The sequence below is a fragment of the Oncorhynchus mykiss genome, chromosome 15 (genome assembly GCF_013265735.2).
Source record: "Oncorhynchus mykiss isolate Arlee chromosome 15, USDA_OmykA_1.1, whole genome shotgun sequence".
NCBI lineage: Eukaryota > Metazoa > Chordata > Actinopteri > Salmoniformes > Salmonidae > Oncorhynchus > Oncorhynchus mykiss.
Genome location: NC_048579.1, coordinates 69,060,119 through 69,332,826, shown reverse-complemented (window position 1 = coordinate 69,332,826; position 272,708 = coordinate 69,060,119). Strand labels below are relative to the sequence as shown.

General features: G+C 43.5%; 10 protein-coding genes and 1 long non-coding RNA gene across 19 annotated transcripts; 7 read left to right on the top strand and 4 right to left on the bottom strand.

Moving 5' to 3' along the window:
- The first annotated feature begins 95,016 nt into the window (after positions 1-95,016).
- LOC110490620 (mitochondrial-processing peptidase subunit beta) lies at positions 95,017-99,114 on the top strand. The gene is made up of 13 exons (XM_036945110.1): positions 95,017-95,172; positions 95,511-95,648; positions 95,737-95,823; positions 95,927-96,056; positions 96,208-96,406; positions 96,810-96,889; positions 97,095-97,207; positions 97,550-97,693; positions 97,779-97,939; positions 98,130-98,215; positions 98,362-98,450; positions 98,570-98,645; positions 98,927-99,114. The coding sequence occupies exons 1-13, from the start codon at positions 95,071-95,073 to the stop codon at positions 98,989-98,991; spliced, it is 1,470 nt and encodes a 489-aa protein (XP_036801005.1). The 5' UTR covers positions 95,017-95,070; the 3' UTR covers positions 98,992-99,114.
- LOC110490618 (DnaJ (Hsp40) homolog, subfamily C, member 2) lies at positions 98,521-104,903 on the bottom strand. The gene is made up of 16 exons (XM_036945109.1): positions 104,704-104,903; positions 103,951-104,141; positions 103,367-103,442; positions 103,127-103,225; positions 102,428-102,650; positions 102,138-102,203; positions 101,703-101,794; positions 101,459-101,580; positions 101,201-101,350; positions 100,974-101,062; positions 100,810-100,879; positions 100,546-100,727; positions 100,084-100,184; positions 99,886-99,996; positions 99,514-99,668; positions 98,521-99,234 (listed from the first exon to the last, which is right to left on the bottom strand). The coding sequence occupies exons 1-16, from the start codon at positions 104,759-104,761 to the stop codon at positions 99,166-99,168; spliced, it is 1,854 nt and encodes a 617-aa protein (XP_036801004.1). The 5' UTR covers positions 104,762-104,903; the 3' UTR covers positions 98,521-99,165.
- A 219-nt stretch (positions 104,904-105,122) lies between these two features.
- LOC110490619 (26S proteasome regulatory subunit 7) lies at positions 105,123-109,756 on the top strand. The gene is made up of 12 exons (XM_036945111.1): positions 105,123-105,312; positions 105,730-105,767; positions 106,015-106,096; positions 106,397-106,496; positions 106,642-106,773; positions 106,889-106,961; positions 107,484-107,579; positions 107,817-107,981; positions 108,246-108,333; positions 108,566-108,768; positions 109,167-109,263; positions 109,488-109,756. The coding sequence occupies exons 1-12, from the start codon at positions 105,240-105,242 to the stop codon at positions 109,643-109,645; spliced, it is 1,305 nt and encodes a 434-aa protein (XP_036801006.1). The 5' UTR covers positions 105,123-105,239; the 3' UTR covers positions 109,646-109,756.
- A 2,839-nt stretch (positions 109,757-112,595) lies between these two features.
- Positions 112,596-133,821, bottom strand: LOC110490616 (prestin). Of its 5 annotated transcripts, none has more exons than XM_036945107.1 (18): positions 133,329-133,821; positions 125,805-126,103; positions 125,119-125,258; positions 122,888-122,998; positions 120,214-120,401; positions 119,695-119,859; positions 119,159-119,394; positions 118,688-118,835; positions 118,165-118,278; positions 117,627-117,704; positions 117,263-117,358; positions 116,281-116,387; positions 115,997-116,066; positions 115,657-115,749; positions 113,867-113,995; positions 113,328-113,543; positions 113,040-113,094; positions 112,596-112,891 (listed from the first exon to the last, which is right to left on the bottom strand). In XM_036945107.1, the coding sequence occupies exons 3-18, from the start codon at positions 125,132-125,134 to the stop codon at positions 112,752-112,754; spliced, it is 1,962 nt and encodes a 653-aa protein (XP_036801002.1). In that variant the 5' UTR covers positions 125,135-125,258; positions 125,805-126,103; positions 133,329-133,821; the 3' UTR covers positions 112,596-112,751. The 5 variants fall into 5 exon arrangements, with proteins under 5 accessions (XP_036801002.1, XP_036801000.1, XP_036801001.1 ...); XM_036945105.1 differs by having other exon boundaries at positions 125,822-126,103; positions 133,329-133,820; XM_036945106.1 differs by having other exon boundaries at positions 125,822-126,100; positions 133,329-133,820.
- LOC110490615 (tetraspanin-33) lies at positions 130,887-148,172 on the top strand. Its single transcript, XM_036945108.1, has 8 exons — positions 130,887-131,306; positions 141,280-141,337; positions 141,894-142,021; positions 142,876-142,950; positions 143,953-144,048; positions 144,429-144,557; positions 144,754-144,915; positions 145,302-148,172. Exons 1-8 carry the CDS (start codon positions 131,208-131,210, stop codon positions 145,401-145,403), a joined length of 849 nt encoding a protein of 282 aa, XP_036801003.1. The 5' UTR covers positions 130,887-131,207; the 3' UTR covers positions 145,404-148,172.
- A 154-nt stretch (positions 148,173-148,326) lies between these two features.
- Positions 148,327-168,672, top strand: smo (smoothened, frizzled class receptor). The gene is made up of 12 exons (XM_036945102.1): positions 148,327-151,628; positions 155,505-155,713; positions 156,302-156,511; positions 156,861-157,033; positions 157,476-157,695; positions 158,041-158,164; positions 158,272-158,364; positions 158,906-159,014; positions 160,348-160,533; positions 161,085-161,233; positions 164,023-164,160; positions 164,496-168,672. Exons 1-12 carry the CDS (start codon positions 151,364-151,366, stop codon positions 165,110-165,112), a joined length of 2,493 nt encoding a protein of 830 aa, XP_036800997.1. The 5' UTR covers positions 148,327-151,363; the 3' UTR covers positions 165,113-168,672.
- Positions 168,673-169,132: 460 nt separating this feature from the next.
- On the top strand, positions 169,133-183,350 carry LOC110490790 (low affinity vacuolar monovalent cation/H(+) antiporter-like). 2 transcript variants are annotated; one of them, XM_036945098.1, is made up of 20 exons: positions 169,133-169,399; positions 171,062-171,208; positions 171,518-171,633; positions 171,787-171,892; positions 172,248-172,364; positions 172,492-172,553; positions 173,156-173,308; positions 173,651-173,836; positions 174,042-174,141; positions 174,656-174,797; positions 175,859-176,042; positions 177,106-177,205; positions 180,187-180,305; positions 180,664-180,701; positions 180,804-180,955; positions 181,091-181,227; positions 181,624-181,718; positions 182,413-182,491; positions 182,663-182,771; positions 182,853-183,350. In XM_036945098.1, exons 1-20 carry the CDS (start codon positions 169,330-169,332, stop codon positions 182,924-182,926), a joined length of 2,286 nt encoding a protein of 761 aa, XP_036800993.1. In that variant the 5' UTR covers positions 169,133-169,329; the 3' UTR covers positions 182,927-183,350. The 2 variants fall into 2 exon arrangements, with proteins under 2 accessions (XP_036800993.1, XP_036800994.1); XM_036945099.1 differs by lacking the exon at positions 169,133-169,399 and adding an exon at positions 170,229-170,370.
- A 1,580-nt stretch (positions 183,351-184,930) lies between these two features.
- LOC110490608 (kelch domain-containing protein 10) lies at positions 184,931-197,454 on the bottom strand. 2 transcript variants are annotated; one of them, XM_036945101.1, is made up of 9 exons: positions 197,075-197,454; positions 191,721-191,924; positions 190,641-190,795; positions 188,291-188,439; positions 188,009-188,093; positions 187,574-187,640; positions 187,432-187,479; positions 186,790-186,929; positions 184,931-186,266 (listed from the first exon to the last, which is right to left on the bottom strand). In XM_036945101.1, exons 1-9 carry the CDS (start codon positions 197,157-197,159, stop codon positions 186,057-186,059), a joined length of 1,143 nt encoding a protein of 380 aa, XP_036800996.1. In that variant the 5' UTR covers positions 197,160-197,454; the 3' UTR covers positions 184,931-186,056. The 2 variants fall into 2 exon arrangements, with proteins under 2 accessions (XP_036800996.1, XP_036800995.1); XM_036945100.1 differs by having other exon boundaries at positions 191,721-191,942; positions 197,075-197,445.
- A 7,920-nt stretch (positions 197,455-205,374) lies between these two features.
- Positions 205,375-214,050, top strand: LOC110490606 (nuclear-interacting partner of ALK). 2 transcript variants are annotated; one of them, XM_036945096.1, is made up of 10 exons: positions 205,375-205,618; positions 209,839-209,941; positions 210,176-210,326; positions 210,469-210,552; positions 210,757-210,884; positions 211,103-211,251; positions 211,506-211,809; positions 212,000-212,215; positions 212,522-212,737; positions 213,027-214,050. In XM_036945096.1, the coding sequence occupies exons 1-10, from the start codon at positions 205,482-205,484 to the stop codon at positions 213,096-213,098; spliced, it is 1,560 nt and encodes a 519-aa protein (XP_036800991.1). In that variant the 5' UTR covers positions 205,375-205,481; the 3' UTR covers positions 213,099-214,050. The 2 variants fall into 2 exon arrangements, with proteins under 2 accessions (XP_036800991.1, XP_036800992.1); XM_036945097.1 differs by having other exon boundaries at positions 205,378-205,618; positions 211,542-211,809.
- A 3,885-nt stretch (positions 214,051-217,935) lies between these two features.
- LOC110490613 (ubiquitin-conjugating enzyme E2 H) lies at positions 217,936-248,022 on the top strand. 2 transcript variants are annotated; one of them, XM_036945095.1, is made up of 7 exons: positions 217,936-218,196; positions 238,304-238,380; positions 240,138-240,209; positions 240,417-240,456; positions 242,048-242,100; positions 244,598-244,726; positions 245,129-248,022. In XM_036945095.1, the coding sequence occupies exons 1-7, from the start codon at positions 218,144-218,146 to the stop codon at positions 245,251-245,253; spliced, it is 549 nt and encodes a 182-aa protein (XP_036800990.1). In that variant the 5' UTR covers positions 217,936-218,143; the 3' UTR covers positions 245,254-248,022. The 2 variants fall into 2 exon arrangements, with proteins under 2 accessions (XP_036800990.1, XP_036800989.1); XM_036945094.1 differs by having other exon boundaries at positions 240,135-240,209.
- Positions 245,338-249,626, bottom strand: LOC118938835. The gene is made up of 2 exons (XR_005036198.1): positions 245,833-249,626; positions 245,338-245,749 (listed from the first exon to the last, which is right to left on the bottom strand). It is a non-coding gene; the product is annotated as an uncharacterized LOC118938835 (long non-coding RNA).
- Positions 249,627-272,708: the final 23,082 nt, after the last annotated feature.

Below are 272,708 nucleotides of genomic sequence, written 5' to 3'. Positions count from 1 at the left end.
GGAAACAGCAAACGTGTGTCGTGGAGATGTAAACAGCTGGGGATAGGAGTGTGTTTTACAGGGGAAGAAACTCCACACACCCCGGGCTGTACCCAACTCCCTTAAGAGCGAGCGCGAGACATCCTTAGACAGCCAGGGGGAAAAACCAACAGTAATTTTCTAAATACCAAAATAGTGACTATGAATATAGCATCAGAGCACTGTTCCTTGGCCGTGAGAAACATCACAGACAAGTGTCTGTGAACTAGGCCCTATTGCAACCTACAGTGAAAGACTTGTACTAAAAGTCTCTGTGAACTGGGCACTACTGCAACCTACAGTGAAAGACTTGTACTGAAAGTCTCTGTGAAATGGGTACTACTGCACCCTACAGTGAAAGACTTGTACTGAAAGTCTCTGTGAACTGGGCACTACTGCAACCTACAGTGAAAGACTTGTACTAAAAGTCTCTGTGAACTGGGTACTACTGCAACCTACAGTGAAAGACTTGTACTGAAAGTCTCTGTGAAATGGGTACTACTGCAACCTACAGTGAAAGACTTGTACTAAAAGTCTCTGTGAACTGGGTACTACTGCAACCTACAGTGAAAGACTTGTACTAAAAGTCTCTGTGAACTGGGTACTACTGCAACCTACAGTGAAAGACTTGTACTAAAAGTCTCTGTGAACTGGGTACTACTGCAACCTACAGTGAAAGACTTGTACTAAAAGTCTCTGTGAACTGGGTACTACTGCAACCTACAGTGAAAGACTTGTACTAAAAGTCTCTGTGAACTGGGCACTACTGCAACCTACAGTGAAAGACTTGTACTGAAAGTCTCTGTGAACTGGGTACTACTGCAACCTACAGTGAAAGACTTTGATCGTCTGCAGGTTTGATGGTAAAAACAAACAACGACAAAAAGAGAAAGACAGAGAAGGATGTGTCGGTGGCAGACGGTAAGTGCTGGTTGAGTGGTATACTGTGTGTCTTAGTAACTCTGTGGAGTAGTTGTGCCAGGTTCTCGGGGACTGGGACGAGGGCGGGGACAGGGGTCAATGAGCTCTCAACCCATTATGATTAACCTGTCAGAATCAGTTAGAATCCAACCTTCATTGACTTCATATTTATATCTGATGAATGTAAACAAGTTTAGATCATCGAACCAAAGCTCTCAACGTCAGAGTGGTGCTTTAATCCTAATAATCACAGTGTAATGACTGTGGTATGAGAGAGGTGTAGTTGAGTAGGGAGCAAAGTGAATCAGGGAATAGAGTGGGTCTCATTTTCAGCCATTGTTTCAGGTTCTGTACTCAGAAAGCCACAGAAAATGCTCTCAATTACAGTTACTGACACAGAGGCCTCTGTCGACAACCACAGGGGCTTGCTGTAGTGGTGTGTGCTGAGTGCTGGATGCACTACAGCAGTAATGATAGCGTTATAGCTCTCCCAAACAGCAATGAGATGAGTGTTGCTATAATGGCCCTCCAGTTAAAATATGATTCATCGCCTGATAACAGTTACATCAGCCTGGTCATTTCAGCGAGTCGGAAAAAACACTGCTATAGTTGTATAGTGTGTAAGTGTAGTGTTGATAGGGTTAAACACTGCTATAGTTGTATAATGTGTATGTGTAGTGTTGATAGGGTTAAACACTGCTATAGTTGTATAATGTGTATGTGTAGTGTTGATAGGGTTAAACACTGCTATAGTTGTATAATGTGTAAGTGTAGTGTTGATAGGGTTAAACACTGCTATAGTTGTATAGTGTGTAAGTGTAGTGTTGATAGGGTTAAACACTGCTATAGTTGTATAGTGTGTAAGTGTAGTGTTGATAGGGTTAAACACTGCTATAGTTGTATAGTGTGTAAGTGTAGTGTTGATAGGGTTAAACACTGCTATAGTTGTATAATGTGTAAGTGTAGTGTTGATAGTGTTAAACACTGCTATAGTTGTATAATGTGTATGTGTGGTGTTGATAGTGTTAAACACTGCTATAGTTGTATAGTGTGTAAGTGTAGTGTTGATAGGGTTAAACACTGCTATAGTTGTATAATGTGTAAGTGTAGTGTTGATAGGGTTAAACACTGCTATAGTTGTATAATGTGTATGTGTGGTGTTGATAGGGTTAAACACTGTTATAGTTGTATAATGTGTATGTGTAGTGTTGATAGTGTTAAACACTGCTATAGTTGTATAGTGTGTAAGTGTGGTGTTGATAGGGTTAAACACTGCTATAGTTGTATAATGTGTATGTGTAGTGTTGATAGGGCTAAACACTGCTATAGTTGTATAATGTGTATGTGTGGTGTTGATAGGGTTAAACACTGCTATAGTTGTATAATGTGTATGTGTGGTGTTGATAGGGTTAAACACTGCTATAGTTGTATAGTGTGTAAGTGTAGTGTTGATAGGGTTAAACACTGCTATAGTTGTATAATGTGTATGTGTGGTGTTGATAGGGTTAAACACTGCTATAGTTGTATAATGTGTATGTGTAGTGTTGATAGGGTTAAACACTGCTATAGTTGTATAATGTGTAAGTGTAGTGTTGATAGGGTTAAACACTGCTATAGTTGTATAATGTGTATGTGTGGTGTTGATAGTGTTAAACACTGCTATAGTTGTATAGTGTGTAAGTGTAGTGTTGATAGTGTTAAACACTGCTATAGTTGTATAGTGTGTATGTGTGGTGTTGATAGTGTTAAACACTGCTATAGTTGTATAATGTGTATGTGTGGTGTTGATAGTGTTAAACACTGCTATAGTTGTATAGTGTGTAAGTGTAGTGTTGATAGGGTTAAACACTGCTATAGTTTTATAATGTGTAAGTGTAGTGTTGATAGGGCTAAACACTGCTATAGTTGTATAGTGTGTAAGTGTAGTGTTGATAGGGTTAAACACTGCTATAGTTGTATAATGTGTAAGTGTAGTGTTGATAGGGTTAAACACTGCTATAGTTGTATAGTGTGTAAGTGTAGTGTTGATAGGGTTAAACACTGCTATAGTTGTATAGTGTGTAAGTGTGGTGTTGATAGGGTTAAACACTGCTATAGTTGTATAATGTGTATGTGTGGTGTTGATAGGGTTAAACACTGCTATAGTTGTATAATGTGTATGTGTAGTGTTGATAGGGTTAAACACTGCTATAGTTGTATAGTGTGTAAGTGTAGTGTTGATAGGGTTAAACACTGCTATAGTTGTATAATGTGTATGTGTGGTGTTGATAGGGTTAAACACTGCTATAGTTGTATAGTGTGTAAGTGGAGTGTTGATAGTGTTAAACACTGCTATAGTTGTATAGTGTGTATGTGTGGTGTTGATAGTGTTAAACACTGCTATAGTTGTATAGTGTGTAAGTGTAGTGTTGATAGGGTTAAACACTGCTATAGTTGTATAATGTGTATGTGTAGTGTTGATAGGGTTAAACACTGCTATAGTTGTATAATGTGTAAGTGTAGTGTTGATAGGGTTAAACACTGCTATAGTTGTATAATGTGTATGTGTGGTGTTGATAGTGTTCAATGTGTTTCTCCTTAAAGGTCCAGTATAGTCCAACATGTGATGTTTCTGTGTTTCATATGCACGAGTGTACAAAACATTAACAACTTCTGCTCTTTCCATGACATAGACTGACCAGGTGAATCCAGGTGAAAGATATAATCCCTTGCTGATGTCACTTGTTAAATACACTTCAATCCGTGTAGATGAAGGGGAGGAGGCAGGTTAAAGAAGGATTTTAAGCCTGGAGAAAATTGAGACATGGATTGTGCATGTGTGCCATTTAGAGGGTGAATGGGCAAGACACAAGATTTAAGTGCCTTTGAACAGGGTATGGTAATAGGTGCCAGGCGCACCGATTTGTGTCAAGAACTACAACGCTGCTGGGTTTTTCACGCTCAGCAGTTTCCCGTGTGTATCAAGAATGGTCCACCATTGTAGAGTTCATGTCCCGATGAATTAAGGCTGTTCTGAGGGCAAAATGGGAGAGGTGCAACTCAATATTAAGATGGTTTGTACACTCAGTGTATATTTCCACACTATGAGGTTGAATAATACTGTGAAATTGTGAAAATGATGGCAATCTCCTTTTAGTGTAAGAGCTGTTAGAAAAGACCACCTGAAATTTCAGCCTGTTTTGGTGGGATGGAGTTTTGACCAATAAGAAAGGAAGTTCCAAACTTCTCTGCCAATAACAGCTAGTTTTCAATTTTCCCCTCCCCACTCAGACCACTCCCAGAAAGTCCTTAATACATTATTGCTTGAGGCATTGCTCTTGCTAATATGCTATTTATGTTTCTTTTTGTCAATTTGAATTGAAAACAATCCCAGTAAGGTACTTAATGAATTGTTTCCCAGAAATGATTTGATGTTGAGCTAAAAACGTCTACATTGAACCTTGAGTTTTTTCTTCAAGGTCTCGTTAGAAGAAGTATACTACCTCTTTTACTGGGAAGGCGTCATATTAGTATTTAGTGTTGCTGCAGACTTTTCCTGATATGTGGAAATGGGGCATTTTCTTATATGATGAGATGGTTTCATGTCTCTTTTTTCCAGAGGCCTGTGTAGACGCCTTGGTGTGAGTCTCAAGGTCAGAGGTTAATAATGGTTAATAGTGTCTGACCACTTGTTTAACAAACACATTGAACTGCAGCAGTCCCAGACACAGAAATCATGAACAGAATTCTTGACATCTGTTTTACAACGACAAGGTGTCTGACACCCCTGAACTAGACAGATGGAAGATTTGCCTCTCAATAAATAACACCCAGCTAATTTGGTTCCGTGGATGTGGTTCTCAAATAACCAAAGGAGAACCTTGAAGGGACGACACTGTTCAATGTTTGCTGGGCACTTTGGATCAGACGGCTGGCTACACATTGAAATAAACTCCTCCTATGCCATAATAGCTCTTGGGAAATGTAACTTTCTTAATGTGTCATTTAGATTTGGTTTTCAAATGAACATAATGGAATGTATCTGCTATTTAAATAGGCCTACCCAAAATGAGAAAAGTCATGAGAAATGTTAAACATTTAAAAAATATATGTTTTTATGTGGTTGTCAGTAAACAATGTAGTTTTGTGTCTTCAGTTTATTGCACAACAATCAGCTAGAAGTTGTATTTGAATGATTGATGAGCAACATTACCAAGATGACATTGCCACCATTAAGCCGCAAATCGTAGTCATCAAAAGCAGCTCATTGGGTGTTGATCGAGTCTCCTAAGTCAGGATTCTCAGGTAACAGTTCACCATTAGCTCCTTGTTAGAGTGACAGGCATATGTTGGTGGTTTAGAAGTACAGCTGCATGACAGAGATTAAGCTTTTAAATCCTGCACATCCCCAGCCCCTCCTCACGTCACCATAGAAACGCATCCCAGTGTGACTCCGGTGAGTGTGTCTGATGTTGGTGACAATTCCCCAGCGCAGGAAGCTATAAATGTTTTCTGTGTGTGTGTGTAATTATCAACAGGAGCTTTCATATTGGTTATTCTTAGATCCTTGGAGATATTAAGCTGGGCATAGGGACAGACATTGGCATTTTTCTCTCGTGATTCCATTCGGTGTATCACAAACAGAGTAGTGATACTTCAAAAAGAACAGTAAACAACTATTTTAGCTTTACACCATGGCATATTGTCTGATATACACATGGCTGGAATGCTGTTTCAGCCAATCAGCATCCAGGATCCAAACTATCAATTGTATAATACAATGTAATAACACATAATACATGTTTTATTACACAGCATGAATAACAGGTTAACCCCAGCTAGCTGGACCCCAGATACTCTTCCTGGGGTCCAGCAGAATTAAGGCAGGTTATACCATTTTTAAAACATTACAATACAGAAGATAGCCCTATTTGGTAAAAGACCAAGTCCATATTATGGCAAGAACAGCTCAAATAAGCAAAGAGAAACGAGAGTCCATTTTTAATTTAAGACATGAAGGTCAGTCAATGCGGAAAATTTCAAGAACTTTGAAAGTTTCTTCAAGTGCAGTCGCAACAAAACATCAAGCACTATGATGGAACTGTATCTCATGAGGACCGCCACAGGAAAAGAAGACACAGAGGTACCTCTGCTGCAGATGACCTGGCCTCCACAATCACCCGACCTCAACCCAATTGAGATGGTTTGGGATGAGTTGGATAGCAGAGTGAAGTAAAAGCAGCCAACAAGGTCTCAGCATATGTGGGAACTCCTTCAAGACTGTTGGAAAATCATTCCAGGTGAAGCTGTTTGAGAGAATGCCACGCGTGTGCAAAGCTGTCAACAAGGCAACGGGTGGCTACTTTTAAGAATTTCAAATGTAAAATATATTTTGATTTGTTTAACACTTTTTTGGTTACTACATGATTCCATGTATGTTATTTCATAGTGTTGATGTCTTCACTATTATTCTACAATGTAGAAAACAGTCAAACAATAAATAAAACCCTTGAATGAGTAGGTGTGTCCAAACGTTTGACTGGTACTGAATGTCTATCTACATCTTATCCTATCCACTATATAACACAACTTAGCCGTTTAAAACTGTTCCTTACCGTCCAATTACAAAGCAGTGGTCCCATTACACCGGGGACATACAGTATCTCCGCCCACAAAATGGTCTGTTACTATTGGACAGATGACTTGATTAAATCGGGCATTGTAATGGGGAATTATGTATCTACATTCTCAAGGTCAGAGCCGAGGTTAACATGTTCCCTGTGTCTGCAGGAATTGGCTGCTTGTATTGATGATCTTCTCTCTGTGATTGCACAGAGCTCAAAAAAATGTGTTTACACGCTCGATCAAGCCCACCGCAATGGGCTCAACCGAAATGCACTGTACATACAGTTGATATGATCAACGAGAGAAGATGTCTCCGTTGTCAGGAATTGCATAGCTGTTTGAAATCAAAGAGATTACATTGAGAATGCATTATTGTCTCTAACAGGTACTAAACTAAACTAACAATTGATCTCGTAAAAAATGCAAGAACTCTAACTCACTTAATTAGGATGTTTTACTCTACTCTACTTTTTTAGTTTGTCTTAACTCAGGTCAACACAATCTTAAAATCTTAATGGTTTTCATACATGAAATACCTCAAAGCCATGTTTATTTATGTTTTATTTGTGCTTTGCTGTGCAGCCAGACAGCAAATTAGAGAACACTGTTGCTCTCCCATTTAGAGCACTTAAAGGGATACTTTGGGATTTGAAGGAAATAGGTAGTAGACTGCCAGTGATTGCACTAGCGCTAGTTAGCTACTTTCTTCAAACTGCACACAGAGACATAAACATTCTATCCACGAGTTCCTCTGACTGGGGAAGTAGATAAAGGACTTCATTGCCAAAATCCCAAAGTGTCCATTTAAGATAGCCTCTCTTCCACGTTGGTTTATAAGGGGTTTCCGTATAGCAACCTTAATGTCTGCAGTAACCTTCCACTGTATCAACATGAACAATATAAATAACTGTTTATAACAGCTTCTGCCTCAGAATAACTCACTGAAATGTGTTCATGGTTGCATCCCTAATGGCACCCTATTCTAGTCAAAAATAGTGCACTATAAAGGGAATAAGGTGCAATTTGGAACTCATATTTACTAGGCCTGCAGCCAAAAAACTGAATCTACATGCAGAAGAGTAGGCTCTCCTGGTGGAGGCACAGCACATAAGAATATGCCGATGTATTGTGCCATGCATACTGTGAATGGGGCGGGTTATTGAAAAACACATCTCAGACATGTCATTTACGATGTGGAGCGTTTATAGACGTGATGAAGTAACAGGCAATTAAGCTGTCATTTTCCCCAACCACTCCTATAGTGGAGCGTGTGAGCCACACACGAATCTTAATCTTATTCCATTTGGGCTTGCATTTATACAGCGGCAAAGCCAAGTATTGTGATCCGAGTGATGAAATCATTGTGAATTGTGACTTCCAGGATTCGAAATAACATCGAACAAATGTTTTTTTTGTTTTTGTTATATCAGTCTCTTAAAGATTGTCCTTTTGTTAGAGACAGTGTTTTTCAATCCTGGGGTCACACAAGAGTGCACATTTCTGTCCCAACCCAGTACTAATAACACACCTGATAGAACTCATCAAGGGCTTGATCATTGGTTGATTAGTTGAATAAAATATAGGCCTATTAGCAAAGATATTATTAACTAACCCAAGATAGTTCATCTGAGTCGTTTTCTATGTGGAGCAAATGAAACATAGCGGACAGAACAAGCAAGGAGGTGGGCAGAGTCAAGCATGAGCTAGCGAGATTCTATTGGAGCGTTGTAGTATTTATTTGCATATTTCCGTTAGGGAACGCCTTCTCTGTGAAGTGCACGTGTGCAATAACACAATTCACCCTTGCACTCCTTGAAAACAACACAAAGTTTAGAAACTTTGGCAAAGGGTTACGACTACAAGACTTAGTGCACTCTGTTCGTAACACATTCTACTTTTGGAAACAGAAAACTGTACTGAGATCTTTGATGAGAAAATCAGCAGAACATCGGCCCAGTTCCATTTCGCTCCATTCTCTCCCACTGCCGGCCACTGGGCTTCCTCTCTTCACCATATTTGGTGGGGAGTGGAGATTCCAACCGGATGCTTCACATTTAAACATGCTCTGTGCCTAATATAAAATCTGTCATGACCCATACTACAAACAGAAACTTATTTTCATCAGGCCTAGAATTAACAAGTTAAACATTCTGTAAACTGCAGTAATGTCTGTAACGTTAGAATTGTAGGTCAGAGAAACCACATCAGAGCAGCCTCTGGAATTAGACAGGAAACTGTGGTCTACAGTGTGTATTGAATCACTGTGCAGTTTTGACATATTTGGAGCAGTTGTATTAGGCCAAGCCCACATCCATGTGTCTTCTCATGCCTTGGAGAGCATGTGTGAATGGGTGAGAAAATGGATCTCGATTGGAGAATTAAGAGATGGCAAGTTGTATTTCACAAAATCCATTTTTACCTTATTTTAATTAGCTACTGGATTGCTGCCAACAGCTTTCCTGGAGATAAATTCTAATGCACTCAATTATTATTGTTGGAGCCTCGTACAACGTTAAGGAACAGTGTTAATTAAAGATGTGGACTCCCCAACCTCCTCTTCTCCTATGAACAGTGAGAAATTCTGATGGCTGATATTTCCTCAAAGCTAATATACTCTGAAGTTAGATAGGTTCATAGACTTATACACGAAGCAGACAGAATGGTTTATCTTCTAACAAAGTCTACGTTGAAGTAAGCAGTAACTTAGTTGTTTAATAGTAGTTTGTCTCCAGATATGTAAAGCAGTGGTGACTCACTAATGATTGAACTGTGGAATGAAGTCAACCTTTAGTAAAGTGTTGTATGAAGACTACACTCTTATAAAAAGGGATCCAAAAGGGTCCTTCGGCTAGCCCCATAAGAGAACCATTTTTGGTGCCAGGTAGAACTCTTTTGGGTTCAATGTAGAACCCTCTGTGGAAAAGGTTCTACATGGAACTCAAAAGGGTTCTACCAGGAACCAAACAAGGGTTATTCAAAGGGTTATCCTATGGGAACATCCAACCCCTGTCAGTCAATAAAGTCACCATACTAGAAAACCAGAACAGCTATATGAGTTGTTTTGGAGGGCAGCTCTATGGAGAGTTGTAGTCCCTCTCCCAAGGCTGCAATGTGCCCACTCCAATTCTATCCCAAGCAGGTGCCAATCATTGAAACTGATTTCCCCACACCATAAAGACAGGCACAGAAGCATGTTACAGGAAGAGAACGATGGATTCATACTGCCGGTCCTCCTTGTAAAACTTAAAGTCAAGGATTAAGTTGAAGTCACATTCTGTGATTATTTAAAAAAAAAAATATATAATACATTTTTACATTCCATAAACAAACTGTCCCGCTGTTGCCCCCGACTCTTGGTGGTGCCCCGAACCCCTGGTGGTGCCTCAATATAGTGCAGAGGAGTCTAGGAGAGGAAGCAACTCTTGGTGGTGTCCCCAACTCCTGCTGGTGCCCCCAACTCCTAGTCGTGCCCCCAACTCCTGGTGGTGCCCCCAACTCCTGGTTGTTCCCCCAACTCCTGGTGGTGCCCCCAACCCCTGGTGGTGCCCCCAACTCCTGGTGGTGCCACAATGTAGTGCAGAGGAGCAACTCTTGGTGGTGCCCCCAACTCCTGGTGGTGCAACCAACTCCTGGTGGTGCCCCCAACTCCTGGTGGTGCCCCCTAATCCTAGTGGTGCCCCCAACTCCTGGTGGTGCCCCCAACTCCTGGTGGTGCCCCCAACTCCTGGTGGTGCCACAATGTAGTGCAGGGGAGACTAGGAGAGGAAGCAACATGAGAGTATTGAGTTGCACCCCAGGTCTCAGGGAATGTGACATCACCAGCCCAGGCTCCTCTTGTTCCCCGGAAAATCCCTCTTCTGTGTAAGCGTGGCAGCTAAATGACATGATGCGTTTGGAGCCGATAGGAATAATCCAATTATTTTCTTTGGGGGGGGGGGGGATTAGAGTACAGTTAGACTTGTGTGGACATCCAATAACACAGTAACTTAGATCAGCCGTGAGATGTATGTCTGCCTGCGTTAATAAACCAGTTGTCTAGTAATTGCCCAGAAAACTGACTTCAAAACAGTCATATGGCAACATCCAAAAGGATTAGAAACATCATCAGGGAACACCAAGGGGACAGGCACTAACAGCATACCAATTACTACTCTGCTATTAGTATAACAGGAGCTTTTCAAATAACACTGCTTAGGAATGATTAAGAGGAGACTGTCCCATGTCAAATTAGGAACTTCTCATCTTGCAGTTGACTCTACATTACCTGCAAGATGAGGGATGATTACACTACACTACAGTAGCTTACAGTTAGTACACTACAGTTGCTTACAGTGAGTACACTACAGTAGGTTACAGTTAGTACACTATACTACAGTAGCTTACAGTTAGTACAGTAGCTTACAGTTTGTACACTACAGTAGCTTAAAGTTAATACAGTACAGTAGCTTAGAGTTAATACACTACACTACAGTAGCTTAAAGTTAATACACTACAGTAGTTTACAGTTAGTACACTACAGTAGCTTACAGTTAATACACTACACTACAGTAGCTTAAAGTTAATACACTACACTAGCTTACAGTTAGTACACTACAGTAGCTTACAGTTAATACACTACACTACAGTAGCTTAAAGTTAATACACTACAGTAGCTTACAGTTAGTACACTACAGTAGCTTACAGTTAGTACACTACAGTAGCTTACAGTTAATACACTACAGTAGCATAAAGTTAATACACTACAGTAGCTTACAGTTAATGCACTACACTACAGTAGCTTAAAGTTAATACAGTACAGTAGCTTACAGTTAGTACACTACAGTAGCTTAAAGTTAATACACTACAGTAGCTTACAGTTAATACACTACACTAGCTTACAGTTAGTACACTACAGTCACTTACAGTTAGTACACTACAGTAGCTTACAGTAAGTACACTACAGTAGCTTACAGTTAGTACCCTACAGTAGCTTACAGTAAGTACACTACACTACAGTAGCTTAAAGTTAATACAGTACACTAGCTTACAGTTAGTACACTACAGTAGCTTAAAGTTAATACACTACAGTAGCTTAAAGTTAATACACTACAGTAGCTTAAAGTTAATACAGTACACTACAGCAGCTTAAAGTTAGTACACTACAGTAGCTTAAAGTTAGTACACTACAGTAGCTTAACGTTAGTACACTACAGTAGCTTAAAGTTAATACACTACACTAGCTTAAAGTTAATACACTACAGTAGCTTAAAGTTAATACACTACATTAGCTTAAAGTTAATACAGTACAGTAGCTTAAAGTTAATACAGTACATTAGCTTAAAGTTAATACACTACATTAGCTTAAAGTTAATATACTACATTAGCTTAAAGTTAATACACTACATTAGCTTGAAGTTAATACACTACATTAGCTTAAAGTTAATATACTACATTAGCTTAAAGTTAATACAGTACAGTAGCTTACAGTTAGTACACTACAGTAGCTTAAAGTTAATACACTACAGTAGCTTAAAGTTAGTACACTATACTACAGTAGCTTACAGTTAGTACACTACAGTAGCTTACAGTTAATACACTACAGTAGCATAAAGTTAATACACTACAGTAGCTTACAGTTAATGCACTACACTACAGTAGCTTAAAGTTAATACAGTACAGTAGCTTACAGTTAGTACACTACAGTAGCTTAAAGTTAATACACTACAGTAGCTTACAGTTAATACACTACACTAGCTTACAGTTAGTACACTACAGTCACTTACAGTTAGTACACTACAGTAGCTTACAGTAAGTACACTACAGTAGCTTACAGTTAGTACCCTACAGTAGCTTACAGTAAGTACACTACACTACAGTAGCTTAAAGTTAATACAGTACACTAGCTTACAGTTAGTACACTACAGTAGCTTAAAGTTAATACACTACAGTAGCTTAAAGTTAATACACTACAGTAGCTTAAAGTTAATACAGTACACTACAGCAGCTTAAAGTTAGTACACTACAGTAGCTTAAAGTTAGTACACTACAGTAGCTTAACGTTAGTACACTACAGTAGCTTAAAGTTAATACACTACACTAGCTTAAAGTTAATACACTACAGTAGCTTAAAGTTAATACACTACATTAGCTTAAAGTTAATACAGTACAGTAGCTTAAAGTTAATACAGTACATTAGCTTAAAGTTAATACACTACATTAGCTTAAAGTTAATATACTACATTAGCTTAAAGTTAATACACTACATTAGCTTGAAGTTAATACACTACATTAGCTTAAAGTTAATATACTACATTAGCTTAAAGTTAATACAGTACAGTAGCTTACAGTTAGTACACTACAGTAGCTTAAAGTTAATACACTACAGTAGCTTAAAGTTAGTACACTATACTACAGTAGCTTACAGTTAGTACACTACAGTAGCTTACAGTTAATACACTACACTACATTAGCTTAACGTTAATACACTACAGTAGCTTACAGTTAGTACACTACAGTAGCTTACAGTTAATACACTACACTACATTAGCTTAAAGTTAATACACTACAGTAGCTTACAGTTAGTACACTACAGTAGCTTACAGTAAGTACACTACACTACAGTAGCTTAAAGTTAATACAGTACACTAGCTTACAGTTAGTACACTACAGTAGCTTAAAGTTAACACACTACACTACAGTAGCTTAAAGTTAATACAGTACACTAGCTTACAGTTAGTACACTACAGTAGCTTACAGTTAGTACACTACAGTAGCTTACAGTAAGTACACTACAGTAGCTTACAGTTAGTACACTACAGTAGGTTACATTAAGTACACTACACTACAGTAGTTTGAAGTTAATACAGTACACTAGCTTACATTTAGTACACTACAGTAGCTTAAAGTTAATACACTACAGTAGCTTAAAGTTAATACACTACAGTAGCTTAAAGTTAATACAGTACACTACAGCAGCTTAAAGTTAGTACACTACAGTAGCTTAAAGTTAGTACACTACAGTAGCTTAACGTTAGTACACTACAGTAGCTTAAAGTTAATACACTACAGTAGCTTAAAGTTTGCTTAAAGTAGCTTAAACATTTGTCTATCTAACTTTTGAATTAGGACAGGTAACTACTCTAGACTACATCTATCATTGCCACGTGTAATGTCAAGACTGCGTACAGTATATGTTGAAATAATTGTATAATTGAGTGTTGATGATCAAAAACAAAGCATACCTACTGTATAGTCCCTATGGCTTATTCTGATGTTTCCTAGCTTTAAATAAACCCTTAAAGGCATCCATGCACAAACATGGAAGTACCAATCCCAGACTACAACTTTAAAGAGGAGACTAGGTTCTTATAAACTGCCATTCAAGCAGCCAGGCATGAATGCAAACACACTTCAGAGGGGCTATTGATCGTGAGGCGCCAGACGACACTGCCCTTCATTTCCAGTATAATGAAACATAATCACTCTGACAGTGACATCTTTGTTTATTCATAGACAGGCTTCAGATGTCTGGTTCTCTTCCAACTTGCAAAGAGTCGGAGAACAAGAAATAGAGAGGGGGGGGGGGGGTTAGAGAGAGATAGAGAGACAGAGGGGGAGAATTACAGAGAGAGAGGGGGGATTAAAGAGAGAGAGCGAGATTGAAGGGGGGTCTTGGTAAGGAAGGTACAACTTGTTTACACAGAAAGAGTTGGCGTGAGAAGGGAAGGATGCAGGCAAAATGAAAGTGAGACAAGAGAAAGGGAGGGAAAAGGGAAGAGTGAGGGAGAGACACTTTCTTGGAGAGAAAGAAACAGAGAAAGAAACAGAGAAAGTAGAGGTGTCTTAAATGAAACATACAGCTTGTTTACACAGAAACAATAGGAGGATGCTGGCAAAATGAGGCATTGAATGAATATAATGAATAAAGGGAGAGAGACATAGACATAGAGGGGAAGGGAGAGGGAGAGAGAGAGACAGAGGGGAAGGGAGAGGGAGAGAGACAGAGAAATAGAGGGGAAAGGAGGGGGAGAGAGACAGAAATAGAGGGGAAATGAGAGGGAGAGAGACAGACTTAGAGGGGAAGGGAGAGGGAGAGAGACAGAGAAATAGAGGGGAAGGGAGAGGGAGAGAGACAGAGACAGAGGGGAAGGGAGAGGGAGAGACAGAGACAGAGGGGAAGGGAGAGGGAGAGAGACAGAGAAATAGAGGGGAAGGGAAAGGGAGAAAGAGAAATAGAGGGGAAAGGAGAGGGAGAGAGGGAAATAGAGGGGAAATGAGAGGGAGAGAGGGAAATAGAGGGGAAAGGAGAGGGAAAGAGACAGGGGGAAATGAGAGGGAGCGATACAGGGTAATAGAGGGAAAGGAGAGGAAGAGAGAGGGAAATAGAAGGGAAAGGAGAGAGAGACAGATAAATAGAGGGAAAGGAGAGGGAGAGAGGGAAATAGAGGGGAAAGGAGAGAGAGAGAGAGAGAGAGACAGAGAAATAGAGGGGAAATGAGAGGCAGGGACAGAGACAGAGACAGAGAAATAGAGGGGAAAGAGAATGGAGAGAATGGAATAGAGAGTGGCCATACAGAGATTCTGGGCTTTAGCAACAACACAGATGCTTCTTCAGCCCATCTTCCCTCCCTGGTATTATGGATCAAGCGTTCACCTTTTATGAACATTGTGGCAAGCTGGCGCCCACTCAACACCTACAGTACCTCAACACCTCAGCTTTTCAGTCCTGGCTGAGCATGGTCAATCAGAGCCAACCAGAGTCTACCGGGAAGAAAATCCATAGAGATGTTGCTTGAGCCATGTGTTACTGACTGTTTACACACCCGGTTAGATAACAAACAAAAAATGGCCAATTTAGCAGTCTGTTACTGTAGCTACCCATTGCTTGTCCCTGTGAATGGAGTGTGTCTGTGGACTTTCACCCCTGGTTTTATCTGATGTTATACACTATCAGCAGCTGGTGCAGCTGGTTCTCTCTCTTCAGGTGTACTTAAGAGACCTCTGAAAGAGTACTAGATGGAAACTGGAACTAGACAGGAGATAGGAGAATACCTTCATTCCAGGGGAGGTTGGTGGGAGAAGCTATCGGAGGATGGGCTCATTGTAATGGCTGGAAAGGAATCAATGGAATGGAGTCAAACATGTGGTGTCCATATGTTTGATGTGTTTGAAATCGTTCCATTAATTCCATTCCAGCCATTACAATGATCCCGTTCTCCTTCAGGTCCTCCCACCAGCCTCCTCTGCTTCTTTCCATGGCTCCTCAAAAGAGGTTACTGTTTTTAGTAGGTCCGTGACGATACCAGTATTAAGATACTTGTTAATATCACGGCAAGGAAACAAAACGCCAAGCGGATTCAACAGCCCTAATGTTGGAAACAAACATCAAGTTTTCATCCAGTCACAATATTTTACATACAGCAGGTTTTTAAAGGAACAATGAGTTATTTCTTAATTGTATTTTATTTAACCTTTATTTAACTAGGCAATTCAGTTAAGAACCAATTCTTATTTACAATGACGGCCTACCAAAAGTCAAAAGGCCTCTTGAGGGGGTGGGGGCTGGGATTAAAAATGAAAATGTATTAAATAAAACACACATCCCGACAAGAGAGACAACACAACACTACACAAAGAGAGACCTAAGACGACAACATAGCATGGCAGCAATACATGACAACACACCATGGTAGCAACACAACATGACAACAGCATGGTAGCAACACAACATGGCAGCAGCACAACATGGTAGCAGCACAAAAACAGGATACAAACATTGTTGGGCACAGACAACAGCACAAAGGGCAAGAAGGTGGAGACAACAATACATCATGCAAAGCATCCACAACTGTCAGTAAGACTGATTGAGTCTTTGAATGATGTCCAGTTTGAGTGTCTGTTGCAGCTCGTTCCAGTCGCTAGCTGCAGCGAACTAAAAAGACGAGCAACTCAGGGGTGTGTGTGCTTTGGGGACCTTTAACAGAATGTGACTGGCAGAACAGGTGTTGTATGTGGAGGATGAGGGCAGCAGTAGATATCTCAGATAGGGGGGAGTGAGGCGTAAGAGGGTTTTATAAATAAGCATCAACCAGTGGGTCTTGCGACAGGTATACAGAGCTGACCAGTTTACAGAAGAGTATAGAGTGCAGTGATGTGTTCTATAAGGTGCTATATTGGTGGCAAATTTGATGGCCGAATGGTAAAGAACATCTAGCCTCTCGAGAGCACCCTTACCTGCCAATCCATAAATAACATCTCCATAATTTAGCAGGGGTAGGATGGTCATCTGAATCAGGATTAGTTTGGCAGCTGGGGTTAAAGATGAGCGATCACGATAGAGGAAACCAAGTCTAGATTTAACTTTAGCCTGCAGCTTTGATATGTGCTGAGAGAAGGACAGTGTACCGTCTAGCCATACTCCCAAGTACTTGTATGAGGTGACTACCTCAAGCTCTAATCGCTCAGAGGTAGTAATCACACCTGTGGGGAGAGGGGCAATCTTCTTACAAAACCACATGACCTTTGTATTGGAGGTGTTCAGAACAAGGTTAAGGGCAGAGAAAGCTTGTTGGACACTAAGAAAGCTTTGTTGTAGAGCGTTTAACCAATCTGAGGAGAAGCCAGTTGAGTGTAAGATTGTATCATCTGCATATAAATGGATGAGAGAGCTTCCTACTGCCTGAGCTATGTTGTTGATGTAAATTGAGAAGAGCGTGGGGCCTAGGATCGAGCCTTGGGGTACACCTTTGGTGACAGGTGGTGGCTGAGACAGCAGATGTTCTGACTTTATACACTGCACTCTGTGAGAGAGATAGTTAGCAAACCAGGCCAAAGACCACTCAGAAACACCAATAGTCCTTAGCCGGCCCACAAGAATGGTATGGTCTTTTTTATTTTATTTTTATTTCACCTTTATATAACCAGGTAGGCAGTTGAGAACAAGTTCTCATTTACAACTGCGACCTGGCCAAGATAAAGCAAAGCAGCACGACAAAAAAACAACAGAGTTACACATGGGATAAACAAAAGTACAGTCAATAACACAATAGAAAAATCTATATATAGGTTGTGCAAATGGAGTAAGGAGGTAAGGCAATAAATAGGCCAATAGTAGCAAAGCAATTACAATTTAGCAAATGAACACTGGAGTGACAGATGTGCAGATGATGATGTGCAAGTAGAAATACTGGTGTGCAAAAGAGCAAAAAAAGTCAATAAAAACAATATGAGGATGAGGCAGGTAGTTGGATGGGCTATTTACAGATGGGCTGTGTGCAGCTGCAGTGATCAGTAAGCTGCTCAGATAGATGATGCTTAAAGTTAGTGAGGGAGATATAAGTCTCCAACTTCAGTGATTTTTGCAATTCATTCCAGTCATTGGCAGCAGAGAACTGTAAGGAAAGGCGGCCAAAGCAGGTGTTGGCTTTGGGGATGACCATTGAGATATACTTGCATATGTAGCGAAGGCCAGCCGTCGAGAGCATACAGTTCGCAGTTGTGGGTGGTATATGGGGCTTTGGTGACAAAATTAATGGCACTGTGATAGACTGTATTCAGTTTGCTGAGTAGAGTGTTGGAGGCTATTTTGTAAATGACATCGCCGAAGTCGAGGATCGGTAGGATAGTCAGTTTTACAAGGGTATGTTTGGCAGCATGAGTGAAAGAGGCTTTATTGCAAAATAGGAAGCCGATTCTAGATTTACTTTTGGATTGGAGATGCTTAATATGAGTCTAGAAGGAGAGTTTACAGACTAGCCAGACACCTAAGTATTTGTAGTTGTCCACATATTCTAAATCAGAACCGTCCAGAGTAGTGATGCTAGTCGAGCTGGTGCTGGCAGCAATCGGTTGAAGAGCATGCATTTAGTTTCACTAGCATTTAAGAGCAGTTGGAGGCCACGGAGGGAGTGTTGTATGGCACTGAAGCTCGTTTGGAGGTTTGTTAACACAGTGTCCAAGAAGGGCCAAATGTATACAGAATGGTGTCGTCTGCGTAGAGGTGGATCAAGGAATCACCCGCAGCACATCATTGATATATACAGAGAAAAGAGTCGGCCTGAGAATTGAACCCTGTGGTAAACCCATAGAGACTGCCAGAGGTCCGGACAACAGGCCTCCGATTTGACACACCCAACTCTATCAGAGAAGTAGTTGGTGAATCAGGCAAGGCAGTCATTTGAGAAACCAAGGCTGTTGAGTCTGCCGATAAGAATACAGTGATTGGCAGAGTCGAAAGCCTTGGCCAGGTCGATGAAGATGGCTGCACACAATACGGTATTTTATTGATGGCGGTTATGATATTGTTTAGGACCTTGAGCTGAGGTGCACCCGTGACCAGCTCTGAAACCGGATTGCACAGCGGAAAATGTATGGTGGGATTCAAAATGGTCAGTGATCTGTTTGTTAACTTGGCTTTCGAAGAGGCAGAGCAGGATGGATATAGGTCTGTAACAGTTTGGGTCTAGAGTGTCACCCCCTTTGAAGAGGGGGATGACTGCGGCAGCTTTCCAATCTTTAGGAATCTCGGATGATACGAAACAGAGGTTGAACAGACGAGTTATAGGGCTTGCAACAATGGCAGTGGATAATTTTAGAAAGCGAGGGTCCAGATTGAACTACTGTCTACCGCAGTAGTTCCCAAACTTTTTATAGTCCCATACCCCTTCAAACATTCAACCTCCAGCTGCGACCCCCTCTTGCACCAGGGTCAGTGCACTCTCAAATGTTGTTTTTTGCCACCATTGTAAGCCTGCCACACACACACTATACATTTATTAAACATAAGAATGAGTGTGAGTTTTTGTCACAACCCGGCCAGTTGTGTGAGAAACTTGTCATCATGCAAGCGGTCTGACAAGTGAAAATTATGGTCAGTAAAGAAAACTTTGAGCTCGTCTCTCAATTTTAAAAAAACGTGTCAATACTTTGCCCCTTGATAACCAGCGCAGTTCTGTATGTTGTAAAAGGCGTTATGTGGTCGCTGCCCATATCATTGCATAGTGCAGAAAATACACGAGAGTTCAGGGGCCTTGCTTTAACAACGTTAACCATTTTCACTGTAGTGTCCAAAACGTCTTTCAAGCTGTCAGGCATTCCCTTGGCAGCAAGAGCCTCTCGGTGGATGCTGCAGTGTACCCAAGTGGCGTCGTGAGCAACTGCTTGCACGGACGTTACCACTCCACTATGTCTCCCTATCATGTCTTTTGCGCCATTAGTACAGATACCAACATGAGCTGCAGCTACGTTTGGCTACATACGGACCATTACTGGAATTCCAGCAAGAGAGTAACGGTTAATGTGATTGGATGATAATTATTTGATTAGGCTACCTGTATTTGACATTGTGTTATTTCACTGAACACTAGATGGTTTAATTCTATTTTTGGAAGCTACTCAGGTGTGAAAAAAACTCAAAATATAGCCCCGTTGGAAAATATAAATGGACTGTTTGAAAATGTATTATACATTTTTTCATATTTTTATTTGGCGTACCCCCGACGGCATTGCGCGTACCCCTGGGGGTACATGTACCCCAGTTTGGGAACACCTGATCTACCGTATCAAAAGCTTGGGCCAAGTCAATAAAAACAGCAGCACAACATTGCTTAGAATCTAGGGCAATGGTGACATCATTGAGAAACTTAAGGTTGCAATGACACCTCCCTAACCTGAGCAGAAACCAGATTGCATACCAGAGAGAATACTATAGACATCAAGAAAACCAGTCAGTTGATTATTGACAAGTTTTTCCAACACTTTTGATAAACAGGGCAAATTAGAAATATGCCTATAACAGTAAGGATCAGCTTGATCTCCCCTTTAAATAAAGGATGCACCGTGGCTGTCTTCTAAGCATTGGGAACCTCACAAGAGAGGAGAGACAGGTTAAAAAGGTCAGAGATAGGCTTGGCGATTATAGGGGCAGCAACCTTAAAGAAGAAAGGGTCTAAACCATCTGACCCAGATGTTTTTTGGGGGTCAAGTTTAATTAGCTCCTTTAGTACCTCGAACTCAGTGACCACCTGCAGGGAGAAACTTTGTAGTGGGCCAGGGGGAAAAGGGAGGAGTATCGGGGCTAGTCGCATTAGAAGGGATGGGAGATGAAGAAATGTTGGACAGGCAAGGAGGCATGGCTGAGTCAAATAGGAATCCTGACTTAATGAAGTGGTGATTAAAGAGCTCAGCCATGTGCTTCTTGCCAGTAAATTCCACATCATCAACATTAAGGGACATGGGCAGCTGTGAAGATGAGGATTTATTCTCCAGGTCTTTAAATGTTTTACAGAACTTCTTGGGGTTAGAGCCACAGAGAGAGAATTGCTCCTTAAAGTAACTAACTTTGGCCTTGTGGATATACTGAGTGCACTTATTTCTCATTTGCCTGAACGAGAGCCAGTCAGCCTGAGTATGAGTGTGCCGAGCCTTTCGCCAAATGCAATTCTTGAGGTGGAGTAACTCTGCCAGATCACTGTCGAACCAGGGGCTGAACCTGTTTTTAATTCTCATTTTCTTTATCGGGGTGTGTTTGTTAACAATATCACTGAAGATATAAAAAAAGAAGGTCCAAGCTTCTTCGATAGAGGGGATCAAGCTGATTCTATACCAATTTACAGAGGCCAGGTCATGAAGGAAGGCTTGCTCATTAAAGTTTTTGTCACGTTCGGCATAAGGATCGGACCAAGGCGCAGCGTGGTATACGTACATTCTCTTTTTAATGAATGAACAAAAACCAACCAACCAACCAACCAACCAACCAACCAACCAACCAACCAACCAACCAACCAACCAACCAAGACGCTATTCAAACTAGTGCTGACAGGCAACTAAACATATACAAGATCCCACAACTTACAATGGGGCAAATGGCTACCTAAATATGATCCCCAATCAGAGACAACGATAAACAGCTGTCTCTGATTGGGAACCATATCAGGCCAACATAGACATACAGAAACACTAGATGACAAAAACCCTAGACATACAACAACTAGAGTACCCACTCTAGTCTCACCCTGAACTAACCAAAATATTTAGAAAATCTAAGGTCAGGGCGTGACAGTTTTTTAGCAAGCGTCTATGACAAATCAGGACAGGACGTTTCACTGAGCAGCCAGGTCTTCTTCGTGTTTTCATTTTTGCCATGGAAAAAATATTGCACCACTGGTATCGTCCTGGCTCTAGCTTTTAGGTATTGTCATTAACACACAAGACATATTAGGTGATATGTGTTTTGATAAAGTGTCTACTATACGCCCACATGAAATGGAAATTGTATTGCCCATTTACCTGATGGAACGGTCTCCCACTTTTGGTGAAGCCACGTGTGTAGTATCATAGCCTACTTTAGTTTCTCTAAAATATGATGGCAGAGAAATTAATTAGAACCATTCATTATTGCCTGGCTACTTTACCGCCCCCATTTCTAAAAAAGGTTTTAGCTCCTAATAGCACTGACTTTGCTGATAGCTACTTCATTGAGGACAAATTTACTTACTATTATGGAGATATGTGGTTGTTTCCCAAGCTGTTTTAGGATGAATGCAATGTAAGTCGCTCTGGATAACAGCATCTGCTAAACAACTAAAATTACTTTTAATATGAGTGAACAGCACTGCTGCATTGAATGTTACCCTGTTTACATTTTCACAGCACTGGGGGCTGTTCCAGATAGCTTGATCAAAGAGATTGCCAGCCAATTGTCCAAAAGTGCTTGAAATAACTTAATCTTCTGGAGAAATATTCACTTAAAATTTGTAAGGTATAACTGGGTTGACAACAGCAACCAACATACAAATGTTGCTTTCTTAATCAACCAGACAATCAATAGTTATATGTGGCTGTTTAGCTCCATGGTAATGTAATAATCCTGCTTTCTGGAATGTCCCACTGGCCTGTAATACAGTATTCTGTGTTGCACAGTCAATGATTGAAATGGAGGCACTCACTTTAGCATGTGAGTGCTAGGCTAGCTTGTCCTTGAATTGGGCATAAACGGTGTACCCAAAGTGAACCATCTTCAGGGATTCAGTCTAAATCCCTAAACTGAACCAAAACATCCATGTGAGCATTATAGCTAGCACATTAGGCTCCTTGGAAGTTGTGGGAATGTAAGATGTTGGTTTCCCATTGGTTCTGAGAATGAAGCCACACGTTTCATAACCAGTAAAACAGTTTTGAGAACTGAAGTACACATTTTGCCTGTTCTGGGAATGTACATTTTTTGGTTACATGGAGGTTCGGAGAACGTTTTACAATGATTCCCAGAAGGTTTTACTGGGAGTGTAACAAAGACCGCAGGAAGTCAGGAAAGTATGTGCAGATGGTGAGTTTAATAATAACAAACATAGCGCTTTACAAAAACAAGAGCCGTGTCTGGACATGAAAGCAGAACCAACACAGCCTGATGACTGAGGTTGGTGAGGGCTATATGTAGGGAGAGTAATCAGGGTGGTGATGAAGTCCAGGTGTGCTTAACGATGGGGAGTAGGTGTGCACAATATGGATTGCCAAGGCCAGTGGTTAGTAGACCGGTGACGTTGAGTGCCGGAGGGAGAGAGCAGGAGTAGGTGTGACAGGGAGGTTTTATTAACGTTTTGAGAATGAAATTATAGGTTATTATGTTCTGAATATTTTTGAACAAAATGTAAAGGATATTTGGAGGTTTTTAAATAACTTCCTTAAAACTTTCATTGAATGTTTAAGTAAGACTTTTAATAACACTGCTAGCTTAGGTTAACTGTTTTGAACTCCAAGCACAGATATGACGATGGCGCCGAAGCAGAAGGCAGACGTTTTACCTCTGTGTTTTTTTATTTGTTTATCTGTGTTGTTTGTAGCTTATTTTTTTACTCATTTTGTACATAATGTTGCCGCTACCATCTCTCATGACAGAAAATAACTTCTAGACATCAGGGCTGCGATTACTCGCCACGGACTACAGAATCCTTTTTCTTCTTTCACAACTCTGATGAGCCCGAGACGGAGGATATACGGCTCTCTTGGGAACAGGCCCGACACCCGTGATGTGATCTGTGTGAAGAGGAGGCGGAAAAAGAGAGGCCGGAGAGTGGGCTGCCTTCTGAGATTTCAGAGGTGATCGAAAAAAAACCCACTAACCTCAATTCTGCTAGCAAACATGCAATCTTTGGACAATAAAATCGAAGAGTTATGGGGTAAATTAAACTACCAATGGGACATTAAAAACTGAAACATCTTGTGCTTCACGGAGTCGTGGCTGAATGACGACAATATCAACATACAGCTGGCTGGTTATACGATGTACCGGCAGGATTGAATAGCAGCGTCTAGTAAGACAAGGGGCGGCGGACTATGTATTTTTGTAAATAACAGCTGGTGCACTATATCTAAGGAAGTCTCAAGCTATTGCTCCCTAAGGTTGAGTATATAAGTTGTAGACCACACTACCTACCGAGAGAGTTCTCATCTGTATTATTCGTTGCTGTTTACATACCACTTCAGTCAGAGGTTGGCACTAAGATAGCATTGAATGAGTTGTATTCCGCAATAAGCAAACAAGAAAACGCTCACCCAGAGGCAGCGCTCCTATTAACCGGGGCATTTAATGCAGGGAAACTTAAATCAGTTTTTCCTAATTTTTATCAGCATGTTAAATGTGCAACCAGAAGGAAAATAACTTTGGACCACTTATACTCCACACACAGAGCTGCATACAAAGCTCTCCCTCGCCCTCCATTTGGCAAATCTGACCATAATTCCATCCTCCTGATTCCTGCTTACAAGCAGAAATTAAAGCAGGAAGCACCAGTGACTAGATCATAAAACAAGTGGTCAGATGAAGCAGATGCTAAGCTACAGGACTGTTTTGCTAGCACAGACTGGAATATGTTATGAGATTCCTCCAATGGCATTGAGGAGTACACCACATCTGTAATTGGCATCATCAATGAGTGCATCGACGACGTTGTCCCCACAGTGACCATACATACATACCCCAACCAGAAGCCATGGATTACAGGCAGCATCCTCACTGAGCTAAAGGCTAAAGCTACCACTTTCAAGGAGAGGGACTCCAACCTTGAAGCGTATACGAAATCCCGCTATGCCCTTCAACGAACCATCAAACAGGAAAAGTGTCAATACAGGACTAAGATCGAGTCGTACTACATAATCACTTTAATAACTCTACCTACATGTACATATTACCTCAACTAACCGGTGCCCCCCGCACATTGACTCTGTACCGGCACCCCCCTGTATATGTTGTTATTTTTTACTGCTGCTCTTTAATTGCTTGTTACTTTTATCTCTTATTCTTCTCTGTATTGTTTTGAAACTGCACTGTTGATTAGGGGCTCGTAAATAAGCATTTCACTGTAAGGTCTACACCTTTTGTATTCGGCGCATGTGACTGATAAAATTTGATTTGACATACGGAAATGTATTTGCTTTAGCATTAATCATGCAAACACATTTCTTTTTTATGGTGGCTCAGCATCAGTGAGATTCAAACCTATGATCTTATGTTGTCTGTCCTTTTTCTTTGTTTGGGAACATTGTCATCATCTAACACTAATTAGCATAACGCAAAGGACATAAATATTACTAGAAAATATTCCTATTCATGAAAATCACAAGTGAAATATATTGAAACACAGCTTAGCCTTTACAGCCAAAGCAAGACAAGCATTTGTGTAAGCAGCAGGTAACTTGGTCACAAAAATCAGAAAAGCAATCAAATTAAATTGTTTACCTTTGATGAGCTTCGGATGTTTTCACTCACGAGACTCTTAGATAGCAAATGTTCCTTTTTTCCAAAAATATTATTTTTGTAGGAGAAATAGCTCCGTTTGTTCTTCACGTTCGGCTGAGAAATCGACCTGAAATTGCGGTCACGATAACGCCGAAAAATATTCCAAATTAGCTCCATAATATCGACAGAAACATGGCAAACGATGTTTATAATCAATCCTCAAGGTGTATTTCAAATATCTATTCGATAATATATCCACCGGGACAATTGGTTTTTCCGTAGGAGCGAGAGGAAAAATGGCTACCTCTGTATTTTACGCAAGAATCACTCTGAGAGCCATCAGGTAACCACATGCACAATGTAGCCGCTTACGGGTATTCTTCAACATAAAGGCGTGAAACTACGTCACAATGCTGTAGACACAGTGGGGAATACGTAGAAAAAGGAATCTGGTTGATAGCCCATTCACTGCTCAATAGGGACGCATCGGAACGCAGAGCATTCAAAACATGAGTCACTTCCGGATTGGATTCAGTTCTATTATACTCACAGACAATATTTTTACAGTTTTGGAAACTTTAGAGTGTTTTCTATCCCAAGCTGTCAATTATATGCATATTCTAGCATCTTGTCCTGACAAAATATCCCGTTTACTCTGGGAACGTTATTTTTCCAAAAATGAAAATACTGCCCCCAGTCACAACTGCTGCTGGTGAGTCTCTGATCCACCTCTACGCAGACGACACCATTCTGTATACTTCCGGCCCTTCTTTGGACACTGTGTTAACAACCCTCCAGGCAAGCTTCAATGCCATACAACTCTCCTTCCGTGGCCTCCAATTGCTCTTAAATACAAGTAAAACTAAATGCATGCTCTTCAACCGATCGCAGTCTGTTTTGAAAACTTCATTCCGCTTGCAAACTACGTGTTCAATTAGATAGGGTTTTCGCTTTCCTCATCTGAATGTGCATTTCTTGCACAAAGTGAAAGAAAATATACCTACTTCAACCGATCGCTACCTGCACCTACCCGCCTGTCCAACATCACTACTCTGGACGGCTCTGACTTAGAATACGTGGACAACTACAAATACTTAGGTGTCTGGTTAGACTGTAAACTCTCCTTCCAGACCCATATCAAACATCTCCAATCCAAAGTTAAATCTAGAATTGGCTTCCTATTTCGCAACAAAGCATCCTTCACTCATGCTGCCAAACATACCCTTGTAAAACTGACCATCCTACCAATCCTCGACTTTGGCGATGTAATTTACAAAATAGCCTCCAATACCCTACTCAACAAATTGGATGCAGTCTATCACAGTGCAATCCGTTTTGTCACCAAAGCCCCATATACTACCCACCATTGCGACCTGTACGCTCTCGTTGGCTAGCCCTCGCTTCATACTCGTCGCCAAACCCACTGGCTCCATGTCATCTACAAGACCCTGCTAGGTAAAGTTCCCCCTTATCTCAGCTCGCTGGTCACCATAGCATCTCCCACCTGTAGCACACGCTCCAGCAGGTATATCTCTCTAGTCACCCCCAAAACCAATTATTTCTTTGGCCGCCACTCTTTCCAGTTCTCTGCTGCCAATGACTGGAACGAACTACAAAAATCTCTGAAACTGGAAACACTTATCTCCCTCACTAGCTTGAAGCACCAACTGTCAGAGCAGCTCACAGATTACTGCACCTGTACATAGCCCACCTATAATTTAGCCCTATCAACTACCTCTTTCCCAACTGTATTTAATTTATTTATTTATTTTGCTCCTTTGCACCCCATTATTTTTATTTCTACTTTGCACATTCTTCTATTGCAAAACTACCATTCCAGTGTTTTACTTGCTATATTGTATTTACCTTGCCACCAAGGCCCTTTTTGCCTTTACCTCCCTTCTCACCTCATTTGCTCACATTGTATATAGACTTGTTTATACTTTATTATTGACTGTATGTTTGTTTTACTCCATGTGTAACTCTGTGTTGTTGTATCTGTCGAACTGCTTTGCTTTATCTTGGCCAGGTCGCAATTGTAAATGAGAACTTGTTCTCAACTTGCCTACCTGGTTAAATAAAGGTAAAATAAAAATAAAATAAAAAAACAACAGGTTAATTAACCAATTAGGCACATTTGGGCAGTCTTGATACATTTTGAACAGAAATACAATGGTCCATTGGATCAGTCTAAAACTTTGCACATACACTGCTGCCATCTAGTGGCCAAAATGTAAATTGCACCTGGGCTGGAATAATACATTTTGGACTTTCTCTTGCATTTAAAAGAGGACGGGTCAAAAAAATAGTTGTTTTTTTCTTTGTATTATCTTTTACTATATTTATTGTGTTATATTTTCCTACATTCCTTTTACATTTCCACAAACTTCGAAGTGTTTCCTTTCAAATAGTACCAAGAATATGCATATAATTTCTTCTGGACCTGAGCTACAGGCAGTTGTCATTTTAGACAAAAATTGAAAAAAAGGGGTGGATCCCTAAGAGGATTCTTAATGTTCTCTGAATGTTCTGAGAGCATGACTTCAAATAGAACCATGAGAAAATCTCTAGAAAACTTTATGCTGAAGTACTGAAATTGTCAGAGATGAATGTTGTTTCTTAACGTTCTCGGAACAATTTAAGAACATTACTTGAAATAGAACCATGAAGAAAGCTGTTGGAAACGTTTTGTTGAAGTGTTGAAATTCCCACAGAAATTTCTTAACGTTCTCTGAACTATTTGAGAACATTTCTAATGTCATGACGTTGGCCTGGGGGTTAGGTTTATGACAGTTGTAAATACCTCTTTCCCCCCTTTTCCTCTCTCTACCCTACTGATGTTACATTTGCAAAACCCTTGATTAACATAGAGATTCTGGGAACATCAGAAGGTGGGGGGAAATGAACTATATTCTGGTAATCCGACCGATGGAGCATATGCGGTGGTACTTAATGAATATGATGTCAGTTTGGTTGTCATCCGAGACATTTTCATCAATGATCAGATGACATAAACTCTACAGTGGAAAGTTTACACATAAGAGTTATCAGATTCTCATGGAATTGTTGTTCAATTTAAATGTTTGACTATGAAATTATTTTTGATGGGATGAAATGTGATTTTAGCTTCTAAAATGTGAGATGTGGGTTGATAGGCTCATCAAAGGTAAGATAGGGCTGCTCAATCAGTGGCCCGTCCCTGTGAAGGGACATGGGCTATAAAACTTTTCAAACACGCCCTCCTCTCCCTTCCTATATAAGCCCTTGACGACAATATAACTTCCTGTTCCGAGGATGTAGGACGACGGTCCTATATCAGAATGGTTCAGATAATAACTACAGAATGAAGCCAACATCAGCGTGAGCTTTGGTTGCGAATGGTATGAACTTTGAACTCTTATTCACTACAGAAGTGATACCTCCTAGCCTTTAAGTTAGCAACAGCAGATGCAACGAGGGTTAGGATGGAACAGACAGAGTAGCACGTCTATCACCCAACGACGTTACTACAACGTATCCAATTGACAACCAGAGACATTCTTCAAAGGACTCGGTTTGGCAACACGGCCTTCCATCTACCACCAACCTACCGAAGCGCGGCTCAGAGTAAATATTTATTGCATTTTCCTTTTCCAAATGGGCGGTAATTTAGAATGCATCCGATACTGTATTTACGATAGCACAGCTTCTCCCTGTGTCCCTCAGTCTTCCCGCTCTTTCACTCAAACCCAGCCCTTTTCCTTGTATAACAAGCTGTCATATCTGTTCCGCCCGTTTTCCTATTATGACGTAATTTGTAATCAAGTTATGATTTAATTATGTGTATGTGTAATTCTGTGTGATTAGTTAGGTATTTAGTAAATAAATAATTAAATCCAATTTTGTATTGCTTATTCAAATTGTTAGCCAGGGTTCGTGCACATAACCAAGAATTTACAACTTTCAGATGAGACTGAATTAAGATGACGATTGATATTGACTGCTATTGATGTAAAATATTACTAGGTCTTTAAGAGTTTATTTGGAAGATAACAGCTCTATAAATATTGTTTTGTGGTGCCCGACTCTCTAGTTAATTACATTTACATGATTAGCTCAATCAGGTGATATTAATTACGGATAAATTATTTTATAGAATAGCATGTCATATCACTTAATCCGGCATAACCAAAGACACGACACTAATGTCAAACCAGTTTTAGAACGATCCTAGAAAATGGCAAAAAATGTAATTAAATCTGACCATGTTTGAACTTGTTGGAAACGTTCTGTTAAAGTAATGAAATACCAAGAAAATAAAGTTAGTTTAAGTTCCTTAAATGCGCAGAGAATTTTCCAAAGCCAAGCAACTATCCTTCACCATTTGCAGAATGTTGTGTGAAGGTTGAATGAAAAACAACCATAGGACAACCACACTCTCACCAAGCTCTAATAAACATATGGTTCTCAAAACATTATGTGCTAGCTCGGTATGTTGTAGTTTTCCGTTCATTACAACGACCCCTGTCCTTGTCATGTCCTAATTCTCCTGATGTCCCGCTCTGTGACTCCCTGTGGTGTTCACAACACCATAATCCTCACTCAGTAATTCTCCATTTTGTAGTAAACCATCTTTCCTTATTTAATTCCCAAATCTCCAGGCTGGTGTGTCTGTGTTAGGCTGTTAAGGCAGTCAAGTAAGAAGAGGTTTTGACGTGTTGCTGCCATAAGACAATCAATCCACACGTTTATTCAACACTGCTCCCGTTAATTTCCCCCGATGTTGACATTTGATTCGCCATCCATAACATTTCCCCGCCGTTAGGGGAGCACTCCATCAGGTTTTGTTTTATAGGTGAGCAGGCGTTGGGTTACATAGCTAATGAAGTTCGTTAGAGCCAGGGCCTTAGTGTTCCTTTGATGCCATATTCATGCCGATGCCTTCTGCAACTGTGTAAACTGTAAAATAGTCAGTTAATAATTTCACTGCTTGTAGAAGATAGCGGGCAGGGCAATGAAGTTAGTGTTGGAGGGCGTTGAGAGCAGTGGAGGCTGCTGAGGGGAGGATGGCTCAAAATAATGGCTGGAATTGAGTCAATGGAATGGTATCAACCACATTGACTCAAATCAAATCAAATTTATTTATATAGCCCTTCGTACATCAGCTGATATCTCAAAATGCTGTACAGATACCCAGCCTAAAACCCCAAACAGCAAGCAATGCAGGTGTAGAAGCACGGTGGCTAGGAAAAACTCCCTAGAAAGGCCAAAAACTAGGAAGAAACCTAGAGAGGAACCAGGCTATGAGGGGTGGCCAGTCCTCTTCTGGCTGTGCCGGGTGGAGACTCCATTCTGTCCTTCTCTCAGCAGCCTCCACTGAGTTGAGAGAAGTAGGCCTACTGTAATTCATCAAGCAGCATTTGTTGATCTCCATGCTAAAGGAACAAAATTTTGCAACCCAACTGCCAAATGAAAATGTGTCCAGGGCATGTTTGTCGCAGTATTCATGGGTAAACCATTGGTAATGTCTGGAGTGACCTGCCACAGTGCAGTCTAATGTTGCGTTGCACTATAGGAGTTGCCTCTTACTGTAAAAAAATGTATTAAAAATAATCTAATCTGATTTATATCACTACCTCTGTCATGTATATTCATTGGCTGGCACTGCTAATGTTCACAAAGGTTATCTGTAATCTGAATGTATATTGGGTGGCATATTGGAAAAAGCAGTGCTGTAGCCTATAAGCAGTAACTTAATGCATGTAAGAACCTTGAATAATAGTTTTTTGACTGGATGCTAAGACTGTTTCTAGATATAGGCTTTACTGAACATAGAAGTAGAATTAATTTGATTTGCAATTTTAAACTTCCCCATGAGTTTACCGGTCAAATTTCCATGGTCAGAGGTTCCAAGTCTGTTCTATTCATTCAATTTCTATGGTGCTGAAGCTCTAACTCTCCTTATCTGACCATCGAGAGTTACTCAGCCACCTCATCCAATTACAGAGATTGCCTGTAAAGTCACATTGACATGCAATCGATCTGAGGTGAGCGTCCATGCCACTTGTAAGGGTCAAATAATCAACTGTTGTTTATTAAAGCACGTTTGTCATTGACAGATCTGCCACACAGGGCCTTAGAATAGAGTTACACTTGGAAAAATATGAAGGTCCGCATTACAAACTATGCATACATTCCAATTAAACATGCTAATTTCCTCTCTCTTCCTTTTGATTGTTCTCAATGTCAAACCGCTTAGTCCCTATTCACTTGCCTCGTAAACCACTTCTGGTGTGTTGTCGCTAATGTCTCAGAGCAGTTTCGCCAAATGACAATGTCGACTTTTATAATTCAGCTGGGTTTTCTAGTCGGCACGGACAACAGTTTGCCCTCTATCGGACAGATCCGGCTAGCTAATTACTTCCATAATCCCCCTCACCTGCTTCCATAGTCATGATTCATTAGCCGTATCAGTTTATTAATCCATGTGTAATTAAGCACGGCACACCTCAAGGGCCCAACAAGGGAATGTCACCTCTCCTGTTATCCGTGTGACGTTCCCGGTGAAATTCACCTCAAATGACCTCAGAGGCCCTCTTGGCCTTGTCACTTCAGAGAGCCTGGAGATATGCCAAGTTGCTAAACTAACATTTAACCATGAGCATTGTGTGGAGGATAACTTGTTTGCTGGTAAAAGTGTATGTCTAAACTTTCTGTGGAGGAATGGATGAGATAGACTAAACACTAATCCATTATACACAAACACATATCCCTTTAGTGATATTCAGGATCCGTCAGCTAGGAAACACATATCCCTTTAGGGATATTCAGGATCCGTCAGCTAGGAAACACATATCCCTTTAGTGATATTCAGAATCCGTCAGCTAGGAAACACATATCCCTTTAGTGATATTCAGGATCCGTCAGCTAGGAAACACATATCCCTTTAGTGATATTCAGGATCCGTCAGCTAGGAAACACATATCCCTTTAGTGATATTCAGGATCCGGAAACTAGAAAATGTCATAGATGTAATATGTGTAAAAGGTTGAGACCGGATGAGACCTACTGCCATTTGTAGCTGAAAAAGTATAATTTAGTAAATTCTGAAATTGCCCTCAGAAATGGAAAGTGACTAATGCAAACCCACAGTGCTGTCCTTTATGAAATGACTGAAGGACAGTATCGTCTAACAAAGATGTGTTTTTATTTCCATTAGTATAGAAATAGAGGCTAGTAATATGTATAGTTAGTAATTTTAGTAATATGTATAGTTATTCTACAGACACAGATAGGAATGGGTGATATCTTAGACTGAATGTCACTGACTATTCTGAGCACAAGGGTAGGTTGATATGAGAGACCCTGAAGGTGACTGTGACTTTGGAGAGAGGCTGCCACAGGGAGATGTGATTTGGTTGGTTGGTTGCCCTACTCTACCATACAAATAAGAGAGTAAGTTCTTCAGTATGGAGAGATCTGAGGAGAAAGACCTCCATTAGGATGATGTAGTACTCTTAACCAGGGGTTGGAACTGGTTCAGCGAACAGAACCAAAAACCGGAAAATAAGGACATTTTTCAAGGAACAGAAACGGAATCTTTAACGAAAGTGATCCATACTGTTCCGGAACAGAACAGTTATTCTAAAAGCATGGGAACCGGTTAATAACGTTATTTTACATTCCAGTCATTTTATTCTAGTCCCACAAAGAAACTCAACAAAGCGCCAATGCAAAGCCCTCACTCTGTCACTCAGAAACGTATTCCATTGTCTGCCTGCAAGCTGAAAATCTTTACCTGTGTGTGTTTAGGCTACCTGCCCCTACCTCCTCCGAACCATAGGCTACAGTACTAACGTTACAAGTGTGCTTCAGAAGATAGGGAGAGATATTTGTAATTAGTTAGAGAAGAATGGATTACATTTTTCAATGCTAGTTAAGGATACTATAGGCCTAGTTATCCTATTTCACGTTGAATTTATGAAAAGGTAAGACGTGTTTTTAAATTCTGGTGCCGCTCTGCAAACACAAACTTGTTAGCTAGCTAGCTAGCTAGCTCAAAAGACATTTGAAGTTCCTCCATAGAAGCTCTCACATCCTGCTGCCGTTTGCTGCTACTGCTAGTATGCGTTTGCTTTTACTCCCACCACCTGCCCAGCATCCACCTGTTCGGTTCTGTTTTCCTGCTGGGGGATTGTTGTAGCTTACCGCACTCACTGCTTGTAGGTAATTGTATATGTTGACTCTTTGCTTGGGCAGTGTGCTACCCTGAAGGAACAGAGCCTATATCACCAAGTCTTGAATTATCCATTCTTTAATGAATGGTTAAACATATTTCTAGGTGTGTTTCCTTTCTGAACTGAACTTAGCAAAGCCAAGTCGAGCTGTCCTGTGCTAGCATCCAACACAGTTTATGGTACCTTGCTCTGAAAGAAAAATATCATAGCCAGGGCTGTACGGTTTGAGTCAGCATGATCATGTAAAAAAGGCTAGTTGACTCTTAACGCTTTCTGGTATCACTTCTCCTGTATCCTCCGCCCAGACAAGTAGTCTTCACTAGCCATTGATTCAGCCCTCTTCATCTGAGAATACTTTGGGACAGCTCTGTAGAGGGTTTGATATAAACAGACAGTCTTAGGATGATTAATTAGTTACAATCTGTGTTTCATTGGGTCCTTCTGGGTTGTGTCTCAAATGGCACCCATTTCTGACTGCCTTCTACAGGTAGTAGCCCAGGTTCTAATCATGACGGCCAGTAACTAGCGTATTACTGTAACCCACAAGATATGCTCACGTTACCCACTATTTATTTTCTTCAACCTCTGTTTCAGCTTGTGCTCAGAGCTTTGCAAAGTATATAGTGCACTACTTTGGGCCCTGGTCAAAATTAGTGCACTATGTAGGGAATAGAGTGCCATTTTGGATGCAACCCTAAAGCGGTAGCATGTAGACATGATTGGAGGCGAGACGAGCACCTGCAGTCCCAACACATTACGCAGTTCCCACCCGGTAATGGTGAAATGAATCCTGTTACCTCTGAGACTCATAACATTTTGCTGAGATTTCAACTCCATAGCTCTTACCGGATTTGCCACCTGGGGTCCGAAAGCAAAAAAGCGTGTCATGAAGCTTGGAGAATGTTGTTTTCTGATAGCAGTATCTGGCAAGCAGTTAAGTTTCTCTCACCTCTGGGCTCACACTCTCTCTCACACACACACGCACACACACACCCTACCACCTCCATTGTGTTTGAGCATTTCAGGAGCTCATGTCCTTCATTTGACTTTTTGTCACTCTGGTTTTCACCCCATTGCAAGACTCTGGTTTTCACCCCATTGCAAGACTCTGGTTTTCACCCCATTGCAAGACTCTGGTTTTCACCCCATTGCAAGACTCTGGTTTTCACCCCATTGCAAGACTCTGGTTTTCACCCCATTGCAAGACTCTGGTTTTCACCCCATTGGAAAACTGTGGTTTCATCAATTACAAGAGAGTCATTCGCCTTCAATAGGAGCCTGAGGCAAGAGAGTGCCAATTATCCCATTGATGTGTTCTTGCTTGGCCGCACTGAGATGGCCGCCTGGGTTCTTTTTCTTTGGTTAATAATTTGGGCCATTCCTCCTAACAGAGCTGGTGTAACTGAGTCAAGTTTGTAGGCCTCCTTGCTCGCACATGCTTTTTCAGTTCTGCCCACACATTTTTTATTGGATTGAGGTCAGGGCTTTGGGCCCCTCCAATACCTTGACTTTGTTGTCCTTAAACAATTTTGCCACAACTTTGGAAGTATGCTTGGGCTCATTGTCCATTTGGAAGACCCATTTATGACCAAGCTTTAAATTCCTGATTGATGTCTTGAGATGTTAGTTCAATATATCCACATAATTTTCCATCCTCATGATGCCATCTATTTTGTGAAGTGAACCAGTCCCTCCTGCAGCAAAGCACCCCCACAACAGGATGCTGCCACCCCCGTGCTTCACGATTGGGATGGTGTTCTTCGACTAGCAAGCCTCCCCCTTTTCCTCCAAACATAACGATGGTCATTATGGCCAAACAGTTCTATTTTTGTTTCATCAGACCAGAGGAGATTTCTCCAAAAAGCACAATATTTGTCCCCATGTGCAGTTGCAAACCGTAGTCTGTATTTTTTATGGTGGCTTTGGAGCAGTGGCTTCTTCCTTTCTTAGCGACCTTTCAGGTTATGTCGATATAGGACTCGTTTTACTGTGGATATAGATACTTTTGTACCCGTTTCCTCCTGCATCTTCAGAAGGTCTTTTGCTGTTGTTCTGAGATTGATTTGCACTTTTCACACCAAAGTATGTTCATCTCTAGGAGACAGAACGCGTCTCCTACCTGAGTGGTATGACGGCTGCGTGGTCCCATGGTGTTTATACTTGCGCACTGTTGTTTGCACAGAAGAACGTGGTACCTTCAGGCATTTGGAAATTGCTCCCAAGGATGAACCAGACTTGTGGGAGTCTACAATTTTTTTCTGAGGTCGTGGCTGGTTTCTTTAGATTTTCCCATGATGTCAAGCAAAGAGGCACTGAGTTTGAAGGTAGGCCTTGAAATACATCCATAGGTACACCTCCAATTGACTCAAATGATGTCAATTAGTCAATCAGAAGCTTCTAAAGATATGACATTTTCTGGAATTTTCTAAGCTGTTTAAAGGCACAGTCACAGCCATCGAGGCTTGTGGTATTTATACTATCTACCATGGAGGCTTGTGGTATTTATACTGTCTACCATGGAGGCTTGGGGTATTTATACTGTCTACCATGGAGGCTTGTGGTATTTATACTGTCTACCATGGAGGCTTGTGGTATTTATACTGTCTACCATGGAGGCTTGGGGTATTTATACTCCTGAAGAAAGATTGTTAGCCATCATGTCCTTTCCCAGTGATAATTGGCCTAACAAGAACTGCAGTAAGCATAATGAGGCTTTGCAGATGGACTATTCCCGGCTTGATCAGCATCTCGTGGATGTTGCATTCTCCATATCATGTGTGTGCACTTTACGTAGAGTAGCCTGCAACACACTGGTTTTGTTTTTTCAGATCCCTCCTAAAAAGCTTTTTTCTTCTTGTTTTTCCACCAAGGCTATTGGTCCATTCCATTTCCCCGCCCCCTGGGCCTGCGATCCTGCAGGGCCTGATTGTGAAAACTGTGGCGGATTTGTGCTCTAATCACAGTGCAGCCGATACTCTCCCCAGGCTCCCCGAAAGTCTCCTTGATTCATTAGTGCATTTGATTATTAGCATCTGAGTGCCGAGTATCTCTGGCACCGCTTTGACCTGAAAACGTCCGTCTGGATGTGAGTGGAACGATAAAAAAAAATTGTGACTCAGCCCCCAGCCCTACACACACACACACCCACACATACACACATATATACACACATATATACATACAGAAACACACACATACATGCACACATACACACACACCCACACACATACACACACACACCTAGAGCAGCTCCCTGGTTGCCAGTAGAGCTCTAGGTCTACTTTGTCTCTGAGCATCTTGGGAGCCTCAATGCTTTCTGGGTGCTAAAAGGCCATCAGGGAGCGATACTTCAGACTAAATATTGTCTCGTGGACAGATTATGTGACATAAATGGTGTCATAGCGTCTGTCAACAGACTGTGGGAAGGGAAGACTAACGAGGAACAGTAGTTCAGGTGCTTTGTTTTTCAGAAGGGGAGGGGGCTTTGGATGAGGCTTTCTGTTTGGAGGGGTGGAGACTTCTCGAATCTGATGAGTATCTTATCTCATCTCTCCCCAAGACCTAATTGGGATCTTACACAATTACGCAATATTTTAGTTCTGGATTACAGAGATAACCCGGGTGTATATTCTTGGCAGAACAACAACAGCAGAGGTACACCCTAAAACTAATGCTACAAGGCTGCAGGTGAGACGTTAGCCATTAGCATACTGTATATCCACCTTTTTTTTATTACAAACGGTCCATTCTACTGTATTTTCAAAACAGAACATGAATAACACATTCAATAACACCTCTCCTGAGACCTCCCTGAGGTGAGAAAACACAGGCAACCATCCAAGAGACACGCGAGACTAAATAAACAAGAGTAAAGGCCTCGCCATAGCGCTCTTAGTCAAATCAAATTTTATTAGTCACATGCGCCGAAATCAACAGGTGTAGTAGACCTTACCGTAAAATGCTTACTTACTTACAAGCTAAACTACGCATAAGAATTAGAGATAAAAGTAACAAGTATTTAAAGAGCAGCAGTAAAAAATAACAACATATACAGGGGGGTGCCGGTACAGAGTCAATGTGCGGGGCACTGGTTAGTTGAGGTAGTATGTACATGTAGGTAGAGTTATTAAAGTGACTATGCATAGATGACAACAGAGAGTGGCAGTGGTGTGGAGAGGGGAGGGGACAATACAAATAGTCTGGGTAGCCATTTGACTAGATGTTCAGGAGTCTTATGGCTTGGGGGTAGAAGCTGTTTAGAAGCCTCTTAGACCTAGACTTGGCACTCTGGTACCGCTTGCCGTGCGGTAGCAGAGAGAACAGTCTATGACTAGGGTGGCTGGAGTCTTTGACAATTTTAAGGGCCTTTCTCTGACACCGCCTGGTATAGAGGTCCTGGATGGCAGGAAGCTTGGCCCCAGTGAGGTACTGGGCCGTTCGCACTACCCTTCATCTACAAGTCCATGCTAGGTAAAGCTCCGCCTTATCTCAGTTCACTGGTTACGATGGCAACACCCATCCGTAGCACGCGCTCCAGCAGGTGTATCTCACTGATCATCCCTAAAGCCAACACCTCATTTGGCCGCCTTTCGTTCCAGTTCTCTGCTGCCTGTGACTGGAACGAATTGCAAAAATCGCTGAAGTTGGAGACTTTTATCTCCCTCACCAACTTCAAACATCTGCTATCTGAGCAGCTAACCGATCGCTGCAGCTGTACATAGTCTATTGGTAAATAGCCCACCCATTTTCACCTACCTCATCCCCATACTGTTTTTATTTATTTATTTTTATTTTTCTGCTCTTTTGCACACCAATATCTCTACCTGTACATAACCATCTGATCATTTATCACTCCAGTGTTAATCTGCATAATTGTAATTATTTGCCTACCTTCTCATGCCTTTTGCACACAATGTATATATAGACTCCCCTTTTTTCTACTGTGTTATTGACTTGTTAATTGTTTACTCCATGTGTAACTCTGTGTTGTCTGTTCACACTGCTATGCCTTATCTTGGCCAGGTCGCAGTTGCAAATGAGAACTTGTTCTCAACTAGCCTACCTGGTTAAATAAAGGTGAAATAAAAAAAATTTAAAAAAATAAACCCTCTGTAGTGCCTTGCTATCGGAGGCTAAGCAGTTGCCATACCAGGCAGTGATGCAACCAGTCAGGATGCTCTCGATGGTGCAGCTGTAGAACCTTTTGAGGATCTGAGGACCCATGCCAAATATTTTCAGTCTCCTGAGGGGGAATAGGTTTTGGTTTGCTTGGACCATGTTAGTTTGTTTGTGATGTGGACACCAAGGAACTTTAAGCTCTCGGTCCTCTTTTTCCTGTAGTCCACAATCATCTACTTTGTCTTGATCACATTGAGGGAGAGGTTGTTGTCCTGGCACCACACGACCAGGTCTCTGACCTTCTCCCTATAGGCTGTCTCTTTGTTGTCGGTGTTCATGCCTACCACTGTTCTGTCATCGGCAAATGTAATGATGGTGCTCGAGTCGTGTTAGGTGTTATTTTTGTCCAGGTGGGAAAGGGCAGTAGAGATTGCATCATCTGTGGATCTGTGGATCTGTTTGGGCGGTATGCAAATTGGAGTGGGTCTAGGGTTTCTGGGATGATGGTGTTGATGTGAGCCACGACCAGCCTTTCGAAGCACTTCATGGCTACAGACGTGAGTGCTATGAGTCGGTAGTCATCTAGGCAGGTTACCTTAGTGTTCTGGGGCACAGGCACTACGATTCAGACAGAGAGAGGTTGAAAATGTCAGTGAAGACACTTGCTAGTTGGTCAGTGCATGCTCGCAGTACACATCCTGGTAATCCGTCTGGCCCTGCGGCCTTGTGAATATTGACCTGTCTAAAGGTCTTACTCACAACGGCTGCGGAGAGCGTGATCACACTGTCTTCCGGTACAGCTGGTGCTCTCATGCATGTTTCAGTGTTATTTGCCTCGAAGCGAGCATTGAAGTAGTTTAGCTCATCTGGTAGGCTCGTGTCACTAGGCAGCTCTCGGCTGGGCTTCCCTTTGTAGTCTGTAATGGCTTGCAAGCTCTGCCACATCTGACGAGTGTCAGAGCACGACTCAATCTTAGTCCTGAGCTTTGCCTATTTGATGATTCGTCGGAAGGCATAGCTTCTGGGTTAGAGTCCCACTCCTTGAAAGCGGCAGCTTTTGTCACAATTGTAACGGCTCTCGTTTGTAGAATGAAGAGTGGACCAAGGTGCAGCGTGGTAAACGTACATTGTCTTTTTATTGATGACACCAAAACAAAATAACAAAGACAAAAAGCGAAAGCGCACAGTTCTGTAAGGCTAAGAAACTAAACAGAAAACAAGATCCCACAACCTAATGGTGGGAAAAAGGGCTGTCTAAGTATGATCCCCAATCAGAGACAACGATAGACAGCTGCCTCTGATTGGGAACCACACTCGGCCAAAAACAAAGAAACAGAAGACATAGAAATTCCCACCCGAGTCACACCCTGACCTAACCAAACATAGAGAATAATAAGGATCTCTAAGGTCAGGGAGTAACAACAATGGTAAAGAGGCCCATCATTTTAATGTGTTGAAGAGTGAGTTTATTGTTCCACAGTGGGTTAAAATGGCAGGTTAGCGTGTAGGGTCAAGTGTGTGATTAGGGACTGGGGCAAATGATTGCTTTATCACCCACGAGACTGCTATTACTACTATTACCACCACTACTACTATTATTACACCCCCAATGATGGTAATGATTGCTTTGGAGTTGGCTGAATTGGTACTGATCATATATCAGGATCCATTTAATTCACTTTATTATTTACCTAATTCTTACACCTTGTGATGGCTGTATTTCAGAGAGAATCAAGAGCAGGGACAAACGGGCCCATTGGGCAATTCTGGCAAATGCCAGATGGGCTGGTCTGTCTTTAGCTCAGGTGGCTCAAAATTAGAATTATTTGGCTAATAATGGGGGCCTTTTGGAAAAATGGGCCAGTGTGGGGGCCTAGAATGAAAACTATTTGTATTTGAGTCCCAGTCCACCCCTGATTGACAGCAAGTGAAATATCAGCCATACCACCTTGGTCCAACACGTTCTAATATTGACCATTGGTGCAGTACTGCAGAGCATTCCAATTTGTTTCAGTTGTAATATCGTCGTCAATTGTTCATACAAAACCTCAAAATTAATAGATACACTCCGAAAAAGCAAGAAGAATATTTAATTTCTTCAACTATCAAGTTTGATTCCTCAATTGGCAATGAGAAAGGCTCCATGCTCAAATTGCTGAAAGCCTGGGCAATTTCCAATGCTCTTTTTTCTGGTTGAGACCGTGGGCGAAATAGTTCTGTACTTGTAATTAGATTTAAATGGATTCTTTTGGACAGTTCCCTTCCTTCAGCTCCTCTGCCAGCCTTAAGAATCTGCTCATCTCAACATGACAAAGCCCCATTCAACACAAGCCCTCTAACATCATCCAAAATGTATTATTTTCTGATCACTGAAGACCAATGTAATGTCCATCAAAATAAAGCATTGCCCTCTGCATTTTACGAGGTTTCATTCTTTATCAAATGGAAGTAGTGTAGGCATGTGGGTTATCTGGCAGCCTTCACTCTTGGGGGGGTGGGGTCTAAATGGTTTAGATCTCTGAGGTGCAGAGAGGAGAGATAAAGAGCGAGATAGAGAGGGTGAAAGGGAAAACCAGAGTGAGACACATGCTCAGTGACTGCACTTCTCAAGACCGTGGGTACGTGTTCATCCTTTCCGGCAGAATTCTCGAGCAGACGTCTTCTGAAGTATTTACACGGGACTGGAGCCCGGCGCTACATCCGTCATCCGGACAGAGGGAGTAAAGACAGAAGCACACAGGCCTGGCAGAGAGCTGTACGGAGCAGCCGTCTCAGACGATGACTCAACGGACTCCCTGGGTGTGAAAATAACAGGCGGGGAATAGCAATATCACACTGTAGTAAGTTTCACTAAGGGATGTACACACTGTGAGTCCTAAATGGCACCCTATTCCCTATATAGTGCATTACCCTATGGGCCCTGGTCAAATGTAGTGCACGACAAAGCTAATAGGGCGACATTTGGGATTCACTTACTTCACTGACCCAGGTGAAGTAAAATTACAGAGATGGGGGCAGGAAACGTACATCTTAGCAGAACAAGTGTTTTTCTTAGATCAAACTTTGTCATATACTACATCATACTATGTACATGTATTGGTTAGATGGAAACTGCAAGTCAAATATGTTACAAGTGAACCGGTTCCCTCTCCCCTAAAGAAAGGTGTTGTGTTACAGTACATGACGTCCAATGGGAAACCAACAGGCTGCATTTGTGCTGTTGACTTTTACAGATGTATCTTAATCTTAATCAGGATCTTAATTTGATCACCCTTCTGCAGGAGAACTTTCCTGCCATGCAGGAAATGTAATACTTGTAGTATATTTAAGGTTTTAAAAGGCTTCTGACGTTTGGAATTTCCACTTTGAAATGTCAGATTTGATTTTCCCTTATAAAAAATGTATTAACCCCTACAAAAATGGCCATTGATAATAATCCATAAAGTGTAGTAATTCACATTTCCTGCTGTAGCAAACTGGCTCAAATTAAGATCCTGCATCTGCTCAGGGTCTAGATGTGTTTCAGAGTCTATACTGTGAGCACAGAGGCAGAATGACTTATCACAAATCCTTGAAACTTACTGCGACTCCACACAACCATGGTAAATGACGGCCATTCCTTTGTTGAACTAAACTGCAAAGTGAAAGTCAAGTCCTTCACATTTTCCTTTACAGACTGCCCTTGCAGATATGCGGTACACAAATCGGTCATTTTCAAGACTGTTCTGTGAGAGAACAGAAAGGCCACTGGGCAATGTGGTCTGACACCACAGGGCTATTGGGATATGTCTTAAGACAAGGGGGAAAAGGCTGTCCTCGTCTCTCATGTAGAATAATGAATATGATGTTCATACAGTTGACCCCAACCGGCCAATTAGGTTAAAGAGAAAGGATGACACCCTCTGTTAGTGCTTCTCATTCTAAACTATAATGGTGTGTGGAGGATTGGTCATCATTCCCACTGACACTCTAAACTATAATGGTGTGTGGAGGATTGTTCATCATTCCCACTGACACTCTAAACTATAATGGTGTGTGGAGGATTGTTCATCATTCCCACTGACACTCTAAACTATAATGGTGTGTGGAGGATTGTTCATCATTCCCACTGACACTCTAAACTATAATGGTGTGTGGAGGATTGTTCATCATTCCCACTGACACTCTCATCTTTGACTATTTTACCTTTTCAACCCTACTGAGCCTAGTCAGGCAGAGGTGCACTATGCTGGCCTGGTTACCCTTTCCACCCGACTGAGTCTAGTCAGGCAGAGGAGCACTATGCTGGCCTGGTTACTCTTTCCACCCGACTGAGCCAAGTCAGGCAGAGGTGCACTATGCTGGCCTGGTTTTGTATTTCTTGTTGATTTTATGTTTAATTCACATTAGTTGACAACTCAGCCAAATGTAAATCAAAACTAGACGTTGTGCCCAGTGGGTTATCAGAGCCAACACTACAGTTCAGGTTGATATAGTAGTGTGAAAAGTGTATTTTTTTCCTAATCGGGTTCCCAACCAAAATGTTGTGTGCATTGCAATATCAAAAGTATTTCTTAAGGATAGACGTTCTCAATCAACTAATGAACAGAATGAACAGAAGTATTTTAGCAATGGTATATTTAAGCAATAATGCCCAAGGGGTTGAGGTATTATGGCCAATATACCACGGCAAAGCGCTGTTCTTAAGCACGACGCAACGTGGAGTGCCTAGATACAGCCCTTAGCCCTGGTATATTGGCAATATCCCACAAACCCAGAGATGCCTTATTGCTATTATAAACTGGTTACCAACATAATTAGAGAAGCAAAAATACATGTTTTGTCATACCCCTGGTATACGGTCTGATATACCACGGCTTTCAGCCAATCAGCATTCAGGGCTCAAACCACCCAGTTTAAAATGAATGTTTTCTTTAGAAGTAAGTGTTTTCCATTTCATGAAGTCTCTGAGGTATAGAGCACATTTGTAGTTATTATAAGCTGTCCTACATCCCTGCTGCATTGGCTTTGAGTCCAAGTTGGCAAACACATTGCATGTTAAAAATAGCACAGGTTAATATAGGCCTAGCTCTTTCCAAAACTATGGATCCATGGGAGATGCAAGGCCCCATTCCAAAACGTTTCAGTTTCCTGCTGGTGTTTCTGGCTGGTGCTGCTCCAGTCACAATACAGCAGCAATGAACGGTAGCTACGGGATCTGACAGCCATATTGAACATTGTGGATAACAGTCCCTTTGAGGTGGCACACTATTTGCTTTGTGCCGTGTTTGCCTCTGAACATCCCCTTAATTCACAGAGGAGGACAGTAGAGGGCAATGCACATGATTGAGTGTGCAACCTTTATTGATTGCCATATGGGGAAGCTATGCTGCCGGACGATGCCATCTGCCATAGTGTTTGCTGGGAAAGCCTCTCATTTATGGTGCATATTATTTTTATACCACAAACACTTGCCCTAGGTTCGCATGTTTTCAGCTCAAACACATCCTTAACCTCTTCATGTGATATAAACCTGGATTCCATAGACGACAGATTCATAATCTAAAGACATCACAGCACTCACATAGATCTCCTGTGATATCCAGCTTCACCTGCCTTGCAATTGTTGGGTAGACACATTGTCCCAATGGCCTGGTAAACACTCAGGTTCTATAGCTGTAAAGGGGATTTCCAGGAGAACAAAAAGGAGAGCAGTCGTTGATAATATCCATCAAAAATCAATCCGGTTTACTACAACACCTCCAGGGTAGAAGCGGAGAAAATGTATAACGGGCCTCTTGGAGACAGACCCTTTATATCCTAATCAGACAGCACCAAATGTTCTGTAAACACCAGCCTCTTGGAGACAGACCCTTTATATCCTAATCAGACAGCACCAAATGTTCTGTAAACACCAGCCTCTTGGAGACAGACCCTTTAAATCCTAATCAGACAGCACCAAATGTTCTGTAAACACCAGCCTTTTGGAGACAGACCCTTTATATCCTAATCAGACAGCACCAAATGTTATGTAAACACCAGCCTCTTGGAGACAGACCCTTTATATCCTAATCAGACAGCACCAAATGTTCTGTAAACACCAGCCTCTTGGAGACAGACCCTTTAAATCCTAATCAGACAGCACCAAATGTTCTGTAAACACCAGCCTCTTGGAGACAGACCCTTTAAATCCTAATCAGACAGCACCAAATGTTCTGTAAACACCAGCCTCTTGGAGACGGGCCCTTTATATCCTAATCAGACAGCACCAAATGTTCTGTAAACACCAGCCTCTTGGAGACAGGCCCTTTATATCCTAATCAGACAGCACCAAATGTTCTGTAAACACCAGCCTCTTGGAGACAGACCCTTTATATCCTAATCAGACAGCACCAAATGTTCTGTAAACACCAGCCTTTTGGAGACAGACCCTTTATATCCTAATCAGACAGCACCAAATGTTCTGTAAACACCATCCTCTTGGAGACAGACCCTTTATATCCTAATCAGACAGCACCAAATGTTCTGTAAACACCAGCCTCTTGGAGACAGGCCCTTTATATCCTAATCAGACAGCACCAAATGTTCTGTAAACACCAGCCTCTTGGAGACGGGCCCTTTATATCCTAATCAGACAGCACCAAATGTTATGTAAACACCAGCCTCTTGGAGACAGACCCTTTATATCCTAATCAGACAGCACCAAATGTTATGTAAACACCAGCCTCTTGGAGACGGGCCCTTTATATCCTAATCAGACAGCACCAAATGTTATGTAAACACCAGCCTCTTGGAGACGGGCCCTTTATATCCTAATCAGACAGCACCAAATGTTCTGTAAACACCAGCCTCTTGGAGACAGACCCTTTATATCCTAATCAGACAGCACCAAATGTTCTGTAAACACCAGCCTCTTGGAGACGGGCCCTTTATATCCTAATCAGGCAGTGACTTGGCCAGCTGCTACAGAATCACAACGTGTTCATAATGCCATCAATACATAAACAATCTGTGTGTGCTATGTCCTCTTATAAACATGAACTTTATTCATCTTAAATATTCACATTTCAACAGCTGATATGCAACATATTGGACACAACATAATGGACACAACATTTTGTGATACAACAGAGTTTTCCTGCACAAAAATCAGCCCACAGTAGATATTTCATGCATGCTGCACATTCTATTCTAGTATTGCCTTGATCCAAGAATGACCCATTACATAGATGGATACCCATGCTTGTAATCCATTACAGTAGCATACAGAGGTCATTCATGAAGGTCAGCTCTTAGTGACCTGATTCTAATCAATGATGCACCATAGGTTAAAAAATAGGTCTATAGAGACATCATCTACTCACCAACACGTGGAACGCTCAACAGGTTTACTGGTGAGTAAACACAATGTTAATTCAATCGAGCGTGCACACACACACACACCTGTCCAGCTTAAGCACACACACACACACCTGTCCAGCTTAAGCACACACACACACCTGTCCAGCTTAAGCACACACACACACCTGTCCAGCTTAAGCACACACACACACCTGTCCAGCTTAAGCACACACACACACCTGTCCAGCTTAAGCACACACACACACCTGTCCAGCTTAAGCACACACACACACAAGTGTATGCACACTCTCACACTCTTACTCTCTCTCACACACATACACCATACTTAATAAAACATTAAAGACAGTTTTCGTTGAACATATTTAGTTTGTTTTTCTTAAACATGGTTAAACAGCTATGTTTCACATTCTGTAGCAGCTGGTCAGAATACGGAGACTTCTCTCGCTCAATGCTTTTGGTCCTAGGGACCCAGGGGGGTACACATTATCGTTGCCCTAGCAATCACACCCGATTCAACTAAAGGCTTGATGAGTTGATTAGATGAATAAAGCGTGTTAAGATCCGGGGGAAAAAACTACAATGAGCACCCTTTGGTTCCCCAGGAGTCAGGAGTCAGGACCAGAACGAGGATACACTGCTGGAAGTGCTTTAGGCTGTAGGTAGCCGACCTGTGTCTGTGGATTGCTGTGCTACTGGCTGAAGAGAGGACTCTGTGACCGCTGGCGTCTCTAGCTCCCCAAACCTGTGGCCTCCTTTTCTCCACACTGATGTATCTATCCTGTAGGCCACGGCCATTTGTCTTCTTGAGAAGGGTTATCGTGCTTTTGTATTTTTTCTGTGTGTGTGTGTGTGTGTGTGTGTGTGTGTGTGTGTGTGTGTGTGTGTGTGTGTGTGTGTGTGTGTGTGTGTGTGTGTGTGTGTGTGTGTGTGTGTGCATGTTCAATTTATCCCTGACTTTTTTGTGAATCTGTGTAAAACTGTTTTTTTTAAGATGTAATAATATTCTTCAATGGAACATACAGTATATTTCAAATGGTACTGATCCCGTTTCATTCGGGGGGCTCTTCTCCAACCAATTCACCATTTCCCTTCAAACAAGTAAACCTACAACATACATTCTTTAAAAAAAATTACCATGGCAACAAGGACAAATGAATTCCTCAGAGCTTCAGTGACCATGAAATGTATTGTGTAACTTAGAATGGTTATTTTTTTCAGAATATCTTTTCTGTATATCTGAACAAGTCCCAAAATAATTTTCAAACAATGTTCCATAGATGCAGGCTGCGTCCCAGTGCTGCAGAGATGCAGGCTGGGTCCCAGTGCTGCAGAGATGCAGGCTGCGTCCCAGTGCTGCAGAGATGCAGGCTGTGTCCCAGTGCTGCAGAGATGCAGGCTGTGTCCCAGTGCTGCAGAGATGCAGGCTGCGTCCCAGTGCTGCAGAGATGCAGGCTGCGTCCCAGTGCTGCAGAGATGCAGGCTGCGTCCCAGTGCTGCAGAGATGCAGGCTGCGTCCCAGTGCTGCAGAGAACAGGTAGTAATAAACCAGAGAGGATGGTCTCCCTCCAAGCCGGTGAAAGACAGACTGAAGATGCTTGTAGTGTCTGTAGATAATAAGAAGACAGAGAAACTGACAAACACAGCGGCAGTACAACTCACTGAGCTCCACAGAACGTGTGTGTGTGTCTAAATGAATCCCCAGCTCTGGTGAATAGTAGTACAGCATAGGGTCTGCTGTGAAACATCCAGAGTGTGTAGCTGATTACGGTGTGATTAAGGTCAAGGGTCCCTACTTTGTCTGCAGCGTACTCTGTTGTACGGTATTCTGAAAGCACCGAAAGACGTCACTGCTCATGTACGGTATGTCAAATGTTAAGTACTTCCCTGTTCCCTCCCTCAAGCATGTAGGGGAACTGCCCCTCCCTACTTTCAGGCTATGTTCAAACCCTACACCCCAACCCGAGCACTCCGTTGTCCTCACTCAGTGAGCATGTACCAATCTATTTCAGTGAATGATGATTGGGGAATTACATCATCTACCAGCAGACACATCATGTACATTATTTACGGTAACGTGTTTTAACTATGATGCTATGCACTGCCAATTCATCTCAACAACAGTACTCATCATAGGAGGTTGGTGGCACCTTCATTGGGGAGCACAGGCTCGTGGTAATGGCTGGAGTGGAATAGGTGGAATGGTATCAAATACATAAAACATGGTTTCCATGTGTTTGATGCCATTCCATTGACTCCGTTTCAGACATTATTATGAGCCGTCCTCCCCTCAGCAGCCTCCTGTGGTACTCGTCCACCAGGCACATCTAATACATTGTATACGGTAATGTGTTTGCAACTCTACTCATTGACCGTAACCAGGGTGAGTAAAACACAGGGTAGCTGAATAACAAGGGTAGATTGGGGTCAACTGTTTGTCCTGTTGCCCATAACACCGGATCCATTTCTGCTGTTAGCAGCGGAGAAAGCTTTACCTTTAGGATGAGGGGAGAGTGTTTCCTGACGATAATGGCCCTGCAAGCACATTAGTGCTCTGTGAGTTGACAGCTTACATCCGGAGCACTAACTGAAGTGCGCTCGTGGAGGTGTGTGTGTAATTCTGTTAAACATATTGATTTAGGGTATTTGACACTGATTGAGAAAGGTTGTAAATCAGAGGAGATACAGGGTAGAGGAGTAAATCAGAGGAGATACAGGGTAGAGGAGTAAATCAGAGGAGATACAGGGTAGAGGAGTAAATCAGAGGGGATACAGGGTAGAGGAGTAAATCAGAGGGGATACAGGGAAGAGGAGTAAATCAGAGGAGATACAGGGTAGAGGAGTAAATCAGAGGGGATACAGGGTAGAGGAGTAAATCAGAGGAGATACAGGGAAGAGGAGTAAATCAGAGGGGATACAGGGAAGAGGAGTAAATCAGAGGGGATACAGGGAAGAGGAGTAAATCAGAGGAGATACAGGGTAGAGGAGTAAATCAGAGGGGATACAGGGTAGAGGAGTAAATCAGAGGAGATACAGGGAAGAGGAGTAAATCTGAGGGGATACAGGGAAGAGGAGTAAATCAGAGGGGATACAGGGAAGAGGAGTAAATCAGAGGAGATACAGGGTAGAGGAGTAAATCAGAGGGGATACAGGGAAGAGGACTAAATCAGAGGAGATACAGGGTAGAGGAGTAAATCAGAGAGGATACAGGGTAGATGAGTAAATCAGAGGGGATACAGGGAAGAGGAGTAAATCAGAGGAGATACAGGGTACAGGAGTAAATCAGAGGAGATACAGGGAAGAGGAGGAAATCAGAGGAGATACAGGGTAGAGGAGTAAATCAGAGGGGATACAGGGTAGAGGAGTAAATCAGAGGAGATACAGGGTAGAGGAGTAAATCAGAGGAGATACAGGGTAGAGGAGTAAATCAGAGGGGATACAGGGTAGATGAGTAAATCAGAGGGGATACAGGGTAGAGGAGTAAATCAGAGGAGATACAGGGTAGAGGAGTAAATCAGAGGAGTAAATCAGAGGAGTAAATCAGAGGAGATACAGGGTAGAGGAGTAAATCAGAGGAGATACAGGGAGGAGGAGTAAATCAGAGGAGATACAGGGAGGAGGAGTAAATCAGAGGGGATACAGGGAAGAGGACTAAATCAGAGGGGATACAGGGTAGAGGAGTAAATCAGAGGGGATACAGGGAAGAGGACTAAATCAGAGGGGATACAGGGTAGAGGAGTAAATCAGAGGGGATACAGGGAAGAGGACTAAATCAGAGGGGATACAGGGAGAGGAGTAAATCAGAGGGGATACAGGGAAGAGGAGTAAATCAGAGGGGATACATGGGAGAGGAGTAAATCAGAGGAGATACAGGGTAGAGGAGTAAATCAGAGGGGATACAGGGTAGAGGAGTAAATCAGAGGAGATACAGGGTAGAGGAGTAAATCAGAGGAGATACAGGGTAGAGGAGTAAATCAGAGGAGATACAGGGTAGAGGAGTAAATCAGAGGAGATACAGGGAAGAGGAGTAAATCAGAGGGGATACAGGGAAGAGGAGTAAATCAGAGGAGATACAGGGAAGAGGACTAAATCAGAGGGGATACAGGGTAGAGGAGTAAATCAGAGGAGATACAGGGTAGAGGAGTAAATCAGAGGAGATACAGGGTAGAGGAGTAAATCAGAGGGGATACAGGGAAGAGGACTAAATCAGAGGGGATACAGGGAGAGGAGTAAATCAGAGGGGATACATGGGAGAGGAGTAAATCAGAGGAGATACAGGGTAGAGGAGTAAATCAGAGGGGATACAGGGTAGAGGAGTAAATCAGAGGAGTAAATCAGAGGGAATACAGGGTAGAGGAGTAAATCAGAGGGGATACAGGGAAGAGGAGTAAATCAGAGGGGATACAGGGAAGAGGAGTAAATCAGAGGAGATACAGGGTAGAGGAGTAAATCAGAGGGGATACAGGGGAGAGGAGTAAATCAGAGGGGATACAGGGTAGAGGAGTAAATCAGAGGAGATACAGGGTAGAGGAGTAAATCAGAGGAGATACAGGGTAGAGGAGTAAATCAGAGGAGATACAGGGAGGAGGAGTAAATCAGAGGAGATACAGGGTAGAGGAGTAAATCAGAGGGGATACAGGGAAGAGGAGTAAATCAGAGGGGATACAGGGTAGAGGAGTAAATCAGAGGGGATACAGGGAAGAGGAGTAAATCAGAGGAGATACAGGGAAGAGGAGTAAATCAGAGGAGATACAGGGTAGAGGAGTAAATCAGAGGGGATACAGGGTAGAGGAGTAAATCAGAGGAGATACAGGGTAGAGGAGTAAATCAGAGGGGATACAGGGTAGAGGAGTAAATCAGAGGGGATACAGGGTAGAGGAGTAAATCAGAGGAGATACAGGGTAGAGGAGTAAATCAGAGGAGATACAGGGTAGAGGAGTAAATCAGAGGAGATACAGGGTAGAGGAGTAAATCAGAGGAGATACAGGGTAGAGGAGTAAATCAGAGGAGATACAGGGTAGAGGAGTAAATCAGAGGAGATACAGGGTAGAGGAGTAAATCAGAGGGGATACAGGGAAGAGGAGTAAATCAGAGGGGATACAGGGTAGAGGAGTAAATCAGAGGGGATACAGGGTAGAGGAGTAAATCAGAGGAGATACAGGGTAGAGGAGTAAATCAGAGGAGATACAGGGTAGAGGAGTAAATCAGAGGAGATACAGGGTAGAGGAGTAAATCAGAGGAGATACAGGGTAGAGGAGTAAATCAGAGGGGATACAGGGTAGAGGAGTAAATCAGAGGAGATACAGGGTAGAGGAGTAAATCAGAGGAGATACAGGGTACAGGAGTAAATCAGAGGGGATACAGGGAGAGGAGTAAATTGGGGGGGTGCAGGGTAGAGGAGTAAATCAGAGGGGATACAGGGTAGAGGAGTAAATCAGAGGGGATACAGGAAAGAGGAGTTAATTGGAGGGGATACAGGGAATAGGAGTAAATTGGGGGGGATACAGGAAAGAGGAGTTAATTGGAGGGGATACAGGGAATAGGAGTAAATTGGGGGGGATACAGGAAAGAGGAGTTAATTGGAGGGGATACAGGGAATAGGAGTAAATCAGAGGGGATACAGGGAGAGGAGTAAATTGGGGGGGGTGCAGGGTAGAGGAGTAAATTGGGGGGGATACAGGAAAGGGGAGTTAATTGGAAGGGATACAGGGAGAGGAAGAAATCAGAGGAGTAAAGCAGAGGGGATACAGGGAGGAGGAGTATTTCAGGGGGGATACAAGGTGGAGGGAGCAACAGTAGGAAGGATAGATGCAGGAGTGACTAGACCACAGCTCTGCACAATGTGTGTGTGTGTGTGTGTGTGTGTGTGTGTGTGTGTGTGTGTGTGTGTGTGTGTGTGTGTGTGTGTGTGTGTGGATGTGTTTTGAATATGGATGTTCATCACTTTGTCCAGATGCCATCAGGTTTGAGCTGCCCTGTTCCGTGATGGAGGTTGTCCCCGTTGCAACCAAGCCCATTCTCCTTTTATCACTTCATCATTGGTTCAGGTTAAAAGCCCTTTCCTACAGATGTAATAATTAATATAGCACTTTCTACACACTGAGGTAGTCTAAGCACTTAACATATTAGGGGGAAACTCCCCTAATCCACCACCAAGTGCAAACTAAAAAGCCTTTTTAAACCTCAAATGCGCTACAAGTTTTACATTTCTTGCATTACAGATTACAAAATTCTCCTGCAACAGGGTGATCAAAATAAGATCCTACATTTTTAACCCCAAGATACATTTTTCCGAATAACCTATGAACAGCAAGAGTAATTACTGTACATTGTGCTATCAATTAAATGTTGTAGATGAACCCAATCTGGTAAAGCATTGACTTTCAATAAATTTGAGGTTTAAAAGTATCCATAATTATATTAGACTTCATCAAGTTAGAACAGTGAGCAATATTGTCTTCTCTATGGACATTACTTTGTCAAATATTTCAGCATTTTGAATCAATGGATCAATGGACTCCTAACCCACCTGTCTTGTTGTCTGTCTGTCTGTCTGTCTGTCTGTCTGTCTGTCTGTCTGTCTGTCTGTCTGTCTGTCTGTCTGTCTGTCTGTCTGTCTGTCTGTCTGTCTGTCTGTCTGTCTCTCTGTCTCTCTGTCTGTCTCTCTCTCTCTCTCTCTCTCTCTCTCTCTCTCTCTCTCTCTCTCTCTCTCTCTCTCTCTCTCTCTCTCTCTCTCTCTCTCTCTCTCTCTCTCTCTCTCTCTCTCTCTCTCTCTCTCTCTCTCTCTCTCTCTCTCTCTCTCTCTCTCTCTCTCTCTCTCTCTCTCTCTCTCTCTCTCTCACCAGCGGTGTGACAGATCTAACCTTGAGAGGTATCAGTAACCATCGCTGGACGAAACTCATCAATATGCAAATGACAGTGGCCAAATACAAAAGGCAGCCGTGCAGAGTGGGATGCGACGGAGACAAAGGAGCCCTTTTGTAGGCGGAACAAATAGATATCTCCCCGAAGGTGAGATATAGCTTCCTGGGGCGAGCTGGAAGGCGGATTGTCTGGCGGTCTGGTGAAGTTGCAGCTTGGTTCCCACAGATGGCAAGGCGGGCTCACAGAGAATGCCAGGGTGATTCACCGTGAGGAGAAAATATCACATTAGAGGCGGGCTAAAGTTCCCTGCCACTAAAGGTACCATCCTAATCCACTGTTCCCTGCCACTAAAGGTACCATCCTAATCCACTGTTCCCTGCCACTAAAGGTGCCATCCTAATCCACTGTTCCCTGCCACTAAAGGTGCCATCCTAATCCACTGTTCCCTGCCACTAAAGGTGCCATCCTAATCCACTGTTCCCTGCCACTAAAGGTGCCATCCTATTCCACTATTCCCTACCACTAAAAGGTGCCATCCTAATCCACTGTTTCCTGCCACTAAAGGTGCCATCTTAATCCACTGTTCCCTGCCACTAAAGATGCCATCCTAATCCACTGTTCCCTGCCACTAAAGGTGCCATCCTAATCCACTGTTCCCTGCCACTAAAGGTACCATCCTAATCCACTGTTCCCTGCCACTAAAGGTGCCATCCTAATCCACTGTTCCCTGCCACTAAAGGTGCCATCCTAATCCACTGTTCCCTGCCACTAAAGGTGCCATCCTAATCCACTGTTCCCTGCCACTAAAGGTGCCATCCTATTCCACTATTCCCTACCACTAAAAGGTGCCATCCTAATCCACTGTTTCCTGCCACTAAAGGTGCCATCTTAATCCACTGTTCCCTGCCACTAAAGATGCCATCCTATTCCACTGTTCCCTGCCACTAAAGGTGCCATCCTAATCCACTGTTCCCTGCCACTAAAGGTGCCATCCTAATCCACTGTTCCCTGCCACTAAAGGTGCCATCCTAATCCACTGTTTCCTGCCACTAAAGGTACCATCCTAATCCACTGTTCCCTGCCACTTAAGGTGCCATCCTAATCCACTGTTCCCTGCCACTAAAGGTGCCTTCCTAATCCACTGTTCCCTGCCACTAAAGGTGCCATCCTAATCCACTGTTCCCTGCCACTAAAGGTGCCATCCTAATCCACTGTTCCCTGCCACTAAAGGTGCCATCCTAATCCACTGTTCCCTGCCACTAAAGGTGCCATCCTAATCCACTGTTCCCTGCCACTAAAGGTGCCATCCTAATCCACTGTTCCCTGCAACTAAAGGTGCCATCCTAATCCACTATTCCCTGCAACTAAAGGTGCCATCCTAATCCACTGTTCCCTGCCACTAAAGGTGCCATCCTAATCCACTGTTCCCTGCCACTAAAGGTGCCATCCTAATCCACCGTTCCCTGCCACTAAAGGTGCCATCCTAATCCACTGTTCCCTGCCACTAAAGGTGCCATCCTAATCCACTGTTCCCTGCCACTAAAGGTGCCTTCCTAATCCACTGTTCCCTGCCACTAAAGGTGCCATCCTAATCCACTATTCCCTGCCACTAAAGGTGCCATCCTAATCCACTGTTCCCTGCCACTAAAGGTGCCATCCTAATCCACTATTCCCTGCAACTAAAGGTGCCATCCTAATCCACTGTTCCCTGCCACTACAGGTGCCATCCTAATCCACTGTTCCCTGCCACTAAAGGTGCCATCCTAATCCACTGTTCCCTGCCACTACAGGTGCCATCCTAATCCACTGTTCCCTGCCACTAAAGGTGCCATCCTAATCCACTGTTCCCTGCCACTAAAGGTGCCATCCTAATCCACTGTTCCCTGCCACTAAAGGTGCCATCCTAATCCACTGTTCCCTGCCACTAAAGGTGCCATCCTAATCCACTGTTCCCTGCCACTACAGGTGCCATCCTAATCCACTGTTCCCTGCCACTAAAGGTGCCATCCTAATCCACTGTTCCCTGCCACTAAAGGTGCCATCCTAATCCACTGTTCCCTGCCACTAAAGGTGCCATCCTAATCCACAGTTCCCTGCCACTAAAGGTGCCATCCTAATCCACTGTTCCCTGCCACTAAAGGTGCCATCCTAATCCACAGTTCCCTGCCACTAAAGGTGCCATCCTAATCCACTGTTCCCTGCCACTAAAGGTGCCATCCTAATCCACTGTTCCCTGCCACTAAAGGTGCCATCCTAATCCACAGTTCCCTGCCACTAAAGGTGCCATCCTAATCCACTGTTCCCTGCCACTAAAGGTGCCATCATAATCCACAGTTCCCTGCCACTAAAGGTGCCATCCACAGTTCCCTGCCACTAAAGGTGCCATCCACAGTTCCCTGCCACTAAAGGTGCCATCCACAGTTCCCTGCCACTAAAGGTGCCATCCTAATCCACTGTTCCCTGCCACTAAAGGTGCCATCCTAATCCACAGTTCCCTGCCACTAAAGGTGCCATCCACAGTTCCCTGCCACTAAAGGTGCCATCCACAGTTCCCTGCCACTAAAGGTGCCATCCACAGTTCCCTGCCACTAAAGGTGCCATCCTAATCCACAGTTCCCTGCCACTAAAGGTGCCATCATAATCCACAGTTCCCTGCCACTAAAGGTGCCATCCTAATCCACTGTTCCCTGCCACTAAAGGTGCCATCATAATCCACAGTTCCCTGCCACTAAAGGTGCCATCCTAATCCACTGTTCCCTGCCACTAAAGGTGCCATCATAATCCACAGTTCCCTGCCACTAAAGGTGCCATCCTAATCCACTGTTCCCTGCCACTAAAGGTGCCATCCTAATCCACTGTTCCCTGCCACTAAAGGTGCCATCCTAATCCACTGTTCCCTGCCACTAAAGGTGCCATCATAATCCACAGTTCCCTGCCACTAAAGGTGCCATCCACAGTTCCCTGCCACTAAAGGTGCCATCCTAATCCACTGTTCCCTGCCACTAAAGGTGCCATCATAATCCACTGTTCCCTGCCACTAAAGGTGCCATCCTAATCCACCGTTCCCTGCCACTAAAGGTGCCATCCTAATCCGCCGTTCCCTGCCACTAAAGGTGCCATCCTAATCCACTGTTCCCTGCCACTAAAGGTGCCATCATAATCCACAGTTCCCTGCCACTAAAGGTGCCATCATAATCCACTGTTCCCTGCCACTAAAGGTGCCATCCTAATCCACTGTTCCCTGCCACTAAAGGTGCCATCATAATCCACTGTTCCCTGCCACTAAAGGTGCCATCATAATCCACAGTTCCCTGCCACTAAAGGTGCCATCATAATCCACAGTTCCCTGCCACTAAAGGTGCCATCATAATCCACAGTTCCCTGCCACTAAAGGTGCCATCATAATCCACAGTTCCCTGCCACTAAAGGTGCCATCATAATCCACTGTTCCCTGCCACTAAAGGTGCCATCCTAATCCACTGTTCCCTACCACTAAAGGTGCCATCCTAATCCACAGTTCCCTGCCACTAAAGGTGCCATCCTAATCCACTGTTCCCTGCCACTAAAGGTGCCATCATAATCCACTGTTCCCTGCCACTAAAGGTGCCATCCTAATCCACTGTTCCCTGCCACTAAAGGTGCCATCCTAATCCACTGTTCCCTACCACTAAAGGTGCCATCCTAATCCACAGTTCCCTGCCACTAAAGGTGCCATCCTAATCCACTGTTCCCTGCCACTAAAGGTGCCATCCTAATCCACTGTTCCCTACCACTAAAGGTGCCATCCTAATCCACAGTTCCCTGCCACTAAAGGTGCCATCCTAATCCACTGTTCCCTACCACTAAAGGTGCCATCCTAATCCACAGTTCCCTGCCACTAAAGGTGCCATCCTAATCCACTGTTCCCTGCCACTAAAGGTGCCATCATAATCCACTGTTCCCTGCCACTAAAGGTGCCATCCTAATCCACTGTTCCCTGCCACTAAAGGTGCCATCCTAATCCACAGTTCCCTGCCACTAAAGGTGCCATCCTAATCCACTGTTCCCTGCCACTAAAGGTGCCATCATAATCCACTGTTCCCTGCCACTAAAGGTGCCATCCTAATCCACTGTTCCCTACCACTAAAGGTGCCATCCTAATCCACTGTTCCCTGCCACTAAAGGTGCCATCCTAATCCACTGTTCCCTGCCACTAAAGGTGCCATCATAATCCACTGTTCCCTGCCACTAAAGGTGCCATCCTAATCCACTGTTCCCTGCCACTAAAGGTGCCATCCTAATCCACAGTTCCCTGCCACTAAAGGTGCCATCCTAATCCACTGTTCCCTGCCACTAAAGGTGCCATCATAATCCACTGTTCCCTGCCACTAAAGGTGCCATCCTAATCCACTGTTCCCTACCACTAAAGGTGCCATCCTAATCCACAGTTCCCTGCCACTAAAGGTGCCATCCTAATCCACTGTTCCCTGCCACTAAAGGTGCCATCCACAGTTCCCTGCCACTAAAGGTGCCATCCTAATCCACTGTTCCCTGCCACTAAAGGTGCCATCCTAATCCACTGTTCCCTGCCACTAAAGGTGCCATCCACAGTTCCCTGCCACTAAAGGTGCCATCCTAATCCACAGTTCCCTGCCACTAAAGGTGCCATCCACAGTTCCCTGCCACTAAAGGTGCCATCCACAGTTCCCTGCCACTAAAGGTGCCATCCACAGTTCCCTGCCACTAAAGGTGCCATCCACAGTTCGCTGCCACTAAAGGTGCCATCCACAGTTCCCTGCCACTAAAGGTGCCATCCACAGTTCCCTGCCACTAAAGGTGCCATCCACAGTTCCCTGCCACTAAAGGTGCCATCCACAGTTCCCTGCCACTAAAGGTGCCATCCACAGTTCCCTGCCACTAAAGGTGCCATCCACAGTTCCCTGCCACTAAAGGTGCCATCCACAGTTCCCTGCCACTAAAGGTGCCATCCACAGTTCCCTGCCACTAAAGGTGCCATCCACAGTTCCCTGCCACTAAAGGTGCCATCCACAGTTCCCTGCCACTAAAGGTGCCATCCACAGTTCCCTGCCACTAAAGGTGCCATCCACAGTTCCCTGCCACTAAAGGTGCCATCCACAGTTCCCTGCCACTAAAGGTGCCATCCACAGTTCCCTGCCACTAAAGGTGCCATCCTAATCCACTGTTCCCTGCCACTAAAGGTGCCATTATAATCCACTGTTCCCTGCCACTAAAGGTGCCATCCTAATCCACCGTTCCCTGCCACTAAAAGTGCCATCCTAATCCGCCGTTCCCTGCCACTAAAGGTGCCATCCTAATCCACTGTTCCCTGCCACTAAAGGTGCCATCATAATCCACAGTTCCCTGCCACTAAAGGTGCCATCATAATCCACTGTTCCCTGCCACTAAAGGTGCCATCCTAATCCACTGTTCCCTGCCACTAAAGGTGCCATCATAATCCACTGTTCCCTGCCACTAAAGGTGCCATCATAATCCACAGTTCCCTGCCACTAAAGGTGCCATCATAATCCACAGTTCCCTGCCACTAAAGGTGCCATCATAATCCACAGTTCCCTGCCACTAAAGGTGCCATCATAATCCACTGTTCCCTGCCACTAAAGGTGCCATCCTAATCCACTGTTCCCTACCACTAAAGGTGCCATCCTAATCCACAGTTCCCTGCCACTAAAGGTGCCATCCTAATCCACTGTTCCCTGCCACTAAAGGTGCCATCATAATCCACTGTTCCCTGCCACTAAAGGTGCCATCCTAATCCACTGTTCCCTGCCACTAAAGGTGCCATCCTAATCCACTGTTCCCTACCACTAAAGGTGCCATCCTAATCCACAGTTCCCTGCCACTAAAGGTGCCATCCTAATCCACTGTTCCCTGCCACTAAAGGTGCCATCCTAATCCACTGTTCCCTACCACTAAAGGTGCCATCCTAATCCACAGTTCCCTGCCACTAAAGGTGCCATCCTAATCCACTGTTCCCTACCACTAAAGGTGCCATCCTAATCCACAGTTCCCTGCCACTAAAGGTGCCATCCTAATCCACTGTTCCCTGCCACTAAAGGTGCCATCATAATCCACTGTTCCCTGCCACTAAAGGTGCCATCCTAATCCACTGTTCCCTGCCACTAAAGGTGCCATCCTAATCCACAGTTCCCTGCCACTAAAGGTGCCATCCTAATCCACTGTTCCCTGCCACTAAAGGTGCCATCATAATCCACTGTTCCCTGCCACTAAAGGTGCCATCCTAATCCACTGTTCCCTACCACTAAAGGTGCCATCCTAATCCACAGTTCCCTGCCACTAAAGGTGCCATCCTAATCCACTGTTCCCTGCCACTAAAGGTGCCATCCACAGTTCCCTGCCACTAAAGGTGCCATCCTAATCCACTGTTCCCTGCCACTAAAGGTGCCATCCTAATCCACTGTTCCCTGCCACTAAAGGTGCCATCCACAGTTCCCTGCCACTAAAGGTGCCATCCTAATCCACAGTTCCCTGCCACTAAAGGTGCCATCCACAGTTCCCTGCCACTAAAGGTGCCATCCACAGTTCCCTGCCACTAAAGGTGCCATCCACAGTTCCCTGCCACTAAAGGTGCCATCCACAGTTCCCTGCCACTAAAGGTGCCATCCACAGTTCGCTGCCACTAAAGGTGCCATCCACAGTTCCCTGCCACTAAAGGTGCCATCCACAGTTCCCTGCCACTAAAGGTGCCATCCACAGTTCCCTGCCACTAAAGGTGCCATCCACAGTTCCCTGCCACTAAAGGTGCCATCCACAGTTCCCTGCCACTAAAGGTGCCATCCACAGTTCCCTGCCACTAAAGGTGCCATCCACAGTTCCCTGCCACTAAAGGTGCCATCCACAGTTCCCTGCCACTAAAGGTGCCATCCACAGTTCCCTGCCACTAAAGGTGCCATCCACAGTTCCCTGCCACTAAAGGTGCCATCCACAGTTCCCTGCCACTAAAGGTGCCATCCACAGTTCCCTGCCACTAAAGGTGCCATCCACAGTTCCCTGCCACTAAAGGTGCCATCCACAGTTCCCTGCCACTAAAGGTGCCATCCACAGTTCCCTGCCACTAAAGGTGCCATCCACAGTTCCCTGCCACTAAAGGTACCATCCACAGTTCCCTGCCACTAAAGGTGCCATCCACAGTTCCCTGCCACTAAAGGTGCCATCCACAGTTCCCTGCCACTAAAGGTGCCATCCACAGTTCCCTGCCACTAAAGGTGCCATCCACAGTTCCCTGCCACTAAAGGTGCCATCCACAGTTCCCTGCCACTAAAGGTGCCATCCACAGTTCCCTGCCACTAAAGGTGCCATCCACAGTTCCCTGCCACTAAAGGTGCCATCCACAGTTCCCTGCCACTAAAGGTACCATCCACAGTTCCCTGCCACTAAAGGTGCCATCCACAGTTCCCTGCCACTAAAGGTGCCATCCACAGTTCCCTGCCACTAAAGGTGCCATCCACAGTTCCCTGCCACTAAAGGTGCCATCCACAGTTCCCTGCCACTAAAGGTGCCATCCACAGTTCCCTGCCACTAAAGGTGCCATCCACAGTTCCCTGCCACTAAAGGTGCCATCCACAGTTCCCTGCCACTAAAGGTGCCATCCACAGTTCCCTTCTCCAGACTTCTAATGACTTCAAAACACTTTCGGGTTTACTTTAGTGCCAATATCTCATGCCCATTCAATTTTCCCAAAGACCCAGATGCCAGTCTCACCAAATCACCTCTCAAAGTTAGCAAACCCCGCATTCGACTCCCTTTAAGAGGAGGCCGATTCCAGCGGATGGCTAGGCTCTGGGGGCCGGTAGGGGGTTTGAGGTAGTTTACTCACATAGCACGTATCTCTCTTTGACTCTCAGTGCCCTAACAATAAGGTTGCTGCCTCTGAGGCTCAGCTCCTATCACACTCTGTCAGTGGCAGTTGGTGCCTTTTAAGATGTGGGAGGACCTTTTATTTTTTATGAGCATGGCCTTATTTCTATTACAGCATATTGGATGAGTGCCATTCATATTCCATTCACCCAGCTCAATGTAACATGGATAGGTTTAGGCTACTTACTACATGATACTCAAATTTTCCCTATACACATCGTGAGGTTGCTACAACCTAGCCTATGAATGAAAGTTTACAATGTAGGTGCACACAGGTCGAGAGAAATTTGAGTAATCAAGGTGACAGACATTTACACATTGAATACCACCTTGCACACTTCTCGCCTGCATTTAGCTGATCTAAGGTGTAATCATTTTTCCAACAGTTGCAAACGAGAGTTTCTATTGGACAAATTCAGGTATGTTTATAGGCGCTTCAATCGGTCGGAATGAATACACCCCTGATCACACGCAAAAGCAGTTCACTTTAATAGCATCCAGATCGTTGTATAATTCCTTCTCGCATCTACTCGCTCTCCTCCTCTCACTTTTTCCCTTCGCTTGTGGACCAATGCACAACACATCATTGTCACCATATTAGCTAACCTCAAGTCAACAAAATAGCTACTAGAACTAATGCATTAGTAAACCCTCTACAAGCATGCAGTACAGTATGCAGTTAGTAAGCAGTTTAGCAGGACCCGGTGGCAATAAATGAATAAAACCAAAAGCTTACCTTGACTTGGAAGAGTTCCAGTGTTGGATAGCCATAGTGTTGTGCATAGCCATAGCCAGCTAGGTAACACAGCATCCCTCTCTGTTTGAGACAGGTGTTTGAGTAGGCTAAACTAGCTAGCTAGCTGCATTTTCTAGCTAAGTAAGTGGAAGCGGAAAAAAATGAAATATAGCAAGCTCGCTCTCTCTCTCTCTCTCTCTCTCTCTCTTGCTTCTCCTTAATTTTTGAAGAAATGAATTTGTTCAAAACGGTTAAACTATTGTCTTTCTCTCTCTTTGAGTCAACTTCTCACCATATTTTATTCACTGTAGTGCTAGCTAGCTGTAGCTTAGGTGGACAACATGTCAGTTCATGCTTTGAGCGCTCTGATGGGTTGGAGGACGTCCTTCGGAAGTTGTCATGATTACTGTGTAAGTCTATGGAAGGGAGTGATAACACAAGCCTCCTAGGTTTTGTATTGAAGTCAATGTAGCCACAGGAGGACAGAAACTAGCTGTACTCTGGCCACACCATTGTGCTACCCTAAAGAGTGCTGTTGAGGCTACTGAAGAACTTCATTGCAAAACAGTATGTTTTAATCAATTATTTGGTGACGTGAATATATTTAGTGTAGTTGAACAGTTTTCTGAAAAGGGAAACGCATTTTATTTTGTTTAATTGATTGTCCTCTCCGTCCTCCTCTGAGGAGCCTCCACTGTACTCTGTCTTAACGTGTCTGGTCCACAGCCATCTGGATGTGATTTGTTATTGCTGCAATTGAGCTGGCTGCTTTTTCTCAAAAGGCCTGTACAATCTTCCCCAACACACGCTAGAACACACACACACACACACACACACACACACACACACACACACACACACACACACACACACACACACACACACACACACACACACCTTTGTTTTATTACTCAATGTTCTTTCATTAGGACATGTCTTCCAACACAGGAAGTCTTCTGAGGGGACTGCTTCCCAAATGGCACCCTATTCACTATATAGTACACTGCTTCTAACCAGGGCCCATAGGGACTATATCGGAAATATGGTACTATTTGGGACTGAGGCTAAATCTCTTTTCCTTCATTACCCAGAGGCTCCGTGTGAGGTTAAACGTCAATATATCATTATTACCCCTAATAGCTCGCCTCACAACATTTACTAAGCACTTCGTTCCAGTGGCTACGTTTCATATTTCTAATTTCATAATGACATCACAGCTTTCATGACAAACAAATCAGTGGGGTCTAAACATGTTTGGGCTGACTACTGGGAGCAGCAGAAGACTACGAGGACCAGATTTCAGTTGTTATGTGTCACATATAGTGCTGCAGCTTTTGGGGATTGAATAGTATTTGAGCTCCAAGCCTCCAGTCTACGAGATAGACTTCGCTGAACAATCTCCCAGTTAAATTCAATACATATGCAATACCCACGACGGCACAGTCCCTCCATATGCTGCTACCTCTTTCCATAAAGGCTCTCTAACCTAACATTGTCCTGTTGTATTGTAAACCAGCTTTGGGTATTCCAGCATTCCAAAAATGTAAAATATTTGATACCAGTGTTTGCGTTCTAAATTTCAACCTAATCCCTATCTGGTGCACACCTTTGACCAGGGCCCACAAAGAGTAGTGCACCATATACATTAGGAAATATGGTGCCATTTAGAACACAGACCTGTAGTTATTTATTAGCTTGTCTAGAGCTCACAGGTACAACACCATGCCTCTCTCTGATATCTATGGAGGTAGAGGTCTAGTGTGGCTCTGTCCTTGGTCTAGTGGCTATGTCCTTGGTCTAGTGGCTATGTCCTTGGTCCAGTGGCTCTGTCCTTGGTCTAGTGGCTATGTCCTTGGTCTAGTGGCTCTGTCCTTGGCCCAGTGACTCTGTCCTTGGTCTAGTGTGGCTCTGTCCTTGGTCCAGTGGTCTAGTGTGGCTCTGTCCTTGGTCCAGTGGCTCTGTCCTTGGTCTAGTGTGGCGCTGTCCTTGGTCCAGTGGCTCTGTCCTTGGTCTAGTGGCTCTGTCCTTGGTCTAGTGTGGCTCTGTCCTTGGTCTAGTGGCTCTGTCCTTGGTCTAGTGTGGCTCTGTCCTTGGTCTTGTGTAGCTCTGTCCTTGGTCCAGTGGCTCTGTCCTTGGTCCAGTGGCTCTGTCCTTGGTCCAGTGTGGCTCCAGACACTTTTATTCAACCCTACAAGTATATTGCATGTTGTCTGCCCTACTGAATAGGCATGTTTTTACGTTTTCCATTTCATGAGGGAGATTTGATATTCCGCTCGAACCTACTGTCACGAGAATTTTCAATCCCAATGATAATAACTATCAATCAATAGCTTTGACCAATCCCGAGGTTTGTAAGACCATGGGTGTAATAATAATTAGTCAAAGACTCAGCTTATGCAAAAGATTAGTACCATTTATTCATGAGAACGTTCTGAAGTCCAGCACATACTTCCACACAAACAGTAGGTATCCTACGCACATACTTCCACACAAACAGTAGGTATCCTACACACATACTTCCACACAAACAGTAGGTATCCTACGCACATACTTCCACACAAACAGTAGGTATCCTACGCACATACTTCCACACAAACAGTAGGTATCCTACACACATACTTCCACACAAACAGTAGGTATCCTACGCACATACTTCCACACAAACAGTAGGTATCCTACGCACATACTTCCACACAAACAGTAGGTATCCTACACACATACTTCCACACAAACAGTAGGTATCCTACGCACATACTTCCACACAAACAGTAGGTATCCTACGCACATACTTCCACACAAACAGTAGGTATCCTACGCACATACTTCCACACAAACAGTAGGTATCCTACGCACATACTTCCACACAAACAGTAGGTATCCTACGCACATACTTCCACACAAACAGTAGGTATCCTACGCACATACTTCCACACAAACAGTAGGTATCCTACGCACATACTTCCACACAAACAGTAGGTATCCTACGCACATACTTCCACACAAACAGTAGGTATCCTGCGCACATACTTCCTCACACAAACAGTAGGTATCCTACGCACATACTTCCACACAAACAGTAGGTATCCTACGCACATACTTCCACACAAACAGTAGGTATCCTACGCACATACTTCCACACAAACAGTAGATGAGTTTTATCCTTCTCCATAGTTCTCACCACTGTGTATCACTACCCAGCCGACAGTTCCATTCCCCCGAGATTAGGGAAACCTTGAGAAGTACTCCCTATGCTATCATAAGTTCCTCAGAGGCCTAGCCAGGTCGGTCCAAACACAGTTTAACTGTTCTCAGTTTTTTTCTTCGGCACACACATACAAGTTCAAATCCTGAGCTACACCTTGCTCAGACAGTCTGTGTTTTTCCACCATACAGATACATAGTTTAATCTAATTCTGACTAAAACTACACACATCATCAGATTATAATTTTATGATTCTAATCAATGTCATACAATTATAAGGTTTCAGAGTGGAATTATTTAATCATTATCTTTCAACATATACATTATTTTATCACATACCACACCTTAACACATATTACAACTCTCAAATGAGTATGAAACCAGACAGATATGACACATTACAGATAGTACAGCTGTCATTTAAATTGCTATGGGCTATTGTAATTCTTTAACATGTGACCAAGTAATTTGCATTACACTTTAGTCAGCAAGTGAATTATGTAAGTAATTCAGAGAGGGTTTGACAGTATGTTAATCACAAGATAACTGGTTGGGTAGTTGAAAATATGAAAGCGGTCATAGGAGGTTAAAGGTTTCAAAGTTGGGACATATGGACAGAGACGGAAGAGAAGGCGAGACACCCCACTCCCAATTTTTTTCTGTTTGTATTACAATCAATGAACTAAGCAGATCCAGTTGCTATTGCATTGGTGTCTATGGGAGAACCACCCCGTTAAGCAGACCGTAACTGTATTATTCTTTTTTCAATGGTAAACAGCCTGAGTGAACTATCTTAATTGATCCACCATCTTTGATATGGATTTATTGACCCATAGAAATAGAATGAGTAGAAAGGACTTGTTAATTTGACAGGTAATGTCATTGAGACACTCAAAATATCCACCAGTTCACCCATTATGACATAATTGACTTGAATGGGGAAGTCTGTTCTATACATTCTCCGTTGTGGGGAGTTTGTGTTATTTTAAGACCATGTGTGTTCCACTGTTGCTTGTGTTATTGTGCAGATTTCCCTGCAGCATCTGTGACGGGGGAATATGGCTCACGTTTAGTAACCACAATTCATTGGAAATGAGCCCAATGGAGACGGTCAGAGTCACTTCTCATAAAGAAAAGTACAGTATTACATATGATAATGAGTGAGTGTATTGTATTACATGTCTCTATGACAGTATTACATATGGTAATGAGTGAGTGTATTGTATTACATGTCTCTATGACAGTATTACATATGATAATGTGTGAGTGTATTGTATTACATGTCTCTATGACAGTATTACATATGATAATGTGTGAGTGTATTGTATTACATGTCTCTATGACAGTATTACATATGATAATGAGTGAGTGTATTGTATTACATGTCTCTATGACAGTATTACATATGGTAATGTGTGAGTGTATTGTATTACATGTCTCTATGACAGTATTACATATGATAATGTGTGAGTGTATTGTATTACATGTCTCTATGACAGTATTACATATGATAATGTGTGAGTGTATTGTATTACATGTCTCTATGACAGTATTACATATGATAATGTGTGAGTGTATTGTATTACATGTCTCTATGACAGTATTACATATGATAATGTGTGAGTGTATTGTATTACATGTCTCTATGACAGTATTACATATGATAATGAAGAGTGTATTGTATTACATGTCTCTATGACAGTATTACATATGATAATGTGTGAGTGTATTGTATTACATGTCTCTATGACAGTATTACATATGATAATGTGTGAGTGTATTGTATTACATGTCTCTATGACAGTATTACATATGATAATGTGTGAGTGTATTGTATTACATGTCTCTATGACAGTATTACATATGATAATGTGTGAGTGTATTGTATTACATGTCTCTATGACAGTATTACATATGATAATGTGTGAGTGTATTGTATTACATGTCTCTATGACAGTATTACATATGATAATGTGTGAGTGTATTGTATTACATGTCTCTATGACAGTATTACATATGATAATGTGTGAGTGTATTGTATTACATGTCTCTATGACAGTATTACATATGATAATGTGTGAGTGTATTGTATTACATGTCTCTATGACAGTATTACATATGATAATGTGTGAGTGTATTGTATTACATGTCTCTATGACAGTATTACATATGATAATGTGTGAGTGTATTGTATTACATGTCTCTATGACAGTATTACATATGATAATGTGTGAGTGTATTGTATTACATGTCTCTATGACAGTATTACATATGATAATGTGTGAGTGTATTGTATTACATGTCTCTATGACAGTATTACATATGATAATGTGTGAGTGTATTGTATTACATGTCTCTATGACAGTATTACATATGATAATGTGTGAGTGTATTGTATTACATGTCTCTATGACAGTATTACATATGATAATGTGTGAGTGTATTGTATTACATGTCTCTATGACAGTATTACATATGATAATGTGTGAGTGTATTGTATTACATGTCTCTATGACAGTATTACATATGATAATGTGTGAGTGTATTGTATTACATGTCTCTATAACAGTATTACATATGGTAATGTGTGAGTGTATTGTATTACATGTCTCTATGACAGTATTACATATGATAATGTGTGAGTGTATTGTATTACATGTCCCTATAACTATGTATTCCATGTCCCTATAACTCTGTATTCCATGTCCCTATAACTCTGTATTCCATGTCCCTATAACTCTGTATTCCATGTCCCTATAACTCTGTATTCCATGTCCCTATAACTCTGTATTCCATGTCCCTATAACTCTGTATTCCATGTCCCTATAACTCTGTATTCCATGTCCCTAAAATTCTGCAGCTCTGGAAGAGATCATCACGTTATGAACTGAATTCAAGCACATCATAAGAGCTTCTCATATCATTTTGTATCCCCTTTATGTATGTAATTTCTAGGTTATTGTGATGTGTTGAAGGCATATGCAAATATTTCATATGCTCCAAACGTTTTCCACAGTGTACAGATGTAAGATATAAATCTGATCACCCTGTTGTTGCAGAAAATGTCCTGCACATCAGGAAATTCAAACTTGTTGTGTGTTCAAGGTATAAAAAGGCCTCTAAAATGTGTAATTTCCACTAACATTTCATACTAGATTTGCCCTAACAAAAGTGTATCAACCCCTAAAAAAAATTCCATTAGTTAAAATCCTCACAATAATTCACATTTCCTTTTGCTGCTGGCTTATTTTCCCGCTGTGAGAAAATTGTCAAATCAAGATCCTACATCTGTAAATGGGGAGAAACGCGTAGAAGGATATGCACTGTGTAAATCCTCACTAGAAATTGGCAGAGGATGTAAAGGAGTAATATTGATAGTGTGTAATCTTGTGTGGCTGGTAGCTGTATAAAAATAGAGAGTGACAACTCCAGTAGGTATAAGTAATAAGGTACACACACACACACACACACACACTGCTCTCTAAATCATCAGGGTACACTGAGTGGGCTGGCAACAGGGTCTTTGATGTCTCTCTCAAATGATTCACAGCAAGCATGTCGACTGTGACTCCCCTGTCTCCCCTAACCTCAAAATGACTCTCCTGTCTCCCCTAACCTCAAAATGACTCTCCTGTCTCCCCTAACTTCAAAATGACTCTCCTGTCTCCCCTAACCTCAAAATAACTCCCCTGTCTCCCCTAACCTCCAAATGACTCCCCTGTCTCCCCTAACCTCCAAATGACTACCCTGTCTCCCCTAACCTCCAAATGACTCCCCTGTCTCCCCTAACCTCCAAATGACTCCCCTGTCTCCCCTAACCTCCAAATGACTCCCCTGTGTCCACTAACCTCCAAATTACTACCCTGTCTCCCCTAACCTCAAAATGACTCCCCTGTCTCCCCTAACCTCAAAATGACTCCCCTGTCTCCCCTAACCTCCAAATGACTCCCCTGTCTCCCCTAACCTCCAAATGACTCCCCTGTCTCCCCTAACCTCCAAATGACTCCCCTGTCTCCCCTAACCTCAAAATGACTCTTCTGTCTCCCCTAACCTCAAAATGACTCCCCTGTCTCCCCTAACCTCCAAATGACTCCCCTGTCTCCCCTAACCTCCAAATGACCCTCCTGTCTCCCCTAACCTCAAAATGACTACCCTGTCTCCCCTAACCTCCAAATGACTCCCCTGTCTCCCCTAACCTCCAAATGACTCCCACTATTAGGAGTGCTTGGCTACTGGACAAACTACTGAGATGTGAATTAATGAAATGTTTTCCTTTGCACAGTCGTGTCAGAAGGTAAGACAACATATTCATCCCCAGGATTGTGACTAACATTTGAGTGTTCATTATGATTGCATGAAGCCATGAAGCAAGTTCCACCACCATATACAGAGGTAGGATCTTAATTTGAGCCAGTTTGCTACACCCTTCAAAATAATTCTGCAGCAACAGGAAATGTGGATTATAATTCATGTACATTTTTTGTAGTGGTTGATACATTTTTCGTTAGGGCAAATAAAGTCTGACATTTTAAAATGGAAATTACAAACTTCAGAATCCTTTTTAAACCTAGAATACACAACAAGTTTCCATTTCCTGCTGTGCAGGAACAAAAGAGTGACCAAATTAAGATCCTACATCTGTATGTTAACCCAGAAACAAATTGAATTTTAGTTTAATTTTAGTCCAGCCAGATCCAGTCAGGAAACAAGGTAGAAATCTCCTTAATATGCAAAACATTGACTTTATATACATCCATTAACAGCTAGGGTCTTGGGTTTTTCCTCATCATGTGACCTGATCAGGAAATAGTCCCAGTCAGGTCATTCAGGCAGGTTAGGTTCCCTTAACATGGGACACCAACTCTACTGTAACTGTATGACAACAGAAAATCATGACAGACGGTGTGTGTGTGTGTGTGTGTGTGTGTGTGTGTGTGTGTGTGTGTGTGTGTGTGTGTGTGTGTGTGTGTGTGTGTGTGTGTGTGTGTGTGTGTGTGTGTGTGTGTGTTTGTCTGTCTGTCTGTCTGTGTTCGTTTGTGAGTGTGTGTTCGTCCGTTCGACCATCAGCGTGTGTGTGTTCGTCCGTTCATCCGTCAGTGTGTTTGTGTGGATCAGAATGTCTTGTGTCTCCTCCATGTGTTTCATCCAGGTCAGAGTCCTCCTGTCAGTGGTCCTGTCCTGTGTGCCAGGGACATACGATGGACCTCAGTGTGAGGAGTAGTAGCACACTGTTTGAGGGAGCCCAGAGAACATGAGGCTGGAGGGCAGGGGACTGCTGCCTCCGCCTGTCGGGGGTGGCCTACTACTCAGGCATGAGCGGTTTTCACCCTGTGTAGCTCAGTTGGTATAGCATGGTGCTTGCAATGACAGGGTTTTAGGGTTCGTTTACCACAGGGAACAGTATGAAAATGAATGCACTCACTACTGTAAGTTGCTAAGAATAAGAGCTAAATTACCCAAATATAAAATGTGACCACAAACGTTTTGTGGTAAAAAGGTTGGTAAAGAGAGGGGCAACATAGGATATTAATCTTGTGGAATTCTAGTCTAATATACTGAACAAATGTAAAGAGTTGGTCCCATGTTTCATGAGCTGAAATAAAAGATCCCAGAAATGTTACATACTCACAAAAACAGATTTTTCTCAAATTGTGTGCACAAATTTGTTTACATCCTTGTTAGTGAGTTTCTTCTTTGCCAAGATAATCCAACCAGCTGACAGGTGTGGCATATCAAGAAGCTGATTAAACAGAATGATCATTACACAGGTGCACATTATGCTGGGAACAAGGAAAGCCACTCAAATGTGCAGTTTTGTCTCACAACACAATGTTACAGATGTCTCAACTTTTGAGGGAGCGTGCAATTGGAATGCTGACTACAGGAATATCCACCAGAGCTGTTGCCAGATAATTGAATGTTCACTTCTCTACCATAAGCCACTTCCAACATCATTTTAGAGAATTTGGCAGTACGTCCAACCGGCATCACAAACACAAACCTTGTGTAACCACGCCAGCCAAGGACCTCCACATCCGGCTCCTTCACCTGCAGGATCCTTTAACACCAGCCACCCGGGCAGCTGATGAAACTGAGGACTATTTCTGTCTGTAAAAGCCCTTTGTGGCAAAAAACTCATTCTGATTGGCTGGGTCTGGCTCCCCAGTGGGTGGGCCTGGCTCCCAAGTAGGTGGGCCTAATTAATTTATTTCAATTGACAGATTTCCTTATATGAATTGTTGTAACTCTGTGAAATTGTTGCATGTTGTGTTTATATTTTTGTTCAGCATATATTGAAATGTATCAATCTTTCTTATGCAGTTGTATGACGTGACCTGCCATTTGTCATCAGCTGTTCTGTTTGACACCGATTAATGGATGTTTGCACCACTAACTAAGGGTCTGGCATTGATGCTGACCAATGTCTATGTGTGAGGACCAGAAGAAGAAACATGTCTATGTGTGAGGACCAGAAGAAGAAACATGTCTATGTGTGAGGACCAGAAGAAGAAACATGTCTATGTGTGAGAACCAGAAGAAGAAACATGTCTATGTGTGAGAACCAGAAGAAGAAACATGTCTATGTGTGAGAACCAGAAGAAGAACAATGTCTATGTGAGGACCAGAAGAAGAACAATGTCTGTGTGAGGACCAGAAGAAGAACAATGTCTGTGTGAGGACCAGAAGAAGAACAATGTCTGTGTGAGGACCAGAAGAAGAACAATGTCTATGTGTGAGGACCAGAAGAAGAACAATGTCTATGTGAGGACCAGAAGAAGAACAATGTCTATGTGAGGACCAGAAGAAGAACAATGTCTATGTGAGGACCAGAAGAAGAACAATGTCTATGTGAGGACCAGAAGAACAACAATGTCTATGTGAGGACCAGAAGAAGAACAATGTCTATGTGTGAGGACCAGAAGAAGAACAATGTCTATGTGAGGACCAGAGGAAGAACAATGTCTATGTGAGGACCAGAAGAAGAACAATGTCTATGTGAGGACCAGAAGAAGAACAATGTCTATGTGAGGACCAGAAGAAGAACAATGTCTGTGTGTGAGGACCAGAAGAAGAACAATGTCTATGTGAGGACCAGAAGAAGAACAATGTCTATGTGAGGACCAGAAGAAGAACAATGTCTATGTGAGGACCAGAAGAAGAACAATGTGTCATGTACTGTCATGTTGTGTCTTGTCTCTGTCCTTTCCCTTCACCCTGTCTCCCTCTGCTGGTCGTTGTTAGGTTACCTTTTCTCCCCCGCTTTCCCCCAGCTGTTCCTTGTCTCCTCTGACTACCCATTCACCCCGTTTCCCACCTGTTCCCTTTTTCCCTCTGATTAGGTCCCTATATCTCTCTCTGTTTCTGTTCCTGTCCTTGTCGGATTCTTGTTTGTTGTGTTTCATGCCTGAGCCAGACTATCGTCATGTTTGCTGTAACCTTGTCCTGTCCTGTCGGAATCTGCCGGTCTATCTGAGCCTACCTATGTTTGGTTATTAAAGAAGCTCTGTTTAAGTTAGTTCGCTTTTGGGTCCTCATTCACTCACCATAACAGAAGAATCCGACCAAGAATGGACCCAGCGACTTCGGATCCTCTCCACACAGCCGTCGGGATCCAGGGAGCGATGCTAGGCAGACACGAGCAGGAAGTGTCTGCTGCTCGACATGCCGTTGAGACCCTGGCCACCCAAGTCTCCAACCTCACAGAACAGGTTCACCATCTCCGCCTCGATCCACCGGCCACTTCCAGGGCTTTCGAATCTCCGGAGCCCAGAATCAATAACCCGCCGTGTTACTCTGGGGAGCCCACTGAATGCCGCTCGTTCCTCACCCAGTGTGATATTGTGTTTTCTCTCCAGCCCAACACTTACTCCAGGAGCACTGCTCGTGTCGCCTACGTCATATCTCTCCTTATTGGACGGGCTCGTGAGTGGGGCACGGCAATCTGGGAGGCAAGGGCTGAGTGTACTAACCAGTATCAGGACTTTAAGGAGGAGATGATACGGGTTTTTGATCGATCTGTTTTTGGGGAGGAGGCTTCCAGGGCCCTGTCTTCCCTATGTCAAGGCAATCGATCCATAACAGACTACTCTATTGAGTTTCGCACTCTTGCTGTCTCCAGTGGCTGGAACGAGCCGGCCTTGCTCGCTCGTCTTCTGGAGGGTTTCCGCGCAGAGGTAAAGGATGAGATTCTCTCCCGGGAGGTTCCTTCCAGCGTGGATTCCTTGATTGAACTCGCTATTCGCATTGAGCGACGGGTTGATCTTCGTCACCGAGCTCGTGGAAAGGAGCTCGCGCTCTCCGTCGCCTCCCTCTCCGCATCACTACCATCTTCCTCTGCCGGCTCGGGTGCTGAGCCCATGCAGCAGGGAGGTATCCGCATCTCGACTAAGGAGAGGGAACGGAGAATCACCAACCGCCTCTGTCTCTATTGCGGTTCCGCTGGTCATTTTGTCACTTCATGTCCAGTAAAAGGCCAGAGCTCGTCAGTAAGCGGAGGGCTACTGGTGAGCGCTACTACTCCTGTCTCTCCTTCAAGATCCTGCACTACCTTGTCGGTCCATCTACGCTGGACCGGTTCGTCAGCTTCCTGCAGTGCCTTAATAGACTCTGGGGCGGAGGGCTGTTTTATGGACGAGACCTGGGCTCGGGAACATGACATTCCTCTCAGACAGTTAAAGGAGCCCACGGCCTTGTTCGCCCTGGATGGTAGTCCTCTCCCCAGGATTCAGCGTGAGACGCTACCTTTAACCCTCACTGTTTCTGGTAATCATAGTGAAACCATTTCTTTTTTAATTTTTCGTTCACCTTTTACACCTGTTGTTTTGGGCCATCCCTGGCTAGTTTGTCATAATCCTTCCATTAATTGGTCTAGTAATTCTATCCTCTCCTGGAACGTCTCTTGTCATGTGAAATGTTTAATGTCTGCTATCCCTCCTGTTTCCTCTGTCTCTTCTTCACAGGAGGAGCCTGGTGATTTGACAGGGGTGCCGGAGGAATATCACGATCTGCGCACGGTGTTCAGTCGGTCCAGGGCCACCTCTCTTCCTCCACACCGGTCGTATGATTGTAGTATTGATCTCCTTCCGGGAACCACCCCCCCCCCGGGGTAGACTATACTCTCTGTCGGCTCCCGAACGTAAGGCTCTCGAAGATTATTTGTCTGTAGCTCTTGACGCCGGTACCATAGTCCCCTCCTCCTCTCCCGCCGGAGCGGGGGTTTTTTTTGTCAAGAAGAAGGACGGGTCTCTGCGCCCCTGCATAGATTATCGAGGGCTGAATGACATAACAGTGAAGAATCGTTATCCGCTTCCTCTTATGTCTTCAGCCTTCGAGATCCTGCAGGGAGCCAGGTTTTTCACTAAGTTGGACCTTCGTAACGCTTACCATCTCGTGCGCATCAGGGAGGGGGACGAGTGGAAGACGGCGTTTAACACTCCGTTAGGGCACTTTGAATACCGGGTTCTTCCTTTCGGCCTCGCTAACGCTCCAGCTGTCTTTCAGGCATTAGTCAATGATGTCCTGAGAGACATGCTGAACATCTTTGTTTTCGTTTACCTTGACGATATCCTGATTTTTTCACCGTCACTCCAGATTCATGTTCAGCACGTTCGACGTGTCCTCCAGCGCCTTTTAGAGAATTGTCTTTTTGTGAAGGCTGAGAAGTGCACTTTTCATGCCTCCTCCGTCACATTTCTCGGTTCTGTTATTTCCGCTGAAGGCATTAAGATGGATCCCGCTAAGGTCCAAGCTGTCATTGATTGGCCCGTCCCTAAGTCACGCGTCGAGCTGCAGCGCTTTCTCGGCTTCGCAAACTTCTATCGTCGTTTCATCCGTAATTTCGGTCAGGTGGCAGCTCCTCTCACAGCCCTTACTTCTGTCAAGACGTGCTTTAAGTGGTCCGTTTCCGCCCAGGGAGCTTTTGATCTCCTCAAGAATCGTTTTACATCCGCTCCTATCCTTGTTACACCTGACGTCTCTAGACAGTTCGTTGTCGAGGTTGACGCGTCAGAGGTGGGCGTGGGAGCCATCCTTTCTCAGCGCTCCCTCTCTGACGACAAGGTCCACCCATGCGCGTATTTTTCTCATCGCCTGTCGCCGTCGGAACGTAACTATGATGTGGGTAACCGCGAACTGCTCGCCATCCGGTTAGCCCTAGGCGAATGGCGACAGTGGTTGGAGGGGGCGACCGTTCCTTTTGTCGTTTGGACTGACCATAGGAACCTTGAGTACATCCGTTCTGCCAAACGACTTAATGCGCGTCAGGCGCGTTGGGCGCTGTTTTTCGCTCGTTTCGAGTTCGTGATTTCTTATCGTCCGGGCTCTAAGAACACCAAGCCTGATGCTTTGTCTCGTCTCTTCAGTTCTTCAGTAGCCTCCACTGACCCCGAGGGGATTCTCCCTGAGGGGCGTGTTGTCGGGTTGACTGTCTGGGGAATTGAGAGGCAGGTAAAACAAGCGCTCACTCACACTCCGTCGCCGCGCGCTTGTCCTAGGAACCTTCTTTTCGTTCCCGTTCCTACTCGTCTGGCCGTTCTTCAGTGGGCTCACTCTGCCAAGTTAGCCGGCCACCCTGGCGTTCGGGGTACGCTTGCTTCCATTCGCCAGCGTTTTTGGTGGCCCACCCGGGAGCATGACACGCGTCGTTTCGTGGCTGCTTGTTCGGTCTGCGCGCAGACTAAGTCCGGTAACTCTCCTCCTGCCGGCCGTCTCAGGCCGCTTCCTATTCCCTCTCGACCGTGGTCTCACATCGCCTTAGATTTTGTCACCGGACTGCCTTCGTCAGCGGGGAAGACTGTTATTCTTACGGTTGTCGATAGGTTCTCTAAGGCGGCTCATTTCATTCCCCTTGCTAAGCTTCCTTCTGCTAAAGAGACGGCACAAATCATCATCGAGAATGTTTTCAGAATTCATGGCCTTCCGTCAGACGTCGTTTCGGACAGAGGTCCGCAATTCACGTCTCAATTTTGGAGGGAGTTTTGCCGTTTGATTGGGGCTTCCGTCAGTCTCTCTTCCGGCTTTCACCCCCAGTCTAACGGTCAAGCAGAACGGGCCAATCAGACTATTGGTCGCATCTTACGCAGTCTTTCTTTTCGTAACCCTGCGTCTTGGTCAGAACAGCTTCCCTGGGCAGAATACGCCCACAACTCGCTTCCTTCGTCTGCGACCGGGCTATCTCCTTTTCAGAGTAGCCTCGGGTACCAGCCTCCGCTGTTCTCATCTCAGTTCGCCGAGTCCAGCGTCCCCTCCGCTCAGGCTTTTGTCCAACGTTGCGAGCGCACCTGGAAGAGGGTCAGGTCTGCACTTTGCCGTTATAGGACGCAGACTGTGAGGGCTGCTAATAAGCGTAGAATTAAGAGTCCTAGATATTGTCGCGGTCAGAGAGTTTGGCTCTCCACTCAGAACCTTCCCCTTAAGACGGCTTCTCGCAAGTTGACCCCGCGGTTCATTGGTCCGTTCCGTATTTCTCGGGTCATTAATCCTGTCGCAGTTCGACTTCTTCTTCCGCGATACCTTCGTCGCGTCCACCCGGTCTTCCATGTCTCCTGCATCAAGCCCGTCCTTCGCGCCCCCGCTCGTCTTCCTCCCCCCCCCCCCATCCTTGTCGAGGGCGCACCCATCTACAGGGTCCGTAGAATTTTGGACATGCGTCCTCGGGGCCGTGGTCACCAGTACCTCGTAGATTGGGAGGGGTACGGTCCTGAGGAGAGGAGTTGGGTTCCCTCTCGGGACGTGCTGGACCGTGCGCTGATCGAGGATTTCCTCCGTTGCCGCCAGGTTTCCTCCTCGAGTGCGCCAGGAGGCGCTCGGTGAGTGGGGGGGTACTGTCATGTACTGTCATGTTGTGTCTTGTCTCTGTCCTTTCCCTTCACCCTGTCTCCCTCTGCTGGTCGTTCTTCTGGTCGAAGAACAATGTCTGTGTGTGAGGACCAGAAGAAGAACAATGTCTATGTGAGGACCAGAAGAAGAACAATGTCTATGTGAGGACCAGAAGAAGAACAATGTCTATGTGAGGACCAGAAGAAGAACAATGTGTCATGTACTGTCATGTTGTGTCTTGTCTCTGTCCTTTCCCTTCACCCTGTCTCCCTCTGCTGGTCGTTGTTAGGTTACCTTTTCTCCCCCGCTTTCCCCCAGCTGTTCCTTGTCTCCTCTGACTACCCATTCACCCCGTTTCCCACCTGTTCCCTTTTTCCCTCTGATTAGGTCCCTATATCTCTCTCTGTTTCTGTTCCTGTCCTTGTCGGATTCTTGTTTGTTGTGTTTCATGCCTGAGCCAGACTATCGTCATGTTTGCTGTAACCTTGTCCTGTCCTGTCGGAATCTGCCGGTCTATCTGAGCCTACCTATGTTTGGTTATTAAAGAAGCTCTGTTTAAGTTAGTTCGCTTTTGGGTCCTCATTCACTCACCATAACACAATGTCTATGTGAGGACCAGAAGAACAACAATGTCTATGTGAGGACCAGAAGAAGAACAATGTCTATGTGTGAGGACCAGAAGAAGAACAATGTCTATGTGTGAGGACCAGAAGAAGAACAATGTCTGTGTGAGGACCAGAAGAAGAACAATGTCTATGTGTGAGAACCAGAAGAAGAACAATGTCTATGTGTGAGGACCAGAAGAAGAACAATGTCTATGTGTGAGAACCAGAAGAAGAACAATGTCTATGTGTGAGGACCAGAAGAAGAACAATGTCTATGTGAGAGGACCAGAAGAAGAACAATGTCTATGTGTGAGGACCAGAGGAAGAACAATGTCTATGTGAGAGGACCAGAAGAAGAACAGTGTCTATGTGTGAGGACCAGAAGAAGAACAATGTCTGTGTGAGGACCAGAAGAAGAACAATGTCTGTGTGTGAGGACCAGAAGAAGAACAATGTCTATGTGTGAGGACCAGAAGAAGAACAATGTCTGTGTGAGGACCAGAAGAAGAACAATGTCTATGTGTGAGAACCAGAAGAAGAACAATGTCTATGTGTGAGGACCAGAAGAAGAACAATGTCTGTGTGTGAGGACCAGAAGAAGAACAATGTCTATGTGTGAGGACCAGAAGAAGAACAATGTCTGTGTGAGGACCAGAAGAAGAACAATGTCTATGTGTGAGAACCAGAAGAAGAACAATGTCTATGTGTGAGGACCAGAAGAAGAACAATGTCTATGTGTGAGGACCAGAAGAAGAACAATGTCTATGTGAGAGGACCAGAAGAAGAACAATGTCTATGTGTGAGGACCAGAGGAAGAACAATGTCTATGTGAGAGGACCAGAAGAAGAACAGTGTCTATGTGTGAGGACCAGAAGAAGAACAATGTCTGTGTGAGGACCAGAAGAAGAACAGTGTCTATGTGAGATGACCAGAATAAGAACAAAGCAGAAATGGAAAGCAGGAGGACTGTAGAAAACTGAGGTGAGATAAACCATGTTAAAAACTGACTTCATGAGGGACTTTCCAGTTAATTGAGGGCCCTGCGGTTCTGTTATTCCCTCTAATATGATAATTGAAATCCAACATTGTTGAATTACAGTAGCTAAACATGTAGGCCTAATTACAGTTTGACAATATTCCACCTGTTCTTTTCAGTGACATTGGTTCTATGTCGCATGACTGTTAGCCAACAGTTGTTTTATGTTATTAACATCGATCAGGGAGTCTTAATGTGAGGTGTGTGTGTGTGTGTGTGTGTGTGTGTGTGTGTGTGTGTGTGTGAACCCCCTCCAAACCCTTTCACCACAACAAAGTGCTGAACGGATAAATGCCTTATTTCACACCATCACAAGTCAGGGCCAATTATGGAAGTTGGTTTCCATGCCGACGGGGAGTCAGTCACTGCTATAAGAAGCTGCCAGTGTATTGCTTTTACATAATTCCAGTCACTTTGGATTTTCCAGTCAGATCCTCAGGACCAAGGCCCTGCATTATTGAAGGCTTACAACTGGGCAAAAAACTGCTTGAATCAACAATGTTTCAAAGTTAATTCAACAAAATAAATGAAATGCGATGAAGTTGAAATAACTGATTGGATTTGTAAAAAGTCATCGACCTAAGGTAATTGTATCTTTTTTCACCCAACTTTTAACCGAAATCCAATGACATGGTGACATTGTTTTTTGATTTCACGTTCAAATCACATTAGTTAAGAACTCAACCAAATGTAAATAAAAACTAAAAGTTGAACTGACATCTGTGCCCAGTGGGTTTTTAAGACTTTTTGAATGTTAGATATGAAAATACCAATGGATTTGACGTTACACCATAGGCACCCAACTGGCACCCAACATAGTCCATTACTTTTGACCAGTGCCCTAGGAGTCATTGGGATGTAACCCAAATATAGGGCCATTTTGGTAATAATCTTGACACGTCCCTCAAAATGTATTACACACATGTATACACTGAGTATACAAAACATTAAGAACACCTGCTCTTTCCATTACATAGACCAGGTGAATTCAGGTGAAAGCTATGATCCCTTATTGATGTCACTTATTAAATCCACTTCGATCAGTGTAGATGAAGGGGAGGAGACTATGAAAAGCCAACTGACATTTACTCCTGAGGTGCTGACTTGCTGCACCCTCGACAACTACTGTGACTATTATTATTTGACCATGCTGGTCATTTATGAACATTTGAACATCTTGGCCATGTTCTGTTATAATCTCCACCCGGCACAGCCAGAAGAGGACTGGACACCCCTCATAACCTGGTTCCTGTCTAGGTTTCTTCCTAGGTTTTGGCCTTTCTAGAGAGTTTTTCCTAGCCACCGTGCTTCTACACCTGCATTGCTTGCTGTTTGGGGTTTTAGGCTGGGTTTCTGTACAGCACTTTGAGACATCAGCTGATGTAAGAAGGGCTATATAAATACATTTGATTTGATTTGAGGAGACAGGTTAAAGAAGGATTTTTAAGCCTTGAGACATGGATTGTATGTTTGTGCCATTCAGAGAGTGAATGGGCAAGACAAAGGAGCCAGGCGCACCGGTTTGTGTCAAGAACTGCAGCGCTGCTGGATTTTTCAAAATCAACAGTTTCCCGTGTTTATCAAGAACATTCCATCACCCAAAGGACATCCAGCCAACTGCACACAACTGTAGGAAGCATTGGAGTCAACATGGGCCAGCATCCCTGTGGAACGCTTTCGACACCTTGTAGAGTCCATGCCCCGACGAACTGAAGTAGTTTTGAGGGCAAAGGGGGGAGGGGTGCAACTCAATATTAGGAAGGTGTTCTTAGTGTTTGCTATACTCAGCGTATCATTCAAATATCTAGTTGGGGTGTACAGTACTGCACATCATCCCAATACTTAACATACGATTCTCCTTGTCGTATTTGATTCTCCTTGTCGTAATTGATTCTCCTTGTCGTAATTGATTCTCCTTGTCGTAATTGATTCTCCTTGTCGTAATTGATTCTCCTTGTCGTAATTGATTCTCCTTGTCGTAATTGATTTGATTGATCAGATATGTGCATTTCATCAGCATAGTAAATAAACCGTTGTCATGGTCCGGAAAACAAGAAAACAAGTCCTAACCATGTCTTCTCAATCCATATTGAACATACAGGAGCACAATATTTATCCTAGTCAGATGGTAACCGTCTCTCGTGAGCTTCTCTTGGATTCAAGAAAACTGTAGCCAATTTTTTTCCCTCAAGTTTATTTTTACTCAACCAGGTACAGTTGACTTGGACCGGAAACAAGTACTGTAACTCTGTCAATGCATATGAGCATAATATTGATCAAATTCTGTCGTTCCCTCAAATTCCCTCATGGATCGTCGGGTCAAAACATGGCTGTCCAACAGGCTTGTTGTCTACTGGCTAGATAAGAAGCATTGTTCTACAGCAGCCCCAAGTTGTGTTATATTGCAGTGTCTATTCATTTACCCTGAATACTTTCATATCCACTGGGCGTTAAACACAGAGGTACTCAAGCCATCGGTGAAGTGTACAGTAACAAGAATTGTCAGACGAAACGCTTGATAAAAGCACTCAAGCAGTTAGGCTTCCATTATGAGACGTATTTTATTTGACTTCCAAAACAATCAACGATAGAAGTCTTTGCGTAGCCTCGTTCAGAAAACAGTTACGTTGCTTCTTGCACACGTCGTTTATGTTTCACAACTACATAATTATTCATGTATTTCCCTTTACATTTCTATTTGTTCTCCTAAAAATGGTATGACTTTACGAGCAAAACAAGGATACATGGATGTGTTTCTTTCTAAAGTGAACTTCAGCAGACCTTTAAACAGTGTTTAAATAAATAACACAAACAACCATTTCCTTTCCACGCAGCGACTGTCCATCTGCTTCCTAATAATCCGTTTCCCATTAGTGCTGTTTGAAAACCCATCAAGGAGAGTTGTGGGATGTGTCCCAATTAGCTCTCCTTCCACATACTGTGAGTGTACACTTGTTTACACAAGTAAATGACTAGTAGGCCTAAAAGAAATATGGTGGACACTCCCACTAGACCTTGCCTCCACCAATCCACTGCCCTTATATTTGTGGGAACAGTGTACTTCAGGAGAAAGGATATGTTATTTGGACGCAGTCCTGGCGTTTACAAAGGGAGAGAGGGCTTCAAGACGGTCCTCCTTCTCTAGCAGCAGGTGTTTTTCACCACCATAATTACAGATATATACTAATGTCATCACAGCTTGCTCTGTAAAATGGTTGGACGTTAGAAGCTGTTCTGGATAGTAATAATTTTGTGGTCATTATGTCAATGCTGTTGTAATTTAATTGTACAGTAACATCCCAGGTCTTGGTAACTGCCAGGCTATTTTCAGTGGGCTGTATTGACACACAACAAGGGTTTACAAGGCATCAGTCATCCAAGTGGCATGACACAGTGCATATTAAAAGGAATGATAGACTTGATTTCCTTTTTTATATCTTATCACCCACAAAGGTGGAAGCATAAATACATTATTTAGCAGACATACAAAATAACATTTCTAACAGTTACTGTACAATGAGGTGTTATAGTATTTTTGTTTTCGAGTGGGTGTTTTTTCTCACATTTTGCTGAATACACATGATTTCATTATTGAATGGAGCCAAATATCCCAAAGCTTCACTCCTGCCACAGACGGCTTTTAATTAACACGCCCCTGGATATACTTTTACCTTCCAGTGGTGAGGGAAATCCCCCGCTTCTTAATGTCATGCATTATCTCCACTTCATCTTCACATGTGTGAAAACAGCCTGTTCTACTCAACACAACAGAGACGAAAATGTCCTAAAACAAAAGTACAGGAAATGGAGTATATAATCTGTCCCATTGTTTCAGGTATTTAGACCATCCTATTGGAAGCAAAACATTATCACGGCGCTGTAGTGTCTCAAGCAATAGTCTGAGTACATGGCAGGAGGAACAGTCATGTATGACACCCATCATTACTAGTTTTATAATATCTTATGCCAGAACTATTTAAAACCCTTTATGACAGTTTATAGCAAAGATTACAGTGTGTTATATCCACTACAGTGCAAAAGTTTGGTGTCACTTAGAAATGTCCTTGTTTTTTAAAGAAAAGCAAATGTTTTGTCATTTAAATAACATCAAATTGATAAGAAATATAGTGAGACATTGTTAATGTTGTAAATGACTATTGTAGCTGGAAACGGCTGACATTTTATGGAATATCTACACAGGCTTACAGCGGCCTGTTATCAGCAACCACATCACTCCTGTGTTCCAATGGCACGTTGTGTTAGCTAATCCAAGTTTATAATTTTAAAAGGCTAATTGATCATTGGAAAACCCTTTTGCAATTATGTTAGCATAGCTGAAAACTGTTGTTCTGATTGAAGAAGCTGGCCTTATTTAGACTAGTTGAGGATCTGGAGCATCAGCATTTGTGGGTTCGATTACAGGCTCAAAATGGCTAGAAACAAAACACTTTCTCCTGAAACTCGTCAGTCTTTTCTTGTTCTGAGAAATGAAGGCTATTCATTGCGGGAAATTGCAAAGAAACTTAAGATCTCATACAACGCTGTGTACTACTCCCTTCACAGAACAGCACAAACTGGCCCTAACCAGAATAGACAGAGGAGTGGGAGGCCCCGGTGCACAACTGAGCAAGAAGACAAGTACATTAGAGTGTCTAGTTTGAGAAACAGACGCCTCACAAGTCCTAAACTGGCAGCTTCATTAAATAGTACCCGCAAAACACCAGTCTCAATGTCAACAGTGAAGAGGCGACTCCGGGATGCTGGCCTCAAATTTTAATGGACAAAAAATGTGCTTTTCTTTCAAAAACAAGGACATTTCTAAGTGACCCCAAACTTTTGAACATTAGTCTAGCTGTTATAAAGGTTTTATGAACGCAGTCGGACATACAGTAAAGTGTTACCACCATATTCCTGATGAGATCTGTTTTCTTAGATGGCCCTTGCCCTCATTCAATAGTCAGTAATCTTATAAAATGGCATCATTTTACAGTCCTCCCCATGTTATTCTTCCTTGGCTCCTCTCCAGAATATTACCTCAAAAACGGTGCTAGAGAAGCTGTGTTCATTTTCCCACTATTAGTAATGGGCACAGTGAACTGTCATGGCACCCTCAATTACAGGGATGTAGGCTGACAAAGAGCATAGCATGCGCTCTGGTAGAACAGGGAAGAGACACAATAAACCATTGACTGATATCAGCCCTCCAACCCTGAACGATGCACAGAGGTCTAAAGATTAAAAGGTGCACAAAGTAACACAGTTCAAAAGTAAAAGCGTAACTAAGATCTTGAAACAGTAGGACTGTGTCTAAAATTCTGATGTCATTTTCTCTGGCTGTGCTTGTCTGTTAAGAGTAAAAAACAGACGCATACATGCATGTGTGATGTTCTACTCTTATTCTGGTGTGGAATGTACAGCAATGACATCATAGAAACAATAACAACAGAACAAAAACCCATCTGTAGCTATGTAGACTTGGCAACAACATGGCAACAGCACATAGAATAAAATATATTTGACATATGGAAATACTTCGGTCACACTTTATTTGGATAGTCCCATATAGATGATCTACAGATGGTCATACTATCAACAAACTGTTGATAAGCAACTGTTTGTTCAGGTTACAGTTAGGGTTATGGTTAGAATAAGGCTTAGGATAAGGGTTAGGTTTATGGTTAGTAGATAGTTGAAATGTAATTTACTTGGGACTATCCAAATAGTGTTACCAATACTTTGTTTAATTCAACTTTGAATTTGAAAGGATTCCAAGATGGCGTAGCAGTCAGACGTCTTTGTCCTCGTCTTGTAGAGTCCCATGTATATATATCTGTTAAAAATATTTTTCTAAACCTCAACTTCAAAATACTCTCCTGCAACCCGCCTCACCCAATGTGGTGTGGACCTGCTTTTTCGAAAGTATTTTTCTTTACTTCTGAATCGGAACCCCCAACAGAAGCAGCCAGCTAACTAGCTACTAGCTAGTAGTCAGCTAACCACTGCTAGCGGTCATCAGCTAACCTTTAGCTCGGAAAACTCTCGCCAGTATGCACAACGCGATTCAAACCAGAGCATACCGGACCTATTTTCTCTCCATATCCCCGGATTCCTATCGCAAGCTCTGAACCTTTTCACCTGGATCATCCCAGCTAGCTAGCTGCTATCCTAGTGGCTACTCCTGGCTAATGTCTCTGTCCCGAAAGTAAGCACCAATTAGCCTGGAGCTAGACCATGCTAGGCCTATCTCCTGGCTAGCTGAAGAGGTCTATCAGCTACTCCGGGGCTACAATACCTATTTTGCCAATTAGTTGGGACCCCTTTTGCTGCTGGTACGGAGCTCCTTCACGACCAGACAACCAACGTAATCTGCCCAAGGGGGTTATTCAACTGGCTCCTATGTCGCAACGTCCCCTGAATGCCCATCTGCTAGCCTGCTAGCCTGCTAGCCACGGCCCGCTAGCTGTCTAGAGCATATCGGACTGTTAGCTGAATAGGTCCTTTCGGCCCATTTCTTTTGCCACTATACATATTTTGACAATTGGCCGGGACCCCTTTTACTACACAAAGCCCTGCTTATCCATCACGACTGGACTACCGACCTAATCTGCCACAGATTATGCAGTTGCATCATTGAGAGCATCTTGACTGGCTGCATCACCACCTGGTATGGCAACTTCTTGGTATCTGACCGTAAGTAGCGTAGAAGCTATTCAGGGTCCTGTTGGTTCCAGACTTGGTGCATCGGTCCCACATACCTATATATACGAATCTAATGTTGTATGTCAGTTTTTATTGTATTTCACTGCATTTCAATGAAGCTGTACTCAATAGTTGTCAGGGCTTATGTATGCTTTGGTACATCCTTCACCAAGGATTTGGCTTCCGTTGAATTCCAAAGCAAATCTCTCTATTTTTCCTATCAACAGTCGGTGTGAATTGATCTGTCACTTGTTTCTTCCTCGAACCATGTGTTTGTCATTGAAGCATGACAAACACCCTCACGTCGTTTACATTTTGCCATAGCAACCATGAGTATGTCCTCTTGTTGTCCTATAGGTGATGCTGGAGTGGCATGGAGCTGTGACACGCATGCCACCTCATGACTGAGCAGAGAATACAACTGAGATACTTCACAATTAGTGTCATGAATTATCCATATTTTTTCCATCTCCTTATTCACTAGGTATCAATGTCATCTAATTTCAACACTCATTACAACCACAAACGAATGAATGAGCATGGTAAAGTCAAAACCTCTCCATCAAAGTTGGCAACTCCACAGTGTCCTCCTCCCAGAGGGCAATGAACCTGGGGTGACCCTGGACAACTCCCTGTTGTTTTCTGCAAAATATCAAAGCAGTGACTCGCTCCTGCAGGTTCATGGTCTACAACATCCGTAGAGTACAACCCTACCTCATACAAGGAGCGGCGAAGGTCCTCATCAAGGCACTTACATTTGAAGTCAGAAGTATACATACACTTACGTTGGCGTCATTAAGGTGTACCGGTGGATGTAATTCAATGCCTACCTTCAAACTCAGTGCCACTTTGCTTGATATCATGGAAAATCAAAAGAAATCAGACACGACCTACAACAAATTGTAGACCTCCACAAGTCTGGTTCATCCTTGGGAGCAATTTCCAAAGGCCTGAGGGTACCACAGTCATCTGTACAAACAGTGTAAGCAAGTATAAACACCATGGGACCACGCAGCTGTCATTCCGCTCAGGAAGGAGACACGTTCTGTATCCACAGTAAAAATGAGTCCTATATCGACATAACCTGAAAGGCCACTCAGCAAGGAAGAAGCCACTGCTCCAAAACTGCCATTAAAAAGCCAGACTACAGTTTGCACATGCGGACAAAGATCGTACCTTTTGGAGAAATGTCTGATGAAACAAAAATAGAACTGTTTGGCCAAATGACCATTGTTATCTTTGGAGGAAAAAGGGGGAGGCTTGCAAGCCGAAGAACATCATCCCAACTGTGAACCATGGGGGTGGCAGCATCATGTTGTGGGGGTGCTTTGCTGTGGGAGGGACTGGTGCACTTCACACAATAGATGGCTTCATGAGAAAGGAAAATTATGCGGATATATTGAACTAACATCTCAAGACATCAGTCAGGAAGTTAAAGCTTGGGTCAAATGGGTCTTCCAAATGGACAATGACCCCAAGCATACTTCCAAAGTTGTGGCGAAATGGCTTAAGGACAACAAAGTCAAGGTATTGGAGTGGTCATCACAAAGCCCCGACCTCAACCCTATAAAAAATGTGTGGGCAGAACTGAAAAAGCGTGTGCGAGCAAGGAGGCCTACAAACCTGACTCAGTTACACCAGTTCTGTCAGGAGGAATGGGCCAAAATTCACCCAGCTTATTGTTGGAAGCTTGTGGAAGGCTAGCAGAAACATTTGACCCAAGATAAACCATTTAAAGACAATGCTACCAAATACTAACTGAGTGTTTGTAAACTTCTGACCCACTGGGAATGTGATGAAATAAATAAAAGCTGAAATAAATAATTCTCTCTACTATTATTGACATTTCACATTCTTAAAATAAAGTGGTGATCCTAACTGACCGTAAGACATGGAATTTTTCCTAGGATTAAATGTCAGGAATTGTGAAAAACTGAGTTTAAATCTATTTGGTTTAGGTGTATGTAAACTTCCGACTTCAACTGTATCTTCTGTTTAGACTACTGCAACTCTCTGTAGGCTGGGCTCCCCACTTGTGCTATCAAATTATCCAGAATGCTGCTGCCCGTCCGGTGTTCAACCTTCCTAAGTTCTCCCATGTCACCCCGCTCCTCCGCACAGTCCACTTAGCTTCCTGTCGAAGCTCACATCATCTCCAAGACCCTGGTGCTTGCCTACGGAGCAACAAGGGGAACTGCACCTCCTTACCTTCAGGCTATGCTCAAACCCTACATCCCAACCAGAGCACTTTGTTCCACCACCTCCTGTCTCTTGGCCCTCCCACCCAATGGTGAAACAAGCTACCCCCAGCGGAGTCTCTGCCCATTTTTCTAAAATGTCTGAAACACTGCCTCTATCTTAAATAACTTTCACGGCGCCCCCGACGTAAATACTTTGTTCAGGGAAAATGGACATGCTATAACTGTGATGCACTGTTGTCTCACCTAGCTATTTTAAGATGAATGCACTAATTATAAATAGCTGTAAATGTAATTGTTCCTTCAATTACTGTGTCTCTCTGTTGGCTTAGTATTTTTCCACTTGTTTCCACAATCCTCATTCAAATTTAGTGTAGGCCTAAGGACACACTGCTTTCAGCCTGATTACAATATTGCCAAATGGGAATATATGTCCCCTATAATTTGGGATAGGACCTCATGAAAGATGCCAATATGCTTCAGAGCCTCGGAAACCTGTGATGTCAGTATTGAGAGACCCATGGGCAAAAACTAATGTATATCTGGGTAGGACTGATAAGAAAATCCAGGAAACCCCATGCAAGCGAAGCCAACCTTAAAATAGCAGGCTATTTAAAGAAAATGGGGCCAGACTGGGATTTATCTTTCTAAAAACTAGCAAGGAATCGTTTAAACATGGTTCATGTGATGTGATTAAGTGTTCTCACTCCTGTTGGCCATCTTCCCTGACTTACTCCTGTTGGCCATCTTCCCTGACTTATTCCTGTTGGCCATCTTCCCTGACTTATTCCTGTTGGCCATCTTCCCTGACTTATTCCTGTTGGCCATCTTCCCTGACTTACTCCTGTTGGCCATCTTCCCTGACTTATTCCTGTTGGCCATCTTCCCTGACTTATTCCTGTTGGCCATCTTCCCTGACTTATTCCTGTTGGCCATCTTCCCTGACTTATTCCTGTTGGCCATCTTCCCTGACTTATTCCTGTTGGCCATCTTCCCTGACTTATTCCTGTTGGCCATCTTCCCTGACTTATTCCTGTTGGCCATCTTCCCTGACATATTCCTGTTGGCCATCTTCCCCGTAATTATTTTATCAGGACCCTAGACTGCCCATACTTAAGCATAAGGTTTATCAGGACCCTAGACATTCCCATACTTAAGCATAGGGTTTATCAGGGTTGCAAAATTCCAGTAACTTTCCCAAAATTCCCAGATTTTCCAAAAACTCCCCTTTGACTTTTAGAATTAAAAATATTTAAATATATTACACATATGTTATTTATTAAGCAAAGCAATACCATAACATTTTACATGGTCCATATTGGTCAATGGCAGACATGCATAAAGATGACAGCATCTATGCACTCAACACAAATGCCTTGTTTGCTAAATTCGCTGTATTACAGACTACAGACTCTGTCATGGCCATGGGAAGATGTTTTGGGGTGCTGCAATTTTCTATTGAAATTGCAGCATCCTCAGCACCACTACTTCCCGTGGCTATGCTCTCTGTTACCCTGACCCTAACCCTAGCTTCATCTCCACACACTGGCCCAACCCTTAACCTCAACCACAATCCTAACCCTAGCTTCATGTCCACACTCCGGCTCAACCCTAACCCCACAACCACAATTCTAACCCTACTGTACATTCATGTCCACACTCCGGCTCAACCCTAACCCTAGCCTCAACCACAACCACAACCTTAAAACCTGTTTGGGCGCATTCACCGCTAGCGGGACAACATCCGGCGAAATTGCATAGCACAAAATTCAAAATACAAACATCGTAATATTAAACATTCATGAAAATACAAGTGTCATACACCATTTAAAAGCTTAACTTCTTGTTAATCCAACCGGTTGTCAACCGTGTTGCATACCATGCAATTATCTGAGGACAGGGCCCCACATCAAAATACTTTTTCAACCAGCACAGGCGTCACAAAATCACAAATAGCGATTAAATAAATCACTTACCTTTGAAGAACTTCCTCTGTTTGCAATCCCAAGGGTCCCAGCTACACAATGAATGGTAGTTTTGATCGATAAAGTCCTTATTTATATCCAAAAAAGTCAGTTTAGTTGGCGCCAATGATCTCAGTAATCCACTCGTTCAACATGCATACAAACAAATCCAAAAAATTACCGGTAAAGTTTGTCCAAACAAGTCAAACGATGTTTCTAATTAATCCTCAGGTACTCTAATATCTAAATAAACAATAATATTTAAGATGGAGAATAGTATGTTCAATAGGGAAGATAAATAACGAATAGCGTGCACCAACAAGACTACTTTTCTAATGAGAGACACCTTGGAAAAACTACAACTACTTGCTAATTTTTCAAAAACCAAGCCTGTAACCCTTTCTAAAGACTGTTGGCATCTAGTGTAAGCCATGGGAACTGCAATCTGGGTCCTATCTATTTGTATATCCCATGAGCTAGCATTGAAATGGCCTGTGACCTAAAAAAAAAAAAAATGGATGGATTTCCTTGGATTTTCGCCTGCTATATCAGGTCTGATATACTCACAGACATTATTTTACCAGTTTTAGAAACTTCAGAGTGTTTTCCATCCAATACTACCAATTATATGCATATCATAGCTTCTGGGCCTGAGTAACAGGCAGTTTACTTTGGGAACATCAGTCATCCGAAATTCTGAACAATAACCAGTATGCCAAAGAAGTTAACCCTAACCTAACCTTACCTCAAACCTCACCTACCTCAAACCCCACCACTCCCCTCCCTCTACTTCTAACCCAAGTGATGCTGGAGGTTCTAATCACAGAATGGACCATGCATCACAAAGAACAAAGGACTGTATGATCACCTCAATACATTCACATCGTATGCAATACAACACCGCCTCCTGTTCTAGCCTACAAGTCTTTCAACTCCAGCCTATTTGATCTCATGAAAATAAATCACAGCATGTTGTATCCAAGCAACAAGATTGTTGCCAGGTGACAGACACAGAGGTCCTGAGACCAGAGTCATCCTGAGACTAAGACAAGACAGAATTTCTCTCACCTCAAAACTTCCTCAGTATCGTCCATATACCAATGTTGATTGGAAATAGCCTATAAAAATAACTCAGGATTGCTATTCTACTACACTCACATATGAATTCAAGTCATTAAATTAAGATACAGTATCATTATAGCAAATGTATGGAAGTGTTCATGGGTGCAGAAATACAGATCAAATGTATTTCACCTAAATTTGTCTATTTGCTGCAGTTATGGAAGCAGAGGCGGCTCATTATAAGAGAAACATCCCACAGCAAATATGGACACAGCCATTACTGGTGGGAATATCAAACGCTGCCGTCTGACTGAAAGCAGACACTTTCATGGGTGAGCCATGTACCGAGATAATGATCATTTCCAAGGCGATACAGTGTTGAAAAATGCCTTTTATTCTAGCCTGAAGCAGCTGAACTCAACACAAGACTTAAAATACCTTAATTAGATACAATCTTTTAGCAGGGAATGTTACTTTACAAAGAATCATCCTTTCAGTTTTGCTTTAGTAAAACCCTCATTTGAGAGGCAAACGGTACATGAAATGGTGGTTTCACTGCTTGATTTATCTGTATGTAGTGGATAAATTCTCAAAACTGTAACAAGGATCGGTGTTCTCCTGAATTTAACCCCTTCTGACCAACAGGAGATATGTCGAATAATGCGACAATTGTAATACTATGGAAATAAAGGACAAAGTTGTGTTTCAAATGTGTCCCATTTTCTGATTTACAGCAATGAACAGCAACAGCTGTAAACAGTATTCAATTAGACTAGTCCTACCCAAGAAAAAGCGGGCCACACTTTAGCCTACCTTGAACTACAAGGGGGACATAATAAGAAGACTAGGATTCAATCAGATCCGCAATAACCCAGGTTAGTCTACTTTTTCTCCAATTTTTTTTTATTGGATAACAATAATAGGCTACATTTCAAAACAGGGACATCAGTTGATGAAAATACCACCATCAAAATGTATTAACTATAAATTGGCAGAGTCAAGATATGTAAGGCATTAATATACATGCTCAAGACGACCTCATGCAATATTTGAGGCACAAAAATCTCCATAGTGCTATTACAATTCTGCAAAGGTACTGGAGTTTGATCAGGCTGCCATCTACTGGATATCAGTAGTAAGTTCAGGATGCTCCACAGAAAGGCACTAGGCACGAGCCTGCTCTAAATTCTAGACATAGATATTTAGAATTTTAGAATATGTGCGCTTTTATGCGGGTGTATGGGTTTTCCAGCTGTTGTATTAGCTTAAAAATGTGGGCTAATAAACTTTTTTTTAGGGTTTCTTGACAGCAGGAAGGCTAGCACTTAAGGGTATTGGGCCAGTAACCAAAAGGTTGCTGGTTCAAATCCCTGAGCCAACTAGGTGAAAAGTATGTCAATGTGCCCTTGAGCAAGGTACTTAGCCCTAGCTGGTCTGGATATATATATATATATAAAAAAAATGTAACCTTTATTTAACTAGGCAATGAGTACAAATTCTTATTGACAATGACAGCCTAGAAACAGTGGGTTAACTGCACCTTGTCAGCTCAGGGATTTAATCCACCAACCTTTTGGTTACTGGCCCAATGCGCTAACCCCTAGGCTACCTGCCGCCCTGCACTAGATCCCTGGAGAAGAGCACCTGTTAAATTAGAAATGTTTTACCTGTGAAGCCTATTGTTATTCTCTGAACTGTGTTATTGTTGACATGGCCAAAAAACGTAAGCATAGATTGGTAACTCTTTTTCAAATTTGGCACACAAAAACTAAAGGCCATGACTACGTTGGTCAAAAAGAATGCCACCGTTATAAGCAGTCTCACTTAAAACCTCATATCCATCGCCCCATTTGACTTAGATACTTAGAAACGTGGAATGTTGGTATCTTTCCTCACGCTGAACAAATTCGCCTCAAGGGCCCATAAGGTCCGTCAGGATAGATTTTCCTCCATGTTGGGAAAATCTTTGGGGGAAAAAAACATATTCTCATGACCCATAAGTACAATTAACACCAAATTTGGCATGTAGGCCCATGGTATATCTCAACTTAATTTTAGATAAGGGATTGGTTAAGAGATGGCTGAGTTATTGATAAATCAGGAAATCAGATTTTAAGTGTCCATTTAAATCCACTACACAATGACCTATCAACATGAAATCTTTAAGGGTCATCAAAGACATTAACAAGATGTACAGCTGAAGTCTGAAGTTTACATACACCTTAGCCAAATACATTTAAACTCAGTTTTTCCAGAATTCCAGACATTTAATTATAGTAAAACATAGGTCAGTTAGGATCACCACTTTATTTTAAGAATGTGAAATGTCAGAAAAATAGTAGAGAGTGACATTATTATTTCTTTCATCACATTCCCAGTGGGTCAGAAGTTTACATTCACTCAATTAGTATTTGGTAGCATTACCTTTAAATTGTTTAACTCAAACATTTCAGGTAGCCTTCCACAAGCTTCCCACAATAAGTTCGGCCCATTCCTCCTGACAGAGCTGGTGTAACGGAGTCATGTTTGTAGGCCTCCTTGCTCGCACACGCTTTTTCAGTTCTGCCAACAAATGTTCTATAGGATTGAGGTCAGGGCTTGTGATGGCCACTCCAATACCTTGACTTTGTTGTCCTTAAGCCATTTTGCCACAACTTTGGAAGTATGCTTGGGATCATTGTCCATTTGGAAGACCAATTTGTAACCAAGCTTTAACTTCCTGACTAATGTCTTGAGATGTTGCTTAAATATATCCACATCTTTTTCCTTTCGCATGAAGCCATCTATTTTATGAAGCGAACCAGTCCCTCCCGCAGCAAAGCACCCCCACAACATGATGCTGCCACCCCCATGCTTCACAGTTGGGATGGTGTTCTTCGTCTTGCAAGCCTCCTCCTTTTTCCTCCAAACATAACGATGGTCATTATGGCCAAAGAGTTCTATTTTTGTTTCAACAGACCAGAGGACATTTCGCCAAAAAGTACGATCTTTGTCCCCATGTGCAGTTGCAAACCATAGTCTGGCTTTTTTTATGGCAGTTTTGGAGCAGTGGCTTCTTCCTTGCTGAGCGGCCTTTCAGGTTATGTCGATATAGGACTCATTTTTACTGTGGATATAGATACTTTTGTACCTGTTTCCTCTAGCATCTTCACAAGGTCCTTTGCTATTATTCCGAGATTCTTTTGCACTTTTCGCACCAAAGTACGTTCATCTCATGGAGACAGAACGTGTCTCCTTCCTGAGCGGGATGACGACTGTGTGGTCCCCATGGTGTTTATACTTGCTTACTATTGTTTGTACAGATGAACGTGGTACCTTCAGGCGTTTGGAAATTGCTCCCAAAGATGAAACTGTTTTTTATCTGAGGTCTTGGCTGATTTCTTTTGATTTTCCCATGATGTCAAGCAAAGTGGCACTGAGTCTGAAGGTAGGCCTTGAAATACATCCACAGGTACACTTCCAATTGACTCAAATGATGTCAATTAGCCTATCAGAAGCTTCTAAAGCCATGACATAATTTTCTGGATTTTTCCAAGCTGTTTAAAAGCACATGCAACTTAGTGTATGTAAACTTCTGACACACTGGAATTGTGATACAGTGAATTACAAGTGAAATAATCTGTCTGTAAACAATTGTTGGAAAAATTACTTGTGTCATGCACAAAGTAGATGTCCTAACCAATTTGTGGAGTGGTTGAAAAACGAGTTTTAATGACTCCAACCTAAGTGTATGTAAACTTCCGACTTCAACTGTACATATTGTACCATATATGCTAATGCTTAAAATACTTTATAAAATCTTCTCATGAACCATAAATCAGATTGACTTCAGATTTTGTATATATATTCTAATGAATTGCCTTAACTAATGGTGTAAGGACTTAACTGTAGTTGTATTTCAGTTTGCACATTACAATCAATACAATTCCTAAACCTTCCCAAATTCACACCACAACACAAGTAACTACTTGATGAACTACTTGATGAACTACTTGATGAACACGCTCAAAGGGATGCACAAGGAGTCAATAGCAAAACAGTTAAAACAACAATTCCAATACCACAAATCATATTCAAACCATATTTGGTATGAGTTTAACAAAATAAGATCACTGCAATATCCCAATAGACTAACGCTGAAATATTTGACAAATCTTAACCCCGGAATAGGTACACTATATATAAACTCAATACATTAAGCAATGACTTTAAGAATGATTACCTGCATTCAAAGATAACCAACCTACAGCACTAGACTAAACTTCACTTGCATCATTCTTGTGGCACTGAGAGATAAACATGGTAATTATTTAACTAAAACAGAGAAAGCAACACCTCGCGGAACAATGCCTCTCCCCTAATTGACCTAGATAGTTTGTGTGTATGCATTGATATGTAGGCTACATGTGCATTTTTAAAAACTATATGCAGTTTTGTCCTTGAGCTGTTCTTGTCTATTCATGTTCTGTATTATGTCATTCTGTATTATGTTTCATGTTTTGTGTGGACCCCAGGAAGAGTAGCTGCTGCTTTTGCAACAGCTAATGGGGATCCTAATAAAATACCAAATACCAAACTGACCAATCAAATCAAATTGTATTTGTCAAATGTGCCGAATACAACAGGTGTACAGTGAAATGTTTACTTACAAGCCCTTAACCAACAATGCAGTTTTAAGAAAATACCTAATGAAAGTAATAGATAACAAATCATTAAAGAGCAGCAGTAAATAACAATAGCGGGGCTATATACGGGCGGAACCGGTACAGAGTCAATATGCGGGGGCACCGGTGTTGAGGTAATTGAGGTTATATGTATATGTAGGTAGAGTTATTAAAGTGACTATGTATAGATAATAACAGAGAGTAGCAGCAGTGTAGAAGTGTGTGTGTGTGTGTGGGGGGGGGGGGGGGGGGGGGGGGTGGTAATGCAAATAGTCTGGGTGGCCATTTATAAATGTATATTTATGAATATGACATTTTACAAATCATAATGACATGGCAAATGCTGGTGGGCGTGTTACATGCTCATTACGGCAGCTCACTGAATAATCGCACTTGCGCAATAGCCATGTCACAAATAATCAACATGGCGACGTCCTTACATCGCCTTACCTCCGCTGGGAGATATCTTGCAAAACGGAATTTATTGAAGACTAATGTCTTAACCAGGGTAAGTCTCGATATCCAGAAGGGTGACCATTTTAGCCTGTAAGCCTTGGTAGAATTATCAATAACAGATACTTAGCTAACTATAGTAGCTAATGCAGAGGGATATCCAGGCAGCATTGCCTGTGTTCTGAATGTCCTGAAGCTTTGATGAAGTAGAACAATTCCTTCTAGTGATAATTGACTCTGCGTGTGAAATGATCATACAACTTACTTCAAACCAGTAGCATTATCTAGATATTTTTTTTATAGTCTACACTAGAATAAACTGTAATGCCCTGCCAAGTAAAACTTGCAAATGCAAGTCGCTAATAGTACTCACTTCCACCCTTCTCATTGCAGTCCATTGTTGGTTCACACAGACTATTGGCTACGCAGGCCGCCAACCAAGTGATGTTAAATGTCCCTGAAACCAAGGTTACCACCTTAGAAAATGGACTACGTGTTGCATCTGAGGATTCCGGTCTTTCGACTTGCACAGTGAGTAACAGAGATCCTCCCACTGTTAAGTACAATCTGTCTACTATATGTGTGCTGAAGTCGGATGTCATCAATTGGTGCCTTGCAGGTTGGTCTCTGGATAGATGCAGGGAGTCGTTATGAGAATGAGAGGAACAATGGCACTGCTCATTTCTTGGAACACATGGCTTTCAAGGTTAGATGACAAGTGCTACAACCACTAAAAATCGCAACCAATGTCCATGACCATATTTGTTGCCGTTTGACATGTCTGTTCATCTGTGATGTGCGTCTGGCAGGGTACAAGGAAGCGCTCCCAGCTTGACCTGGAGCTGGAGATTGAAAATATGGGGGCCCATCTGAATGCTTACACCTCGAGGGAGCAGACTGTGTATTACGCCAAAGCATTCACAAAGGACCTTCCCAGAGGTATGACCACTGACTGTAGAGATTTGCTCCACTGTCTTGTCACTGAACTGTGTGTGGCCACAGATGGATAGTGGACATTTTGCTATAAGAAATTAAGAATCTTCGGTGTGGCGGAGACCATTTATAATGCTCCCCCTCCCTTGTTCTCCAGCGGTAGAGATCCTGGCAGACATCATCCAGAACAGCACATTGGGGGGAGCAGAGATCGAGCGAGAGCGAGGGGTCATCCTCCGAGAGATGCAGGAAGTAGAGACCAACCTACAGGAAGTGGTGTTTGATTACCTCCACGCCACAGCTTATCAAGCCACAGCGCTGGGCAGAACCATCCTGGGCCCTACGGAGAACATCAAGTAGGACTCTCGACTGCCTCAGCTGAGGCCTGGGTTCATTACGGCACAGAATGGGAAATGTTTTGCAACTGAAAACAAAAAAAATCTGCATTCCTTATTGGACCAGGAAGCCTAGTCCCACTCGGATACAGTCTGTTTTCTTCCGTTTTGTGCCTAATGAACATAAACCAACTCACAAGAGAACAATGTTACAGAATGTTAACAAAGAAATGTACTGTGCAGAACAGGGCATCCGGTTAACTGTATACCTTTATATCTGCGATGTTGTGAATTGCTCACTACTGACTAATACACCCCTAGACTTGGTTATTCCTGTCAACTACTTAACTGTCATCTCAGACCAGTTTGCTTCATAGAAACCACAGGGGATATGCAGTGACATTTCTGCTGTCTGTGTTTATAGAACAATAAACAGAGGAGACCTTGTTGAATACATCACGACTCACTACAAAGGACCGAGAATAGTGTTGGCTGCTGCTGGGGGTAGGTTTTCTCCTCTTAAAAGAGCACCATCCCAACATTTGTGAAAATGGCATGCTTATGTTTTGTAGTAATAAAGATGTTTCCAATGACATCAACCAATTAGTAGGCAATGCCTACACAATTGGTCAAAATCGCACAATGTACACTGTCATTGACAAATAGCACAAAATATCTTCCAATGATTCTAATGTTGTCTTTTGAACAGGGGTTTCACACAATGAATTGATAGATTTGGCCAAGTACCACTTTGGGAATCTTCCTGCCAGATACAAGGGAGAGGCTCCAACTTTCCCACAATGTGACTTTACTGGAAGTGAGGTGAGATTGAAGGCCCTTAATGTTTATCTCCAACAGGCAAACTTGCTCCCCATGGGCAATTCCATGGTAAGAGTTACACTCAGATTTCACTTTAGAATGTATTTCAAACAACTATGCACAAATAAATGTGCAGATGCAAAGTTTGGTAACAAAATGACAGAAATGGCAAACCGTCATTCTCTAACTTGAACAGTGCTTTTGTTAAATGTTCAAAGTAGTCCTTGTGCATAAAGTTGTATGGTTTGTTTAACTTTTCAGTAGTTGGTTTTTGTTTGTGAAATGAGTCACTTACTGTGGAATTTCCCCTTGTATCTTGGACAATTTGATTTCATTGTTGGATAGATCCGAGTTCGTGATGACAAGATGCCCCTGGCACACATTGCCATTGCTGTGGAAGCAGTGGGCTGGTCGCACCCCGATACCATTCCCCTTATGGTGGCAAACACACTCATCGGCAACTGGGACCGCTCCTTTGGTGGGGGTGTGGTAAGTTCTCATTCATGTTCCCAGGCACCGGGACTCCTTCCAGGTCGATTCCTCCTCTTACAATCTGTGTGTTGACCTTTGCCAGAATCTCTCCAGCAAGCTGGCACAGATGGCATGCCAGGGCAACTTGTGCCACAGCTTCCAGTCTTTCAACACCTGTTACACCGACACAGGCCTGTGGGGACTCTACATGGTGTGTGAGCCTGGCACCATCAACGAGATGATGCACTTCGCCCAGCTGGAATGGTGAGCACAGCTGTCACCTGAGTGGGCAGTCAAACCAAGCTGACCTGGTTATGCTGGAACAGGGCTGAAAATAAAATCTGACCCAGCATAGTTTGGGTCAGCACGGTAGTGTGAAAGGGGGTTGCCGCTCAGTTCATACTATGACTTCTGTCCAATAAATATGACTGACGTTTACTTTTGTTCACCTCAGGATGTCACTCTGCACTAGCGTTACTGAGAACGAAGTTGCAAGAGCCAAGAACCTCCTCAAGACAAACATGCTTTTGCATCTTGACGGTAAGGCCACGTGATTAGGGTTTGAATTACCAATGGACTTTCAGGGGTACCCACTTATCTGCAGACACATTGACATTTCAATTTATATGGGAGGTATTTAGCCAACCCTGCCAATGATCGTAAAATCAAATGGACCTTTTTTCTAGGATCCACCCCCATCTGTGAGGACATCGGCAGACAGATGCTTTGTTACAGCCGTAGGATCCCTCTGCATGAACTGGAGGCCAGAATTGATGTGAGTGAATGAATGTTTCGACCCCAAACGTAAGCTGTGATTAACATAGCAAAGACACTTGTGGACTGTGTTGGGAAATTGCAGTGTCTTTATTTGAAATATTTTAATGTCCCTCGAAGGCCATAGATGCAAAGACCATCAAGGACGTGTGTACAAAATACATCTATGACAAATCGCCTGCCATCGCAGCAGTCGGTACGTTGTGATTTCTATTGTTATTGAGAACAGATTCTGATTCATTCTGTTTACTTGCATTCCCCCCCCCCCCTCCAAATTAAGGCTATTAGGGGTCGTCAAACAAAGTTATGCAATTTCAGCTACAAATATACACACTTCATTCATTGCCAAAACAATACATACAATATTGCACTCAGTCAAGACCTTACCTGTGCTGCTAGGGCAGAACTGATGGTTGACTACCTACAAAACTGGTGTGGTATAAAGAGCATTTAGTACATTTCCCTCCTTTTTTTCAGGACCAATTGAGCAGCTCCCAGACTACAACCGAATTCGCAGTGGGATGTACTGGATGAGAACCTGAGAATTGGTGCTCTCTTTAGATACTTAGGAAAGTTAATAACAGCGAGCAGCCAACTGTACAATATATAAACATATCAACTTTTACAGAGTTTAAGTTGTGGTTTCTTTCAATTTTATTATAAAATAAAGACCAACACAATAACGTTAAAACAAGAACATGGGGCTGTTTGTCTTGTCATTTTCTGCTTTTACTGCCAACTTGTTCCTGGGCGGCCTTCTTGGCTTTGACCATCTCCACCAGTTCCTGTAGAGGAGAGAACTAGCTTTAGGCAGGCATTCAATCTGATCAGCAGTAGAGCCCTTTTAAAAGGTCACTTCCCATTGAGTCGACATGTGCGCTATGCAGCGGTTACCGTGAATTCGGGCTCCACAAACATTGCCTTTAAAAAGGTGCAGACTAAACGTGATCACATTGTATCTCGGCTTTAGAATGCTACAGCGTCGACATGTCATCTAAATTGTACATACAAACAGGGTTTGAAACCACACACAGAAGGATTAACAATAACAAGGTCCAGCTTACCTTATATCTCTTCATACAGTCCTTCTTGGTACGTCCGGGCACAGCTGCAGCAATCTTCTCCCACCTCTCTGGGGTGCTGACTGGGTAGGTCTTCAAGGCCTGCTCTAGAAGCTTCTGCTCCTCAGTGGTCCAGGATGCAGTGTTGGCTTCAGCACCTGAAGCAGTGAGAATTGAAGAGGACAGTGAATGGATCACACTAGGAAACATATCCAGAAAGAACCCGTAGTCACTACTACACCCCCCCCCCCATATTGCTTAATCAGATCCTCAAGTGTAGAAAGTATGGAGACAGTTACAAAGTACTTTCAGTCATGGGTATAAATCCAGTGGGCTTTTGTGCAAGCAAAAATTACCTACTGAATGACCACTCACCGTCAAATCTCTCAGAGGGCACTGCGTTGTCCACTGTCTGGGGCACGGCTGCATGCTCTTTGTTAAACTTCTCAAAGGCCTTCTTGTTAATCTCATCTTTCTGCCCGGGTTCTGAAAAAGTGGCAAAGTTTCAAACGTGTTTTGCAGAGAATTACACTGACAAAGGCTCCTACATCTGGTGACATGACAGTTGCTCACCAAGCTTTTGTAAGTTCTTGGCTTTGTTGATAACATCTTTGGCCGTCCTTTTGATGCCACTGGTGGAGTGCAAGTTCATGTAGTTGGCAATGACTTCCCATCTACAGGATAGAAACAACGAAAGATGAATCACTTGAAAAGTAAAAGCATGAAATCTGCAAGGCCATCTACACCAGCAGTGGAATGTTCCACTTCATGGACAGAACACAGCCAAGTTCATTAGGCAAACATTGCAGATAGAAATGTCATGAATATTGAACTTGTACCATTGTTCAAATGAAAAAGTGTGTTTCCTATGAGCAGTATCAATAAAAACATGTCAATACAGAAATGTCATGAATAGAGTGGATTCCTTATTCTACATGTAAGAGGCAAGTTCGTTATATGTATTTTTAGGCCCGTTTGTTCTACAGATTTCTACTTCAACATTGTGCCCTGTTGAAAGCAGCCCTGGGAGGGTACCTGGCGTTGGTTCCAGCAGGGAACAAGTTGACTGCTTTGATGAGCAGCGGGAGCTCTTCCTCATTCCAGCCCTTTCCTCCGCCCCCGCCTCCTCCGCTGGCTTGTACGGTAGTGCGGACAGCTTGCCTGGCCTGCACCTCCGCATCCTTCTCCTTTTGCAGCTGGGCATTCACCTCCTGCACCTGTACACACAAAACAATGTCAGTGGTACAGATGGAAGCTGTGTACCATATTTATACCCAGTCATCATGTGGTGCTCTCTACCTGCTTCTCCACCGCTACCTTGCCCTCCTCCTTTGAACCCAATGCCAATCCTTCATTCAGGGATTGCAGACTGGAGAAAGAAAGTGATTCCCACTGTATTGAGTTCAACTCCAGATTTGTATAAAGTATTACCAATAAGGCGAATTTCAATTAATATCCTTTACCTCACAAGCTCCAAACGGTCACAAAGTTTCTCCACATCTTCCATCATTTTCACACTATCAGATTCATTGTCACCAAAGTAATTCCAGTTCTTCAGGGGAAAACAAAACAAGAGGACAGGAAAATACTAAGATGAGTTGGGGTACCTTTAACAGCATTACAATCTTGCCCACTAATCAGCAACTGTTCATTAATTCCCTGGAGAGAGGCCACCCCATTCAAGCAGCACCTTGCAAGTTGTCCTCAGTTTCTGCCTCTCTTTCTTGATGGCCTTCTTTTGGATCTCCTTCTCCTTCTTGGCCTGCTGGGCAACCAGTTTGGCCTCCTCTTCCTCCTTCTCTTTGGCCAGCCGTGCAGCATCCAGCTCTGCCTGCCGAGCCTGATACCAACACAGTCAGAAACGCATTGAAATCTACGCAGAAACAATCTGGACACAAGGGAGAGGCAAGAATAAAACAAAATGCATGTTCTAATGTGTCGGACTGACCCGCTCCTTCTCTTCCTGCTCTTTCCTCTTGGCGTCTGCTTTGGCCTTCTTCTCATTCTCCTTTCTGGCCTTCTCATCATCTTTGAATTTCTTTATCCTGGGATCAAGGCTGTAGGCCGTGTCTTTCAACAGAAACGCACCCAAACAGTGTCATTCCATGAACCCATCTGCCAGGTATTTCAGTTGAGTTAGTCATTTTCTATTGTTCATGTAAGAACAGGTATGCATGTTTAGTGGGCCTTACCAACAAGAGTCCGTAGTCTATTCATCTCTTCCTTCTTCCTGGTGGCTCTGGCTGCACGATTCTGCTTTTCAATCCATCTCCTCTCATCACGACTGAATTCAACAGATGAAAGCATACAAATCAGACACTACTGAGAATGGAAGACACAGGCAGCCTAGCGGTTAGAGCTCTGGGCCAGTAACCGAAAGGTCCCTGGTTCGAATCCCTGATCTGACTATTTGAAAAAAAAAATTTAAAAAAAATAGGTCGATGTGCACTTGAGCAAGGCACTTAACCCTAATTTGCTCCAGGGGGCACTGTACTATGGCTAACCCTGTAAAGCAACACATTCTACTGTACCTGGTGACAATAAAACATCTACAATACATACATATATGACAGTGCATTCCACGTGGATTGTTTTGATATTACCCACCATGTTCTGATATTACTTACCATTCTGCCTTGTCCTTTTCCTCTTCATCCAAATAAGAAAACTCTCTCCACGAGTCAAAGTTGTACCTTGATTGAGATTATGAATGGGAAACAAATTCACAATTCAAATAAATGAACAAGAAATATCAAATCATTGTGAGAAGTTGCAATACACCGCATGTCTGAAATAAGTTCCATATTCAGAATACTTTGGCTGAAAGAGCAGTAATTCCCTTGTAGTTCAAGGTTTAAACTCAAAGGCATTTTCCGCACAATGGCCAATGCTGATGGCCAGTGATGGTCTTACTTACCAAACAGAATAAAAATGATCCACATCCTCAAAAGAGGAATCCATAGTGCCAAGTCTGGGAACGTGTTTTTTAGAAGACCACCGGGCATTTCTCTCAAAAACGGGAGCATACGCCTCAAAGAAGTTCTCTTTGCCTTCGCCCTTTGAAGGCACAGCGTTGTCAAAGGTAGGATCTACACTGTCAAATGCTCTTCGCTTCACAGGATCTGACAGAATCTCTATAGCTGGTATGAGATAAAAACACAAAATATTATTGTTAATAGGAGCTGAAACAGAATGTTTAGCCTCAAATGATAAGAGATAACATCTACTTTATTAGTCCACCAGATAGATATCAGTCTTTTGCATTTATCCAACACCATCCCTCCCGATATACACACACACAAACACACATTCGGCTGGAGCAGAGGGCAGCTGCAGTGCCCGATGAGCAGTTTAGGGGGTTGAGTTTGTTGCTCAAGGGAACATTGGCAGTAGGTGACACCTAAGATATTGATGCCAGCAACCTTCTGTTAAACAATACTATATTTCATACTATAATCATTGTATTTGTATACAGAGGGAGTACTGTGAGGTATAACACCTATATAAGACAGTTATCCAAAGGGACATACTTTTTTTAGGATGTGCATGTGATCCCTGCAAGATTTGAATAAACCATGACTTTGACATTGCTGACCACGTTTTTCAATGTCCTTACCTTTAGTTATACAGGTGAAGTAGTCACCGTCTCCTTCTACAATCAGCTCTCCCGCAGCTTTCCTTTTGTCAGGGTGATGCTTCAGCACCATCGCCTTGTCTGTTGAAAAACATTACACTTAATATACTGCGGTAAAACAAGCTGCTATTCTAACGAACTCTGGAAGTCATGTCAGAGAAACCTTATGGTCAACAAATATAATGTGGTTCAGAAGACAACAGCACACATGGAAATACTCACGGGCAGCTTTGATTTGTTTCTGTGTCGCCTTGTACCTCATATGAGCCAGTCCAAGGACAGCATAGTGATCTTGATTCTGAAAAGAGAAAAGCCAAAGGGGGAAGACATCCTTTACTACGTACTCCCAAAAGTAGAATTCAATACAGTGTTCCTAATGGTTCTGAAGGGAAGTCCCACTGATATAACGTCTAACTCAATGGCAGTCGGTGCTGTTTAAGATGAGGGAGGACGATTTTAATTATGAGCATGGCCTTATTTCTATTACAGCATATTGGATGAGTGCCATTCATATTTCATTCACCCAGCTCAATGTAACGTCAATAGGTGTAGGCTACTACACGATACAACAATTTTTTCCCATACCCATCATGAGGTTGCTACAACAGGTCAAGAGAAGAATTAACGAAGAGTGACCCATTTAATACCGCCTTGCACACTTCTTGCATGCATCTAGCTGATCTAGGGTGTAATTATTAGTCCAACAGTTGCAAACTAGTGTTTTGATTGGACAAATTCAGGTATGTTTATCCCCGTTTCAGTTTAAGAAATTATTTTCAATCGGCAAAATGAATACACCTGACTACCTTCCAGTCTTTGGGGTCCAGTGTTCTCAGCAGGGGGAAATCCTCCAGCTGCAGCTCTTCATCCTCAGATTCCTCAGACAGCTCCTCCTCTTCCTCAAGCTCCTGGAAGGAGGCCGATACATTCCTGTTCCTCCTCTTCAGAAAGGCCTCGAACCACCGACCAACAGGTTCCACCTCGATCTGCACTGAGGCTGAGGGAGAGGAGGGCAACCATTATACCCTCCATCTGCCTGCAATCTCTCTCTGAGAATAACATTCTGCAACCTACCAAACTTGTTATCAAAACATACATTTTGTATGAGTAAGTGTGAGCTAGGACTGTCAAATATCCTTTAATAAGTTGAGTGTTGTCCTCTTTTTTTGTAAGTATCACTAAATGTCCACAAATGAACAAACAATTGCCATGGTAAGTGTTATAGCTAGCTATGTGGGGCTACAGTATATGAACAAATCTGTGCAGCATTCAAAACTAAGATTCAGCAACAGCAAACACATGCACAACATAAATTATGTCCCTCTTAGTCATTTAGCTAGTTAGCGTAACGATTTTCATAGACATTAGCGTTAGCTAGCTACAATGATTATATTAACAATATGAATTAAATAACACTTCATACTAGTATGCGATAACTAGCTAACGTTAGCTGTTCTCTGATATACCGGTAGTTAACTAGCATAGTTGATTGCTAGCTAGCTACATGATAGCGAATTGTGTCAGTATCAGCAGTAATTTCACTCTCATTCAATGCTTACCAGCAATGGCATTACAGTAGACGACTGTAACATCCCCTTCTAATGCTTCTATTAGCATATTGGAAAGGTGTGCTATAACATTCAGCTGTGAAATGTATTCAGTTAAATGTTTTCTAAAGTGCGAGTATGTCACCCGGTTTTTCAGCACACCACATGGGCCTGCTTTTACAAGTGCCTTACTGGGTAGACCTGGCTTACACTCTTATAATTCCGAAATCCCACATAGGATACCTTATATTTAGTTCCTAAATAATACTTTTAAATTTCAGAGACGATCTTCTCACAAACGACTGTTATACTAGTATTAAGTATGTCGCTTAAATATGTTAAGAATATTCATACATTTGAACAGATATTGGTTGTATAAAATACTTATAAAAAACTTGGAACATTATGACAATGGTCGTCAAATAAAGGTCCGACCCCCATTTCCGGTTAATTGTGCACAGCGGAAGTAACAAACCTGCTGTGTAATCCTTGTTGTGCTGAAGCACAAAATCTTCTAGTAAAACTTTATACACAGAATAACATTAGCAATGCCAGATTATTTGGGAGGCGATCAAAGGAAAATCAAAGATGCCAAAGAAGAGGAGGATAAACCTATCAGATGTATGTGATTATATTTTTGAGAACCACTGTTTATTAGCTAGCTTGGTCAGTACGACAGTTAGCTAGGATGGCTAATTTAAGTCATTTAATGTGAATACGTTAACAAAGCTAGCTAGTTAATAACAATATGACCTAGATAAAAATCAAACAAGCCACGGTGATCTTTACCAGTATGGCTTAATATCATTAGTTATCTAGCCAGGGCTAATGTTAGCTAGCCTTGACTAATGAACAATTTGCCAGTTTTGTTTTGGACACCTAAGTCACAGTGGGTTCTTTAAATTGTTATCAATTATACCTGGATGTAAAGACAAGCTATTATAATAATAATAATAATATTTGCATATTTAATAGCTACGAATTGGTTCTTCGTGAATGTTATGTAAATTCAAATTGAGATGTATTTTTGCCCTCCAGCTTTGGATGAAGGAGACATTGCCTTATTGAAAACTTATGTAAGTATGAGCTAGTTTATACCTGTACATTAATTGATTGCTATTTTACATCTTGTAGGCCTAACTATAATCATAATGACCCCTGTGATGTTGTCTAATGGTGTAGGGCAGGCCAATTCATTTTCCAGTAATTACCTATTGATTAAAGGTTGATTATCACTGATTTGAAATGTCATTATCTGCTAGAACAACTACATAACATGCAATTCTTTGTGACTGACATCTTTGTATTGCTGGTTGTGAACAGGGCCAGAGCACTTACTCCAGACAGATTAAGCAAGTGGAAGATGACATCCAAAACCTGCTCAAGAAGATCAATGAACTAACCGGTAGGCAGCAATGTGATTATACGTAACATCCATGTGCATTATCACTCATTAAACATGTAGTGTATATTGAGTAGGGATTACATTGAGTTTTCAGGTCACAGTTGTAAATGAGAATTTGTTCTCGACTAGCCTACCTGGTTAAATAAAGGTGAAAATAAAAAAATCTACCCTCCCACGATGCTTGAAAATATTTAGAATGTGGCTTTCTTTTCCTTAGTGATAGCAGAACATCTGTTATTTGTTGCTTTCATGTCTGACAGGTAGCGTATGTGCACTAACCTCAGCTATCTAACAATGCAGGCATTAAGGAATCGGACACTGGCCTGGCTCCTCCTGCACTTTGGGATCTGGCTGCAGACAAACAGACTCTGCAGAGCGAGCAGCCACTGCAGGTGGCAAGGTATGGCACACTTCTCAATTTACTGTATCTCACCAACATAATTTAAGACTTAACCGTCTTAAAAAACAATGGATATTTTTTTATTAGGTTTTGTTTTCTAGTTTGAGCTAAACACCCACATGCTTGTTGTATTTTGTTGTGGCAGATGCACAAAGATCATCAATGCTGACTCTGAAGATCCAAAGTACATCATCAATGTGAAGCAGTTTGCCAAGTTTGTGGTGGACCTGAGTGACCAGGTGGCCCCCACTGACATAGAGGAGGGTATGAGAGTCGGGTAAGGATGAAGGGTGATATCTTACTCCAATAGGAATCACGTGTGCCGATGTCCAATATTGCATAGGTAAGGTATTATTGTTAGATACTTAAGTATCTTGTGTTTTATCTTTTAGTGTGGACAGAAACAAGTACCAGATCCACATTCCTCTGCCTCCCAAGATTGACCCCACAGTCACTATGATGCAGGTAAGACGTGACACAACCGCTTGATCTCAATTCAAGATCTGTTTCCTCACCTTCATCTGCAACGATTGGAAAAGTACTTGACGGGTGAAAACAATATGGTGGAAGCTCATCCTTAGGTTGGCTTTCACCCGGTCAGCGCTTTCAGATCAGTGCAATGAAGGCCAACATCTGTTTTGAGAAAGGGGTTTTATTCATTAGGGCACACAGTAGCAAAACTTTTTGCAACAGAAAAAATAAATGTTTCTTCTTGTTCAAGTTCTGTGGTGTAATCATTAGCCCAAAACATTTTTGCTACTGAAACTTTTTACTGCAAACGGGAAATTCTTTGAAACAGAGTTTCTATTGGACAAATTCAGGTAGGTCCCTCCCCGTTTGGTTCCTAGTGAATACACCTCAAGTAGTGCCTCCCTGCTTGGTGCTTAATGTTTACTACCATGGCCTGAAATAAGGATGCTTGTCAAAGTATTGTAGCTACCTGAACTAACAGCAATGTCTCTCCCTGTCTCTGTTCCTGTCTACTAGGTGGAGGAGAAGCCTGATGTGACCTACAGTGACGTGGGTGGATGTAAAGAGCAGATTGAGAAGCTCAGGGAGGTGGTGGAGACCCCACTGCTCCATGTAAGTGTCTCAATTTGTCATTTATAATCACTCTACCGAATATCACAAAATATGTATAAACTATACATTTGTGACATTTTAAATGAGAAGGTATCAATAAGGCAATAAAGACATGGGCGAGTGCCCTCAGATTTCCTGCATTTGTGGCAGGGTTATTAGACATCTTGTACACTTAAAACATATTAGATCCTTTGTACCTCTGCTTATGTCTCCTCTCGTTGTCTGTTCTGCTTTCAGCCCGAGAGGTTTGTCAACCTGGGTATTGAGCCCCCGAAGGGGGTTCTGTTGTTCGGCCCACCTGGTACAGGTAAAACCCTGTGTGCCAGAGCCGTGGCCAACCGCACCGATGCCTGCTTCATCAGGGTCATCGGCTCAGAGCTGGTCCAGAAATACGTGGGAGAGGTGAGTCACATTGGTGGAGGGTGAAGTTGCCCCTAGACACTGATCTTGGGTCAGTTTAGAATTTCCCCCAATAATGGTTAGGGTCGGAGGATGGGAAGCTGATCCTAGATCTGTATCTAGGGTAAACTTCAACCCAGAGCTAGTCACAATCAAGTTGTATTTGAATAGATTTGAGAACTCAGGATGATGGAGAATTAACTCAGGAATGTGGTCCTGAATCGGTGTAAGCTTACCTTGTTCTCTGTACTTGTTTCTCTTCCTCAGGGTGCCAGAATGGTGCGGGAGCTTTTCGAGATGGCCAGAACCAAGAAGGCATGTCTCATCTTCTTCGACGAAATTGACGCTATTGGAGGTCAGCACTTAAAAAATAACTTGTGTACTGATTTAAATGCAAGACAACTCTATAAAAGAACACATTTATGCATTTCACAAGAAGTGGTAGTAAGTAGCCTTGTCTGAGCCAGAACAACCCATAGGGCAGGAGGCAGCTTGACGTGCACAGGGTGCTCATCTTGTCACCAGAAATAGTAGCCCTGTCTGTGGTTGTGCCTCGACTTCCATATGGGTTGTGTCTTGTCTTGTAGGGGCCCGTTTTGATGATGGTGCCGGTGGGGACAATGAGGTCCAGAGGACCATGCTGGAGCTCATCAACCAGCTGGACGGCTTCGACCCCAGGGGGAACATCAAGGTCCTGATGGCCACCAACCGGCCCGACACCCTGGACCCCGCCCTCATGAGGCCCGGGCGACTGGACAGGAAGATTGAGTTCAGCCTGCCAGACCTGGAGGTTAATACCATGTCTGATTAGAACGGAAGTAACTCTGACCTCTGACTCCAGTCCCTAATGGCACCCTATTCCCTTTGGATCCTGGTCTAAAGTAGTGCACTATATTAGGGAACAGGGTGCCATTTGGCTGGTCAAAAGTAGTGCGCTATATTAGGGAAGAGGGTTCCATTTGGCTGGTCAAAAGTAGTGCACTATATTAGGGAACAGGGTGCCATTTGGAACGTAGCCTGACTCCTTCCTGACTTGGTGAATATGCAGAGGAATAGCTTAGGTGGTAATAAAAAATGCATGAGTAGCGAATGAAGTTAGCTGCCAACAATTATTCCTACTGGATGAATAGTGAAGATATGAATGTAGAGTGGCCTGGCAGTGTGGTAAAGAATGAGGTGTTGTTTCAGGGTCGTACTCACATCTTCAAGATCCATGCCCGCTCCATGAGCGTGGAGAGAGACATCCGCTTCGAGCTGCTGGCTCGTCTCTGTCCCAACAGCACAGGTAAGATGACCCAACACCGTGTTGTTCCGGTGATGCGACACAAGGGGGCACCACTATTTTTAGTAACTGACATGTATAAAGGCTGTGTTGGAATTCTCTACCCTGCACTCTCTACTGCAGCCCAATGACTGGCTCCAACCATGTAGCCCACACCCTGTTAAGACATATTTGGGATGCAAGGTAGTCAATCTGAAACAATCACACCGTTTGTTTTGTCCTATCAGGTGCCGAGATTCGCAGCGTGTGCACGGAGGCGGGTATGTTCGCCATCCGCGCCCGCCGGAAGATCGCCACTGAGAAGGACTTCCTGGAGGCGGTCAACAAGGTCATCAAGTCCTACGCCAAGTTCAGCGCCACCCCAAGATACATGACCTACAACTAAACAGCGCCGTCTGCATCTGGGGTTGTTTCCCAAGAGGCTGGGGAGGAGAGTCAATGCTCATTTTCTGTCATTAAACATTGCCTACACAATTAAAGTTTATTCCAGTTTGGACATTTTCTAGTTTTCATTCAATTACACATTGACCTGTACTATAAAACTGCATTGTTTATTGATGTAAAAGTCAAGCTGTAAGATATGTACAGTACATTTAAACCATCCATATATTATCACAAAAATATTGATAACTTCAAATGTACAAATTCATAGCTTTGTACCAACACAACATACAGCACTAGATGAGTGACTTGAATTGGACCAAACGCAGTGTTCAGCTGCTGTAGTGACTGGTTATTCATATAGTACATTCAACTGCATATCACTGATTGAAAGACACTTGACAAAACATTATTTGAAAAGAATAGTATGAGTAACAGCTGTGAAGTGGCCTACCTGATTAGTTTGTAGATTTGCACACTAATTGTACAATGATGCATTTCTTAGATATTCAGCAGGAAAGGGGTAACAAGAGGCCAATCTTTGAGAAAAACATGTTACTTTTACCATCTATTCAACATGTCAGAGCTACAGTGGTGGGCCTATTCATTGTTGCTCTCCTGGATCTCAAATGTAACCACTAATGGGGATGCTCTGAAAAGACCCTCGGCACTCAACGTGACCTAAAAACCTGAGTGTTGCTATTTCTCTTCTACTTTGAGACAATGCTGTGAAGAACACAAGTGTTTGAAACCATTTCAAAGACGCAGTAAATTGATAAATGACTTGCTCTTAGCATAAAACGCCAAGAGTCCTGCACGCTGCTGCCCGTAGGAATGTTAGCAATAAAACAAAACCCATCTTTATTAAATATATTTATCTCTGCTTAAAACAAAAAGTTCCACTTGGAGATGGGCGTTCAGACTGTCTCCGGTGCTGCTGGTTGGAGGTCTCCAGCTCGAACTCCCCCGGGTCACCTAAGCCTTGTTCACACTGCAGGCCTTAATGCTCAAATCAGTTTTTTAAATTCATTTTGGAATACTGACTGTCCAAACATCAAGTTACCAAATCAGATTAGTTTGTGTTCAGACAGCAATCATTTGCTGACATGGCTATGCTAGTTGTCATAGTAACGACGGGTGTGTGCGCGGTGTAGGTGTTTGTGCTTCCTAGCACTCAGAAGTTATGTAGCAGGCTAAGGTGACGACTCCTGCCATGGAAGTTTCCCAGTTGCTTTGAATGTTCAAAATAATTTAAAACAATTAACAAGCTAGTTAGCTACCACGTTCTTGTCAGAGTAGCTAGCAAGCAACAAGAGATGCCAAATAACAGTCTAAAAACACCTTGAGGGCTACGAAGGTGGTTTGAAATGTGGCTAGAAATATCCTAATCCATTTCCTGTTCAGACTGCAGGAAAAAAGGAACATATTTGATTTATATGTATATACACACTGCTCAAAAAAATAAACGGGAACACTAAAATAACACATCCTAGATCAGAATGAATGAAATATTCTTATTAAATACTTTTTTCTTTACATAGTTGAATGTGCTGACAACAAAATCACACCAAAATGATCAATGGAAATCAAATTGATCAACCCATGGATGTCTGGATTTGGAGTCACACTCAAAATTAAAGTGGAAAGCCACACTACAGGCTGATCCAACTTTGATGTAATGTCCTTAAAACAAGTCAAAATGAGGCTCAGTAGTGTGTGTGGCCTCCACGTGCCTGTATGACCTTCCTACAACGCCTGGGCATGCTCCTGATGAGGTGGCGGATGGTCTCCTGAGGGATCTCCTCCCAGACCTGGACTAAAGCATCCGCCAACTCCTGGACAGTCTGTGGTGCAACGTTGTTGGTGGATGGAGCGAGACATGATGTCCCAGATGTGCTCAATTGGATTCAGGTCTGGGGAACGGGCGGGCCAGTCCACAGCATCAATGCCTTCCTCTTGCAGGAACTGCTGACACACTCCAGCCACATGAGGTCTAGCATTGTCTTGCATTAGGAGGAACCCACGGCCAACCGCACCAGCATATGGTCTCACAAGGGGTCTGAGGATCTCATCTCGGTACCTAATGGCAGTCAGGCTACCTCTGGCGAGCACATGGAGGGCTGTGCGGCCCCCCAGAGAAATGCCACCCCACACCATGACTGACCCACCGCCAAACCGGTCATGCTGGAGGATGTTGCAGGCAGCAGAACGTTCTCCACGGCGTCTCCAGACTGTCACGTCTGTCACATGTGCTCAGTGTGAACCTGCTTTCATCTGTGAAGAGCACAGGGCGCCAGTGGCGAATTTGCCGATCTTGGGGTTCTCTGGCAAATGCCAAACGTCCTGCACGGTGTTGGGCTGTAAGCACAACCCCCACCCGTGGATGTCGGGCCCTCATACCACCCTCATGGAGTCTGTTTCTGACCGTTTGAGCAGACACATGCACATTTGTCGCCTGCTGCATTTGGCAGTGCTCCTCCTGCTCCTCCTTGCACAAAGGCGGAGGTAGCGGTCCTGCTGCTGGGTTGTTGCCCTCCTACGGCCTCCTCCACGTCTCCTGATGTACTGGCCTGTCTCCTGGAGACTACGCTGACAGACACAGCAAACCTTCTTGCCACAGCTCGCATTGATGTGCCATCCTGGATGAGCTGCACTACCTGAGCCACTTGTGTGGGTTGTAGACTCCGTCTCATGCTACCACTAGAGTGAAAGCACCGCCAGCATTCAAAAGTGACCAAAACATCAGCCAGGAAGCATAGGAACTGAGAAGTGGTCTGTGGTTACCACCTGCAAAACCACTCCTTTATTGGGGGGTGTCTTGCTAATTGCCTATAATTTCCACCTGTTGTCTATTCCATTTGCACAACAGCATGTGCAATGCATTGTCAATCAGTGTTGCTTCTTAAGTGGACAGTTTGATTTCACAGAAGTGTGATTGACTTGGAGTTACATTGTGTTGTTTAAGTGTTCCCTTTATTTTTTTGAGCAGTGTATATATAATAAAAGGTTTGAGTCACTTCAAACTGCCAATGTGAACGTGGCTTTAGAGCAGCCTTAGGTGCATGTGGCCCTGTGTCCCCCCCCCCCTTGATGTCCCCCGTCAGACAATGTCATTGGATGGCAGGGATGGTGGGCGGGGCAGTCCGGCGCCGACTGTGCAATACAGCGTCATGGACGGTGGGGAAGACCATTTCTGGGGTCGCGACCCCGGTGAAAAACTGCAGGGTGCGGAGTTCAGCCAGCAGAGTTCCTGTTAGGAAACAACACACAGCTTGGTAGGTAGGCCTATATCTGAATGACTAGTGTTATTGTTGCTAAGGCTAGTGTCTTAAACAACCTCTAGTTCAGTTACCCTCAGGTTTTGTAATAGTAATCTAGACCAGTATGTTATAACTCACTGCTGCAGCCAGCGATGAAGACACACACATCCACAGCTGCATACTCCTTGATCACCTGCAGAGAGGAAAACTCATGAGAACACCATGAAATGAGGAAGTTGGAAACTTAAGAGGCAATCAGAAGTAACACCAGAGTCCTGTTCAGAAGGGCCCAACATTACGATAGAAATGTCATGAACAAAGCTGACATTACACCTAATTCTGCATGACAGAAAGGCATATCTGTTCTGTAATGTTACACTTCTGAACAGACCCCAGTGCTCTGCGAGTCGAGATAAGGTCCCTTACCAACTTGATTGCTTTGGCTCCCACAGAATCGATGAAGTTGACGGGGGTCCAGTCCAGAATGAGGGTGTGGACAGGACAGAGGGGCTCTAGGAACCGGGTCTCCTCAGAGTCTGACTCTGTGTGGGTCTCGGCCACCTGCCCGTTCCCCTGCCCCTCCAAGTGGTTCTGGGAGCCGCCCCCTGCCACCACTTCGTGAGTGACGCCCAGCTCCACATCCTGGCCCAATCACAAGACGGCCGAAATTGTATCAGCCAATCATATAGGAGAATGAAGGAAACCAATATCGTGTCTGCCAATCACACAAGACCAAAATTGTACCAGGCAATCACACCTCTTTTGGCTTCAAACCAACCACAACAAGGCTAACAGCAAAAAGCCTCTTAGAAAATGACTACGTGAAGGCCTTCAATTCTGCCCGTCTGTCTGGTGTTCTGGTTACAGTGTCAATATGTGGCGTGTTTCAACAAGAAGCAGGGGAAGTAAACCAAATAGTGATATTGTGAGTGACGGAGCAGAAATACCATATTAAATGGGCTCACCAGTTTGACGACAGCACTCATTTTTTGTGGTGACTTGTGGTTTTGGCTCTCCCTCTCTGCGCTCTCCTTCTTCAGTTTTCTTTTTCGGGCTTTCTGTATAGCCTGGAGATGTACGGGGTCCACTCCTGTCTGTACACATGTTTAAATATGACGAGATAGGATGGGTCAAGCTGTTTTTTCCCCAATGCAAGGATCCCTCACTGAACTGTAGTGTAGCTACAGTCTACAGGAGAGATGTACTAGTTTGCTAGGCCTAAAGTGCTTGACCCGTAACATAGTCGGACAAAAATGAAAACTAATGCAACTCTGCATATTCCACACACAGAAACACACACGGCAGCTGAGATTACCTTCCATATTCCACACACAGAAACACACACGGCAGCTGAGATTACCTTCCATATTCCACACACAGAAACACACACGGTGGCTGAGATTACCTTCCATATTCCACACACAGAAACACACACGGCAGCTGAGATTACCTTCCATATTCCACACACAGAAACACACACGGCGGCTGAGATTACCTTCCATATTCCACACACAGAAACACACACGGCGGCTGAGATTACCTTCCATATTCCACACACAGAAACACACACGGCAGCTGAGATTACCTTCCATATTCCACACACAGAAACACACACGGCAGCTGAGATTACCTTCCATATTCCACACACAGAAACACACACGGCAGCTGAGATTACCTTCCATATTCCACACACAGAAACACACACGGCAGCTGAGATTACCTTCCATATTCCACACACAGAAACACACACGGCAGCTGAGATTACCTTCCATATTCCACACACAGAAACACACACGGCAGCGGAGATTACCTTCCATATTCCACACACAGAAACACACACGGCAGCTGAGATTACCTTCCATATTCCACACACAGAAACACACACGGCAGCTGAGATTACCTTCCATATTCCACACACAGAAACACACACGGCAGCTGAGATTACCTTCCATATTCCACACACAGAAACACACACGGCGGCTGAGATTACCTTCCATATTCCACACACAGAAACACACACGGCAGCTGAGATTACCTTCCATATTCCACACACAGAAACACACACGGCGGCTGAGATTACCTTCCATATTCCACACACAGAAACACACACGGCAGCTGAGATTACCTTCCATATTCCACACACAGAAACACACACGGCAGCTGAGATTACCTTCCATATTCCACACACAGAAACACACACGGCAGCTGAGATTACCTTCCATATTCCACACACAGAAACACACACGGCAGCTGAGATTACCTTCCATATTCCACACACAGAAACACACACGGCAGCTGAGATTACCTTCCATATTCCACACACAGAAACACACACGGCAGCTGAGATTACCTTCCATATTCCACACACAGAAACACACACGGCGGCTGAGATTACCTTCCATATTCCACACACAGAAACACACACGGCAGCTGAGATTACCTTCCATATTCCACACACAGAAACACACACGGCAGCTGAGATTACCTTCCATATTCCACACACAGAAACACACACGGCGGCTGAGATTACCTTCCATATTCCACACACAGAAACACACACGGCAGCTGAGATTACCTTCCATATTCCACACACAGAAACACACACGGCGGCTGAGATTACCTTCCATATTCCACACACAGAAACACACACGGCAGCTGAGATTACCTTCCATATTCCACACACAGAAACACACACGGCAGCTGAGATTACCTTCCATATTCCACACACAGAAACACACACGGCAGCTGAGATTACCTTCTCTTTGAGGGCGTTCAAATAAAGGTCACTGTTTGCAAAGTAGATTGAAGAGTTTGAGTGGAAAATCTTAATCCCTGTGCATTCAGCTGCCTGGAACAGAGAGGCAGAATCACAGGTCTCACTGCTCATCCAACATCATGTACATTCTCATTCTATCCCAGGGTAGTTACAGGCCAGTTACAGGCACTAACAAGTTCATTTAGAAAAACCTTGTCCACCATTACAATTTCTTTGTGACAAACTTGTTCAATACTTTAATGAGACCTAGCTTTTTAGTGCCTGCAACTGTAAGACCATATAGAGAGTTGTGTCATTTTGTGATAATGAGCATTATTACTTTTTCATATTCATCCACGTCACAGTACAGGCCTGTGTCCAGGACCTGTCCCAGGATCACACTCTTTGGGCTGTGGAGAAGAAGGGGTCGAGAGATATTGAAACGTTTTAGCACAGTTATTTCATACATTTCCATTGAACAGATAAAAACTGAAATGACTCAACCCAAAAATCTAGCTTTTTTCCAAATCAAGCTGGTGATATGAAATGGTTACCAGTGATCGTGAAGGGGATATTAAATACTACACTTGAATATATTTCAGAAGTAGTAGGATGGTTTAGTACCTCTGTGTTCTGTAGATGACACTCAGGATGGCAAATCCTAAGGCCACCAGAAGTCCAAGATCAAGGCCCAACAGCACAGAGGCCACAAAGGCTACCAGCCAGATAGCCTAGAAGACAATACAGACCAAAGCAACAATGGTTACAGATAGGCTTCGTCCCAGGTCTCTTTGTGCTGTGTATCCAACTCTTACAGTCACTGTCATGCAATGACCGTATGATCATTCGGTAAGATAGCGCGAACTGATCTGGGACCAGGCTTCCATAGCAAACTGATCTGGGACCAAGCTTCCATAGCAAACTGATCTGGGACCAGGCTTCCATAGCAAACTGATCTGGGACCAGGCTTCCATAGCAAACTGATCTGGGACCAGGCTTCCATAGCAAACTGATCTGGGACCAGGCTTCCATAGCAAACTGATCTGGGACCAGGCTTCCATAGCAAACTGATCTGGGAACAGGCTTCCATAGCAAACTGATCTGGGAACAGGCTTCCATAGCAAACTGATCTGGGAACAGGCTTCCATAGCAAACTGATCTGGGAACAGGCTTCCATAGCAAACTGATCTGGGAACAGGCTTCCATAGCAAACTGATCTGGGACCAGGCTTCCATAGCAAACTGATCTGGGACCAGGCTTCCATAGCAAACTGGTCTGGGACAAGGCTTCCATAGCAAACTGATCTGGGACAAGGCTTCCATAGCAAACTGATCTGGGACCAGGCTTCCATAGCAAACTGATCTGGGACAAGGCTACCATAGCATGACATGTACTGAAGGAATCTGTCCGATTGGGTTTTCTGGTGCGATGTGGTCATGATGCGGTCAGATCATTTAAATTGCTTACATTTTAGTCAATTCAGAAAGTTAACCAAATTCTAAGTTTACATTGAAAAGCGTTTAAGATAATTCAATTTCAGTGTACTTCCTGAAATGACCCTGGGTTAGATGTAATCAGAAGGAGTTGTGTTGCGGTCCAGACTCACCAACTCGATCTTGCTGGTCCTCCACAGGGCAGGGATGTCCCTGAATTGTTTAAACATCCCCAGCAGGTTAACCATGATGATGGCAGCCAGCGCGGTCTGAAATGACAGGGGGGTCAGGGGTGAGTCGGGGTGCATTACCATTCCAATAGGATTGGACATTTCAATGCAGATATTTATTTAGGCTACTGTAATAACGACTCAAATTCCAACATTAATGCAACTTTTTAATTGGTTGACATTTTGCAAGGGATATATTAAATAAAGCTGGTGCCTCTGACAGGACTGTTTCCCTTCCTCATTCTCCCTTCGCCGTCTCATAGAACACCCGCTGTAGGTGCTGTTGGTCGGTAACTGTTACACCCACCTGTGGCAGAGGCTGGAAGACAAAACCAATGGCCACCACCACCAACAACACCACCATGGACGCCAACAGACCCGCAATCTGCAAAGACACACACAGATAAGGTACGTTAACACACCTATCATTTAGCCTTCCTGGAGTCTGCACAGAAGCGTCTGTGGTTGATCTAATCTTTATGGCTTCACGGCGCCAATTTAGCTCCCGTTATGAGGTGACACATGTAATGAAAGGACAACTGTGTCATGTTAATGGCCATACACTCAGTGTGGGCCCAGCAAACAGGATGGGTGTGTGTGTGTCACTGTATCAAATCGTATTTGTCACATGCACCGAATACAACAGGTATTACAGAGAAATGCTTATTTACAAGCCCTTAAAAGTAACAATTAAAGAGCAGTAGTAAAATAACAATAGCGAGGCTGTATACAGGGGTAACGGAACAGAGTCAATGTGCGGGGGCACCAGTTAGTCGAGGTAATATTACATGTAGGTAGATATTAAAGTCACTATGCATCTATGTATGTGTGTGTGTGTGTGTTACCTGCGTATTGCCCCCGGTGCTCTCCTGCACCAGACTGCGGGACATGGAACAGGTGATGGCGAAGGTGTGGAAGAAAGAGCTGACAAAGTTACACAGGCCCAGGGCAATCAGCTCCTACAGGGCAACACAGAGCCAACGGGTTAGACTCTGGGGTAAAGTATCCCACAGGTACAGATCTAGGATCAGCTCCTACAGGGCAACACAGAGCCAACGGGTTAGACTCTGGGGTAAAGTATCCCACTGGTACAGATCTAGGATCAGCTCCTACAGGGCAACACAGAGCCAACGGGTTAGACTCTGGGGTAAAGTATCCCACAGGTACAGATCTAGGATCAGCTCCTACAGGGCAACACAGAGCCAACGGGTTAGACTCTGGGGTAAAGTATCCCATATGTACAGATCTAGGATCAGCTTCCCTCACCCCATGCCTAACCTTAACCATTAGTGGGGGAAATGTTATGACGTTCTTTGACGTCGCCACTCTCCAAGGCTATAATGGCTACAGTACTGTGGATAAACTGACCTGGTTACCATCCACACTGTAGCCGTGTTTCAGAGCAAAGATCTTGGCCAGAGAGATTCCCATGGAGAAGCCCACCACCGCTATGGCGATAGAATCCGTTACCAAGTTGGGCAACAGAGAGAAGTCTGGGATTGCAGGTGGGAGCAGCCTGGAAACAAACAACAAATATTGTCTGAAAAGTTGACTGAATAGTAACAACTGTTTGTACAGTACATGTCTTCTGATGCTGTTACTTGTGCATTTTGACTCACTAAACACTTTTTGGACCATAATATGCCACCGATACCTTTTCCCACTATAGAGCTGACCTGAACCGTACTGGCTTGGATATTGGGTTCTCACAATGTGCTTTCAGGTTCTAGTAACCATGTAGGATGCATACAGCAACCCGTTTGGTTTGGCTGGGCCGAAGGCCAGTTCAGTACAGCTTGGTTTGGATCGGCCCAGTAGTGTGAAAAGTCCTTCTCTTACCCGGATGGAATTGTCCTGACCACGTCTACTTGGTAGTTCTCTGACAGACTGAGGCCATAGGAGATCCCCGTTGAGACCATGACCACAATGATCTCTCCTGGGATGGGCACAGGCAGCTTCTTCTTGAAGCGCTCGTTGAGGTCCTTCACGCAGTAGAGGACCACCATGCAGACCCCGCCCACAATCAACGTGGTCACGTTGGTGCTGGTGATGTCACTGAACACGGCCATGACACTCTGGGAGGAGAGAGGGGGTGTGAGAGACCTGGGAGTGTGTCCGTGTCCCCGAGAGCATTGCATAAAACTCACAATCTATATTTATCAGGAATTAATCATTTGTCATTAATCATTAACTAAATCACGCAGGCTTGTAAACTAGGTCTAATACCCATGTATTACAGCAGAGTACATCCACGGACACCTATAATGTGGATGACTTTCCTGTCTGCTACTGTTTAAAAGTTAACCACTCCATTCCTCATGCAGGGGCCACCATCCAGCGGCAGAGGCCTCTGAGAGGCCCCGTCAGTGACTCACGTGAAGAGCGGACAGGGGCCCACTGAAGCGCGGGGTCTGGATGCCCAGCAGGTATTTCAGCTGAGAGATGAAGACGTGAACAGCCGCGGCCGTGGTGAATCCGCGTACCAAGGGCTCCGTGAGGTAGATGGCCACAAAGCCAAACCGCAACAGCCCCAGGACCAGCTGGGGGGAAAGGAAAGAAGGAGACAGACAGAAAGACAAAGACAAACAAGGGGAGAGTGGATGATGACGGTTTACTTGCATAATAAATGTCAACATAGATAAAGTAGGTTGACATTAGGTCAACTAAGTTGCGGTCCTGTGGATCCCACTATGGTTGAGTAAACAGTGAGCGCTGAGAAACCGGTTGAAACCACAAACCCCCAAGGTTCCGGGATGATCCTTATCTTCGGCATGAAAACTTTGACCTCTTATTGAGAGACTGACTAGTGGTGGGAAAGCTAGTGGCAACAGAGAGGATGCTGGGTTATTTGAGGGGACATTTTTCTGAAGGTGGAAGAGGGGAGTGTGACCCACCTGTATGACTCCCACCAGGGTGGTGAGGACTACGGCTACGTGGACCCTCCTGGCATCGCGGGCCTCTGTGTCGATGAAGACGGTGGTGTTGGTGGCGGTACCATTCAGGGCCTGGATCGTGAACATGGAGTCAGGGGCCTCCCTCACCACCACTCCTCCAATCATCAGGCTGATCACCGCAAACGTGCCTGCAGAGAGCACAGCCACAGCCTTAAAATTAGGGGTGTCAAACTCAACTCCTGGAGGGTTGAATGTCATCTGTTTTTGCTATTTCCTTTCCATTTGTGGAAGCAGGCTGCCTAATGGTTAAGAGCGTTATAACACTAACCGAAATGTCGCTGGTACAAAATCAGAGCCGACTAGGTGAAAAGTCTGTCAATGTGCCCTTGAGCAAGGCACTTAACCCTAATTGTTCCTGTAAGTCTCCCTGGATAAGAGCGTCTGCTAAATGACTCAAAAGTAAATGCAAAATGTGTCCAATTAAGACCTAGACAATCAGGAAGTTCCTTACTAATTAGTGACCTTAACTGATCAATGAAGAACAGGAGAGGAGAGAAAACCAACCGACACTCGGCCCTCCAGGAATTGACTTCCGACACCCCTGGGGGTTAATGGTTTAGGGGTAGGGGCTTTTAAGGGACAGGGTTTAGGAGTTCTAGGCTTCAGGGACACAGACAAAGGGCTTAACACCTGGCAACATCATTGATACTGAATATGATGACATCCTCACTCTGAAAACAGAATAATAGAAGTATAAATTAATTCAATGAACTGAACTGTGAGGTGCACTCTCTCTTCAGTGGGTTGAGTCTGACTGACCATTGCCTCTCATCCTGTGTGGCTCAATTGGTAGAGCATGCACCACCAAAACTGTGGGTTTGCTTCCCGGGACCGCACACATGGAAAACATATGCACACATGACTAAGTCACTTTGTATGAAAGTGTCTGTTAAATGGCATATTATTATTTCATGACATTGAATCATACAAGTTTGACTTGGTAGCTTTGGCACTCCCCCTAGGTCAAATAATTATCATAGCACTCCCCATTCCCCTCGAGGTTATCAGTCAGTCGCCAAGGTGCCAGGTTCTTTATCAGTAATGGTTTAATAGAGAGGGGAGACATCAGTGCCACACCAGTGCAAACAGCTGTGAACCCAGTCCAGGCGCCTCTGCCAGGGCAAGTCTCTGTGTCTGGTAAACGAGGTATGAAGCAATGTAAAAACTCATGTTAAAAATGTGTTCTCATTTCCAGATCAGGTTTGCTTGTGTTAGCTCGTTACGTTTGCAACTAGAGATGTTGACACGGGCTTTTGCCCAAGACTTGAACGGGTGCCAAAATATTCCTTCATCCCTGCCTCAGAGGGAGAGAAGGCAGTCGCAAGTTACTACAGCAACTGCCCTCCTTAAGGCCACAATTTGGGCGGAGGCCATTTTGTTACAACTGCTGCCGCTAACTATTTCCAAGACGGTTTTAGTTCTTCTTCTCTTGTTGAAGTGTTTAAAGTGATTCCCTGACTCACCGAGTTGTCACCTGGAGACAAACGTGACGGCTGAAATTGGAGGCAAGGCTATGTCTGCCTTGAATGTTCCCATAAATCTGGCCTGTCTATGTGCAACAGATGGGGTCACTATATGCCAAGAGACCTGACCTCACCCAAGCTTCACAAGGACACCGATCAATTCCCAAAGTAAACCATTTCAAAACTTGGCTCATTTCCTGAAGTGTCATGAGAAAAAAAAAGTTGAGCTATTATTCTGGTCACTTAATCTGTTACTTTTGAATAGATGAATCTCTCAGACGTAACACCCAGACTCTTGATTGACTGGGCTCCCTGGGTGGATGAGAAGGCCGAGTCCCATATAGCACCATATTACCTTCATAGTGCACTACTGTTGACCCGGGCCCCATAGGGCTCTGACCAACAGTAGAGCACTAAATAGGGAATAGGGTGCTATTTGGAATTCACCTGTTGTTGGCGTGGTTTGGAATGGTCAGTCTGTACTTGGCACAGCCACCGGAATACAAAACCCTCTGGCCAAGAAGTGAAAAGGCCACGGCTGTCCAGGGGTAGAGACCTATGGGAAAACTATGTGAATACAACCAGGACTACTTCATTGGAACACCCAGTAGGAGTAACATCCATTATCACCACAGGTAGGCTGCAGGGGTAGTGTTCAGTAGGGCACAAAGTAGCAAACCGGTTTGCAAGGGAAAACAAAAACAAATGTTCTTATTAGAGACGGTCGGGTAGTATCTGTACCTCCACGTTTCAAAACATTTACTTAAGCAATAAGGCCCGAGGGAGTGTGGTATATGGTCAATATACCACGGGTAAAGGGCTGTTCTTAGGCACGACGCAACGCGGAGTATACAGCCTGTATACAGCCCGTAGCCTTGGTATATTGGCCATATATCAAACCCCAGAGGTGCCTCATTGCTATTATAAACTGGTTACCAACGTAATTAGAGTAGTAAAAATACATGTTTTGTCATACCCGTGGTATACGGTCTGATATACCACGACTGTCAGCCAATCAGCATTCAGGGCTCGAACCACCCAGTTTATAACACTGAACCCGACTCCGCTCCTGGTTAGCCACATTATACATCTCAATAGTGTAAAGTGACTTCCTCTGCACTAGTTGGAGCTCTGTCGTCGGGATGGCTCACCTATAGATATGTGTCTAGAAGTCCCAAAGAAGGTGTAGAGCAGGACGGGGTAGAAGGAGGAGTACAGGCCATACACAGGAGGCACGGCAGCCAGCATGGCATAGGCAAGACCTGGGGAGAGAGGATGGGGGGGGGGGGAGATGGAATGATGTTCTACTTCCCAGTGCATACACACATTGATACATCAGTAGCTAATATGGGGAGAAGTCTGTCCATAATAAAGAGCTGCTCTACCTTCTTAACAGCAACGCAGGTCCTACAGGTTCTAGTTTTGTCGCACCTGGACTACTGTACAGTCGTGTGGTCAGGTGCCACAAAGAGGGACTTGTTGTGAAATGTTTTTAAAATTGTACAACTTCTTTAATTTTGATGGACCCCAGGAAGAGTAGCTGCTGCCTTGGCAGGAACTAATGGGGATCCATAATAAATACAGTACCAAAGTTAGGACACACTTATTCATTCCAGGAATTTTCTTTATTTTTACTATTTTCTACATTGTAGAATAGTGAAGACACACTCTTGGCATCCAGGTGAAGCTGGTTGAGAGAATGCCAAGAGTGTGAAAAGCTGTCATCAAGGCAAAGGGTGGCTAGTTTGAAGGATCTCAAATATAAAATATATTTGGATTTGTTTAACACTTTTTTGGTTACTACATGATTCCATGTGTTATTTCATAGTTTTGATGTCTTCACTATTATTCTACAATAGTAAAAATAAAAACCCTAGAATGAGTAGGTGTGTCCAAACTTGACTGGTACTGTATATGCTGAACGAAAATACAAACGCAACATGCAACAATTGTAAAGATGTTGCTGAGTTACAGTTCATATATAAAGAAATCAGTCAATTGAAATAAATATATTAGGCCCTAATCTATGGATTTCATATGACTGGGCAAGGGCGCAGTGGGCATAGGTCCACCCACTGGGGAGCCAGGCCCAGTCAATCAGAATGAGTTTTTCCCCACAAAAGGGCTTTGTTACAGACAGAAATCCTCAGAAGAAGCCGGGTGTGGAGGTCCTGGGCTGGTCTGCGGTTGTGAGGCCGGTTTGGACGTATTGCCAAATGCTACAAAATGACGATGAAAGTGGCTTATGGTAAAAAAAAAAAATAATGTAAAAACATTAAATGATCTGACAACAGCTCTGGTGGACATTCCTGCAGTCAGCATGCAAATTGCACACTCCCTCAAAACATGAGATATCTGTGGCATTGTGTTGTGTGACAAATCTGAGCATTTTAGAGTGGCCTTTTGTCCCCAGCACAAGGTGCATCTGTGTAATGATCATGCAGTTTAATCAGCTTCTTAATATGCCTCACCTGTCAGCTGGATGGATTAACTAGCCAAAGGAAAATGCTCACTAACTGGGATGTAAACAAATTTGTGCACAACATTTGAGAGAAATAAGCTTTTTGTGTGTATGTCAAATTGTTGGGATCTTTTATTTCAGCTCATGGAACCAACATTTGACATGTTGTGTTTATATTTTTGTTTAGTATAAAACAATCTGGTCAGAAAGGCAGCATCTGGCATTACCACTTCAACACCCTCATCTCCAAGCAGAAGCTAGTGGCCTAGCAGCCTTGTTGTTGGCTCAGCTCATGGCCGGTCTCACCAGTGGTGTGGCACTATTCTTTATAGGTTTGTACCGACTGATGTATCATTGAATAAAATCCTTTTAGAATATGAAAAAATACATCCTCCAAATGCAACCTCTGTGTGTACCTACCTACACGTTGGCTCAAATACACGTAGTTTCCTTATTACCCTCCTGCACTAAATTAGCCCCTCCTAACGGCAAAATTGTCATTGATGGTGATTGCCTATCGTGAATGACAATTTGTCATGTTTTACAGGTGAAATTCCAAGCTGCATCTGCCAAACCAGACTTTCGATCTCTGCGTTGTTAATCCATTTCATGAGAATATGGAGTCTTCTTGAATGATGTGTAACTACTGTTTCGTGAGTGAATTTTAAAGCACATGTTAACAACAAGCCACACCTGTACTTGATTTCAATCAAAGCACAAACTGGCAGGCTATTTATTGGCACGTGTTGTTGACTTTTAGTCGCTTTAAAGGGAAAAATCACAAACATTCAGCACAATCAACAATGATTAGGCTTCGATATAACTTTATTAAAACGAGCACCATTCTGAGAAGTGCCGCCCCTGACTCTAAACCCATTCTGAGAAGTGCAGCAGTATACCCCTGACTCCAACCCCACTGACCTTGAGGTAGCTGCATGACCCCTGTGCTGAGGCCTGAGACCAGGTCCCCAAACAGGTACTCTTTGACAGGGTAGGACGGCAGCCATGTTAAAATGGGCAGGAAGCTCAGAGCAATGGCTTTGGCCCTCTCTGATGAGCAGCTGGGAAGAGAGAGAGTGAGTGAGTAGGTGTGTGTGTGTGTGTGTGTGCTTAATCAGCTTATCTATTAGGGAAGCTTCCAAGCAGCAAGTAAATGGGTGTGTACTTCTACTAGTGTAATACTAGACAAACATTGTCAGATTAAAAAAATAATAATCATAACTTCACATAAGCTTTTACAGTCGTAACAAATTTCCTGAAAAAAGGTATTGCATAATTCCACATCCCAGTCACACACCCAGCAATGTTCTTCAATCCCGGTCATCAAAACACCGATAGGTATGTCTACTGGGCTGGAACAACACTTGAACACACTGTGGGTCCCAATGACCAGGATTGAAGAACACAACACTACAGTCTGTTCAGATCTGTAACAGGGTCATGTTCTTTAGGCGCCTAACGGCAGAAAACAGACTGAAACAGAGTGGGACTACCTGGACCTGTCCAATAAGAACCACAAATGTTTTCCATTTCCTGTTGCAAAACGTTGTGTACTATTATAGTACAGTGTGTACTATTAAACACAACCCAGGTCTGTGGACACTAACTCGATGTAGATGCTTACTGGAGCTGCTGTGCTAGTCTCTGTCTGATGGTCTTGGGGCTCCTCTCTCTCGGGTGCAGGAGCTGGGTGTGGAGGTAGGCCTCATCGAACACAGGCCGTTCCACACGGTACATCAGCGGTGGGGGCGCATCCTCGCAGGGCGTTACATGTTGTTCCATAACACAGACAGGACACTGGGCATGTCAGAGAAAGGGGGCGGCTCCTAGCTTAAGTAGGCTTTTTCTCTCTCTGTGTGGTTCGCTGACTCCTTTTCCACACGTCCTGCTTCCTCCCGCTGCTCTGCTGAGAGAGGAAGACAAAACAGTCAGTAACTGTTTAGACCAAATGTTTTTGAAGCAAAGCGTTGTTTTGACCAAACTCCAGCAGGGTTGAGCACCATGCGGCTGGTAGTTTTCATTAATACAGTAGCCCTATTTATGGAGATTACAATGAGTTTCTGGTAGTGTTTTCAGGCATATGGGCTGTCTTTTCAATGAGTTTCTGGTAGTGTTTTCAGGCATATGGGCTATCTTTTCAATGAGTTTCTGGTAGTGTTTTCAGGCATATGGGCTATCTTTTCAATGAGTTTCTGGTAGTGTTTTCAGGCATATGGGCTGTCTTTTCAATGAGTTTATGGTAGTGTTTTCAGGCATATGGGCTGTCTTTTCAATGAGTTTCTGGTAGTGTTTTCAGGCATATGGGCTGTCTTTTCAATGAGTTTCTGGTAGTGTTTTCAGGCATATGGGCTGTCTTTTCAATGAGTTTCTGGTAGTGTTTTCAGACATATGGGCTGTCTTTTCAATGAGTTTCTGGTAGTGTTTTCAGGCATATGGGCTGTCTTTTCAATGAGTTTCTGGTAGTGTTTTCAGGCATATGGGCTGTCTTTTCAATGAGTTTCTGGTAGTGTTTTCAGGCATATGGGCTGTCTTTTCAAGCAAATATTTTGAACTGATATTGCAAAATTGTGACCAAATATTAACTTTCTGCTCCATGTGGAAAAAGAAAAACAGGGGTTTATTCACTAGGAACCAAAGGGGAAGAAACAGGAAGTGAACTCCCGAACATGTCCAATAAGAAACTTGTTTTCATGGCAAAACTTTCTGTAACAAATAGTTGTACTACAGATGGAACTAATGAATACACCCCATGTGTGTTCTACATAAGAAAGTTTACACTCCAAAATCAATGCAGAGATAGGAGCCTATTCTTTGGGCTAAAGAACAGTCCAAACTACACTTCAGGCTGACTGTGGTAGCCTGGCCTACACAACATGGCAAACCAGAGGATATTGACCTTTCATGTTGGAAGCTACTTAGAGGAAAGGTCTCCAGCAGCCTCACTAAAAATAGACATCCATTTCTTATCATATACTTTATAGACTTCTGCGGCAATGGTAAACATGATCACAATACTCTTAATCAGAACAGTGTCTAAAGCAGGGCTCTCCAACCGTTGTTCCTGGAGAGCTACCCTCCTGCATAGGCATTGACGTAAAGGTATAGGCTATGACTGACTACTTATTGTAAAATCAGAATATTTAAACAAGAATTAAACATGAGATTAAATATATTAAACTGAACTTCTGGAAACCTGACAACAAAGACGTGAAGTTATCACACCATGTGTATAGTAACTGGCTGTTCCTGATTTTGTTAGCTGCCTAGCGACTTGTGTCATCACTGACAAAGCACATCCACAACCACATCGAAATAAAAAGGTAGCTAACTAACGTCAGCCACATGTTTTAACCTGAATTGCAGGTTACAGAGGAATGTGTAGCGGGAAAGTGATGGCTATCTACAGAATGAAAAGCGCACATGACAGATGCGAATGAAGGACCATTTCTTACCTTCCCGACCTCAGCCTAGGATGTCACACTCTGACGCGATTGACCGAATTCAATTTTAGAAACTGACCGCGCATCTAGGCTCCAGTTACAGTTTAACACCGGGAACGCAGTTTAACAACCGTCGACACTCGACAGCCGCATACTCCACCAGAGGAAGATCACTTGATGGAGCCGGGCGCACGTAAACTCTGACGTCACTAAACCAGTGATCATGGGACTTGTATTTTCTTTCCTACAGTTGTTGGAGTCCCCTTTTCTTATTATCGTTATTGGTGCTATCTATATACGTATTATAGTTCTTTGGTTGGTGTTTTTCCAAAGTATATGCAAATACATTTCCAAAATACTCACCTAAATTAGAAATAAATTATAAATTGATTTTGTTTCAGTTTATCATACTACATAATTCCGTGAATTTTGTCAACACTGACAATTGCCTTGCAGATAAATTTGAAAAAAGACAGAAGATCACTCATTCTCCCATGGAAAATTCATGAGAATTCATGGGAGAATCATTCTCCCAGTCCGGTCGGCCTGGCCCTATTGATGCTCATTGCCTCACAGATTGTGAGGCCTATTGGAAATGTGTGACAGACACGAAAAAATATATGTTTTCGTGTGCAGTACACGATTTTGTATACAGTGCATTTCAATCACTGATAAAGACAGTAGGTTAATACAGAAACGAAAGGGAGGGGAGGGGCGAAAATCTAGCAAACCAAAGGTTGTGTGTTCGAATCTCTTCATGGATAACTTTTGCATTTTCGCTACTTTGCAACTACTTTGCATGTTAGCTAACCCTTCCCCTAACCTTAACCCAACTCCAAAACCTAACCCTTTAACTACTTAGCTAGCATATTAACTACAATCTTAACCCATAACCGTGCTAACGTTAGCCTCGGCAAATTGAAGTTCTTGAAATGTACACGAATGCGTCAAGAGAATTGTGTAATACACAGGAAATGCGTTGTGATGAAAATCGTGCCTGTCACGAATTTCGAATAAGTCATTTATGTATATTTCACAATAAGCTGTGACGGTGTGTTGAACCTTAACCATTTTAAATGTCAACTTCAATGGGCTACAGACCCCATAAGGATACAGAGGCGCTCTCGAGTGGCCTTCTTGTGTAAAATAAATGTATTCATGAAATATTATTAATGTGCTCAAATAATATTCCGACAGATGGCGCCATTGTATGCTTTTTACAAGCTCGTGTCTCGGTTCTGCTTTTTTTTTAGTATGGTACGTCACTAATCACTAGATGTCTCCGTTCTGCTTTTTGACATTATATTGCTGGCATTAAATTATAGATACTTGGTCAAAGGCTTAGGTCACCTATACTGCCTAAGTACTGTACTTTATAAAGGGGAAGGTGGGTCCTGCATTCAAACAAATGGTTAAGAAATGGTCATGGATCTAAATGTTGGCTGTGTGAACTTTACAACTTCAATCCTTCATAGTCAATCTTAAATGGCCAATTGGGTGTACCAATTTCACCACCACTACTATATCCACCACTAATTTCATTACTACTACTACTACTACTTATCAGGCAAAACATAACAACTTAGGTTGGCTACATTCATGTATTTTCTCCACTCTACTCTATAGGCCTAGGAGCATGGCGTACTGAACAGAGGACCCTTTAATCCATAGCCTCTTTGCAGAAATAAGATGACCAGATCCAACTTGTCTGGTGCTAGCAGGCAGCCAGCTGGCACTAAAGGGCAACCCCAGAGGAGAGCTACCTGGAAGGCTGCCAGTGACTAAGAGAGTCCCAGGCCTCAAAAGCCTCCTGGACAGGGTCTGTGTAGTGTAATACCCTGGCATAACAGCATTCATTACAGGCCGCGAGGGTAAATTATTTGGTCCTTTTTATTTCATTTTGTATCAATTTTTTAAAAAGAATGGTGATCTCAGATGAAGGCACATGGTAATCTGAATTTCCTCACAATTCAAGGCATAAATACTATTCACTGTTCTCTCTTTGTGCATCTGTTTAACTTTGTAATCATATGAGAACATCAATGTCAAAGGAACTGATTATTTAAAGGCCCATTGCAGTCAAAGATCAGTTTTCCTATGTTTTGTATCAATTGTACAACAGCTGATTAACGAACACTGTAAAAGTGTTTTAAAAAATTCTGATAGTTTCTGCTTGAAAATCCAATCTACATAGGACCTTCTAATCAGCAGGTTTGCATGGGCGGGAGTTTCGGTTTGCCTGGTGATGTCACCAGGCGGTAATTTGGTTAATAGACCAATAACAAAGAGAGTTCCAAACATAGAGATCCTATTAAATTACTAGAGGGGATCTATGTTATAAACCTCCAAGTTCCAGAATGGAGTGAAAATGGCAGCCATATTGGTCAGGGACAAATCCAAACTAGTCTATGAATGGCTGTTGAGGCATAATCCAGATTTTACTTATGCAGAAAAATACATGTAATGCATGTGCTATATCCGAAAGTGTGTATTAAAATATTGTCAGATAATTATAAACACAGTTTTTTTTACAGGTTTTATACACATTTTCTGTATAAACAGCCTCTAAAATACATGTAAACAGATCCTAAATGTCTACATTTTTGTTTTCTTGGAAAGCTGTGAGTGCTATATTTTAAATTCTTAAAATGTATTATTTTACACAATATCTGATCAAAATGACTGACCTTTAGACCATCATAAGAAGTGTCAAGTCTAGTCTAGTATTCCAAATCCTAATTCTGCCAATAATAGCTAGTTTTCAGTTTTCCCAACTCAGACCACTCCCAAAAAGTCCAAGCAAAATTCTTGCTTGAGAAATTGTTTTTTTCCCATTTTTTATGGAAATCTATTACATTAACGTACTTAGCTAATTGTTACCCAGAAATTATTTGATAGTGATATAAAAACGGCTAATTGGGCCTTTAATGCCAAACCCTTTACGTTAAAGATATTTGACACCGTGTTACTATAAATCATGTAAAATTGAGCAAGTGTGTATTTATTGTGTAATTTGTGTACCAGTTTTATCTTATGTAGTCAAATGCACCTCAAACAATAGCCTCAAACATACAATTGGTTTGTTAATCATGTTTTAATTAATTAAAGCAAATTAATAGTTTTTTATTTTGTATTGTTTTGTAATTGATTACATTGCAGATACCAAACTAATTTAAAGTTACATATTCGGCTACATCCGTTAATCCTTAATCACAGTAGCACTAGCAACTTTGAAACAGGTGACTCACGTCGCACAATACTGAGAAAGACGCCCTCTTTACAAACCCAAGGTTGCGCTGCTGCTGTAGGCTTTTGATCGTGTCTCTGTTGTGTTTGAAGCCTATTTTCTCTAGACTTGTCTGAATAAGGAAATGTAATAGGAATCCAGCACCACCGAGGGTGAGAAGTGACTCGCTCTACAACGTAGATTACTGTAATTTACTTCGTAAATAAAAAAAAGTAGCTATAAACGCACGTATGAATGCTTTGATTTACCTGGACTATTGCGGAAAGACCAAGGAAGGTGATAGCCAACATTTACGCACGGATTGGGTATTCTGATTTTTAACCATGGGGAAAAGAGCCGCGCTGGCGACTTACGATAAAGAGTTCAGCTTTGTCAGCCCAGTTGTCAAATATCTACTTTTCCTTTTTAATTTAATATTTTGGGTAAGTATTTAATATGTTTAGGTTTCTGCTGGTTTTGTCTGCTGATTTTGTGTAATCTGTGCACCTCACTCTGCCTAATTTAAGTTTACGTACACATTTTAATTGTACAAATTGTAAATATCCATTTGCTGTTAGGCTATAGCTTTCATTGGACGTGAGCAACTTCCAGTAATTTAGTCTACTTTGCTGTGAGGACTGGTTAACCATTGATTTAGGCTGTTAATGTGTTATTGTGTGAATGCATGAGAAAACCAGCCTCACTAACAAGACACATTCTTTCTAAGTCCCACATAGCCCCACAAAATAGTTATGTGTTACAATCATGTCTTCAATAGGATGAAACATTTAGCCATGTTTTTAATGCCTTTGCGTCTATGCTACAAAACAATCATAATCAACCCTTAACCGTGGAAAATAACCAATATTGTCTATTCAAAGGAGTACATGAAATAAAGGTTGTATTCTGCTTCATATTTGACACCAATGACTCCTACTAGTGTCATACTAAAGGAGTGCTTATTTGCTGATGAACATGTTTAAACAGCAGCTACAACATCACAGCTGTGATAGTGGTGAGGAATGGAGCTACAGGCATGCTAAGGAATGCCTGCACATCCCTTGCAGCTCTCTCATTGGTCAAAGTGTCACCTTGTTTTGGAACTCATTTGTGTTTAAATAACCAATTTTACTCCATTAATAATGGACCTGGTCTTGATAGACGTTGGCTGCTAGAATATGTTTAGACCTAAATTAATAGGCTTTATATAGAGGGGATCCAGACTCTCATTTAATAATAATGTGAAAACCACTAGGAGCAGCAAACAAAACTCCAATATACACTGCTCTGTATACGCCCGTCTACTGTCACAACTCCTTTTTTTAACCAAGCTGTTGCCAAGCAACGCACAGTTTCATTTATTCATATGCTGATGGTGCAAGATGGGGTTCTGTGAAAAGGGGGCCCATGCACTCTCCTCTCCAAATCTGTTTAGCAGTCAAATGAGTGTATCAAATATGCCTCTTAGATACTTCAATCACATCCTAGAAAGCTGTTGAAACAGTTATCTGTGAGAGGGCTATTTGCTCTCTTCTTTCTTGTTGTTGCTAGACCTCATCAAATGCTTGTTACAGTTGTATTTTGCATGTTTGACTATCAGAAACTAATCTTGGCCCCATTTTCCTCTTTTGAATGAGCTTTCCTAGTCACAGTTTGTATCAAAATATGTGAGGAGGACCCCCCCCCCCCCCCCCAAATCACTGTCACCAAGCACTGATGTGCCTTTGATGGTGATGACACTAGAGTCGGCGCTGTTCTGAGCGACCTATGACACATTAGGAGCTCTTTGAAATATCCAGGCTTGGTGTTCTGTATTGAGTTCATACCTTTGATATGGGCCCTGCTTTAACATCACACAGCATAGGCAATCATCCCATGATGACTGTCAGTGTAGGCACACTTGTCTATAGTGTCGGCAAAGGCTAGAATCTGGCCTAGTGCCCTTTGACACAACCCCTCGCTCTCTCTTTCCCCACTGCCATCATCTCTCACGATCTGTTCAATAGAAAAACATCTGGGGGAAAATGTGCCACTCTGAATGCTCCTGATCTCATGACATCTGCTTTGTTTATGATTGTCAGCATGCCGACTGATTTAGCTACTTCCCCAAACGTTGTCTCCTTGAGTACAGAATATCTATAACGACTATGAAAAGGCAGCCAGCTGTTAAACATTAACAACTCTGGAAGCAGAAGTTTGCGAACTACGCAAATTGATAGTACAGATGTCAGCCTACTGTCAGGTGCTTGGGGGAACTGTAACTTTCACTCACTGTTCAACACTAAGGGGATTTCTGACTAAGACGCAAGAACAAGCAGCCTTGTTATTGCAGACTGGGATTTCCAGTGTTGGGTTTTAGTCCGTACTGCTTTGCAGTGTTAATAGGTTTTGACGTGGATTTATGTCCAGTTCTGCTGTGTTTACATTCCATAACTAGCGGAAACCTAGCATAAACGTTGGCCTACCTTAGCTCTGGTCCAGGGTGTTAGTACGTATTCCTTTACTAACACCTTAGCTCTGGTCCAGGGTGTTAGTACGTATTCCTCTACTAACACCTTAGCTCTGGTCCAGGGTCTTTAGTAGGCATTCCTCTACTAACACCTTAGCTCTGGTCCAGGGTGTTAGTACGTATTCCTTTACTAACACCTTAGCTCTGGTCCAGGGTGTTAGTACGTATTCCTTTACTAACACCTTAGCTCTGGTCCAGGGTGTTAGTACGTATTCCTCTACTAACACCTTAGCTCTGGTCCAGGGTCTTTAGTAGGTTCTTCCTCTACTAACACCTTAGCTCTGGTCCAGCGTCTTTAGTAGGCATTCCTCTACTAACACCTTAGCTCTGGTCCATGGTGTTTAGTAGGCATTCCTCTACTAACAGAGAGGAGTTAATTAACTAGCAGAGGCAACTCTTTCTGGTTGTGTGAAGAGACCAGAGCTAATCCTTCCTATGCATAGCAGATAAAGGCAGATTCATAGACAGGAAATGACAGGGCTTGAGGTTAGCTGTGTGCAAAACAACATGTAGGCTACAGTGTCAGTGTGTTCACACCCGGATGTTCCCTCAAAATACTTCCCTTTCAGGTTTGATTCTTCATTATGTACAGTAATGGTAGCATTACATCTGCTAAATTTACCACATGGGTCACCTGCAGAAGTGGCATGGGAAAAGAGTAACTCAAGAACACACTAATGTCAAATAATTTCATTCACCATAAACACATTTTTACATGTCAAAAAGATTTCACTCCCAGAATGCGGACGGAACCAGGTCCCCCCCCCCCCCCCCCCCCCCCATCCCTGGCCACTTCTACATTGATTTACAAGTTTGAACATGGACGTCCTAAAAACAAACTCCTGATTGTTACAGCCCAGTCCCTCACAACGTACCACAAGTCAAAGAGCTACTCTTCGGCCTTGTGCAAACAGGATAAGATCTTGTAAAAACTTGCATCTCTGGCTGTGAGGAATGCATTTTTGACGCAGTTTTTCACCCCCTCTGGCTAGCTGGAGAATGTGTCTGGAAGGACACATCTAACACCCTGCGTAGACTGTTAAAATCGAGGGAGTCATCAGTATTGCTACAAATGTGAACTATGGTGTGAGAGGTTATCCGAACAAACCACCAAGGAAGATATCCATCTCTAGTGATCACATGGCAATTCCATTTGAGGTACAGAGCTGTAAGAAGGCCGCCCATTTTCTGTTTCCATTTTCCCGAAATAACTTAGAGGGCAGAATTTACACCACAACCAATGAATCGCTCAACTCAAACTAATGACTGGGTAGATGGCTCAAGAGTTTATTCTCTATCTTTGCATAGATAACAATGGTTTTGTAAACTATCCATTTTAGCCTCCTTTGTGCAGAGGAAGACTGGTCCTTACTCGGAGGACAGACTAGGCTTTTCCCTCCAAAGTGCAAGGTGTGGAAACTGGATACTGGAGTGGGAGAGGGGTTGCTGTGTGCTCCCTGTTATGTTGGTGAAGCTACAGGTTGGAGTTAAAAGTGAAAGGGCCATTATAAGAAAAGCCCTCTGATCGCTGCCAAGTTGCTTATTTAATCAAACGAGAACCAACTCTATAGAACAGAACACATCCCAACTCACTAGTTCTGAACTGTGACCCATCAGCCTATTATGGATAACGTCACTAGTTGAACGTTGTTCGTCGGTTCTGTTATATGATTCTCGGTGTGCTAAACTGTGTATTTGAGAATCCAATTTAGTTTTACATTGTATGCCACTTTTACTCACTCTGACTAAAACTAGTGTAAATAGTACAGCACACCCACTTTGCAATGGTTCTGTTCTGACATGCACTGAATTGTGTTTGTTTTAAGTTACGTACACATTGCTAGTATTGTAGTCAAGTGACTAAACCTCAAGTCCCACTAGAGTCCCAAGTCACTAGCGTTGTAGTTGAGTCACAAGTTCCTTGCTTATGCTAAAGCTTGTGCTCCAACAATCTTTCAAGCTACAGTTCACAGCGTAAAGAAAAATAGCTAGCTTAGTATACTGAACAAAAATATAAACTGGGCCTTAGGATCTCGTCACGGTAACTCTGTGCATTCAAATTGCCAGTGATGCAATGAAATTGTTCTTATTGTCCGTAGCTTATGCCTGCCGATACCATAACCCAACCGCCACCATGGGGCACTTTGACTCGTAGGGCTACAGCACCTCTGCAGGGTGTTAACTGATAATCAATGTTTTCCCATTTCATTGTCAATCTTTGTGATTGACAGGAGAGATGACCAATGGGGCTGAGTTGTCACCACCATAACAACCAGGGTTGATGTATGGATATAGTTTCTCAGTGAAGGCGTTGCCAATGAAAGAGAAGATATGATGTGGAGAACAAGTCTCATAAAAGGAGACCTGACCCTCCTCAAAATCCACAAACACCCCCACTCTCCTGACCTTCTTCTTAAGGCAGACTGGGGTGCGACCAATAGGACAGACCCAATCACCTAGGAGTCGTGCATTCCAGAATCCATTTTCAGGGTGCCGTAACAGGAGGGTTCTGTTTGTGGACTCTTTAATTACTCCCAAAACCTAGTAGTTTTTCCCTCAACCTGCACCTCGTAGTAGAATCTTCCTGAGGAGAAGCCCTCCTTTCCCATGACACTGGGAATATTCCAATGCCTTTCTAGGTCTTATTAGAGAGAGTGTTGCATGTATCCATCTCTCACTTTTTTCCCGTCCTCAGACAGAACAAGATAGCGATGTTTTGTATCAGGGTCCAGAGTCACATCCACTGCCCATTGCTGGACCTTCTTCATCTCAGCATCACACAACTTCTCCATCTCCTTGGTAACGGTATCCTCCAGCTGAGACACAGCTCTCCTTAAGTTCCCCACACACAGATCACAGTAAACACTGATCTTAGTCCAGTCCCTGGTGTTCATGGGTTGCACAGGGATGGGAAGCTCTGGACTAGGTGAAGGTGGTCCTCAGTGTGTGAAATCTGCTCTAGTTCAGTGCTTCTCCTCTTTAACTCAGTGATTTCCTCCAGCTCTTTAATGAGCCCTTTAGCCCGCCTCTCTGCTGATTTCTGCTTCTTCTCAATCACCCCCAATGAGCTCAGCCTGGCTTCTTTCAATGAACTCCACCAGAGCAGTGAAGAACTGCACATCTGCTATTTCTCGATTTGTCTTTCTTGCTGGCCTCCACAGAGCGTTTTGATATCACTGATCTTCTGCAGTCGCTCCCGGATCATTTGCTGCACTTGTGACTCCGTCTTCCCCAGCTGAGCCTTCCTCTCCCCAAACTCTTCCTCGAGAGGGATGGTGTGGTGAGTCTTGTGGTCAGTCTCTGTGCAGAACTGACACACACACACACGTCTGGTCAGTCTACAGAACAGCTCCATGAGTGTGTTGTGCTTCTTACACATCATGTCTTCCAGGTTCTCCCAGGGTTGATCAGTTTGTGTCTCTTCAGTGCTGGGGCTATCTGATGAAGCTGCAGGTGAGTCTCACAGTAGGAGGTCAGACACTCCAAGCAGGACTTCAGTGCCTTGAGCTTTTTCCCAGTGTAGACGTCACAGGACGCTTCTCCAGGCTCGGCAGGCTGCTGGCCTGGGTTGCTGGGAACATCCCTTGAACATACTTTCTAAACTGAACAGCCATCTCAGCGATGAAAGTATTGACGCAATGCTCTGGTCTGTTGTAAAACTCCTGTTTACGCATTGGACACTGGCACAGGTCAGTGGTATTCCAGTATCCACTGATATAGGCCATGCAGAAGGTGTGTCCACATGAAGTGGTGACAGGGTCGGTGAACACATCCAGACAGGACAGCAGACTACTGGGGGACACCATTCTGGAACACAAAATATAGCCATGAACTGACTTTCTGGATGAGTCAAGGAAGATGAGGGCTAATCTTAATTTGAATAAGTCCGTTCTTCCTTCTAACGGCATCATACTTTTACTGAATTGCACTGTAGAGCTACTTATCAGGGCTTATTTGAACCCTTTTTAATGTACAGCCGTGGCCAAAAGTTTTGAGAATGACACAAATTTAAATTTTCACAGTCTGCCTTATGATGGCAATTTGCATATACTCCAGAATGTTATGAAAAGTGATCAGATGAATTGCAATTAATTGCAAAATCCCTCTTTGCCATGCAAATGAACTGAATCCCCAAAAAGCATTTCCACTGCATTTCAGCCCTGCCACAAAAGGACCAGCTGACATCATGTCAGTGATTCTCTCGTTAACACAGGTGTGAGTGTTGACGAGGACAAGGCTGGAGATCACTCTGAGTTTGAATAACAGACTGGAAGCTTCAAAAGGAGGGTGGTGTTTGGAATCTTCTTACTCTGTCATCCACGGTTACCTGCAAGGAAACACGTGCCGTCATCATTGCTTTGCACAAAAAGGGCTTAACAGGCAAGGATATTGCTGCCAGTAAGATTGCACCTAAATCAACGATTTATCATATCATCAAGAACTTCAAGGAGAGCGGTTCAATTGTTGTGAAGAAGGCTTCAGGGCGCCCAAGAAAGTCCAGCAAGCGCCAGGACCGTCTCCAAAAGTTGATTCAGCTGCAGGATTGGGGCACCACCAGTACAGAGCTTGCTCAGGAATGGCAACAGGCAGGTGTGAGTGCATCTGCACGCACAGTGAGGCAAATACTTTTGGAGGATGGACTGGTGTCAAGAAGGGCAGCAAAGAAGCCACTTCTATCCAGGAAAAACATCCGGGACAGATTGATATTCTGCAGAAGGTACAGGGATTGGACTGCTGAGGACTGGGGTAAAGTCATTTTCTCTGATGAATCCCCTTTCCGATTGTTTGGGGCATCCGGGGAAAAAAGCTTGCCCGGAGAAGACAAGGTGAGTGCTACCATCAGTCCCGTGTCATGCCAACAGTAAAGCATCCTGAGACCATTCATGTGTGGGGTTGCTTCTCAGCCAAGGGAGTAGGCTCACTCACAATTTAGCCTAAAAACACAGCCATGAATATAGAATGGTACCAACACATTCTCCGAGAGCAACTTCTCCCAACCATTCAGGAACAGTTTGATGACGAACAATGCCTTTTCCAGCATGATGGAGCACCTTGCCATAAGGCAAAAGTGATAACTGAGTGGCTCAAGGGAACAAAACATCAATGTTTAGGGTCCATGCCCAGGAAACTCCCCAGACCTTAATCCCATTGAGAACTTGTGGTCAATCTTCAAGAGGAGGGTGGACAATCAAAAACCCACAAATTCTGACAAACACCAAGCATTGATTATGCAAGAATGGGCTGCCATCAGTCAGGAGGTGGCCCAGAAGTTAATTGACAGCATGCCATGGCGGATTGCAGAGGTCTTGAAAAAGAAGGGTCAACAATCTTTGCATCAACTTCATGTAATTGTCAATAAAAGCGTTTGACACTTATGAAATGCTTGTAATTATACTTCAGCATTCCATAGTAACATCTGACAAAAATATCTAAAGACACCAAAGCAGCAAACTTTGTGAAAATGTATATTTGTGTCATTCTCAAAACTTTTGGCCACGACTGTAGTTGAAAGGTAAAATCCGACTTTAACCAGAAAGGATTAATAGCAGGATGTGTGTAGCAGGAAGATGACTTCTCCTCACCTGCTACAGTAACCTCTCTCTCTCTCTCTCTCTCCACTCTCTGCTGTGTGGTTGGGTTTTTTCTTTCTCCTCAGAATCAGACGGAAACAAAAATGTAATGTTTTATACAATTTTGAGGTCTCCAGGGGGTTGATTCTGGTTCTGAAAAGCAGCTTAAAGTTTCTGTAGTTGAATGTTAAGTTTCACTTGAGCGTAGTGACATCCCCTAGCTCCTGCCTGCCTGTGTGTGTATCTGCTCCATAGAGTTATAACTATGGTCTGCTCTTAAAGGAGAAGAGTTCCATTCCCAGAATAAGCTGTTTCTCACATAACTCCTTACTATTTTCTATACTATTGTGAATATGATAATGCTCTTTACTGTAAGAGCTGTTTCTCACATACCTCCTTACTGTTTTCTATACTATTGTGAATATGATAATGCTCTTTACTGTAAGAGCTGTTTCTCACATACCTCCTTACTGTTTTCTATACTATTGTGAATATGATAATGCTCTTTACTGTAAGAGCTGTTTCTCACATACCTCCTTACTGTTTTCTATACTATTGTGAATATGATAATGCTCTTTACTGTAAGAGCTGTTTCTCACATACCTCCTTACTGTTTTCTATACTATTGTGAATATGATAATGCCCTTTACTGTAAGAGCTGTTTCTCACATACCTCCTTACTGTTTTCTATACTATTGTGAATATGATAATGCTCTTTACTGTAAGAGCTGTTTCTCACATACCTCCTTACTGTTTTCTATACTATTGTGAATATGATAATGCTCTTTACTGTAAGAGCTGTTTCTCACATACCTCCTTACTGTTTTCTATACTATTGTGAATATGATAATGCTCTTTACTGTAAGAGCTGTTTCTCACATACCTCCTTACTGTTTTCTATACTATTGTGAATATGATAATGCTCTTTACTGTAAGAGCTGTTTCTCACATACCTCCTTACTGTTTTCTATACTATTGTGAATATGATAATGCCCTTTACTGTAAGAGCTGTTTCTCACATACCTCCTTACTGTTTTCTATACTATTGTGAATATGATAATGCTCTTTACTGTAAGAGCTGTTTCTCACATACCTCCTTACTGTTTTCTATACTATTGTGAATATGATAATGCTCTTTACTGTAAGAGCTGTTTCTCACATACCTCCTTACTGTTTTCTATACTATTGTGAATATGATAATGCTCTTTACTGTAAGAGCTGTTTCTCACATACCTCCTTACTGTTTTCTATACTATTGTGAATATGATAATGCTCTTTACTGTAAGAGCTGTTTCTCACATACCTCCTTACTGTTTTCTATACTATTGTGAATATGATAATGCCCTTTACTGTAAGAGCTGTTTCTCACATACCTCCTTACTGTTTTCTATACTATTGTGAATATGATAATGCTCTTTACTGTAAGAGCTGTTTCTCACATACCTCCTTACTGTTTTCTATACTATTGTGAATATGATAATGCTCTTTACTGTAAGAGCTGTTTCTCACATACCTCCTTACTGTTTTCTATACTATTGTGAATATGATAATGCTCTTTACTGTAAGAGCTGTTTCTCACATACCTCCTTACTGTTTTCTATACTATTGTGAATATGATAATGCCCTTTACTGTAAGAGCTGTTTCTCACATACCTCCTTACTGTTTTCTATACTATTGTGAATATGATAATGCTCTTTACTGTAAGAGCTGTTTCTCACATACCTCCTTACTGTTTTCTATACTATTGTGAATATGATAATGCTCTTTACTGTAAGAGCTGTTTCTCACATACCTCCTTACTGTTTTCTATACTATTGTGAATATGATAATGCTCTTTACTGTAAGAGCTGTTTCTCACACACCTCCTTACTGTTTTCTATACTATTGTGAATATGATAATGCCCTTTACTGTAAGAGCTGTTTGAAAATGTACTTTTGGCCTGCCTGGTGACATCACCAGGTAGTACATTTGGTAATTGACCAATAAAAAAATAATTCCAAACCCCTCTGCCAATAACAGCTAGTTTTCAACCCTAGAAACATTTTTGATTGAGAAATTGCTCTTTGCCAAGAAGGTATTTTTGTTTGCAATTAAAATGGTCAAAAACAAACAATCACAGTAAGGTAATGAATGATTTGATATTGAGATAAAAACATCTGCCTTGGACAGTTTAAATCCCTCCTGTTCTCCCCCATTTGAGACTGAGTGTCTTTCTCCTGTGTTATACTGTCACAAAGACACTATGTCCAGGTTCATATTTAGTCTCATCGTTCTAGTCCATATGCCTAGTTACAACAAGAAAAATAACATACTTTTTTTCTTTTCATTTTATCAGATGATCTCATTGGTGTTGATGTCTATTGGCATTTACGCGAGGATGATGAAACATGCCGGTAAGTGATCCTCCATTGACTTAATGGATGCCTACATTCAGTGTGAATTTCCAGAGCTGTTTGTATGGCATTCTAGTGGTGCTTTCAATAGGCCTAGGTCCTGCATCATACTGTAGCTAAACGTTTTTAAACGGAAAACGAAAATGAGTTTCTTATTGGACCAGGTAGTCTCATCCCATCCTGTTTCACTCCATTTCTCCTGTTTTGTGCCTTTATGAACACGACCCTGGTCGCAACACCAAGGCAGAAATGCCAAGGCAGTACAGGACGTTTATAGAGTATGTCATTTTGTTTATGTGGTTCCAAAGGTCCCTCTGTTAGGAAGAATGTCAAAAATGCAAACGGCTCACAACTTCTTCTAAGGTTTGATGAATATCCCCACTATGTTTGTAATTCCTTCTAAGATAAGAACCAACTTCAGTCATTGTAAACAAATCAAGCTCTCGCTCTCTCTCTCTCTCTTTGGCGCCACGTATTCTCACTCACTCACTCACTCACTCACTCTCCGGTACATGATTCTTTCACTTGCTCTCTGTCCCTTTTCTCCCTCTCCCAGAGGCAGCCATGGCCTGTCTAGCGGTGGACCCTGCCATCCTGCTGCTGATCGTGGGGGTGCTCATGTTCTTCATCACCTTCTGTGGCTGTGTGGGCTCCCTCAGAGAAAACATCTGCCTCCTACAGACAGTCAGTGGTCTAGCCCACTTCTAACTCTTTTTAAAAGAGCACCCTCAAATCAAAATCAAATCAAATGTTATTGGTCACATTCACAGAATACAACAGGTGTAGACTTCACCATGAAATGCTTACTTACGAACGTATTCCCCACAATGCAGACTTGTATTTGATAAATAAAACCTTCATGCCTACCTCCCTTGAAGAAATCAGTGATCTGTTAAGGATTGGTGGGTGAAAGCAGTAAGATAGAAATGGTGCTTTCACATAGCCAAACGTATGAATCAGTTATCTCTACCTCAAGGAAGGCAGGCTGGAAGGAAGGATGCATTCTAAAAATATTGGAATTGGACCACTGCCAATTATCAGCTGTGTTGTGCTCTATCATTTGAATAGCCTAGTATGAGATACTTTAGTCCTTCTCAGGTTATCTGCTGATGAGGGGGGGGGGGGGGGGGGGGGGGGGGGGGGGGGGGGGTTGACTCGGGTAGCCTAGTGGTTAGAGTGTTGGACTAGTAACCGGAAAGTTGTAAGTTCAAACCCCCGAGCTGACAAGGTACAAATCTGTCGTTCTGCCCCTGAACAGGCAGTTAACCCACTGTTCCTAGGCCGTCATTGAAAATAAGAATTTGTTCTTAACTGACTTGCCTAGTTAAATAAAGGTAAAATAAAAATAAAAATAAAAACTCCTGAAAGATTACCAGGCTAATACATTCTTATCCATAAGACTTGTGTGACATGCCCTCAGACTGAACAAATGATTAACTCTTCCTCTCTCTCGCTCGCTCTTTCTTTCTCGCTCTCTCTTTTTCCTTCTTTCTTTCTTTTTTTCCTTCCTGCCTTCCTTCCTTCCTTATTCCCTCCAGTTCTGCATCTTCCTGACTATCATCTTTCTGCTGCAGCTAGCTGCAGGTGTCCTGGGCTTCGTCTTCTCAGATAAGGTACTGTATCTCCACTAGGAAAGGATCGTATCACTGGGAATTATGGGGGTATCACTATGGGAATTATTTCTATTGGTTGTATCATGCAGCATTTAATTACCCATAATAAACTGTACATGTCAGTTCCCCCTAAGAAGTTTACTCTGGGAACTCATTCCCTCATGTTCCGTCTCCTCCACCCCTGCCTCTAGCTAGGTCATTATACCTGGACCTGGTCCCAATATTCTGTCCTTCTCCAGTTCTTGTTAAAGAAGTGCAACATCTCTCTTTGAGGTCAATTCAATAGATTGTTACTGTCCCCAAAGGGCAGTTCTTGTGCAGAATAAAATCTGCATAATTGAAACGTGCACACAGCATATACAACAATAGGAAAATAGAAATCATTAAAAGAGAAAGATTTGCCGTGAATTCACAATATTTACAAGAGCAGCCAACGAAAGCCATGCTTTTGGATTAGACTTTCATACATTGTGACTGAATATGGTTGGCTTTCTAATGTTCAATTGGCTCAGTTAGTGCTCATATCAATTCATTTAAGTAATTACTGTAAGATAAGGGTCAGAAATATGATAATGACGACAAAAATGCTAATGTACATTTAGAAGAGGAAGTTATTTTTTTTAGGCTGTTTGTCAGTCAGTGACTTGTGGCCAGAGAGCGCCCTCTGCTGCTAGTTGCCTTCAACTGCACTTCACCGGTCGATTTAACTCATCCAGCAGCAGGCTATTGGTTTTCAGAGGAATGTACTACGTGTAAACTTTGAGTGTGCGCGTGCCACTGTGCATGTTTGTAAAGACAGAATGCAGCTTAAAGAAAGTCAGGTCTGTTTTCTAACTATGGGGGTTTTATATTACCAGGATTTACTCAGGATAAATACATGTGTGTAATTCATTCATGTGGGAACAATCTTGTCTTGCTCAGGGTACAATTGAGTGTATTAGTTGATTGACTAAACAAATTATTTAAAGCAAATGCCATCTTTCTTTTCTGTATTTTCTAAAGGCACGGAATAAAGTGAGTGAGATTATCAACAATGCCATCGTTCATTATAGGGATGACATTGACCTACAGAACCTCATCGACTTTGGTCAGAAAGAGGTGAGGAGGGGACCACATAAAACTGGAAAACAACACTTTCTCACTGTAATACTTGTTGTTCCCAAATAAAACACGTTGAACTCACAGTACTGTACAGCGACGGTAGTTACACTACTGTTTATTCAGTACTGAGGGGTCTCTGTCAGATTTGGTCGAGGTTTTGAGATTATCCTTTTTGGTTCCTCTATCGTCCTCAACTGAAAACAACAGTTTGTTGTATAGATCTTAATCAGAAATGTGTCTCACAAGCTCCTGAGTTAAAGGACAACATCTACACACCACACTGACAACAAGTTTCACACAAATACAGACTGACAGCTGTTGACTACACAGGCTATACAATCCATTAACCAATGACTTGTTTGTCCTCGTCTCCTCAGTTCAGCTGTTGTGGAGGTGTCACCTACACCGACTGGTCTCAGAACATGTACTTCAACTGCACCACAGACAACCGCAGTCGAGAGCGCTGCTCTGTTCCCTTCTCCTGCTGCCTGCTGTCTAAAGATGAGGTCAGGGGTTAGAGGTCGGGGCCTTGGGGTATTACAATCATCTTGCCAGTAAATAAATCATGACAGGCTACAGTTAAGTGTGCTATTTTTATGTTCCACTTTATTGTCAAGTGTGATTTAGTTTCAACAGAGCACAATGTGCATGCTCATGTACGTGCTTGTGCATTGTAATTCAAATGTATCTCTCTCTCTGCAGGCGGTCATTAACACAATGTGTGGTCAGGGGATGCAGGAGCTGCCATTCCTGCAGGCTGGTGCCTTCATCCACACCAATGGCTGCATCGACAAGCTGGTCAACTGGATCCACAGCAACCTGTTCATGCTAGGGGGCATCGCCCTGGGTCTGGCCATCCCACAGGTAGACATCACACACACTTGTAGAGTCTATTCCAGGGTTGGGGTCCATTCGAATTGATGTCACTCAATTCCTTCAAATCTAACATTAGAAATACATAGCTTCTCCTTTTCAGGTTATTAAGAAGTAATTGCAAGTACATTTTGTTATTTTAATTGTTAAATTGGAATTTCAGTGTACTTCTTGAAATGACTGACTTCAATTTAATTTGACCCCAGTCCTGGTCTATTTAGGTTCACATTGTAACTCTATGGGCACATCATCTAGAAGTGTAGAGAGGGTCAGGAACCACATGAAGTCACTTCTCTAAAGTCACTCCTCTGCTCATCCAGCCTCTATTGTTTTCCTGTGTCCTCTTTCTCTCTCTCTCTCTCTCTTTCTGTCATTAGCTGGTGGGGATCCTCTTGTCTCAGATTCTGATCAACCAGATAAAGGACCAGATTGAGCTTCAGAACTACAACCTGCAGCACCGTACTGACCCTTGGCAGTAACCTGGCATGATCAGGTCCTACCCGATCAAACTGGACCAGGACTAGGTCATCAACCCCAGGGTCACCCAGGGGTTGTGGGAGTCTGGAATTCTACCCCCTTCTGCTGGATGGGGCTCAAGCTTTCATGTAGATGGTGTTCATTTTCAAGGCTGCTTGATCATTTCAATGGTGCAAGGACTGGCTTTGAGGCCAAAGATTCTGGTTGGATGATCCACCATTTGACAACAGTTGAGGTAGTCTGCTCTCTTTCTGCGTTCTTGACTCTCTTGCATGTCTATTTTTGTTCAGTATATATTCTAACCAACTGAGCTACCAGAACCAACTGAGCTACCAGTGAAATGGCTGAGAAACCAAGGTTCCGAAAAGGTCCAGATGCCTGGACAGTGTCAATGTGTGCTTGTTTCGTTTTAGCTCACCCAGTATCCTGGATGGGTGGAGTTTTCACTTTATGACCAATGGAATGGTCAATGTTGAAACTCTGCCCACCCTGTGCCCCAGGGGAGCTAAAAGGAACGCATCTAATCAGGAAGTACTCCAGCCAGACAGCCAATGGAGAACTCCTCCATTCACAGCTATTCGTCATTTGACTCATCTCAAATATGTCACGATCTGTAATTTATTGAAAAGGGGAAAAAAAAACAGCAACCGGAGTCCAAACCCTGCTGAAATAATGTAGACTCTGTCCAGTTACTTTTTTGTCAATGCCGTTTACAACATTGATCTGTTATTTATATCCATCCAGTTATCCGCTAATACTCTCATAGAGTTGAGAACAAGACAATTCTGTCGGCCCTTCTCAAATATGGAAGAGCAAACGCAAGTAAAGTAATAAAGCTCATTAGCTTTACAGTCAATTTAGCTTGTGTGTATGTTAAATCTCCCAACTATAGTTTGCCATGCATGCTATAACAAGTTTTATAAACTGGGTTGTTTGATCCCTGAAGCCTTTCTTTTTACTGCGCCAATTATGTTGGTAACCAGTTTGAAATAGCAATAAGGCACCTTGGGGGTTTGTGGTATATGGCCAATATACCACGGCTAAGGGCTGTATCCAGGCACTCTTGCATAAGAACAGCCCTTAGCCGTGGTATATTGGCGATATACCACACCCCCTCGAGCCTTATTGCTTAAATAAATCATTGCACCTACAGCCTTTACAGTAAAGTGTTACCCAATTGATTTCTACACATTTTAAGGGATATTACAATTGAGTTTTACATCAAATCCATTCACACAGAGTAAATTGTTGTTGTCCCTTTACCTCCAGAACAGCCTGAATTCTTCAGGGCATAAATTCTACAAGGTGTGGCATTCAAACGTTGCTCTATTGGTATCAAGGGACTTAATGTTTGCCAGGAAAACATTCCCCACACCATTACACCACCGCCACCAGCATGTATCGTTGACACCAGGCAGGATGGAGCCATGGACTCATGCTGCTTACGCCAAATCCTGACTCGTTGGACCAGACAATGTTTTTCCACTCCTCAGTTGTCCAGTGTTGGTGATCGCGTCCCCACTGGAGCCGCTTCTTCTTGTTTTTAGCTGATAGGAGTGGAACCTGGTGTGGTCATCTGCTGCAATAGCCCATCCGTGACAAGGACCTACGAGTTGTGCGTTTCGAGATGCCGCCTGTTAGCTTGCACGAGTTTTGTTTGTCTCACCATTCTCGGTAAACCCTAGACAAGCCCTGTTTCTGAGATCCTGGAACCGGCACACCTGGCATCGACGATCATACCACGCTCAAAGTCACTTAGGTGACTCGTTTTGCCCATTCTAACATTCAATCGACAATAACTGAATGCCTATCTGCATGCTTTATAGAGCAAGCCATTGACAAGGGACTCACTGTCTGTAGGAGCGACCCATTTTCGTGAACGGGGTGGTTTACCTAATAATCTGGCCACTAAGTGTATATTTCAAGCTAAATTGACTGTAAATACATTCCTTTCAATAAAGCATATCTTTTGGATATGAAGCATTGTGGGTATCCATACAGACCAATAATGTAATTGTAGTTTATTACTCACTGCTACTAGGGGATTTCCCCATTTGAAAGCGCAACAGAAAGGCCTGATTTTATAATAAACAGTCTTATTTTCCGTAACGCCTTTTACACAAGCACTGGTGTTTAGATTGGCAACACTGGAGTTTACACTAATGCTGTGACTCTCCATAACATAACCATGTTGGGCCGTCGGCTAGCCCTGTTGGCATTTCCCCTCACAGGGGTTGTGTTCATTAGAGCACGCGACGGAAAATGAAATTGAGCGCTTCTTATGGGACAAGTCCTGTTTTAGTCCGTTTTGTTCCTAATGAACATGACCCAGTAAGGTCCACTGGGAATAGCAGTTATTTTTTCTCAAAATGTGGGTCAACATACTGTTACTGGTCAAGACTACTGGTTAGCACTGTATTTAAACGGTACAGGTGGGTGTGGAATTCATTCTAGGAACTGACCCATGTATAATCCTAAGAATTAACATTAAAAAACAATTTTACATGTCAAAATTAGTTTCACAATTCCCCTTAGGTACAGAGAGTATTTACTTTGACTCTACGTGGTAAAATAGTCTTCACATAAGAGAGTAATTACCATCTTGTGAATTCTTTATTTGTTTCTTTGGGAATTATCACAACAAGCACTCCAATCCATGTATCAGCTAGTTGGTTACCAATTGTGTTGAATTAATGTAATTAATGCCAGAAACTACCCAATGACACCATTTCTAATTGTCCTAATAAACGGCAGGTAAATAGCAGTGGAAACGGTGGTCTAAAATGAAGTGTTACTGTATATTTAAGAGTCTCGTGACATTCTTTCCCTGTATTGTACTCCCAGATGGCTTGTTGTGACCTGTCAATGGGTGGGCGATGAGGACATAGGGGTTGAGGTAGCGTGAGAGAAAATTACACAAATGGATATAGGCATAAATGGCTACTGACCTCCAACCTCTCCAAATGTGTCTATAAGCTCCAGTAGGACCATTGTGACAACAGGTTACACAACTCTATGTTCTATTACTGCAGTAGTATCAAGTGAAAGCATGTCTGTGTACGCTATCCACAAAGACTACATGTGTGTTCTATAGTCAATCAGTTTAACAAATGTCTTTTGTTTTATTGTCTAATCTGCAGTTTCACAGATTGTACCAGCCAGTGTTGCAATACTTAACACAAGTGTAGTATGGTCTTGCTACTGCCCACAACACAACATGTTGAAATATAAATGCAGGGGAAATTATAAGTGAGTTGAGTGTATTTTTATTTTAAAATGTTCCATGATTTGGTTGCAAACACTCATGTTCATTCCAGGCTAGTTGGGGCTGAAAGTCTAATATAGCTGTGAACAGTCAGACGTCAAACATTAAAATGGTTCCTCTCCACCCCGTTTGGCAAATGAAAACCTGAGCTTAGATGCATTCCTGGCCTGAAATCTGATGTGCCTGGGCTTGGGAGCACACACACTCCTGCATGTGAAGCCCTTCTTCTCCAAACACCTTTCTGCTTTGTGCACATGGCCTTGCAGTTGTTTTAACTAATTGCATGAACTATAACATTATAGGCCTACAGGCCAGGTGTTCATAATGTCAGTGTGATGGGGGAAGTTATTCAGAGGCAGGCATTGAGACATCAGCGACAGTGTGTTCTGTAGGAAGTCGCAGGTTCATTAACACACAGGACTTAGGCACAGTCCCTACTACTAATATGTATGCGTGCGTGCGTGCGCAGAGAAAGCAAGAGAGATTTGGCCGGGTGCTCCAGTGAGGGGCCCACGTGCTCTGTGTGTGGTCCTGGTCTCTCCCTGACTCATTCTCAGACAGCCATGTTGCTGTGGGTTTTAAGGAGGCCCAATGCTTCACTCAGAGAGAACGATGGGGAAACATGGGGCTCCCCTCATTCATACAGCACAGGCCAAAAACAAAACATCTATTGTCATTTCAACCAGCAGGAGGTAGGCTGTTGGAGCATTACATCTAATGCACTGCCCTATAACGGTCAGGTTAGAGAGAGACTTTGATCACATCACAAGCACGAAGAGGATTGTTTGAGACTGTATGGTGTTCTGGCTATGTGAATGATGAAACATTCATTAAATCTACAGTGTGGCTGTCCCATTGGTTGATATAGACAGAATCTTAAATCTGACCAATGTCAGTCACTTATGGCTTCATTTACAGTTAACGTATAATCAACCTCTGAAAGTTTTCTTGGTCAGTTTGAGGTCTCATTCGGGTGAAGAGCAGTGCTACCTTAACTGGGAGAGAGAATCCACATTTCCATTATGAGGGTCTCCTAGGAAACTGATTTAATATGGACTGGGAGGAAATAAACAAGACAAACTTTTTTTACACATCCAAAATGCCATGTTATTCATTATTTATAATTCCACCAGGCCATCCCATCCCCCAACCAACACCCATACAGTAGGCTGCACACTCGTTTAGAAACTGTGCAATTTAAGCAGAGAAAATGACAATCTTGTCTGATCTTTTAGAATCAAAGTAGCCTAAGGAGTGGATAATTGACTTGTTTATGTCCACGACAACAAACTTTCCCTGAGTGGCTACTGGCATGCCGCTGGCGGATAAACTTGCAGTTACCATTTTTGTGGTGGTGAATGAACAGTCTTTGGAGTGGGATGACAAAGAAATATAGCCTACTGTGCTCGCATATTCACTAAGATTTCAATTGTATGGCAAAGTGAGGCTCTAGTTTAATCACAGATTTGAAGTACTATCGAAGAGACTACTGAAATGCTTGTTCACACCAACATAACTGATCAGTCTGTGATTTCAAATCTATTCATTCTTAATAGCAACAAGTGCAAATGTAGGAGGTACGGTCAGATGTAAGTCGTGGAGGACAATATGGGTCTTTGGAGATCTTTCAAAGACTTGTTTTTGGAAATGAACAAAGTGAGTGTCTTAAGGTACTCCAGTTATATAGCCAAGCTATCATTTCTCATTATGTATGTATTCCTTGTGTTACAATTTTTTGTTAAATATTATTATTTGTTTTATTTATGTATTGTATTCTGCAGTGTTGGTAAGGGCACATGAGTAAGCGTTTCACTGTCTACACCTGTTGTTTACGAAGCAGGTGACAATAACATTTGATTCTGATTGATTTGACGAATGTGTTGTGTCAGAAATATTGGCTCTAAATGAACGGACGATTAAACAAACAAGCATATGATATAAAGGTACACAGCTGGCTTTCTTACTGCAGTCTGTCCTGGTAGGACAGAGATTGTTTTGGTATTCCTATAAGGCATAGTTTTACCCATGGAGAGGGGGATGGGATGACAGGGTTTTGTTACTTTGGCTCTCCCCCACCATGTGCATACCAGAGGCAGAACAAAATAGCAGACACGACTGCAAGCGAGAAAAACAAAGACCAAACTCCATCAGACACATCGCAGAATTCTATAGAAATACCCCAAAACTGCCCATTTTTGGGATAGGTCTACATAGATGAAATGAAAATAGTTTTTTTTCAGCAAAAGAGGGGAAAGTGGGAGCGCGAGGGGGTTGGAGCGCGTAGACTAGAGATCATGTTACAGTTTCAGACTTTTCACGGCAAGTTGTGGGGGAGGGTGAATCTGTTACTTTGATTTCTTTTTAATAGGCATATCCAACAAAAACAGCGGAAGGAATAGTTCCACTTGATTTTAATTGAATATCATGCATGCATCTTTTCGTTTTTTGGTGGCGATCGAATTGTGTGTAGGGAATTCCAAATCAAGGACTACATGACAAAATGCTAAATGAAAAAGTTCGGGACTGTGTGAAAACTGGGAAAACGTTTCGTTTCATTGTATCATAATGTTACATTCGGCATCAAATGAACAAGAGCACTTCGTGCTATTTTTATTAACGGTTACTTTTTAGATTACTGGAATACAAAGTATAATTTTTTTCTTCCTGGAAACAAAGTTGCACCGTTGAATCTCCAAGATGTCTTCCCGTGGATGGAGTTCCATTGTTGGTGGGTTGGGGATGCTTTGCGTTTGGGCTGCCTCCTTTCTGGTTACTCATGCGGTAACGGTACAGAGAAACGAAACAATTTTCAATGATTTCTGCAAGAAAACTACAACATGTGAAGTGCTTAAATATAATACATGTCTTGGGTCCCCACTACCGTACACGCACACGTCTCTTGCCTTGGCTGAAGACTCAAGTACCCAAGACGAAGCATTTGAGAAGTTGGCCATGTGGTCTGGTAAGCCTGTATTTGGTTAATAAGCATAGGTACAAAGGGGTCATGTTTTTCATTTACTGTAATTGAAATTAAATAAATTGACAAACGTATTATAGATTTGTGTTGCGTTATTAAGTGCAGACCCCACTCCCTCTATTAGCATCAGATGCAATCTAGATGCTCATATTGTCATTTGCAAAAGGAAACGTAAAATAAAATCTATGTATTTTATTCGTTGAACTTTCACTAGTGATTATTCATTGAACTTTTGCTTGTGATTATTTAGTCTTAACCTTGCCATTTGACATAAACAGAATGTTCTATTATAAGTAGCACTATATAATATTTGTGTAATAAGATGTATTACACTGTGCTATTAAACATTAAGGTAGATATGGTTACATGCGAGGTCAGTAGGTTAATTGTTATAGTGTAGCCTGTTAACTAGGCAATGAAATATTGAGGGCCCCTCCAAATGGATCGTTTTTGTAATGACCAAATACATGGGAATAGGACTTATGCAGGAAATGGGGGTTAAGAGCAAATAAAGAAAAGAAAAGATTCTCTCTGACGTGTTAGATATTCCTGCACATTAATAAACACTCATTAGTGATCCATCAACCTGCATTTCCTTCCACTAATCCTCAGCTGATCTGTAGAGTGGTTCCCATCCCCACTCCCCACCCCCACCATGGGAAAAACAACAGACCACACAACTAGTGACCTTCCAAGTGCATGATATTGTAATGCTAGCTGCCTCATCAAGAGGTTTCGAGCTCTTGGCATAACAGCTGAGGTGTTGAGTTGATAGACACTGGCCCCAGCTACCAATCCCAGTCAGGGTCAACGTCCAGGTCCTATTTATCTCCTGACCCTAGTGACCACCATCATCAACATCCAGGTCCTATTTATGTCCTGACCCTAGTGACCACCATCTTCAACATCCAGGTCCTATTTATGTCCTGACCCTAGTGACCACCATTATCAACATCCAGGTCCTATTTATCTCCTGACCCTAGTGACCACCATCTTCAACATCCAGGTCCTATTTACAGTGCCTTGCGAAAGTATTCGGCCCCCTTGAACTTTGCGACCTTTTGCCACATTTCAGGCTTCAAACATAAAGATATAAAACTGTATTTTTTTGTGAAGAATCAACAACAAGTGGGACACAATCATGAAGTGGAACGACATTTATTGGATATTTCAAACTTTTTTAACAAATCAAAAACTGAAAAATTGGGCGTGCAAAATTATTCAGCCCCCTTAAGTTAATACTTTGTAGCGCCACCTTTTGCTGCGATTACAGCTGTAAGTCACTTGGGGTATGTCTCTATCAGTTTTGCACATCGAGAGACTGACATTTTTTCCCATTCCTCCTTGCAAAACAGCTCGAGCTCAGTGAGGTTGGATGGAGAGCATTTGTGAACAGCAGTTTTCAGTTCTTTCCACAGATTCTCGATTGGATTCAGGTCTGGACTTTGACTTGGCCATTCTAACACCTGGATATGTTTATTTTTGAACCATTCCAATGTAGATTTTGCTTTATGTTTTGGATCATTGTCTTGTTGGAAGACAAATCTCCGTCCCAGTCTCAGGTCTTTTGCAGACTCCATCAGGTTTTCTTCCAGAATGGTCCTGTATTTGGCTCCATCCATCTTCCCATCAATTTTAACCATCTTCCCTGTCCCTGCTGAAGAAAAGCAGGCCCAAACCATGATGCTGCCACTGTAACAGTACAAATTTAGACCGTCCCCTTGCCCATACCCGGGCGCGAACTAGGGACCTTCTGCACACATCAACAGTCACCCTCGAAGCATCGTTACCCATCGCTCCACAAAAGCCGCGGCCCTTGCAGAGCAAGGGGAACTACTACTTCAAGGTCTCAGAGCAAGTGACGTCACTGATTGAAACGCTATTTAGCGCCGTTTCACATCCGTTACACTCACCCCCCTTTTGACCTTCCTCCTTTTTTCGCAGCAACCAGTAATCCGGGTCAACAGCATCAATGTAACAGTACAAATTTAGACCGTCCCCTCGCCCATACCCGGGCGCGAACTAAGGACCTTCTGCACACATCAACAGTCACCCTCGAAGCATCGTTACCCATCGCTCCACAAAAGCCGCGGCCCTTGCAGAGCAAGGCGAACTACTACTTCAAGGTCTCAGAGCAAGTGACGTCACTGATTGAAACGCTATTTAGCGCCGTTTCACATCCGTTACACCACCACCATGTTTGACAGTGGGGATGGTGTGTTCAGCTGTGTTGCTTTTACGCCAAACATAACGTTTTGCATTGTTGCCAAAAAGTTCAATTTTGGTTTCATCTGACCAGAGCACCTTCTTCCACATGTTTGGTGTGTCTCCCAGGTGGCTTGTGGCAAACTTTAAACAACACTTTTTATGGATATCTTTAAGAAATGGCTTTCTTCTTGCCACTCTTCCATAAAGGCCAGATTTGTGCAATATACGACTGATTGTTGTCCTATGGACAGAGTCTCCCACCTCAGCTGTAGATCTCTGCAGTTCATCCAGAGTGATCATGGGCCTCTTGGCTGCATCTCTGATCAGTCTTCTCCTTGTATGAGCTGAAAGTTTAGAGGGACGGCCAGGTCTTGGTAGATTTGCAGTGGTCTGATACTCCTTCCATTTCAATATTATCGCTTGCACAGTGCTCCTTGGGATGTTTAAAGCTTGGGAAATCTTTTTGTATCCAAATCCGGCTTTAAACTTCTTCACAACAGTATCTCGGACCTGCCTGGTGTGTTCCTTGTTCTTCATGATGCTCTCTGCGCTTTTGACGGACCTCTGAGACTATCACAGTGCAGGTGCATTTATACGGAGACTTGTTTACACACAGGTGGATTGTATTTATCATCATTAGTCATTTAGGTCAACATTGGATCATTCAGAGATCCTCACTGAACTTCTGGAGAGAGTTTGCTGCACTGAAAGTAAAGGGGCTGAATAATTTTGCACGCCCAATTTTTCAGTTTTTGATTTGTTAAAAAGGTTTGAAATATCCAATAAATGTCGTTCCACTTCATGATTGTGTCCCACTTGTTGTTGATTCTTCACAAAAAAATACAGTTTTATATCTTTATGTTTGAAGCCTGAAATGTGGCAAAAGGTCGCAAAGTTCAAGGGGGGCGAATACTTTCGCAAGGCACTGTATCTCCTGACCCTAGTGACCACCATCATCAACATCCATGTCCTATTTATGTCCTGACCCTAGTGACCACCATCATCAACATCCATGTCCTATTTATGTCCTGACCCTAGTGACCACCATCATCAACATCCAGGTCCTATTTATGTCCTGACCCTAGTGACCACCATCATCAACATCCAGGTCCTATTTATGTCCTGACCCTAGTGACCACCATCTTCAACATCCAGGTCCTATTTATCTCCTGACCCTAGTGACCACCATCATCAACATCCATGTCCTATTTATGTCCTGACCCTAGTGACCACCATCATCATCATCCAGGTCCTATTTATCTCCTGACCCCAGTGACCACCATCATCATCCTCACCACACTGAAGTGATGAATATCTATTATTTATATCCAGACTGGTCTCATTCTGTATATGCTGTAGCCAACACTATTATAGTTGTCATGTCATACCGTACTTAGATAGTTGGCATGACAATGAATGAACAAACCCAGAGAGGAGTTTGATAAGGCACAAACAGACTGGAGCACCAGGTTTGTGTTCATTAGGGCACACCGTAGCAAAATGTTTCACTGCAGAAAAACTAAAATGAGCGTTTCTTATGGTACCTACCTGCCAATTTCTCTCAGTTTAGGAGCATTCTCATCCGTTTGGTGTCTACTGAAGTCAACCCAAGCTACATTATTGTCCCTCACCCCCCCCTTCTCACCCATGCAGGTCTGAGGAACGCCCCTCGCTGCTGGGCGGTCATCCAGCCCCTGCTGTGTGCCGTCTACATGCCCAAGTGTGACAACGGGCAGGTGGAGCTTCCCAGCCAGCACCTGTGCCAGGCTACGCGTCGCCCCTGCAGCATCGTGGACCAGGAGAGGGGCTGGCCCAACTTCCTCAAGTGTGAGGAGATGGACAAGTACCCCATGGGCTGCACGGTATGGTAGATGCTCTCACTATGCATGTGTGCAGATGGTGTGCTAGGCCAATTATTGAGGGGGCTTCAGCACTGTCAACCCTGGGCACACACTGGTCGAATCAACGTTGTTTACTCGTCATTTCAATGAAATTACATTGAACCAACGTGGAGTAGACGTTGAATTGTAGTCTGTGCCCAGTGGGTGGCCTCTCCATGGAGCCACCCATCTAGTCAACAGGCTAGTGTCATTGTTTTTCAGTCTAAAATGGCTGTCGATATTATACTCTATAATACTATAATATATTATATACAGTGCATTCAGAAAGTATTCTGACCTCTTGACGTTTTCCACATTTTGTTACCCCTGAGGTGCCTTATTGTTATTATAAACTGATTACCCAACATAATTAGAGCAGTTCAAATAAATGTTTTGTCGTACTCGTGGTATACGGTCTGATATACAACAGCTGTCAGCCAATCAGCATTCAGAACTCGAACCACCCAGTTTATAAAATACTATATAATATTGAGGCGTACGCGTCATGAAAAATAGACCAAACAGAGTGACAATATGAGCTCACTGTGCCTTCCGTCCACGGTGAGACAGAACGAGGTGCAGAAGCTGAAGTTCAACACTTCGGGACACTGCGAAGCCCCCCTGGTGAAGACAGACGTTCAGGCCAGCTGGTACAAAGATGTGGAGGGCTGCGGCATCCAGTGCAACAACCCCCTGTTCACCGACGAGGAGCACTCGGACATGCACGCCTACATCGCTGTGTTCGGCACCGTCACCCTGCTCTGCACCTTTTTCACTCTGGTGAGCTTCACACAGCAGTGTTGTGGACAACATTACCCATAATTCCAAGTGTAACTTGCAGCTGTTAGCAACAACTTTTTTTGACTTGACTTTTAACTTTTATAATTGAGATTACAAATGGAATGAAGATACTGGTATTGTAACACACATACCATTCTGGTTCAGATAATGGGTTCATACTGCTTTTCACAGAAGATGTCAAAACAATGCTTTTTATTATCTGACATTGTTAGTAATTTGCGGAGAACTATGTGTTTCGGTGAGTTGGCCTTTCTAAGGACAGAAAAAAGTGTTTTCCATTTATGTTCATCTTTTCTCTCCCTCTCTCTTCCCCTCTCTCCTTTCCCAGGCCACCTTTCTGGCGGACTGGAAGAATTCAAACCGTTACCCCGCCGTCATCCTCTTCTACATCAATACCTGTTTCTTCATGGGCAGTATCGGCTGGCTGGCTCAGTTCATGGATGGAGCTCGCAAAGAGATCGTGTGTAAGAGTGACAACACCATGCGTTTAGGGGAGCCCTCGTAAGTGAAGAAGGAGAACACTTAACATTTTATTGTCAATCAATTGTGGTTTTTGCTTATGACCCAACCCCCTGAGACACACACATACACTGTTCACACACACATACACTGTTCACACACACACACACACACACATTGAAGGGGTTGAAAGAAAGTGGGAGTATTATGAGATAAGATGTGAAAATACAATTTGAAGGATTATTTCTTGAATCTTCCGGTGAGGTTCGTACGTCTTGTATTTAGCTAGTACAGGAGTCAGGAGGTTCGTTTTCACAAGTTCGCTTTGTTTCTCAAACTTGGTTGGCTGATTGATTGACATTTTCAAATAATTAATAACACACATACAGCCAATGCAATGGCAGTGTACTCTTAAAAATAATTGAGTCATTAACTTCCTTCGCTCTCTCTCTCTCTCTCTCTCTCTCTCCCTCTCTCCATCCAGGTCTACCGAGACTCTGTCGTGTGTCATCATCTTCAGCCTCGTCTACTACTCCCTGATGTCTGGGGTGATCTGGTTTGTCATGCTGACCTTCGCCTGGCACACGTCCTTCAAGGCCCTGGGCACCACCCACCAGCCCCTGTCGGGCAAGACCTCATACTTCCACATGGTCACATGGTCCGTCCCCTTCATCCTCACTGTGGCTATTCTAGCCACCGCTGAGGTATGGAACACCTACCATTTCTTTTAGCTGTTGAAAATAGTCATTACTGTGATTTGAGATGTATAATACTTATGATAATAACACATTATACATGCTTATGACATGTCTCACAATGCATTGTAACTGAATCTTAATGCTTTATACCAGCAGGCTTTAAGTTGAGTGTTACTTTGCGAAAGGGTAATCCCAAACAGTGTCTACAGTTTAGAGACAACTTCATTTATTCCATTTTCATGATGGAAAGACAATGACTGAGAATTGCTTGTTTTCCAAATGATTGATCTTTTATGCCGTTATGTCATTCAAACACATGTATGTGTTTCTGGTCTCTGTTGTTTGACACAGGTGGACGGAGACTCTGTCAGTGGGATCTGTTTCGTGGGCTATAAGAACTACCGCTACCGTGCTGGCTTTGTGTTGGCTCCCATTGGAGTTGTGCTTGTCATTGGTGGCTATTTCCTCATACGAGGTGAGTTCTCTCAAACCCAAAAAACGAGACATTTTCATATTTCAGAATTTAAACGCTACCAAATAAATAGACGTTCCCAAAGTGATTTCCTCTGTTTGTTTCTGCAGGAGTCATGACGTTGTTCTCCATCAAGAGTAACCACCCGGGTCTTCTGAGTGAGAAGGCAGCGAGCAAAATCAACGAAACAATGCTAAGACTTGGTATGACCCCTTCGCTGTAAATCACCAGATATCCAGAGTCAAACCACTGGCATAACAGTGTAACAAACCCAGCTAGTGTTGAAAAGACAGATAACCGCTTCCACAAGGGAGCTAGCTTTCTTGATGGTGGAATGAAGAGGTCAGTGCTAGGTCTAACTAGGTCAGGCGATCCTAGTTAGACCTAGCACTGCCCCCCCCCCCCCCCCCCCCCCCCCCCCCCCCCCCCCCCCCCCCCCCCCCCCCCCCCCCCCCCCCCCCCCCCCCCCCCCCAAGAAATGCTACAATGGCATGCTAGAATAAACCTTTGATAAAGCCACTTAAATTGCCTCATCATAGATTGACTGTAGATTCTGTTGCACGATATAGTAGATTCTGTTGCACGATATAGTAGATTCTGTTGCCCGATATAGTAGATTCTGTTGCACGATATATGTTATATAACACCTTGGTTTTATCTTATATAAAGTATATTGTGTCCTGACTCCTGAGGTTTCTGGAATTTCAAATATCCCTAATCATTTGTGTAATTCCTCTTCATCAGGTATATTTGGGTTCCTGGCGTTTGGCTTTGTCTTAATCACATTTGGCTGCCACTTCTATGACTTCTTCAACCAGGCTGAGTGGGAGAAGAGCTTCAGAGAATATGTGTTGTGAGTTCCTTTTCTCCTCATGTAGCCTACAGTAACCCCAAACTACATTCAACACTGCAACTTCAAAACAGGTGTTGAGGACCTAAGGACTTCTGGGCCCTTTGGAATACTCAAAAAAAAATAAAAAATTCTCAGAACATGGGAATAATCACCGATATTTGACATTACATAATTGGTAAAAGCTTTGCCTTGGAAAGTTTCCCTACATCAATCCAATGTGACAGACGAGGGATTACTTCAAGGAAGGGAGGAAGGAAATATACATTTAAGAGTATTGGAACATGGCCCCAGTTGTATGATGTAGTTGGAGATTTAAGAGTATTGGAACATGGCTCCAGTTGTATGATGTAGTTGGAGATTTAAGACTATGGGTACATGGCCCCAGTTGTATGATGTAATAGGAGATTTAAGAGTATTGGAACCTGGCCCCAATTGTATGATGTAATAAGAGATTTAAGAGTATTGGAACATGGCCCCAGTTGTATGGTGTAGTGGGAGATTTAAGAGTATTAGAACACACCCTCGATTGTATGGTGTAGTGGGAGATTTAAGAGTATTAGAACATGCCCTCAGGTGTATGGTGTAGTGGGAGATTTAAGAGTATTAGAACATGCCCTCAGTTGTATGGGATAGTGGGAGATTTAAGAGTATTAGAACATGCCCTCAGTTGTATGGTGTAGTGGGAGATTTAAGAGTATTAGAACATGCCCTCAGTTGTATGGTGTAGTGGGAGATTTAAGAGTATTAGAACATGCCCTCAGTTGTATGGTGTAGTGGGAGATTTAAGAGTATTAGAACATGCCCTCAGTTGTATGGTGTAGTGGGAGATTTAAGAGTATTGGAACATGCCCTCAGGTGTATGGTGTAGTGGGAGATTTAAGAGTATTAGAACATGCCCTCAGTTGTATGGTGTAGTGGGAGATTTAAGAGTATTGGAACATGCCCTCAGGTGTATGGTGTAGTGGGAGATTTAAGAGTATTAGAACATGCCCTCAGTTGTATGGTGTAGTGGGAGATTCCCAGCAGATGATGCTGTTGAGACTGGTGGTAACCACAGCCCTACCGGTTTGTTGTGCTGTGAATGCAGCCTTATTTCTCCACTCTGTTGACTTTGAGTGGACTGGTATGAATTTCACCTCAGAAATGTACATTTCTCTTTCCTGTCTGAACAAGTAAACAACTGGTTAATGTCAACAGTATGTGAATATGCCTCATTTATATGGCTTTACAGTGGGTGTGGGTATGTAGAGTATTTTACCACAGCAAAAGAAACTGCCTGTGTAAAAAAGAGCTCTGAGGATTGATTGATGAACACTGCACTGGCTTTGAACAGGTGCGAGGCCAATGTGACGATCGCTCATCAGACCAACAAGCCGATCCCAGAATGTACTATCAAGAACCGTCCCAGTCTACTGGTGGAAAAGATTAATCTGTTCTCTATGTTCGGCACGGGCATCGCCATGAGCACCTGGGTGTGGACCAAGGCCACGATCCTCATCTGGAAACGCACCTGGTGCAAGTAAGCAGCCATTTCCTTTAGAACACACACAGACAATTAGACTGGGCGGCAGTCCCTTCGTAGCAAAAAGGGTTTTCTTGTAGATAAAAGGTGAGAAAATAGGCTACAAGAAAATAGTGCATGAACTTTAAAAACAATATTCCAAGTATGGTGTTACACATTGTATTATCTCTCTGAGGCATTCACACAGCATTATCTGTGTATTAAAGCTTAAATCTGCATACGGTGAAACAGCGCCACTGTTTGCCCCCAGCACATTTGTTATTATTTTTGTTTTGTTGATGAAACGGAGGAGAGGAGTACCAGCATCAGACATTTTGTTTTCTTCAGTACATACTATGCTGTTCTATCGCACCTGCAATGATGTCTGAGCGGAAAAATACAGTGTTCGTTGTTTGATGCAACTACTTGTTTGTTGTAGTATCTCAAACGGACGTGGTAGTTTCACCAAGTACAGATTTCATCTTTAATTTATCGCGATTGCCACGTCAAGGGATACGTCAACATTGTCTGTCACCTTGTGATTTATCTACCTGTTGTTCCTGTCATAGGGTTATCGGCCGTAGCGACGATGAGCCCAAGAGGATAAAGAAGAGCAAGATGATAGCCAAGGCCTTCTCCAAGCGCAAGGAGCTCCACAAAGACCCGGAGAAGGAGCTGTCCTTCAGCATGCACACTGTCTCTCATGACGGGCCAGTAGGTAAGTCCCCAAAGACCTGGAGAAGGAGCTGTCCTTCAGCATGCACACTGTCTCTCATGACGGGCCAGTAGGTAAGTCCACAAAGACCCGTAGAAGGAGCTGTCCTTCAGCATGCACACTGTCTCTCATGACGGGCCAGTAGGTAAGTCCACAAAGACCCGTAGAAGGAGCTGTCCTTCAGCATGCACACTGTCTCCCATGACGGGCCAGTAGGTAAGTCCACAAAGACCCGTAAAAGGAGCTGTCCAAAAGGCTGAATTGGATTCCTCTTTATGCAGATGAAATGCCATATTATTTTCATCATTGAGGAACTCCTGGCTGATATTAATGGAGATTCCACTACGCTTCAATGTTACAACTAAAAGTGAATGTCTTTGACAAGTCTGTCTGACACTAGTAGTCAATGTCATTGAGAAGTCTGTCTGACACTAGTAGTCAATGTCATTGAGAAGTCTGTCTGACACTAGTAGTGAATGTCATTGAGAAGTCTGTCTGACACTAGTAGTGAATGTCATTGAGAAGTCTGTCTGACACTAGTAGTGAATGTCATTGAGAAGTCTGTCTGACACTAGTAGTGAATGTCATTGAGAAGTCTGTCTGACACTAGTAGTGAATGTCATTGAGAAGTCTGTCTGACACTAGTAGTGAATGTCATTGAGAAGTCTGTCTGACACTAGTAGTGAATGTCATTGAGAAGTCTGTCTGACACTAGAAGTGAATGACTGAGTCATCAGATAATGTAAGCACTGAGGCGGTTGTGGCCAGCATGCTTGCTTATGTTGGAGGGACTGTATGAACTGTTAGTTATTGGAACACTGCAGGGGACTCCAGGGGGAGCCTTCTACTATATAAATAACCTCTTTGGGGTTTTTGCTGAATGCATAGTAATGGTTGAGCTCTTCTACTGTATAATGGATAGTAATGGTTGAACTCTTCTACTGTATAATGGATAGTAATGGTTGAGCTCTACTGTATAATGGATAGTAATGGTTGAGCTGTTCTACTATATAATGGATAGTAATGGTTGAACTCTTCTACTGTATAATGGATAGTAATGGTTGAACTCTTTTACTATATAATGGATAGTAATGGTTGAGCTCTTCTACTGTATAATGGATAGTAATGGTTGAACTCTTCTACTGTATAATGGATAGTAATGGTTGAGCTCTTCTACTGTATAATGGATAGTAATGGTTGAACTCTTCTACTGTATAATGGATAGTAATGGTTGAGCTCTTCTACTGTATAATGGATAGTAATGGTTGAACTCTACTGTATAATGGAAAGTAATGGTTGAACTCTACTGTATAATGGAAAGTAATGGTTGAGCTCTTCTACTGTATAATGGATAGTAATGGTTGAGCTCTACTGTATAATGGATAGTAATGGTTGAGCTCTTCTACTATATAATGGATAGTAATGGTTGAGCTCTACTGTATAATGGAAAGTAATGGTTGAGCTCTTCTACTATATAATGGATAGTAATGGTTGAGCTCTTCTACTATATAATGGATAGTAATGGTTGAGCTCTACTGTATAATGGATAGTAATGGTTGAGCTCTACTGTATAATGGATAGTAATGGTTGAGCTCTACTGTATAATGGATAGTAATGGTTGAGTTCTACTGTATAATGGATAGTAATGGTTGAGCTCTTCTACTATATAATGGATAGTAATGGTTGAGCTCTTCTACTATATAATGGATAGTAATGGTTGAGCTCTACTGTATAATGGATAGTAATGGTTGAGCTCTTCTACTATATAATGGATAGTAATGGTTGAGCTCTTCTACTATATAATGGATAGTAATGGTTGAGCTCTACTGTATAATGGATAGTAATGGTTGAGCTCTACTGTATAATGGATAGTAATGGTTGAGCTCTACTGTATAATGGATAGTAATGGTTGAGTTCTACTGTATAATGGATAGTAATGGTTGAGCTCTTCTACTATATAATGGATAGTAATGGTTGAGCTCTTCTACTATATAATGGATAGTAATGGTTGAGCTCTACTGTATAATGGATAGTAATGGTTGAGCTCTTCTACTATATAATGGATAGTAATGGTTGAGCTCTTCTACTATATAATGGATAGTAATGGTTGAGCTCTTCTACTATATAATGGATAGTAATGGTTGAGCTCTTCTGTATAATGGATAGTAATGGTTGAGCTCTTCTACTGTGTAATGGATAGTAATGGTTGAGCTCTACTGTATAATGGATAGTAATGGTTGAGCTCTTCTACTGTGTAATGGATAGTAATGGTTGAGCTCTTCTACTGTATAATGGATAGTAATGGTTGAGTTCTACTATATAATGGATAGTAATGGTTGAGCTCTTCTGTATAATGGATAGTAATGGTTGAGCTCTTCTGTATAATGGATAGTAATGGTTGAGCTCTTCTACTGTATAATGGATAGTAATGGTTGAGCTCTTCTACTGTATAATGGATAGTAATGGTTGAGCTCTACTGTATAATGGAAAGTAATGGTTGAACTCTTCTACTGTATAATGGATAGTAATGGTTGAACTCTTCTACTGTATAATGGATAGGAATGGTTGAACTCTTCTACTGTATAATGGATAGTAATGGTTGAGCTCTACTGTATAATGGATAGTAATGGTTGAGCTCTTCTACTGTATAATGGATAGTAATGGTTGAGCTCTACTGTATAATGGAAAGTAATGGTTGAACTCTTCTACTGTATAATGGATAGTAATGGTTGAGCTCTACTATATAATGGATAGTAATGGTTGAGCTGTCTTGTCTTCTTTCTCATTGGTAGCTGGCATCAACTTTGACCTGAACGGGGAGCCATCCAACGAGATGTCTTCAGCCTGGGCCCAGCATGTGACCAAGATGGTGGCCAGGAGGGGCGCCATTCTACCGCAGGACATCTCTGTCACCCCTACAGGGACACCTGGTGAGAGCTGCCACCTGCTTAGTGACATTGTCTGACATCTGCACTCTTCCTTGAGTTCATTGCATTCTTTCTTGAAACGATAACAGATCGTAGACAGTTGGATTGGTTAAAGCAATGGGATAAGGCCTTTACTTTCGCTTATCCAGTCATGTACAGATTCAAACAGGGCCTATGTTACTAGCCTGGTTAAGCCAGACCGAATGCTGCGCTCACAATGGCAGTATTCAGTATTATATAACCAGGCTGCAGAATTGTCAGTTCAGCCACCAGTCTGATTTAATCCTGCTACCATGTTACCACTATGAGTCTGAATCTCACCCTGCTCTTTCACCCAGTTCCACCGCCAGAGGAGAGGAACAAGCTGTGGATGGTGGAGGCGGAGATCTCCCCTGAGATGATGAAGAGGAAGAAGAAGAGGAAGAAGAGGAAGAAGGAGGCGCGTCCTCTGGAGGAGCTGGCCGAACACCAGGGCTACCGTCAGCGAGAGTTTGGCACCAGCTCGGTGCCACGGCTACCCAAGCTGCCCGGCCACAGGAGCCTGGTGGCCAATCTGAGGCAGCACCAGGAGGCTGAGGACGTCCTTCCAGGCTCTTACCCAGAGTTTAGGCCCTCTCATCCCCTGCCCTACCAGGAGAGGTACGGAGGAGCCCTGGGGGCCTCCTCTAGCCAGAGGAGCAGGTACCCTGACCTCAACCCCCTCTCCCTCAGCGACCTGCCAGAGGACCTCGGCCTGGGGCCTCGCTGCCGCCCCCAACAACCACCCCTCTCCTTCTGGCAGCCCAATGGAGCGTTCCACTACTCCGGGGAGGTGGCGCCTATGGCAGGGCTGTCTGGGAGGACAGACCACATGGGGAGGTCGCAGGGGGGTCAAAGGAGGGCGGAGTGGGGGCAGATCCACTCTAGAACCAACCTGATGGAGGCGGAGCTTATGGATGCTGACTCTGACTTCTGAGAGCAAACGTGTGGTTGTGGGGTTTTCTGGGGGTTTTTACAGACTGTGAGAGAAAAGTGCTGGATACTTACACTTATGGTGCTCCCTTGTCACTGCCCAACAGTCAAGATGAAACAGGACTCAAGTCAAGTTAATTGGTCAGATCTGTTTCATTTAAAGGGAAGGGCTAAAGGAGAACTGATCAGGCCAGTTTGGGTCATCAGGGTGAGCTTCATGAAAGCTTATTGGCTTATGTCCCACTGGGCACAAACTGGTTGAATCAACGTTGTTTCCACATCATTTCAACCCCCCAAAATCTATGCGATGACGTTGAATCAATGTGGAAAACTGATTGGATTTGAACGTGAGGGCATTTCATATTTTTTTCACCCAACCTTTAAGCTAAATCCTATGACATGGTGTCATTTGTTGTTGATTTCACATTGAATTCACGTTAGTTAACAACTCAACCAAATGTAAATCAAAACTAGACGTTGAACTGACTTCTGTACCCAGTGGGGCGGCTCTGAATGTCTCTTAACAAATCACAGTAGCTACACTTTCATAAAAATGTGTTTAAAAATCTTTAAAATCTATAGCTGCGTTTAGACAGGCAGCCTAATTCTGATATTTTTACCACTAATTGGTCTTTTGACATCCTTTTCAGAGCTGATCTGATTGGTGAAAAAAAGATCAGAATTAGTCTGCCTGTCTAAATGAGCTAAATTATTTGAATAAAGCACTTTTCTGTTCTACAAGTGGTCTGGGTCTATAGTTGTGGAGAGAAATAAGGTACCTCGTTAGCTACAAAGCTTTTCGGAAACGCCTCCCAGACTCGTCAATGCTGTGTGACTTACTGAAAATAATTCCACTTGTGGCATTGGTCAGAAAACGGACATGATCACCCATGTTGCAACAACTAACTTCTGTTGTCAGAAACATTTCATTGAATGATGGCAGCAGAAGAGGCAGCTCAACTCTGAACGAATTGGATGAGGGTCACCATCACTGACATGATCCCGGGTCACTATCTCTTGGATCAGATATCACTCTTGTTGATTTCAGTCTCATAGCCATTCATTCATTATATGACTTCCAAGACTCTTCCAGGGATCTTGTCGTTCCCTGAGTCATTTCATGCATCTTAGGGTTCATGTAAGTAGTGTAAAGTGGCTTCCTTTCCTTGTCTCTTTTCCACGTCATTGCTGACTTTAGAAAACTGGACCGGTGAAAGCTAATTCCATGTAGGCGTTCTCCATATCGCTTTCAACTAGCCTGTGTTAATAAACTAAATATGACTAGATCTGTAACGATGGAGAGGAAGCCACTTTAGATGATTGACATGCAGCCTCATATGATGCAGAAACTATCAGGCTCTGGAAGTTCCATGTCTTTGTGTATCATCGTCAACTAGTAGTCTGTACTTTTGTCACAAAAATATAGAACTGTTTTTATATTGCCTGGTGCAATCACACAAAAGTGAGCTTTTTTCACCTGAGGAGAAAGAGAATTGATTAGGTTTTTATACCAGTGGAAATGAAATACACAACTGAGTGGGAATCAATCACTTCATTTCTTGAAAGTGTTCTTGCACATGTTAGCTACATCAGTTAAATTGTTACGTTTTTTTTCTGTACAATTGTATTAAAAAGGGTTATTTTTTTACTGTAGTATTTCCACGTTGTGTTTTACTCTATTGGCAGCAGTGCTTGACTTGGACTGAAATACAGTAGGTGCCGGTACTAATTTTACATGCTGGTACTGTTTTTATTTAGGTGCAGGAGCTCCACAATACTTTTCAGCTAATATTCTAGAAGAAGAACAGGCAGTAGAAAAATGTAAGATGCCGGTACTCAGCTCCGGTACTCAGCTCCGGTACTCAGCTCCGGTACTCAGCTCCGGTACTCAGCTCCGGTACTCAGCTCCGGTGAGCTCCTACCCAAGTTAAGCATACGTATAGACAACCTTGGCTATACTTTGTTGAGTTTTCTGTGTTTTTATTGTATAGGACAGTGCTATATATTTTGTCATGTTGTCCTAGAGTTGAGCAAAACACCTTTATTCTATGCTTGTAATTATCTGCTACAATTTCTAAATGCACGTGTCTTGTCCAACTCTCTCTATGTGTAGTGCACCTATTCATTTATTGGGACCTAGGACGCAGTGGAGGCTGCTGAGGGGAGGATGGCTCATAATAATGGCTGGAACGGAGCAAATGAAATGGCATCAAACACATGGATGTGTTTGATGTATTTAATACCATTCCACTAATTCCAATCTAGCCATTACCACAAGCCTGTCCTCCCCAATTAAGGTGCCACCAACCTCCTGTGCAAGGATGCAGCATACTTGTACAATTCTAAGTTGTTAGACTGTATGTTTGGTTGGTTTTCCATGCTGAGGTACATTACAGATTTGCTCAGCAAAAGGGAAAATTCACTGAAGCTCGTGATGTAGTTGTACCAATGCTGTAACCAAAGTAATTTAGTATTATTGTCTTTGCGTCACACTCACAACAGTATAAAGATGGTGCCAAACTAAAGATGTAGAATCTTAATTTGATCAACCTGTTGCAGGAGAAATGTAAAACTTGTACTGCATTTGAGGTTTAAAACGGCTTCTGAAGTTACGAAAAATGGATCCATCGCTACAAAAATGGTCATTAATTATAATCCACATAATAACTCACATTTCCTGTTGCTGCAGGATTATGTTTTTGCTGTAGCAAACTGGCTCAAATTAAGATCCTACATATGTAGTGTCAATGTTATGATAGTCCTATTAGCTAATGTGCTATGTGTATCAGAGATTATTTATAAAATGTCCATGTCTGGAAGATAAATTAAGAAAGCTGTAAAGCACTGCAATGAAAATAACACTGTAACATTTGCTTAATACATTTGGACATTTCTTGCACCATCAGTGCAAACGAATGTAAATTTCCATTTAAAAAATTGTTTTGTGAAAATACATAATCAAAAAAAGACACATCATATCTATCAAATGTATATGATATTTCTCATGTTGGATACTGACCAGCCAGTTTATTCCATGGGAAATGAACCTTGATATACTTTTTGAGGTATTGTGAACATTCTCAGAGTTTTCTTTTGCTGTCAAAGAGAATTAAATACAGTCCATCTCTTTGTGGGTTCTTTATATTGGCAAAATCCATTTCCCTATTGTCTATGTAGCTTACTGCTGTTTCTCTCCACACTCATATCTTGAACACAGAACTGTATTACTTTGATCATGAAGCTGTATTTTTGTATAATTATGTAAATAAAAGGAAACCTAGAATTCTGGTGTTGTTTTTTGATTGATTTATTGAGATTTGTGAATAAAACATATTTCTAGTGTTGATGGTCCATAGTTCTGTTGTCCTACACTTGTTGGAATAAAGTTTCCTTTCACATATAGTTTTTAGGTCTCCACTCAGTATGAAATGTTATTTTCCTTGGTAACGTAAATAGGCCAGGGATAAGCAACTGGCCACTTTTGAGTCCTCGGATCAATTTCTAAGTCCTCTAAGTCCTCGGATCAATTTCTAAGTCCACTAAGTCCTCGGATCAATTTCCCCCCAAAAATACAATTTTAAAAAACTCACTCAGGTCTCAATTTACTGCTGCCAGTTAGAATAGTAGAATACAAAATGTGCAATTTCGAAATTTGGTTGGGCATCAACAGTTTTTCTCTTGTTAGTACAGTCACGGATAGTCAGTCAATTAGCCCACCATGTCAGCTAACATTTTTTAGATTGCTAAATTAGTTTAGCGTCCAGCTGACCCAACTTGGTTTATGGTCGAATTACCAACAGAGGCCCCATTGATCGTGTTAGTCTGTCTCACTCAGATATTATATTAAAAACTTCAAACAACTGCCCCCACCCGCATCAATGTTGGCCATCCCTGAAATAGGTCTACACAGCATAACAGAAAATACATATTATTCAATAGAACATATTTCATCATAAACAGCATAAATTGTGAATTGGATTTTCAAACAAATTTGTTTTATATTTAGAATGGGCACAGGACATGACACAGAGTCACTACACATCCCAGAATGCAGTCGATGGAGAAGGACAAGATATGATGATCTACAATTCCCACGAGTTGTTAAGATACATGCATGTATGTCATCAATGGTTAGGAAGCGCACAGAGAAACGCTGAAGAACGGGATTGAGTTGATAAAACCGGCGTGGTGTTATCTCTATGGGAATTATAATCAATAATAATGTCCCACATTAAAGCTCCTATTGTTGATACGGAGAGGCGTAGGCGGAGGTCCACGGCTGAAAGTTCAGGTAAGAACAAATCGTAAACGTTCCTTCTATCCATCTCCGCGGTTTCTTTAGCACGCGATATTCGTGCGTTTGCAACAATTGTTGTGTCGTACATAGACACAGCTCTCAAGGTACACTTTGGCATTTGTTTTGTACCTTTCATAGAAGGTTCGACATTTCGAAAAGCCTATATTTGTTCCTTGTCCGTTAGTGTTCAATAGTTAACTTTGATTAAAATCACCTGTGTTGTGTATGGGTAGGCTGCTTTCCTTAGATTTCACAATATTTAGTTTGTGCGGAGGAGCCCCCAAATATATATTTTTTACACTTAATGTATCTAGGATAACCAGGCCTCACAGACTTGTTTATTCACCGTTCCTGTGACGTACATCTGAAAACTGCTTGATAATTTGTTCAGACCCCCAGTATGTCTTTCTGTTCACAGATATTGGAACCAGATTCTGAAAATAGTTTATGGACTCTTATTACCAGAGATTGTAGGCTACGCTGCACTATTACTTAAGGCAGGGTTTCCCAAACCCGGTCCTGGGGCCCCCTGGGTGCACGTTTTGGTGTTTGCCCTACACTACACAGCTGTTTCAAATAACCAACTCATCATAAAGCTTTGATCATTTGAATCAGCTGTATAGTGCTAGGGCAAAAACCAAAATGTGCACCCAGGGGGAGCCCAGGACCGAGTTTGGGAAACCCTGCCTTTTGCTACAGTAGTGGTAAGATTACAACAACATGAGGATAGCTCATTTTAAGACATGTCAACATGAGGAGGAATGCTTTCACTAAATTTGTATTTAATTGAAAATAATATCAATCTGCTTTCCCTCAGATTATGAGAACTGTGAGTCTATTGATTGACTGGCCCATCTCATAATTGAAGTTGCATGAAGACGATGTCACATGTTGAAAAGAATCCCTTCCCTGTTCAGTTAGGAGTCTTGGGACAGTGATGCTCATCTTAAGTCCTGTGGAGATGTGTAAGCTTGGGGAATGTCAGGTCAGGAGAGAGCGCATGTTGGATTTACAAGTGATTGTTGCTCTCTGGATTTTCCATGTATGACCATTTCAAATTCTATGAATTCAACTTAGAAAACGCTGCTTGTCCTTTTTTAAAGACAAGTTGTAAAGTTATCTTGCTCCCCTGTCAAAGTGGTAAACCTCCACAGAGGCATTAAAGAGGCAACATGTGTGTGCATCATCATAGTGCTCGTTAAATCCACTAACATTTGAAATCCATAGATAATGTCATCAGTCTCACCGGTATCACTGCACTGAAGAATTGGGTGTCGCTGCATGTGACTGTCAGGAGCTTTCCGTTAGTCACGCACTGACTTGACGGGTTTAGTGCATTGGTCCTCACAGGTCTCACATGACCTGACCAACTGGGATCCAGAGTTATTCCTGATGAGGAGAAACTCCTGGCTGTAGTTATGCCATATGGATTCTGTTTGTCTATCATTGTTGAGTTTAGTTCTCTGGGGGATACCTACCTCTACTAATAAATGTATAATTTTATTCTGAACGTTTTATGCAAGTTTACCTGCATCTTCTCGGATGTAATTTGTTACCCTACACAAGTTATGTTGATGAATAAACACTTAATGGAGACATTGAAGGGTAGGTTGTTTCATATCAATGTTTGTTCCTCTCTCTCGTTTGTTCCCTCAGATACCCAATGGGACCATGACCCCAGGGTCTACCGCCGTACATCCCAGTGTGACCGACTGTGTGTGGACATTGGCAGTCATGTGGCCGAGACCCCTTCCCCAGATGTCTCCCACCAATACACCCCCAAATGTTTGTCTGCACACAAAGGTGAGGCTACAGCCTGTCCTGGCAACACATACAGTCACAACCAACACTGACTGTTTGTTAAAGTACCCATGATGCTCAGTACAACCGATAGCATTGGTGTAATTTAGTTTTTTGGGCTGGCTAAGCTCTACACGCTTGGGAGAAACAATATTCATGAAATTCTGCTATATCAAATCATATTTAAATGTCCATATGTTAGTGTGTGATACTTCATGGAAGACCTCATCCATTTTTCTTGTCTTATTTTTTCCTCGTCTTGGCCGGACCATTTCATCCATTTGTTTGGCAACTTGGTGTCTGTTCCCTCAGGAGGCACCACTCCATGTCACTATGGGGAAGAGGTTTGGCAGGATGGCTCGAGCTTGAGGACCACCATCCGAGCAGAGAATGAAGTCGAGGCAAACAAACTGGCCAACAACTACAGGGTGGGTGGAGTGTTGGACACAACGGAGTAAAAAAAGCCTGGCAGTTTTTGTCTTCCATGTAAAACAGTTTTCATTTGAATGATTTACAAAATATCTCTTCAATTTGGAAGTGATGGTGTGTCTGTGTCTGGTTGTGTGTGTGCACATGTTCAGTTTGGCTTCAGAAAGTGGAAGAGTCACGTGACTGAGAGGCCCATCGAGGACAGGTCGGACATTGTGAGGGAGCTGTACTCAGAGCTGAACTTTGTCAGACCCCAAGGTTAGTGTCTGTCCTCCTGCTCCTAATTCACTTGCCCCCTGCGGAACCTCTAATATGACGATCATTAGAAAAGGTGCGGGTCGTGTTCAGTAGTCACCAAACGGAGATAACTGCCCCCGAAACGGGGAGATACTATCTGAACATGTCCAATAAGAAATGTTGTTTTTTGTTTTCCGTGGCAACGTTTTTGAAAACATTTAGCTACCATGTGCCCCAATGAACACGACCATGGCTTAATGTGAATCATTTTTTAAATGTTTGAGGGAAAAATACTCAAGATTGCAGTGTTCTATAGATATAGAGTAGAGACTATGTTGTTGAATAGAATACACTTGTTTTATCTCTTTGATTTCAGGTTCATTGATCACTTGTGGAAACATCGCATACTTGATTTTATTTGGATGGTGGATCTCTTTAGCCTACCTCTTGGTCTGTGTCCTAATGTTTCTGACCATCATTGGAGTTCCTTATGGTAGGAACCCCTTTCATCTAATACACACATTTTAATGTTCTTTTAAATAAAATCTGTATTTATTTACGTCGGGATGACAAATCTGAATTTAAATTCTAATATTTTGGGGTCTGGAATGTTATTTCAGGGAAGCTGTGTTGGAAGTTATCATGCTACTTTCTGTGGCCCTTTGGGAAGTCCATACTAAAGGTAACAGTTATGACTGGCTGACTATGCTCTTGTCTTGTTCTCCATTTATTATTGCCTGGTCAGGGTGACGTATAGCCTCGAGGAACCAGCTTGATCCCTGTGTTCATCATTCTCCTTGCTCCTCATACACCGTTACAACAACTAGGTCCAACAACTCAACAATAAATAACTAAAGACTTGAACACCCAGCTATATTCATGGTCTTGTTAGAAGTGTGTGCAATTGTCACCTCAATACTCTCATTCTCTGGGCCCATTTTAATATTGTTATAGTCAAACTGATGCTCCTGATACTATTGCTTAGTGTTTGTTGGAATTTATTAATAAGGTTTAATAATGTATCTCTCCTTCGCTCCCTCCATCCATCACGCTCTCTCCTTCGCTCCCTCCATCCATCACGCTCTCTCCATCCATCACGCTCTCTCCTTCGCTCCCTCCATCCATTACGCTCTCTCCATCCATCACGCTTTCTCCTTCGCTCCCTCCATCCATCACGCTCCCTCCATCCATCACGCTTTCTCCTTTGCTCCCTCCATCCATCACGCTTTCTCCTTCGCTCCCTCCATCCATCACGCTCCCTCCTCCTTTCACCTGGATGTTTAGCCCAGAAGCCTGGTCAGGCGATGCTGTGTGAAGTTCCCTCACTGCGAGGCCATCCCAGAGGAATCTGACTCAAAGGAGGTGAAGGAGTCTACACCCCTGCTCATGCCCCCTTCTGTCCCCATCGAGGTCCCCCCACAACGGACGCGTTACTGGGTGAGTCTTGTCCCCTCACCTATCGCCTCAACCCCTGTGTGGGCTAATATTTTCTCAAATAATATTTATGTCAAGTTATATCGTATGTTGTTTTCCTTATGTGGATTGCGATGGAATGTGTTTAGTTTGTTCAGACTAACAAGACATCAATCTCTAAACTCAATCGGAGTGCCTGATTGGCTGCTCTGTTTTCAAGCTTTTGCCAAGACCATTTCATAACCAGTACTTTTTCACATCTCTCCCCACTATGTCTGTGCACGTGCTTTTGTTTGTGTTTGCATGTGTGTCTGTGCCTGCTTGCTTGCCTGCCTGGTCTCCTGTGCTGTGCCCTGTTGGGTGTAGTGTCGTGTCAGTACCTATGTGTGGTTGTTGCTAGGCTACCCTCTCCTGGGGCTGATCCACAGCCTGGCCTGCTTCCTCTCCTGGATCCTGGTCTTCACCATCCCTGTGGCCAAGATGAATGCCCGCACCCTGGCCATCATCCTCCTCATGCCCCCTGAGGACGTCCACATCCACCGGCTGAAAAAGGTGGACGAGCTCATCAAGATCTTCCCCTTCCATGTGGTGTTGACATTATCACAGCCTCTGAACTAGTTACCACTTTAATCCAACCCATTAACTTGGCCCTGTGGATTTCAAATAATGGCAGTGTTTTTTAGAGGAATCCTTTTCCTAGATTTGGAAATGTATAATTTGACGATTGCTTTGCTATGTTTTTCTGTCTCTTTTGCAGCCGCAAGGGTGTGATAGCCAAGTGCTTCTCTGTTGCTACCACGCCTTCAACTGGTACTACTACAAATACACCTTGGACGGAATCAATGTGTTCGCTGTCAGTATCCTTTAACAGACCATTATGGTTGTGATTATCTATCACCTGATTCATTCCAGGGAACTGGTGGGGGCGTTCCAGGTCGTCTTTATACAGTCACACGGCTTAGATGATCAGACCTGGAGAAGTGTTTTGTGTCCTAGGAACCACATTCATTTGCTATAGAGATATTATGAGTTGGGCAGCCTGACGACAAAAAAGATTACCTAGAACACAACCAAGGACCTAATGGAATGACCTGCAAGTTGCACTTTTTTCCCTTGCCCAGCAGTGGTCATAATTTCTGCTTAGTGGTTCTTTACAGTGCATCACCACTTTGTTGAAAGCAGACAATCAGCAGGTTTGAGGGAATCGGTTTAAGCAAAAAGAGGTATAAAATCATTAATTTGGTTCACACAATGAGTCGTTTTTTAGGATGCAAGGTTATTTATAGATCTGTGATTCTGCAATGTAGTTGATATCCAACACAGCACTGTAGACTTTCCACTGGCGCTCCTTAAAGCAGTGTGTCCACCCAGACCTGCTGCCCCTGGTCATCACAACCCTGGTGGTCGGCTACGTGGACACAGAGAACCAGTTTGTCAGCTCGGAGGCCAAGTTCGCCGCTGCCGTCAGCTCCATCATCCCACTGTCTTATTATATCGGCATGGGCATCGCCAGGTAAGACCCCCCCCACCCCCAGTCTGCTCTGCCAACATGAACAAAGTACCAGAACCACAGTAAGAGGCTAGCTTAGAGTCAAATTGTTCTCATTATTTTGAACAGATGTTAAGTCCACATGTAGAGTTTATATGATTCACTTTTTTGTCCGGTTGTGTAATGATAGTGAACCAAAAGTGACAGTGGTTGATGAGTCGGAACGTTTGTGGATGTAATGACGTGCTTGTGCTCCGCCGAGGCCCTCTGAATAGAATCACCCCTGAGGCTGGTTGATAGTTAAATTTGGTGGTGGTAAAATTCTGTGTTAGTAGTTCAAATGGTGCATCTCTCTGCAGTATCTCAGCCCAGAGTAACACGCTGTCGCTCTCTCTGCAGTGTCTCAGCCCAGAGTAACACGCTGTCTGTCTCTGCAGTATCTCAGCCCAGAGTAACACGCTGTCTCTCTCTCTGCAGTGTCTCAGCCCAGAGTAACACGCTGTCTGTCTCTGCAGTATCTCAGCCCAGAGTAACACGCTGTCTCGCTCTCTGCAGTATCTCAGCCCAGAGTAACACGCTGTCTCTCTGCAGTTTCTCAGCCCAGAGTAACATGCTGTCTGTCTCTGCAGTATCTCAGCCCAGAGTAACACGCTGTCGCTCTCTGCAGTATCTCAGCCCAGAGTAACACGCTGTCGCTCTCTGCAGTATCTCAGCCCAGAGTAACACGCTGTCTGTCTCTGCAGTATCTCAGCCCAGAGTAACACGCTGTCTGTCTCTGCAGTATCTCAGCCCAGAGTAACACGCTGTCTGTCTCTGCAGTATCTCAGCCCAGAGTAACATGCTGTCTGTCTCTGCAGTATCTCAGCCCAGAGTAACACGCTGTCTGTCTCTGCAGTATCTCAGCCCAGAGTAACACGCTGTCTGTCTCTGCAGTATCTCAGCCCAGAGTAACACGCTGTCTCTCTCTACAGTATCTCAGCCCAGAGTAACACGCTGTCTCTCTCTGCAGTATCTCAGTCCAGAGTAACGCGCTGTCTGTCTCTGCAGTATCTCAGCCCAGAGTAACACGCTGTCTGTCTCTACAGTATCTCAGCCCAGAGTAACTTTGCGGTGGGAGCAGTGGTTAACGCCACGTTTGGCTCCATCACAGAGATGACCTTCTACATCACTGCCCTGTTGAGGGGTCACAAGGCCGGCACCAAGTGCTATGAGGAGATTGTCAAGGCTGCTCTCACTGGAACCCTGCTGGGCTGTATTCTCTTTATCCCAGTGAGTGGCACCTAGACACACACAGGCATCTCACTGATATACACGAAAACATTACCCTCAGACTGACACACAAACATTTCCTCAACAAAAATAGTGACTACAATATTACTCAAACACTTACTTTTCAGTGGCAATTGATGAGACTACAACTGACTAAATAGACCCATAAAACTAGGCGACTCTTTCTTCCCTGTAGCTAACCAGTCACCAGATAGATACCCCTTGCCTGGTTAAAAAACACAAGATGCTTCATGAAATGTAAAAACAGTAGCAGCTTTAAGTTGAATAGTAGAACAACAGTCTAGCTATGTTTTTCTCTCCCTTGTGTATAGAATTGTTTTTGAATTTGTAGACTCGCTCAACCCTTTGCACTTTCCCCACTGCATTTCATAGCCCGGTTATGTAGCCAACATACTAGCCACTTCTCCTTATATTCTTCAGAGAAAATGGTTTGATTCTAGCCCTTACCGTTAAAAAGACATGACCCATAATACCGTCGCTACACATTTTACATGTATAAATCATATCGCGGACCGTTCTAAAACGAGGCTACTTGCAGACGGGACTTAACCATTTTGTTTAGGCTACATCTTGTTCAGTCATGTTACCTCATTAGTTAGCTATAGCCAACCACCTGGGGCACGTTCAGCAGGATGCAACATTTTGGAACGTTCAGATAGAAATATGCTATGTAGAACAAACATGCCTCACTGACATAAGGGATAATAATGTTGGCTCTATTCATGGTAATTTTTTTTAAATCTGCAATGTTTTCAACTGAATGTGGCCCTGGTAACATTACCAGTATGCAAACATTTGGTGGCACAGAAAGGAAAATGGATAGCAAACCATTTGAGGAAATCCCTCTTGCCGCTACTCTATATCTGACGGGTTAAATAAAGTTATTTTGACTTAATGTGGACCCAGCACTTGGACCAGAACTCAAACACGGGGACTGGGATTTCAGCCATAAGAGACTCTGACTTTCACTTGGCCTTGAGCACAGGGGACTTGTGACTGGAGGTTTAGTGACTGGACTACATCATGTCTCCTGTCTACCCAGGGTATCAGCATGATCATCGGGGGCTTTAAACACAGGGAGCAGAGGTTCAACAGCCGCTCTGCAGGGGTCAGCTCAGCACTGCTCTTCATATCAGTAGGAGGTAAGAGCATGAACACACATGCACAGATACACACAAACATATGTAAGCACACACAAAGAAACACGTGTGCACACAGGCAAGTCCCTCGAGATATACAGTCTGACTCTGTAAAGCCAGTTGGGTTCTCAGTACATCGCGCCGAGATGTACTCTCCGGGAAGCAGAAGGGTGGAGGTATATGTTTTATGATTAACGACTTATGGTGTAACATACAGGAACTCAAGTCCTTCTGTTCACCCAACCTAGAATATCTCACAATCAAATGCTATCTCCCAAAATAGTTTTCGTCAATAATAGCCACAGCGGTCTACATCTCCCCTCAAGCCCGATACCACGATGGCCCTCAAAGAACTTCACTGGACTTTATGCAAACTGGAAACCACATATCCTGAGGCTGCATTTATTGTAGCTGGGGATTTTAACAAAGCAAATTTGAGGAAAAGGCTCCCGAAATTCAATCAACATATTGATTGTTGTACTCACGCTGCTAAAACCCTCAACCATTGTTATACTACCTTCCAGAATGCATATAAGGCCCTCCATTCAGCAAATCAGACAACGATTCCATCTTGCTCCTCTCCTCCTATAGGCAGAAACTCAAACAGGGAGCACCCGTGGTAATGACTATTCAATGCTGGTCTGACCAATCGAAATCCACGCTTCAAGATTGTTTTGATCACGAGGACTGGGATATGTTCAGAGTAGCTTCAGAAAAGAATATCGACACATATACCGATACGGTGAATGAGTTTATCAGGAAGTGCATAGGAGATGTTGTACCCACTGTGACTATTAAAACCTACCCCAACCAGAAACCGTGGCTAGAGAGGAGCATTCGCTCAAAACTGAAAGTGCGAACCACTGCATTTAACCAGGGCAAGAAGACTGGGAATATGGAGGAATACAAACAGTGTAGTTATTCCCTCCGCCAAGCAATCAAGCAGGCTAAATGTCGGTATAGGGACAAAGTTAAGTCCCAGTTCAACGGCCCCGACACAACATATGTGACAGGGTCTATAGACCATCACGGATTCTAAAAGGAAAATTAGCCACGCCGCGGACACCATTGTCTTGCTTCCGGACAGGCTGAACACCTTTGCTCGCTTTGAGGATAATACAGTACCACCGACGCGGCCCGCTATCAAGGACTGTGGGCTCTCCTTTTCTGTGGCTAACGTGTGTAAGACATTTAAGCGTGTTAACCCTCGCAAGGCTGCCGGCCCAGATGGTATCTCTAGCTGCGTCCTCAGAGCATGTGCTCTAGCTGCGTCCTCAGAGCATGTGCTCTAGCTGCGTCCTCATAGCATGTTAATAATGTCCCATTTACAGATGTATTCAATATTTTCCTATCCCAGTCTGTTGTCCCCACATGCTTCAAGATTGCCACCATTGTCTCTGTACCTAAGAAAGCAAAGGAAATTTAACTAAATGACTATCGCCCTATGGCACTCACCTCTGTCATCATGAAGTGCTTTGAGAGACTAGTCAAGGATCATGTCACCTCTACCTTACCTGCCACCCTAGACCCACTACAACTTGCTTACTGCCCCAATAGGTCCACAGATGACGCAATCGCCTGCACCCTGTCCTGTCCAATCTGGAGCTATGCATACCTATGTAAGAATGCTGTTCATTGACTATAGCTCAGCATTCAACCCCATAGTACCCTTCAAGCTCGAGGCCCTGGGTCTGAGCCCCGCCCTGTGCAACTGGGTCCTGGACTTCCTGACGGGTCGCCCCCCCGGGGCCCCACAAGGGTGCGTGCTCAGCCCCCTCCTGTACTCCCTGTTCACCCACGACTGCATGGCCATGCATGCCTCCAACTCAATCAAGTTTGCGGACGACACTACAGTGGTAGGCTTGATTACCAACAACGATGAGACAGCCTACAGGGAGGAGGTGAGGGCTCTGGGAGGGTGGTGCCAGGAAAATAACCTCACTCAATGTCAACAAAAATGAGATTATGTAGCACCCCGCTATCCACATCGATGGGACCGCAGTGAAGAAGGTGGAAAGCTTCAAGTTCCTCGGCGTACACATCACTGACAAACTGAAATGGTCCACTCACACAGACGGTGTGTGGTGAAGGCAGCGCAAGAGTGCCTCTTCAACCTCAGGAGGCTAAAGAAATTTGGCGTAACACCTAAAACCCTCTCAAACTTTTACAAATGCACATTCAAGAGCATTCTGTCGGGCTGTATCACCGCCTGGTACGGCAACTGCACCGCCTACAACCGCAAAGCTCTCCAGAGGGTGGTGCGGTCTGCCCAACGCATTACCGGGGGCAAACTTCCTGCCCTCCTGGACACCTACAGCACTAATGCCGTAGGGATGCAAAAACGATCATCAAGGACATCAACCACCCGAGCCACTGTCTGTTCACCCCGCTATCATCCAGAAGGGGAGGTCAGTACAGGTGCATCAAAGCTGGGACTGGGAGACTAACTGTTTTTCAATCTCAAGGCCATCGGACTGCTAAACAGCCATCACTAGCACATCAGAGGCGGCTGCCTATAGACATAGATTAGGAATCACTGGTCACTTTAAGGAAATGAAACTCTAGGCACTTTAATAATGTCTCCGTATCTTGCATTACTCATCTCATATGTGTAAACTGTACTCTATACTATTCTACGGTATCTTAGTCACTTTAATTGTGTGTAAATATTGCATCTCCCATCTCATATGAATATACTGTATTCTATACTATGCCACTATCTTAGTCCAATGCTGCTCTGACATATGTATGTATGTATGTGTGTATATATATAATCCATTCCATACTTAGATTTACGTGTATTTTGGGTATATGTTGTGAAACTGTTAATATTACTGCACTATCGGAGCTAGAAGCACAAGCATTTCGCTACACCCGCAATAACATCTGCTAAACACGTGTATGTGACCGATAAAATGTGATTTGAAGTCTGAACACACACGCACATCTACGAACAAGTTCACACACTTTGTTCTGTCCCGCAGGCGTATTTGCCCCAACCCTGTTCTCCAAGGCCTACGGTAGCCTGGTGTGTGCGGGCTGCTCCAGCTCTCAAGCCAACACCAGCGGGCCCTTTACCTGTATGGACTGCCACTATGACATGGTTAGTACCTACATCTCCTGTTCGCCTGCTGCATCATCATTATGAACTATTACATTGACTGTGCTGCTGTGACGCGTCTCTGGGTCAAATAATACTTGAACTGCACTTGATTGAGCTTATCTGGCGCAATGGAACCAATGACCCAGTGGCCAGAAGGGGTAACCCTAACCCATCCATCTGGTATTCCAGACAGGCTTCTTTCAAGTATTTGATTGAAAACCAGTATGATTTGAAGCCACGTCTGTAGTGTCGTGACTACTGTGGAAGTGTGTTATGATGATGTTGTGAGGGGTGTTTGTGGGTAGCCCCAAATGCTTAAGCATGTATTAAACTAAAGCCATACTATGTTTCTCAACAGAGTGGAAGTAACGAACCCTTATATCTCAGACATATTGAGTAAGTTCCAATAAAACACCCATTCTGTCCCATGGTTTGTTGGTGTTACCAGTCAGTAGGTCTGCTGCGCTGTAGTTACTTGCTGTATGGCTTGTTTTCCAGGCCTCTGGTATACACCATCTCCGTGTTGCTGCCCTCCGCCTACCTGATTGGCCTCATCTTCACCCTGAAGACCCACTCCCACATCTACGACATCCAAGTCAGTGACGTGCACGACCACCACCAGGGTCAGTGCCCACCGGGGGGCGCCAGCGGTGAGCCCACCAACCACAAACGCTTTTCCCCATGAGTTCTAAAGTGTTGTGGTGTTGTGGTTATATAGTAGACAGGAACTGGAATGTGTGATACTTCATTGTATTGGTTTCTAATGTTTGTTTGTGTGTGTGTAGGTGGTCACGGTACTGTCCACTGGTCCAGGTTGAGGGCTCTGTCTGTGCTGATCATGGCCACGCTGCTAATGGCTGCCTGTGCCGACCTCACCACGGAGCACATCAAACCCATCCTCGACCACTCCGCCATCTCCCAGGTACGCCCACACCTGAGTCATGTTCATTAGGCCACAGCGTAGAAAAATGTTGTGCAACAGAAAATAAACATTCGCTTTTCTTATTGGATAGGTTCAGATGGTACGTCCCCGTTTCACTCCATTCTAAACCTCTTGTTTCCTTTTCATGCCTATTGACCAACTGAGACCAAACCCAGGGGAATATAATATAAAATGTGTTTTAATTGGGTAGAAAATGTCTCTGGAAAGCTCATTATTGAAAGCCGCTGTCATTTTATAAAACTGAATTTTACACGCATGATGCGACCTGCTGTTCAGGATAAGCATAAGGATAGCCAAACAACTTTTAAAATGTGTTATGTCCTGACTATGTAAAGGCTAGTGCAATATGTCACTGTCTGTCATTGATTTCTGCAGTATTTCATCGGCGTGACCGTGTTGGCGATGGTGCCGGAAATTCCCGAGATCTTCAACGGAATCCAGTTTGCCCTGCAGAATAACATCAGCCTCAGGTAAGCCACTATCAAGCTCGGATACTGCGTTTTCACTCTCCTGATGGATCTTGTCTCGTCATGCATAACCTAGTATCTCTAGACAGACCGGTTGCCTCCCGCAATGTACCAATGTTCAAGCATACACTGTACGTAGGGGCAGCAGGTAGCCTAGTGGTTAGAGCATTGGGTCAGTAACCGAAAGGTTGCTAGATCAAATCCCCGAGCTGACAAGGTAAAAATCCGTTCTTCTCCTGAACAAAGCAGTTATCCCACTGTTCCGAGGACGTCATTATAAATAAGAATGTGTTCTTAACTGACTTGCCAAGTTAAATAAAACCTAAACCAACGTCAGTTTGGCAGAGCGGAAAGGGTGGAGTTGAGCACCGGGAAATCCGTCCAGAACCCTGCCGTAAACATTTCTGGTAGCTAGCTTGATGGAGCTTGTGAAAGATATTTTACACTCCCGATGAGTGTATTTCTCCAGTGACTAGTAGCATTACAAGCTGACAACGACCACTGACTGGCTGTCCGCCTCTGTCATGTTTCCAAGCCCCACCTACCCAAACTCATCATTTGTTGAGAGACTTGTCTGTCTGAAGATCACCCTTATCGAATTGGCCATGAAAATCTGACATGATTCCCAGAGCAATGCTGTTGCCCCCCTAGGCCTGGGGTTTCTGAGAACTGTAACCTGACATTGATTTGTCTGCAGCTTGGAGGTGGGAAACTGCATAGCAGTGCAAGTCTGCATGATTCAGATTCCCTTACTCATCTTGTTCAACACTTTTTATGTAAGTCATTTTAAATCTTTATCTGCATTGTGATTAATTGCATCAGACGTGCACTTTATCAATATAATTGTCAGTATCTCACTTGTTTCTGTACATAAAGCATCAGGTTTTGATCGTAGACTGTAGTGGTCAGAGTTGATCTCATTAAACAGGATTCCATCTCTTTTCCAGGATGTGGGATTCGTGCTCCTGTTCAGTGACTTGCATCTTTGGGCCAGCATCTTTAGTGTGATTGTGGTCAACTACATTTTCATGGATGGCAAGTCTGACTACTTTCAGGGTAAGTTGTTGTGCTTGGTTCGAGTTGCTATGCCGGATATCACGGATTAGAATGAATTCCGAACCTCTGTTTCCTTTCCAGGGACTGCTTTGGTGGTGGTTTACCTCATTCTACTGGCGTTGTACTTTTTCGCCCCATCACCCCACGCCTGTTGAGCTGCTCTGCAAAGAACAAACTTCAACTCCTAGAGTCCTTTCAGTCACTATTTACAGGAGCTGCTTTGTTTGTGTTAACTATTTCGATGCCATGTCATATTCATAAGGGCTCGCAGCGGGAACTCCAGGTAGTCCCTCTCTGTTGCAATCTGTTTTCTTCCTTTTGTGCCTAATGAACATGACCCAGTTCTGGGCATCAATGGCCCTTTACCTTTGGAATTATTTGCATTATGACTTCCAAATTAACATTCCTATACTGCACATCCGGGGTGTATGTGAACTATATGTAGGAGATGTGTTTTCAGTAGGAGTTTGGTAGATTAAAATGCATATGTTAAAGCAGGGTATGTTAATATTGAATTTATAAAGTGGTCACAATTGTGCTTCACATTCATTGGCCTTTGGTTATTAAGCTGGATTCATATGGACCAAAAACATCTACACATGGTGTAATGCTAGGATTTGTATGGACCAAAAACATCTACACATGGTGTAATGCTAGGATTTGTATGGACCAAAAACATCTACACATGGTGTAATGCTAGGATTTGTATGGACCAAAAACATCTACACATGGTGTAATGCTAGGATTTGTATGGACCAAAAACATCTACACATGGTGTAATGCTAGGATTTGTATGGACCAAAAACATCTACACATGGTGTAATGCTAGGATTTGTATGGGGAAAAGTACACATTTACTGCCACTTTCTTGACCTTCCTGTTCTGTTTTCTATTCTTGTGATTTTATTTTTTGCAAAGTATTGCATTGGATAAGGTGCAGCCAGGTCTATTTCAACAAGGTATTGTACCTGAGCAGGCAGGTAAACAACCTTCCACACAGCTCTCTCTGTAAAGGAATGGTATCTAGTCATAAGCAAGGGCATGCCAATTTCAATGTGCTTGTTGCACAGAGGATGCCATGGTGGTTAAATAAATCTGGACTATTAGGCAAGTACTTGGTAAAGTGTGCACTACAAGGATGGCAGCTCATTCCATGCCAGTTAGCATTACACTGTTGAAGCAGACAAACCATTCCCAGATCAGTTTGTGCTGTCTTGCTTCAATGACCACCGGCGTTGGCAAGACAACAAACAGATCTGTGACCAGGCTAAGCAAACGAAGGTGATACAAAACTATTTACAGTACATGTTTATTGACTCGTCAACAATCAAAAATTCACCAATACAATTATCAATTCAGCGATCGCCTTGAATCCTTGCTGTGTAGCAAATGGTTAAGTCCAGGGGAGACGACTTTTCCGACTTAAAAGGTGACTAATGACATGCGGAGTAATAGAATTATGACAGGCACAGATTTAGGCATTTCCTTGATGGGGAGTAGGGAATCATGGGTATTCATTGACATTTTAAACTACCCCCTTGGCAACGATCAATAAATACTATTTTTGTTCCACAAGGCAGATTTAATGGCATTGAATTCAAGGTGCCATAATATTTGGCGTTAAACCACGTTCCCAGCTCCGCATATGATCTGATCTGTGTTGATTATCTGACCCTGGCACTCTGTCTGCACATTGAGCCTTAACAGCAGAATACTGTTCAGATTCAGCTCCCAAGTACAACATGCATGAACTCTAAATCATCCATAAATACAGCAGCATAAATACATAGTCCCACATTATTGCTGCTTCAACTATTTGTCCAATGATTGCTTGACAATGGAGCAGTTCAATGTGTTTGAAAAGGGCACAGAATGAACAGATTCATCAATGCATTGTTGACTGATCTGACAAGTGGTGCATATGTTATCTTTGATGGGAGGGGAAATTATAGAGAAGGAGGAGTCATGTTTAAATGGTCAGTATGTTTGGATCGAGCTAAACCATTACTCATGTTTCCTTCTGTCTAGGTTGTGGTACTTCAATATCATTGAAACTTTGGGAAAGGCACTGAATGAATCAGATCAATGTCAGTATTCTACTTAAACAGATCCACAAAAATCTGTTAATTTGTGTCCTATTAGCAAAGATGGAGTAAAAGTTGGAACAGAAATTGAAAATTTTATTTAAATAAAAACATTTAAGGAGCACCATATTCACAGTGATGGGATGATTTAGTTTACAAATGGACTTTCCACAAGCATACTAAAGTGACTGATACAGTTCAGAATGAATGGAGACCAGGTGTTTTGACTCTTTACCCATCTTCCATTGATATTAGGTTTCTACTATGGTGGGTATAAGGGCTAAGTCCCTTGGTCAAAAGTAGTGCACTATAGAGAATAGGGTGCAATTTGGGACACTGATACAGAGAACTGTATATCAGAGATAACTACCAGAGATAATTGTTTCAAATACCTGTATGTATATCCAAGATACCTGAATGCATATCGGATAACTGAATCAGTGTTAAATGGGTATGAGGAGTGTGGTGGGATATTAGGTGAAAGGGAAGTGGTCTATTAGAGACCCAACTACAGTAGCATCAGTCTGTTCTTCACACAAATAAACTATTCAAATCAGACTGTTATTAAGCCTTGAATAGGGAAAAGTGGTGACGACAACCTGCGTCTAAGTCTGGCATGAGGGTGGTACCAATACTACCTTCCCCTTGTAACACAAAAACATGCCAACTGTCTGGTGTAACTTTTCATCTGACTCCAAGTCTAACTTTCCTAATTGTACGTAGAGAGAAGAGAAATGTGAGAGAAATGGCGAACAGAATGTCTCATGAAAATACATACAAATAAATAATCATTCCTCTGAAATGGCATTCTTATTAAAGTCATGAAGGCCAATATAAAATGAGAAAGTAGTGAGGGTCGACGTGAATCTGAAAGCCGTGGAGCAAATGATTTCTGGGTCTGTAGGCAGGCGGATTGAGAGGCTAGAAGCCGTGGCGACCTTGCTTAACACAAAGACAAGACGGGGGAATGGGGGCGAGACGGGGAATGGGGGCGGGGGCGAGACGGGGAATGGGGGCGGGGTCAAGAAACATTCCACTTGGATTCCCTTTAAAATCTGACGTCCAAACGCAAAAAGAAAAAAGGCATCCCATTGTTTTTGGTTTTAAGGCGGGGCTACGTAGGCAGAGGGACCATCAACTCCTTCAAGGCGACCCCCTTAAAAATAAATCCTGTGTTCTCCATCCATCCATCCTTCCTCCTTTATTTCAAGCGCTCGATGAGTTCCTGTGTGAGGCCCAGGTGGAGGAGCTGCATGGTGGGTAACTGAGCCAGCTGGGGGTGGGCCTTGAGCAGACGCTCCCAGCACAGCTCCAGCAGGCTGGGCACTACCAGCCAGATCTTAAACAGGGAGCCAGTCCGCTTGTTCTCGTGGATGTTCACCACACCACCGTGGATGTACATGCAGCCAGCCTGACCGGAGAGAAGATCACAATCAGAAACCTTTATCGTCATGCAACAGTCAGTCGCACAGAGAGAGTGAGTGAAATATGAGCAGGATATTGAATTGTGGTTATTGATTTAGGATGATCCTGTGTTCTTGTTTTGGCAGTGTAAGAATATACTGACTAAATGTGCCAATAAAGCTAGTTGGATTGGAAACAGAAATGGGCTTCGGCCAGAGAGATGAAGGGACTTACAAATGAGTTCTGAAATGAGGGGGAAGGAGACATTGCACCTTATTAAAGGAACATCATCAAGTGACACTTTGCTTCTTAAAAGTCCAATATCTTTGAAGTTTGACTGCTGACATGCAAAAGATTTTGGGACTGTATCAACATTGGTAGTTTTTGAGTGGCGTTTCCTTTTAAGTCTACTATGCTAGATCTTGAAACCAGCGAAATGCGTATAACCTGAATGGGACACTATAACAGTTCTACATCAACTACTACATAATAAACAGCTGAGGTTTCCTCTAGTGTAGAGCCCTACTGACCGGGGTCACAGCAGCACAGTGGAAATAGGCTGGCTCAGGCATCACTGCTGGGAGCTTGGTCCACTGGAACGTCTGCAGGTTGATCTTCCACAGATCAGCCACTATGACTTCACCGTTGTAACCTCCGCATAGAAACACATCTGAGACACAAAATCATGGGTTAGACTGAGACAACATCATGGGTTAGACTGAGACCAGACTGAGATAACATCATGGGTTAGACTGAGACCAGACAGACACAACATCATGGGTTAGACTGAGACCAGACTGAGACACAACATCATGAGTTAGACTGAGACCAGACAGACACAACATCATGAGTTAGACTGAGACACAACATCATGGGTTAGACTGAGACCAGACTGAGACACAACATCATGGGTTAGACTGAGACCAGTTAGAATATATTGATGGGATGACGAAAATTAACTATTAAACTATAAATTAACTATTTGGGACATTGAATGGAACAGTTGAATGAGATGCGGCGGCAGACAGAAGCAGACTAATGAAGACTTCTGAAAGTGGCTCTGATAAAACCACCCCCGTTAGAAGGATAAGTGGTCTGGGCAACGATACCACTACACCTCCTGTACAAACATTGTAATACTACTGCTATAGAATAAATGATAAGAATCTCACCGTTCCGTATCTGCACACAGCTGTGACATCTCCTGGGAGCAGGGTACCCTGTCAAAACCCAGAGCAATTGGATGAGTAGTGATATGTGAATAAAAAGACCCACAGACAGCACATTCATTTTCTATTAAAACATCAAACACACCTATTTTATCATGAGGCTTGGTTGATATCTCCTCCCAGGAATTTGTCTCCAGGTTGTATGCATGTATCTGGTACAAAACAAAAGGAAATTAGTTCACCTCCAACACACACAACCATAACCTGGCCACATAACCCAGCCTCATAACCCAGCCTCATAACCCAGCCTCATAACCCAGCCTCATAACCCAGCCTCACTCAGTGGCAGAAGTGGCTGCTTCCTCGATCTTTATGGCTTTACAGCACTAAAAATAGCCGGAAAACCACCATGTGACCAAACTACCTAGATTAGCTGTCTGTTTGCCTAGTCAGACCCACTACCATCACAGGTTTACGATCATTCTTCTGACCTTCCTTGAAGTTATCACAGATCTGAATTGGATGGATAGGTGAAAGTGATTGGAACAGGGTTTATGTTGATGACAGATTGGTGTACTACCTTGTCCAGAGGATAGGAGGTCCAGGAAGTCCCTCCTCCCAGGATGTATATCCTCTGACGGTCGTGTGCTATTTCATGTCTGTACCTGTGACACAAACAGACATGACTCATTACTTATGAGGTCCTCTGCTCCTCTAGGAGCTGAAAGGAAAATGTCAGGTCATCACTCATGCTGCCCAGTGACTGGGGTATATTCACTAGACACCAAACAGAAGAAATTGGACTGAAACAGGGAGTGACAATGACATGATCCGGTGGGACCGATTAAGGCGTGATGCTCACCGTTCCTCAGGCAGGTCGTCTGGTGGGTTGTTGGGTTTGAGGTGGATCCACTCTCTGGTGTTCAGGTCCAGTCTGTGCAGGTCTGTGCTGTAGATGTAACCCGTCGTACCCCCAAACACATACAGGAAGCTGTTAATGATGGCCATCGCCTTGGGGAGAGAGAAACAAAATGGCTACCAAATCAAACTTTAATGGAAATCAACAACAATAAATATTTTTATTTGCAAGGATTGCCTATATCTACATTTGCTATATAATATGCTCCCCTGGGATCCTTTAATGCCTCTACCTATCCCTCGGGAATTCTAGTTAAATCAATCAGATTTTATTCAAATTTTACAAATGCATGTCAAAACGCTTAAGAGCTTTCTAATCTAATGGTCATTACCTCCAACTCAATACTCGTGTCTACAAGTGAAAACAGTGCATTTATACATTTTGTAGAACTAAATATGACGTTAAAAAGTTCTATCCAATGACATCATCAAAAGTTTAAACATGTTGAAAAACTGTGATTTTCAAACACTGAGATTCACGGTGACGTGGGCAGCAAGAAAACCCCTCCTTCTGGCTAGAAACACGTTGCAGACTTTGAAAATCCCTTTTTCCACTTTTAATCCTACCCTGTGATGTCACAGAGAAGCATTTTTTTTCAGGGCCCTTCTTGTGTTTTTAACTACAGATCACAGAAAGGTGCTGTTTTCACTTACAGGGACTTGAACTTTTCCACATTTTGTTATGGTACAGCCTTATTATAAAATGTATTAAGTATTCAGACCCTTTGCTATGAGACTCAAAATTGAGCTCAGGTGCATCCTGTTTCCATTGATCATCCTTGATCATCCTTGAGATCATCCTTGAGATTCTACAACTTGATTGGAGTCCACCTGGGGTCAATTCAATTGATTGGACATGATTTGGAAAGGCACGCACCTGTCTACATAAGGCCCCACAGTTGACCGTGCATGTCAGAGCAAACACCAAGCCATGAGGTCGAAGGAATTGTCCGTAGAGCTCCGAGACAGGATTGTGTTAAGGCACAGATCTGGGAAAGGGTACCAATACATTTCTCCAGCATTCAAGGTCCCCAAGAACACAGTGGCCTCCATCATTCTTAAATGGAAGAAGTTTGGAACCACCAAGACTCTTCCTAGAGCTGGCTGCCCAGCCAAACTGAGCAATCTGGGGAGAAGGGTCTTGGTCAGGGAGGTGACCAAGAACCTGATGGTCACTCTGACAGAGCTCTAGAGTTCCTCTGTGGAGATGGGAGAAACTTCCAGAAGGACAACCATCTCTGCAGCACTCCACCAATTAGGCCTTTATGGTGGAGTGGCCAGAAGTAAGCCACTCCTCAGTAAAAAGGCACATGACAGCCGCTTGGAGTTTGCCAAAAGGCACCCAAACACTCTCAGACCATGAGAAACAAGATTCTCTGGTCTGATGAAACCAAGATTGAACTGTTTGGCCTGAATGCCAAGCGTCACGTCTAGAGGAAACCTGGCACCATCCTTACTGTGAAGCATGGTGGTGGCAGAATCATGCTGTGAAGATGTTTTTCAGGGGCAGGGACTGGGAGACTAGTCAGGATGGAGGCAAAGATTAACAGAGCAAAGTAGAAAGAGATCCTTGATGTAAACCCTTGATGTAAACCTGCCCCAGAGCGCTCAGGACCTCAGACTTGGGCGAAGGTTCACCTTCCAACAGGACAACAACCCAAAGCACATAGCCAAAACAATGCAGGAGTGGCTTCGGGACAAGTCTCTGAATATCCTTGAGTGGCCCAGCCAGAGCTCGGCAGCGACACTCCCCATCTAACCTGACAGAGCTTGAGAGGATCTACAGAGAAGAATGTGAGAAACTCCCCAAATACAGGTGTGCCAAGCTTGTAGCGTCATAACCAAGAAGACAAGGCTGTAATCGCTACCAAAGGTGCTTCAACAAAGTACTGAGTAAAGGGTCTGAATACTTATGTAAATGTGACATAATTTATTATAATTTTTTTTAGCAAACATCTTTTTTAAGTTTCTGCTTTGTTATTATGGGGTATTGTGTGTAGATTGATGAGGGTAAACAAATGTTTAATACATTTTAGAATAAGGCTGTAACCTAACAAAATGTGGAAAAAGTCAAGGTGTCTGAATACTTTCTGAAGGCACAGTATGTATACTCTGATATGGTACTGGAGATAATGAATGAGGTTGAAAAGTGGCGGAAGTGCCCTTTAACAGGAAACGGAGTGTAGGCCTAAACCCCAGAAGAGTCCAGAGCAAGCCAAGGGGGCAGTGGCAGACAGAACCAGTAGAGAAGATAATCAGAGATGAGCCAGTAATGCCGGATTTGATTGGCCTACCTGTCCGTAGATTCGGTTGGGCTTCTTCCCTCGGCAGTTGAGCAGCGACCACCGCTTGTACTTGACGTTGCAGACGTGGACGTCATTCCCGTTGTTTTCCCCAAAGGGAATCCCAGTGCCACCGAACACCAGCAGATTGTTTCCATGTAAAACAGCTGAGGGACACAATACTGAGGGTTTAAGCTGGGTCGTGTTCATTAGGGCACACAGTAGCAAAGCCTTAAGACATTTTGCAACGGAAACAAAGTGTTTGTTATTGCACTTATTTTAAAAGCATTTCACTACCCCCAAAATTACATTTGCTAAATATGTGTTTTCAACCAATAAGATTTTAAGTCCCTGCTGTGTGACAGCAGGTGGGATTGTCCATGTGGAGGCTTTTCACCAAATCACTAAACTTGATAATCCATTGTCTTCTGAGGTCATAATGTCATGGGATGACGAGGTAAAACCGAAAAATCATCCACAGACCAATTATTTATCAAACAGTCCATTTGATGTTACTGAGGTGTAGAAATGCTCTTTCGTGATTTAATACATCAATGAGTTAGCTAAATCATATTTTACTAACCAAGTGACTGGGTTCTAAATCAGTTTGACCCCACCAGCAGTGCTTGTTCATTCAAGCATTCTTTCATACAATCACGCTTGGTTTGATTTAATTTAAAACATTTAGATGTGGAAAATTGTAGGATATTTTATTTGACCCTCTTGATAAGAAGTGACCATACTGTATTAAGTTGTTATTGATGGATTACATCCATTGGAAATGAAAAAGTAAATAAGCAACTACTGCAACCTGAGTTTTCCATTCATAAATGTCCAGGGTAAATTACTACAGTAGATGGGCCCTGGTATTTCAGTTGTACTGAATGACTGTCAAATCTGTGCTTAGACTGCTCAATGAGCTACATTTATACTGTACCCCTGAACACAATACCCTTCAGTACCCCTGAACATAATACCCTTCGGTACCTGAAGATAATACATCAAGGGAAACGATAGGCTAAAATATCATTTTCACTGTAGTGTCCCTTTAAATTCCATACATGAAAAAAACAATCCTACTGGTTCCCTTACCTGACATGGAGGCCAGCTCGGTGGGCATGTAGCCCTCTGTACGGATCTGCTGCCAAGTGCCCGTGGCAAAGTGGTACCTCCACAGCTCCCTGAACAGCGGGTAGTCCTCGTTCTCCTGGCCGCCCGACTCATCATAGTCCGGGTTGTACCCCCCGAACACGTACAGGTTGGTGTTGTCTGCCACGCAGCGATGCCCGCTCCGAGCTGGGGGCATATGGAGACCTGTGAGGTGAGGGTGGTGCACACAGCAGAGCAGACTGAGTAATATAATAGTGTGTATTACTATCCTCCTGGTAGCAGATGTCCCCACAACCATAGAAAAACAAGGAAAATGTTCCCTTGTGGGGACATTTCCCAGGTCCCCAATAAGGCAAAGGCTATTTTAGGCTTAGCTTAAGGGTTAGAATTAGGGTTAGCAAAAATCGTACTTTTGATGGGAATAAATGTTTGGTCCCCACAGGGATAGAAAAACAAACTGTGTGTGTGTGTAGATTCACTGAAAACAAAACGGCTCAGACTTAGGAACACAACTTTCAAAAGGTCCCACCGATGGGGCGCTCTTTTCCACAGTGACAGTCCACCAAGAGAGATCACAAGAGCCCTGCCACCTTCACCTTTCAGCTGCATGACTGTCCTCTCCGCAGTAAAAACACAAGAGCTCACCACCCATAGCCTAATTCCTAGGCTGGGCATTTGGTCCATAACCTGCAACACTGCAGCTGATACCAGTGTGTTCCCAAAGATCTAAAGTAGCCAACATAATGAAAAAATGTAATTCTCATTTGGATGCATCAATTAAGTAGCCAGCCACATAAGAATTAGGTTGAGTAGTCAGCTATTAGACTGGCAGCTGGCACGTAGAGAACACGCTGATTCTTACATTCTAATCAGTTATCAGACGCTCTTATCCAGAGACATTGATAGTATATTTGTAAGTACTGGTCCCCCGTGGGAATTGAACCCACAACCCTGGCGTTGCAAGCGCCATGCTCTACGGACTGAGCTGACAGTCAGAGAGAATCAACAAAATGGGTGGGTGCTGGAAGGTGACAAAAAGACACTAACATAAGGTGAGTTTCATGGCCCGGTGACCCGGGTGGGTGGAGAGTTCACTTAATGATCAATGAAATGGCCCAGACACACTCACACCCAACCTATTGGCCATACTAATTTTCTTAGGGCCTGTCACCACAATCAGTTGTTGTCTGTTGGTCAGTAACACACACATCAACCACTTGTTTCTTAAACATCAGCAGCAGAGCAAGGGGTCCCTAATGACTCAAGAAGGGGGTCAAAAAGGCCTCTAACATAGCACCATGATGATGTTGTGATTAGATGCAGATCCTAGGTTAGGCTAACAGAACCCAGGACATTGTTCTAACAAAGCACCATGATGATGTTGTGATTAGATGCAGATCCTAGGTTAGGCTAACAGAACCCAGGACATTGTTTACAGGGTAGTCATTTTTCAGAGACCGTTGGTTGCAGTGTGAACAACAGAGGGCAAGCTATCCAAAACATGTTGCCCATGTCCAACAGCATAACAAGAGTCTGTGCTAAACAGAAGAACCCGTTTCTGCAGCACACTGTGTACAAGAGAAAGAAACGCTCATTCCAGAGACCTAGAATGTTACTGGTTTGTTTATCAAAGGGTGTTGGGCCACCACAACAGCTTCAATGTGCTTTAGCATAGATCCTACAAGTGTCTGGAACTCTATTGGAGGGACGCGACACCATTCTTCCACAAGAAATTCCATAGTTTTGTGTTTTGTTGATGGTGGTGGAAAATGCCATCTTAAGCACCGCTCTAGAGTCTCCCATAAGTGTTCAATTGGGTTGAGATCTGACAGACACACCACACCCTTTAAACCCCCTATGCTTCTTTGAGACCCCTCTTTCAAAGTTACTGAGATCTCTTCTTCTAGCCATGCATGGTAGACAAAATAATGGGAATTTATATACATGACCCTATGCATGATGGGATATTAATTCCTTAATTAACTCTGGAACCCCACCTGTGTGGATTCACCTGCTTTCAATATACTTTATATCCCTCATTGACTCAAGTGTTTGGTTTATTTTGTCAGGCACCTGTTCATTCACACCATATGTGAAACACTGATACTCTCAGCGCCAGGCTTGAGACCGAGATAAAGCTTTAAACGCCAAAACGACACTCAACTAACAAGCTAAAAGACGAGATAAGAAATGGGTTGAGCACAGGTCATTCTTCATCTTCAGTCTCAATGTAGGGCAGGCATAATCAAATCCACTAGAAGCCAAAAATGCTATACAGGACCTAGGCTACCTTAGGTCAGGGGAAAGAGGATACCTAGTCAGTTGCACAACTGAATGCATTCAACCGAAATGTGTCTTTCCGCATTTAAACCAAAACATCTATTCTAGGTTTGAGAAAATTCCACCCTTCAATGCCACTTTCACATAGCACGAACCAAGTGGGGATGGTGATGCCGTTGTATAATGCAGTATAATGGACCAGGCATGTGTTTTGTCCATCAGCAGACAGACAGTGCCAAGCTCAAGAGGCTGGCTCACACCCTAGCTCTGCTACCAAATCACACTGTCACTGTCCATTGGCCCAGTTCCTGTCACACTGTTGTTCTCCCAGGCCCTAAACATCCCCACGCATTCTGTTCTCCAAGGCCTTAAACATCCCCACGCATTCTGTTCTCCCAGGCCCTAAACATCCCCACGCATTCTGTTCTCCCAGGCCCTAAACATCCCCACGCATTCTGTTCTCCCAGACCCTAAACATCCCCACGCATTCTGTTCTCCCAGGCCCTAAACATCCCCACGCATTCTGTTCTCCCAGGCCCTAAACATCCCCACGCATTCTGTTCTCCCAGGCCCTAAACATCCCCACGCATTCTGTTCTCCCAGGCCCTAAACATCACCACGCATTCTGTTCTCCCAGACCCTAAACATCTCCACGCATTCTGTTCTCCCAGGCCCTAAACATCCCCACGCATTCTGTTCTCCCAGGCCCTAAACATCACCACGCATTCTGTTCTCCCAGGCCCTAAACATCACCACGCATTCTGTTCTCCCAGGCCCTAAACATCCCAATGCATTTAACTTTTTGAGCTGGTCTGACAGCCTGGCTTTATATTGCCCAGGCACTCATGTCCTCTCTATGTTGCTAGGTGGCATTTTACAATGTCACTCAATGTCCACGCATTGAAAGAAACATACATAAGCTTATCTGGACATACAATTTATAAGTGTTCCTGTGTCTGTACAGTAGCACATTTCACCAGCCACTGAAAACCAGCCTAGGATTACATCTGCTCAGTGATCATGAGTTACAGAGAAGAGTGCATGTATTGCATGTAGTCTAGCCTCTTTCTACAGCATGTAGCCTAGCCTCTTTCCACAGCATGTAGCCTAGCCTCTTTCCACAGCGTGTAGCCTAGCCTCTTTCCACAGCGTGTAGCCTAGCCTCTTTCCACAGCGTGTAGCCTAGCCTCTTTCCACAGCGTGTAGCCTAGCCTCTTTCCACAGCGTGTAGCCTAGCCTCATTCTACAGCATGTAACCTATCCTCTTTCTACAACATGTAGCCTCTTTTTACAGCATGTAGCCTAGCCTCTTTCTACAGCATGTAGCCTAGCCTCTTTTTACAGCATGTAGCCTAGCCTCTTTTTACAGCATGTAGCCTAGCCTCTTTTTACAGCATGTAGCCTAGCCTCTTTTTACAGCATGTAGCCTAGCCTCTTTTTACAGCATGTAGCCTAGCCTCTTTCTACAGCATGTAGCCTAGCCTCTTTCTACAGCATGTAGCCTAGCCTCTTTCTACAGCATGTAGCCTATCCTCTTTCTACAGCATGCATTCTCATTAGCACATGTCCTTCGTGCCCACACACAACATAATTTTAGAAGAAGCAATGCATTGCCTAGATTTTGCACAGCAGCTAAGTAGTAGGTCACAGACAACTCTACCTACAATAGTAATGACGTCTTTTTGTAGGAACTAACTCCGCCATGGCTCATTAGCCAAAGCCTATGGGGAATTTATATTGATAAACAGAGAAAATAAGGTCTGTGGTAAACACAGGCATATGAGATCTTATAGGTTTTGTGATAATCTTCATTAGCTAATGTCACTTTAAGCATTTATTTAATCAAAACAAGCACAGTCTTCATCATTCGTAAAGGTCCTGTGAATTGACTGATATTATCTCACAGGGGGAAAAAACATAAGATATCCTAAGCCTGTGTTAACCTCAGACCTTATTTTCAGTGTTTATTCCAAAACCCCATTCTTTCCCACCATAGCAATTGCTGAACGAACCAGATGCAACCGATTTCCGGTATTTGGGACTACAAGCTGGCGAGCTCTATGTTACTATGAACAAGGGTTGCAGTACCTGGGGCTCCGGATGCAGTCCTTGATGTAACAAACACAAATCCATCCGGCATCAGTATATATGTGATTATTAAACAGCATTAGATTATATTCCTGTGTATTCCCAACAATAGAAGGCCTAATGCCTGAGGACCAAAAGAATGTGATAATGTGTATAATGAAATATGATCAATTTCTCATCCATAATTCTATCTCATCTTGGTGGTTTGGAGTCAGTGTCGAGGTCATTCGCATACGGTAAATCAATCAATACCGTGGTCAATAGTTTAAGTTACATGTATGAATCAGGTTCTACTAAACAGATTTTTTTGCAAGGATGGAGGATCACCTGGAGTTGAACATTTCTGCAGATGAGTCGACCACCAACAATCTTTCCATAATCATAATGATGTCAGTCTAGCGAACGTTATGCATCAAACATTTGTATAGCCAACAACTGAACCAGAATCTGGCCTTATTAATGAACGTCTCCTGTAAAGCCAGATTCTGGTTCAGCCAACAACATGAAGCGCAAATAACTGACATCTGTGAAATAACGTTAGCTAGAATTAACGTTAGTCAGTCAGCTAAAACATTTGCAATCCAGCTAATAACGTTAGTAGATTAGGCTAATATGAGATTGTTTACTTTCATATTTTATTCTTAAACGGTGCTCTCTGAGCAAACCAAAATAAACATAGATAGCTAATTACCTACCTAGGTAACGTTAGCCAGTTAGTGGTTCAGACAGAGGCTAACTAGTTAGCTACATAGGTCGCCGCTATTGTTACATTTGGTTAAACAGCTTGCCTTTCAATGTCAATAGCACAAAAACCAAGTTAACCGCTGCAATCAAGATTAGCGGATTTTGTCAATCATATTCATTGAATTGGTTTCATAACAGTAACGTTACCAGCGGACAGGTCTCTAGTAATATGGCTAACGTTAGCTAGCTGGATATGCTACAGTAGAATGTTGTTTTTGACTGACCTGCTACTCTGACTGGAGGCCTCACTGTCAGTTTCTCGAATTTATTCAGTTGTTCCGAACTGCGATCGCCTTCTGCGGCCGACATCGTTTCCCAGATCCAAGACGATCAACAAAGCGTTACTCAAAATTGCGACAAAATGCTTTAAGGTGCTGATAATACATTACAACAAATAAAACGTTACATTATTCCAAAGGAAAGCCATTTACAAATGCACCGTTCAGGTGTCCCTGACCAATCAGAGAGCCTGTTATTGATTTGCATCGCGTAGGAAAGTTATTAGGTTTCCACTAGTTACCACAGCCATCGTAAATATTCATGAAAACAAACATTTGCTTTTTGGTCTTAATTTAAGGCCAAGGTTAGACATAAGGTTGGCAGTGTGGTTAAGGTTAGAGTTAGGTTTAAAATCCTATTTTGAGAAGATACATTTAAGTAATGGGCGGGGTTTTGACTTTGTGGCTGTGATAACTAGTGACGACAAAATTATGGGCGGGGCAAGGTACATACTATGTTGAAAATAATTTATTTTCAAGCCAGGGTGCATAATTGAGCGCTTTGCATAGTTCATAGATCGTCCTATTTTTCTAATTGTCCATAAATGACTTGGATTTAATGCAAAAAGTTTGGCATATGTTGCATAATGATGGATTAAGCATGAATTACCAATTACTAATACTGTGTCACTGTGACTTGGTTAATAGAAAGAGGCTTAAAGTCAAATGAAAATGTATTTATTCATACCTAAGCCACATGAAATTGTTGAGGAGGTTGAAGGTATTCATCAGGGACGAAAACACTTTATTGACACTATCAATTCATGAAGCAAAAGCACATCACTGACAATAGTCATAAAATCCTAGAAGAAGTGTTGGACATTCCCTCTTGGATTTCCGGACAAGATTGAGCTGAAAATAACCAAGAGGGAAATACATTTTATTTATTGAAAGAAGCATTTATGTTTTAAACAATTGCCTGTTGATCATTTAAATTCCACAATATGAAATTATATGAAGACAATGTCTATCTGTCAGTTCACTTTATCAGGGTAATTTAACTGATTGGATGGCAATGACTTCCTTACCCTCCCTGTCCTGGATGGCTGTGCTTATTGCCAGAGTTTCAGCCACAACCAGTTGTGGTTCTAGCTTATAGGGCTCCCTGAGGGGAGGTGCACTAACTTGGGCTTCCAGTGGGGAGACCTGAGGTCAACCTACCCCCGCCCCCTCCCCATCTCGTACTTCTGAGTGGTAGACCTTCCCAGGCAGTAGCCTGCCTAGCTCACAAACTTGAATCAGGGCACCCACTCCGACAAGGTTAATTGACCCACAGTCCCACACGGTGACATGATATCATTGACGTAACGTGCAAATCAGCAATAGAAAACCCATCGCGTAAATGTCACCAATCCAAATTTTTGCGGCCACCCCCAACAAGATGCCGCCTAGGGCGGCTGCCCATGTCGCCTGTACCTAAATCTCACATTGTACATATAACTCGCCAGCCAGCATTCTACAACATATCCCAATGGTCCTTGGGGCTGGTGTTATGTCTTATTTTCTCTGTCTCCTTTCTCTCTCTCATGATGTCAGATGAAAGTGTGTGTCTTCAGAAAGTGAGGTGGAAGATGGACCCTGATGAGGCCACTGTTGTAGATAACCTGCTTATGGCCATCAGATGGTATCAGACAAACTTTGAATTGAACTCCAGCTCTTGCCAAAATTGTTTGTTTTTCTTTACACAACTGAACTGCTTCCAATTGGCTCATTCGTTCCCCTTCCTCTCCCCTGTAACTATTCCCCAGGTTGTTGCTGTAGATGAGAATGTGTTTTCAGTCAGCTTAACTGGTAAAATAATGGTTAAAAAAACTGTGATCTCAAATTCTTTACTGCAAGGGAAATTGATGGGTTCATTCTCTGCTAAAGTTTATCCACAAATCTATGGATGGATGATGCCAGAGATATCCTTGGTCATGTCAACCACTGGCCTCTGGTACCCATGTGTGGCTAAGAATCCCGTCACCTACTGGCCTGTACTTTGATCTCCTTTCTCTCGGTGTCCCCTTCATTTCACACTGTTTCTGTCAATAAACAATCAAATCTGTAAGGAGAATGGCCAGTTGTGCAGCCTTGTCACAGGTTGTAACATCTGATGTGTGGTGATGCCAAAACTCTGTGTGCTGTGCACAACCAGTTGATTCCAGTAGCCTTGGTTTGGCTAGCTGACCCTGAAACAAGCTTAAATTGTCACGAATGCCGTCGTCGAAATCGTGGAAATGACCGGACCAAGGTGCAGCGTGGTGAGCGTACATTTTACTTTATTATAAATGTCACCAACAAAGCAATAACCACGACGCTTACTAGGGCTATACAGGCCACTAACAAAGACAACTAACCACAAAATACAAAAGGAAAAAAGGCTGCCTAAGTATGATTCCCAATCAGAGACAACGATAGACATCTGTCCCTGATTGAGAACCATACCAAAACATAGAAACACAGAACATAGAGTTTCCCACCCGAGTCACACCCTGACCAACCAAACATAGAGAATAAAAAGATCTCTACGGTCAGGGCGTGACAGTAATATACCACGGCTTTGGGCTGTATCCAGGCACTCCGCGTTGCGTCGTGCATAAGAACATACCTTAACCGTCGTAAATTGGCCATATACCACACCCCCTCGTGCCTTATTGCTTAAATATGTAACCTGACAAAGTTCACATATAAATAAGAGTTATTGATCTATCATTCTACTTGAAAGCAAGTATAAGAAGCTGTAGATCTGTTCTATGTGAGCTTTTATATACTTCCTGTTTTTAAGTTTTGTTTTTGCATAATTTTACTTTTTGTACACCAGCTTCAAACAGCTGAAAATACATTATTTTTGGTTATGGAAAATATATGTCACAGTGGTTTAGATGGTACAATGATTCTCTACACTATACTAGCTTATTTTCTCACATACACTGAAATTATGCGAACTATTCGAGTTTTAACAACCAGGAAACAATTTCATTACCAGCAATATTAGTCTATGAGTGCAAAGCCCTCCTCAGGGAGTGTGCCCGGGGGCCTACCTGATCGTTCTAATGATGCATTTTGCATCATGTTGTTGTGGCCGGTGACACTTTGCTTCCCGAAAGTCTGTCATGGATATTCACCACTAAGGACTCAAACTCAATGTAAATTAATCAATCTTTATTATAACAGCCAGAGAGGTTCACAAACTCAATCCAAGCTTGATGGAATCTCTGAGGAGGGCATTCCCTTTCAGTACTCTCATACTGCTACTCAAGCGAAATCAACACATTATACCAAACACTTCATACCTTCAAACCCTTCACTCTGGGTTGTACAATCTAAAAAACACACACATACACAAGGGATCTGTAGACTCAGATTGTTTCCAAGCTCTTACCACTATTTGGTTGCATTGACCTGTTCTGTATTTACTTCCTGTGACATCAACTAGTCAAAATATAAAACCTGTTTTTTAGCAAATCTGCTAGGGCCTTCAAAAAGTTGGTGCTGACTTATCAGCTCAGTATTCGGTACTAAAACATTTACTTGGATTTACTCCAATTCTGGACAGTGTTCCACGTCATGGAAACAGATGATTGTTTTAGATGACATTACCTTCTTACTTAAATCACTGGTATATTCAAACTATGGAATTGAGTAATAATAATAGAATATTGTCAAATACGTATCTTATTCAATTATTCATACCTCTGTCCCAAATTTTCCCACTGTGTCAATACAGCCTGTTTTCAGTGAGTACCGTTCACTTTCACTGGTGGCTTATCTATTGGTCCACAGGAAGCTTATCTTTTAACAAAACACCAGATGGCAGCCTCTAATATTATATTAGTCCCAAGGCTCAATCCCTCTGTTCATCATGTGACCTTGTATTGAAACATTTACTCCTTCAAATTACTAAGATATTGCCTTATCAGAGGGCTATCTGAAAGCCACTAATATTACCATTCACTTTGTTACTTTCACTAGTCTCCATATCTGTTTCCTTCAACTAGGACCCTCCCTTTCTTCCCAATAGGAAAGACCCTCTCAATCACTACTGCTAATGCACACGGATCACTATCAAACTGTGTTCTGCTTTCACTGCCACTGTAAGGTTTCAAAACAAACAAAACAAACATGATAACTTTTTCCTTATTGGATTTAAGTCTACTCTTAATATTTATTACCAATTTCTGTTGGATATTCACTTTCTGCTTCACACTCATTAAATGTCTATTATTTTGAGATTCATATGTAATGCGCCGAAATTATAAAATACATTGGCCAATTCAGAAGGGGAGCAATAAACTTCGGAGAGAGACTAAATAGACTGGGAGGCAGTGTCAGACCCCCACTCCTCCTGGGAGTGCCCTCTCCTCAATTTGCCTGTTTACTCATTGGTTTAATATCTGATCTTTTGGGACATCAACGAAAACTCTATCTGGGGTACAATAAACGGTAGCATTAAGTTTAGTTAACATGTTACGGTTGGGTGGGTGAATACAGAAAATCATTTTCAACATTCATTGATCCTATGGAATGGGGCATAGGTTGTTTCACAATGTATTATTGGGGTGGAGGAAATCCCAAAAGCGTTTATATGTAACGCCCGGTGTCACGTTCTGACCTTAGTTCCTTTGTTTTAGTATGGTCAGGGCTCCTCGTCAGAGGAGGAAGAAGATCGTTACACCCGGGGTGTAGTGAGGAAGAAGTCAGGCGCAGGAAGCAGAGAGTTCAGGGCAGCACTTACTTTTAATGCACCACAACGGTGAACAGATGCCAACCAAAACAAATGCCCCAAACTTAAACAGTCCAGCAAAAACCCCAACACACTGACAACCGTGACATACAGCCGTGTACATCGAAATAATCCCGCACAACCAGCAGGTGAGACGGCTGGTAAATAAAACCCAACCAATCAGTCTAAACTAAACACAGGTGAAACCAATAAACAGAAAAGGGGAAAAAAGGGATCAGTGGCAGCTAGTAGGCCGGTGATGACGAGCGCCGAGCACCACCCGAACAGGAAGGGGAGCCACCTTCGGTAGGAGTTGTGACATTATAGCTTTATTGGTTAGGGTCTTGTACCTTTACCAAAAGTGGAGGTAGTAGCACCCGTATCCATCAACATAAAAAAAACTGGAATGAGTAGGTGTGTCCAAACTCTTGCCTGGTACTGTATCTTTGGAGAGGGCATAACAGGTTAAGGCTCTGGAGAGGGCGCGACCCTCAGAAATAATGTCATGACTCATGACCAAATATCTATCTTTGGAGAGGGCACGACCCTCAGAAATAATGTCATGCCTCATGAGCAAATATCTATCTTTGGAGAGGGCGCGACCTTGAAAAGTAATGTCATGACTCATGACCAAATATCTATCTTTGGAGAGGGCGCGACCTTGAGAAGTAATGTCATGACTCATGACCAAATATCTATCTTTGGAGAGGGCGCGACCTTGAGAAGTTATGTAATGACTCAAATATGACCCAAATATTTAACGGCGCTTCGGCATAATTGCATCTTACTGGGGGAAAATGTATGACAATTTTCTGCTAAAAAAATCAACAATGACAGAGCGACCTTGTGACATAATTCTTCTGATTGTGAGCAAACCAAAAAACGATCAACATACTGAACCAAAATACTCCCTCCAGGAGCAACAAAAGAAGAGAAGAGAAAAGAAAGAAAGCATTAGCTAAATCAATTACTGAAAAACAACAACTACATGGAGGCACCTGGGATAAACAGTGTTAGGCATCAGGGGTGCTCTAGCATCTACAGCATCATTTACTATTCTAAGGTCTTGCACAACACGATAATCACCAGATTGTTTCCTAACAGGGAAAATTGTTCTGTTACATGGCGAATTCGGGCAGAGAACCAGAGCGCCTCTTTCAACAAGCGCACTATGAATGGGAATGACTACCCAGACTATTTGCATAGCCCCACCCCTTCTGCGCTGTTGCTACTCTCTGTTATTATTGATGCATAGTCACTTTGATAACTCTACATATTACCTCAATTACCTCAACTAACCGATGCCCCCGCACATTGACTATGTACCGATACCCCCTGTATATAGCCTCGCTATTGTTATTTTACTGCTGCTCTTTAATTATTTGCTACTGTCTTTTCTTAAAACTGCATTCTTGGTTAAGTGCTTGTAAGTAAGCATTTCACTGTTGTGTTCGGTGCATGTGACAAATAAAATTTGATTTGATTTGATACCCTTTTTGGCTTCTTTGCTGAGAGGGTACTGAGCTTTGTAAGGTCTGTGGGTGCTTTTTGGAACAAGCACAACTTTCATGCGTGCAATGTCGGTCTTTGATTTAGCCCACAGATCTTCAGGTATATCTTTTAGCCAATCATTGATCAACAGGAATTGGTTATTTTCTTGGTGTTGTCGTTGCAGTAGCACAGTATGGGGAAGAGAAAGTTGCTGTTGGAGCTGACCACTTTCTCTCTTCTTCCCAAGACACCCAATCAGTTGTTTCCATCACTTTCTTCATCTGGACAGCTACATCTTTCCATTGTGTTCCAGGAGCTTTTGATAAGCTACAGTGGGGAACAGAGCCAGGGAGTTCATACAGACTAATCATAGTATCCGTCAGCAACACTCCAGCTGCTACGAAGTCTTCTCCTCTGTATATCCCATTCATAGTTATCTCATCTTTCTCTTTTTGTTTTGACAATCTCTGTTGGTATTCAGGGTCCTCTTCACATAAGGGAACAGCAGCAATAGAATGTAGGTGTTTAGACACTTCCCGGTTAGCATGCAACGGGGAAGCAAGGGATTGCTATCTCAGCTGTCCCTCAACATGTTGATCATTCAAGTGTCCAACATAGTAACAGTTCATCAGGCATGGGAGGATTCCATTTTCTCTCAATCCCAATGACAATCCTTCTTCAGTACAGGCATTTTTTATTTGAGGGGGACAGACAGGGCAGAATTCTATGTTTGATTATCTCAAATGTCAATAAAGGGGTTTTGGGTGGACAAAATTGGTCAATTTTAGCAGTTGACAGGTCTCTTCTGGTTCTTCATCATTGTTTTCTTCATTCTGTTTCCGCCTCATCCCACGGTTGGTAGCCCCTCATCCACCTCCTCTTCCAAATGGTTTGTCCACCTGCACGACAACAGGTGGTGACGGCCACTCTCCTTGGCCTTCTCCTACTCCAAGACAGTGTCGTCCGGGTTAAGGTTTGACTGGGGTAGGCTGTCATTGTAAATAAGTATTTGTTCTTAACTGACTTGCCTAGTTAAATATTAAAAACTAAAAAGACGATGTTACCTTTCTTCATTTTTATGTTTAGTTTTATTGGTTTTATTGTTGTATTTTTTTTCTTCTACACATTCATTTAAATTGACTTACTGAAATCAGTTGAGTTGTCCTTCTAGGTTTCGTAGATGTTGTGTTTCCTCCCAGACGCGTCCCACAATGGAGCTCTGTTACGGGTGGGTCCTCACCCTCTTTTAGTGAGACGGGAATTTCCCTTTATGTCTTCCCAAGAATGTGCCACCGGTGTTCCCTCTCAGACCTTCATCGAAGGATCACGTCGAGGAGATCAAACATCCTGTTCATGACGCCAGGATTGCCATTGAATTTTCACCACTAAGGACACAAACTCAATGTAAACAAATCAATCTTCATTATAATGGCCAGAGAGGTTCACAAAATCCATTCAGGCTTGATGAAAACTCTGAAGAGGGTGTTCCATTTCAGTCCTGTTATACTGCTACACAAACAAGTCATATAAGCATGATTTAAATTATTCATTATTTATCATTAATGTTGTTTGCTGCACGTGACTGACTGACACCTCATGAGGCTTCTTCTCTCAAAGCTGGGACCTTGAAACTGAGATACTGATTTTGGTTCCCAAAACAATGTTCTGGGCGTACTGCCAATTGGTCGGAAGAGGACTATCACAGTCACCTGGAGGGATGTGTACAATTCATTGCTATCTCTTCAGACAACAACATTTTCCCTCAAATCCAATATCTTGAAAACTTGACTGCTGACATGCAAAACATTTTGGAACTGTATCAACAGTGGACTAGTGAAAAAAAATACTGAAAGATACATTTTTGAGCGGATTCTCCCTTTAAGAATTTCATAATTTAACCACCAAGGCAAAGGACTTCACAAGGAAATAGTTAAAACATGTATTTGATAAATAGCACTGTAACAGTATAATGATTACAGTGTATGGACTTTGACAGTAGCCTACAGCAAAGGTACATTTAGAATAATATAATATATTTTATATGGACTTGTAAACATTGGCCACGTGAGTTGAAATCTAAGCAGGGCATTATCCCAAGCGGAACAGATAGCGTTCCTCTTTCAGGGGGGAAGATTTAGCATCTAGCACCGACCGATCATGGCGGCCCTTGGCAGTCGTGGAAATCGTCTTGACAATTCTCCTAACAGACAATTAAAATCTGTTTTAGCATCTCCAGAGAAAGTTCGTGAACTTCTCAACGCAGGTGTGTTGTCGGATGAAAACAGATCAACTGGGTAAGTTTTTGGAGAATTAACGAATGCTATTTTTTAGGGACCTAACGTTAACTAGTTAGCTAGTTTGCTAGCTAGCTTACTGTGGCTGGCTAGCTAACTAGATACCCAGTTACGGATCTAGTTTCCACATGTTGCATTACATTAGCAAGCAAGATGCACACTTTATCAAGACAGGTTTTTTTATGCCTTTTTTTACTCGACAGCTAATTTGTGTTTGTTTTGTTATTTTACAATACTGTCTAGCCATTATAGCTGGCTATGTTACGTAAACGGTCAATCATATATGCAATGTAAATAATAATCACAAATGATCAAGACATTTAATTGCAGTATTGTTTTCATAGTAGCTGCTGCATGCGCCACTGTAGTAACATGCAATGTCTTCGAGTATGAACTTGGTTATATGTTGTTTTTTTTATACCATATTTGATTGCTCACATGGGTCCACATGTGTGTTCATAAATTAGGGTTTGTAACTATCAAATTACTGGAGTGGCTATGTCATAACCCTCGAAGTACCAGCATGAGGTGAAAATGGCATCCATATTGGTCAGGGAGAAATCCAAACCAGTGTAATTGGAATGAACTGCAGTAGAGGCATAGTCCTAATTTTACTTATGAAAGGAAAATAAAAGTAAGGTATGTGTTCTATCAGAAATTGTGTAACCTAAAATATTGTCACATCATTTAATAGTTTATACAGGTTTTATACCAATGTTCTGTATAAATGTCCTCTAAAATATATGTAAACAGACCATCATAAATATCTAATTGTTTGTTTTCTTGGAAAGATGTGAGTGCTATTTTATGATACAATATCAGTGCTTGTTGCATTTACAACTTGTCTAAGTCCTATCATCAATGATGTCAGCCAGTGTCTGGCTGTGGATTGACTGCATTGTTTGAATGGAATGTTGGCATATTGGCAGTTAATTAAAACAATTTATGGTATCATACCTCTAAAACTATCTGGCTAGCTAGCTAACAAACGTACAGTGCAGATAAACGCATTATGATAGGGATGATCAACAAGGGGCTATATTTTCTATTGAAAATAATAAAGGATGTGGAAGGTGTGTTTAACGATGTTCTAGCGGAGTGGCATTATTTTCCAGAGAATGCATACAGCCCCAAATTGATTATCCCTTATATACCATGGCTATAATTAGCACATTTGTCACTAGAAATGTGTTAAACATCCACTGAAGTAGCTAGCAAGGTTACTAGATAGCTACACTAGTTGCCGTGGTAACCAATGTGAGAGAAATTACTTATTTACCTGATTTGTTGAATATTAATAGTTAACAACTATATGCTTAACAAATAGTGAGAGATAGTCATGACTAATGCTGTGCTTCTGTAGAGGGTTGGCTCCTCTCTTACACATTCACTCCCCTCAGCTGGTTTAGGCGTGTAGTCAAGGACTTTCTTGGAGACTACGGGACAGAGAGAACATGAGGGACGGAATAACCTGTTAGCTTTGCTTCTGAGTAACTTGGTCACACAGCGTAAGACAAGAGTGACCACAGTTCTTGAGTCTATACTTTTTCTTTTACAATCTTCCAAGGGCACAGCTGTGTGGAGATATGAAGAGAACAGAGGCTAGCTTTAACTGAAAGGAGAAACGTAACTGCTGTTATCACTTGTTTGTGCTCTATGATCTCACACTACCAATACACATAGGCACAAGAAGATAATAAGGTAGCTTATGATGCCCCGGGCTGCTGGGGATGGGTGGAACCAACCATGACTAAGCAGTTTTTGGGTTTCTATATAAACCCCTTGCATTTGTGTATTATTCGGACTCTCAACGATCACTTCTTGGTGGTCGTTGACCAGCTCCATTATTGCAAAAATGAATCGATATTAAGGTATAATTGTTTGAAGAAATAACAGTCTCTCCTTATTGGTTAGAATTTCCACAACACGAAACAGACAGACTTTCTAGTTTAGCTAACCAAACCATCAGTCCTAGCTTGCTATTATGAAAATCAAATTCAACAATACCAATACTGTTTTCAAGTTGACTTTTGCGTTCAAAAGCAGCTCAAACAAAACATGTAAACATGACCTATGGCCATTGAATTCTACCATACAAATATACTGTACATTATAAGGAAATAATGCCCTTCAAGCCAATTAGAAACAAGTTTTCAATGATGCCATGGTATAATTAAGCAATAAGTCCTGAGGTGGTATGGTAAACTCAGCAAAAAAACAAGGAGCGTCCTCTCACTGTCAACTGAGTTTATTTTCAGCAAACTTAACGTGCAAATATTTGTATAGACATAACAAGATTCAACAACAGACAAACTAGACAAGTTCCACAGACATGTGACTAACAGAAATGGAATGTGTCCCTGAACAAAGGGGGGGTCCAAATCAAAATAAATAGTCCGTATCTGGTGTGGCCACCAGCTGCATTAAGTACTGCAGTGCATCTCCTCATGGACTGCACCAGATTTGCCAGTTCTTGCTGTGAGATATTACCCCACTCTTCCACCAAGGCACCTGCAAGTGCCCGGACATTTCTGGAGGGAATGGCCCTAGCCCTCACCCTCTGATCCAACAGGTCCCAGACATGCTCAATGGGATTAAGATCCGGGCTCTTCACTGGCCATGGCAGAACACTGACATTCCTGTCTTGCAGGAAATCACGCACAGAACAAGCAGTATGGCTGGTGGCATTGTCATGCGGGAGGGTCATGTCAGGATGAGCCTGCGGGAAGGGTACCACATGAGGGAGGAGGATGTCTTCCCTGTAACGCACAGCGTTGAGACTGCCTGCAATGACAACAAGCTCAGTCCAATGATGCTGTGACACACCGCCCCAGACCATGACGGACCCTCCACCTTCAAATCGATCCCTCTCCAGAGTACAGGCCTCAGTGTAACGCTCATTCCTTTGACGATAAACGCGAATCCGACCATCACCCATGGTGAGACAAAACGCGACTCGTCAGTGAAGAGCACTTTTTTCCGGTCCTGCGATGGTGGGTTTGTGCCCATAGGCGACGTTGTTGCCGGTGATGTCAGGTGAGGACCTGCCTTACAACAGGCCTACAAGCCCTCAGTCCAGCCTCTCTCAGCCTATTGAACAGTCTGAGCACTGATGGAGGGATTCTGCGTTCCTGGTGTAACTCGGGCAGTTGTTGTTGCCATCCTGTACCTGTCCCGCAGGTGTGATGTTCGGATGTACCGATCCTGTGCAGGTGTTGTTACACATGGTCTGCCACTGCGAGGACAATCAGCTGTCCGTCCTGTCTCTCTGTAGCGCTGTCTTAGGCATCTCACAGTACGGACATTGCAATATATTGCCCTGGCCACATCTGCAGTCCTCATGCCTCCTTGCAGCATGCCTAAGGCACGTTCACGCAGATGAGCAGGGACCCTGGGCATCTTTCTTTTGGTGTTTTTCAGAGTCAATAGAAAGGACTCTTTAGTGTCCTAAATTTTCATAGATGTCACCTTAATTGCCTACCGTCTGTAAGCTGTTTGTGTCTTAACGACCGTTCCACAGGTGCATGTTCATTAATAGTTTATGGTTCATTGAACAAGCATGGGAAACCGTGTTTAAACCTTTTACAATGATGATCTGTGACGTTATTTGGATATTTATGAATTATTTTTGAAAGACCGGTTCCTGAAAAAGGGACATTTATTTTTTTACTGAGTTTATATGGCCAATATACCACGGCTAAGGGCTGTTCTTACGTACAACGATACACGGATCGCTAGGACACAGCCCTTAGCCATGGTATATTGGCCATATGTCACAACCCCCTGAGGTGCCTTATTGCTATTGATGAACTGTTTACCAACATAATTAGAGCAGTGAAAATAAATGTTTTGTCATTCCTATGGTATACGGTCTGATATACCACGGCTTTCAGGCAATCAGCATTCAGGGCTCGAACCACCCAGTTTATAATTTACACAATGTTATGACAGCACTGGCAAACCATGGTTGACCAAAATGGCTGACCTTTATCCATCATAAGAAGGTCCATGACTATTCTAGTATTCTAATTCCTAATTCTATGGTTGGTACACTGTGTATATGAGATGTTGCTGACTTGTGCGCGACACAGAATATCATACATAACATTTTTAAAGTACCCTATACGAATTGTTGTATTTGATGAATGTTTGTTTAGCCCTATAACTATAGCTAATGCAAATTCCTTCTGTGACATGTTTATTCTTCTTGTGAATTTCAGTGTTCAGGGGGAGCTGGATAAGGTGGCACCAAACGGTAACAGTCAAGTTCCTTGTGAAGCGTCTAACAAAGAAGCCTTTTTCACAAGAGTGGAGTCCTACTCTATATCCTTTCTGCATCCACGCTGTGACATTACATGTTATACTGCCAAAGAGTTGTGTGAATAACCTTTTGAGTAGTACTGTAGTTGTCCAGCACACCCTTTGGTGTCTTTTACACACTAATAACATTGCCTACATTCCCCTTTTCACATGTATTTAATCATAATGCTCATTATGATAATATCTAGTGTGCTGTGTATACTTCCTGTGTAAAAAAGGTTTCCTTAGCGGGAGCACTGTCTGAGATGGGCAGGAAAGCCCCGGACTCTCTCCCCCCTGAAATGTGCCAGCTATGGCTGGATCAACGTGGGATGTGACATGTTGAAATGTTCAAGTTGCCAGGCTTTCCTCTGTGCATCACTACAACCAACCCTGGACTTCCAGAAATGTGAGCAGAGCAGAGCAACTGGTTTCACACCCTCTGCTGAATGTTCAACCATTATTACAAAAGCCTTTGTTTTTGTTATTGTTTAAAACACAGAATGTTGTCATGAATCTGTAGCTAAATTCTACTTCTTTCCTCACCATAGATGATTCCCGGATAGCAGAGATAACTCGACAACTACAGACACAGCATGAGAAGTTTTGTCCATGGCCAGACTTTCCATGCCCAGGTAATGCAAAACTTAAATTAATTAATCTTTGATTGGAGGTGGGTACCATTGTCTGTGTTCATTAGGCAACAAAATAAAGAAATTGTATGGATGTACTGAAACAGGGAGGGACTACATGGACTTGTCCAATAAGAAACAGTCATTTTTAAAATTTCTGTTGTGTACCTTACTGAACCTGACCGTGATGTTGTATTGCCATTTTAGACCGGTTCTGGCTTGTCCCGGCGAATGAGCCATCAGTGCTGCTCAGTGCTTTCCTGGTGCGCTTTCACACCACCTGTCTCCTGGAGCAGCAGCTACCTGCCATGAAGCCAGAACAGCTTAAAACCATGGTGAGGGAGGGGAGCCATGTTCCTACACAGCAATGAATCACCTATAGAAAGATGGGCTCTGTCCAGATACTAGCCCCTTCCCCTTGTGGAGGTCTATCTATGAACCCTTGGTTTGGGAATGCAGTTCAGCTTTTTCCCCACATGGCTTCTTGCATTACGATCCATTATCCTTTGCACAAAGACAATCCCTCCCATCTCACCACTTTGTTTCCCTGCAGTCTTTGACGGAGGATGTGATTAGCACTCTACTGCAGTTGATTGAGGATGAACAGAAGAAGCAGGGCAGGTCCCCTCTGAAGTCCACCTCTGATGCCCTGTCTGTCCAGGTGGCTGCCTGCATCGTGGCCCTCTGTGGCTGGACTGGAAGGTTAGACAAGGCTCACAATCTCCTTTTTATTGACAAAAAATTTAGAGACGAAACATTGTAACATTAGAAAAATACCACATATCACTCTTACCAGATTGTGGCACTTAAAAGCCTTTATTGAATTGGCATCTCCATGTAGGAAAGTTAAAAACATTTTCTTGTCTTAACTTTTCATTTTGGAAAGCAAAAAGCAGCTTAGCATATTAACTCAACTCTTTTTTTTCTTCCCCTCTGTATTCATGTTATATTAATAGGTTTGTTTCCACCTTCTCCTCTTGCTGTTTTTGCAGCCCAGCTCTGCACGCCACGAGCCTACCCCTCCTCACCTGCTCCTTCTGCATGCGCAAAGTGGGTCTGTGGAACTTCCACCAGATGGAGGGAACGGGAAAAGAGGTAGAGGGAGACGTCCCAAAGTCCCCCACCACCCCGACGTCATCTACACCCCTGCCTGCACCCGAGGCCCAGGGGGACAGGAAGACTCCCACCTCGCCCTCACCTTCTCCTACTCCCTACCGCAGGGGGCTGCGGAGCCAGGACAAGACCAGAGGCTCAGAACAGGTAGGTCTCAGGCAAGGCAGGCCACTTGAACTGGACAAATAGGTTAAGGTGGGAGTTGGAAGTTCTAGCAAACCTGTTTCTCCAGTTTCTCGGTTCTTTGTAGCTTTCATAATGTTGTAACGTGGACTCTCATACCTCTAGTCATGGATCTGTTTGTTAAAGTTGTTCTCTGTTGATTGTGTCTTGGCAGCCTGTGGGCAATCCGTCCCCCATGGTGGTCCGCACCCGCAGCAGGGACTCTCCCAGCCCCAGCGAGGAGCAGCTTGGCCCTCTGCCCAGGGGGAAGAGGCCCATGACCGGGGGCCGAGGCCAGGGGGAGGGGACAGGGAGCGAGGGGACTGCTTCGGGGGGCTCCAGCCCCCAACGCAACCCCAAACGCATGTGCCTCTCCTCAGCCAGTAGCCCTGTAAGTCTTTACTCTCTGTGTTTGCACCAGGTGTGTCTGGATTGTCCAGACCTGGGATGTGTGTGTACTCTGTAGCAGATATAATACAGACAAATATATCTATTTTAACACCACCCTTACCTAAAAATGTCTGCCTTGTTCTAACTGATCTTGACCACTGGGTGCATGGGGGAGGGGAATGCACTTCAAGGTGAAGTTAAACTACTAAACTGACCCATGAGCAGCATCTAACTTCACCCTACTCCGGTGCATGCCACATGCTATGCAACAGTCGCCTGTTGACTTTCTCCATGCTCTTGTTTTCAGGATGGCCCCCTGCATAGGAGTGTGTTTGACCCACTAGCCCAGCACAGAGACTGGTGCCCCTGGGTGAATGTAGGCAAGGAGAACACCCAGCCCACTGGTGGTGTACCCCTGCTGGGCCAAGACGGAGAGCACCAGCAGGGCTGGAAGGCTGCACTGACTCTCCTCCTCCCCATGAAGAAGCACTTCAGCCCAAACAAGGCAGCCAGTCCCCTACAGGTGAGAATCAAAAACCTGGATGTGGTAAAATGGTGGTCCTGTGTCTCACTTGGTTGAGCATGGCTCTAACAATTCCAGCATTGTGGGTTTGATTCCTGCTGGGAGCACCCATACGAAAATGTAAGCTTAAAAGGATGTAAGTCACTCTGGATAAAAGCGTCTGCAAAAATGGCGTACTATTATGACAATGGAGAAATGTATATTGCATTGTTAGTTTCAGCATTTGGTCATGCCTCTGCTATATGAGCAAGCTTCCATTTCTAACACTTCTGTTCCCTCTTTCCTCCAGGGTCCACATGACAAGTCTAAAAGAGTGTTTGCTATCTTCCGTCAGTGGCAGGTATCTTCCCCATCTCAGTAAGGTCTTCCTCTCCACCCCAGAGACAGGATCATCGTGACATTCTCCATTGATATTCTTCCCTGTGGTATGCTGTACTGTACTAGTTGCACTGACAGTGGTTTCATATCCGTGTGTTTCTCCCATCCGTTAAGTCAGGTTTACAATCATGGGGGGGTGATATGAATTGAAGTACAGATGAGGATGGTTTTGCCAATGAACTTTGGAATGTTGCCCGGCTGCATGGTTCGAAAGCGATGAGTTCTTCACAGACATTGCCCACCAAGGAAATTCTGTTCTGAATGCAGTTTTTTAAAAGTGGGTTGACTTTACACTAAACTTAGAACCCACAGAATGCAATGGCACACGGACACTGCCTGGTCTCAGACCTGCGCCTTGCCTCGTTTGTTTTACCTCCTATGAAGACCACATGTGCTCTTGTCCTGTCGTGTGTCTATGGCATATATGAGGGACAAGGACTCTGAAATCTACCCCGTGAGAAAGAGCCATCTGGCTTACACTGGAAAAAAAGTCAAATGTATTATCTTCAAAGATCTGTCATGTAGAAGTTTTTTACCCTAAAAGCTGTGAGGAAGTCGGTTTTTTTTTCAGTGCTGTTTTTTTTCCAGAGAATATAAAGACGTAGATATAGGATTTCTAAACTTTAGGCGTACTAAATTTTTTTGCAATTTTGTTACACAAATATTTTTAGAAACTTCGAAAAAGCTTTTTGGTTGTGTTAGTTTGCAAGTCTAAAGTGCTAAAGGGAGGGAGGGGGAAATGTTTTACTTGTAGATGTTAAACCAGGTAGAACACATCATTTGCCGTAGAAGTCAGAGGATGTTTGGGGAGAACATTGATTTAGTCTTTCATTCCATTTGCCTTTGTGGTTTTCTTAGCCAATGCAGTCCCTTCTACTGTGCATGTGCTTTTACTCTCCTAAGAGGATTTAATAAAATGTTCCTCTTTCTGCATGTTTATTTTTACTCTGCATTTTATCTTCATGTGTTCCCACAGCATATCCAATTTGTTGTGGAAGGATAAACTAATGACAAATTAAAATGCGACTTCAGAAGAGAACATGTCGCCGGCACTGTTCCAGTAAATGTGGTCTTAATAAGTAGTTTGGAGAACGAAGCTTGGATCTGGGCCTGTATCCACATAGCATCTGAGTGCTGATCTAGGATCTGCCTGTATAATCTTGTCAGTTATGATCTAAAAAGCACAACTGATTCTAGACCAGCACTCCTACTCTGATATGCTTTGAGGATACAGGCCATGGTTTTGAGTGGCCCTTAGTCTTCTCACAGCAGCGTCTATGACCTACACAATAGCCCTAACTCTTCCCGGGCTGTCCTGTGGTTCCACACTGAGGTACTCAAGGTCAGCCCATTATCCATTACAGTGGCAGTGAAGAGTTTCATTTCAGGGTCCTCCCTGGTGGCCATTTTGTCTGCTCTCATTTAAAACCAGACAACATGTGCAGTTTTTTCCTTCACATCTTAGAATCAGTCAAGCTTAGTACTAGTAATGCTACTCAGGTTGAGGCGTAATATCTAGCCTATTAGTCTGACTTACACAACCAATGGTAATATATTAGAAAAAGAAAGCAGTTAGTAGAGAAGAAAAACATGGCTGTTATGAGAGCAGCAGCTAACTGAGTTTGTCCTTGATACATCATTGCATTTATAGCCTTGGTCTTGCTCAGAAAGAACTCTCTTGGTTAGGTCCCATCTGTATCCTATGTTGTTGCCAGTTGCCACCCAACATCTGTGCATTCACCGCTGGGGGAGGGAAGGGGAGTCAAACAAATATGCCACATGATGGGGGAGAATCTGTCTGAACTGGAAGCAATCCCACAGAGAAGGACGTGTCCATGAAACTAATATATTCCTGAACTCGGAACCAAAATATGTAAATCAAATCAAATGTATTTATAAAGCCCTTCTTACATCAGCTGATATCTCAAAGTGCTGTACAGAAACACAGCCTAAAACCCCAAACAGCAAGCAATGCAGATGTAGAAGCACGAAGCAACTTAAGATATTCACGATTTGATGGATGAGGAATCTGACAAGCGGATCAATGCAAGCTTTTATATTCAAACACCCATTTAATTAAGATCACTTCATTGCTCAATTACACACAAGGACTTACTGAAATTTGATTTCCACTTTTAACCCAACCCCTCCGAAAGACTACAGTACCAGGCAAAAGTTTGGACACGCCTACTCATTCAAGGGTTTTTCTCTATTTATACCATTCCTACATTGTACAATAATAGTGAAGACATCAAACTATGAAATAACACATATGGAATAATGTAGTAACTAAAAAAGTGTTAAACAAATCAAAATATATTTTATATTTGAGATTCTTCAAAGTAGCCACCCTTTACCTTGACAGCTTTGCACACTCTTGGCATTCTCTCAACCAGCTTCATGAAGTAGTCATCTGGAATGCTTTTCCAACGGTCTTGAAGCAGTTCCCACATGCTGAGCACTTGTTGGCTGCTTTTCCTTCACTCTGTGGTCCAACTCATCCCAAACCATCTCAACTGGGTTGAGGTTGGGGGATTGTGGAGGCCAGGTCATCTCATGCAGCACTCCATTACTCTCCTTATTGGTCAAATAGCCCTTACACAGCCTGGGGGTGTGTTTTGGGTCATTGTCCTGTTGAAAAACAAATGATCGTCCCACTAAGCGCAAACCAGATGGGATGGTGTATTGCAGCAGAATTCTATGGTATCAATGCTGGTTAAGTGTGCCTTGAATTCTAAATAAATCACTGACAGTGTCAGCAGCAGAGCACCATCACACCACCTACATGCTTCATAGTGGGAACCACACACGTGGAGATCACCTACTCTGTGTCTCACAAAGACACGGTGGTTGGAAACAAAAATCTCAAATTTGGACTCAAATTTCCACTGGTCTAATGTCCATTGCTCATGTTTCTTGGCCCAAGCAAGTCTTTCTTCTTAATGGTGTCCTGTTAGTGGTTTCTTTGCAGTAATTTGACCATGAAGAACAGATTCTGACAGTCTCCTCTGAACAGTTGATGTGTCTGTTACTTGAACTCTGAAGCATTTATTTGGGCTGCAATCGGAGGTGCAGTTAATTGCTGATTTCTGAGGCTGGTAACTCTAATGAACTCATCCTCTGCAGCGAAAGTAACTGGGTCTTCCTGTGGCGGTCCTCATGAGAGCCAGTTTCATCATAGCGCTTGATGGTTTTTGCAACTGCACTTGAAGAAACTTACAAAATTCAAAGTTTCAACGTTTTCCAGATTGACTGACCTTCATGTCTTAAAGTAATGTTGGACTGTCATTTCTCTTTGCTTATTTGAGCTGCTCTTGCCATAATATGGACTTGGTCTTTTACCAAATAGGGCTTCCTTCTGTATACCACCCCTACCATGTCACAACACAACTGATTGGCTCAAACAAAATTCCACAAATTAACTTTTATCAAGACACCTTTTAATTGAAATGCATTCCATGTGACTACCTCATGAAGCTGGTTGAAAGAATGCCAAGTGTGTGCAAAGTTGCCATGTTACTTTTTTAGAATCTGAAATATAAAATATATTTGTATTTGTTTAACACTTTTTTGGTTACTACATGATTTCATATATGTCCTAGTTTGGATGTATTCACTATTATTCTACAATGTAGAAAATAGTTCAAATTAAGAAAAACCCTTGAATGTGTAGGTGTGGCCAAACTTTTGACTGGTACTGTACATATACAGGTTTTGGAGAAGGGGCCTGTTCTTGTGGGGGGTTAAGTGCCTTGCTCTATGGCACAACAGATAGGATTTGATACCAGCAACTCTCTGGTTGCTCCCTCTCACACACTTACACCGAACTGGAGAAGCACAGTGATTAATGAGGCCCTCTGCTCTATTTTGGTATTTTCTTTTGCCTCTGCAGCGCCTTTGACCTTGCGATTGATGAGTAGGCTCTCTCTGTGTGTGTGTGGCTGGATTTGGGTTGCGGGTGTGTGGAAAGACGGTAGGTAATGGAATACTCCTTGTGAGAATGGTGTTGTGACGAAAATCTCTCCCTGACAGAATTCTACCCCCCCCACACCCCACCCCCCCTTCGAGTACTTCATTGCTGCAACTTGCTTGCTAGTTAAGATTTCTGCTCTTCACTCCGTTGTCAGTCTAGCCTATATTTCTCTGATCTTAGTAGCAAAAAGCATTTTTTGTCTGCAGTTTTCGTTTTGGCTATTTGTTTCAAGTGTATGTGGCGGTTCTAGCTTGTATGGCGCTCTGGGCGAACCCCCATCAGCGCTCTGGGGGCGCCCGCACTAGGGGCGCCCCGTGCCGCCTCTGGCAAGATGTCGCCCGTACCTAAATCCGCTACTGATTTGCATTAGGTCTATGAATTCATCTCTCCCATGTCTTATTCAACTAATATTTTTGAAAGTGTAAGGATAGTAATTCAGCCATTGTTGTTCTGAAATGTTTATTGCTTGCCAACATTTTACTCTCTCCTCTATGTTTAATATAACACACGTACATTCATTATTAATTTCGGTTGTTCAAAATAAAGTATTTTACTCTGTACCACAGAAAGTATTTTACTCCAGCCACCAAATTAAGGAAATTAGAAGGGGGGGGGGGGGGGGGGGGGTTCTAGCAGGGGGAGAGAGAATTAAGAGTGCCATTACCACTTTTTTTTTTTAAAGCAAACACTTTATTTTCATATTAAAATCTCAGTCTATGGTCAAAATAATAGCTTAGCTATGTGGCAGCTTGTCCATCAAACATTTTTACGTTGATAAGTCTGTAAAGACTACTAACACAATTTTGCCATTTATGTTGACGTTTTTTGTCTCGTGTATATGACGCAGTCGGCGGAGGGATAGCAGAAGCTTCAGGACAGTGAGAGCTCAGCAGCGAGAGAGAAGGGGTATACGTTGCTGCAGATAGAGTAGAGGACGTGGAAATATTTCGTTATACGCATTTGCGACGAAAGCAAATGTAAACTTTGGGATAATACAGCTAGACGTTTGAGCTGCCATCACTTTACGACTTGGTGTTCAACAGTGGAATATAAAAATGTCGTCTCCAAGTCCGGGTAAAAGGCGAATGGATACTGACGTGGTGAAACTGTATCCTTTCAGAACATAAACAACAGAATTCAAGCTAGCTGCTAACGTTCTACACTATTTAGCTAGCGATATTTTTTCTGTGATTTTCCATCCTTCTACAGATGGCTAGTAATGACAGCTGCTTGAAATGCATAGTTTGTGTAATACATTAATAGCATTGATTATTGCTCACGTTTAATGGCAATAACGTTAACTATGTATATATAAAAAAAAGTGTATTTCTAATGCTAGCTAACGTTACAGTAGATAACTTGGCTTAGGTAGCTAGCTAACGTTACCTTGATGAATTACATGCCACAGTTAGCTATGATATCTAGCTAACGTTAGCTAATTAACCAGACTAGGCACATAGAATGTGTTGCCAAGTTTGTTGTTAATTACCTGCTAGTTAGCTTTAGCTGTCTTGTTTTAAAACCATTTAACATGTTGAAACGTTAATTTGTTTGTTTTTCAAACCAGCCAAAGCTCAGTATTTTTGACGTGGTTACAGTAGCTAATAAACCCATATAAAAAAAATGTTGTCCTGCTAGCTAGCTATCGTTACACAAAAGGACATCCTGTTGTTTTGCTCGAGTTGACCTAGCTACCTTAACTTACCTAGTGGAAGATACAATTTCAACTTCACGATTTTTATATATTGTATATATTATGAACCGAAATGACGAACATTAAGATTCAAGCCCACGCCTGCGGTCATGAAGGCTATTCGCAAAAGTACTTTTTTATCCCATTTTCAGGTTGACTTATCACGTTTGTTTACATAACGCTACGACACGAAAACTGCTTTATTTCGACCATCACTGAGTCTCTTGAGTCTCGACGACAAACTTCGGCAAGGGCTCGCTCGAAGAGATTTGGTCGTCTTCGAAGTATAGCTAGCTATTTTGTTCTTTTCCATTAAACTATGAATTACTTTTATCTATCACGAAAATACCAATCTGTTTATTTGATTAGCTGTTAGGTAGGCAGACATATTGGATTTGTATCTATCATAACATGGCTGCATTGCGGAATAGAATAGTTTGCAGAAAATGTTATTCTCTTATTTCGATAACCACTAAAGAACCATTGGCTAGAGAACTACAGCTTAACCATCTAGGTTTGTGGGGCTTCATGGACCTGTGCTGTGCGCTGTCAAATTCTTTACTTTTGCATTCAACAATAGCTCGAGAGTTCCCATTTTGTTATAGATCCCTTTCAGCCTCTATACATCTACAAAGAAATGAACAAAGGCAACAGGACTCCCATTTACAAAACTGTTTTTTAAGTTAATTGTCTTTGTATATGCTTAAATGCAGTGCAAAGTTATTGAAAAATATTCTAGGCCTATTGAAGTTCCCTGCGAGATTCAGGAGGGGGAGAACAAGTTTTGTTTTTGTCCCCAGTGTGCCCTGCAGTGGAGTTTAATGATTGGGTCGGTCTGTTACTACCCGGAAACCAGTTGAGGGTGGGACTAGGAACAGCTGATTGAGTGACCTCAGTTCTTGTTCAAATATGGGGTAGGAGGAGGGGGTTGGAGAAAACCACAAACAAGACTAAGCCCTTCCTCCACTGAGAGTCACAAAAGCAAGTGCTGCAGGGAAAAAGTTGTTGAACAAAGGCAGTTTTTTTCCTTGTTTTGAGTAGGGTAAAAATGCTTCTTTGTCAGTACTTGCTGCTGAACCTTTTGTAGCTCCAGTTAAGCTTTTAGCCTACTTTTGCCTTTTTATTTTATCATTGGGTGTAGTTGCCGGAGTTAAATGTGGAGAGTGGTCACTTCTATCGCTAGGCCTACTTTGCTGTTTTCAAACCAAATCCTCAATAGTTGAGTCATGCTGAATTCTGCCTGCCTGCTACTCACTGGCTTATTTATTGTGCCGTCCTCCCTAAGGCATTTGTATAAGTGCTCCTTGCTAGCAACTGCATTTGTGTGTGGGGCATATGTTCAAGAAAAAATGCTATTTGTGTGCATGTATGGCACGCTTGTGTGCACCTCCATCTACGCTTGAGTTGTCCTTGTTTGTGTATTAGCAGGGTTGGGGTCAGGGACACTGCGCAGCTGTTTTGTGTGGAGTGTGTCCCTGCAGTAGGCAGCACAGCACAGTCTTCTCTCTGTGCTCCAGATCACCACAGCCTCCCCCATGTAACCAAAACCTGAAACTAACACCGGTTTTGGAGAGGGACTTCTCATGGGGCTGACTGACGCCGAGAACGAACCACGCTTAATTTGTTGCGGCACAAGAGAGCGTAAAAATCTGGAGCAAGCTCAATAGGGACTTCATGTCAGAATGACCTGGCCGTGTAGCATAGGGTTTGAAACTCTTCCTAAGTCAGAAAACAAAATGGGGATCTGCCTGTGTCGTTGGCACCTACCTCCATAACATGGAATAGGTCAGGTCTGTCCTTCAGATTGAATGAAATAGTCCCAGTACAGGTATGGAATGTCTTGTTACACTTCCTGCTGCTGTAGGTGCACTCCCTCTTCTGTCTACATCTCTTCTGTTTCTCTCTTTCCCTCTTTCAGTCTCCCTCTTGATCACTCACACCACATCAAAGCTTGCTGTCTGAGTGGCAATGGATCTTGCATCAGTAATCCCTGCAACATGAAATACCTGTAATCTACTACATAAATCCACTACTATCTACTTTTATCAAATTCAATCAAATTTATTTTATATAGCCCTTCGTACATCAGCTGATATCTCAAAGTGCTGTACGGAAACCCAGCCTAAAACCCCAAACAGCAAGCAATGCAGGTGAAGAAGCACGGTGGCTAGGAAAAACTCCCTAGAAAGGCCAAAACCTAGGAAGAAACCTAGAGAGGAACCAGGCTATGTGGGGTGGCCAGTCCTCTTCTGGCTGTGCCGGGTGGAGATTATAACAAAACATGGTCAAGATGTTCAAATGTTCATAAATGACCAGCATGGTCGAATAATAATAAGGCAGAATAGTTGAAACTGGAGCAGCAGCACAGTCAGGTGGACTGGGGACAGCAAGGAGTCATCATGTCAGGTATTCCTGGGGCATGGTCCTAGGGCTCAGGTCCTCCGAGAGAGAGAAAGAAAGAGAGAATTAGAGAGAGCATATGTGGGATGGCCAGTCCTCTTCTGGCTGTGCCGGGTGGAGATTATAACAGAACATGGCCAAGATGTTCAAATGTTCATAAATGATCAGCATGGTTGAATAATAATAAGGCAGAACAGTTGAAACTGGAGCAGCAGCACAGCCAGGTGGACTGGGGACAGCAAGGAGTCATCATGTCAGGTAGTCCTGGGGCATGGTCCTAGGGCTCAGGTCCTCCGAGAGAGAGAAAGAGAGAAGGAGAGAATTAGAGAACGCACACTTAGATTCACACAGGACACCGAATAGGACAGGAGAAGTACTCCAGATATAACAAACTGACCCTAGCCCCCCGACACATAAACTACTGCAGCATAAATACTGAAGGCTGAGACAGGAGGGGTCAGGAGACACTGTGGCCCACTCCGAGGACACCCCCGGACAGGGCCAAACAGGAAGGATATAACCCCACCCACTTTTATGTAGGACTGTTATAGCTAAGTTACACTGACTGCTTGAATATTTCCAGTTAATTGGTGACATACTGTACTGGTTGACCGGTATTTTTCATTCTCAGCATCTCGTGTAGTGGGAATAAGCCTAACCCTGTGTCCTCACTCCTCTTTCACCCGCTTGGTCAGTACTTCACTGGATAGGCATCTTTTCAACATGTAGGCTTTGCATTGATCTGTGAAGGTGCACTTGTGTAGGAAGTGGTGCTCGTGAGGACCTGAGAGTCTCATTATTCTGTAATTTACCCTGGCTGTTGAACTGGAAGCCCCCAGGACTTCACAACCAACTGAGTACAATGGGCTATTATCTATATCACTGTCGCTATACGGAATGACTACAAACTGGTTTAAAAGACTTGGAGAGAGTTGAACAAAGTTTCCTCTTGTTCTTAAACACATGGCCAAAATTGTGAGCCATTGTTGGCTATTTCAGCTGTTAGCAGGAACATTTTTATATTTGAAGGTAGACACCGGTGTTGAGAATAAGGTGTAGCCTACACTTAGCCTAGTATTTCAAAGGTACAGTAGGCCTAACCCTAAGCACTGAAAGGATAGAGCTGCTGCTTTCAAGTTGCGGGACTCTAACCCGGAAGCATACAAGAAATCCTGCTATGACCTGCGACAAACCATCAAACAGGCAAAGCGTCAATAAAGGGCTAAGGTTGAATCATACTACACCGGCTCAGACGCTTGTCTTTTGTGGCAGGGCCTGCAAACTATTACAGACTACAAAGGGAAGCACAGCCGTGAGCTGCCCAGTGACACGAGCCTACCAGACGAGCTAAATCACTTCTTTGCTCGCTTCGAGGCAAGCTACGCTGACGCATGCATGATAGCATCAGCTGTTCCGGACGACTTTGTGATCACGTTCTCGGTAGCCGACGTGAGTAAGACTTTTTAAACAGGTCAACATACACAAGGCTGCGGGGCCGGACGGATTACCAGGATGTGTGCTCCGGGCATGTGCTGACCAACTAGCAGGTGTCTTCACTGACATTTTTCATCATGTCCCTGATTGAGTCTGTAATAACATGTTTCAAGCAGACCACCATAGTCGCTGTGACCAATAACACAAAGGCAACCTGCCTAAATGACTACAGACCCATAGCACTCATGTCCGTAGCCATGAAGTGCTTTGAAAGGTTGGTAATGGCTCACATCAACACCATTATCCCAGAAACCCTAGACCGACTCCAATTTGCATACCGCCCAAACAGATCCACAGATGATGCAATCTCTATTGCACTCCACACTGCCCTTTCTCACCTGGACAAAAGGAACACCTATGTGAGAATGCTGTTCATTGACTACAGCTCAGCGTTCAACACTATAGTGCCCTCAAAGCTCATCACTAAGCTAAGGATCCTGGGACTAAACACCTCCCTCTGCAACTGGATCCTGGACTTCCTGACGGGCTGCCCCCAGGTGGTGAGGGTAGGTAGCAACACATCTGCCACGCTGATCTTCAACACTGGAGCTCCACAGGGGTGCGTGCTCAGTCCCCTCCTGTACTCCCTGTTCACCCACGACTGCATGGCCAGGCACGACTCCAACACCATCATTAAGTTTGCAAACGACACAACAGAGGTAGGCCTGATCACCGACAACGACGAGACAGCCTAGAGGGAGGAGGTCAGAGACCTGACCCGGTGGTGCCAGAATAACAACCTATCCCTCAACGTAACCAAGACTAAGGAGTTGATTGTGGACTACAGGAAAGGGAGGACCGAGCACGCCCCCATTCTCATTGACAGGGCTGTAGTGGAGCAGGTTGAGAGCTTCAAGTTCCTTGGTGTCCACAACAACCAACTAGAATGGTCCAAACACACCAAGACAGTAGTGAAGAGGGCACGACAAAGCCTATTCCCCCTCAGGAAACTAAAAAGATTTGGCATGGGTCCTGAGATCCTGAAAAGGTTCTACAGCTGCAACATCGAGAGCAACCTAACTGGTTGCATCACTGCCTGGTACGGCAATTGCTCGGCCTCTGACTGCAAGGCACTACAGAGGGTAGCGCGTACGGCCCAGTACATCGCTGGGGCTAAGCTGCCTGCCATCCAGGACCTCTACACCAGGCGGTGTCAGAGGAAGGCCCTAAAAATTGTCAGACCCCAGCCACCCCAGTCATAGACTGTTCTCTCTACTACCGCATGACAAGGCAGCTTAGCTTCTCAACAGTTTTTACCCCCAAGCCATAAGACTCCTGAACAGGTAATCAAATGGCTACCCGGACTATTTACAGTGTGTGACCCCCCCCCCCCCCCCCCCTCTTTTTACACTGCTGCTACTCTGTTTATCATATATGCATAGTCACTTTAACTATACATTCATGTACATACTACATTGGCTAACCGGGCTATCTGCATTGTGTCCCGCCACCCACCAACCCCTCTCTTACGCTACAGCTACTCTTTGTTCATTATATATGCATAGTATGTACATGTAGATATGGTTAGTGACTATCTCAATCAGCCTGACTAACCGGTGTCTGTATGTAGCCTCGCTACTTTTATTGCCTCGCTACTGTATATAGCCTGTCTTTTTTTACTGTTGTTTTATTTCTTTACTTACCTATTGTTGACCTAACACCTTTTTTGCACTATTGGTTATAGCCTGTAAGTAAGCATTTCACTGTAAGGTGTACACCTGTTGTATTCGGCGCACGTGACAAATAAACTTGGATTTGAAGTTGTACTCGCAGTCCCAACAAGGGAAGGACTTTTCTGAAGGTGCTCTTAAACATGTAGGAAACTTCTTCCGTACGTCATTTGTTCTGATGTTGTGTTTTACTCAGTCAGTGACACATTTTCCTCTCTTGAGAGTTAATCAGGACATGGATTTTTTATTATTATGGATATTCATAACCAGACATTGTTGTTTAAGGTTAAACCTCTCAGGCTGGGCTGGATAGGGCCTGAATCCCCAACTGAAAGACCATAATAAGTGATTGGATAGCGGTTCTCTGAAGCATGTCGGATAGCCAGTGAATCTTCAGGGAGGCTGTGCTATGGGAGCCTGGGGCTTTGTTTTCACATGCTTCGCTGGCCTGAGTTATCCGTCATCATTCCCGGAGTCGCCTGCCTCAAGGTCCGTCACTCAACTCAGCATCTTTTTGTGCGTGGGGGAAGGGGTCCATTGGGTGAGGTGGTCTGTGTGCATGTGTTACATTGTGTCTTTGCTGAAGTGACACCCCAGAAGTGAGGGAGAGAAGGGTTGGCCTGGCAGGAACGCTTCCCTTCTTGTTAGACTGTGTGTGTGTCCCATTCCACCGCACACACATCCCAAGCAATGAGTCAATCAGGCAGTCACTGAGTGGAATACCAATCCTGGGCTTTAGCTGTCCCGGGTTTGGCCCCGTTGTGCCCCCTTGTCTGACATCCGGCCCTCATCAGCACTCCTTTGTCTGCCCTTACAGGAACCGTGTGACCCCCGCCCCTCCCTCTGCTGCTGTGTCAGTCCATGTGATGCCACATTGAACAGGTCCTTCACTGCACTGCCCCTTTGTTACAGGCCTGCACTAACTAGATTGCTGGCACACTGTAGGGAAGGAGCCAGTGGTTTTGTGTGATGACAGACAAGGAGAAAAGGCTCCTTTTGAATCAGTGGGGACAATGAGAAAGGCCTAATGGGTATAATAGTATGTCATATTTACCCTGCTGTATTATTACATTTGTGATGCTGTTTCACACTTTCAAACATTAGACCCACGCAGCCTACCGTCTTGTTTTCGCATTGGTCAATGTTTGTAACGGTCTTCGTTACGATTCGTAAATCTGTTTCGGGGTTCTATAGCAGGGGCCCAGACTTGAGTGACGGGCTGTGTTTTCCAGGGTCTTGGATCAGGGCTTCTGTGACAGTGGGAGATTTGAGGCCCTCTGTAATCCCACAGCGCTAACTGTAAAGGCTTCCTGCACGCATGGCTGAGTCGTCTCAGAAGAACAGATGGACTCAAGTTCCTGTCTTTGTCTCCCAACATTTGTTGCTGCTGCTGTTGCTGTTGCGTGTACATGGCTTGTCCTGTCCAACGGTTTGAAACACCTGTGTTACATGTTAATCATTTTCTGGAATAGCAATGTTGCCTTATTACAGCCTGCACCATAGCCCATCAGCTGATTAAATAGAAGTCGAATGAGAGTGAAGTTAATGTGAACAGTAATCAATCCTATCAACACTCCACTTCCCTGGACTGTATCGGGTGATGGGGATCTCTCTCTGTGGCTCTCCCTGGATCAGCTTACTAAAAGCAGCCCCTGTCGTGTGTGTTTTTGTGCAATGATTAATTTCACTCCCTTTCCAGCCCCCCGGCAGTAGGCTGCTGCTAGCTACAGCCGTATCCACCCCACAACAAGCTGCGAAAGACGTCTTCTCTCTGTCCACGTCTCCTTTATTCTTAGCTACAGTGAGCAGCACTCTTTAAGCAATCGCCTGGCGTTTTGTTTTTCTCAGCCCTCTCCATTCAAAGTAATGCAATCACAAGCCTGCCTGCTTATGGATGGATGCCTGGTTTGGTTGTTTGATCGTACGTGGCACAATGCTCTGTAAATAGATAGTTGATCTAGTGAGGGGGAGAGCGGTGTGGAGTGCTCACTCAGGGAGGGAGTCGTTATTCCTGTTGTGGTGGGGATTTCACACGAGAGAGGAGACAAAGAGAGAGAGCTAGGCCCTGGAAAGTGTCTGTACCGTAGTGTAGCTCACTGATCTAGCTAGCTCTCTCTGTTCCCAGACATGATCCTGTGCTGTGGTAAACATGCTATGTTGTTGCAGAAGGTAGGTCCCTAAATGGCAGGTAATCCAAAGAAGGAAGGCTAGTAGATTGTTGCAGATAGAAATGACATGAGCTGACATGATTCCTTATTCTACATGTCAAAGTGGCATGTTTGTTCTATCGTAACATATTTCTATCTGAATGTTCCACAACGCTGTCCGTGCCCCAGGACTGTTCTGTTACTGTTAGTCAGTGTTGTTTCTGGGTCACACAGGTTTAGCCTTTAGTGGTTTTGTAATGTAGCTCTGTCACAGGTAGCCCCACCCCAAGGGGTATATGGTAGCACCAGGGACAGGGAGGTACTATCAAGGCCTCTATCACCAGGCTGGGCATGTCTCTCTAGGCCTGGCTGCTAGAGTGTGCCTGGGAAAGGCTGGATCAATTGGTCTAGCAGTCTCAAATCATATATGCTATGTAATTTCATCCAATAAAATCTGATGTATCACAATTCTATATCACGATTCAATACTGCAATTTAGTGATTTGATGTTCCAAACACATTGCTTACCATAGTAGGCTATGTCTGCTGCAGAGGTTCAAGAGAGAACCATGAGATTTTTCATTACCAATATATGTATATTGCTGTAAACATGTTGCCAATTGGGCCTCTGGAGCAAAAGTAGGGGGATCCATTTCTCCTTAATTACTCAATGTTGTTTTTTTAACCATATCCAGACGTGTGACCTGTCCAAAGTACAGTCTGTGACCATTTAGCATAGTAGAGTCTGTGACCAGTACATCTCCAGCACGTACCATAGTAGAGTGTGTGACCAGTACATGTCCAGCACGTACCATAGTAGAGTCGGTGACCAGTACATTTTCAGCACGTAGCATGGCAGCGTTCTACTGCTTGTACTCCACTTCACTCCCCATGCCTCAGTGGGGAAATGCAGTTGGTTATAGATGAGATTTAAATAGAATTGGAATGCCTGAGGCTAGATGACAAGTTAGTAAGATTGCTGTGTATTGTACAGTTAGTCTCAGGGCACAGAATTAAATAGACCATATTATCTGTCTTGAAGATGAGCTCTGTGATATCCACTTCTTTTGAGATACAAGGACCAGTGGAAGTAGGGAAATCAGTCCCTTAAATGTTGTTGAGCTTAACTTGTTGACCTCTGTAGGTTACTATTGCTAGAGAAAGATGAATGGGCCTATATGTTACTGTAGGTCGCCATATTCAATTCACATCAAAGCTGAGGAAGGAAGTTCACTGCCAGCCTTGGATGAAAACGTATCCAGGTATACACTACTGTTCAAAAGTTGGGTCACTTAGAAAAGTCCTTGTTTTTTAAAGAAAAACATTTTTTGGTGCCCATTTAAAATAACATCAAATTATTTCTAAATACAATGTATAGATATTGTTAATGTTGTTAAAACTGAAGATCTTGTACAACGCTGTGTACTACTCCCTTCACAGAACATTGCATCCCAGAGTCGCCTCTTCACTGTTGACGTTGAGGCTGATGTTTTGCGGGTACTATTTAATGAAGCTGCCAGTTGAGGACTTGAGGCATCTCTTTCTCAAACTAGACACTAAATGTACTTGTCCTCTTTCTCAGTTTTGCACCGGGGCCTCCCACTCCTTTCTATTCTGGTTAGAACCAGTTTGCGCTGCTCTGTGAAGGGAGTAGTACACAGCATTGTTCCAGATCTTCAGTTTCTTGGCAATTTTTCTCATGGAATAGCCTTAATTTCCCAGAGCAAGAATAGACTGACGAGTTTCAGAAGAAAGTTCTTTGTTTCTGGCCATTTTGAGCCTGTAATCGAACCCACAAATGCTGATGCTCCAGATACTCAACTAGTCTTAAGATGGCCAGTATTATTGCTTCTTTAATCAGAACAACAGTTTTCAGCTGTGCTAGCATAATTGCAGAAGGGTTTTCTGATGATCAATTAGCCTTTTTAAAATGAACTTGGATTAGCTAACACAACTTGCCATTGGAACACAGGCGTGATGGTTGCTGATAATGGTCCCCTGTACGCCTATGTAGCTATTTCATAAAAAGTCAGCAGTTTCCAGCTACAATAGTCATTTACACCATTAACAATGTCTACACTGTATTTCTGACCAATTTGATGTTATTTTAATGGACAAAACATTTTGCTTTTCAAAAACAAGGACATTTCTAAGTAACCCCAAACTTTTGAACAGTAGTGTATATTTGGGATTTGTACAAGAAAAATCGTGTGCCTGACCATCTGGTCATGTAAAACCCCCGGTACTGTAGAAAATAGTATCTGTAGAGAGATGCCGTCATACCCTGTCCTTCAGATGAATAGACATGTTTCTCCTCAGTCGTTCCAGTTTTATTTGACTCTGGTGTTGTTTTTAGACGGGTTCCTTTTGGATCAGATTTTGCTGCTCCTTTTCAATACTGAATTGGAGAACAACTAAGTGGCAACTTGGTTTATTCTAGGCCAAAAGCTATACGATCATCCAAGTTACAATTTAGGCTTGGGGTTACTGAATGGGTGGTGGGAATCCCTAGACTGTGTCCCAAATCTCACTCTATTCCCTACATAGTGCACTACTTTAACACAAGCCCCATGGGATGCAGCCCTAGTCTCTTAGACTGGAGTTGTCCTGTACAACAGGGCTCCAGTTGAGAAGCCCCAGAGCAGTGTTGGAGGAGTGTTGGGACAGTGAGTAAAAGTCGACACAAAACCCTTCCCTGAGGCGAGGGCAGGAAAGGGAAGTGGGAACAGCTGGTGGAAGGCTGCAGCAGTCCCACCCCACCTGCATTCACTTATCACTGCAGACCAGGGAGTGGAGGAGGGAGGACGACAACACCTAGCACTTCAATGATAGGGCCTTTTCACAGCCTGATTTCCATGTTTGTTACATTGACATTGCTTAGGCTAATTGCTTTGCTGCTTTAAAAGCAAAAGCCCAATCGCCTGTCTCAGTAACTGGTCTTTAACTTTCACGTTTTGAGATTCATTCAAGACCGCCTGTCTTTTTAAATGTATTTTATTTCACCTTTATTTAACCAGGTAGGCTAGTAGAGAACACCTTTATTTAACCAGGTAGGCTAGTAGAGAACACCTTTATTTAACCAGGTAGGCTAGTAGAGAACACCTTTATTTAACCAGGTAGGCTAGTAGAGAACACCTTTATTTAACCAGGTAGGCTAGTTGAGAACAAGTTCTTATTTGTAACTGCGACCTGGCCAAGATAAAGCAAAGCAGTTTGACACATACAACAACAGAGTTACACATGGATAAGGGAGGTCAGGCAATAAATAGGCCATGGTGGCGAAGTAATTACAATATAGAAATTAAACACTGGAATGGTAGATGTGCAGAAGATGAATGTGCAAGTAGAGATACTGGGGTGCAAAGGAGCAAGATGGATAAAGAAATACAGTATGGGGAGGAGGTCGTTGAATGGGCTATGTACAGGTGCAGTGAGCTGTGAGGGAGATGTGAGTCTCCAGTTTCAGTGATTTTTGCAGTTCATTCCAGTCATTGGCAGCAGAGAACTGGAAGGAAAGGCGGCCAAATGAAGAATTGGCTTTGGGGGTGACCAGTGAGATATACCTGCTGGAGCGTGTGCTACGGCTGGGTGCTGCTATGGTGACCAGTGAGCTGAGATAAGGCGGGGCTTTATCTAGCAGAGACTTGTAGATGACCTGGAGCCAGTGGGTCTCTAAGTGTTGATGACAGTAAAATGGCTAACTTGGTGGCTCCTCGGGAGTTTGGCTATGCTACCACCCTTGAAACCAGTGAAGGCGCTAGCTAAATGCTATATACTCCAGAGGCTGCTAGCTCTGTGAACCCAGCTCTGTCAGTGCAGGCTAATGCTTGGCTAACTCTCCAGCGAACAGCTGCAGCCGTGTCCGTGATTCAATAAGGAGTTAATGAGCAATAAGGGGGGATAAAGTGATAGATCAGGGCGGGGGGAGAGAGGAGCAGGTCAGTGGAGTTTCCTGGCGGTGTACTATGGGGAGTTTTAGTTTGGTGGCGAGCAGATTTAATCACGCTCGGAGCGGCCCTACTTTTCCTCGTGCTGCCGTGGCCTCGGTCGAGGACTGTTGCCATGCTACACTGGAAGCCTGTTTTGTGTTCCTAGACTCAGTGTAGTGAGGTCACTCACTAATCCTGCTTGGCATTGGCACATGGCAACACTTTCTTTCGCTCTCTATAATGCCCTATGTCAGAGAGTGGACCCGTCATGTGAGAAAGGACAGCATTGTTGCTGGCTTATTTTTGTGGAGTTCAGCACTCTGTGTCCAAATTTTGGCGGTGCTTTTTTGAACTTGCGTCTTTCTCTAGTTCTTTCTCAGTCTTCCTCCTCACCCTTAAGGACTACTTTGTTTCCTGCCTTTCATCTGCAAGGCCTTTGATTGCACATGGGGCCCAGAGAGAGAGAGGGTGTGTGTACGTGCCTGTGTTCAGAAGCACTATTCACCACTGAACGTTGGTGGAAGGTGGCGGTGCACATCTGAGAAGGGCATCTGAGTTCACCCTTTCAAGTAGTCATTTGCTCTATCCTGCCCATGGTGCAAGATGGGGAAGGGTTTTCTGTTTTGGGTCTATTCTCTTGGTCCTTTAAGCCAGGCAAACTCAATCAAGCAAAAATAATGTAGGTAATCCATGTAGGCCGGTAATCAGGGGGGAATTAATGAGCTGACCATGGCATGGGTAGTTCGTAAATATTTGTCCCGCCGTACAAGGCCGGTGTAAAAGGGTGTTGTGTTCCAAATGGCACCCTATTCCCTACATAGTGCACTACTTTTCACCAGAGCTCTACTGGGGCCCTATTCCCTACATAGTGCACTATTTTTCACCAGAGCCCTATTCCCTACTGGAGCCCTGGCATTAATGGAGGGAGGTGTATGTATGCTGCCTGCCAGCCCTTGGCCTCTGCTCTGCTCTCTCAGCACCTTTATGGTTCATCATCCTCTACTCACTCACACAGTGACATCACTGTAGCCATCGGCCCTGCAGTGTGCTGTGATGTCATTTGGATTTGTTATGATCACCAGATCTGCTGTGAGGCTAGGTCAGCATTCACCAGGCTACGCTCTCGCTCTCTCGCTCTCAAATCTTGGCTCTGCAAGAATTTGGAAGTGGGCCTGATACGCTCCACAGATAGAATGGGACAGCCATCTTTCTTTTGTCTGTTTATGTTGGTGGGAGTTCGATCAGGAGATGTTTTTGTCTGGTCTGCATTCCTCTTGAAGAGAGCTGACTTCACTTCACCTCAGTGTTCAGCCAATGTCGTGTCAGGTCTCTGAATAACTTCCCCATTCCTTTGCTTTCTAAAGTGGGAAAATGTTTGAGTGGTTACACCACATTACAGCACATAGCCATTTATGATAATTATCGTGTTTGTTTTCAGTCTTTTTGCTCTGGGGATATTTTTAGTCCGGGTGGGTCAGAGAGGGACGGTAGTATTGGTCAGAATGGCCTGAGGGGCTAGGTCCTTAGGCAAGACGTGATGTCTAGACCAGACCAAACTAGTGTTGGTGAGTGTCCAAACAGAATACATTAAAAAACATGTCTGTTGTCTCACAGGGAAGCCGATTGATTGGGCCCCTGTGGTATTAGATTATGTGTGTGCGTAACGGGATATTGACCTAATGGCCCTCCGCAGATTATGACTACATCTATACATATCCCAGGTGGGGGGGATGGAGGGGTGCTTAGTGACGAGATGGGAGAAAACAGGAGGGATGAAAGGAAGGAGAGGGTGAGTTAGGGACTGCTTCTCCTGTGTCATCATAAGGGCATATGTCAAACTGGAGTTTGTATGGAGTGGAAGTTTGTATGGAATTGTTAGCAAATTGCGGTAGGGCTTGAAAGGCAAGGTAAACCTGCTTATCTCATCTCCCTCTGTTTTAGTAGCTGTCAGGCTGGATAGCCAACTGTCTTCTGCTACATCTATTCACATCGTCCGTCAGTCAGTGTAACAGTTGGAGATTAGGCAGGTTAGTAGCCCAACACCCTCTTAACACCTGAGCTGCCCTCACATCACTGTGTGTGTGGAGTTGACAATGACATGGTTTTATTTTCTGGCCAGGAAGAATGAGTGAATAAACTGCTACACAGCTTCCTGGGCTGTCTCAATAAAAAAAACAGTGGGATCTGACCGTAAAACTGTCACTAAATCATGACGGATGGATGAGACCCTTGACATGAATCCATCGGTGGACGGGTTCGTTCACAGGCCACTGGGTGTGGAGAGAGAGAGTGTGTTTCTTGCTGTGTGAATGTATGTTTTTGTGCATGCAGGATTCGTGTGTGTGTTTTGTGTTCATGTCGTGTGTGTGACAAGACAATAGGACCTCTGCCACGTGTCATTGGGCCAGGCAGGGCTAGTGTTGGCAGGCCGGCTCTGCTCTGTAGGAGATGTAGTTCTATCACCTGTTTAGTGGCCATGCTCAATATGCCCAGTGTCAGTTAGTCTGTGAGGCGACTGCTGGTCACTACTGCTGACTCAACCCCATTAATAACCCTAACCCCCCTTCTCCTCCTCCCCTACCCTCCAACACATCCCTTTACCATCCTCAAGGGGAACATTTGTCTCCTAGTAAACACACTAGTAATTCCCTACTGGTAGATTCCCCTGATATGAAGGCTGGATAAACATAGAGATAAAGCCAAAGAGTAGGCCCAAGCTTTTTGATAAAACAACCATTTTGATAAAACAACCATTTTGATCCCTGGTCTTGAATTGTGTTCAGACAGACTCCTATAGACATGTACAGCACATGAAGGGTTTGTTTTGTCAATAGTGGGTACTCCTAAGTAGAGGTCGACTGGTTAATCGGAATGGCCGATTTCAAGTTTTCATAACAGCGGGAAATCTGTATTTTTGGACGCCGATTTGGCCTATTATTATTTTTAAAAATATTTTTTACACCTTTATTTAACTAGGCAAGTCAGTTAAGAACACATTCTTATTTTCGATGACGGCCTAGGAACAGTGGGTTAACTGCCTTGTTCAGGGGCAGAACGACAGATTTTTACCTTGTCAGCTCAGGGATTCAATCTTGCAACCTTACAGTTAACAAGTCCAACGCTCTAACCACCTGCCTCACGAGGAGCCTGCCTGTTACGCGAATGCAGTAAGAAGCCAAGGTAAGATGCTAGCGAGCATTAAACTTAATCAATCATAATCACTAGTTCTAACTACACATGGTTGATGATATTACTAGTTAATCTAGTGTGTCCTGCGTTGCATATAATCGATGCGGTGCGTATTCGCGAAAAAGGACTGTCGTTGCGCCAACGTGTACCTAACCATAAACATCAATGCCTTTCTTAAAATCAATAAACAGAAGTATATCTTTAAACCTGCATATTTAGCTAAAATAAATCCAGGTTAGTAGGCAATATTAACCAGGGGAAATTGTCACTTCTCTTGCGTTCATTGCACGCAGAGTCAGGGTATATGCAACAGTTTGGGCCGCTTGGCTCGTTGAGAACTAATTTGCCATAATGTTATGTAATTATGACATAACATTGAAGGTTGTGCAATGTAGCAGGAATATTTAGACTTATGGATGCCACCCGTTAGATAAAATACGGAACGGTTCCCTATTTCACTGAAAGAATAAACGTCTTGTTTTCGAGATGATAGTTTCCAGATTCGACCATATTAATGACCTAAGGCTCGTATTTCTGTCTGTTATAATTAAGTCTATGATTTGATAGAGAAGTCTGACTGAGCGGTGGTAGGCAGCAGCAGGCTCGTAAGCATTCATTCAAACAGCATATATTTGTGCGCACCATCACTCGCATGTTGATTTTGTCCACCCACACCAGATGTGATCAGGACATGCAGGTTGAAATATCAAAACTCTGAATCAACAATATTCATTTGGGGACAGGTCGAAAAGCATTAAACATTTATGGTAATTTAGCTAGCTTGCTGTTGCTAGGTAATTTGTCCTGGGATATTGGGCTGTTATTTTTCCTGAAATGCACAAGGTCCTCTACTCCGACAATTAGGTCACAGTTAAAAGGGTCAACAGAGTCCGTTTCTAGTCATCTCGTTTCCCGTTTCTAGTAAGCTTCTTCTTTGGACTTTATGACGGTTGGCAACCAACTTTAAGGTGTATTACCACTACCGACTGGAGTATGAACTTCAGTTCATCTTTCCATCACCCAGCCTCTCGAGTGGTGCAGTGGTCTAAAGCACTGCATCAGTGCTAGCTGTGCCATTAGAGATTCTGGGTTCGAGTCCAGGCACTGTTGCAGCCAGCCGCGACCGGGAGACCCATGGTGCGGCGCACAATTGGCACAGCGTCATCCGGTTTGGGGGAAGGTTTGGCCAGCAGGTATGCACTAGCAACTCCTGTGGCGGGCCGGGTGTAGTGCATGCTGACACGGTCGCCAGGTGTACGGTGTTTCCTCCTACACATTGGTGCGGCTGGCTTCTGGGTTAAGTGGGCATCGGGTCAAGAAGCAGTGCGGTGCGGCTTGGTTGTGTTTCGGAGGATGGACGGCTCTCCACCTTCAACTCTCCCGTGTCGTCCATACGGGAGTTGCAGCGATGAGACAAGACTAACTACCAATTGGATACCACAATATTGGGGAGATAAAGGGATAAAAAAATATATATTTCGATTTTTTTATTCTTTCAATCACCCATATGCTCCTAAAAAACAACAACGAGGAGATGGGAGAGGCGGGACTTGCAGTGCATCAAGCATCACAAACGAAACCAAGTTCTAATTTAGCGCCTGGCTGCGCAGACTCGCATGAGCAGTGTGGCTGCAATGATTGAGTAACATGTATGTGTAAAAGTATTTTGTGACGTGAGCGGTGTGGTCAGCGTGTTAGCAGTATTGCTGGCTGGCTGCGGTTTCCTTTAACTTCATCAAATCAAATGATGCCTGTGTTGTGTTAGACTCTGTCAAAGCCTTGTTTTGATATTGTGTGATCCAAAATGGCTATCGGTTGCTACCCAACACACTACAATACTTCCTTTCTGAGAGCAACACCTCTTGTGACATGCTCGGGACTCACTCAATCTGCCCTTGCATGTTCTGCAGATCTTAAAATAACCTTCAGTTTGATTTAACCCTTTGGGTGTGGGTCACTACTCCACTAATGAGATCCCAGCCTACTCTGTCAGGATCCACAGCCAGCTGCTGCTGTGTGTCAAAACATGATGGCTCTCTGTTTGAATCACTCTTTCTTTTTCTTCTCCCTCTTCCTTTCTTTTTTGCTGCTTTTCACTTCTCTAGCCCCCCCCACACGCTCTTTTCTAGCCCCCCCGCGCGCACTTCTCTAGCCCCCTCGCGCTCTCTTCTCTAGCTCTCTTCTCTAGCCCCCTCGCGCTCTCTTCTCTAGCTCTCTTCTCTAGCCCCCCCCCCTCAGCCAGCAGTGGGTAATCTCTCTGTGATGAATCTAGCTTTAATGTACTAGAGTGGGATGTAGACTAAAATCTCTGGATGATGTGAGATGGGATAACATGACCCCATGCTGTACTGAGTGGTAACGGGAGATGGGGGATAACATGACCCCATACTGTACTGAGTGGTAACGGGGGATAACATGACCCCATACTGTACTGAGTGGTAACGGGAGATGGGGGATAACATGACCCCCATACTGTACTGAGTGGTAATGGGAGATGGGGGATAACATGACCCCATACTATACTGAGTGGTAACGGGAGATGGGGGATAACATGACCCCCATACTGTACTGAGTGGTAATGGGAGATGGGGGATATCCTTTTCTTAACCTGTTGTGCTAAGGGGTAGGGGGCACCCTATTCCCTACATGGTACACTACTTTTGACCAAGTAGTGCACTATATATGGAATAGGGTGCCATTTGGGATGAAATCCACAGTGATTACTGCAATTAACGTGATGTATTTGGAGTCGTGGGCATTAAATGGCCAGAAGAGGAGAGATCCACCTGAAGACTGGCAGATTATCCAACGTCTCTTTGGAATAGAATTTAAATGTGTATGTCACACTCCAGATGAGGGAGTCAAACACATGAGAAACACAAGCCTAGTCCCAGATCTGTATGTGCCACTCTTGATTTAGCCGCCAGCTCTGACTATTGTTCAACATGTCATGTATGGCAGGACAACGATAGCACCAGGACTGTTGCCTAAAGATGCAGATTATGGACCAGGCTAGAGATTGGCAAATCTCATAATCCCTTTACATAACCAGTTAAAGACAACACCACACAAAGCAACAGAACACCAGTTGTTGGAAGCATTTGATTCTCACTCTATTGAAACGTGTTGTAGATCTGCAGAGCTTGACTTATGGGGCGGCAGGAAGCCTAGTGGTTAGAGTGTTGGGCCAGTAAACGAAAGGTTGCTAGATCGAATCCCCGAGCTGATAAGCTAAAAAGCTGTCGTTCTGCCCCTGAACAAGGTGACCCACTGTTCCTAGGCCGTCATTGTCAATGAGAATTTGTTCTTAACTGACCTGCCTAGTTAAATTTAGGTAAAAAAAAAAAAAAGTGTATGTGTGCTGTAAACTGCTCCCAGCCCCCAGATGAGAACAGTAGCAGTGTGGTAAAGGCCAGGTTGACAACAGTAGCAGTGTGGTAAAACCAGTTGTCTCTGGATCTTACTGTCTTTTCCTGTCTGTACTGTATCATGTTGACTAGTGAGGGGTGTGTGTGTTTTTGAAAACTGGAGTCTGATCTGGTGGTTGGGCTCCCTTTCCTGGATAACTAGAGATAACAACAGAAATAAGAGAGGACTATTATCTCTTTGAGTGGATGGGCAACACGTCTGGATCAGCAGAGGTGTGTGGGGTGGCATGGCGTGCACGTGTGTGGATATGAAGGAAACCTAATAATCCAGCTAATTGTTAACGTTGATTTCATAGACCTGCTGACAGATCAGAGTCGAGGAAAGCCTCAGTGGATTTTGTTCCCTTTGATTGGTTATCATTACCTCTTACAAGCTATTCTATTCTCATTGAGCCGGAGAGAGAGAGAGGTCAGAGAGAGAGGTCGGATAGACCAGTTAGCTGACAACGATGCACATGCTTAAATGGGGGGGGTGTTATGGTTTTGGATGGCCAAATAGCTAACTACAATGACATGCTGCCATGTGGAGAATCGTAGGTGGCTTGTTTCAGCTAGTTCCATCTTGTTCTTGATACCATGTCTTGTATTGAGGTGTTTTGACTGTCACCTCCTATGCTAATTTAGCAAAAATTCGCTAGCTAGCAAACCAACTGTAACAAAGTGTTTGAGACAAATGCTCATTTTGCAAATGTATTTGTTTTCAATAAACAATAGAGGCTTTATTTGTATTTTATTTAACCTTTATTTAACTAGGCAAGTCAGTTATGAACAAATACTTATTTACTGTGTCGGCCTACCTGGGAACAGTGGTTAAACAGTGGTTTAAATAAAATAACAGACAGATAACGACAGATTTTTACCTTGTCAGCTCAGGGATTCGATCCAGCAACCTTTCGGTTACTGGCCCAACGCTCTAACCACTAGGCTACCTGCCGCCCAAAATAGTTTACATGTTGTCAACAATCTAAGCCAACCAGTCAGTTTTGGTCCATAGTTGGTTTTGTTGCTAAACGACCAACCCGTTTATAGTGTTCTCAACTCTCCTGTGAGGAAGCTTGTGGTGACATTTCACAGAGAAAGCGTTTTCCCCATCAGAAGGTGCATTATCATATTAATGAGGTCAAACATTTGTGACCCAAAACAAAGAGAAATGAGAGATTGTATTATTTATTTAACTGCAGCCACCTCTGCTAGCGTTTCAGGTTGTTTTGTAATTCAAATCCAGTGTGTCCAATATCCATTATCCTTAACCTCCTTCTACACAGCATCGAGAGCAAGCACGAAGTCACAATCCTCAGTGGACTCAATGAATTTGTAGTGAAGTTTTATGGACAACAAGGAAGTAAGTGTATTTTATGTTATGGAAATGTTTCTGTCCTATTTACCGCCTTCTGTTCAAGATGCCATTTTGAAGTCTCGCCCCTAATCAAATAACTAAATATATTCTCCATTGTTAAAGTGATCTCCTAGTTCATTACAAAATTAATCCCGGACTAAACCACTGAGGTCTGAAAGCGTCTGACAAACGTTGACTTTGAAATGAAAAAAACACTAACTATCACAGGTTTCAAGTGTTTGTTCATATGCCATGAATCACTATCATGTCTGAAGTTTACTCATAAAAGTACCACAACAGAGATTGAGTTATGATGGTCCTGTTGGACTGAAGCCCTCAGGTCAGCTGCCACAGGAATGTCCGCCTCCTGGTCTGAATGCTGAGTGAAGTTCGAGGGCAGGGTGTGAAATGGATTGGAACGTGTCCTGTACAGAAGGTGTAGGTGGAGATTCTTCTCACCATGTTTTTCACAACGTCTGTACCACCAAGCCCTCCCCTGATTGCACAGCAATAGAGAGGAAGTTTGTGTTGTTATGATGCATACAACCGCATTCTGGGAAATTTCTCTTTGGAGTGTGTACACTAGTGTCTGTTTTCTCTGTGTGTGTGTATATGCATGTGCTGTCCCGTTCCAGTTGGGCACGACCCTCTGGTTCTGCACCTGGTATTCTGGTAGTTCTGGACCCACACAAGCCCTCTCTATTGGGACCCAGTCATGGGATGTCTTTATATAATGGAGATTGATCTGGAAGTAAACAGCTCTTCGCTGCCTGTGGCTAAAGTACATTACTGTGTAGAATCAACGGAAAATCAATGCCAGTGGTATGGAAATCAGTGGTGTGGAGCAGACTGTTCATCTGACTGTTGATGTCAGTGGTATGGAGAAGACTGTTCATCTGACTGTTGATGTCAGTGGTGTGGAGAAGACTGCTCCTCTGACTGTTGATGTCAGTGGTATAGAGAACCACTGTTGATGTCAGTGGTATAGAGAACCACTGTTCCTCTAACCATTGTGAAGGGCTACAGCCTTGCAGTGTCAAGTCCATAGGGTTTCTGTGGTTAAGTCTCTGCTGTAATCCCTGTACTCATATTAAGTATCTCCCTCAATGTCATTAGTACATAAGCCTACCAGACCTGGGTTGAATTACTATTTCAGATCTCAATTACTTTCACATGCATTCAAAGTATTCATATCTTACATTTGAAAAGACAAGTTGTTGAATATTTTAATGTATTTGGAAATACACTTGGAAAGTAGTTGATATACTCAAATACACTCCCGTGTATTTGAAAATGCTGTCAACTATTTTTTTTTTTTTTTTTTTTTGACAAATAACCATTGAAATACTCATAAGTACTTGTTTTGGGCTATGCATTTGAAAATACTCAAATACAGTTTTTTATTTTATTTTTAGATACCAGATACTGTGAACCCATGAATCCTACATGATGTCTATGCACATGTGTGGGAAAAAGGCACCGCAGATTGCATTCTATGTTCCTAATGTGGTTTATTGGTGAAAATGTTGGTCACCAATCAACCACATGGCAGCATGGGTCTAGATTGCGACCTGCAGAGTCTCATGGGTCTAGATTGCCACCTGCAGAGTCTCATAGGTCTAGATTGCCACCTGCAGAGTCTCTAATTCTACCATTTACTGTATTGATGTCCAGCGGCTGCTCAAAGACAGTGGATGTGCATGTGATATTTTCTTGTAGCATGTCTTATCTCCCTTCTCTCTCTGTCTCCTCCCATCCAGCAGCGTACGAGGGGGGCGTATGGAAGGTGCGAGTAGATCTACCGGACAAATACCCTTTCAAATCCCCATCAATAGGTAGGGGGATGGCATAGAGCCAGTGGGGGTTCATTTCTCAGTTGACACACACAAAAAATATATAGATAGATATGTATTATTATTGTCACAAACACGGGATAGGTGCAGTTTTACAGGGTCAGTCGTTGTAGTACGGCTCCCTGTTACTAGAAGTAACCCGTAACATCTGTAGTTGACTTGCGTATTGTTTTTCTCTTTCGTTTGCAGGATTCATGAATAAAATCTTCCATCCCAACATCGATGAAGCGTAAGTTGATCACAACTTCTGATTTGAAAGGAACACTGAAATAGTAGCGGGTGCCCTCTCATGAGACTCATCACCTTAACCTTGTCTTGTGTTGCTGGAACCAATGGCAGCAGGGAGCTTTTCTAATCACATCTATCTGAACCTCTCTGGGATATGTGGGAGGGTAGCGTCCCACCTGGCCAACATCCAGTGACAATGCAGAGCGCCAAATTCAAATAAATTACTATAAAAATTAAACTGATGAAATCACACATTCAATATACCAAATTAAAGCTACACTTGTGAATCCAGCTGACATGTCAGATTAAAAAAATGCTTTACGGCGAAAGCAAACGATGCTATTATCTGAGGATAGCACCCCAGTAAACAAAGAGAAAAGCATATTTCAACCCTAATTAATGCCTTACCTTTGACGAGCTTCTTCTGTTGGCACTCCAATATGTCCCATAAACATCACAAATTGTATTTTTATTTGATTAATTCCTTAAATATATATCCAAAATGTTAATTTATTTGGCGCGTTTGATCCAGAAAAACACTGGTTCCAACTAATGCTCACTACCTGTGAGCATTAACCAAACATTTCAAACTACTTTTGTAATACAACTTTAGGTATTTTTTAATGTAAATAATCAATAAAATTGAAGACGGGATGATCTGTGTTCAATACTGGAGGAAAACAAAGTGGAGTGTGCTTTCAGGTCACGCACCTCTAACACAGAGTACACTTCCCTCGAGCCTCATTCTGAACAGTGTTACTTCTTAATTTCTCAAAGAAAAAAACTCAACCAATTTCTAAAGACTGTTGACATCCAGTGGAAGTGATAGGAACTGCAGGAAAGTCGATTTAGAAATATGTATTCCCAATGAAAACCATTGAAAAGAGTGACCCCCCCCCCCCCAAAAAAAAAGAATCTAAACGGTTTGTCCTCTGGGTTTTGCCTGCCAAATAAATTCTGTTATACACACAGACATGATTCAAACAGTTTTAGGAACTTAAGTGTTTTCTATCCAAATCTACTAATAATATGCATATCCTAGCTTCTGGGTCTGATTAGCAGGCCGTTTACTTTGGACACGCTTTTCATCCGGATGTGAAAATGCTGTCCCCTGTCCCAAAGAAGTTAAACCACCAGCCCTGACCTTAACCCTGGCCCTAACCTTTTGACCCTAACCCGTAAATAAGAATGAATAGCTAATGAGCTTCCGCAAGCATCTGCTGATGACCCCACCTGCATACCCATCTCTAAGGTCTCGTAACGTAATCTAATTCTATTTCATTGAATTTCCATTGAAGGACATCAATGGTTTGTTTGGCTCGTCTCCCAGATCAAATGGTGAGAGGGGGCACTGGAGGATCTAAAGCACAGAACAACAGGCTGATCCTTTACGTTAACTGACCATAATAATCTGGCGTGAATACAAATCATCAAAACACTCATGATGAAAACACTGCCTCAAGCATTTCAGTGGGTCATTTCTAAGGAATGTAATTCCCATCATCCACCAACCTCACTTTGGGGTGCTCCTCGTGTTGTGTAGAGAGGAAGTGTCTGAGAGCCTCCTCCTTAACCCCTTCTCTCATCTCCAGGTCAGGAACAGTGTGTTTAGATGTCATCAACCAGACGTGGACAGCCCTTTACGGTGAGTGGGGTGGCTCAGAGCTTGGATGTTTTGGAGGTGTGTGTAGGTGAATTTGTGTTTTTGTCTATGCGTATGTGAGACACGGACACATGGGCCACGGCTCCCCTGTCCAGTGTAAAAGAAAACACAAACACGACCGCTGGCATCACTGGAGAAACGAGTGTAAAAAGTGGTGGGTGTGGCTTCATGTAGGAGGCAGCGCGGTCAGTTCTCCTGTAATCCTTTTACTGGTGGGTGTGGCTTCATGTAGGAGGCAGCGCGGTCAGTTCTCCTGTAATCCTTTTACTGGTGGGTGTGGCTTCATGTAGGAGGCAGCGCGGTCAGTTCTCCTGTAATCCTCTTACTGGTGGGTGTGGCTTCATGTAGGAGGCAGCACGGTCAGTTCTCCTGTAATCCTCTTACTGGTGGGTGTGGCTTCATGAAGGAGGCAGCACGGTCAGTTCTCCTGTAATCCTCTTACTGGTGGGTGTGGCTTCATGTAGGAGGCAGCGCGGTCAGTTCTCCTGTAATCCTCTTACTGGTGGGTGTGGCTTCATGTAGGAGGCAGCGCGGTTAGTTCTCCTGTAATCCTCTTACTGGTGGGTGTGGCTTCATGTAGGAGCGCAGCACGGTCAGTTCTCCTGTAATCCTCTTACTGGTGGGTGTGGCTTCATGTAGGAGGCAGCGCGGTCAGTTCTCCTGTAATCCTCTTACTGGTGGGTGTGGCTTCATGTAGGAGGCAGCGCGGTTAGTTCTCCTGTAATCCTCTTACTGGTGGGTGTGGCTTCATGTAGGAGTCAGCGCGGTCAGTTCTCCTGTAATCCTCTTACTGGTGGGTGTGGCTTCATGTAGGAGGCAGCGCGGTTAGTTCTCCTGTAATCCTCTTACTGGTGGGTGTGGCTTCATGTAGGAGCGCAGCACGGTCAGTTCTCCTGTAATCCTCTTACTGGTGGGTGTGGCTTCATGTAGGAGGCAGCACGGTCAGTTCTCCTGTAATCCTCTTACTGGTGGGTGTGGCTTCATGTAGGAGGCAGCGCGGTTAGTTCTCCTGTAATCCTCTTACTGGTGGGTGTGGCTTCATGTAGGAGTCAGCGCGGTCAGTTCTCCTGTAATCCTCTTACTGGTGGGTGTGGCTTCATGTAGGAGGCAGCACGGTCAGTTCTCCTGTAATCCTCTTACTGGTGGGTGTGGCTTCATGTAGGAGGCAGCACGGTCAGTTCTCCTGTAATCCTCTTACTGGTGCTAGAAGGCTAACAAGGTAATAGCCTGAGCCAGCAAAGTCAGAAAACAGACAGCCTAGCTGCTTCTCCTGACACTAATAATGAACAACTCTTCAGCTGAGAGAACAAAACCGCACTGGTTGTCTCTGTCTCCCCCTTCATATGGATTTCTTATCAGAAGATTACTGAATTATTGAAGTTCTGAAGCCTCCTGGTTCATTCCACACAGGGTTCGCTCTGTGTGTTTTGGACTGCGGCTTTGTTGTTCGAGATGAATCACTCAAGTTGATTAGCTAATATGTTTGATTTGGCTATTGTGGGCTTCCAGCAGTGTAATGGACTTTGAGAGCTCTAACAAATTACATTTCCAGAACTGTAGTGGAGGGCTTGGGACAAAAACAAGCCAATCAGTGAAGCATTGTCTACTCTAGGCCTAGGTCCTGATTGTGGGTAGGGAACATACACTGGGTTACAGTCAGTCTACAGTTTTACCCAGTAATGTATTTTCTCCTCATATTTGTACTTAACCAATAGTGACACCTAGTCAATGTATATAAACCCTGGATTGCTGATGCTGTGTATTGACCATCGAGAGGTTTTGAAGCCACCGGTCGGCCATATTGGCACTCCCCAGTAGGAGCAGTCCTCCATAAGAATGACTGGAATTCTACAGTATTTCAATTAAATGTTTCAAGGACAAGATGACATGTATTTAAGGATTTTGTTGTTGTCGTGGGGACAATAATATTAATAATCCAAAAAGATATACTTTAAGGGATTTTTTTATGTTTAGCTCACATAATATAATTAAAAGTCTGTAATAGAGTAAACGTGGTAAAAACAAATGTAGACATTAATACATGCATTTCTATAGCTTCCAATGGTGGGGGAGTTCCAAGATGGAGGTGTGGTGGCTTCAAAACAGCACCCCCTAGGGGTCATCTAGTGTGTATATAAAACATTGCACCCAGTAGACATCTGCAGCATTGCCCATTTTCCGTTGAGTGCTAATTTTCTTGCAGAGACAAAGCAAGGCCTGCAACCGTATGTCTAGTGGAAAGTCCTTCCTCCGGCAGGATTTGTATTTTATTTTTACATAGAGGCCCAATCCTAAAATGATTGGATAGGTGTAAGCAAGGGTTCTATTACATAACTATCACCTATCCAGTTATGTCTGAAAGGATGTTTGTTTTAAGAATGCTTTAATTGTAAAAGAGTCATATGTATGTTCATTGTGCCCTGTTTTATCGATAACATTCTGTTCTGTCTCTCTCTGCCTCTCTCGTCCACTCCCACAGATCTCACCAATATCTTTGAGTCGTTCCTGCCTCAGCTGCTGGCTTACCCCAACCCCATCGACCCACTGAACGGAGACGCGGCCGCCATGTACCTCCACCGACCAGAGGAGTACAAACAGAAAATCAAAGGTATGCTTCTCTCCCTACGCCTTGCCTTCTCAGTGTTGTCTGTCTCAAGGGAATTCAGGAGTGCAGATGTTCATTTCAAACGTTGTGTAATGGGTCCATGTAGAATCAGGAGGCTCAGTAATGAATACTGGTCAATAATATACTTTGACATACAGCAGCTACATTTTTGTTTTGTTTGTGCATTTAGTTTTATTACTATTTGATCATGTGAAGTAGATATCCCAGCCTTCAGCCATAGTCTACCCTTTGTTCAGATTTGATAGGGTAAAGTGTGTGTGTCTTGTCTATCACTCCTGGATGTTGCTTTGTTCCCTGTTTTTAAAGCGCCTGTCTGCTCCCTGGCTCGGAGCTCTTAGCCAACGAGGTTGAGTCTTACTGACCCTGCTGCCTTGCTCTCCACAGAGTACATCCAGAAATATGCAACAGAGGAGGCTCTCAAGGAGCAGGAGGAGGGCCAGGGCGATTCCTCATCGGAAAGCTCCATGTCGGATTTCTCTGAAGACGAAGCCCAGGATATGGAGTTGTAGTGATGGGAGACAACTCCCCTTTAAAACCAGAGACTGTATGATTTCCTAACCATGAGAAAGCAGACATCATATTCATATAAGTTGATTTTTTTATTTTATTATTATTATTATTATTATTGCTAAAACAAGGATTTTTGTGGATATCAAGCCTCGGCGTATATCACACACCACCTGCTTTGTGTTTTTGCCATGTCCCAGTCGCGTTCTCCTCCTTCAATCCCTGTAAAGGTGTGTTGGACTTAGCAGTCCCCACATTCCACCGGTAGTTGGAATGTCCCCTTTGACCCGGTGACCTTCGGCCTTACCCTCACTGCACCAACAACCGGACAAAATGGAGACTAGCTCTATGGGCTGGGCTGAATAAGAGGTGGGAGGTGGGCACCGGGGGATTTCCCTTCTCTTTATCTCATGAATGTGTTGAAGAAGAGGAACTAGAGAGTTAGGTCATGTTCATGGTCATGGCAATTATGGTCCATGTCTTCAGCTGAATTCGTACCTGTCTGGATTAGATTTGAATTGGATACATCACCCTGCTGGCGTTGGCTGTCGACTTGTCCTGCTAGACAGCTGAATTCGTACCTGTCTGGATTAGATTTGAATTGGATACATCACCCTGCTGGCGTTGGCTGTCGACTTGTCCTCCTAGACAGATGATTGGGTATTTTAAAGTAATATGAAAGAGGGGAATTGCAGCTTCAATATCTATTTTCTTTCACCAATGTTGTTTTTCTGGTGTTCATTTGTCATTTGTGCTTTTCATTTGGCTGGGGTTAGGAGCTGCCTATGGTGTGTGTGTGCAGCACCTAGCTTGTACAGTGATACTTCACCTTTCTCATTAGAGCCTTATGAACCCAGCCAGCGCGTCAGTCAAAGCGCTGACATCGCTCTGAGCCTGTCCGAGCTGGTGTGGCTGTCGGAATACCTGTACCCCTTTAGAAAAGTACGTCACTTCCTGGAACGCCATAGGTATTATGTATCCACTGAAGTTTGTTAGGGGTGAATACTGCCCAGAAGGAGGGATTGAACGCTGATGTGTTGGAAAGTGAGGTAGAAGTGGCCGACCTTACTGGCTACAGCACAGACACCCAACAGATCCTCCTCTGATCTGTTTTTGTAAAAGAAAAGAAAAGTTAAAGGAACGTAGAAAAAAATCACAAGAAGCATTTTTGTATAAAAAAAATAAAAGCACAAGGTTTTATTTCCTACAAACTCCTCCCTCCTAGATGATTTGGACCTTGTTTATTTTGGTGGCAAAGACAGGATTTTTTTTGGGTGGGGGGGACATCATTCTGTACAGTTTGGGCATGATCCAGAAGTGATGTTGTGTTGGTCTGTATTGCGCTAGGCTAGTATAGGGCTCAACTAAAGTAGTACTGCTTGTGTGGCTACTGTCTGAAGTATTGAGTTGCGTTGTGTACAAGGCTTAGTGATTTACCTGGGTTACCCTTCACTCTTAGATGGGGGGAAAATGCAGGGGGGGATATCTGCAGGTCTTTTTTTGGCTAACATTGTTGAAATGACCAACTTTGCCTTTTGCTCGCGCTAAACTATGATATGTGTTTTTGACTTGATGTAGCGATAGTTAGTTTACTGGGCGGTGTCTTCAACTAAAGACATGTATGGGTCTGATAACTAAAACAACAATAGCTGATTTTAAGTTTGAAGGTAATGTCCATTGTAGGGTTTACATCAGATATAACATGGATCTATACCTGCTGGTCCCCTTCAGAGATGTACAGATCAACGTGAGAGTGATTCCAGACAATGGCAATGAATTGACTGGTGGAGAAACTAGACTGAATGTATGATAGTCTGTGCAAAACAAAAGCATTGGGCCCGATGAAAGTATCAGACAATGTGCAGTGTGATCAAGGCCACATTGGGATAGAGCTTGGATGGGAGACCATGTTTTTCCTTGTTTTTAATTTCAGTGTTCCCTAAAAGCTTGACTGTTCAAGGCTCCTGGATAAAGATGGTCAACTATGGATTGGGTTCCAATCCATTGCCTGGTGTAAGACAGGAAAGTGGGTTTGGGGTTCCCATGTTTCCTCACAGGCCAAATGGAGCCTGCAAAAACAGAATGATGTCACAAGGATACGCAGCAGAGTACTTTGCAATTTGGCTTCTGCCGTTTCCTGAGCTGCCTATATTTATTCACTCTATATTGAAACCTTCGCTTTCCTTTCTCGTTTTTAATCTAATCATTTACAGGCACCGCTGTTAAAACAAAGGTGTATGTACTTAGGCTTCAGCCAAATTGTGTCATGCTGAAGAGAATTAGAACTTGAACTTTCTTTCTGTTTTAAGTATTCAGTTTGGATTTAATGATTCTGTTTTTTCCACATTTATGCAGTATTGTACTAAAGTGAAAAAGACAGAGAAATAAATCCCATCAGAATAAGTGGAGAAAGGCAATGGAGGCCATTTTGTGTTTGGACACTTGCATAGGGGAGAAAATGTGATATTTTGGTATTTTTAAAGAGTGTTGTCCTTGTTATAACTATGTTGTTTTATTTTCAAGCAGAAGTGTCAATGTTCCCACAAACAGGGTGATCCAAAGACGACATGTACTCAGCTGTGGTCTGTTGCTATGGGAAACAGTTTTGTTTTCTTTCACTCTTTTTTTTTTATTCCCCCCCCAAACTAATTCAGTGATGAGGACTATTTATAACCTTTGTTTTTCTGCTTGTTTTTAATTCCCAAGTCGAGGACTCAATGACACTTACAATCCAAAAATCTCCAATAAACATGAGTGTGCTTCCGTTGCAACTTTGATTCAACATTATTTTTGAAAAGATTGTGAAAGTTTTACTGCTTGATTAGATTTTTAGCCCCTCGCTCTTTTAAATACATTAGACCATAGGTGTACCAATGAGATCTAATTTCCCCTGACACACTATAAACACTGACCCAATGTGAGATCTAATTCCCCCCCAACACACTATCAACACTGACCCAATGTGAGATTTAATTCCCCCCCAACACACTATCAACACTGACCCAATGTGAGATCTAATTCCCCCCAACACACTATCAACACTGACCCAATGTGAGATCTAATTCCCCCCCAACACACTATCAGCACTGACCCAATGTGAGATCTAATTCCCCCCCCAACACACTATCAACACTGACCCAATGTGAGATCTAATTCCCCCAACACACTATCAACACTGACCCAATGTGAGATCTAATTCCCCCCCAACACACTATCAGCACTGACCCAATGTGAGATCTAATTCCCCCCCAACACACTATCAACACTGACCCAATGTGAGATCTAATTTCCTCCAACACACTATCAGCACTGACCCAATGTGAGATCTAATTCCCCCCCAACACACTATCAACACTGACCCAATGTGAGATCTAATTCCCCCCAACACACTATCAACACTGACCCAATGTGAGATCTAATTCCCCCCCAACACACTATCAACACTGACCCAATGTGAGATCTAATTTCCCCCCAACACACAATCAACACTGTCCAAGTCAACCTGTTCCAAGTAATATCGAGGTGGGAGGGGGCCAAACCACATAGTGGTACATAGCCCCACACACACACCCAACCACACTTTGTGGGTAGTGAAGTCATTACTGAGGGACTCAGCTGGTGGCTTCTGTCCAGACTATTACATTAGAGGGGAAAGTAGAGGCCTGGCTTCCATCTGATCAACCATCGGCTCCCCCCCTAGTCCTGTTTCGTGGCGTCACCCCTGACCCCTGTGTTGACTGTACTGCACCTCTCCCATGCACTTGTCTTGCATGCACCTGGTGTGGAGGGGCTCGATTCATCATGTGCACCTCACGTTCTGTCTTTGTGCTTCTCCAGAGTGGAATGCACCACACCCAGACACAGTCCTATTGCTTTCACTACAGGGGACATTGGACACACGGCATGGAAAATGTCTTAACAAAAAAACATTGTAGGAACTGTATTTGGTACCTGTCTACTACTTGAAAGTCGAGGGTGTTTTTTAATTTTTTATCTGTCCTTGGTCTTATGTGAATTTCAGTCCTCTTCCTCCCTCCCTCCCTCATCCCCTCTCTTCTACATTTTCTCCTCTCGTTTACTCTGCATTGTGAAGTGGGCATGCTTGTCACAAGACAGACGCTCTCTGTCAGAGGAGGCTGCTGGGAGGAGCTTAAGGAGGATGGGCTCATTGTAATGGCTGGAAGGGAATCAATGGAACGGTATCAAACATATGGAAACCACAACTTTGTTCCATTTATACCATTCCAGCCATTACAATGAGCCCAACCTCCTATATCTCCTCCCGGCAGCCTCCACTGCTCTCTATCTACAGGATTATAACCTCATAAATAGTTGTGTATAAATACTCTGTAAGTTCTTTTTTTTAATAAAACATTAACTGTATATAAACTGTCAGTGTGTTTCAGTTTGGGGATTTTCCCCATCTAGCCCAGTATTTATAACACTCCCAGAGTAGATGTGTACAGTAGTAGTTTTCCCCCTCATCGTGTAGTGAACTGTGCACATGAACCCTATCTACAACATTTGGTTTCAGCTTAAAGTTCAATTTAGAGAATTATTAGTCCTTTTATGAACGGTTATTGAGTTGATCTGCCTCGACTCAAAGTAGAGTTTTTAGATAACTGTAATGAACCAGAGTTAGAGCCCGGCCTTACACCTTTAATGGTTGTCTTACTTTTTATTACCGCTAGATGGCAGCCTTTTACTACAGTTCACTCTCCCACAACAGCATACTTGTGTCAAACTCTCCGAACAATGTGGACAACCGCTCCAACTTCCACATGAACGGCCAGGGTGCAGCGAATCCTGAGGTTCAGGCTAGTATGCCAGGCCTAGGTGGCTGAAACCTGTTAATGACTGCAACCAAAAATCTTTGTATTTCACAAGTTGATAGTTGAATAAAAGAGCAGAAAGCTTGAGCCACACATCATTATTGAATATGTACCAGCTTGGACTGTAGATAACCAGGTTGACACGTTACTGTGAAGGGATGGCTAGTTTGTAGCTGCCATGATGCCACTTGATCCCCAAAGCGTCTGCAGTACCACATTAGCCCAGTTGATGGCGCTGCTCCACTAATTTGCTTTCCTTATCACTGCTGTACCTAAACTCTACGTTATAAGGCATTATTAATCTCCTCCACCCAAAAATATAAACTCACATAGATTACAGATTTCTATCTCTGTCTGCTTTCATGAGAACACTGGAATCCTGAGGAGCAGAATTAAAATGTGTCATATGTCGTTTCCTTCTCACTGTTAAGTTGTTTTAGGGAGGATGGAGCCCCTAGAACTCACAGGGACCTGAAGGTAGATCTCCCTACCTTTCTCTCTGTGACTTCCTCCTTCACTCCGTCCCTCTCTCTCAATTCAATTTAAGGGCTTTATTGGCATGGGAAATGTATGTCTACATTGCCAAAGCAAGTGAAACATAAACAAAAGTGAAATAAACAATAACAAATGAACAGTAAACATTACACTTACAAAGGTTCATATGTCTATATACAGTGTTCTAATGATGTGCAAGTAGTTAAAGTACAAAAGGGAAAACAGGGAAACAAAACTCTCGCTACCTCCATTTCACTGACTCTCTCTACCTCACTGTTTCACTCCCTCCCTCTCTCTCTCTACCTCACTGTTTCACTCCCTCCCTCTCTCTCTATACCTCACTGTTTCACTCCCTCCCTCTCTCTCTCTACCTCACTGTTTCACTCCCTCCCTCTCTCTATACCTCACTGTTTCACTCCCTCCCTCTCTCTCTCTACCTCACTGTTTCACTCCCTCCCTCTCTCTCTATACCTCACTGTTTCACTCCCTCCCTCTCTCTCTCTACCTCACTGTTTCACTCCCTCACTCTCTTTCCCCTATTTTTCTCTATTCTCTCTTGTTGCCTCCCTCTCTAAACCTCTATCTCACCCCCCGCCATTGTTCTCCCTCTGTGAACATGCCCCCTGTCTTAGCCCACAAGCCCCTGCCTGTCCCAGCCCACAAGCCCCAGCTTGTCCTAGCCCACAAGCCCCAGCCTGTCCTAGCCCACAAGTCCCAGCCTGTCCTAGCCCACAAGCCCCAGCCTGTCCTAGCCCACAAGTCCCAGCCTGTCCTAGCCCACAAGCACCAGCCTGTCCTAGCCCACAATCCCCAGCCTGTCCTAGCCCACAAGCTCCAGCCTGTCCTAGCCCACAAGCACCAGCCTGTCCTAGCCCACAAGCCCCAGCCTGTCCTAGCCCACAAGGCCCAGCCTGTCCTAGCCCACAAGCACCAGCCTGTCCAGGGCTCTCCCCTAAAGGGACAAGCCCCAGTCTGTCCAGGGCTCTCCCCTAAAGGGACAAGCCCCAGTCTGTCCAGGGCTCTCCCCTAAAGGGACAAGCCCCAGCCTGTCCAGGGCTCTCCCCTAAAGGGACAAGCCCCAGTCTGTCCAGGGCTCTCCCCTAAAGGGACAAGCCCCAGCCTGTCCAGGGCTCTCCCCTAAAGGGACAAGCCCCAGTCTGTCCAGGGCTCTCCCCTAAAGGGACAAGCCCCAGTCTGTCCAGGGCTCTCCCCTAAAGGGACAAGCCCCAGTCTGTCCAGGGCTCTCCCCTAAAGGGACAAGCCCCAGCCTGTCCAGGGCTCTCCCCTAAAGGGACAAGCCCCAGCCTGTCCAGGGCTCTCCCCTAAAGGGACAAGACCCAGCCTGTCCAGGGCTCTCCCCTAAAGGGACAAGCCCCAGCCTGTCCAGGGCTCTCCCCTAAAGGGACAAGCCCCAGTCTGTCCAGGGCTCTCCCCTAAAGGGACAAGCCCCAGCCTGTCCAGGGCTCTCCCCTAAAGGGACAAGCCCCAGTCTGTCCAGGGCTCTCCCCTAAAGGGACAAGCCGCAGCCTGTTCAGGGCTCTCCCCTAAAGGGACAAGCCCCAGTCTGTCCAGGGCTCTCCCCTAAAGGGACAAGCCCCAGTCTGTCCAGGGCTCTCCCCTAAAGGGACAAGCCCCAACCTGTCCAGGGCTCTCCCCTAAAGGGACAAGCCCCAGTCTGTCCAGGGCTCTCCCCTAAAGGGACAAGCCCCAGCCTGTCCAGGGCTCTCCCCTAAAGGGACAAGCCCCAGCCTGTCCAGGGCTCTCTCCTAAAGGGACAAGCCCCAGTCTGTCCAGGGCTCTCCTCTAAAGGGACACGGACACTGGGAGGAACGTCAGTGATGGACATGTGTTACTGCCAATAGGCCCCAACACAGACATGAGTTATACAGGACCACTACTGTTATACTGTCGACATCAGTTGCCGGTTGATTTAATTGTTGCAAACAGGGGAGCCATGAACCTAATATTCTTGAGGAGGAACTTTTTAAACAGACAAATGATCATGACATGCCTCTGGTCGTCGCTCAATGTCACAAGCACTTGTGTGTTCAGAGGTGGGATTTGAAACACGCAGTACCAGGCCACAGCCTACACAGAGAGGAAGAACACCAGCCTCCACACCACTTCCCCACCCTCCTACCTTCTCCCTGTAGCTGTGGAGGATGGGCGGAGGAAGAGGCTTCCTTCCACAGGCCTGACCTCCAAGAGTCCAGAAACCCGAGCTCCTCAATGAAATATTTAGAGCTGCTGCTTTATCCGCAGTGCGTTGGTCAAAAGGGCTGCGCCACCCGGGCCTGGCTTCATGACGTAATGCACAACTTCATACTGACCTTCTGATAGGACGAGGCAGAGCCCTGTTGGTCAGGTGACCCGTGGGCTGTGCCTCTGGCGCTATTATAAACCATCTCAATTCCCCCAGGCTCCACAACGGACTGCTATTGGTTCGACTACTGTAGGCTAGTTGGTGAATGATGCCCTCATGACCTGTGGACCCATTAGCTGAATACTGAGAGTAAAGATACTAACTGGCAAGGACTGCAGGACATCGGCCTTCCTTTGTCAATACATGTGTTTTACCCAAGAGCCACTGACAGTTATCAGTGTGTATCTTTTGAGCTACTGACAGTCATCAGTGTGTATCTTTTGAGTTACTGACAGTCCTCAGTGTGTATCTTTTGAGTTACTGACAGTTATCAGTGTGTATCTTTTGAGTTACTGACAGTTATCAGTGTGTATCTTTTGAGTTACTGACAGTCATCAGTGTGTATCTTTTGAGTTACTGACAGTCATCAGTGTGTATCTTTTGAGCTACTGACAGTTATCAGTGTGTATCATTTGAGCTACTGACAGTCCTCAGTGACTGCTGCCACCTCTAACAGGTTTCTCTTGTGAAATAGATTTGATGTCAGTGAGACTAAACTGTATATTTAAATGTTAAATAAAATACAAACTCTGTAACCATGGTATAATGTTGTTACAGAATGTCATTACCTAACACACTGTGTCAATCTAAAAACATCCAAACTGAATGAAACCTGCAGAAACATTTTGAGATTGGGAGAATGTAATTCTGTAAACCATGTGCACAATGCACACATCTCCTGCTGCACTGCTTGGGGGAGGGGCTCTCTGTGAGCTTAATGTGGGATGCTGGTACAAGGGTGTGGAGTCAGAATCCTGCTGTCCCAGAATGCCGCAGTGGGATTGAGGTATGGTCACCGCCCAGATGCTCTCTCCTCTCTGTTTATAACGGAGTAGGATGAAGTTGCCCGTAGACGCTGATTGTGGGTCAGTTTAGCATGTCCCCCAATGATGGTTAAAGGCCCAGCCCAGGGCAGTCAAATGGGTGATTTTCCAGTGTTTTATATTTGTCCACACTGAGGTTGGAATAATACTGTGAAATTGTATAAATGATGATAATGCCATTTAATTGTTAGAGCTGTTTGAAAAGACTACATGACATTTCAGCCAGTTTTGGTGGGATGGAATTTTGGCCTTCCATGGTGACATCACCATGCGGTTAAAGTAGTTAATAGACCAATAAGAAAGAGAGTTCCAAACATCTGCCAATAACAGCTGCATTTTGATTTTCCCCTCCCAACTCAGACCACTTCCAGACAGTTCTAGCTAAATTCTTGCTTGAGAAATGGCTCTTCACTAAGAAGCTATTTTTGTTCCTTTTTGATTATTTGAATTGAAAACAACAGTTCAGTTCACGCTACTCCATCTATGTCCATTTCCATTTAATATCATTTAAATGGTATTCACCCAAACAGCATTTCACACCAGACCTGGCTTCAAATACATGCATGTTTAAGTCCAACCTCCTCCCCAGGCTGTTTGAGGCTAGAAACGAGTTAACTCTAAGCCTAGGCCTACTAGTGATGAAAGTACAACTACAAGACGGCTTTTCCCTCTCTCATCTGAGCCTGGCAGTCAGGAGACTGGGTGCCGGTCCCAGCTGGATGAAATGACATCCCCATGGGTGAATGTAACACCATGCAAACTGGCAGGGTTTCTCTGGCTGGGGCTGGGTAGCAGGCAGGCAGGCAGCAGACTCTCTCAGGTTTCCAGCTCAGTTTCAGGGGCACAGTCGGGGCCTACTGCACATTGATCCCAGGTCTTTATTAATGGATGACCTACTGATTAAAAAGGCCTCCCAGTCCACATATACAGGTACACACACACACACACACACACACACACACAACTTACAACCTCAAGCTATATATTATTATTTTTTACAAAAGACTGCTTAGATGGAAAATTGAAATAATATCTAAAACACTATTGGTGTTGATGAAGTCCTCATGCTTTGATGTCGAGTTTTCCTTCAAGTCTACTGTATGTTATTCAAATGATTTTTGGATAGCAGTGCCGCAGATGCCCAATGGTAGTGCAATATTCTGCAGCAATATTGCATCATCACCATCATTTTCGATTCAGGCAAATATATCTATATATTGCTAATATATATATATATATATATTCAAAATGTATATTGACAATGATACCCCCGTAGTTGTATATGGAGACTCCATTATTACAATCTGATATTATTTCAATAATTGCATCGTGTGAGAAATGGACCCTAAAGAGTAGCCTATCATATTAAATATGGGCTATCATTTTAAATGAATATTTAAATTGTATATAATCTAAGGAATTTGTTGTAGCCTATTTCATTGTATTTATTAACAATTGCATGTAGCCATAGCCTGCACCAAATATCCAGCCGTCTAAACATATCAATATATTATAGACTATCTAACCTAAAACCAATGTATAAACATCTTTGCCTACTGGTTTATATTTTTTAGGGTAAATGGTGTTGTGTGGTGTCCTTTCCATCCCAGAAAGATTAATGCGTCGTAATCCGCTACACAAGGGTGGATTAGCAGCACCAGATTTGCGTTCGAAATCAGGCAGAAATATCTAGCAAATGAATTTTTTGGAACAAGAATATTTTATCCAATGAGCGTATTCTTACATTAGTTAAGAACATATAATTCAGGTCGAGGTTGTATACGTTTTCATTTAAGAAAGGTATGATTCATTTTTCATTCATTCAAACATTCTGTCCATTTATTTATGCACACATTCTGGCATTGTATCATATCAACATGAAACAAAATATGCACCGTGATATAAGGAAAATATGTATCCTACCCCTAACAAATTCATTGGATTTTCCAACTGATTATGTGTCATATTGCGCATGATACTAGGTCTATAGTCTATCTATAGGCTATATCATTGGATTTTCCAAATGATTATGTGTCATACTGCGCATGATATACCTTTAGTCTATAGGCTATATGAATTTTGTATGATAGCCTCGGGAAAATTCAATGAATAGTGTGATCAGATAAAACAAATGAAATGATAGCGAATCAGAATGGAGAGGAACAACATAATAAATCAGACTCTTTTTATCATCTAGGATAGTGATATTTCTATCAATGTGCAATTTCACATACACTACATGACTAAAAGTATGTGGACACCTGTTCACTAAACATCTCATTCCATAATCATGGGCATTAATATGGAGCCCCCCCCCCCTGCTGCTACAACAGCCTCCACTCTTCACTATTCCACTAGATGTAGGAATATTGCTGCGGGGACTTGCTTCCATTCAGCCACAAGAGCATTAGAAAGGTTGGGCACTGATGTTGGGCGATAAAACCTGGCTCGCAGTCAACGTTCCAATTCATCCCAAACAATTTCGATGGGGTTGAGGTCAGGGCTCTGTGCAGGCCAGTCACATTCTTCCACACCGATCTCGACAAACCATTTCTGTATGGACCTTGCTTTGGACCTTCCCCAAACTGTTGCCACAAATTTGGAAGCACAGAATCATATAGAATGTCATTGAATGCTGTCACATTAAGATTTCCCTTTACTGGAACTAAGGTGCCTAGCCCGCCCGAACCATGAAAAACTGCCCCAGACCATTATTTCTCCTCCACCAAACTTTACAGTTGTCACTGTGCATTCGGGCAGGTAGCGTTCTCCTGGCATCGCCAACCACAGATTTGTCTATCATACTGCCAGATAGCGAAGCATGATTCATCACTCCAGAGAACACGTTTCCACTGCTCCAGAGTCCAATGGTGACAACCTTTACACCACTCCAGCTGATGCTTGGCATTGCGCACAGTGATCTTGGGCTTGTGTGTGGCTACTCGGCCAAGGAAACCCATTTCATGAAGCTCCCGATGAACAGTTGTGCTGATGTTGCTTCCAGTGGCAGTTTGGAAGTCGGTAGTGAGTGTTGCAACCGAGGACAGACTAGTTTTACACGCTACACGCTTCAGCACACCGAGGTCCCGGTTCTGTGAACTTGTGTGGCCTACCACTTTGTGGCTTAGCCAATGTTGCTCCTAGACTTTCCACTTCACAATAACAGCACTTACAGCTGACCGGGCAGCTCTAGCAGGGCAGACATTTGACTAACTGACTTGTTGGAAAAGTGTCATCCTAAGCTTATAGGCGGCAGGTAGCCTAGTGGTTACAGTGTTGGGCCAGAGGAATAAACTTCTGTGCCCAGTGGGTTGCCTTGACTTTGCCAAAAGTCCTATAAGCCTACTATTCTACAGGATAATGATTTGTATTTGATTATTCTTATTACTGAAGGTCTTCCAAGGAGAATATGTAATCGAAAAAGTATGCATATTTCACATCACTTGTCCCTAAAGGTGAAGTGGAGATGAACAAAGTACAGACTGTAACACCAATTTGCACGAGGCATCAACTTCAGATCCCGAATGATAATCAAAAAACTGATGTCCATTATTAACAAGTGTACATGTTGAGGGCCCACATTATTTATTCAGTTGGCCGCTATCGCATAGCCTAAACCCTGAAAAGGAGACGCCATGCCACACGAGCGGCGGTACATCCGATACCTTTCCTGGCAGGTGGGAGAGTAGGCTGAACCCAAAACGTCATCTGGAATGGCATGGCACAGTGGGGCAGAGCGAAATTAGATTTTTAAATATTCATTGGGCTACTCTTTCTTCTATACTGTGCCTGGTGCACAGATGATTCGCAGCTCGAATTTCCACTTTTCCAGGTGGAAAACAAGTATGCGACTTGGAGAGGTTTTGGCCGCGCTCAGGTTCACCGCTGACTACTACGACAATGTGTTACCAAGGATAGATTTCACTGTCGCTATTCTTTTTGAAAGGGAGGTAACCAGATCGGTCATATAGGGCTACTGAAGCCGTTTGGATTACTTCAAAATATTAGGTCGTTTTTTCCCACTGCGATATCTGTCCAATTATCAACAGCCGGTAAATGGACTCTGGTTAGCTCTCAGAGAGGAGTATGGGTAGAATTCACCTACATATATTAGACATCCAAAGCTCAAGAATGCCAAACCTAGTTTAGCCTAGAACGACCTTGGCCTAGTGGTGAGGCGCTCAGCTGCGTAAAACAGCACGGCCTGGCTGTCGGTTCACCGGTTTGTGCGTTATGGACGATGCGTTATGGACGAATCGAGTGACGTCTTCGCCGGAGAGTTGACTGTCAACTGCTTGGACTCTCTGCACGTCATGGTCCTCACTCTTCAGGTTGTATAAGATCATGATTGTGCTGAAATGATAGTATAGCAGAAAGGTGATGTCGTCGGCGGACAATTGGCAACATTTCATTCCCTTTAGTCTTACATGCATCCAACAAGCGCATGATGATTTATTTGGCAATTATCTCAACTGTTTGGTAAATTACAATACACATATTGGTAGACTGAAAGTGTGTAAGCCTATTGTCAGCCTTAACATGATGGGTAATAGGGACAGACGTATACCGCATTGTGACAGCTTGTTCATATGAAATGCTGCTTTTTAGTTCTTCTGGATAATTATTGGCCATCTGGACGCGGTCATTTGATCCTCCTACATCAATTTAACCCAAGAACTGCAGGCTCAACAGTATTCCAGCCGACTAAACCTAATCCTTGAGTGGGGGCTGGGAAGATGCAGCCATTTTCTCTGTATCACAGGCCTATGGCTTAATATCAGAAAATGCAGCATAGATAGACCTATTCTACAATTACAAAAATCATATGATTCAATTAAAATAAAAAGTCTAAAAGCCTGATGTTGTGGCTAGCTAAAGAGTAGTGCACTAACTATTTATATGAATTTAGTTGATGTATTGTACCATATGTAGAGATTGTCGGCGAAACAAATAAAAAGGCTACGTGAAATGCGCAATGGCAATTGGATAGTATTTCCCTGCCCTACATCCATAAATAGCTCATTGTAATCATCAGAGGTAATATCAAATAGCCCTTTCTAAATGTTTAAAAAAAAAATACAATTCAGTACAGGGCAAGTCCGTCGATCCGTTATACTCCCTCCCTCCCCCTCTCCCTTTCCTTTCCTTTCCACCCTGGACAGAGCCTCTTTTGTCTGTTGGGCACCGCAGGTAAACACCTGTCTAACTTTCTCCAGACAGACACAAGCAGGACTGTCTTGCGTACACGTCCGTGGCAAAAAATGAACTTACTATTATGTTTAGATGTTATATAACAGGTATCATGTTGTATCATTGCCCTCCATAAAACAATGGTAGAATGACCCACAGCAGGATTTTGCTAAACGAATTTCGGATAACTTCTATTTAATTTGTAATATGTGTATGTGAGGTCAAAATACTTGCTAGAAATATCAATTAAAAGGCATTAAAATATACAAGTTTTATTCCTAATGGTTACAACGTAGGCCTCTCGCCAATGTAGTCCCAAAACCATCACAGCACCATAGATACAGAATCATAGAGAGCCTCTTGTTAAATCAAGCAATAGCCTAAAGAGGGGCTGGACCAAATTATTCTCCATTAAATAATTTAATCCAGAGAGCAACCAATCCTCATCTGCTCAGGCTGCAATGGTCCTCCAGCCAAAATCGAAGCACTTTTAATGTTGCCTTGCCTCCCGCGAGCTCCACCTTAAAAGAAAAAAAAAGCACTTGAGCCAGTGACATCGCAAAATACGAGAGACAGAGGCGGGTTTGGATTATTCCTTTGGTACGATAGTAAGATGCTTACAAACTAATTATCTTTTCCATTGGCAAATCCTTGCTCTCACAGCCCAAACAAGGAGCAACGGCTTGTGTGCAGAAGTAGAGCCTTTGCAGCATGCGGCAGGATAGAAGGCAGGAAAACGAGGCAACAGGAGACTGGCGCACCTGGAGTCGACAAAACGCCGCGGATTGAGCCTCTCTCGCAGGTAAAAGAAAGGTTGGGAAAGAGAGGCGAATCGTATGGGGGGAACGGGGTTGGAATTGACATTTGATACTCAGGAAGTTAACGACGCCGCTTGGATTTCTTTGTTTCATTGTAATTCTACAGTTTTGCTGAGGTTTAGGCAGCTTCGAACGAAGTTTTATTTTTTGTCGAAATGGGGCGATGTTTTAAAAAGCGTTGGCTAGACAAATATTGATTTGAATATGTTCTGCTCAAAGTGGTGAGCTCCGAAAAAAAGTAAAGGGCACCTCAATTAAGTGTTTATTTTTCCCCCCATGCTTTTAGAATAAGTCTAGTCTTAGGTTAGGGTAATGTTTTATTCGATTTGCTAATGCACATTTCGTCGCGCATCGAGAACAGGTAGGTTGATTCTTATTTGAGAATAGTTTAATATAGGCTAATAATGCGATTTGGTAGACCTTCGGTCCTCAAAAACTTTTTTTAATGACTGTATTTTCCTTTAAAAATGTATTTATTGTGTTGGAGAAACATTTCATCTGGCAACATTACATTTCTGTAATCCGTTAGCCTATTCCAAGATAAAGCAATTCCGACATGCTTCAGCAAACTAGAACAATTATTAGCCTAAAAATTAGGCTAGACTAGAAAATACATTCAGTAAAATATATAAACCATGTGTAGCCTAACATTTAATTTTCTTATTTTGTTACAATATAAAATTTCTAAAAATATTTTACTGGATGTTTGTAGCCTAGCTATTACATCGTAATGAGCAGTATCGTTCTTAAAAATGTCTTAGGGAAATGATTTGGATCCTACCACAGGCTGCGGGTGAAATTAGAGCAGGTGTAGGCGAATTATGAGCCATTACACCTGTTTATACAGTAGTTTATACGTTTTGTATAGGATATGGACCTTAACTGCTACAACTAGTTTCGTATGTCTGTATTTCATTTAGTCTAACTGTAGTGTAGAATATTTCTGGAATTGTATTTTGGCTACAATCATTTGTATATGGAAAAATGAAACGAAATCCCCCATATAGCCTAGGCTACAATATGATGATCTTAAAATTAAATTAGTTACATTTTCGTTTGTTTGATTTATGTGCCATGTAATGCTGCACATTTATATATTATTAAATTCGATATTATTTCCCATTTTTACAGTCTTGTTTTTTCATCAATTGGTAATTACACTTGTCAACTAATTCGTCAACCCTGTTGTGCCCTCAGAGAGAGACCATAGCAACATCGCGTCAAATCTCTCTTAAAATAACCGAAGTTGGAGGACTTGCAGACTCCGTAATCAGACAAATGCGATTAGACGAAAAGGCTTTGCAACTGTCATTGGGGTTAAATGAACGATGGGTGTCCAGAATACACCATGGTAGAGACGGGCACGCAATACACAGCACCTTTAGTTGGCATTGAGTACTTAGTAGGCTAATGATTGTTTTGTCTCTGTACTCAAAATAGCTTAATTCATAGATAGGCCTAGGCTACGTAATACATGTGGATCAGTTTACTCATTTAATTTTTAATTGTTTAAAAATGTCTATGTTTAAACATGTTTCAAATCAATGAAAACTCAATCTCTAACCAGAATGCCATTTATTTTCTGTTTCAAAATTTGAAATAATCTTATTGAAATATTTGAAACCTCATCGTCATTCACATATAACACTTTGTGAATTACTTGTTTACCATACTATATTTCATTTAAAATCTGTCTGTTTTTTCATAGAATCTTCTGCATTTTATATTCATTTTTTATAGAATTTCAAACGGCTTTTAGATAAGCAATGGGGGGGGGGGGGGACGTTTTTTTTATTTTTATTAGAATGAATGGCCAATGATACACAGAAATTAGGCTCTTTATTCAGCTGAAAAAACTGAAGACAGGTCAATCTGACTGGATGCAGGGCTTTTCCAACTTGGGCTTTTTAGTGCTATTGATTTCTCCAGGAAATGGCAACAGGAGTTCTGCTCTGGGAGCCATTTGGGTGTCTGAGAAATCACTTAGAACATGGGTTGAGAGCTGGAATCAATGTGGGCTCTCCTCCACTGCAGGGCCCAGGGTGAGGGAGCTAATGGCTGAGTGTGGGGCCCATTGGGGTGGAGCAGAGCAGAGCAGAGCAGGGCAGTTTAGGATGGAACATCACACTCACAGACAGATGGTAGGGAAATAATAAGCTGTAAACGAGAAATAGACAGGCTAGATGACTCGTAAGGGAGAACTTGGTTTATGTCCTATGGAGGAATATAGGTTTGTTTGATGGGGGTTATTTTATGCGTGGGTTCTACTTGGAACCAAAAATGGTTCTAACTGGAACCAAAAAGGGTTCTCCTATGGGAACAGCTGAAGAACCCGTTTGGAACCGTTTTTTCTAAGAGTGTATAGCCTATAGCCTTTGGATTGGATAGAGGACACTGCAGTTATGATGTCAAACTGCTGCACTTTCCCTGCAACGCCTAGTGCAAAGGCAGGCTGGCGGCCATTTTCTGTTTCGAACAGGGACTGTGTTGCATAGCCCAGAAACCCATGGGTGACCGTGAGACCCATTGACTGGCTGTCAACACACACAGACCATTGTCACTGTTGTGGACAGAGGGCACTGCAGCATCCTGAGCTTGGCGGCACACTCACCATAAAGGACTATGCTCATTACCTCATAAAGGAATCTATGCATGATAACATTATGCTGGAGGTTTTCTCTTTATAAATAGATTACCGCTGCAATATGTATGTTGTTTGTCTGTGCTTTATAGTCAAGAGAAATGTGTTAAGTGTGCTGGTATCATAGAACAGTAGGCTATGTAGAAATAAGGGCCTCTTTGGCACAATGGAAAGGGAGGGGGATACCTAGTCAGTTGTACAACTGAATGTATACAACTGAAATGTGTCTTCTGCATTTAACCCAACCCCTCTGAATCAGAGAGGTGAGGGGGGCTGCCTTAATCAACATCCACGTCTTCGGCGCCCGGGGAACAGTGGGGTAACTGCCTTGTTCAGGGGCAGAACGACACATTTTTACCTTGTCAGCTCGGGGATTCGATCCAGCAACGCAGGATGTTAGGGAGTCAGGGACAACGTCTGTTTTCTGGATCTTTCCATTGCAGCCATGTGTCTGTCTCTAGTGTAAAAGCTGGTGCAACAACAACAACCTTGATGAAAACAGTTGCAATTTGCCAGGGCACAATAGCTCCCGTGGATATCATCCACAATATTGTTCTATTTTGAATTTTGGTTTAATCTGTGAAGATTAAATGATGGAAATATTTTAGCTGCTGGGCAGAACAGTCAGTTCCTAAAAGAGGCCTGTAAAGCCTCTATGGATGGTACATTCTCTCTGGCCTGCCTGTGCAAAGACCCTAATGCGTCAATGTATCAATGGGTAATCAATCTTCTAGGCCAGTATAGCCAATTAAGATGTCAATTGGAGGGCGTCATACCGGACGATATCAGCATTTCTCTGACAGAAGAGCGTAGGGGAACAGAGGTAGATGTAAAGAGATCACCTAGCAACCAAGGGTTCTCAGGTGCACTGCTGTCACAACCAGGGTCGTGTTCATTAGGGTCCTCAGGACCACTGCTGTCACAACCAGGGTCGTGTTCATTAGGGTCCTCAGGACCACTGCTGTCACAACCAGGGTCGTGTTCATTAGGGTCCTCAGGACCACTGCTGTCACAACCAGGGTCGTGTTCATTAGGGCACGTGGTGCCAGGTAGTCCCTCCCTTTTTCAGTACATTTTCTTCCATTTTGTGCTTAATGAGCATGACCCACCCTTAAACTTGAGGAAAAAAGGCTTATGGGTAAATGTTGGATGCTTCTAAGACGGGATCTTTCTCAATGAGTCTCCATGCAGACGGTAATCGTCTAGATTCGGGTGGAAGACTTCAGGTTACTTCTGGGTTTGGTGCTACTGCCATGCTATTTGGATAACCGAATGTTGGGCCATTGGCACTCTTTGGAAGGTTAGAATGGTGGTTAGTGTGAGAGGATGACTGGCATATTCTGTGTCCTTATTAATAGTTTTATGTTGTGCCATCTTTTTCATTTGGGGTGTTACCAGGTGAAGATGGTGTAATAAGCAATTCTGAAGGTCGTTCCCACTGGGCACAGATGTCATCAGTTCAATGTCTAGTTTTGATTTACATTTGGTTGAGATGTCAATTAACGTGACTTCAACATGAAATCAACATAAACATTTACCATGTCACTGGATTTAGGTTAAAAGTTGGGTTAAAAAAATACAAAATTCCCTTACTTTGAAGACTAATCAGTTTTCCATGTTGATTCAACTTCATCACATTACATTTTGTAGTTGAAATGACGTGGAAACAATGTTGATTCAACCAGTTTTTGCCCCAAAACAAATCCCAGATATCTAATAAAGATGGGTGAATACTGATGTTGAACAGCCTTTTACAACATTTACAAGATGACTAGCTTTGGCCAAGGACCATCTGGCATCTTTACCAAAGGGCTGGGGTAATCTCGTAGTCCTCTTCATACGTTGTGTAAAAGTACGACATATCTTCCAGCTAAATTGAAAATATTCAAACTAAAGATGGCGGTTTTGTAACAAATGATTGGCACAAGAAATGCCCTGTTTCCAAAGGTACAACTCAAGTGAATGAAGTGTGCAGTATCATCTTGGAAACAGTGAGATTTATGTTATGAATGGATGACACATTATTACACATATACCTCTTCACTGTCCTAAATGCAGTGACTTGGTATTGACTCGCTCTATTGCTTGCACACAATTGCCAGAATTGCCAATATTACACAGCCTTTCCCAGAAATCCAAATATGGCAGCTCAGGGCGATTAGCGGGGAGGAATTAGTCACGGCGGTCTACTATCCGAGGAAGTGGACTTACGGTCAGTCTCACATCTCCAAGGCATGCTGACCATCGATTTATTTCCTCGAACGCCATTCCATCCACTGCAGCAGTGCCTCTGTGGCTAAGCTGCGTCACTCCATTCAGGTGGGAAAAACATGTTGCCACCTTTCTCTCAGTCTGTTTACATCTCTCTTTCTACAGTCTACTCTCACCTGTCTCCCTCCCTCCTCACATGTTCTCTCTGTCTCTCTTCAGTGTTCTTCTTCTTCCCTCTCTCCCTCTCCCGTGGTCTCTCGTTTCCTGCAGAGTTTGGCTTTACAGGGCTGACTGACTGGCCGACTGGCTGGCTGGTTCTCTAATATGTGTTGGGGTGATGATGACTCCTGTTCTGTGTATGGCACTGGTAGAATTCACTGTGAAAGCACACTATCAGTGAATTACCATAGGGCCATAAACAGAGCAGAGAAAGAACCACTGGATGACGCCCATCCATTCCTAGAGCTAACTAAACTCTCCCTTGTCTTCCTCTGCTTGGGGTGAATGTGATATCTCTGTTTCGGGTGGTATGAGTACTGCTACGGATCTTTGATTGGGTACCTTTGGGCCTTTGGGATCTTTGGTGTGTCGCTCACGACAACCGCATCGACTTGCATTGGGACGTCTCCGCCTCTGCTTTTCTTCTTCGCCCATTTTGGCACTAGCACATTTTTGCTTCTGTATATATGCTTTGAGCAATCATGTGTAGTGCCAATATAGGACAAGATAGATTGACGTCGTTGTTTGTTGGGAATTCAACATTCATTGTGTACTAATACTACCGTGTCTTGTCTCCTGCATTGACAGTTGTAGGACTTTGACTTGATTGATGCTCTGTCTTCTCCTGTCCCGTGTAGGTCATTTTCTATTCTCAGTACAATGGAATCTGAGCCTCATTATCTGATTGGATCAACGGAGAATTCAATGGACCAATGGACTGCTTTTACAATATGTTCTGCTGATTGCACGTGTGTTGGAGTCTCGCATGCCGTCCCCTCTGAAACCATTCCTTTTAGCATTGACAATGATGAAGATGAAAGTCAAGGGTTTTATTGCCTAAACTCAAAAATATGTATTAAATATAATAGCAGAGTGGAATGTTGCATGACAGCAGATAGGAGCAGATTGATTCATTGCCTGTACCTTCTTCCCCCTGTAATAGCCGTGGTTTTAGAGACAATGCTAGACGCAACCTTAAACCATCCATGTCCCATCCATCGGAGGTACTGGTTCGCTTTTCGGACGGACAGGCCTGGATCGGCCAGGCAGCTCTCTGGCGGTGTTTGGCAATGGTAGAACTCACACTGGTGAGGTAGCTGGATCCGGTGGTTCTAGACTTGCCAACTACTGCTCCAGAGCTTCAGCTCAGCCCCATCGAGACCAGTGAAGACATCAAGGCACTCTCTATGGTGTAACTCTTCAATGTTCCTATAACGCATCTCAACATTCTCCAAATGAAGACACCTTCTGGATGGCTAGGATAGGGATAGCTTCCTCCCTGAGTGAGTGGCTGTTGGTGGTGAAGGGTGGGGTGAGTCTTCTGTATTCCTCCCCTCCACACCCCAGTCTCAGAGCTCCATTGAACCAACCTTACAGGGAAGTCTCACAGCTCCATTGAACCAACCATACAGGCAAGTCTCACAGCTCCATTGAACCAAACTTACAGGCAAGTCTCACGGCTCCATTGAACCAACCTTACAGGCAATTCTCACAGCTCCATTGAACCAACCCTACAGGCAACAGTCTCAGAGCTCCATTGAACCAACCTTACAGACAACAGTCTCAGAGCTCCATTGAACCAACCTCACAGACAACAGTCTCAGAGCTCCATTGAACCAACCACACAGACAACAGTCTCAGAGCTCCATTGAACCAACCATACAGACAACAGTCTCAGAGCTACATTGAACCAACAATACAGACAACAGTCTCAGAACTACATTGAACCAACCATATAGAAAACAGTCTCAGTACTCCGTTGAACCAACCATACAGGCAACAGTCTCAGTACTCCATTGAACCAACCATACAGGCAATAGTCTCAGTACTCCATTGAACCAACCATACAGGCAACAGTCTCAGTACTCCATCGAACCAACCATACAGACAACAGTCTCAGTACTCCGTTGAACCAACCATACAGGCAACAGTCTCAGTACTCCATCGAACCAACCATACAGACAACAGTCTCAGTACTCCGTTGAACCAACCATACAGGCAACAGTCTCAGAGGAAAAGAGAGTTTGCGTTCCAGCTACAGGAATATCAGTCAGGAAATGTGACAAGATCTGGTCTCTCCTCCGTGGGACGTGACTGTATCTGTAATGTACCCAGACTTTTCTTGAGTAGTTATACTAGTCAAAAATAGCTTTTGAATAGACAATGTTATTTGTCATGCCTTACTAGCCTGGTCCCATATCAGCTTGTGCTGTTTTGCCAACCCCAATGGCCCTTGTCATGCCAAACAACCATAAGATGGCAAGACAGCACAAACAGATCTAGTGCCAGGCTATAGCTCCATCAGCGTTGAATAGAATGCAAGTCCAGTTCCCAAGTCTGTATAATGAGCCCCCTGTCTGTTCTGCCCATGGCCAGCCAACAGGGGGCCATGCCTCCCTCTCTGGAGTCCCAGACAGAATTAGCAAACTGTGTGGTGTCGTCTTACCCACCTCTTTCAATGCACCTCTTTTTCCCTCCCGTCCCAACCTGCTTGAGAAAAGAGTGAGAGAGTAGGAGTCTGTATTCTCAGAGAGAGAATGACTTTGGTTGTTAGAGAAGCCCGTAGCCAGAAAGCTACTGCAGTGCTCTGCTCAGTAGATCAGGGTCAGGGTATCTGCTAGTGTAGGTGACAGGGGGATTGGAGGGGGGTTAAAACCCTTCATCTGCTTGTGCATAAATCCTTGCTATACACTTCAGCTTCGGCTTATATGATTTGTATCGTCACTCATTCAGCCGGGGGCTGTCTGTGCTGTGTGCACGCTGTCATTTGACCTGCGGTGGTTTTAGCTTTTGTGTTGGAAAGCCATTCAAATTTAAAAAGAAGGGAAGTGGTGAGATTGTGGTTGAGAGACAGCCAGTAAGCCTCGATAGACAGCCAGTAAGCCTCGATAGACAGCCAGTAAGCCTCGATAGACAGCCAGTAAGCCTCGATAGACAGCCAGTAAGCCTCGATAGACAGCCAGTAAGCCTCGATAGACAGCCAGTAAGCCTCGATAGACAGCCAGTAAGCCTCGATAGACAGCCAGTAAGCCTCGATAGACAGCCAGTAAGCCTCGATAGACAGCCAGTAAGCCTCGATAGACAGCCAGTATGCCTCGATAGACAAATCTCTGGTGAGTGGTGCAACCTGTTTTCTGCTTGACAAACATATTCAGATTCACTTGACTCTATTCTAGTCTCATATTGCCAAACTTAACATGCATGGGCGACATGTACATTATTAAGGAAAATGCATTTTTATCTCTTGATAATGTGATGATTGTGACTTGTGAAACCCAGTCCTGACTTTGTAATGTAAGTGCACCTGTTGACATTCTAGCTTTTACATTTTTTTCTCCATAGAAAATCACAGTCTCTCTCATGCAAATAATAAACTTATTCAAAAGACTAGCCCATTGTCTCAGACTCCTGTAACGATCTTCTCTGCTGTAGTATAGTGCATTGTGGGAAAGCCATCATCAATGCAGGGGCCTTCTCCAGATGGGCTGCACCTCTCAGGTTACACCACATTTTTTAGCCCCCTTTCTCTCTCTCTTTCTCTCTCTCTCTCTCTGTTTCTCTCTCTCTGTTTCTCTCTCTCTGTTTCTCTCTCTCTCTCTCTCTCTGTTTCTCTTTCTCTCTCCCTCTGTCTCTTTATCTGTTTCTCTCTGTTTCTCTCTCTCTGTTTCTCTTTCTCTCTCCCTCTGTCTCTCTCTCTCCCTCAGAGGCGTGATGAGTGGTGCTCAGGGTTAGGTTGGGAGAGTTGGGCTGAGGGCAGAGACAGCCGTGCCTGTACTCCTCTAATGCACCCAGGGGCATTAGTGAAATGAGATTAGGACCCATCGTTCTTACGCCAGTGTCTGGGCCGGAGGGAGGGTAACAGAGGTGGTGTGAGTTGGTAGTGTTTCTCTGGAAGGTGTGGAGGCCATTATTGGGGCGTGAGGGGAGACTAGAGGACGCAGCATCAGCACATGCTGATTGTCTGTCAATATCTTTGGGTGATCTGAAGGAGAGGTTAGAGAAGAGATCAAATGTGTTACACATTGGTGCCATTAATTCAACCCAATAAAAGGTTTATACAGCTGTATGTGAAGCAAAATATGCCTTCCATTTAGCCCCTCCCCTTCTCCCCCATCTCCTATCAGCTCCACCCACTCTCTCCCATCTTCTATCAGCTCCACCCACTCTCCCCCATCTCCTATCAGCCCCACCCCCTCTCCTCCATCTTTTATCAGCCCCACCCCCTCTGCCCATCTCCTATCAGCCCCACCCCCTCTCCCCCATCTCCTATCAGCCCCACCCCCTCTCCCCATCTCCTATCAGCCTCACCCCCTCTCCCCATCTCCTATCAGCCCCACCCCCTCTGCCCATCTCCTATCAGCCCCACCCCCTCTCCCCCATCTCCTATCAGCCCCACCCCCTCTCCCCATCTCCTATCAGCCTCACCCCCTCTCCCCATCTCCTATCAGCCCCACCCCCTCTCCCCATCTCCTATCAGCCTCACCCCCTCTCCCCATCTCCTATCAGCCCCACCCCCTCTCCCCATCTCCTATCAGCCCCACCCCCTCTCCCCATCACCTATCAGCCCCACCCCCTCTCCCCATCTCCTATCAGCCTCACCCCCTCTCCCCATCTCCTATCAGCCCCACCCCCTCTCCCCATCTCCTATCAGCCTCACCCCCTCTCCCCATCTCCTATCAGCCTCACCCCCTCTCCCCATCTCCTATCAGCCCCACCCCCTCTCCCTCATCTCCTATCAGCCCCACCCCCTCTCCCCATCTCCTATCAGCCTCACCCCCTCTCCCCATCTCCTATCAGCCCCACCCCCTCTCCCCATCTCCTATCAGCCTCACCCCCTCTCCCCATCTCCTATCAGCCCCACCCCCTCTCCCCATCACCTATCAGCCCCACCCCTCTCTCCATCACCTATCAGCCTCACCCCCTCTCCCCATCTCCTATCAGCGCCACCCCCTCTCCCCCATATCCTATGTTCCCCACCCCCTCTCCCTAATATCCTATGAGCCCCACCCCCTCACCCCCATCTCCTTTCAGCCTCACCCCCTTTCCCCATCTCCTATCAGCCCCACCCCTTCTCCCCATCTCCCATCAGCCCCACCCCCTCTCCCCATCACCTATCAGCCTCACCCCCACTCCCCATCTCCTATCAGCCCCACCACCTCTCCCCATCTCCTTTCAGCCTCACCCCCTTTCCCCATCTCCTATCAGCCCCACCCCTTCTCCCCATCTCCCATCAGCCCCACCCCCTCTCCCCATCACCTATCAGCCTCACCCCCACTCCCCATCTCCTATCAGCCCCACCACCTCTCCCCATCTCCTATCAGCCCCACCCCTTCTCCCCATCTCCTATCAGCCCCACCCCCTCTCCCCATCTCCTATCAGCCCCACCCCCTCTCCCCCTCTCCTATCAGCCGACCCCTTCTTCCCCCTCCCCTATCAGCCCCACCCCCTCTCCTATCAGCCCCACCCCCTCTCCTATCAGCTGACCCCCTCTCCCCATCTCCTATCAGCCTCACCCCCTCTCCCCATCTCCTATCAGCCCCACCCCCTCTCCCCATCTCCTATCAGCCTCACCCCCTCTCCCCATCTCCTATCAGCCCCACCCCCTCTCCCCATCACCTATCAGCCCCACCCCTCTCTCCATCACCTATCAGCCTCACCCCCTCTCCCCATCTCCTATCAGCGCCACCCCCTCTCCCCCATATCCTATGTTCCCCACCCCCTCTCCCTAATATCCTATGAGCCCCACCCCCTCACCCCCATCTCCTTTCAGCCTCACCCCCTTTCCCCATCTCCTATCAGCCCCACCCCTTCTCCCCATCTCCCATCAGCCCCACCCCCTCTCCCCATCACCTATCAGCCTCACCCCCACTCCCCATCTCCTATCAGCCCCACCACCTCTCCCCATCTCCTTTCAGCCTCACCCCCTTTCCCCATCTCCTATCAGCCCCACCCCTTCTCCCCATCTCCCATCAGCCCCACCCCCTCTCCCCATCACCTATCAGCCTCACCCCCACTCCCCATCTCCTATCAGCCCCACCACCTCTCCCCATCTCCTATCAGCCCCACCCCTTCTCCCCATCTCCTATCAGCCCCACCCCCTCTCCCCATCTCCTATCAGCCCCACCCCCTCTCCCCCTCTCCTATCAGCCGACCCCTTCTTCCCCCTCCCCTATCAGCCCCACCCCCTCTCCTATCAGCCCCACCCCCTCTCCTATCAGCTGACCCCCTCTCCCCATCTCCTATCAGCCCCACCCCCTCTCCCCCTCTCCTCTCCTATTTGCCTCACCCCCTCTCCCCATCCCCTCTCCCACATCTTCTATCAGCCTCACCCCCCTCTTCCCTGTCTTCTATCAGCCCCACCCCCTCTCCCCATCTCCTATCAGCCCCACCCCCTCTCCCCCTCCCCTATCAGCCCCACCCCCTCATCGCCTAAGGCTGGTGCTGGGACTGGGACTGGGACGAGGGGAGGGAGTGGAGATTATCCCCTGTGCTGGAGTATTAAGAAACGATTAGTGGAGATTAAAGGCCTGCCCCAGAGTCTGCACGACTCCAGGCAACAAGAATGGAGCTGGCTCAGCCAGAGAGAATCAATATCAATACGCCTCCTACTACTACTGTGTGTGTAGGTACTGTGTAGGTACTGTGTAGAACTGAGTACCAGCACACACAGCCAATGATGTCATATGTAATAAAATTATATGCTATTGATATTCCGAGGCTTGACTGCAGTGTATTGTCCTGAGTGGTATTCCCTTGGACAGAGTAGCTTAGTGCTGAAACATAACTGGGTCGGGTCGTGTTCAGTTGTCACGAAAAGGCAAAAAAACGGTCAGAAACAGAGTAAAACAGGGAGGTACTATCTGAATGCAATAAGAAATGCAAGTTTTTGCCTTCCGTTGCAAATCACTTTATTACGGTGTGTCCTTATGAAAAAGACCTTGGTTTCCGGGGGCATGTAGAGCAGTCGGGATTGGTGGACAGGTGATTTGTCACCACAGATGCCCCCTGCTCTTCAGCCTTTACAGGTCAGGTCACACACCTCACCGCATCACCGAGCCCCCCGACAGGCATCCGCATGGATCCATCTGCTGCCACCATTAGCTGATTACATCACCAGCACCCACCTCACTGACTGGCTTACCACAGAACCTTCCATCAGTCAGCCTGCCTTCATCAGACACTGGAGATGAAACAGTTAACATGAAGTCTGTGTCCTAAATGGCTCCCTATTATAGTGCATTACTTTTGACCAGGGCACATCCACTATAGGGAATAAGGTGCTGTTTGGGACGCAAGGTGCTGAGAGGTGTTAGGTGTATGTCAGGGCTCGTACACTGCTGCTCATGTTGAGTTACTATGCGCACTTAGTGGTTACTTCCTGCTACTTTGTTAATTCCAATTTGTAGTGGATACTTCATTCTATAAATCCCAAGAATATGTTTGGATGGACAAAACAACAAACAGGGATGGTAAGAATCAATCTCGACCCACAGAACCAAATCTGGGGTCTGCGCTGGCCGGCTATTCCATTAGAGTCCATTCATTTATGTAGCAGTCTGTCGTGAGAGACGAGGTAAGAACGAATGTGGCTATAAATTCCCTGTATAGGTGGATATTTTCGTGAGAGAGGGCAAGGCCTGTTTCCCAGGAAGCATTCAATGAGGCTTTTTTAATCTGGTGCTACAGGCTGATGCACACGTGTCACGCTCCTACCACCCCAGTGGCCAGCTGCCCTCCCACCCACATCATTTAGACATCCTCTCAAAATTGTCTCCTTAAAATGTCTCCTAAACAAGCGCTTCAAT

Bases quoted from the DNA above. Each gene is read 5' to 3' on its own strand.
- LOC110490620 (XM_036945110.1), top strand. From the start codon at position 95,071: ATGTCACAAATAATCAACATGGCGACGTCCTTACATCGCCTTACCTCC. The intron at 96,407-96,809 runs GTAGGACTCTCG...CTGTGTTTATAG, and splicing joins GGCCCTACGGAGAACATCAA to AACAATAAACAGAGGAGACC. The intron at 98,216-98,361 runs GTAAGGCCACGT...CCTTTTTTCTAG, and splicing joins CATGCTTTTGCATCTTGACG to GATCCACCCCCATCTGTGAG.
- LOC110490618 (XM_036945109.1), bottom strand. From the start codon at position 104,761: ATGCTAATAGAAGCATTAGAAGGGGATGTTACAGTCGTCTACTGTAAT. The intron at 102,204-102,427 runs GTAAGTAAGACC...ATCTCAATCAAG, and splicing joins GATCATTTTTATTCTGTTTG to GTACAACTTTGACTCGTGGA. The intron at 101,063-101,200 runs GTGCTGCTTGAA...TTTCCCCTGAAG, and splicing joins AACTGAGGACAACTTGCAAG to AACTGGAATTACTTTGGTGA.
- LOC110490619 (XM_036945111.1), top strand. From the start codon at position 105,240: ATGCCAGATTATTTGGGAGGCGATCAAAGGAAAATCAAAGATGCCAAA. The intron at 105,768-106,014 runs GTAAGTATGAGC...GGTTGTGAACAG, and splicing joins TTGCCTTATTGAAAACTTAT to GGCCAGAGCACTTACTCCAG. The intron at 107,580-107,816 runs GTAAGTGTCTCA...TTCTGCTTTCAG, and splicing joins TGGAGACCCCACTGCTCCAT to CCCGAGAGGTTTGTCAACCT.
- LOC110490616 (XM_036945105.1), bottom strand. From the start codon at position 125,979: ATGGAACAACATGTAACGCCCTGCGAGGATGCGCCCCCACCGCTGATG. The intron at 125,259-125,821 runs GTAAGCATCTAC...CTCTCTTCCCAG, and splicing joins AGACTAGCACAGCAGCTCCA to CTGCTCATCAGAGAGGGCCA. The intron at 118,836-119,158 runs GTAAGAGAAGGA...GTTTGTTTCCAG, and splicing joins GTCAGGACAATTCCATCCGG to GCTGCTCCCACCTGCAATCC.
- LOC110490615 (XM_036945108.1), top strand. From the start codon at position 131,208: ATGGGGAAAAGAGCCGCGCTGGCGACTTACGATAAAGAGTTCAGCTTT. The intron at 141,338-141,893 runs GTAAGTGATCCT...TCCCTCTCCCAG, and splicing joins GAGGATGATGAAACATGCCG to AGGCAGCCATGGCCTGTCTA. The intron at 142,022-142,875 runs GTCAGTGGTCTA...TATTCCCTCCAG, and splicing joins ACATCTGCCTCCTACAGACA to TTCTGCATCTTCCTGACTAT.
- smo (XM_036945102.1), top strand. From the start codon at position 151,364: ATGTCTTCCCGTGGATGGAGTTCCATTGTTGGTGGGTTGGGGATGCTT. The intron at 158,165-158,271 runs GTGAGTTCTCTC...TTGTTTCTGCAG, and splicing joins TGGCTATTTCCTCATACGAG to GAGTCATGACGTTGTTCTCC. The intron at 159,015-160,347 runs GTGAGTTCCTTT...GGCTTTGAACAG, and splicing joins AGCTTCAGAGAATATGTGTT to GTGCGAGGCCAATGTGACGA.
- LOC110490790 (XM_036945098.1), top strand. From the start codon at position 169,330: ATGTCCCACATTAAAGCTCCTATTGTTGATACGGAGAGGCGTAGGCGG. The intron at 171,209-171,517 runs GTGAGGCTACAG...CTGTTCCCTCAG, and splicing joins ATGTTTGTCTGCACACAAAG to GAGGCACCACTCCATGTCAC. The intron at 180,956-181,090 runs GTGAGCCCACCA...GTGTGTGTGTAG, and splicing joins CCCACCGGGGGGCGCCAGCG to GTGGTCACGGTACTGTCCAC.
- LOC110490608 (XM_036945100.1), bottom strand. From the start codon at position 197,159: ATGTCGGCCGCAGAAGGCGATCGCAGTTCGGAACAACTGAATAAATTC. The intron at 191,943-197,074 runs GTCAGTCAAAAA...CTCACCTCACAG, and splicing joins GCCTCCAGTCAGAGTAGCAG to GTCTCCATATGCCCCCAGCT. The intron at 187,480-187,573 runs GTGTGTTTGATG...GGGTTTTGACAG, and splicing joins CAAGCCTCATGATAAAATAG to GGTACCCTGCTCCCAGGAGA.
- LOC110490606 (XM_036945096.1), top strand. From the start codon at position 205,482: ATGGCGGCCCTTGGCAGTCGTGGAAATCGTCTTGACAATTCTCCTAAC. The intron at 211,252-211,505 runs GTTAGACAAGGC...TTATATTAATAG, and splicing joins CTCTGTGGCTGGACTGGAAG to GTTTGTTTCCACCTTCTCCT. The intron at 212,738-213,026 runs GTGAGAATCAAA...TCTTTCCTCCAG, and splicing joins AGGCAGCCAGTCCCCTACAG to GGTCCACATGACAAGTCTAA.
- LOC110490613 (XM_036945094.1), top strand. From the start codon at position 218,144: ATGTCGTCTCCAAGTCCGGGTAAAAGGCGAATGGATACTGACGTGGTG. The intron at 238,381-240,134 runs GTAAGTGTATTT...CCTCCCATCCAG, and splicing joins GTTTTATGGACAACAAGGAA to CAGCGTACGAGGGGGGCGTA. The intron at 242,101-244,597 runs GTGAGTGGGGTG...CCACTCCCACAG, and splicing joins GACGTGGACAGCCCTTTACG to ATCTCACCAATATCTTTGAG.